Source organism: Apiospora phragmitis, assembly GCF_038363925.1.
Source record: "Apiospora phragmitis strain CBS 135458 chromosome Unknown utg000010l:1.0-9815664.0:1.0-9183399.0, whole genome shotgun sequence".
Classification (NCBI taxonomy): Eukaryota; Fungi; Ascomycota; class Sordariomycetes; order Amphisphaeriales; family Apiosporaceae; genus Apiospora; species Apiospora phragmitis.
Window position 1 is genome coordinate 8,867,691 of NW_027117409.1, and position 274,642 is coordinate 9,142,332.

The 274,642-nt window shown below is 47.7% G+C and overlaps 79 protein-coding genes across 79 annotated transcripts; 39 read left to right on the plus strand and 40 right to left on the minus strand.

Annotated features, from left to right (window-relative positions):
• Positions 1-8,677: 8,677 nt before the first annotated feature.
• On the minus strand, positions 8,678-14,646 carry PG994_012467 (Type I Polyketide synthases (Type I PKS); the record flags this gene model as incomplete). The annotated part of the gene is made up of 10 exons (XM_066863876.1): positions 8,678-9,116; positions 9,178-9,965; positions 10,027-11,362; positions 11,435-12,531; positions 12,587-12,811; positions 12,850-12,865; positions 12,905-13,039; positions 13,096-13,883; positions 13,942-14,242; positions 14,297-14,646. 10 exons carry the CDS (start codon positions 14,644-14,646, stop codon positions 8,678-8,680), a joined length of 5,475 nt encoding a protein of 1,824 aa, XP_066712986.1.
• Positions 14,647-15,402: 756 nt separating this feature from the next.
• On the minus strand, positions 15,403-16,043 carry PG994_012468 (scytalone dehydratase; the record flags this gene model as incomplete). Its single annotated transcript, XM_066863877.1, has 3 exons — positions 15,403-15,786; positions 15,860-15,957; positions 16,019-16,043. 3 exons carry the CDS (start codon positions 16,041-16,043, stop codon positions 15,403-15,405), a joined length of 507 nt encoding a protein of 168 aa, XP_066712987.1.
• Positions 16,044-16,726: 683 nt separating this feature from the next.
• On the minus strand, positions 16,727-18,191 carry PG994_012469 (uncharacterized protein; the record flags this gene model as incomplete). The annotated part of the gene is made up of 3 exons (XM_066863878.1): positions 16,727-17,137; positions 17,188-17,901; positions 17,961-18,191. The coding sequence occupies 3 exons, from the start codon at positions 18,189-18,191 to the stop codon at positions 16,727-16,729; spliced, it is 1,356 nt and encodes a 451-aa protein (XP_066712988.1).
• Positions 18,192-18,687: 496 nt separating this feature from the next.
• Positions 18,688-20,426, plus strand: PG994_012470 (cytochrome P450 monooxygenase; the record flags this gene model as incomplete). The annotated part of the gene is given in 5 exon segments (XM_066863879.1): positions 18,688-19,043; positions 19,063-19,479; positions 19,654-19,927; positions 19,947-20,261; positions 20,301-20,426. The coding sequence occupies 5 exon segments, from the start codon at positions 18,688-18,690 to the stop codon at positions 20,424-20,426; spliced, it is 1,488 nt and encodes a 495-aa protein (XP_066712989.1).
• A 1,235-nt stretch (positions 20,427-21,661) lies between these two features.
• On the plus strand, positions 21,662-22,186 carry PG994_012471 (uncharacterized protein; the record flags this gene model as incomplete). Its single annotated transcript, XM_066863880.1, has 1 exon — positions 21,662-22,186. One exon carries the CDS (start codon positions 21,662-21,664, stop codon positions 22,184-22,186), a length of 525 nt encoding a protein of 174 aa, XP_066712990.1.
• A 373-nt stretch (positions 22,187-22,559) lies between these two features.
• On the plus strand, positions 22,560-22,976 carry PG994_012472 (uncharacterized protein; the record flags this gene model as incomplete). Its single annotated transcript, XM_066863881.1, has 1 exon — positions 22,560-22,976. One exon carries the CDS (start codon positions 22,560-22,562, stop codon positions 22,974-22,976), a length of 417 nt encoding a protein of 138 aa, XP_066712991.1.
• A 293-nt stretch (positions 22,977-23,269) lies between these two features.
• Positions 23,270-24,122, minus strand: PG994_012473 (uncharacterized protein; the record flags this gene model as incomplete). Its single annotated transcript, XM_066863882.1, has 3 exons — positions 23,270-23,719; positions 23,865-24,023; positions 24,093-24,122. 3 exons carry the CDS (start codon positions 24,120-24,122, stop codon positions 23,270-23,272), a joined length of 639 nt encoding a protein of 212 aa, XP_066712992.1.
• Positions 24,123-24,612: 490 nt separating this feature from the next.
• PG994_012474 (uncharacterized protein) lies at positions 24,613-25,719 on the minus strand (the record flags this gene model as incomplete). Its single annotated transcript, XM_066863883.1, has 3 exons — positions 24,613-25,041; positions 25,099-25,464; positions 25,528-25,719. 3 exons carry the CDS (start codon positions 25,717-25,719, stop codon positions 24,613-24,615), a joined length of 987 nt encoding a protein of 328 aa, XP_066712993.1.
• A 423-nt stretch (positions 25,720-26,142) lies between these two features.
• On the plus strand, positions 26,143-27,837 carry PG994_012475 (FAD binding domain protein; the record flags this gene model as incomplete). The annotated part of the gene is made up of 2 exons (XM_066863884.1): positions 26,143-26,422; positions 26,480-27,837. 2 exons carry the CDS (start codon positions 26,143-26,145, stop codon positions 27,835-27,837), a joined length of 1,638 nt encoding a protein of 545 aa, XP_066712994.1.
• A 199-nt stretch (positions 27,838-28,036) lies between these two features.
• PG994_012476 (uncharacterized protein) lies at positions 28,037-29,099 on the minus strand (the record flags this gene model as incomplete). The annotated part of the gene is made up of 2 exons (XM_066863885.1): positions 28,037-28,302; positions 28,361-29,099. The coding sequence occupies 2 exons, from the start codon at positions 29,097-29,099 to the stop codon at positions 28,037-28,039; spliced, it is 1,005 nt and encodes a 334-aa protein (XP_066712995.1).
• Positions 29,100-29,507: 408 nt separating this feature from the next.
• Positions 29,508-30,305, plus strand: PG994_012477 (NAD-dependent epimerase/dehydratase; the record flags this gene model as incomplete). The annotated part of the gene is made up of 1 exon (XM_066863886.1): positions 29,508-30,305. The coding sequence occupies one exon, from the start codon at positions 29,508-29,510 to the stop codon at positions 30,303-30,305; it is 798 nt and encodes a 265-aa protein (XP_066712996.1).
• Positions 30,306-30,800: 495 nt separating this feature from the next.
• PG994_012478 (uncharacterized protein) lies at positions 30,801-33,130 on the minus strand (the record flags this gene model as incomplete). Its single annotated transcript, XM_066863887.1, has 7 exons — positions 30,801-30,851; positions 30,924-31,648; positions 31,821-32,273; positions 32,333-32,459; positions 32,529-32,613; positions 32,673-32,859; positions 32,947-33,130. 7 exons carry the CDS (start codon positions 33,128-33,130, stop codon positions 30,801-30,803), a joined length of 1,812 nt encoding a protein of 603 aa, XP_066712997.1.
• A 1,042-nt stretch (positions 33,131-34,172) lies between these two features.
• PG994_012479 (uncharacterized protein) lies at positions 34,173-34,355 on the plus strand (the record flags this gene model as incomplete). Its single annotated transcript, XM_066863888.1, has 1 exon — positions 34,173-34,355. The coding sequence occupies one exon, from the start codon at positions 34,173-34,175 to the stop codon at positions 34,353-34,355; it is 183 nt and encodes a 60-aa protein (XP_066712998.1).
• Positions 34,356-34,703: 348 nt separating this feature from the next.
• PG994_012480 (MFS multidrug transporter) lies at positions 34,704-36,758 on the minus strand (the record flags this gene model as incomplete). Its single annotated transcript, XM_066863889.1, has 6 exons — positions 34,704-35,032; positions 35,097-35,492; positions 35,530-35,894; positions 35,960-36,292; positions 36,350-36,438; positions 36,498-36,758. The coding sequence occupies 6 exons, from the start codon at positions 36,756-36,758 to the stop codon at positions 34,704-34,706; spliced, it is 1,773 nt and encodes a 590-aa protein (XP_066712999.1).
• An 804-nt stretch (positions 36,759-37,562) lies between these two features.
• On the minus strand, positions 37,563-39,371 carry PG994_012481 (major facilitator superfamily domain-containing protein; the record flags this gene model as incomplete). The annotated part of the gene is made up of 4 exons (XM_066863890.1): positions 37,563-37,811; positions 37,881-38,438; positions 38,498-38,954; positions 39,097-39,371. 4 exons carry the CDS (start codon positions 39,369-39,371, stop codon positions 37,563-37,565), a joined length of 1,539 nt encoding a protein of 512 aa, XP_066713000.1.
• A 592-nt stretch (positions 39,372-39,963) lies between these two features.
• PG994_012482 (uncharacterized protein) lies at positions 39,964-41,302 on the minus strand (the record flags this gene model as incomplete). Its single annotated transcript, XM_066863891.1, has 3 exons — positions 39,964-40,542; positions 40,601-41,110; positions 41,177-41,302. Coding segments are annotated over 3 exons (1,215 nt in total), but the record flags the coding sequence as incomplete, so codon positions are not given.
• A 766-nt stretch (positions 41,303-42,068) lies between these two features.
• PG994_012483 (Aflatoxin biosynthesis regulatory protein) lies at positions 42,069-43,513 on the plus strand (the record flags this gene model as incomplete). Its single annotated transcript, XM_066863892.1, has 2 exons — positions 42,069-42,436; positions 42,541-43,513. 2 exons carry the CDS (start codon positions 42,069-42,071, stop codon positions 43,511-43,513), a joined length of 1,341 nt encoding a protein of 446 aa, XP_066713002.1.
• Positions 43,514-44,564: 1,051 nt separating this feature from the next.
• PG994_012484 (4-coumarate--CoA ligase 2) lies at positions 44,565-46,759 on the plus strand (the record flags this gene model as incomplete). The annotated part of the gene is made up of 3 exons (XM_066863893.1): positions 44,565-46,391; positions 46,502-46,555; positions 46,751-46,759. 3 exons carry the CDS (start codon positions 44,565-44,567, stop codon positions 46,757-46,759), a joined length of 1,890 nt encoding a protein of 629 aa, XP_066713003.1.
• Positions 46,760-47,211: 452 nt separating this feature from the next.
• On the plus strand, positions 47,212-48,045 carry PG994_012485 (uncharacterized protein; the record flags this gene model as incomplete). Its single annotated transcript, XM_066863894.1, has 1 exon — positions 47,212-48,045. One exon carries the CDS (start codon positions 47,212-47,214, stop codon positions 48,043-48,045), a length of 834 nt encoding a protein of 277 aa, XP_066713004.1.
• A 25-nt stretch (positions 48,046-48,070) lies between these two features.
• PG994_012486 (uncharacterized protein) lies at positions 48,071-48,640 on the plus strand (the record flags this gene model as incomplete). The annotated part of the gene is made up of 1 exon (XM_066863895.1): positions 48,071-48,640. One exon carries the CDS (start codon positions 48,071-48,073, stop codon positions 48,638-48,640), a length of 570 nt encoding a protein of 189 aa, XP_066713005.1.
• A 444-nt stretch (positions 48,641-49,084) lies between these two features.
• On the minus strand, positions 49,085-49,699 carry PG994_012487 (uncharacterized protein; the record flags this gene model as incomplete). Its single annotated transcript, XM_066863896.1, has 3 exons — positions 49,085-49,438; positions 49,497-49,603; positions 49,663-49,699. 3 exons carry the CDS (start codon positions 49,697-49,699, stop codon positions 49,085-49,087), a joined length of 498 nt encoding a protein of 165 aa, XP_066713006.1.
• Positions 49,700-50,144: 445 nt separating this feature from the next.
• On the plus strand, positions 50,145-50,946 carry PG994_012488 (uncharacterized protein; the record flags this gene model as incomplete). The annotated part of the gene is given in 2 exon segments (XM_066863897.1): positions 50,145-50,663; positions 50,683-50,946. The coding sequence occupies 2 exon segments, from the start codon at positions 50,145-50,147 to the stop codon at positions 50,944-50,946; spliced, it is 783 nt and encodes a 260-aa protein (XP_066713007.1).
• A 945-nt stretch (positions 50,947-51,891) lies between these two features.
• On the minus strand, positions 51,892-52,182 carry PG994_012489 (uncharacterized protein; the record flags this gene model as incomplete). Its single annotated transcript, XM_066863898.1, has 2 exons — positions 51,892-52,002; positions 52,066-52,182. 2 exons carry the CDS (start codon positions 52,180-52,182, stop codon positions 51,892-51,894), a joined length of 228 nt encoding a protein of 75 aa, XP_066713008.1.
• Positions 52,183-53,207: 1,025 nt separating this feature from the next.
• PG994_012490 (uncharacterized protein) lies at positions 53,208-53,836 on the minus strand (the record flags this gene model as incomplete). Its single annotated transcript, XM_066863899.1, has 2 exons — positions 53,208-53,503; positions 53,617-53,836. 2 exons carry the CDS (start codon positions 53,834-53,836, stop codon positions 53,208-53,210), a joined length of 516 nt encoding a protein of 171 aa, XP_066713009.1.
• A 2,110-nt stretch (positions 53,837-55,946) lies between these two features.
• PG994_012491 (uncharacterized protein) lies at positions 55,947-56,479 on the minus strand (the record flags this gene model as incomplete). Its single annotated transcript, XM_066863900.1, has 2 exons — positions 55,947-56,158; positions 56,266-56,479. The coding sequence occupies 2 exons, from the start codon at positions 56,477-56,479 to the stop codon at positions 55,947-55,949; spliced, it is 426 nt and encodes a 141-aa protein (XP_066713010.1).
• A 2,338-nt stretch (positions 56,480-58,817) lies between these two features.
• Positions 58,818-59,742, plus strand: PG994_012492 (uncharacterized protein; the record flags this gene model as incomplete). The annotated part of the gene is made up of 3 exons (XM_066863901.1): positions 58,818-58,900; positions 58,995-59,245; positions 59,348-59,742. 3 exons carry the CDS (start codon positions 58,818-58,820, stop codon positions 59,740-59,742), a joined length of 729 nt encoding a protein of 242 aa, XP_066713011.1.
• A 541-nt stretch (positions 59,743-60,283) lies between these two features.
• Positions 60,284-62,303, minus strand: PG994_012493 (uncharacterized protein; the record flags this gene model as incomplete). Its single annotated transcript, XM_066863902.1, has 5 exons — positions 60,284-60,641; positions 60,711-60,883; positions 60,948-61,392; positions 62,004-62,085; positions 62,156-62,303. The coding sequence occupies 5 exons, from the start codon at positions 62,301-62,303 to the stop codon at positions 60,284-60,286; spliced, it is 1,206 nt and encodes a 401-aa protein (XP_066713012.1).
• Positions 62,304-62,872: 569 nt separating this feature from the next.
• On the minus strand, positions 62,873-64,903 carry PG994_012494 (uncharacterized protein; the record flags this gene model as incomplete). Its single annotated transcript, XM_066863903.1, has 1 exon — positions 62,873-64,903. One exon carries the CDS (start codon positions 64,901-64,903, stop codon positions 62,873-62,875), a length of 2,031 nt encoding a protein of 676 aa, XP_066713013.1.
• Positions 64,904-66,169: 1,266 nt separating this feature from the next.
• PG994_012495 (uncharacterized protein) lies at positions 66,170-68,851 on the minus strand (the record flags this gene model as incomplete). The annotated part of the gene is made up of 4 exons (XM_066863904.1): positions 66,170-66,370; positions 66,417-66,712; positions 66,973-68,270; positions 68,343-68,851. The coding sequence occupies 4 exons, from the start codon at positions 68,849-68,851 to the stop codon at positions 66,170-66,172; spliced, it is 2,304 nt and encodes a 767-aa protein (XP_066713014.1).
• Positions 68,852-69,594: 743 nt separating this feature from the next.
• PG994_012496 (uncharacterized protein) lies at positions 69,595-70,707 on the minus strand (the record flags this gene model as incomplete). Its single annotated transcript, XM_066863905.1, has 2 exons — positions 69,595-70,304; positions 70,590-70,707. The coding sequence occupies 2 exons, from the start codon at positions 70,705-70,707 to the stop codon at positions 69,595-69,597; spliced, it is 828 nt and encodes a 275-aa protein (XP_066713015.1).
• An 873-nt stretch (positions 70,708-71,580) lies between these two features.
• On the plus strand, positions 71,581-72,363 carry PG994_012497 (uncharacterized protein; the record flags this gene model as incomplete). The annotated part of the gene is made up of 1 exon (XM_066863906.1): positions 71,581-72,363. The coding sequence occupies one exon, from the start codon at positions 71,581-71,583 to the stop codon at positions 72,361-72,363; it is 783 nt and encodes a 260-aa protein (XP_066713016.1).
• Positions 72,364-73,546: 1,183 nt separating this feature from the next.
• On the minus strand, positions 73,547-75,237 carry PG994_012498 (kinase-like domain-containing protein; the record flags this gene model as incomplete). The annotated part of the gene is made up of 7 exons (XM_066863907.1): positions 73,547-73,593; positions 73,647-73,792; positions 73,879-74,176; positions 74,249-74,385; positions 74,446-74,538; positions 74,841-74,925; positions 75,087-75,237. 7 exons carry the CDS (start codon positions 75,235-75,237, stop codon positions 73,547-73,549), a joined length of 957 nt encoding a protein of 318 aa, XP_066713017.1.
• Positions 75,238-75,988: 751 nt separating this feature from the next.
• Positions 75,989-77,365, plus strand: PG994_012499 (uncharacterized protein; the record flags this gene model as incomplete). The annotated part of the gene is made up of 1 exon (XM_066863908.1): positions 75,989-77,365. The coding sequence occupies one exon, from the start codon at positions 75,989-75,991 to the stop codon at positions 77,363-77,365; it is 1,377 nt and encodes a 458-aa protein (XP_066713018.1).
• Positions 77,366-77,390: 25 nt separating this feature from the next.
• On the plus strand, positions 77,391-78,407 carry PG994_012500 (uncharacterized protein; the record flags this gene model as incomplete). The annotated part of the gene is made up of 1 exon (XM_066863909.1): positions 77,391-78,407. One exon carries the CDS (start codon positions 77,391-77,393, stop codon positions 78,405-78,407), a length of 1,017 nt encoding a protein of 338 aa, XP_066713019.1.
• A 1,576-nt stretch (positions 78,408-79,983) lies between these two features.
• On the minus strand, positions 79,984-81,062 carry PG994_012501 (Non-reducing polyketide synthase ausA; the record flags this gene model as incomplete). Its single annotated transcript, XM_066863910.1, has 4 exons — positions 79,984-80,130; positions 80,151-80,438; positions 80,570-80,871; positions 80,942-81,062. 4 exons carry the CDS (start codon positions 81,060-81,062, stop codon positions 79,984-79,986), a joined length of 858 nt encoding a protein of 285 aa, XP_066713020.1.
• A 327-nt stretch (positions 81,063-81,389) lies between these two features.
• On the minus strand, positions 81,390-83,020 carry PG994_012502 (Chloroperoxidase; the record flags this gene model as incomplete). Its single annotated transcript, XM_066863911.1, has 6 exons — positions 81,390-81,479; positions 81,515-81,897; positions 81,996-82,469; positions 82,534-82,564; positions 82,627-82,745; positions 82,822-83,020. The coding sequence occupies 6 exons, from the start codon at positions 83,018-83,020 to the stop codon at positions 81,390-81,392; spliced, it is 1,296 nt and encodes a 431-aa protein (XP_066713021.1).
• A 1,598-nt stretch (positions 83,021-84,618) lies between these two features.
• PG994_012503 (uncharacterized protein) lies at positions 84,619-86,398 on the plus strand (the record flags this gene model as incomplete). Its single annotated transcript, XM_066863912.1, has 5 exons — positions 84,619-84,801; positions 84,857-84,992; positions 85,109-85,787; positions 85,865-85,969; positions 86,017-86,398. 5 exons carry the CDS (start codon positions 84,619-84,621, stop codon positions 86,396-86,398), a joined length of 1,485 nt encoding a protein of 494 aa, XP_066713022.1.
• Positions 86,399-88,707: 2,309 nt separating this feature from the next.
• PG994_012504 (uncharacterized protein) lies at positions 88,708-90,814 on the plus strand (the record flags this gene model as incomplete). Its single annotated transcript, XM_066863913.1, is given in 5 exon segments — positions 88,708-88,754; positions 88,826-89,207; positions 89,219-89,908; positions 89,938-90,369; positions 90,410-90,814. 5 exon segments carry the CDS (start codon positions 88,708-88,710, stop codon positions 90,812-90,814), a joined length of 1,956 nt encoding a protein of 651 aa, XP_066713023.1.
• A 3,721-nt stretch (positions 90,815-94,535) lies between these two features.
• On the plus strand, positions 94,536-95,483 carry PG994_012505 (uncharacterized protein; the record flags this gene model as incomplete). Its single annotated transcript, XM_066863914.1, has 1 exon — positions 94,536-95,483. One exon carries the CDS (start codon positions 94,536-94,538, stop codon positions 95,481-95,483), a length of 948 nt encoding a protein of 315 aa, XP_066713024.1.
• A 202-nt stretch (positions 95,484-95,685) lies between these two features.
• PG994_012506 (uncharacterized protein) lies at positions 95,686-96,864 on the minus strand (the record flags this gene model as incomplete). Its single annotated transcript, XM_066863915.1, has 1 exon — positions 95,686-96,864. The coding sequence occupies one exon, from the start codon at positions 96,862-96,864 to the stop codon at positions 95,686-95,688; it is 1,179 nt and encodes a 392-aa protein (XP_066713025.1).
• A 438-nt stretch (positions 96,865-97,302) lies between these two features.
• PG994_012507 (uncharacterized protein) lies at positions 97,303-98,190 on the minus strand (the record flags this gene model as incomplete). The annotated part of the gene is made up of 1 exon (XM_066863916.1): positions 97,303-98,190. One exon carries the CDS (start codon positions 98,188-98,190, stop codon positions 97,303-97,305), a length of 888 nt encoding a protein of 295 aa, XP_066713026.1.
• Positions 98,191-98,739: 549 nt separating this feature from the next.
• Positions 98,740-100,679, minus strand: PG994_012508 (cytochrome P450; the record flags this gene model as incomplete). The annotated part of the gene is made up of 5 exons (XM_066863917.1): positions 98,740-98,905; positions 98,989-99,596; positions 99,667-99,805; positions 99,883-100,364; positions 100,440-100,679. 5 exons carry the CDS (start codon positions 100,677-100,679, stop codon positions 98,740-98,742), a joined length of 1,635 nt encoding a protein of 544 aa, XP_066713027.1.
• Positions 100,680-103,788: 3,109 nt separating this feature from the next.
• On the plus strand, positions 103,789-104,149 carry PG994_012509 (uncharacterized protein; the record flags this gene model as incomplete). Its single annotated transcript, XM_066863918.1, has 2 exons — positions 103,789-103,818; positions 103,910-104,149. The coding sequence occupies 2 exons, from the start codon at positions 103,789-103,791 to the stop codon at positions 104,147-104,149; spliced, it is 270 nt and encodes an 89-aa protein (XP_066713028.1).
• Positions 104,150-104,960: 811 nt separating this feature from the next.
• Positions 104,961-106,384, minus strand: PG994_012510 (hexaprenyl pyrophosphate synthase; the record flags this gene model as incomplete). Its single annotated transcript, XM_066863919.1, has 2 exons — positions 104,961-105,122; positions 105,194-106,384. 2 exons carry the CDS (start codon positions 106,382-106,384, stop codon positions 104,961-104,963), a joined length of 1,353 nt encoding a protein of 450 aa, XP_066713029.1.
• A 524-nt stretch (positions 106,385-106,908) lies between these two features.
• On the plus strand, positions 106,909-107,890 carry PG994_012511 (uncharacterized protein; the record flags this gene model as incomplete). Its single annotated transcript, XM_066863920.1, has 2 exons — positions 106,909-107,227; positions 107,331-107,890. Coding segments are annotated over 2 exons (879 nt in total), but the record flags the coding sequence as incomplete, so codon positions are not given.
• A 786-nt stretch (positions 107,891-108,676) lies between these two features.
• On the plus strand, positions 108,677-110,156 carry PG994_012512 (uncharacterized protein; the record flags this gene model as incomplete). Its single annotated transcript, XM_066863921.1, has 3 exons — positions 108,677-108,895; positions 108,974-109,786; positions 109,914-110,156. The coding sequence occupies 3 exons, from the start codon at positions 108,677-108,679 to the stop codon at positions 110,154-110,156; spliced, it is 1,275 nt and encodes a 424-aa protein (XP_066713031.1).
• A 678-nt stretch (positions 110,157-110,834) lies between these two features.
• On the minus strand, positions 110,835-111,616 carry PG994_012513 (uncharacterized protein; the record flags this gene model as incomplete). The annotated part of the gene is made up of 2 exons (XM_066863922.1): positions 110,835-111,449; positions 111,539-111,616. 2 exons carry the CDS (start codon positions 111,614-111,616, stop codon positions 110,835-110,837), a joined length of 693 nt encoding a protein of 230 aa, XP_066713032.1.
• Positions 111,617-124,871: 13,255 nt separating this feature from the next.
• PG994_012514 (ABC transporter) lies at positions 124,872-129,086 on the minus strand (the record flags this gene model as incomplete). The annotated part of the gene is made up of 2 exons (XM_066863923.1): positions 124,872-127,226; positions 127,287-129,086. The coding sequence occupies 2 exons, from the start codon at positions 129,084-129,086 to the stop codon at positions 124,872-124,874; spliced, it is 4,155 nt and encodes a 1,384-aa protein (XP_066713033.1).
• Positions 129,087-132,952: 3,866 nt separating this feature from the next.
• On the minus strand, positions 132,953-134,613 carry PG994_012515 (allantoinase; the record flags this gene model as incomplete). Its single annotated transcript, XM_066863924.1, has 4 exons — positions 132,953-133,186; positions 133,221-134,030; positions 134,120-134,440; positions 134,461-134,613. The coding sequence occupies 4 exons, from the start codon at positions 134,611-134,613 to the stop codon at positions 132,953-132,955; spliced, it is 1,518 nt and encodes a 505-aa protein (XP_066713034.1).
• A 2,350-nt stretch (positions 134,614-136,963) lies between these two features.
• PG994_012516 (uncharacterized protein) lies at positions 136,964-138,587 on the plus strand (the record flags this gene model as incomplete). Its single annotated transcript, XM_066863925.1, has 5 exons — positions 136,964-136,974; positions 137,092-137,252; positions 137,289-137,933; positions 138,000-138,341; positions 138,421-138,587. The coding sequence occupies 5 exons, from the start codon at positions 136,964-136,966 to the stop codon at positions 138,585-138,587; spliced, it is 1,326 nt and encodes a 441-aa protein (XP_066713035.1).
• A 1,313-nt stretch (positions 138,588-139,900) lies between these two features.
• PG994_012517 (uncharacterized protein) lies at positions 139,901-142,905 on the plus strand (the record flags this gene model as incomplete). Its single annotated transcript, XM_066863926.1, has 8 exons — positions 139,901-140,143; positions 140,290-141,149; positions 141,202-141,352; positions 141,406-141,583; positions 141,669-141,769; positions 141,827-142,089; positions 142,153-142,261; positions 142,336-142,905. The coding sequence occupies 8 exons, from the start codon at positions 139,901-139,903 to the stop codon at positions 142,903-142,905; spliced, it is 2,475 nt and encodes an 824-aa protein (XP_066713036.1).
• A 1,390-nt stretch (positions 142,906-144,295) lies between these two features.
• On the plus strand, positions 144,296-144,778 carry PG994_012518 (uncharacterized protein; the record flags this gene model as incomplete). Its single annotated transcript, XM_066863927.1, has 1 exon — positions 144,296-144,778. One exon carries the CDS (start codon positions 144,296-144,298, stop codon positions 144,776-144,778), a length of 483 nt encoding a protein of 160 aa, XP_066713037.1.
• Positions 144,779-145,507: 729 nt separating this feature from the next.
• Positions 145,508-146,977, minus strand: PG994_012519 (uncharacterized protein; the record flags this gene model as incomplete). Its single annotated transcript, XM_066863928.1, has 5 exons — positions 145,508-145,637; positions 145,666-145,909; positions 146,013-146,375; positions 146,489-146,849; positions 146,918-146,977. 5 exons carry the CDS (start codon positions 146,975-146,977, stop codon positions 145,508-145,510), a joined length of 1,158 nt encoding a protein of 385 aa, XP_066713038.1.
• A 667-nt stretch (positions 146,978-147,644) lies between these two features.
• PG994_012520 (Allantoate permease) lies at positions 147,645-149,397 on the plus strand (the record flags this gene model as incomplete). The annotated part of the gene is made up of 4 exons (XM_066863929.1): positions 147,645-148,055; positions 148,136-148,350; positions 148,432-148,662; positions 148,737-149,397. The coding sequence occupies 4 exons, from the start codon at positions 147,645-147,647 to the stop codon at positions 149,395-149,397; spliced, it is 1,518 nt and encodes a 505-aa protein (XP_066713039.1).
• A 363-nt stretch (positions 149,398-149,760) lies between these two features.
• On the plus strand, positions 149,761-151,045 carry PG994_012521 (Pantothenate transporter liz1; the record flags this gene model as incomplete). The annotated part of the gene is made up of 2 exons (XM_066863930.1): positions 149,761-150,624; positions 150,764-151,045. 2 exons carry the CDS (start codon positions 149,761-149,763, stop codon positions 151,043-151,045), a joined length of 1,146 nt encoding a protein of 381 aa, XP_066713040.1.
• Positions 151,046-151,862: 817 nt separating this feature from the next.
• On the minus strand, positions 151,863-154,118 carry PG994_012522 (uncharacterized protein; the record flags this gene model as incomplete). Its single annotated transcript, XM_066863931.1, has 1 exon — positions 151,863-154,118. The coding sequence occupies one exon, from the start codon at positions 154,116-154,118 to the stop codon at positions 151,863-151,865; it is 2,256 nt and encodes a 751-aa protein (XP_066713041.1).
• Positions 154,119-154,854: 736 nt separating this feature from the next.
• Positions 154,855-156,120, plus strand: PG994_012523 (uncharacterized protein; the record flags this gene model as incomplete). The annotated part of the gene is made up of 3 exons (XM_066863932.1): positions 154,855-154,869; positions 155,310-155,532; positions 155,654-156,120. The coding sequence occupies 3 exons, from the start codon at positions 154,855-154,857 to the stop codon at positions 156,118-156,120; spliced, it is 705 nt and encodes a 234-aa protein (XP_066713042.1).
• A 1,351-nt stretch (positions 156,121-157,471) lies between these two features.
• Positions 157,472-157,930, minus strand: PG994_012524 (uncharacterized protein; the record flags this gene model as incomplete). The annotated part of the gene is made up of 1 exon (XM_066863933.1): positions 157,472-157,930. One exon carries the CDS (start codon positions 157,928-157,930, stop codon positions 157,472-157,474), a length of 459 nt encoding a protein of 152 aa, XP_066713043.1.
• Positions 157,931-159,285: 1,355 nt separating this feature from the next.
• Positions 159,286-159,987, minus strand: PG994_012525 (uncharacterized protein; the record flags this gene model as incomplete). Its single annotated transcript, XM_066863934.1, has 1 exon — positions 159,286-159,987. One exon carries the CDS (start codon positions 159,985-159,987, stop codon positions 159,286-159,288), a length of 702 nt encoding a protein of 233 aa, XP_066713044.1.
• A 2,773-nt stretch (positions 159,988-162,760) lies between these two features.
• PG994_012526 (uncharacterized protein) lies at positions 162,761-164,984 on the plus strand (the record flags this gene model as incomplete). Its single annotated transcript, XM_066863935.1, has 2 exons — positions 162,761-164,053; positions 164,106-164,984. 2 exons carry the CDS (start codon positions 162,761-162,763, stop codon positions 164,982-164,984), a joined length of 2,172 nt encoding a protein of 723 aa, XP_066713045.1.
• A 2,318-nt stretch (positions 164,985-167,302) lies between these two features.
• PG994_012527 (uncharacterized protein) lies at positions 167,303-168,539 on the plus strand (the record flags this gene model as incomplete). The annotated part of the gene is given in 5 exon segments (XM_066863936.1): positions 167,303-167,408; positions 167,480-167,651; positions 167,668-168,047; positions 168,071-168,388; positions 168,466-168,539. 5 exon segments carry the CDS (start codon positions 167,303-167,305, stop codon positions 168,537-168,539), a joined length of 1,050 nt encoding a protein of 349 aa, XP_066713046.1.
• Positions 168,540-169,752: 1,213 nt separating this feature from the next.
• Positions 169,753-171,685, plus strand: PG994_012528 (L-kynurenine/alpha-aminoadipate aminotransferase; the record flags this gene model as incomplete). Its single annotated transcript, XM_066863937.1, is given in 4 exon segments — positions 169,753-169,923; positions 170,127-170,691; positions 170,709-171,337; positions 171,431-171,685. The coding sequence occupies 4 exon segments, from the start codon at positions 169,753-169,755 to the stop codon at positions 171,683-171,685; spliced, it is 1,620 nt and encodes a 539-aa protein (XP_066713047.1).
• Positions 171,686-172,326: 641 nt separating this feature from the next.
• PG994_012529 (uncharacterized protein) lies at positions 172,327-174,840 on the minus strand (the record flags this gene model as incomplete). The annotated part of the gene is made up of 1 exon (XM_066863938.1): positions 172,327-174,840. One exon carries the CDS (start codon positions 174,838-174,840, stop codon positions 172,327-172,329), a length of 2,514 nt encoding a protein of 837 aa, XP_066713048.1.
• A 12,445-nt stretch (positions 174,841-187,285) lies between these two features.
• PG994_012530 (uncharacterized protein) lies at positions 187,286-190,313 on the minus strand (the record flags this gene model as incomplete). The annotated part of the gene is made up of 4 exons (XM_066863939.1): positions 187,286-187,959; positions 187,997-189,519; positions 189,897-190,058; positions 190,300-190,313. 4 exons carry the CDS (start codon positions 190,311-190,313, stop codon positions 187,286-187,288), a joined length of 2,373 nt encoding a protein of 790 aa, XP_066713049.1.
• Positions 190,314-200,728: 10,415 nt separating this feature from the next.
• Positions 200,729-201,174, minus strand: PG994_012531 (uncharacterized protein; the record flags this gene model as incomplete). The annotated part of the gene is made up of 2 exons (XM_066863940.1): positions 200,729-200,742; positions 200,961-201,174. 2 exons carry the CDS (start codon positions 201,172-201,174, stop codon positions 200,729-200,731), a joined length of 228 nt encoding a protein of 75 aa, XP_066713050.1.
• Positions 201,175-205,587: 4,413 nt separating this feature from the next.
• Positions 205,588-207,315, minus strand: PG994_012532 (uncharacterized protein; the record flags this gene model as incomplete). The annotated part of the gene is given in 4 exon segments (XM_066863941.1): positions 205,588-205,606; positions 205,620-205,996; positions 206,060-206,975; positions 207,227-207,315. 4 exon segments carry the CDS (start codon positions 207,313-207,315, stop codon positions 205,588-205,590), a joined length of 1,401 nt encoding a protein of 466 aa, XP_066713051.1.
• Positions 207,316-208,904: 1,589 nt separating this feature from the next.
• On the minus strand, positions 208,905-210,268 carry PG994_012533 (uncharacterized protein; the record flags this gene model as incomplete). The annotated part of the gene is made up of 4 exons (XM_066863942.1): positions 208,905-209,141; positions 209,202-209,492; positions 209,585-209,779; positions 209,855-210,268. 4 exons carry the CDS (start codon positions 210,266-210,268, stop codon positions 208,905-208,907), a joined length of 1,137 nt encoding a protein of 378 aa, XP_066713052.1.
• Positions 210,269-212,021: 1,753 nt separating this feature from the next.
• On the plus strand, positions 212,022-213,261 carry PG994_012534 (uncharacterized protein; the record flags this gene model as incomplete). The annotated part of the gene is made up of 2 exons (XM_066863943.1): positions 212,022-212,345; positions 212,401-213,261. The coding sequence occupies 2 exons, from the start codon at positions 212,022-212,024 to the stop codon at positions 213,259-213,261; spliced, it is 1,185 nt and encodes a 394-aa protein (XP_066713053.1).
• Positions 213,262-214,138: 877 nt separating this feature from the next.
• PG994_012535 (uncharacterized protein) lies at positions 214,139-214,507 on the plus strand (the record flags this gene model as incomplete). Its single annotated transcript, XM_066863944.1, has 1 exon — positions 214,139-214,507. One exon carries the CDS (start codon positions 214,139-214,141, stop codon positions 214,505-214,507), a length of 369 nt encoding a protein of 122 aa, XP_066713054.1.
• Positions 214,508-215,172: 665 nt separating this feature from the next.
• PG994_012536 (uncharacterized protein) lies at positions 215,173-216,429 on the plus strand (the record flags this gene model as incomplete). The annotated part of the gene is made up of 4 exons (XM_066863945.1): positions 215,173-215,367; positions 215,436-215,750; positions 215,832-215,942; positions 216,004-216,429. The coding sequence occupies 4 exons, from the start codon at positions 215,173-215,175 to the stop codon at positions 216,427-216,429; spliced, it is 1,047 nt and encodes a 348-aa protein (XP_066713055.1).
• A 654-nt stretch (positions 216,430-217,083) lies between these two features.
• On the plus strand, positions 217,084-217,409 carry PG994_012537 (Beta-ketoacyl synthase; the record flags this gene model as incomplete). The annotated part of the gene is made up of 2 exons (XM_066863946.1): positions 217,084-217,235; positions 217,295-217,409. The coding sequence occupies 2 exons, from the start codon at positions 217,084-217,086 to the stop codon at positions 217,407-217,409; spliced, it is 267 nt and encodes an 88-aa protein (XP_066713056.1).
• Positions 217,410-217,749: 340 nt separating this feature from the next.
• Positions 217,750-218,633, plus strand: PG994_012538 (Beta-ketoacyl synthase; the record flags this gene model as incomplete). The annotated part of the gene is made up of 2 exons (XM_066863947.1): positions 217,750-218,301; positions 218,388-218,633. The coding sequence occupies 2 exons, from the start codon at positions 217,750-217,752 to the stop codon at positions 218,631-218,633; spliced, it is 798 nt and encodes a 265-aa protein (XP_066713057.1).
• A 42,843-nt stretch (positions 218,634-261,476) lies between these two features.
• Positions 261,477-262,298, plus strand: PG994_012539 (uncharacterized protein; the record flags this gene model as incomplete). Its single annotated transcript, XM_066863948.1, has 1 exon — positions 261,477-262,298. The coding sequence occupies one exon, from the start codon at positions 261,477-261,479 to the stop codon at positions 262,296-262,298; it is 822 nt and encodes a 273-aa protein (XP_066713058.1).
• Positions 262,299-262,454: 156 nt separating this feature from the next.
• On the minus strand, positions 262,455-263,100 carry PG994_012540 (FAD-binding domain-containing protein; the record flags this gene model as incomplete). Its single annotated transcript, XM_066863949.1, has 2 exons — positions 262,455-262,812; positions 263,075-263,100. The coding sequence occupies 2 exons, from the start codon at positions 263,098-263,100 to the stop codon at positions 262,455-262,457; spliced, it is 384 nt and encodes a 127-aa protein (XP_066713059.1).
• A 1,747-nt stretch (positions 263,101-264,847) lies between these two features.
• PG994_012541 (uncharacterized protein) lies at positions 264,848-265,306 on the plus strand (the record flags this gene model as incomplete). Its single annotated transcript, XM_066863950.1, has 1 exon — positions 264,848-265,306. The coding sequence occupies one exon, from the start codon at positions 264,848-264,850 to the stop codon at positions 265,304-265,306; it is 459 nt and encodes a 152-aa protein (XP_066713060.1).
• Positions 265,307-265,547: 241 nt separating this feature from the next.
• PG994_012542 (FAD-binding- type 2) lies at positions 265,548-266,522 on the plus strand (the record flags this gene model as incomplete). The annotated part of the gene is made up of 2 exons (XM_066863951.1): positions 265,548-266,025; positions 266,203-266,522. 2 exons carry the CDS (start codon positions 265,548-265,550, stop codon positions 266,520-266,522), a joined length of 798 nt encoding a protein of 265 aa, XP_066713061.1.
• Positions 266,523-269,367: 2,845 nt separating this feature from the next.
• PG994_012543 (RNA exonuclease) lies at positions 269,368-269,634 on the plus strand (the record flags this gene model as incomplete). Its single annotated transcript, XM_066863952.1, has 1 exon — positions 269,368-269,634. One exon carries the CDS (start codon positions 269,368-269,370, stop codon positions 269,632-269,634), a length of 267 nt encoding a protein of 88 aa, XP_066713062.1.
• A 525-nt stretch (positions 269,635-270,159) lies between these two features.
• On the minus strand, positions 270,160-270,651 carry PG994_012544 (uncharacterized protein; the record flags this gene model as incomplete). Its single annotated transcript, XM_066863953.1, has 1 exon — positions 270,160-270,651. The coding sequence occupies one exon, from the start codon at positions 270,649-270,651 to the stop codon at positions 270,160-270,162; it is 492 nt and encodes a 163-aa protein (XP_066713063.1).
• Positions 270,652-271,427: 776 nt separating this feature from the next.
• On the minus strand, positions 271,428-272,207 carry PG994_012545 (uncharacterized protein; the record flags this gene model as incomplete). The annotated part of the gene is made up of 3 exons (XM_066863954.1): positions 271,428-271,681; positions 271,756-272,139; positions 272,201-272,207. 3 exons carry the CDS (start codon positions 272,205-272,207, stop codon positions 271,428-271,430), a joined length of 645 nt encoding a protein of 214 aa, XP_066713064.1.
• Between the last annotated feature and the right edge of the window lie 2,435 nt (positions 272,208-274,642).

Below are 274,642 nucleotides of genomic sequence, written 5' to 3' on the forward strand. Positions count from 1 at the left end.
ATATCCTCGTAATTATGTTTACGCGTTTCTATAATATAGGAGAGTTTATATTAATATAACTAGCAGTGCGGTCGGTAATTATAACGTCGTAGCCTAGTCGGGGTATAGTAATTCCGTTCCGGCGGGTGGGGTCTTGGCCGCATGGTTAGGTCGGGTTATAACATATAACTTCTTCGTACGTAATCTCGGGTTCGTCCTTAGGTGCCTCGGACGGCTCGAACGTCTAGGGGACTTTAAGTTATTCGATATCAGGGTCCTGGCCCGGTTGGGAAGTATTAGGGGTAGACGCCATTATTAAGGTATCGTTTAATTAATTCGTACGACGTTATTTTCGGGTATAAAGTAATATATAGTTTAATTAGTTTTCCGACCGTATTATAACCTAGTTTCTTTTTTTAATATTCGTTTTAAAAGAGATAAGATTTAAACTTCGTATAAAAGAAATAGCTTTACTTTTTTTAAAGATTTAAGAATCCTTTTAAACTACTTAATACGGTCGCCTTACTATTACGACCTAGCCTAATCATGCGGCCTAAACCCATAAGACCACCGGCACGGAATTACTATGCCCCGACCAGGCTATAATACTATTAATACCGATAAAACTGCTAGCTATATTAATATAAACTTACTTATACCCCGTAACCGATTACCGCTTAACGCGATACCGCCCCGGGCGATTATAGGACACGTGAGCATCCTTATAAAGGAAAGATAGAGGTTACGTAACGGATCTAGGGATCTAGGGCAGATCCTAAGATCCCGTACCGGATCTAGGGGATCGGGACAGATCCACGAGATTTAAAGAAATATAGCGAATCGATAAAGGAGGGATTAGATATATAATTACGAACATTTTTTATATACTTTATATAAATATTTTTTATTTTAATAATTAATTTAAATATTAATTTAATATATTAATAAAATATATTATTTTAACGAACTTATTATATTTTTTATTAAGTTTTATAATTAATTAAAAATATTATTTATTATATTAAACGGATATATTTATTTATACGTTTAAATATTTTTTTATTTTAATTAATATAAACCTTAAATACGTTTTATTATTATTTTTTTAAATTTTAATAACCGTTCGTTATATTTTAATCGCTTTTATTTTTACGAGTTATTATTTAAATTTTTAAATAATATTTTATAAGAGTATTATAATATTTTAAAATTTTAATAATAATGGAGCTCTTATTTAAAATAATATAAATAATTTAATTAAAAAACCGGACGTTTTTTAGTTCGTTTAATAATTATAAGAACGAATTAATTAATTAATTAATAATAACGAGTAGCTTACCGATTAAGTAGTTTTAATATTATTACGAGGATATTAACGTTTTAAATATAAGTTTACCGCGCCGTAAACTTATAACGGTAAAAAAAAAACCGTTTATAGATTTTTAATTTAAATAAAGGCGTACTTACGCTTTTATATTAAGGATTTTAATTTAAAAGCCGATCGAATCCTTTACGCCGTAAAATACTTTAAAAAAGACGTTTTCGTATAATTCGAACTTATTATAAAAAATTATCTCGATAACCTCTTTAACGAGGAGTAAGATATTTAAATACGCCGTATTTTCTGTTATTATTTTATTTTTGAGGAAAAATTATAAGCTATTTTTAGAAATCCTGATAAAGTTCGGATTATAAAAAAATAACTTATATAATTTAAATAAAAAGGATTAGTTTTTATGTACGCCGCGAAGTTTAAATAGATTTTTTCGCGAATAGATTAAAATAATAATAACGCTTTAATAATATTTTTTTACGTAGGTTTACGAAAAAACGTAAAAAACGAAATTAATCGAGAAAATTATCCCGATTAATTCGATAAATATATAAAAAAAGTAATTAAAATTAATAACCGCTTATATAAACGACGTTTAGAGAAGTTAAGTAATTAAGCTTTATAACTAAATAATAAACCCCGGGTTAATAATAAACGATTTATTTAATATATTTAGAAAAAGATATCCTATAAGTCGTATAATAGACTTATAAATTTTGACGTTACTTAATAAAACGGTAAAAGTAAATATAAAAAAGACGTTATTTATTATAATTACGGGAAGGATAGATATTTCGTACGGAATTATAAAAGCTTTAAGAAAGCGTTTTAACGCGTTTTTAATAAACGTTACGTTAATATTATTAAAGTAGAAGAAGCTTTAATAATTATTAAAAGAAGTAACGTTAATAATACGCCCGACGTATTATACGGCAGCTTATTTTAAACAGCTTATTACGATAATAAATACCCCGTCTACCTAGTAGATAAAAAAAGAACCGAATAATTCTTTAAAGCTTTAAAAAAGGAAGGCCGCCTAATACGAATCCTTATTATAATTAGGAGGGAATTTATAAAAAGTGCCGACTTTATATTTTACGAATTAAAAAACGAGGATTTTAATTTAAAAAGATATAAATAATTAATTAATATATTTATAAACGAATTAATAATAAAAGTAACGAAACTACGGGATTTAAAAACCGACGGATAGCTTATTATTCCTAATATTTTATCCCCGAATCCTAAAAATTACGATAGATACTTATTATTTATAGTTTTAAATAAAAAGTGTACGGTAATTATTTTATAAAAAATAACCCTCGAGCGTTTTTTATTTATAAGGCTTATTTTATTTTATTATAAATCTTTTACGTATATAACGTTTATATAAAATATTTCGCGAAAAAACTAAAAAACGATTAATTTTTTTAAAGAATTAATAAAAAACTTATTACGCGCCTTTATTTAAACTATTTAATTAAAAAAGTTAAAACTATTATCCCCGATTTACGATAAGCGTACTTATTAATATAAAAAGACACCCGGTAACTAAAGAAATACTACTTAAAAAAGTAATATTAAATAATATATAACGAGGACCGGTATTTCGATCATATATAGGAAAAATCCCGAGCCCTTCGATAATTATAAACGTTATAAGAATAACGATCTTTTATTATAATTAATATTTACGAAATATATGATCCACGCTTTTAAAAAAACGAAAAACTTCGGAATTAAATATTTTAAAATATAAATAAACGATTATTCCGGGTAGCCGATATTATTAATAGCCGTATTAATAACGACGGCGAAGTTATTCTAATTTAATAAAAACGGGTTAATAACTTTATAAAATTATAAACGGAATTAAGGTTTATCGAGGAACCCGAGTCCTAAATACGAAAACTAGCTATAACGATTAGATCTAATATACCACCCTTATTTACGAGCGAGCTACGCCGTACGAATAGATTCGACGCTATTAAAGACTGGTTAAAGAACGAATCAGGTTTTAATAACAGTTAAGAAATAAATACCGCCGAATATAAAAGGACGATATTAAGCGGGATAAGATAAGTCCTTATATATTATAATAAATAAATAAAATATTTACGAGTATATCGTATTATTAATAAACGTTAAAAAAGTTATTATTAAAACGTTATTAAATAGCGAAGCGTAAAGAAATTATATCTTATCGAGAATCGTTAATAGCTTAGAATTAAACTAATAAAAAAAAGACGCCCTATACCGATTTAAAACCGTCGATAAAGGATTTATAACCTATAAAAATAGAGAAATATAAAGAAAAGTCGCGAACCTTTTAATTAATATTAAAAAACGTTATAAATAAATTACGTGTAATATTATAGAAGTATTAAAATACGATATAATATTAAGGATACCTTAATTACGGGTAAGTAATTTTAAAATTAATTAAAAAATAAACTAACTTTAATAAAATATATTAAAAAAAGGTTTAGCCATTAAATAACGTTTTAAAAAAAGACCCTTAAATAAGTTTAAAATATTTAAAATATATATTATTATTAAAAAACTTAAGCCGAACGTTATAATAATTATATTAAAAAAGTACCGGTAATTTATAAACTTTTTTAATAAGAAATTAAAAACGGGTTTACCGCTTTATATATAATAAAATTATAAAATACCCTTTAAAAAAAAGAAAGAATGATAATTTATACCGATATATAAACTTAATTAAAAACACGAAAAAGTCTTAAAAAATATATTAAAAAGAACCTCGAAAAAGGAGTTATACGACCATCCACTTTACTAACAAGATACCCCATTCTCTTCGTTCCCGAAAAAGTAAAGACGGAAAAAAGAAATAGCGATTATACATCGATTACCGAAAACTTAACGAAATTACTATTAAAAACCGGTACTTACTTCTTTTAATTAATAATTTACGTAATAAATTATATAAAGTAATAATTTTTACTATACTCGACTTATTTAATATATATAACCTAATCCGCGTTAAAAAAAGAGAAAAATAAAAAACGGTATTTCGAACTAAGTACGAGTATTTTAAATATTAAACTATACCCTTTAAACTTACTAACACACCCGCGAGTTTTTAAAACATAATTAATTATATTTTATAAAAATACCTCGACAAGTTCGTAATAATTTACTTAAATAATATCTTTATTTACTCCGAAAATAAGAAATAATATAAAAAATATATTAAAATAATACTTTAAAAGTTACAGGATATAAGATTTTTAATTAACTTAAAAAAAAACGAATTCTATAAAAAGTTAATTATTTTTATAAAATATATAATATCTTTAAAAAAAATCTGGATAAAACCTTTTAAAATATTAATAATATAAAAATAACCTAAGCCTATAAACGTTATAAAAGTTAGATCTTTTTTAAAACTAGCTAATTATTACCGGATCTTTATCCCTAAATTTAATAAAATAACGACACCTTTTACGTACTTAATACGAAAAGACGTATTATTTTAATAAATAAATAAAAAAGAATCGGCCTTCTAAACTATTAAGGATAAAATCCTTAACGAACTAATATTTCGCGTAATAAATTCTAATAAACTTTTTAAAATTAAAACCGACGCATCAAACTATACGATCAGAGAATAACTAAGTTAACGGGATAATAACGAGAAACCGTACCCCGTCGTATTTTTTTTTTAAAAAAACTAACTAAACTAGAACTTAATTATTAAATTTATAATAAAGAATTAATAGTTATTATTAAAACTTTTAAAAAATAAAGGTATTATTTAAATAATATAAAAAAATTAATAAAAATTTATATAAATTATAAAAACTTTATTATATTTATTATTAATAAAAAATTAAATAAATAATAAATACGATAATTAAAATTCTTATCGGAATTTAATTTTACCATTATCTACCGGAAAGGTAGCGATAACGGCAAGGCCAACGCCCTAAGCCGAAAACTAAACCATTAGCAAGATATACTATTAAAAACACGTACGATCCTCACTTACGACAAAGATAAAAACCTAATACCATCGCGATATATCTAAGCTACCTATAGGGTATAGCTTCACGAAAAATAGATTAAGAAATTTAAGGAATATACCCCTAAAAATACCGACTTTATAAGTTAGGATAAACTTAGGTACCACCACAATAAGATCGACATCCCCGAACAGTACCAAAATAAGTTCATTAAGGAATTTTATACACACCCCGCCCATAGATACCAAGGAATTTTTAAACTTAAAAACGAATTAATAAATAATTCGATTATAAGAATCTTAAAAAGTAAGTAGCCAAAATAATTAACGAATATAACCTCTATAATAAAGCCAAGGCCGTATAATACCAGCCGTATAAGGAATTATAACCTATACCACCGCTAAACAGAGCTTAAAAAATAATCGCATTAAACTTTATCGTTAAACTACCACCATCCGAGGAATTAATAATTAAAGTCAAGTACGATAACGTATTAATTATTACCGATAAACTTATTAAATATACTTACTTCTTACCCTATAAAAAAGTAAATAATACGGATAACCTAATATATACCTTTTTTAAAACTATTATTAATTAATACGGATTACCGGAAATAATTATCTCTAACCGAAATAAATTATTTACCGCTAAATTTTAAAAATCCTTTATAATATAACTTAAAATTAAACACAAATTATTTATAACTTATTACCCGTAAACCGATAAATAAACCGAGCGTATAAATTAAATATTTAAATAATACCTATAATATTATATTAATTATAAATAAAATAATTAAATATAATTATTATTTATAATATAATTTATATATAATAACGTAAATAATAAAACTACGTATATATTACTATTTAAAACAAACTACGGATTTAACCCCGACATTATTCGAACACTATTAAAAAGAGAACTAATACCGATAATAACTATTTAAATCGAAAAATTAAAAAAACTTTAAATATTATTATAAAAAAACCTTATCTTTTTTTAAAATCGAATAAAAAAATAAGCCGATAAAAAAAATAAAAGGACTTATTTTAAAAAAGGGAAAAAAGTTTATTTTTTATAACGAAATATTAAAACTAAATAATTTAGTAATAAACTAGACTTTAAAAAGATTAAATTATTTAAAATTATAAAAGTTATTTTAAAAATTAATTATTAATTATTATTATTTAAAATAATACGGATATACCTTATTTTTTATATTTTATTATTTAAATTAGTATTAATAAACGTAAAAATCGAAATATAATTAAAAATTAAAATAAATTAATACGAATATAAAATTAAAACTATTTTTAATAAAAAATAAGTCGAATAAAAATAAAAATACTTTATTAAATAAAAAAAATACTTATTAAAAAATAATACTTAAAAACTTAAAAAATATTTAAAAAACGTTATTAAAAAATTTCGGAAATTTAAAAAATAACTTTAAACTTAATTAATAATAACGGTTTTAATAAAACGTTAAAATATATCTCGTTTTAATTAAAAAAAAAAGCCCGATAATAATATAAAAATAACTTTAAACGACGGTTTAACCGCTACTTTTTAATAAGCCTCCTCCTCGGCTTCCTCCCGCTTAACACGTTCTAGCTCCTCCACACTCGAAACACCGCAACGGATCGCGCGTATCATCTTTTCGAACTAAAGCTTTTTTTACTTCCGAAACAGCCGAACTTTTACGGTAACACGCTTTAGCTCCTCCTCCGCCGTATTTAAATTACCTTTTAAATAAACGTAATTATTATTAATAACTTATAATTAAATAATAAAAAAACCTTATATATTATATTTTAATTAATTATATTTAATATATAAATTATAACGGGATAAATCGAATAAAAAAACTTCGTAATTTAAAAAACCGTAAAACTTATAATAAAAATAAAAAAATATAATAATAAACCGTTAAATAATAAAACTTAAAACCTCGTTATAACGATTAATTTTTAAATATTTAAATATATAACGCTTTTTAATATAATTAAATATTATAATAAATAAATATTATAATAAAAATAAAAAAAAGAACTTATTAAAAAACTCGGAAAAAATAAAAAAATAAAAGTATTTATAAAACTTAGCGTTTTAAAAATAAAATAATTAAAAAAAAAAGGATAATATTATAACCTAGCTTAATTATACGGCTTAAACTTATAAAACTATTAATACGGAATTATTATACCTTAACTAAGCTATAATATTATTAATACCGATAAAATTATTAACTATACTAATATAAACTTACTTATACTTCGTAACCGATTACCGCTTAACATAATACCGCCCCGAGTAATTATAAGATATATAAATATCCTTATAAAAAAAAAATAGAGGTTACGTAACGGATTTAAGAATCTAGGGCAGATCTTAAAATCCCGCGCCGGATCTAAGAGATCGGGATAAATCTACGAGATCTAAAAAAATATGACGAATTAATAAAAAAGGGATTAAATATATAACTATAAACGTTTTTTATATATTTTATATAAATATTTTTTATTTTAATAATTAATTTAAATATTAATTTAATATATTAATAAAATATAATATTTTAACGAACTTATTACACTTTTTATTAAATTTTATAATTAATTAAAAATATTATTTATTATATTAAATAAATATACTCGTTTATACGTTTAAATACTTTCTCGTTTTAATTAATATAAACCCTAAATACGTTTTACTAAGTTTCTTTTAAACCTTAATAACCGTTCGTTATACTTATTTATATATTAGCGTAAAACCGTCTCTTTACTTTTACTAATTTATAATTACCTCGTATAACTATTAATTAGTATTAAATAAGCTTTTTAATACGTACGTACGTTACGTAAGGGTTAAGACGGTGCTTATATTCTATCTATCTCTCCTCTATTTATTAACTAGCGGAAAGCCGCCAGCGCTCACCTTCTCGTACGAGGGGCTAATAATCCGTGCGTCGTACGCACGTGACGCCCCTTTCAAGAGGTGCTGGAAGCCCCTGGAGTGGCTGTTCCAACACATTCTGTGTGCTCTGGCTACCAATGAAAGGGGACATCGAGCAGCAGTCATCTTCTCCCGATCGCGACTAGTTCATCAAAATCAACCTCGGTTAGCTGTTCGGCAGGCCTGTTGCGCAGTCAGGCAAAGGTTTTTGAAAACGCAAGCCCTAATCATGCCCCCCAAAGCCCGTCGCACGCCTACGCCTACCCCACATCTGCAGGGTAGGCAAACACATCCCGATCCTTCTGCATAGCAAATTGGAAACATCGCGGGAAATGATTCATTTTGAAATTTATGGTGCTCTCCCTCAGTCACTACTGCGAAAAAGCAAGTAGTAGCACGCCTTAGACACATCTATTTAGTTATAATATTCCTCTAACCAACCACGCAGGTCGCCAATGCTCGGGTACTCCAGAAATAGGCTGCCCGAGACAACGACGCCTAGCTGCTCGCGGAATTTCTCGGCAATCACAAGGCTCATCAGGGAGTCGATACCTAGGTTCGCAAAGCTAGCGTCGTCCACCAGCTCTGAGAGCTCGAGCGCCGACTCCTCGGCAATGATGCGCAGCGCCTTGGCGGTAGTTGTGTCCGCCTCCGCCAACGCAGCGTCGTCCACAACCGGAACGGCTACGGCGGCTTGGACAGGCACAGGGCCAGTAGGCTTGGGTTCAGAGATAGCGGTCACCGCGATTGGTTCTCTGATGGCAGTGGTCGTTCTGCTGGTCGGGGCCGTGGCTACCACCGATTTGGCCATGGCAGCGGCAGCAGGCTTGGCGCCATGTTGAGCCAGGGGGCGCCTTGGAGCCATCGGGCGCAGAGAAGAAGCGACTCAGCAAAATACGGGGATAGCGGCGGAACTGGATGGCGCCGACCATGCCGACGATCTCTCTGGTGTCCCGATCCATGATGTAGACGTCGCCCAAGAAGACAGAGCCGTCCTCGGGCGTCGGTAGCATCCGGACGTACGAGCGGTAACGGCCGCCTGCGACAAGCGAGCGGGCAAACCGCATTGAGCCCCAGCCCGGCGTTACGGCGAAGCTGTTCTTCGTATCTGCGGCGTCCGACACGTTCATGACGAAGCCAGCGAGGTGCGCCACGCTGTCAATGAAATGTGGCGGCACTGTCCACGACCCGCTGCTGCTGCCAGTGTACAGTTCCACGTCGGCAAAGGCCTCGAGCTCATGCATCACCACGGATCGCATACCGCGGTACTTTTGCGCGTAGTCGACCAGGTTGGTCGCAAACATGCGGTATGCCATAGCGTGGCTCAGGCGGTTGGCGACACCGGAGGCGGCGAGGCGCTCCAGCTCCGCAACCCTTCCCTGGACCAGGTGCTGCAGGGGCCGCCAGGACTCGAGCCACGTGGTGGCGTCGGCGGTGAAGTAGAGGGTTGCGCTCGCGAAAAATTCGTCGGCTGCGATACCGTCGGCGCCGACATTATACCATTTCATCTCGGCCGTGTTCCCGTCGATGTTGGGAGTGGACAGGGCAACCTGGATCAACTGAGGCTTGGACGCGTCGTTGTTGGCGACGAGGCCTTTGAGCACCTCCAGATTCGCAACGTTGATATTGACTTGTTTACTCTTGGGCTTCAACTTGCTGTAAAGATATTCGCCAAGTGTATATGCAATATCAGCATGGATAGACTACGAACGAACAGAGGTTAGTAGCGGACAAGACGCTGATACCGTGTGGGACGAAACTTACAGAAGTGACTACCCCTACGCCATTCATCTTGTGTCCCCAGGCAGCCGCACGGAAATCGGCCTGCCTAAGGTCGGATTGCATAACGACCAAGCCTGATGATCCATCGAAACGCTCTTCGACAATACGCTGCACCGTAGAGGTACTAAGATTAGACACCGACGCCGCCAGAGGAGAGCTACCACACCCTCTTAAGGCTGCTTTGCTCTTTTTCTCTTCGTCGTAGAAGGTGTTGCCCTTGGTGAGAGCCCAGTCCCCATTATATTGAATCCAGTACGTCTTATCGTTCCAGCCGTAAGTCGGCAGGTCTAGCAGGTTGAGGCTCCTTTCGAACGGCGCGTGCAGCTCCTGCCAGTGGACCTTGGCGCCGGCGCAGTGCAGAACGGCCAGGGCCTGTCCCAAGGTCTGCCAGTTGCTCTCGTCACGGCGGAACGTTGGAACAGCGACCATGGCGGGGGCTGCGGCATCGGGAGCGGCAGACGACGGCGCGTACTGCAGCGACGACTTGACGAAGTTGGTGCACACGGGATGGGGCCCGATCTCGACCCAGACCGTGTCTTCATCGACGGCGCCGATCTTCCGGGCCGCCTCGAGGGCCCCGAGGAAGTTGACGCTCTCGCGCGTGGCGCGGCGGAGGTATTTCGCGTTGAGCGCCTTGTCGTCGAAGACGATCTTACTGAGCAGCGGCGAGATGACGGGGACTTGCAGGGGCTGGAAGACGACGCCGGCGGCGACCGCCTCGAAGTCCTCGAGCACTGGTTCCGTCTGCGCCGAGTGGAACGCGAACGAGACGTCCAGGGTGAAACACTTGTAGCCATCCTTTTCCAGAGCGGGGACGGCCATGTCCATTTCGGCCGCGGGCCCGCTCAGGACCGTGTCTTTTGGCCCGTTGACGCAGGCGATCTCGTAAGGGATCTTGTTACCGCCGCCTTCCTGGCCGTCGCCGATACTCTCCTGGACCTGCTCCAGAGAGGCCCGCACGGCGACCATCTTGTGGGACCCGGCCTTACATCTCGCCTGGAGCATCTGAGCCCGCTTGCCAACGAGGAAGATGGTGTCGCTGGCAGATAGGATTCCCGCGCTATGCAGAGCAGCATACTCCCCGAGGCTGTGGCCGATGACGATATTGGGCTTGACTCCCAAGGTACCAAGGTATCTGGTCAGCGCAATCTGGGAGCAGGTCTGGGCGAGTTGGGTAATGACTGGGCTGTGCTGGAAGTCCTTTTCGTGACTTCCGTCAAGCACAGGGATAAAGGAAGGAAAGCCCTGGCTTTGAGCGATGCCGTCTAGGTGGAGTATCTGGGACCGGAAGTACGGCACCTCATGGAAGAGCTCGAGGCTGTATCTGTTGGCAAGACGGTTAGGAACGATGGGTATGAGACTGTGCCAAGGCAAAGTAAGCGGGACTCACGATTTGAACGATGCTCCTTGCCCAGTGAACGAAAACGCAATCGAGACGGAACCGGTGCTCGGAATAGGCTTGTGCGTATCGACCTTGGCGAGAGCGGCGGCCAGCTGCTTCTTCACCTGGGCCACATCGGAAGCCGCAAAGGCGACACGGTGGTTGTGGTGGTAGCGGCGCGCGGTGGTCGTGTAGCCGAGGTCGGCCACCGAGGTACCATCGGGATTGGCATTTACGTGCTCCAGCATACGCTCCAAGTTTCTCCTGAGGGAAATCTTGCTCTTGGCACTCACGGCGATGACATGCGCGGAACGGGGATCCGCCTCGGTCACGCGCCTAGGCCCCGGGCCGTCCTCGACTACGATGGTCGTGTTGCCGCCGGCGGCGCTGAAGTTGTTCACTACCGCGATGCGCTTCTTCCCCTCTGGACGGGGCCATGGTGTCTTGTCGTACGGGATGCGGACGTTCCGTTTGTCCAGGTCCTTAAACCGGGGGTTTATGCTGTTCTTGATGCCGACGTGGGGTGGGATCGCGTTCTTCTGCATCATCAAAAGCACTTTGAGGAGAGCCGACACGCCGGCAGCTGCTTCGCTGTGCCCGATGTTGGACTTGACGGCACCGATATAAAGAGGATTGCTCGCCCCACGGCGTTTCGTCAGCGGCGCAAATGTTTCCGTGACTGACTGCATCTCTTCGGCATCGCCGGCTTGGGTGCCCGTGCCGTGCAGCTCGACGTACCCGACATCCAGGGGATTAATGCCGGAACGGGCCAAAGCCAGGCGGTTGAGGTAGGCCTGGTGGCCAGCATGTGGGTGGGTAATAGAAACGGCCTCAGCCGAGTGGTTGGTACCGGCTGCGGTAATCACGCCCAGAATTCGGTCGTTATCGGCAATAGCGTCCTCTAATCGTTTCATAACGACAGATGCGATAGCATCAGCTCTACAGTAACCATCGGCCTCTGAGTCCCATGTCTTGCAAGCGTTCGGCGTCTTGGAAAGGAAGTGGCCGTTGCTCAAGCCTGCAAACGCATCCGAGTTGGTCAGGACATTGGTACCACCGGCGACGGCCATATCAATCTCTCCATTCCAAAGCGATGTGCAAGCAGTCTATATAGAATATCAGAACCCCGGCCAGAGAATATATTTGGACATACTGACTAACCTGGATTGTGGCTAAGCTGGACGAACAAGCAGTATCAATACTATAGCTGGGTCCGGAAAACTTGAGGAAGTAATTGATACGTCCGGGACCGAAAGCCCGACACCCGCCGGGGATAAAATAAGTACCGACTTCCTGAGCCGTATTCACTTCACGGTAATCGTCGCTGGCTTGGCCATAGAAAGTGCCGATACGATGCAAGTCCGTGGCCGCGGTACGGTTAGCAACCTGTCACATTTATCAGTAAGCAGCAAACTGCATTGCACCGGGTTGGATGACATACTATGGGCGAGTTAGCATCGTGTTCGAGACGAAGTTTACTTTTGGGTGAGACGGGGTGGAGGGGCGGTTTGCATACCATAACCTGATCTTTCCAGTGCTTCGTAGGCCGTGACCAGCATCAACCTCTGCATAGGATCTGTCTGCTGAGCCTCACGGGGTGACATGTTGAAGAAGCTACACTCATCATTAGCTCGTTTCCACCACTCGATGTGTCGAGGACTTCTACTCACGGGGCGTCGAACAGGCCTGGCTCATCAATGAAGCAGCCATACGGCGTCTGGCTGGTATTAACCCGCTTCCCGGTGGGATCGTAGTGGCTGTCGACGTCAAATCTGTCTGCCGGGATCTTGCGGTGGACATCCAGGCCCTTCTCGAGTATGTCCCAAAGCTTCTCGGTGTCAGTCGCACCACCGGGAAGCCTGCACGACATGCCCACAATGGCAATCTTGGATTGCATGGAACCTCTGAAGTTGGGCTCGTCGGAAACCTTCTCGTGGATCCAAGGGATGAGCTCGGTGGACGAGATCTTGATACCCGAGACCTGTTGCGTCAAAGCGCTAATGGTATCGTTGATAGGCACGGATACACGGAAGTTCAGGACCTGGCACTGGACGACCTCGGTTTCTCGTGTGCGCTCAATGACGTAATGGACGACGTTGTCCCACTCGATCTGCTGCGTCAGAATCTCGCGGATGATGTGTTCGAACAGCTCGCTCGCGGTGCCGGGCTGGGGCTGAAAAGGCCGGCCTGAGCTGGTGGACAGTACTGCACGTCGCGGCGTGACGACGCTGTCCAGGTGCTCCATGGACGGAGTGCGCACGATCGACTGTACATGATCTTCGGTGTATATGTGGCTCGCATGGCATAGTCCGCTGAACACTGGCAGGGCAATATGCTTGCGATCACGGAAGTGCTCATCCGAACGGAAGAGGGCTTTCAGCCGTGCCGGCGGGCCACTGATGGTGACCGAGGTTGCGCTCTTAGCACTGAGGAAGATCTTACTCGACTCAGGGGTCGTCTGATACTTGGCGTTAGACAAACGGTCATTTTCGAAATAGAAGAGTGCGTGGCCTTACCTCCTTTTGCTGGATTGCGTCCAACGCGTCCTGGGCTTCTTCTGCTGTCATATCAGGAAGCACATATGCCCAGGAATCGGGAGTCTCCTCGGGATTGCGAGGCTGGATGATCTGTGAAACATCGTCCACGAGAACACCAAGGCGAAAAGCTTGGCGAAGGACCTGAGCTCCAGTCTGCGCCAGGTCGGACACGGTCGAGGCGAGCGCCAGTGCCGCCGAAGCCAGCAGACCCAAACCTAGACCTGCCAAAACGGTTTCCTGTCCGCTACCGTCCAGGATCTCGGGATTCTTTTCACAGTGACTGGTTCCTCATCAGCGAAATGTGTCTTCTTGGGGTTTACGGGCTCAAACTCACCCGATGAGGGCTGCAATCTCGACGGTGCACAAAAGGATGCCATCGATAGATCCGCTCAATGGGCCTTGGCGCAGGTCGGTGAACTCGGCAAAGTTCAAGACGGACTCGAAAGGTGGGATCGAGGCTTTGAGCTCTGTAGACAATTGGCGCACCTCATCGCGCAGGGCCAGAGTGGCCTCCTGGAGAAAGAGAGCCAGGTGAGGATGGTCTCTTTCCTTGCTGTGCTGAAGGAGTTCTCTGAAGAGGGTCTGCAGATCGTCGTAGGGCAGTTCGTTGCTGAAGTAGACAAGCTGCATCTTCGAGGAGCTATCCTCCGAAGAGGCGGAGCGAGAAGGCGTATAGAGCACCATGGTCGATCATGAGCAGTTCTGCGGGGATAAGAAACCTCGGTTTCTGCTGCTATGTGAAGGTTGCAGGTGAGGAAAGGGGAAATGTTTGCACTTTAGCACTTCTACTATATGATATATAGTGACCGTTCTTGCCAAATGCTCTAGGGTTGTCAATGTATCGATGACCAATCTACCCCAGCCAGGCTCGCTAGCACCTGGGGATTGACCGACCCCGACGACGGGATCACCGTAGGCCGCAACCAAAGATCAAACCTTCAGTGGCCGGAACCCGACGTAGTCCACTACACTTAGTAGGTGTGGGCTCAGGAGCTGACGCAGCAAGCCCGAGAGGCGGTATTGCTTGCCGATGATGCCTAGCCAGGGGGGTGCCCACTCCGATGCACATAAGATACCGAATCATCTTGGTCCATGCAAGATGCTAACTCGACATGGTTGTCTGAACGACGAGCTTATTTATTTGTTGATGCTAGTTGACCGTACTCGTGGCGATTATGCCTAGTGGTGTTGTGAGGTGCTCATTGATAATGTTTTTCGGGACCTGCGTTTCATTGCACCATCACGCAGCTTATAATTCATGTGGAATACGGATTTCCTTTATAAGATAGGCATTGTAGATTCCAAGTGTCTAAAAGTCACTTCGTTCATGGCTCTTTGCGTGGCGAGTCCTCCATTGGCCATCTTATGGTTTTCAAATGTCATATCTAGAGCATGCTTAATCCAGTAACAATCCATCGTCTATATGGCCATGTAGCTAGCTCATTTATTCTCCTCGCCGTTCCGCAGCCCATCCGACATATCCTCGACATCGCCGAAGAAGACGTGAGGGTCACCCAAAACCCAGACGATATGAGGTTTGAGACCAGCAACCTTCCAGACGCCGTCAAGGTGGCGGAAAGGGACGGTGCAGACGCCGTGCGCGTTGGCGTGGGCCACCTCGTCGACGCACTTCTGATCACGCCACTTGACCTTGGCGACGCGGATTTGGAATGTTGCCTTGACCTCGTCGGCCGTCTTCTCCCACTTGGCCACGCCCCCAATCAGGTGCTGAGTTGTGACGACCAGGTGGTTCACATCGGCCGTTTGGACGTATTGCTCGCTAGGGACCTCGAAGGCATCGTTCTTGACATCACCGTAGTCCATCTGTTGTACCAAGGAAAATCATGCCTTGTCAAAACTGACTACTTGACAGGGGTAAAGTAGGAGAGGAACGTACGCGCAAAGTAGGGGCCACACATTTCCTCAGACGGTCCCAATCTTTGGTGTCGTGCGCAACACACCATTCAAAGAAGGCATCTTGACAATCGAGAGTTTCTGTTGTGCGGCCAGATAATCAGTGCACACGACGGCCGAAACAGAGGTCGAGGAGGCAAACCTTCTAAAGTGGGATAGATCTTCATGATGGGCGTAGTTGGACTGGAACTAACTGATGGGACTAAATGGGTTGGTGACAACTTCGGGCTCAGCAGCAGAAACCACGGGCTTGCCGTATATACCTCTCCAGACTCAAACCTTGCGGAATCCGACATTTGCGGGTCACCGTTGAACCTGCAGGGTTCCGTGTCTTTACGTAACCCCGGGGGTTGCTGCGGACTTCGGGAAGTCAAACATGGGGACGTGCTTATGCGATGCATCTTACTAGTGGCTGTTGGATACAGCGCTTACTCGGTTGTGTGCCAAGTAAGCCATTTTACGCAGCGTCTGCTTAGTTTGCCACGTTCTCATCTTCCTCTTGACCTACGGTAGTTAATGCGGCTAACCTGAGGCATTCAACCAATGGCTCACGAATCACGCATGTCACGCTATTCGATTCTTGAACTGAACTAGTTCCTTATACTAGACTCTTCCCATCTTCCAAAACCCTAATGCAATGGCTTCCTCGAGTTTAGATAGGCATATCACATAATTGAAGACATAACTACCTAGTGAATAGATGGCAAGCAGCGTGAACAGAAGAGACACAAAGGTAGATAAAGTCGAATAGGTCTGAATCAAGAATCAAATTGTATCAAGAAGTATATGTATGCTACCAAATTGAGCAACCAAAATTCTCTTGCTATGATATCCTTGCTTCCGTGTCAAGTTACCAATCCCCACGACGGAGTCTGGTCCTCGGCTCCCCAACAGGCTCCAACCGCTGCTTGTGGAAGGCTTGAGGTGCCAGGTATGAAGTGATGTCGAGGGTGCCGTCGCTCTTGAACAGGCAGCTTACAAAAGTCTGAACGCCCTTGCCGCCGGCCGCACTGGGGTGGGGGGTCAGCTCCTCGAGAGCCTGGCGGTAGCGCCCGGCGTGGGCGCCGCGGCCGCGCTCCTCCATCCAGCGCGCGAGATTCTTGCCGATGGTGGCGTCGGTACCGCCGTAGTGGCGCGTAGGCACGTACACCTTGATTTCCGGGTGCGGCTTGTTGGGCGCGATGTCGAAGTGGTAGACGTAGCCCGACAGGTACTTGGCCAGCTCGTCGAACTGGCGCGCCTGGGCCTCGGCGTGCCACGCCTCGGGCTGAATCTCCTGGTCCTGGAGTAGTCGGCGTCTACGCACGCGACGGCGTTGACGAGGGACCGCAGCTCGCACAGGCTCTTGTCCATGTGGGGCGCGCGGATCCGACCGCCCAGGGTCATGATGTCGCGCACCGACGCGAACGAGGTGTGCGGCGTCTGGAAATACCACTTGATGCGTGTCTCATCGAGCGGCTCGTTGTCGTTGGCCACCGAGTAGGAAGTCAAGAGGGGACCTTCCGGGTGGTTGAGGAGGAAGTCGTGCATCATGTTGAGAGCGGCGTTCTGGCCGCCCGGTTGCACACTACGGATAGCCTTGACATAGTCCGGGACGGGCATCAGGCTGGTCTGGCCGAGCTTGCGCGGGACAAAGTACGACTTGGTTGCGACGCGGTCTTTGAGAAACTCGAAGCCGATGTGGACGCTGGTCTTCATGTGTGCACCAGCCGCTATCTCTTGAACGTACTTGGAGTTGTCGTGATCGTATAGAATGCTCATGAAGTGGTCGAACAGAGCCGTGTCAACTCCGGGCATGCTGACCGACAAGCGGTGCAGCAACTCACGTGTGGCCTGTTGGTTCAAGGGATCAAGAGGGCTGCCAGCAAAAGCTCCAATTGGCTCTGCAATGTATCGAATCTCGGGGTCTTTGGAAGCCGTGTTCCATTTCCACGAACACTCAATGGGAGAGCCGTCGAGGGTGATCAGGGATCTCCATTTGGGCAGCATGTTTGCTGCCGTGGGGCGCGGGCCCAGCGTCGGGACCTGTGATGGGGTGAGTGAAATTCATCATGGACAGACTTTCCGGGCGTGTCATGACTTACAACCCATTGATGGTGGAACACGAGGACCTCCAACTGCCTTTCTAACGTATAGCCTGCTGCGTCCAATAGGACTGCGAGCTGGCGGCCGTGGAGCTGCCACCAGAACTCACTGTCTGCGTCACGGGGCGGCAGACACTGGGACAGGCGCTCCCATGCCTGGCCATTGGCCTTGGTCTTCTGGGTCCCCAATGTGCCATTAGTGCTGGCGATGGTGGTTTCAGTTGGAGCCATGGCGTAGAGATTTGAAAACAATGTTCGGTCAAGTGGAATAGTTCTTTTCGCAGAGCTGGGAGAAGAGTGTATTTCGCGGATGCCGTTGAATTTATCCAACTAGTTCTCCGTCAAATAAATTCTTGGGAAATGATATCGGGGCATGTGGAAAGTTCATCGGCCACCGATAAGTGTGTATTATGTGTGTAATAGGTGATGGGATTATGTAATCCCGGTATGTTGATTGACCTTTGCTTGCGGAACCCGAGATTGAGAGATTATGATAGGTAGCAGTCGGGTCGGATCTCACCTAGACTCCGTGGAGATGTTATTGGCTGCTGCTGATGTGAAGTTCTGCTCGTTCGGTCGACGGAAAGGTATGAGATTCCGATAAACTGCCTTTATTTAACCCTTATCGCGTCTTTTTGAACCTCAGTAATAGCTGGTACCACACTGCATCACTCTGCTCTCTAACCATCTTGCCACTCTCTTGCATTTACCTGATAAAATCACCACCATGTTGGACCAGATGGACCTTCCCGCCTCTGTGCGAATCATCGCACCAGCCGCCATTGGCCTTTTTCTCTTTTATTCTATCGCGTCTACATTTATCGCGTGGAACCGCCTCCGACAATTTCGCGGCCCTTGGTTGGCGTCATGGTCGTACCTCTGGCTCACGCATGCCGTCATGAAAGGTGCCGTGCCCAAGCTCTCCGAGAAGGCTCGAAAAAAGTATGCAAACGGCAGCCCCTTCATCCGCATCGCACCAGACATGCTGCAAACGGACAGCCCCGAGGTCCTGCGGGCTATCAATGCTGTACATTCGGGCTACCGCAAGGGCGACTGGTACCATAGCGCCAAGGTAGACCCCGAGTACGCACAACATGGTCAGCGCAACCGAGGTCGGTATCCACGACAAGATCAAGGGCATGGCAGCCGGTGGCTACTCGGGCCGCGAGGTGCCTGGTCTTGAGAGTGATATCGACGGACAGATCGAGTCTCTCAAGAGGCTTATCCGCTCCAAATACATCTCCACCGACGACAAAGTGGCTGATGCTCTTGACGTGGCCACGAGCGCTCAATACTTCACCGTCGATGCCTTGACCAAGATTGCCTACGGTGATGCGTTCGGATACTTGATTGAAGACGACGATATCGGTGGTTACATCAAGACTATGCAGCAAGGGTCTGTTTTTGCTGAGCTCTGCACCGAAATTCCTTGGATCCGTGCCATCTTCTTCTCCCAGACCATGACCCGGTGGTTTGGACCCAAGACTACCGACAAGGACGGAATCGGAGCTCTGATGAAGTAAGTGCATCACCATTCCCTCCCTGTCACTCTGGCGAGCAAGGCTAAGAGAATCGCTAGGCGGGGCCGAGAAGTCGTGAGCCCCCGATTCGGCCCTGACGCCAAAGACCACAAAGACATGTTGGTAAGAACAGGAAAATCTGAGCCCCCGAACCGAATTAACTGTTACTCTAGGGCTCATTCGGTGCGTCATGGTATGACGAAGCGACAATGTGAGATCGAGGTGCTGTTGCAGCTCATCGCCGGCACCGATTCTACCTCCAACGCCATCCGCAACACCCTCCTGTGCTTAGTCTCGACCCCGCGGGCGTACCAGCGCCTGCAAAAGGAGATTGATGACGGCATCGCCGGGGGAACCATCTCGTCGCCCATCACCTTCGCCGAGGGCAAGAAGCTGCCTTATCTGCAGGCCGTCCTCTTCGAGAGCCTGCGCTTGTTCCCTTCCCGCGTTCGGCAACCTGCCCAAGGTCGTGCCCCCCGCGGGCGACACCCTGGCGGGCATCTTCGTGCCGGGAGGCACGCACATCGCTGTCAACGTGCCCGCTATCATGCAGCACGAGCCCACGTTCGGCGAGCACGCCGAGATGTTCATTCCCGAGCGCTTCCTCACCGTTTCGGCTGATAAGCGCCGCGAGATGGAGCGCGTTTCGGATCTCAACTTTGGCTACGGCCGATACATGTGTGCCGGTTACACGGTTGCAAAGATGGAGCTGAATAAGATCTTCGTAGAGGTTAGTATCGGCCTGTTCTTTTGCCTTAGCACCAAATACCTGTCGACTCAGGTATGTGACCGGATATTAAGTACTGACGATGAGTCATAGCTTCTGCGGGAGTTTGACTTCCAGATCGCCGATCCGGTGAATCCCTGTAAGCAGTATCAAGGGATTCTCTTATCCCTGGAAGACTTGCATATGCGAGTTACCTATAGAGACAACATCAAGCAATAGTAAGCGCGCCTCTCCTGCATTGGCAGTTCTGCTTGTCACATGGAAAATGGGGATCGACTGTTCACTCCAAACTCAAAGTACAAACGCAATTATGAGATGGATGTACAAGTCGTAAATGTATTTCCTTTGACCCGCCCTAAAGACGGTACGACTTTGGTCTTCCTACAAAACACAAGTTGGAAAAGGATATGCATGTATTGCAAGTCGAGAGACGATGGCTCTTTGTCAATAGATTTTCTTTCCTTGGGCTAAGTAGGATAATCAACCCCCAATCTAGATATCTACTTATTCAGCATATGACGACGTAGCTCTGGTGACTAGAATGATTAGCGTAATCGTACTCCCTCGGGCCTTTGATATGGATGACTCGAAATAGTCTCTCTACGACAGATACTTAGGATCCAAACCCGAGATAACGGTTGACTGATGTAGGATCCAGCCAGATACTCGGCTTACCTGGATCCTATCTCGGGGCTTATGGGGCCTTACTATCGGGACAAGTGGGTACTGCGGCGCAAGTGGGTACTGCGGCACAGACGGACATTTCCAGAAATTACGGACATAAGCCTGATTTCCGATGAATATGATTCGGACAACACTGATATTCCGCAGCGAGAAAGTCACTTACTATCCGTTTGATGTCTGGATACTTAAAAAGAGTGGAGACAGTACTAGACCTCATATCATTTCGGCATAGATCAAGGAACACTTCCTAGTGTCCCGAGCAATATTCTCCCAGCTGTACTGGTAGTCCAAGTCAGCCAAGTCCATTATGGACTTTTGGAAACCCCATTCGTCCTGAAATCGGTAACTGATTGCAGCGGATATAGCGAGGGCTATGAGGTTTGCTCCAGAAACAAAGACCGGGGTCCGAAATCATATACACGCTCGGTCTGCAAATTGTCTCGGGCATTCTTAGAGCAGTATACACCGCAAAGATATGGAGGAAGGACGAACCTCATACTTCGATTCTCCGTGTGACGAGGAAGAATATCCTAGAGCCCGTTAAGTTGGCTATGGCTACAAGGATGTTCGAATATAAGAGAATCTGGATTATGTAGGTTTGGCCTCGGGATCTACTTTGGTGACCTCGTCTCATGGTCGGGGTTTGATTACATCGTGAGATTTGGTTATATTATTTCATAATGAACAGCCATTCTCCAGAGCATCAAACATGAATCAGATATGCTCATGAGTAAAGTTTCAAGTGATGTTTTAAACAGTACAGCGCAATCATGAGCTCCACGTCGAATGAAATCCCAGCTCGTCCCGAGGTCGACACAGGCAACCAGTTTCTCTGCCTTACCATATGCGGTTACAAACGCCCCGGTATGAGTGAGGTCGACTACAGGAACCACATGACCAAGGTATCAGCTCCTATGACTCAAGACCTCATGGTGAAATATGGAGTGAAACGGTGGACAATGGTAAGGCTAATCCCCTGTGCCACGGTGAAGCAGCATCTTGGCTCCTTACTGACAGATTGCCACAAGATACACAATAACACCGAGACGCGTGCCCTGATGGGTCGACTGTTCGATCAGCAAATGACCAACCTGGCAGACTTCGACTGCTTCAGCCAGGTTGTCTTCAAGGATGTTGATGATTACAAACGGATGAAGGAAGACCCATGGTACAAAGAGCATCTGACTGGTGACCATGTGGAGTTTGCCGACACAAAAAAGAGCATGATGACGATTGGTTGGATCACTGAATTCGTCCGCGATGGTGAAGTGGTGGACGGTTTCAGGGACTGTTAGTTGCTTTTACAAGTCTGCTATAGAGATGAATAACCGTGGACCGTAGACCGCGGGCCAAGTTCGGAGTTCCGGGAATGAAGCGGCCCTGTGCCGAATACGAATCACGTGCATAAAGTACAATTGCCATAAAAGATACGAGTAAGATATAAACCAGGATGGGTCTCCTTTAGCTAATCCATCTCACCTAACTCTCAAACTCTCTTTCTAAGGTAAAGTCTCGCCCCAGCAACGAAAGGAAAATAGAAATGGCTTCGCGCTCCATTGGAACACAAACCACGGCAGTGGTCGCCGGATCGATCTTATCTGGTAAGCCCTTATCTCTAGCCATCTAGTTGTGCGCCGAGTCTTACTGAATATTGGTGGAGGTGCCATGATGTCGCTCTCGGGCATCGCTGTCCCCGTCCTCCTGGAAGCGAGCAGAGACATCCCACAGCTGGCCTACGCATGGACCCGCATGTATCACTACGGCCACCTGGCACTGCCCACCATGGGCGTTGGCACCTGCCTGTTGTATCTTGTCTCGGCTTACCGAAGCCGGAAGGGTCGGGCTACCTTGTTCGCAGCCGCCGTTGCCACCGTGGCCATGGTGCCCTTCACGTGGGTCTTCATGACTCCAACGAACAACCAGCTGTTTGGGTTGGAGGCGGCGGCGGCCGCCGGTACTACTGGACTGTTGAGCTTGGACGAAGTGAGGGACCTGATCGTCTGGTGGAGCCGCTTGCACATTACACGGTCGCTGATGCCCCTACTGGGCGCCATGCTCGGTGCGACGGAAATCGTGTCATCATGAGCCGCAAGATTTTGCTGGAAGAGAGTCATGTAGTAGATTTTGAGTTAAAATCCTTTCATTATCTAACATATCTGATTTCCACATTCATCACCTCAAGCTAAAGCCAGAACACAGCCATGATCCTCGGTCTAGTTCGCGATTGATTTCTTGCGATCCTGTTAAAACGAGGCTCCAGGACTATGAGCGAAGAATTGGCTGTTTGAAGAGAAGAAATTCTAAGCTAATTTGAACACTGAGAAGTGAATATCAATGTGTACAGGCAGGTCAGGTGACTATTATCTCAACAAATCTATTTATGACGTAGATCCAGAGCCATTACTGAGACCCCTGGGCCGTTTTTCGATCCCCAATAAAGCCGGTACCGGCAGATTCAACTCATGAAGCGGCCCTGCGATGCTCTGGAACATGGGCATGGCGAAAACCTCGTTCACCCACTCGGTCAGCCGAGGGTATGCTGGCTTCAACACCTGGTGGAGAAGCACGTAGGCTCCCTGCAGCATGGCGACGGTGAAGAGATCCGCGAGCGTCAGCTGGTCCCCGACCAGGTACCTGGACTTCTGCAGCTGCTCTTCCATCAGCTGGCAATCGCGGCGCAGCACGCGCAGGCAGTCTTGGTCATCCATTCGTACGTCGATGGGCTGGCGGATCACCGGTAGGATAATTCCCCCGATGGCGGGCAGAAGATCTCCGTTGGCAAACGACATCCATCGAATCACGCTGTAGTACTCTTGTTGTGTAGACCCCTAGGAGCTTGGTACTTTTGTCTTGAGAAGTAACTTTTCACACAAAGGACACAAGGGCCTCAAATTAGCTTTCTAGATGCGATGAGCAAAGATACGAACGGGAATCCTTACTGTACAAAGCGATGGGTATGCATTCAGTCAAGACATAACCGTCACTGCCTCTGAACACGGGAACCTGACCCAAAGGATTCACCTTGAGAAGCTCTTGGTGACTTTTTGGATCATCCCGATCATGGTAAGTAATGTCCAGCGAGAGACCCTGGGCCTTGGCAACAGCGAGTATTGCTGTGGTCCGGGGGTTAGGCTATGAGCCTCACGATAGGTCAGACTCAGCCTGTATATGAGAAGAGCTGGTGGGAAATTCAGTACATACGTTGCGTGTATAGATGGTACCAAATACCATGATGAAGTTGTAATTGTTTCGTAGGCGGTGATAACGGGTAGGTTTGCGGCTAGGCCAGAAGCTGCTTTGGTTGGCCAAGTGTCCCGTGATCTATTGAAGCATCGATACTGGAGTGTACTTGGAATTATGCGCTCATCTCTAGATATAGTTGTGGTAGGATGCAGATAGGTAAGGCCCTGGATTTCGGCGTTGGTCTCTGTCAGGTTTTCGCCTCCCCCGAAGCTTGGATTAGACGACCAGGGCTGACTAAGCGGTAAGATAGATATCTGACAACGTCGGGACATGTGGGGCTGGTCCATTTTCTCCTAGTTTTCCTCTCCTCCCCTTTGTCTTCTCGGATACGGCTTCAAGGGAAGACGGTGCAGTTGCTTTGCTTACGTTACGTGACACATATGCGACTGACGGGAACAGGAATCAACATAGTGAAAAGAAAATTCTTTGTGAAACGAAAAATACTCTACGCGTAAAAGTGAAAAAAGCACATCTAGATCTAGGGCGATATCGCATACCACCTCCGCTCCCCACGTTGAAGTTGAAAGGCCACCTTTCCATCCTCGGCCAGCTTGCGGAGAACCTCTTCCATCAGCGGTTCGACCGCCATGGTCCGGACCTGGGGATCGAGCTCATCCCCGTGCATCTCGGTGACCAGCTGCTTGACAGTGACGCTTGCTTCGGGATGCCGGGGACCGCCGGGCACTCTTTTCTGGATTTTGGCGAGGGCCGCCACTACCTTGGCCTCGCGGCGCGCCTTGGACGCTAGCTCCAGCGCGATCTTGCGCGGCAGGTCGAGGATGGGCAGGCCGTGTGCCGGGTAGCCCACCCTGCACCCGTGCGACTCCATGGTCCGCAGCGAATCCATCCACGTGCTCAACTGCTCGACCGCAGCTGTGCCATGGCCTAATACGTTATCCCCGGTGAACTTTGATCAATAAGGTCAGCCTTGAATCCCACCTCGTGAATGAACTGCTCAACATACCATGGCATTTTCCTCTTCGAGAATGAAGCACATATGATCGTTGGAATGGCCCGGCGCATGGACAGCTCGTACTGTTGCTCCTTCGACCTTGAAGACTTGGCCGTCAACGATGGGTTTCTGAGAAGAATTGGGAGTGTGCTTGTAGATAGCACTTTTCAGATCTGGGTACAGGCGGAGAAGGTCAGGTAGGCCGCCAGTGTGGTCGCCGTGCCAATGCGTGAGCAGCACATGGGATAGCCCTGTTTCCTTCTCTTCCAACGTCGAGGAGAGGATCTCTGCCCACTCTGGAATCCCTTGGGCCGTGTCGATGATCAGTCTCCTGGCGCCAGTCCCTACAATGTACGTGTTCGTGCCTTGGAGAGTGAACTGTAAAGCCGTGGCCCAAGTTAGTCATTGTACGTAAGTTGATGATAAGAAGTGTTGATATACCTTTCCGGCATTCTGGCCGAGTACCCTCAACACGCGAGGAGTGATCTGCTCAACATCGGCAATCTCGGGTAGTCTTGATGTCTGGGCCTGCAGATAGTCCTCGAAGGCACATATGTTCAGAGCCTTGTTGATTTGCTTGTACCCCCCCTTGAGCTCCTTGGTCTGGGTAGCCACGACAACTTTGGCAGCCATGACGGAGATGAGACGGTTGATGTTGGGGAGAGATTGAAGCCTTTCCTGGAAGGAAAATACCAAGGTAGACAACCAACGGATCTTGACTGGCTGGGGATGCACAAAACTGGCGACTACCCTTTCCCGCTTCTCATGGAGATTTCAAATATGAACTTGGAAGCCCGATGACCACCTAGGAAGTTCCGGACGCCGAAAGGGTTGCCACCCCTTCCCCGAAGAACCCCTGCAGCTACGGTGAATGTGGCAGGCGGCTTATGCGAGACTGGCCTACGGCCTTTGAATAAGCACTACTTAGTATACTCCTTTTCACCATGACTGCGTGGTTTTGGGAGGACTCAGCCCATACTGTTGGTCCTTTTCGTTATCTAGAACTTTGCCACTTTCAAATTTAGTCGCAGTTTTATTCGCCACAGACAAGGCGCCATGCACCAATTCGGGGTCAACATCCCTGGAGACAGGCATGAGTTCGATCCAGAGCTCTGGGCTGCACCGGGTAAAGCGAACGGTGTCAAAGCCAGACATTTGAACAATGGTACTGAAGACACTCACAAGCCCAAAATGCCCCAACGCCACCCTGAGACCAATGTCGATGTGCTTATCGTCGGCGCGGGAATGGGTGGTCTCATGACCGCTCTGGAATGTTGGCGGAAAGGGCACAACGTCGTGGGCATTCTGGAACGCAACCAAGGCCCAGTCTATTCAGGTACGTATACATTCACCATGGACTGAGACCCGCCCTGTCTTATATGAGTACGCGTAGGGGACATCATCGCCATCCTGCCGTCCGTTTTGTCGATCCTGTGCCATTGGCCAGATATGCAGAGCGACCTTGAGCGAGACCAAGTCCACGTCGACCTCACATATGAGACCCACGAGGGGAAACATATTTACGGGCCCACGCCGCCTTCATTCAACGACCCCGAGCACTTGGATGGTAGGAAGGGGCCTAGGCCTGCCGCAGCGCAGATTCGCCAAAGATTCTTTCGAATGTTCTTGCGGCAGGTGGCTCGATTAGGGCTGCGCATCGACTATGGCTGCCAAGTTCAAGAGTACTTTGAGGATATGCATGCCGCCAAGGGTGGTGTGGTCTTTCTCGACTCAGAGGGCCAGAGATCCACCCGTATCGCGGATGTGGTGGTTGCGGCCGATGGCCTTCGCTCACGCTCGGAGCTGTTGATTGCCGGCAAGTATGAGTCTCCGAGGTCGAGCGGCATGTCCATCTACCGTTGTTCATACCCGACCAAGCTGGCCATGGCAGACCCCATCGTTCGCGAGCGTTGGGGCGGCGGCGATGGCAGCGACGGGGTTGCAGGTACTGGTGGTAAACCCAGAGCCGACCAGGTAGCAGAAACTTCAGAATCGTGGGAGTTCTGGCTGGGGCCCGGCATGTACATGGGTATCTTTATGTCACCCGAGCTTGTGGCGTGGGGCTTCACTCCGCGCGAGCAGCCCGAGGGCGACGACGCGACCGAGTCGTGGGAGCCCGATGTGGATCCGAACACTGTTGCCGACATGATGGAGGCGGCAGCTCCCGACTGGCACCCCGCCGTGCCCGCCTTGGTGCGCACGGCGCCGAAGGGCGCCGTGGTGCACTGGCCGCTCCTGTGGCGCGACCTGCGGCAGAAGTGGACGAGCGCGGGCGGCCACGTGGTGCAGGTCGGCGACAGCGCACATACCTTCACGCCGACGTCTGGTAACGGCGCAACGCAGGCGCTAGAGGATGCCATCAGCCTCGCGACGTGCCTGCAGCTCGGGTCCGGCCGCCCCGCCACGGCCACCAAGATCTACAACCTGCTGCGGTACGAGCGCGTGAGCTGCGCCCAGAAAATGTCCTTTGTCAATGCCGAACTCAAGACGGCGACAAACTGGGACGCCATCTGGGCCGAACCCGCCAGAATCCGCACGCGCTTCCCCCAGTGGATCTTCCGGCACGACCCGGAGGCCTACGCCTACGAGAAGTACGGCCAGGCGTTCGCGCATCTCGTGGCGGGGGCCGAATTTCAAAACACGAACACGCCGCCGGGCCACAAATTTAAGCCTTGGACCATCGCCGAGGTATACAGCGAGATAGAGAAAGGAAGGAAGATGGAAGATTTGCTAGATGGAGATTGGTCCTAGCCTGCCTCAGGATAGATTTACCCGACATGTGCGGAGACTGGAGAAATTGGTCAAGAAATGATATCGACATCGCCGTAAACAGCAAGGTATAATATATAGCTATCTATAGTATAGTGTGGGCATGAAACCCAATGCTTTTGACAAATATTCAAAAATTGCGGGTTCCGCTGATTTCAATAGCATCCCAATACTACTACTACTACTTCGAAAAATTGCCAGTGACACCAGGCTGGATACTTTCCAACTTGGCAACCAGCTCATTCCACACTCGTTCTTGCAATAGCTTGCCAGCGTCGCTTGTCACGACGGAGGCTGGTACGCTGATCTCACAATCATCACAGTATTTGCCGTGTGAGTCTCTGCCAGCAGCCCCAGCATGGAGCAGGGTCCTGCTTCCTACCTCGGTTGACCGGGCTAGTATGGCTTTGATCAACCAGAACCCCCAGGTCGGGTAGTCGCGTCCCACTACAAATGCCTCTCGTTAGCAGCAAGACGATAGCTGGGACTGAATGTGACTACTTACACTCTGACCAACAGAGACCAGGGTCTGCCAGGTTCAAAATAACGGGAAACTCATCCGAGGAATGCCGCTCCGCAATGGCACGCACAGCGAAGACTGTCAACAGCTTGGAGATGGGGTACTGGTCATCCCAGTGCTTCTCTGCCGTAGCCTTATCATTGATGGCAGCCAAGAGCGCGCCCTCGGTGGGCAGCGCCGACTTCGCCTGGGGCAGGACTGTGTGGCCATGCGTGCCTGAGGTCGTGATGGAGAATACCGGCCGTACCCCCGGGAAATGGGCCGCCGTCTCCTTCAGCTTGGGCATGACCAGCGCCGCGAGCAGCAGCGTGGAGATGCAGTTGACGGCCATCATCTCTTCGTCGCCGCCGGCGAGGCGGGCGTTGCCGTAAGCAGCGCGCGCCAGGCCCGCATTGGCGTGGAAGATGTCGACGCGGTCGAGCTCGATCCCACAGACGCGCGCGGCGAAGGCCTGGACACTCTGGTAGCTTGCCATGTCGACCCGCCATACCTGGACGATGTCGGGGCCGCAGCCGGTACTGGCCTCGATGTCGTGCTTGGCGTCGTGGCCTTTGTCCAGGTTACGCACCGCAAGGACTATGCGGGCGGCTCCCAGGCGCGCATAATGCCGGGCTGCTTCTTTGCCGAGGCCAGCGTTGCCGCCGGTTATGATGATGCTTTTACCGGCGTAAGAACCAGTGGGATAGGGGAGCGTTTTCAAGAGCTGGCTGTAGAGAAATCCCATTTTTGACGATGTGCGCAAGCGGTGAGATTGAGACTACCAAAGAGATGGATGAGGACAGTAGGAATCTCTTTCTTATCTTGTGGGTATGTGAGCAGGCGGAGAGGGAGGGGAGAACTCAAACGCAACCCCTGCACTGGGGCTGTTGCTTGGGAGCTTACAAGCCTCTAGGCCACCAATAAAGTCGCTTCGGGGCACGACCTCTGTCATGCTTACGCCCATATCAGCAGGCTCACCGAACCCCGACACCCGGCGACCCACTAAGCCCGTCTACAGAGTCCCATCTTTAATAGCCCAAGATGTGCAGCACATGCTACCTTAACAAGAGCATGCTACACTGCAGCTTGATCAACTTGCTCCTGTTTCCTTTTGGCCCACAGCAGACGGAAACCTTCATTCATATTGAACAAGATGGCGGCATACGCAGTCCTGGGCAGCACGGGCAACTGTGGCACGGCCCTGATCAGGAACCTGCTACTTTCTACCCAGCCCATCACCGTCCACGCCTACTGCCGCAACGAGGCCAAGCTGTGCCGCCTTATTCCCGAGATCACCGACAATAAGCGCGTGCGTGTCTTCACGGGCAGCATCCACGACGTCGATTTGATGATGGACTGCGTGCGCGGCACCCAGGCCGTCTTCCTCGTCGTCACCACCAATGACAACGTGCCCGGCTGCCGCGTGAGCCAGGACAGCGCCACTGCCGTCGTGCAGGCCCTTCAGAGGCTCAAAGCCGAGGGCCCGGCTGGCCAGAAGCTGCCGCGCCTGGTGCTCCTCAGCTCCGCCACCATCGACGACCACCTATCGCGCGATATGCCGGGCTGGTTCCGGCCCATCATGCTCGCGGCCGCGTCGCACGTGTACGAGGACCTGCGGCGTACAGAGGTCTTCCTGCGATCGCAGGCCGACTGGCTCAACACCATCTTCATCAAGCCCGCCGGCCTGTCGGTCGACACGCCGCGTGGCCACCGCCTCACGCTCGACGAGGAGGAGAGCTTCATCAGCTATATGGACCTGGCAGCCGGCATGATTGAGGCGGCCCAGGACGAGGAGGGCCGCTATGACGGGCGGAACCTGGGCGTCGTGAACAAGACGCGCGGGGTCGGGGCCAAATTCCCCTCGGGGACGCCGACTTGCATCCTGATGGGGCTGATGCGCCACTTCTTCCCGTGGTTGCACCCATACCTACCCTCCACGGGGCCTGTATAATGTTCTGAGCTGCTTTCTAGACAATTATTCCCAAATGGTTATATAAATGAATCATAGCTTATGGAAATATTATCCAGTCTGGCCACGTGAAAACTTGTAATCAGTGATTTAAAGATAAAGTTGTAACGGGAGCCTGGAGTTGCCATTCGATTAAAGCCTTAGCAGTGCCCTCACATTCCAGAGTACCACAGTTTGCCCTGGATTACACTGGTCCCTGGAAGGCAGTACCCGTTGCCGTCTATCGCATACGACAGGGTATAGCAGGTGCCATATAAGGATGCAATCATGGTATCGTAGAATGTAAGCACCCTAACCACTTAGCCGTCCTACCACATAAGCAGCCACCCAAATTGACTGCAAGTATTACTTATATAGCTTTACTAAGTTCTCGGCTATTTAACACTGATTAACGATTTTACTATAATAAACTCTAGAAGGCTCCCTCTTATGTGTCCATATTCACAAATACAGTCTACCCTCTAATTAACATCTTCGTTAGGAGCACCACCCATCAAGACACCAATCACGCTTGATCATATCCGCAAGCTTCAAGGGGGGAAACATGTCGTTAGAAACCATATCTGCCAGGCTTAGAGGGCAGGGAAGAGCGCAGCTTACCTTTTCCGACGTCCCGTACACGGTCGGCGTGGGCCCGCCCGAGACAGACATGGGGAACGTGCTGACGTCGGCGACGCGGAGACCCGAGACGCCATACACCTTCTTGGCCGGGTCGACGACGCCGCCGCGGGCGCGCGGCAGCATGGGGTTGGAGCAGCACTGGTGCGCGTTGGAGATGACAAGGTTCCCGCGCAGCGCGCGCTCGACGCCCGCGGCGTCGGCGATGGGCGCGCCGTCCCCCGCCGCGTACGGCGCCAGCTCCACGGGCCCGAGCGCGCGCATGGCGGGCTGCGCCATGACCTCGCGCATCTTGCGCAGCAGCGCCGCGTTGACGCGCAGGTCCGTCGGGTCCGCCGCCGTGCCGTAGTCGACCAGCGGCGCCGCTAGCGGCGCCGTCCCCGCGATGGCGACGCGCCCGCGGCTGAGCGGCTTCATGAAGTAGGCCTGCGTGCTCGAGTACGTGTCGAAGTACAGGAGCGCGATGGCCGCGCCCTGCTCGGTCGCGGCGTACGACCGCAGCAGGAGCTCGCGCTGCGCCTGGTAGCCCGCGAGCACGGTGGCGTCGCCCCCGACGCCCGGCGGGAGCAGGGCCGCCACATCGCGCGTCTTGGCTTCGGCCACGATAGCTTCCCACGGGTCGCTATCTGTGCCGAGGTCGCGCAGCGAGACCCCTGTGAAGACAGTGCTCAGGTTGTGCGGTACCGTGTAGGCACTGCATTGTGGGCCTCGTAGGCGGCCCATTGTGTAGCATTGTAAACACCGTCTAAGTTGATGGAATTGGCGTTCGGAGCGAGAATATTGGTTACTGATATAGAAACGAAGGATTGTGTCAGGAACATGTCATGGCCGTATCCTTGTCCCATGTGTCACAGCATGGCGAGGGCAAGGAAGACTTACGGTTAAAGTTCACCTGCACAGTGGTTTGATCGTGGAAGTTGGTGCCGACACCTGGGAGATCGACAACGACGTCGATGCCCAGTGGCTGCAGAATGTTCCTCGGGCCGACGCCGGACCGCTGGAGCACACCAGGAGAGTGGAGTGCGCCCGCCGTTACAATAACCTCCTTGGTAGCGCGCACAACCACGACCTCACCGCCCTCTGACGGGAGGTACTGAACGCCAGCGGCATGGCTCCCCTCGAAGAGTATCTTGTCGACCGTCATCCCCGTCAGGATGTGGTAGTTGGGGCGAGTTTGGTAGACTCTGTCATAGTGAGCCGTCCGCGCGCCGCAACGGATGTTGGTGGCCGCATCGCGCACATTGGGCACCCAGAAGATACCCATGTTCTTCCCGCTCATTGGGTCTGGTGCAGGTTTGATTCCAGTGGATAGAGTGGCATCCCACCAGTTTGCTGGAGAGAAAGCATCAGCGTGGACAGGAGAGACGGCAAGGAAATGGATAAAGACGAACAGCCGGCCGGATAGGCATAATTTGAATATGTATACTGTACCGGTCCTTCGTGGCCGCGGATAGAGCTGTCCCATGATATGTTAGCCGCCTTAGCGAACTCTGGGTTTGGTGCCGTGAAGTTCTCGCTCTGTTTCATCCCACAATTCTACGTTAGTATGCACGTCGCACATATTGTATCCAAGTCGTTTTTGCTTGCCTTGATGAAATATGGTAGTAGGTCGTCCCATCCCCAGCCAGGGTTGCCCAGCTCGACCCAGCCATCGAAATCAGCAGCCGCGCCACTATAGGTCATTTCCATTAGTAAAAGACAGATCTCTCGAAGTCTGGAGAAAGCACATACCGGATCCAGTTCATCGCATTCACGTTACTGCCACCGCCGACCATCTTTCCACAGACGACAAGCTCGGTACGATTGTCCAGAGCTCTCAGGGGCTGGGTATCAAGGCCCCAAATGTAAGGAAAGGGGCTCCACGCGCCCGGTACGTCCAGGTCCGCATGGCCTCTATCAAACTCTCCAGCCTCAATGACTAGCACATTTACTACATTCCCGTGGTAATCGGTCAGTGATCTGCTCCCTTTCATGGAATGAGAGGCCGCAAAGACGGGTTAGGTACCTGAAGCGTCTTCGGTAAGCCGGTCTGCCAGCGTGAGGCCAGCAATACCACCACCTGCGATGACGAAGTCATAGCTGGTTTGGTTGGTGTTGCAGCGGGAAACCCTTGTGGCATATCGAGGCAGTGACCTAGCCTCGGAAAGCATAAGCCCCGGTAGAACAAGCCACAGCAGTGAACTATGCATGGTGTGCGTAGTATCGTTGTGGACGTTGTCGAGTTATGTTCCGTGTGTGGCTCAGACCTGAGACAGGCAATCCAGCATGACAAACCTGGTATTCTATCATGGCGCATGAGAAAGCAAAAACTTAAGTAGGACGAAGCAAGCCGGTGCATGGGTAACGCCAGTGCGTCCCGCATCGGACTCTACTGCATGTGGTAAGAGCCCGCCTCGGCGAGGAACATTACAACCCTACAGTCTAACGGCACATACGGGGACTATCTTCAGTCCAGGGAAGCAGTACATGGTTCCTGCAAGTCATCAAGGGTTACCGTAGAAGCTGGTTGCCGTATGTCAGTTGCTGACGAGAGGCCGGGCGGGACTTAGCACAAGGGGCAGAAGCAGCGAAAGCGGAAGAGGCCCGGGTAAAAGCCGAAACCATCATCCCCCCCCCCCCCCACTAGCCCCGATCCCGAAAATGCCCGCCTTAATCGGTTGGGCGGTCAGCTCCAATGTAAGCTGATTGCCAATAGACTGCGTCGGGGCAAGTGGGGGAAGGGGAGGGGCGGCTGGATTGTCAGCGGAAGCTGATTTCCGAGAAAGGGCAGGAGAAGAACTTAGACACCTAACTGCGCGGTTAAGCGTTTCAAGGCACGCCGTGACTGAATGGCAGAGAGGCAGGAGGCAGTAGTTTACTCGCTGGCAAGTTGCCGTTGTTTTCTCGGCTGTCGCCCAATTTCTGTGAGTCTCTGGCGTCGTTTCAGAGTCAGACGGGATTGAGGTGATCTGACAGGAATGTGGCGGTGCAGGTGGGTTGAGCCCACCAGCCACCGTTGGGCACCTCCTGTCGAACGTGATGTTTTGTTCTTCATCATGTCTGAATGTGTGTTGCAGTGCAGGTGTGTGAACCAATAAACTCTATCTGATAGCTGCGATAGAATGAGCAGTATGAAACTCCAAGCATTTCCGTGTATTACTTGGCATCTCTAAGCAAAACGGAGACATTTTATTTCATTTGGACCTGGACATAATTATGGCATAAGAGAGCTCGCTTCTATCTGAAGGCTAAATGGGGAACCGGTCGCAGCGCACTACCGAGCTCGCTATCCGGCTAGTCACCGATGTCGTCTGCACGACGTGGCAACAGAAAGGCGTCGCCTCCCTCCTCCAGCTCGATGTTAAAGGCGCGTTCGATACGGTTAACCACCGCAGGTTAATCGCCACGCTACGTGCGAATGGACTACCGGACTAGGCCTGCCGTTTGGTTAAGAGCTTTATTACGGATAGATCGGTTCGCCTCCATTTCGACGGCTAGTCGTCGGAAAGAATCTAGCTCCGCGCTGGTATAAGTGTAAAGAAAGGAATATATATTCATAATCATTCTATAATACAATTAAAATAGGCAGTGCGAGGGACTTATATCCGTCGAAAGCTCGTGTGGCTAGTTGGCCTGAACCTAACATCCCTGCCCTACTACAATACGCGTTTTGCGCAGTGTCACAATGCTCAAACCATCCGCAACGCTGTACACCGTAAGACACACCTTTTGGAGCCCCACTAGGCCCCCGTTCTTGAGCTAAAATGGACTACAATGCCGCCTCTAGACCATGGCGACCGGGTTCTTGGAGCCCGGGGCTCCAGCAGGAGCTGTCAATCTGCCGGGCCATCGAGGCAGCAATGCCCACAGGAAGGTCACCCCAAAGGCGGCGGTACCAAGTGCCCAGCCAGCATGTAGACCATCGAGGTAAGCTAGACGCACGCCCTGTAAGGTATCGCCTGAATACACGTCTTTGATGCCGGCCGCACCAACAGCCAGGACCTGGTGACCGTCCATACCGGGCACGTAATGGGGAACCTTCTGCAGGAGCAGGTTGTTCAGCATGGCATCGGTCACGGCTACACCCCATCCGCCAGCCAGAAGCATGAAGACTGCACACATTGTCATCAGCGCGCTGAGCCCTTATCAGTGTTGTGAAGACCGCAGCAAACTTACAGGAGACGGTAGAGACGGCGGTAGACACGTCGGTGGCAGCGGTCGTAACAGTCGCCACTAGGTTGGGAAGCTGAACACCAAGACCCGTACCGACACCGTACAAGATCTGATATCCGATGATAGGTCCCAGTGACTCTTGAAGGCCGAAAGTATAGATAAGGCCACAGCCAATAGTCGCGATAGCACCAGACGCGAGTAGGAAGGGCTGGAACATCTTTACCTTACCAGCCACGCCAGATCCGACTGCGGTCGCAAGAGCCGTGGCCAAGATGGAAGGAATCATCTTTATACCGCTCTGAACGGGAGAATCACCCTGAATAGCCTGGAAGTAGACGGGGAGCTGATACTGCAGGGCAATGTTGCCGGCGTTAAGGCTAAAGAATCCGAGGTAAGCCGCTGTGTTGTCAATCGCCAGATTGGCAGATGAGCTTACAAAAAAATGAATCCGGCGGTGGCTCCGATGGATCTCTTCCTAAGAGCCGGTAGACGATGAGAGCGCGATCGCCTTGGTACCATTCGTTCACAGCGAAAAGGGACAGGATAACGACACAGCCGACTAGGAGACCGATCTCGGTGGCAGAGTTCCATGGGTAGGCGACGCCTCCCCACTGGATGGCGAGGAAGAAGCAGAGCACACCGGCAAAGACCAGAACCGATCCGATGGGGTCGAAGCTCAGTACGATCTCTTTCCAGGGCGTATTATGGCTAACCTTGGCGGCAGCGGGAGTTCTGAACCAAATAAGCATGGCGAGCATGGTAATACCGCCAATCGGGAGGTTGATATAAAAGCACCATCGCCTAGTGGCCGTCGAGGTTAGTGGCGCGACGCCATAATGGGGAAGAAGAGACAGTAGGGTACGCACCAAGTAACAGCTGAGGTAAAGGCACCCCCAAGCAAGGGTCCTGCGATACTGGCCACAGTAAAGACGGATCCCATCAAGCCGACGACAATGGGCTGGATGGTTGGGGGACAGACGAAAGCGGTAATGGTGTAGCCACCGCCGGCAATACCGGCGCCGCCAAGACCCTGGATAGCACGACCGCAGATCAGGGCAATGCTGTTAGGTGCGAGGGCGCAAACCAGACTACCGACTTCGAAGAGGAAGACAGCCATGACGTAGACGATGCGCAGGGAGAAGTACTTGTAGGCTTTACCCCAGGCCGAGATGAAGGCGGCTAGCGTAAGAAAAAAGGCGCTGTTCAATGAGTTAGCTAGCTAGCCAAGCCATGGACGCTTGAATGGCTCGACCTACCTTCCGTACCAACCAGCATCGGCCATGCTGTTGAACTCGGTGGTGATCATGGGAATGGCGGTACCGACGATACTCATATCCAGGGCGATCTGGCAGACGAAGAGAATTAGCTGTTGTCGGCAGCGGGACTCGATTAGTTATTACCCACCAAGAAGGTCGAGAGCATGAGACTGATGACAATGATTGTCCGCGTTACGATGGGCGGGTATGTGACCTCAGTAGCGGTGCTGGACGTGTCCACAGCATCCTGTTGAGGGTCGGGCTTTTCGAGGCTTGACGAATGGCCCGAGGGCGTTGGCGCTTGCTCGGCGCGTTGCGATTCCATAGCTGCAAAGTTTGTATGCCAGAGACCAGATTTCGACTTGATGGATTCGGCTGCTGAGGACGTCTGATCAGAGGTCAATTCCATGTTTGTTTAAAACCCGGCCTTTTTAAGGGCAACCATCAGATGTCATTCCAGGCCATGGAAGCTGGAAAACGAAACGATGGAGTTAACAAATTAAGGTGGAGCACGGCTTCGCACTTTTCGGACAATTGGGATTTAGTACCAGCACCTTAAGTCCAGTCTAGTAGGCTGTCTCAGATGAGGGAGCCGGGGGGGGGGGGTGGCATGGGTTAATTAGCTGGCGAATGCAGGGTTTCGGGGTCTAGGCAAATAAGACTTGCTGACGCCAGGGATGCTGCCGTACTTCTCCCCACCCGCTCCCGCCGCCCCTGTCCTAGCCAACCACGAGCCGGCGGTACTCCAGCTTACCTAGTGTGGTCTTAACGGACAAAGAGTCCGGCTTTTACGCACTTCTGAAAGGAATTCCCCTCCTGCTGCAAGATGCACACTTCCATATCACGTTGCTGCGAGAAAGGTGTCTGGGTTCTTTATAACGTGTGCAGACTCATTGATCCCTACATGTACTGTGCACGCTGGCAGATAAGTGGGCTGGTAAAGAGAGTATTTTACTGCGGAAGTAGCCTTGTACAAGTGCTATCTGATAGGGTATAGGTACTGAAAGCCTTGGCGGAGAAAGACGAGAGGAATCATTGGCCACTTGATGAACCCTAACCCCCCTCTGTAGTGCAGACCGTAGCAGCATATCTTGGCCAATCAACTAGCACCGTGTAAATGCAGTTTCCTCTTAACCTCCAGCGCCTGTGCCGTCATTCTTAAACCAGAAACCACATCACGCTTTCCTCTGCTCGGGACACTTCATTTTCTACTTTACAGAGTGCGATTCCATGACCGCACCTTCTCGCCGTACTTGACCAGTGCCCACGGCAGGGGCATGAAAGCTATCCCGAGGAACCCCAATAGACTGTTCCCCCAACCGTACCCGAGCTTCTCGTACATAGGAGGGCCCGCAAGAGGGAGGAAGGCGCCGGCAATGTATCGAACAATCATATTCACCGCAATGGCCGAGGCGCCGGCTTCGGCGCCGAAGCTCTGTACAAGGTACACCATCTGAGGCATCTATGCGTCAACGTTAACACCATCTGCTCATAGTGGCAGCAGTAGCCAAGGTATCCATTAAATACGCACCATGATAAAGACGGAGCCCGCGCCGATGAGCACCGTTCCGAGGATGGGAACAATCCAATGCACACGATACTCTACGCTCCAACCGTACCAAAACATGCCGGCCGGCAGTGTCCACGACAAATATGCCATCAAGGGCAGCCTGTCCTCGGGGACATTGCCACCGCTTCTTCGCGCCGCCGCGCGCGACCGAACCAATCTTTCGGCAAAAACATCATGTATCATGACGGCGGCGAACATGCCGATACCGAGTCCGAGGTACGCAAGGCCCGAGATGCCGACAGAAAAGCCATACTGGCCCTCGAACACCTCGGGAAAAGTGGTAAATAGAATAAACTGCAAGCCAAAGGTGAAGGCCGCGTAGAGCGACAGGAACCAGACCATGGGCGAGCACAGCACGATGGAGAGAGGCCGCATCACGTGCTTCAGCGACCTCAGCCAATTGCCCGGCTGAGCGTTTCTCTCTGCCCGGTGGGCCGACACGCCGGCGCGGCGGCGGAGGATGACGGGGCCATACGTCTCGCGAAGGAACGCGATACAAAGGATCGCCACGAAAGCATACTGTCGTCTGTTAGCCAAATAGGAGCCAAAGCCCTCGAGTGGGGCAAGACGGCGCTGACCGCAATAAGGAGGACCCGGAAGACCCAGCGCCAGCCCACCGCCTCGGCAATGAAGCCGCCCGCTATGGGCCCGACGACGGGGCCGGCCAGGGGACCCAGGACGAAGAGCCCCATCCAGCGTCCGCGCTCCTTCTCGACGAAGATGTCGGCGAGGGTGCCGCCGCATAGCGCCGTGGGGCAGGACCCCGCCGCGCCGGCCAGGACGCGGAACGCCATGAACATGCCCAGGTCGGTGGCGAAGGCGCAGCCCAGCGTGAAGCCGCAATACACCAGGGCCGTGATGGCATAGACGGGGAGGCGGCCGTACGTTTCCGACAGCGGCGCCCACAGCGAGGGCGCCACCGCGTAGCCCAGCAGGTAGATGGACACGGTCAGGCTGGCGATGTTGGTGCTGTCGAAGCCGAACTCGGGCATGAGTTGCGCCGCGCCGGGCGCGAACATGGTGGCCGCGAGGTTGCTGAGCAAATTGAACCGTCAGTCACGTCTTGTTCTTCTCTTGTTCTTCACATTTCTCGTTATCGAATATTGTCTTGCAGGCGGCGAGAGTTGTGCAAGCGAGAATGGCACAAGTGAGCGAACATAAACGAGAGCGAACGAACCTTAGTAGGGTGACTAGGGCGACGCCGATGACCTGCATCGCCTTCTTGTGGACTGGCCAGTTCAGAGGGTTGGCGGCGTCGTCGGGCCCATGCCATTCCAGTCCGTGTTGGTTGGGGTTCGTGTCGTCGTTCTTGTCGCCAGGCGCAGCGGCGGCAGCAGTAGCCTTTTCGACATCAACAGTAGTAGACGCATTGGAAGAAGATGGCGCTTCATGGCTCGCATCGCCAACCACGCTGACGCCAGCGTGAACGGCGGAATTTTCTCGGGACGTCATGGTGAATCTCACTACAATGGCAGGAGCCTTTTCTCTCCTTGGGGATACAAGTGCAAAGACGAAAAGAAGTTGGAATGCTTCCTCTACAATAGCCCGATCCGATATCCAAACCTGGACCGAGAGTTTTGTGTTGCAATTACATGCTCGTAGACAACGTCCACCTAAGGAGTGTGCACAGCTCCAGCGGGTGATTGGGTGACTGGCCGACTTGCGTATGCTCCCGTCATTCCCGAAACTTGCAGCGGCATGTGGCGGTAGACTACGGGCTTGGCATAAATCGACAGTGTCTGATGCCCGATATTTGCATGATCGAGAACGACAGGGTCTTAGCTGATCAGCCGTATCTGGCCTCATGGCTTAAGCCTACCTGTTCGTTGCCAATGATACTAAGTATTCCCTTTTCATCCAGATGCAGAAGCCACGCGAATGTACCGATACTATGTATTCTCATCCACTTGGCATGCTACCTAAATCTTACGGTCCAACTGCGGCACGGGATGCAGCTAAACTGCAATGGATATTCATGTCTTCTCCAATAATCTGCCAGTGTTCATTCGGTCCTCATGTCGGACCCGTACGAAAGGTACTATGACTAGGATTTCCTCGCATACTTGACCATCAATGCCACGATGCGTCCATCGAACTGCTGCTCCGTATGGACAGTGACGAGGCCACCTTGATTATCCTTGACCGATTCGATGAGACCCGTTATCTCGGCCACGCCCAGTTCCTGCTCGTTAGCCAACTGCAGGAGCAGGAGGTCCCGCACACGAGCAGTAGCTTCAATGTCTGGATGAACGCTTCCCGCTTCTGGAATGAGACGCGGGCCAGCTAGGATCAGTGCAGAGCCGCTGTTCCGCAGAGCGGCTAGGTGGGCCTTGAGCTCCGTCAAGAGCCAGTCTCTCGCTCCCGCCTGACTGGAACACGACTCAAGATTGAGGATGTAAGCGACCGCACTGGTGATGACTTGCGGTGCACCGGCCGCACGTGACTGCATGCTAATGCGGGATGAGGGGTCCGGCTCGACGGCCCCGTTGTTGCTGTTGTTCCAGACCGACGATGCCTGGTCTTGATGACCCAGCAGAAGGGGTTCGCGTGTCTGCAAGATAAGGTGCGCCGAAGGATATCGATTTGCGAGGCTGAGTCCGAGCGTCATGGAAGTTGATGCCACCTACGTAGGGTAAGCAGTAAGTCAGTGGCTACACGGTGGCCCAATAGGAAACACTTACATCAACTATTGTCACGTTCTGCAGCTTCTTCCAGTCTAGCTGGCTGAGGAGCTCGATAACACATTCATCGTCATTATCAATCTCGCAGGCCAGATGAGCAAGCCACTGACGTTGCAGCTTAGGCCGGCTCTCTCGCAACATTTGAAATGTCTCACGCGTATTCAGAGCAAGAGTCAGAGCAGAGGCTGTACCCTCCTCTTTGCCATGGCGCTTAGTTGCAGCGTTCATCATGGAAGCGGCCGGGGCAGCTGTCTGCGCCAGAAACATGAGGGCGTCCAAATGGACGAGCTTGCTTACGAAGGGCTCCGACAAGGAAGTATGCGCCACGAATCCCGGCTGCGCTTCCCGCAGAAACCCGGCCGTGGCCGTCATTCGTACAATGCGGAGCAGTTGTCCCTCCGGCACGCCTACTAGATTGGCGACATCTTGGGCTGCGACACTACCACGGAGAGGGATACACGCAAGCACCTGAAACTCGATAAGCCAGTGAAGGCATGCCAGTAACTGGCTCTATAAGAAAGGGTTTAGTGTGGGATGCGTGCATGTGGGGCGGGACAGGGGGGGGGGCAAACTCACATGCGTCGCAAGACGGCGTATTAGGTCGTTTGGAGTAGTCAGCAGCGTTTGTAATTGCGATGTCAGAGAGAGAAGCTGGCTTTGGGAACGTTCGACCTCATGTCCATCATGATGGGGGAGAGTAATGCTGTCCGGTCAGCTCGATGTCCACTGAGGCCGGTTTCCTGGACTCAACTTCTCGAGAATCTGCGATGAACTGATGTGCCGCAGAAACAAGATTGTGGACGCAAGATTCTAGCTGGTTTAGATCCTGCATTCTTCTTTGCTCACTCGCAAGAAGGGAAGAGGAGAAATGAACAAGGGTTCAAGGAAGGTAAAGTGGTTGCACTAAATCTATACGAAAGTTTGATAATAGCTTTGGGGACCCTACAATACCCCCATAAAACGTGCGAGAGATTTTATATCAGCATATCCCAACTGGGGTTGCTCCTTTGCTTGCTACCGCACTTTACCATGTCTCTGAAAGAGTGGCGAATTTGTAATCGTTCCCCTGTCACCCGTTTGTTTCGTCTAGTGCTTACTGCATGTATCTGAAGGAACAGAAAGGATTCACGAGGTTCCCTGGTTCCCAGATTCCCTTTTGTTTGGCCTAGTGCTTATTACTGACACAGTCCTGGCCTGTAGCCATGTCAGCAATAAGAGCGTCTCGACCCGGCCCTTGGGGACCCGAGTTGTCAGAACATGAGGTGCATTAATTGTCGAATCATTTCTGAGGATAGCGACGTGGAAGATGGCGGGGTAGCTTATGTCTTCATTACAGCTATTTATGATCCTGTAAGGCCCGTCCCTCCCAACTGAAAGACAGGCAGGCATCGCGCAATACAAGAAGCAGAAACTTACTTCTATCTCACTTGAGCAAAATACCCCAAAGGAAAAAAAACAATACTGTACAATGTCATCACCTAAGCCATCCACTACGGCCACAACCTCGACCAACTTTCAGGTCTTCGACCACCCACCTCCGGCGCCTTCAGTGCCTAAGCTGAGAAGCAGCTGCGACGCCTGTGCTTCCTCCAAGGTCAAATGCCACAAGGAAAAGCCCGTATGCTCTCGCTGTATGAACCGCGGCCTGGCCTGTGAGTATGGTACAAGCATGCGTGGCGGCCGCGTCCTCCGGACTCAAGATATCGACACAGACCAGCCAAGTCGACCCCGGACGACTGAGTCATCCGCCCGTACTTCAGCCTCTCCTGCAGATACGGGCTCGCTCTTCGGGGATAGCACGACCCGAACAGGCTCGGCGGGGACGGGGTCAATGGCGTCAGCAACGGTATCCATGGCGGCAGAGCTTGCTCGACCCCCTCGACCTCACCATCCTACTCATCTCTGTCAAGCTTGAGCCATGTGTTCACTCCCTCTGGCAGTACAGCGAGTATCGTGACCACAGTCCCCTCCCTTCAATCCGAGGACTTGTCGTCTTTTCTGAACGACTGCCTTGACGGCAGTTTGGACTACATGCCCGACCAAGATCCGTTTTCTCTGCCCTTGAACTACGAAAGCACCACACTCGACCCCCTCACACCATTCCCTAACTTAGATGGGGACGTAGGCCGGTTCTTCCTAAACTTTTCCACATCTGTCGAGGCCAGTGATGTTGAAGATGTGCCACGTGTTATGCCTGAGCCACAGCCTCCATTTCAGTCCGAAGATATATCTATGGAGGGCATGGAGAGCACAGAAAGCGAAAATGCAGACAGCTGTTGTTTATTTGTAGCAATCGGGCTCATGCGAGACCTTTTCCCAAAGTCTTCTCGAGCATGCACGTCTTCGACTGTTAACGGCGCTACCATTCCTGAGTCGACGAACAGACAGGGGCCTGTTGCCGTTCCCACCATCAAAGACGTCATCACAAAAAACCAGAGGGCCATCGACACCCTGACGGGCTTGCTGCAGTGCTCTTGCGCCTACGACTCTTACCTGTTAGCCCTGATATCGCTTATCATGTCCAAGGTGCTGACCTGGTACGACGCGGCGGCTTGGGCGCAGCAGGTCCGCCAGGCCCCTGCTGTCATCAACAACTACCACCTCAAAGGCGAAGGCTCGGGGCGCATGGCGGCGCAGCTGGTGCTCAGCGAGCTGAACCGAGCGCAGCGGCTCGTGAACACGCTGGAGAAAATTACACACAAGGTCACGCAACCCGGCCGCAGCCAAGAAACCAAAGATGTGAACATGATGGCTCTGAATGTATGTATGGACGAGACGATGAAGACGCCTTCGCCGCGTGACGAATCGATATCGGCCTTTTCTTTGCTCACATTGGACGAAATGGTCGGTCACTTACAGAAGAAAGTAAAAGTTATCTCTCAAGGCATAGTCGCCAAGTTAAATGCAGACTAAGGATAGATAACGCTCTTCTTTTAAGGTTATCTACGGTTTTTAATTAGAACGTGCTTTTGCCATGATTATCGTTCGATATACTCGAAGTGAAGCTAGTGTTAAGTAAGTATGCACGTCATAACTATCGACTTATAATTGACTCTAGATCAGTTTTGCTACTGATGACTACAGGGCCGTTCACTGCCCGACATGAAGTTAAGCAAGATGCACATGTCTTGGCAATGCTTGCGACGCTTGGTAAAAAAAAAAAAGCCATATCGCCATCTTGGCGACCAGACTTCTCTTGGCGCCAAGATGCAATCTCCGATGTCACGTAACAGCAACAATAACAGCGGCGGCGGCGAGCTACTTTCCCTTAACGGCTTACGTCAGCACTACTGCATTGTCAACCAATCGTATCGTCCCCTTCTTGCATTGCAGCGGACGAAACCCCATCATATATCAGCACTTGTAGGCTGACTGTTGCAATCCGCCTGACTTCTGCGGAAACTTGGCAAACATGAAAACACCGGATGCGAACAGCTTGAAGCAATGATTTGATTGGAGATCCTAGTTTTAATCCTGCCTTGCGGTGAGCAGTTGCAGTAAGGAGCTGTCAGCATGCAGAAGTACTGGTACCAACATGCCTAGTATGCAATCGCCATGCTTCTGAGTTTTAACCATTCCTTCCGAAGGAGTCTCGCGCCAGCCGCTTCACGAGGGGTAGTAGTACCCAAGGCTATCATGGCCACCGCCTCGGTTAATTGAACAGTCGGTAAATACCGAATCGTCCGTTTTCCGTTCTCCGTCATCAGCGCCCGCTATGGACCACGAGGCATCTACAGTTCGGGCTTCCTTCCCCTAAGAACCCCGAAGCTGACTACCTCAGTCCCCATATGCGTTCCCGGGTAGACTCATTCTTATTCGAAAAGGTTGCACATGCATCTGCATCCTTGAAAAGCACATTGGTGGGGAAAAGGGAGGCTGAGAGCTTCTTTGATAGTCATGATAGTTCTCATCATCATCATCATCATCATCACGTCCTCTAAGTTTGATGCAAGTTGTTGCCGTCATGTTATCAGCTCTGGTCTTGGCGGCCCTTTTGGCATTCTTAGTGTCACCTTCCATCAAGGGTCTGGTTCGATGTCTTCTTTCGCTCACCAAACAGAAGAAGTGGCGCGTTCATGCCATGACTGAAGACTTGGCCGAGGTGGATGGGGGAGTTTATGAGCAGAAGTCCGTGTTTGAATGCATCGAACAAGGGCTTCAAGGGAAGCCGGACGGACTGGCCGTCATCTGCATGTTCCAGCCTCCGGACCATCTTGATGGCTTGGTCTCTCAGTCAGCAACCTTGGAGTCAGGCGACGGAATCATGTCAAACGGCGCTGCAGAGCCTCCGCAGCAGACCACGGCGCTTTGGGACCAGCCGCGTTATAGCCTTGGGTCACACCTCCACCATGAAAGGACAGCAATAACATCACTGCAAGCTCCTAGCCCGTTCCTCACTTTGACCTACACACAGCTGCACGACACAGCGCTCAAGCTAGCGGCTGGCCTCCTCGAAGCGGGTGTGCACTCGGAAACCACGCTGTTCATGGCAATACCTAACGGTGGGGAGTACGCCATCTTGCTTTGGGCCTGCGTCCTCCTGCGCATCACCTACGTCTCCCTCGACCCGAGCCAGCTGGGAATCGCCGGCTTCACTAGGCTCAAGCAAACGCTGCGCAGCCTGAAACCCCAGGTCCTCGTGGCGCAGGACGTGCGGCAAGGGGGCGCCTTTGAAGTCGCCGCTGCCGAGCTCCAGCTCCCGCGCCCGGTGTACTTATGCCTCAGCGGCGGTCCCGAAGGCGTTGGCGTCGGCGGGTGGAAGACGCTACGCGCCGTCGTGGAGCAAGGCGCCCGTCGCCGCCGCGGTCTCCATCAGCCGGCAGCCGCCACAGGCCGCGGCGACCGTGGCAATGACTATGAATATGTCACGGCGGAGGCCGCGCTGGACACCGCGCTGGTGACAGCGGCCCGGCGAGACCGGCCGGGGCGCATCCACTCGGTCATGTTCACGTCGGGGACGTCGGGCGAGCCCAAGGGGTGCCCGCAGAGCGTGGGCGGCATGGCGCACGCGCTGCGCTCGCAGGCGTGGCTGCTGCTCGAACCGGCGGCGGGCCGGGCGCTGATGCAGCCGCACAACTCGCGCGGCATCGCGCCGGCGCAGACGCTGCAGACGTGGAGCGCGGGCGGGGCGGTCATACTGACGGGGCAGGCGTTCGACGCGGGGGCGGCGCTCGACGCCATCGAGCGCGGGCGGGCGGCATTCCTGGTGCTCACGCCGCCCATGGTGCACGAGATGGCGGCGGCGCGCGCGGCGCGGCCCCAGGTGCCCGTCGGCTGCGTGCGCACCGTCCAGGTCGGCGGGGACACGGTGACGCGGGGCCTGCTGGAACGCGCCGCGGCCCTGTTTCCCCAGGCGCGCGTCTGCGTCAACCACGGCATGACCGAGGGCCCGGGCGCCTTTGTGTGGCCGTGGATGGCTTCACCGTCGGGCTCGCTCTCCGGCGTCCGCTACTTCGGTGGTGAGATCTGCCCGGCGGGCGCGGTGGCGCCGGGGGCCAGGATACGCATTTGCGACGCCGACGGGTCGCGCGTGCTAGAGCGGGGCCAACCCGGCGCGATGCACATCTCGTGTCCCAGTATCATCGGCCACTACTGGGCCGGCCGGGCCGACGAGTCTTTCTACGCAGATTCAGATGGCAGGAGGTGGTTCAAAACCGGCGATGTTGCAATGATTGATAGCGACGGTCTGGTGTTCGTTCTCGGCCGGACAAAAGACATGATCCGGCGCGCCGGGGTGCTGGTCGCTCCCGCTGCGATAGAGAGCTTGGTGGAGGCTTATACAGGTGCTCAAGTATGTCAGGAGATTTCTCTATTTCCTCTTCACGTCTTCATTTCTTCCTCATGGCCAATCATAAGAGGGGACATATCAGCTAACCATGTGCGAACTTCTATCTTCTGCAGACAGTGGTGGTGCCCGCTCAGCACCATGTTCTCGGCGCAGAGCCTTTTGTTGTCGTAAGTTCTTATAATGGAAAGTCGTCTGCGCAGATTAGGGAGCGTATACTTGAGGCATTTGGAAAAAGCTACGCGGTTGCGGGTGTGGCATCATTAAAGCAGCTTCAACTCGTTGAGTTCCCCCTGAATTCAACGCACAAAGTAATTAGATCGGAAATTCAGTTGGCTGTGAAGTCACACCTGAAGTGTGTGCAGGGCGCGTAGAAGATATATTTAGTCAATAACGGTCATAGACGTGGCTTTTTCGAAATTTACTGCTAGTGCCAAGGGTCTTTCGTACGCTCTGCTCCTGGGAAAAAAGTTCATCCTACTATACAGATTTTCTTTACCTGCACTCTTGTTGTCCTGGAGTGGCGAATAGGTTCAGCTTGGTTCCTGCAACCTCTAAGCAACATCGTGCCATCTACGGACATCTCGGACATCTCGGACATCTCATATAGAGCGACTGGTCCAGTACTGGATCGGTGTCCGACGTACGGAACTCATGAAACCCGATCCTGGCCGATGGGAAACCCGATACACGGGAGAATTTCGTGCAACCTGGTTATTAATGACAATAGCTACCCCCGCACAACGTGTGCAGTAGTAGACTCAACTTCAAAGTCCAAGAACTGGATTAAGACACAATAGATTTTGCTAATTTGATTCATTACACCATGCCTACCTCTCCCATTCAGCTTGATCCCGCCCACTTGGGCATGGTGCGAACGGCGGCCGAAATATCGAGCGAATCAATCGAAGAATGCAACAGACTCTTACAGAAAAACCACGAAGAGTATCACATGTTCTTCCGCGATGTCGGAGGCCATAACCACATTGTCCATAGCCTACTCACCGTTCTCGCCCTGGGCGCCAGTCCCCAAGAGCTCCAAGCTCGTTACGATGACGGTACGCCGATCCAGCGGCCCATCCCGTCCATAGACGAGGACCTTCTAGAGAAGCTATCGGCCAACCCGGAGGAGGTCCTGCACGCCCACATTGGCGAGATCACGCAGTACCACACCTTCCTAGAATTCTTCAAGCGTCAGATAGCGCGCGACGGTATGCGCGCCGCCGTGCTCCGGTATGTCTTCGCGCGCACGCCGGTGGCCGACGAGATGTTGGCGCGCATGTACGAGGGGGCCTACCACCCAATCATCCATCTCGGGCTAGGGCTCGAGTTCGTGCAGCCCGCACTCGTAGCCGAGGCGCTAGCCCAGGCCGCCGCCCATGACGACAGCCACATTGGCAAGCTGTTCCGCAGTGCCGAGGCCGAGGCCGCCTCGGCGTACCCGCCGCGCGCCGGCAGCGGCAAGAAGCGGCCCTTCAAGTCCATGATGGCGCTGCTGGGCGAGGTCCGCGACAGCGATGCCGTCCGCAGCGCGCCCCAGTGGTCGGACTTTGGGGCCAAGATGCGCAATGGCATCGTCGGCCGCGCCCTCGAGCCCATGTCCACCATCGCGTCGCAGTTCCGCATCCACCTCGGCCCGGGGCGAGGAGGAACTCGATGAGGAGCTGCAACGCCGCACCGCCGAGATGATCGCGGTCTGCGCATTCTTCGCGGGCGCGGCGCAGCGTGAGGGGCGGCCCCGCAAAATCGACTTCTTCTACATGCATAACGTGACGAGCAGCCTCTTCTTCACCGTGCTGGCCCGGCAGGACTGGATTCCGCTCGCGGACAGAGTGCGCGCGGTCGAGTGGAAGGCACGGCTGGATCTGGCCTGGTACGCCGTCTCGGGCTGTGCGCCGTTGCACGCCGCCAACATCACGGCCTACGCGAGCCCCTCCAGCGATGGCATGGGGTGGGCTGACCTGTTCCGCGCCGTCAACCAGGAGCACGACGACGGCCACGCGGCCAAGTTCATCCGCGCCCTGAAGAACGGCGAGGAGGTATGCCGCGGGTTTGCCGAGGACGAGGACTTCCCGATAAAAGGGGACATGTGGCTGCGGCTGGCGCGCATGTGTCAGGACACGACCACCGGCATTGACGTCGACTTGAAGTGGATCTTCTTCACTGGCTTCGAGCAACCTTGGGGACGGCCGGACTTGCAACCATTGGAGAAGGGTATTGATGTCAATGGTCATGCCAATGGCCATGCGAACTAGTTACTACCAAATGAACTTTGAACCGTTTATTCGACTTATCACTAATAAAATTTCGAAGAAATAGCAATAGACAACGGCAACTTTCATTCGCCATGCAGTATCCCTCAGAATCAGCGCTAATGCCGTGCTTCTGATCCTAAATATATGGAGGAACAGCACCTTGAAGTGCGGATATGTTAAGAGATATTACGACCAGCTGACAGACCAGCTGCCAGTTGGAGGAGGCCCGCTGCACATAACTCTCACTGGATCTCATTGAGCATATGCTGGCCAAAAAGACGCAGGTTCACTTCAGGAGCAGTAGGGTGGCTTGATCATGATGAATTCCTCTCGCCCGGCTCCGGCGTGGACCATGACGGTGTCCCCTACAGTTTGACCGAGGAGTTCGTCTCCGTATACCGCATGCATTCTCTCATTTCCTCTCGTTAACTCCAAAGGTACTGTCTAATCGTGGAAGATCTTATCAACATCATGCTCGCCCCATCGGATATCTGGCGACAGGCCAGCAAATTTCCATATGCCGTCGACCTTTCGATACTGAATCGTGGCCTTTCCGTGTGCATGGCCCTTGTAGAGGACCTCGCCCAGGTCGTCGTCCTTGTATCTCTGGTGTGCCACGCGCATCTGGTGGTAACCTGTGACTTCATCGTCGGCCGTCTGGACCAGCCGCCCCGCGCCGATGAAGTGCTGCGTCTTGATGCGCGCGTTGCCGAGGAAACCAGGGCCCGACGCGAGCAACACGAAGTCGGCGGCGGACATAGAATCCCACAATTGCCCCATGACGGAACGATAGTCGACCTGATTTAAGCAGGTCAGCTCTCATACTTCCTGCATCTGCATACAGGGTATAGCCTACTCGGAGAGATGGGGCGATGGTCTTGGCGAGACGGTCCCAATCTTTGCTGTCGAAGCTCTCGGCCCATTCAAAAACAGCAGCTTGACAGCCTGCGGCATCTGTATTGGCTGGCATCAGTGTCCCTTTCCTGGATTAATGTAAGATTGAACGAACAAAGTCAACAAACCTTCGTAGGCCGGTACTTTGTCCGTGTGAATCGTCATGGTGCTGATTCGAATTTGGGATCGGCGAGACAAGATTGCAGAGACGAGATTCCACCTTGGCGTAATTGTTGCGTGTGCAATTCAGGGTGTTGGCTTATTAAACCGTGTTATCCAGGCCATGATACTATTTCTGTCACCAGGCCAGTACACCGAACCCCACGCATTACACCGAATCCCGATGCACGGGGTCCCAGGGTGGATTCCCGAAACAAGCAGTAGCAGGGTTTGAAGCCCGGACCGAAGGGGGTTTGCGGGTCTCGTCGGGATTGGATTTGAGATCAACCAGAGCCAGAACAAGTGATTCCATGCTTAGATAAAAAAGGATGCATCACGCATGTCGTATCTTGCGATTGACCAGTGTACGCTACCCATTCCCGCCATCACATCATTAGACATTGTTGACATCTCTTAAATCTTCCGGCGCACGTTTGATTTCACTGCCACCATGACCGTCACGCCCTATAACCCCGGCCGTCTCGATGGTAAGGTCGCTGTGGTGACCGGCTCAGGCCGCGGCATTGGTGCCGCCGTCGCGACCCATCTTGGGCGCCTGGGCGCCAAGGTCGTGGTCAACTACGCCAATGCGGCGTCGCACGCCGAGAAGGTGGTGGCCGAAATCAAGTCCTTCGGAACCGATGCCATCGCCATCCGGGCCGACGTGCGCGACGTGTCGCAGGTGGTCCGTCTGTTCGACGAGGCCGTTGCGCACTTCGGGCGGCTGGACATCGCCGTGAGCAACTCGGGTGTGGTCAGCTTCGGCCACCTCAAGGACGTGACCGAGGAGGAGTTCGACCGCGTCTTCAGCCTGAACACGCGGGGGCAGTTCTTCGTGGCCCGCGAGGCCTACCGCCATATGACGGGCGAGGGCGGCCGTATCGTCATGACCTCGTCCAACACGGCCAAGGACTTCAGCGTGCCCTGCCACTCGCTCTACTCGGGCTCCAAGGGAGCCATCGACTCCTTCGTCCGTATCTTTCTCTAAGGACTGTGGCGACAAGAAAATCACGGTCAACGCCGTCGCGCCCGGCGGTACGGTCACCGACATGTTCCACGACGTGTCGCACCACTACATCCCCAATGGCGAAAAATACACCGCCGAGGAGCGCCAGGCCATGGCCGCTCATGCTTCCCCACTGCACCGTAATGGATTCCCACAAGACATTGCCTATGTCGTCGGCTTTCTCGCCAGCAAGGAAGGTGAATGGGTCAATGGCAAGGTCATCACTCTCGATGGTGGCGCAGCTTAATCTACTGATCCCACCATTATCTGGTTGTCGAATGATAAAAAGGGGCCAGGCAAACATATATAGAACAATACAAATACACAGCTATGGTACCGACACTTGTCTTGTTTATATACCCAACTAGCCTTGGTATTAATATCCCCGCTGCCTGTGTAAAGCACTTCTTACGTCGAGAAATGGCTTGCCTTCCAAGGAATACAGCTTATCGTCAATCAAAGGAAAGACCTCAAGCTTTGGACCCTACGTCAGCTCTGTGTAGCGTGCGTAGCCGCGGTCGCTGACTATGGATCCCTGCTCTGGTTCGGGAGGAGAGGCAACAAGTATGTCTGTGATACGAGCCCGTCGTCGACAAAGCATTCTGTTGGAATGCAAGATGACTCTGCGAATTTCCGGGATTAACTCTCGTTTCCGAGCTATGGGCACGATATGCGAGTCCGGGATGACGTCCTCAAGCACGGTAGCAACCATATCCCGGTAATGTGATTCTGCCGCACGGAAATACCGTAAAATAATCATCAGTGAATCAAGTGGGTGAGCTGGCACGTCCGCGGAATGGAAAAGCTGCTCATACGCGGATCCCAGCAACGAACCACTCTGCTGAACTTCTTCCCCGGGGTGATTCGAATCATCTGCCGGACTGTCTCCAGTAGGCTGAGATAGGCTACAAGGATGAAGCGTAACTGGCCTGAAATGAATATTATTCATAACAGAAGTCCATGGACCTTGCACACCATTTTCCAGGTCTGCCGCTGCATCTGACCAAATGGCGGCTTGCAAATCTACTGTTAGCATGTTCCACTGAAGACTTAACATGTTCACTCCTCACCAGTCCAGGGTCTGTTCTCATCCGACGAGCTAGAAATCTAAATTGTCACAAACGTGCTCGAGGCTGAAACGATGCATATCGTGGACCTCTATCCGACACACGATGGAATCGGAAACACGCCATCATCTTCCCATGCGCAAGCTGTGGACGTAGCTGCCCATCTCTTCCGTGAACTGCTGCCGCCGGCTCTGCCAGTTGAGTTGACCGGACCCTTTCATGAAACTGCCGACCGACTGGATTGATAGTTGCAAAATATGTTGTTTGCTTGATGGCAACGTGTAGTATGATGGATGTACGCTGAGGTTCGCAATGTCATCGAACATAAAACTCAAGTGTGCATCAAAGAAATCGGGATCGACCCTGTACACTGCTCCGATCTCCGCGATTTGTTGCGCTGACGGGTAGCCCGCCATGAAGAGGAGAAGATTGCGCCCATCTGCGCGAGCCTGGGATTCTGTTTGGGCCCCTTGCAGAATAGGAGAGCTTCCAGATGAAGCACGAAACACACGAATGAATTGCTTCTGTCTTGCCTCATCGATAGTCGGGTTCTGCGTGTCGCTTAAAAAGCTGGCCAGCCTTCTACACCTGCCTATAAAAAGTATCGATCTAATCAACCTTTCTAATAGACGCTTTACCCAAGTAACATAGTTATTAGCAGCTTGGTTTATTTATGGATTAGTCCAAGGATATTTCACGCTCTTTGCCAATCCCAGTGGGGACGACTCAATAGTCAATAGGGGTTCGCCAGTATCGCTGCTGTTATGATATACGCTGCTCGCAGGTGTAATATACATGATATAAATGTTATGAAACAGATGACTGATAATTCCCGATTGGAAGTTTTGAGAAAGGTCAATGGTGTGACAAGTGTGGTTGTTCCCGTAAGGCCGCAAGGGGATCAGGCTCTGTCGACCAGACCTGACTCGAAGGCATACAGAGGTCATTAACTACCTTTACTGCGTCTGCAAACCCGGGCGTCTTCAAAACAGGCTGTCAGAAAAGTGGTGGGCAGGGGGGAGTGTCCTCTACCTGACATAACCAAGGTTGATTTTGGGGTAATTAGCTGGTGCTTCTGAGTGGTGGTCATCTTGCAGGCTGGGATTAGCTCGAGGCTGAACATATGCCGGGCGTGACATGCAATAGCACATGGACATATCAACCTCCAATATACATGTAAGAATGATGAGGCTAGTACAATGTTGTACTTGGCCATCCAGGTCTTCTAATAAGTAAACTAAAGAGCAACAGCTAATTTCATATAAAAAGTTAATAACAAAGGAAAACGGTAGTTATAAGCGAGCGAACTACCTAAAGTGAATGACTATCAAGAAACCGCAAAGCTAACCACATCTGAAGCACCAGTGCTTCCCTGTATTATATGAGCGAATGACTCTCCCCACAGGTTTCTCCTCATCGGAACACGGTCCGGGTACAGCATTCAGTAATGACCATAGCCACCACCGCCACTGCGGTAGCCGCCCCCCTTGCCGCCGCCTGAGCCTTTGGCACCGCCTCCTGAGCCTGTACCACCGCCAGAGCCTTTGCCACCGCCACCCCCGCCGCCGGAGCCTCTGCCGCCACCCGAGCCAGAACCTTGGCCGCCACCCGAGCCGGAGCCTTTGCCACCGCCACCGCCAGACCCCTTACCCCCGCCAGAGCCTTTGCCCCCGTCGTGGCCGTGGTTGCCGCCTCCATGGTTACCGCCGGTTTGACCGCTGCCGCCGCCTTTGCCATCTGAACAGTACTACGTGTCAGATAATCTGAAAAGGAGGAGGAGAGGGGTGAATGTAGTTCGCAAAGGGCGTTTGGGTTAGGCTAGCAATAGACAACGGAGAAAAAGGACTGACTGTCAGGGCCGCCGGGCAATGGCGAGTTGTCGTTGTCTTCGACGACAGCACTGTCGTCCTGGTCAAAAGATTGGACGGCGATGTTGCCGCCATCGTTGTCATCACGCTGAGCTATGGGTTCGTTGCGATACTCGATCAGGGCGTCATAGTCCTCGGCCGGCACAGCAAGAGCACGGGCGTTGATGGACAGGAGAAGAGCGGCGAGGAAGAACTTGTTCATGATGAGGAATTTTCAAGTGCTTGATATATGTGTTGGTATGTGTGTGACTCTCTATGAGGAAAGAAAAAAGTTGGATATCGTGAAGATCTCAAGCCCTTTATATCCGTCCAACTCGGTGCTCTCTCTCTCTCGCTCTCTCCGTTGTGTTTTGAGCACACCCGGCAGCTGGGTCAATGATACCCACCAATTCGCAATTCCTGCGAGTACATTGCACTCCGCGATAGTTCACATGAAGCGTTTAGCTAGCTTGCGAACCCGCCAAGTTGCGTGGCCTCGGTAGAAAGAGATTACGCGTCGATCTCGACTTCGCCAGATTCCCTCCCGCGGATCGGCCCGGACTCGTTCGTGGACACACAAAGCAGTCTGGCTAGAGTTGCCTGATGATGCGGACATACATGGTCTAGACTATTCAGCGTTCATGTTGACGATTTCCCAACGGCATCACATAATGGCACACGGTGGGTAGGAGCGAACCTTCAAGGTAGGCATCGAGGTTGTACGAACACCTTCACACATACTACACACATACACAGCCACTATTTCTTGAATATCGTTGTATTTGGAGTTCGTAATAGCTCGCAAAGGGTAGCATATAGGACTGAAGGATAATCACCTGATGGTCTTCTCGGAAAATCCCGATTTGATCTTAGAGTTGAAGCCAATGCAAGGTCTAGCTACGCTATGGCCCGGCCCATCAGGCAAGTCTTCGGGTACCTGCCCGACTGCACGGTTTTGACGTCATATAAGTAGGAATGTCAGAAGCTTGATGATGAATCCGTATTTTGGCCGTTGGTCCAGAATGAAATAGGTTTCTGTAATTACTGGGATGCATATCCTCTCCAGACGCGTGCCGAAACGTTGAGCGTATGTCTCTGATGGCATGGCGAACACCTGCCAGTTGCATCCCTCTCGCTTATCTCGGTGAACGCATATAGAATCATAACACCAGTGGAATTGATACCTTCCCCATCGATGTATCACGTCGTAGCGTTGCTGCCAGCGAAGTGTACGTTACGGTTATTCATCCCACATCAGGTATCGCGTTGCGGATGTAACCGAGCACCCCGTCCAGTGACCGACTACTAGCGATAACCTTTGGCTATAATGCGTGTCCTGTAATTATCCATCAATCATTGATCAACAGCGTACCTTATTCTAGCCTCCGGGGGATATTTAGAGCTCTTCCACCATCGTCCTCCCTTGCACGGCCGTCTGCAGATTCCGTCATATCCCCGGCCGTTAAAAGCTTGAAGGGATAACTTTTTCACTAGACTGTAGTGGCGTGATTCCGAGTAACCACCCGAGCCGTCACTTGGTCGGGGGTGGGGTCTTGGAGCTAAACGTCCGCGCCAATAGGATCGCCGTCTATCCCCCGGCCTTTCCTAACACGGGCAAAGTCCCCGATGCTGATATTTTCCTGAAGCGTTGCATAAACAAATCGAGTACGATGGGCGATACGATGGCTGGTTACATGGGTAACCCCCAAGTCCCCCGCACTGTGCCGCAGGCTTAGTGGTGTCATGCAGAATTTCCCGCGCAGCACACGATCAGTGAGTAGGTTTCTGAGCAGCATGGGCTTGTCTCGACTAAACTCACCTCTGCAGTCGTACTGCATAGCCACAAACCTGGAGCACATACCGGCAACAGCTCATGCTGGCGCGTATGGAGTTTATGCCGGCCCGCTATGCAGTGGAAACGCGCTTAGGGGGGCGGTCCCGCGTCTGAGCCAAAGTTAGTCGCTAAGTAGGTATTCTGATGAATCGCCCATTTTAGACGGCCCGGCTATCATCGCTAACTTATTGTTCGTCGCGATTAATCGACCTCCGTCCACATCGTCAAGTTGGTCCTACTCTTGGTCCTACTCACACTCCGATAAGGCTTGCTTGATGGTGCTATCCAACCTGCTAAAAAGCACTAAGAATAAGTTACTTAGAGAGATCTCAAGCTCAAAAATATCATTATCGATACACACAAGAGCTATCTGTAATATGCCCAGAGTGAATTACTAGAGTACAATTATTATTCTCAAACGTAGGTCTTGCTGGAACGCGGCTTGCGCTCGGAAGCCTCGTTGGCAGTCGGCTTTTTCATCAATGGACAACCACTGGATCTAGTGATGACAACATCCAGCGCCAACTCCCTTGCCGCCGCCATGGCCGTAACCACCACCACCATAACTACCAGCGCCGCCACCGTGGCCGCCGTAACCACCGCCGCCGTGGCCACCGTAACCGCCAGCGCCGTGGCCACCGTAACCGCCAGCGCCGCCACCGTGGCCGCCATGACCACCATAAGCACCTCCGTGACCGCCCCCTTGGCCCCCTATAGCAACAGCGATATGTATTAGTCACAGAACTCCAACTAAGTATGGTCCAGTCGTAAGAAAAAGGGATAGGAGGGCTTGGGGAGGGTCGTATGATACTACTTACATTTGGCGACGCCTGGCGCATTGCCTTGTTCATCGATAGCGCTGTCGTCTTGGACAACTTGAATGGGAATATCATTGGCCAGATTGCTCTCGTCCAGTTGAGCTGGCGGATTACCATCCTGGACTACAGCCTCGTTCTTGCCCTCAGCCACCGGAACGGCGAGGGCTCCGACGTTGGCGGCCAGGAGGAGGGCGGCGATGAGGATCTTGTTCATCTTGAGGGTGACTTTATTGAGATATTTGAACTGGCAGTGGGTATTATATGACAGAATGCCTGATGGATTGTGATATTATGCCGTGATGATGATGACGATGATGATGAGAGAAGAAAGGACATGACTCCGCCAAGGGGGTTCGGAGCCCCTTAAATATCCAACCTGGCTGTCGTCTCTGGGAGGATTGAGCCAGTCCAGCATCTGAGCCAACGATCTTCATCACATGGCAGCTTCTGGAAATCTGGTGCGCTTGGAGCCCGGTCTCGAAGCCGTGAGCCCGTCTGGCTGCGTGGTTCTCGGCGTGATCCATTACGCGTCGATCTCCTCTTCGTGGGACCCCTTTCCGTGCGCCGGTCCGCATTCGTAAGGGGAAAAGAAAGCGAGTGCCTACATCTGCACGATAGGTAGTGCGGAGGTCCATGGTCTAGACGATTCTAGGGACCAATTGAACGCTCGCTCGAGGACATCACCAAAGGGCACGTGATGAACCGAGATGAAATCTCGAAGGGACGAATGCGGTATCTAAACTTCATCTTATGCTTCTCCCGTTGGGTGGCATATACGAGAATAACCACATGCTAACCTGTTCGGGTAATCCGATCCCGAGTAGAGGCTGGGTTCGGATCTTTTCTCAGCCCAGCTCAGATTATACTCGGCGCTCGGCCCTTTTCAGCTGGCCTACGAAGGGCCCAGAATCTGGTCCTTGATCAGCCCCCTCTTCTCCAGGTGACGCTCTCGTCGACGTCACGACGGTCCCCGTCCGTGTTAGGCCGTCGACGAGATAAAAGACAACGCTTCCGGTTGGTCGAGAACAACAGGAGCGGCGTTGGAGGGACGAGCGCGAGCCATCCCACTCTCCGCCACTTTTGTCTTTTTGGAAGCATGCCAACACGAACAACCGGGCGGAGGTCGGACGATGGGCGACGGACCGAGCGTGGTCGACAGCCCCTCAGCACCAATCGCGCAGCCAACCAGCTTTCCGTTGATAGAGAGAGTCTAGACCAGCACTGGTTGTCCCCGCATCTCTGATCCGATAAGATATGGTGATTCCATCGGATAGCTGAGAAGATACGCGTTAGCACGCTGCCACTGGCTAAAGAAAAAGCCCGAACACGCCCTTATCAGACAGAAATCAGATGGCGTTGGGGCAGAGGCCTAGACCTCGCTATCGGGCTCTCCCTTAGTTCAGCTCACTTATGAAATGCTCACAAATGCCATCCATGCATCTTTCTTTCCCCGCTGTCGCTTCAAAAGATGATATTGCATGCCAGTGATGCTGACGAATCTGTGGTGATTTGGTGCGTAATTTAGACCATGGCCTAGATTTCCTCGGCTATTGTACCTCGCCACGGGGGCCTCGGCTTCGTCCTATGTTTTGTTCCCCCTTTCCGACGAAGTCGAGGCCCTCGTCCAGTAGTTCACTATTGTCACTGGTGAACACAATGGATCGCATGGCTCAGAACAAGGCCTCCTGAACAGCACGTGCTTTGCTTAGATAAAGTTCACAACTGACAGTCTCGCTGCTTGCTAGGAGAGCCATTGTACCTGATCACAATTTTCAAGATGCCTGTGATAACTCCCGTGGGCTTAGGGATTTTGCGCCGGCCCGTCGGACTTGGCCTTAGGGTAGAGCTGCGCTTGAATGTTTTACGTCCCTGGCCCTCCTTTGTAGGAGGAGAGGAATCTTGGTCGACTTATACTATCAGAATATCCAAAGTAGGCCATTTTGCTACTTGTGATAAGACTCGTAAAAGGCTTGCACTCTAGCAGGGCCTGTGATAGGCTTGTAAAGAGCCTGGAACCTCCACTAAAACCAGCCAACTGATATTTGCCTTGCGGGAAGATAATCCCCGTCCCCCCACTCACTTCTAACGTCAGACCCAGCCCACCGGTCTGAGGGGACTTAAGGTGGATATGCATATTGGTGTTGTTGGTTGCTGGTCGTCGGTTGCTCCAATACGGCAAATGCAACCTGAATATAACAAAGTAGGAGTAGATCTCATCCCTTACTTCGGAACAACGTCACTTCTTGCCAGCAGCCAGAAGCTGGTGCTCATGTAACGAGGAACCAGTCAGCGAAAATCAAGAAACTCCTGCCATTGACCACTCGAACCAAAACTTCACACAGGCTTTCTTGAATTCTCGCTCGTCTTTTTTTTTTCTGAATTCTGTTGTCTCGCCAACATTCATGGCCCCTTCCAAACGATGACTACGTCTTCACGCGAGATCTCCTCGACAACAGTCGGTTCGTTGCTCGTTTTCTTTCCTATACTTCAGCAACACAGCAAGTAGTATACTAATAGGAAGAAGCCTCAATTTGATGCATCATCAATGGATCATGGACCTTGGACATCTCATCCACCCCAGCATTCCCACCCATGGAGCGAACCTGAAAGTAGCGGACGTTGGCTCGGGTACAGGGTGAGTCGCGTGCATCCGGCCAGGAGCTGCTTGCTTCTGAAAAACGTGTAAAACCAAAAACATCTAACTGTATCATTCCGTGTTTCCCCTGAAGAATGTGGCTGATTGACGCGGGTGACCGGCTCCATGAATCCACGCAGCTCGTTGGTCTTGACATCTCATTCGATGCCGCGCCACCTCCCGAAGCATTACCTCCCAACATCTCATTCCAGAAGTGGGATGTGAATGATCCCGTCCCTGACGGTCTGCTCGGTGCCTTCGATATCATCAACGTCAAATTCATGGTATTTGTCGTTCGAAAGGACGATGTTCCGGCAACAGTGGACAAGCTGATCCATATGCTTAGTGAGTTGGCCTCGTGAAACAAGCCCACAACTACACACACACTCTCTCTCTCCGTAATCATACACTACGTTTCTAACCATTTCCCGCAACTCGCCCACACAGAGCCCGGCAGCCATCTCCAATGGATCGAGCCCGACAACCAGACAGTGCACGGCGAAGTGACCAAGCCCGACAACAAAAAAGAGAGCGTCGAGGCGCTGATGCGCCTGCTCCAGTCCCAAGACCGTCGGCTGAACCCCACGTGGGTCCCCGACCTTCCGGGGATCTTCCGGGACCGCGGCCTCGTGGACGTCGACGTCGACGTCCACACGTCGCCGCCGCACTGGGCGTACCTGCAGCACGAGTGCGGCCTCATCATGCACGAGCTGATCGCGCGCAAGCCGCAGAACGAGCAGATGGCGGCCGAACTGAAGCGACTGATCCCGTTGGCGGAGGAAACGCGAAAAGGGGCGTACCTGGCCACCACGGAGTATGTTGTCGCAGGAAGAAAGCCTTGATAAATATCTTGGCCTGAGCACACACGGACGTCCACACCCAAATACCACCTGAATGGAATTAGTGCTATTGCTAGTCGTTGGAACAGACGGGCTCTGGACTTTTCATGTTATCAAGCGCAGTAGGAATCTGGCAAATTGGCATGTATATATTTAGTTACACGCCTAGAAGATGAGAATCGGCAAAAGAGAGTTGCAGTTTCCCTTGGACCAATTTATTTGACTTCGATCAGTTCCGGAAATTTACGTGACTTGCTCCATAACTACTCGCTTTCAAGAAGTCAATATATTAGTACCTATAAAGCATTGACTTTCGCCATGCAATTAGCAATTATTTATCCGCCGATATTTCGAGGCGTCGTGTTTGATCCATTACTAAGGCCGCGTTACTCAATATACGTGTACTTCATATAGGTTGAACACAGGACAATGTCGATGACTTAATTTTGCATGAGTTGTGTAGTTAGTCTGGAACAACAGTCGTATTCTTTATTACAACTACCACTGTACGAATGCAGTTCGTCAAACATGTTGCGCGCACCCACTAATTCCCCGATACCATATCCCAAATCTTCCCCATGCCTACAGCGATGTCCTCGGGCAAGGGGCCTTTCTGGATGACTTCTTCGTTGGAAGTGAGGTAGCGGGACTTGCTGGCACCTAAAATAATACTATCGTCCGACCCCAGCATGGAATGGTAGCAGATCCAGCGGAGCGCCGCCTCGATCGGCGTCATCTTGGCCGGCTCCAGCAACTCCTCCAAGTATCGCACGGCCGCATGCAGCTCCGGCTTGTCGTATTGCATCTTGGAGAGCATGCCGATCATGTTGTCCTTGGCGAACCGCGTTCCCTCGATGTTGCCGGCCGTCAGCTTCCCAGAAAGCATGCCACCAGCAACAGGACTTGCCGCGATTCAACTTAGCTTCCGAGTAAGTAATATGTCTAAGTAAATGAGATGATATTGATCTCACCTGTAGGCGTCAAACCGGATTCCGTGCTTTTGGAGAGTCGGCATGAGAGTCTCGTGGCCGCGCGCGATAAGGTTGTAGTTACCTTGGTATACGGTCGGCTTTACGTAGCCTTCGCGCTCGCAGACTTCGAGGAAGTTGTTGAGCATATCCAGGGGCCAATTGGACACCCCTAGCTATTTTGAAGGGGAAATCAGAAATCAAGCACTCTGCAGAGAGCGGGTGGCGAGGAGGACCTACTTTGTCAAAAAGTCCCTGTTTGTGGAGCTCGTTGAGGGCCGAGGCCTGATCCTGGATAGGGGTGGTGTAGTCAGGGGCATGGCAATGCAAGATGCTGAGTTTCTGGCTGCTGTCTAACTGCAGGCTCTTGCGACTGTTCTCGAGCGAGGTACGGATCTTTTCCGGCTCCAGAGTGCCGTTGGCGTCCTTGCTCAATACCAGGATCTTGGTATCGACGGCGAAGCCCTGAGGGATAGCCTGGAACTCACCCAGAAGCTTCTCGGAAAGCCCCATGTTTGTCGCGGGGTAACGCGCAGCTGTGTCTATCTCCTTAGTTCCGAGCGACCGGGCTAGAACCAGGATATCCCGGACCTCTTCGGTGTCTTGTAATCCTCGCCCAGGATCGAGCCGCCGAAAATGAGTTGGGGATGTGCTGGAGCCATAGTGTCGGTGAGGGCGTGTGTTTCTGTTGTAATCTTTGGGGAGTGGTCGATGCTGTTTGGCAGGCCGAAAATGTCGTTGATAGTATTAAAGAGGCAGCACTTTATATGAACGGTAGATGGAGGGGGGACGGTGGGACTGTGGCATTGTAAGTGTGAGTATGAGTAGAGACGAATGGCACTGTGCGCGGACAATTGTGGAACTACGGAACGGACACAAGTGGGCCCCGATTGCGGGTGGACAAAAAGTGGAACTGCGGGATTGGTAGATACTAGGTAGCGATAATTCAATATACTAATCAGGTCAGGTCCGTGACAACTAACTAATAGCGTAGATACGCACTATTTATCAGATACGTCACCACTCCGCCAACAGTGCCACTTCCTCAGCTGCAACTTGCTGGCGAGCCAGCGCACCAGCTGTTGTCGCGGCCAGAACAGCACTTGAAGGAACTAACGCGCTTCTGCCAGTTGCTCCCGCTCTTACAAATATGGGCCAGATCCGGATTGGGGCCGTAGATCATTCCGGTATGGGCTCCGCTGCAGTCTTTGTCTCTAGATAGGCCGATGAAGTTGAAATCAGTAACAATTCGCGGTTCAGGATGGATGCTCCAGGTGGTCTCGAAGATAGACTTACGCCCAAAGCACGCAGTGCAAGTCATCGGTGATGAGGACAGAGTGAATGTTATCATTAAGTTTCGGGTCGATTTCGCTAGAGTCTAATGACATGGTCAGAGAACGAATCAATGGCCGTAGCAGAGGCAAATGGAGTGGGAGGGCAAGACGTACAGCACTTCCCATGTGCGGCATCGTCCCCAGAAACGATGAACTGTTGAAAGCCCTGGCCGATATCGAAGTTGGTGTTGTAAAAGAGTTCAATTATACCATCAGCTGCTGCAAGGCCCAGGAATGGGATAACCAAGACTTGTGGTTTCATGATGTTATGCGATGCGCGACAGCGAGTATTGAGATAGTAGCAAGGATAGATGTATCTTTGGAATGAAGTCTTCTGAGAAGAATCCAGACGAAATTACACCACGCAACCTGCTACCACTATTTATATTACCTTCTATAGATCTGCCTGCATCACAGTACGTTTCCTGATTACATGCTTAGCATAGCCTCTCAAAACTCCACGGTTTCCATAACCTAGCCCCCCCTCGTAAGGACATACACGCAAGTGTAGCTACACCGTAGTGTAGTGAGTCAGCAACACGGGTCACTCGTAGATCGGTGAATCAGCAAATCTCACACACGTGCTCCATAATACTGACCGGGCAAATTCCCACCAATAATGGGTGACTACTCATAGCGCATTTAATAGAATAATACAAGCTACTACTCAGCGATGCTTATAGAATATACGAGTTACTATATAGGGACTAGTGTCGAAACCATGGATACTGTATCTTTTAGTGTGAGCTACTAAACATGCCCGCATAAGTGAGACTTCATTCTTTAGGATATTGTGTATGTATGTACCAACACGAGAGTGTGGAGGCTCTATCAGCCGACCAAGATCTTTCTCAGCTTCTCAAAGTCTGGGGTTCCCATCCCAGTCACCGGATCCCATCCCTTTGCCGCTTCGAAAGCGGGATCGGCGCCACAGCCCATATTACTCCCGGCGGTGATATCATTGAACATTTCCGGGTGCGCATAGAGGACAGGATTGACGAACCCCATCGTTTGTTTGCCGGCGTGCAGCCTCTCGCTGTTGATCATGGCAATCATCGAGGCGAATACGGGAGCGGAAGCCGACGTCCCGTAGACGCTGGTTAACTGGCCGTGGAGATAGATCAGGTACGCGGAAGCCAGAACCGACACGTCTGGATAGCCACGACCTGCCATGGCCGAGGCGGTGTAGTGTCCCGCAGCTGCCAGGTTCCTCAGGTGGGCTCCCTCGAGTTCCTTGTAGCTCGAGAGTGCCGCACGCTGGTACGCCGGGGCGGGGAAATGCCTACTGAAGCCGCCACCGGACGTCAAGGTAACGTTGGGGAAGCTCGGGGTAACGTGACGAAGACTTTCCTCGTTTTCTTGCCATGGTTTCTTCACATTGGTGTCTCTTCTCACCCCGGTGTCGTGGCTCGAGGTCTCCCCCTGTGGGGGGGTAGACATGCGCCGTTGTGTGCCGCCAACGGAGGTAACCCAGGGGCAGGATGACGGCCAGCCGGGGTTGAATCCGGCAGCCGTGGCGTTCTTAGTGAACGAGAGGGGGTTTAGGGGGTCTTCCAAAATACAGGTCCCTCCATCTGTTCCGCTCTGCGGCCCAGTGTCGCCACTCGACACGACCACCGTCACGCCCATCAGACCCAATTTGAGCATTTCCAAACATTGGCGCTTCAGATACTCTGGGGAGAAGTCAATTTCTTGCCAGTTGAAAGAGATGGAAATAACCTTTGGTGGATCAACTGTGCCACAATCAGATGTCTTGTCGTAACTACCTGGCAATGGGGGGTCAAGGGGGTAGATGGAATCGAAGGCCGGATCCAGGGCATCACAATAGTATTTGTCAAAAGCTGCTAGCATGTTGTTGACATCTCCGGTCAGATAGCGATCACCAACTTGAATGTTGGTCACATTCTGTCTTGTGAGCGACATGGCGTATTGGAAATCCAGATCAGACTCTAGGTTGAAAACGGTATTGTTGTACAAGGTCTGCAGGTAACCGCCGTCGATTGGTTCGACCAACGGACGTTGCCCCACCAGCTCTGGCTCATATTTCCCGAAGAAGCGATCCAGGTCATCCGCTAGCCATGTCATATACGACTGCCCGTAAACCCCAAAGGAGCTGTTCACATGTGGTGGGACTCCGCCTGCTGATGGCATATTATAAAGCTCCCGGAGACAAGGGGGTGAAGTGTACGTGTGGCAATCTTGTATTGACCGTGTGCTGAAACTATGAGGGACGGCCGCCGGAGCTCTTTTCACAGCCGAGTGAGACGGATTGTTGGTTCCGTCCCAAGGTTGAAGGCTCCTAGGGCTGATGGACACATATTCAATGAAGGACGCTAGGCTCGACGGAATATGCAAAGACTGACAAACGATCTCGGTATGCTCGGGCCGGCTGGTCTTCTTCTGCAGGTGGCAGGTTGTGCTGAGTAGTTGCTGCAATCTGGCCACTGTCGTATGGACTAGTAAGTAGCCTCTGCTGTTAGAAAGCTGGATTTGGTCCTGTGGAACACCCGAGCCAAGAAGCCACTGCATCACCAGATACGAGGCCGAGGCTGGTGAGGCAAATGCTTTGACAATATCGCCCGCCGTCCAATACCTCCCGTAGCTGTCTGAGCCAGGATCAGATACGTCGAAGAGGTATTGGTCCGCTTTCTCAATGATATTAGAATGGGCGAGGGAGATGTGCATTTGCACTAGAAGTGTCCCATCCAACTCACTGCGGGCCCATTGGCGAGTTCTTGCTGAGCTTTGACGTCTTATGTCTGAGGGTACTTCCATCATCTTCTCACCAGCTGAGAGCGTGGCGAGCAGAAGCAGAGTGAAAAGAACAAGTCTTTTGGTCGTGATGGACTGAAGCAGAGCCATTGTCTGGGGAATGTGCGTGCAAGGGTAGAGTGAATGAGAGAAACAACCAACTGGCATACTTTACTTTTACAAAAGAGGCAATTTAACCACTCGACCATACTGTAGTGTGAGAATCCGGGTCTGACTATTCTATTGGTATCCATTAAACCAACTAGGAATACAAGCTTACGAGGCTAGCGGATCTAAAAAGCTGAAAATATTCTTACTCAGTACACTTCCTGATAGAGACTCTACCCCCATATCTACCATCAGCTTATGTTAATGATGGATATTATTCCACGAATTAAAACCACTAAACCATACGAGCTACTATTCAGAGAGACCTCATCTCCTGCCTGCTGTTATTCAGCCAGCTGCATTCAATAAGCTAGAGCAGCTGTGCACACGCTATGCGTGACGGATACCTGGCCTCGTGCGTGCTCTTACTCAGCCAGCTGCTTAAACGAGGCATTCGTAAGAAAAGCTAATGGTACCAAAGATCTCGTCTGAGATCTTACGTTTCAAGGAAGCGAGATAGCTTGTTATTAGACATCAGGCCTATATAATATAAATAGATAGTTTAGTTACGAGCAGTTTCTTCTTATTCTTCATCACATCCCTAGGAACCAAGACGATCATCCATTACGCTTCAGTCATTCTAATTCTTATAACTTTCGTTCCGACCAACCACTAGAACTCTTCTTTACAGAATGTGTTTTACCTCCAGATTTACCATGCTGATTGCCTGCCTCGGCTTGGCCACCGCTTTCCCTATCAACACCGTCGAGTTGGTAAGTAACACTGTTCCCATCATACCTCCGTCGTGAGATATTGTATTATTAACAGAACCCCACCATGGGTAAAAATGTAGAAAGAACGCGGTTACGGGGTAAGTAATATAAACTCTGCCGTAATGCCGACGGATAACAGAGTCACAAGAGCTAATATATGTTTTCTATATGATGAGTAGGCTTCATGTCTGGAGAAGTGCGCCTATTTAACGCCTGCTGCGGGGTCCGGTCAAGCTGCGTGGGCAGCATATTCAGCGTGTCTTGCTGCTTGTGCCGCAGCGGTAGTTGAAGGCGAGCCCGTAGAAGAGGGCCTTTTCTCCTTTTAGATAGGGCAGGGTTGGATTTCAGCTAGTGGGAAGAAACAGTACGTTGATGTGAGGAAACCAGGCTACACTGAGATAGAATGGTAATCCAATCTACATGAAATTCGGAGCAATCCGTTCAACCCCATTTAACTTCACCAACGAGACAAGACTGGCAGGAAATGGGCCAACCTTCACGCCGCCTCCTCCCCCGCCTTGGCCAATATCTGTTCCAACACCCTCGTACTCTCGCAAGTGTCCACAAACACGAGGATCTGCGAGATCCGCGTCCCGTCGTCGGTGAAGTCCAGATCGAAAATCATCTCGATGAGGGCGGCCTCTCCCGGCCCGCCGCCGCCGCCGCCCGTGGAGAAGGCCGCCTCGACCCTGGCTAGCTGGTATTATTGGTAAGCAGTGCATTCCTGCTGGGGCCGCTATGACCCCAACAGGTTCAAGCCGTAAGCTAGACTGTCGGATGCAGTGGATAACGATAACAAGGAGAAGTGGCCAATCAAAGAGCCCAATAAACAGATAGGGCTCTGCTGACAGGTCGGGGCTGATGCAAGACACGGGCCAAAGAGAGTGTACGCAGGATATAGGGGGTGTAAGACGCGGCATCGCTGCAAACCCCGTCTCGATCGTCACGGGCATCGCTCCAAACCGCTTTTCTGCGTCGCCGTTTATTTGCAGATCCTCCATGTTGATGATGGATGGGAACGAGGCTCCCGTCATTGGACCTGCGAACAGTTTGATAGTTTTCCAATCGTATGGATGATCAGGAGATGAGATGAGCACACATTGTTCTTCGAGCCGGCTAAACCCGCCGGCTATCGGGAACCGTACACCAGAAAACAAGCTCTAGCCAGCTGGCTTAAGGAAACCTAGCCCAAGTTGAAAGGTGACAAATAATGTTCGCTTATTTTACCCCTGCCATCCCCGTTGTGAACAATATATCCCCGCTCCTTGTCGTCCTGGCGGAACTTGACGAGCAGTTGACGGGCCTCTTCCTCAAGAATGTGTCCGCTGCCACGAGGGACCAGCCCGTGGTCGAAGCCGTGGAATAAAGAGGCCAAGATGCCATTCCTCCAGGGTGCCATACCCCTCCTTTTCGTCTCCACCATGGTGGTGACCAGAAAAAAGAGGCCGGCGACGAGCTCGAAGACCGGAAGAGTGAGCCACACCCACCTTACGTAGGCCAGGTACAAGGCCGTGACAGATTGACCCACGACAACCGGCTGGTAGGGTATCTCACGAAGATTGAGAGACAGGCGGTTGGCGAGGTTATCCATGAGGCTGGTGAAGCTGGTGTCCGAGCTGTTCATGGCCTTGTAGATGGCCTCGGCAAAGTCGGATGAAAAGGAGATGCCCTGTGGACCGAAACTTGTGGCGTTGCCCCTGAGAAAGAAAGATAACCAGTACATTTTTGACGTCAGCGCATCATTCTGAACATGAAACGTCGTACCGGTCTTGGGGGACGTGAAGGTATAAGGGTCATAACAGGGAAGGTCCTGGCAAGTCTGGGTTTGGTTTGTCCAGCTCGAAACTACCGTCTCGTGGAACGTACTGTTGGTCCAGCTCGCCCGCACCTCACGTACGCAGAACTGCAGGAGACACTCGTAAGCGACCGGCGGGGCGAAATTGAGGTCAGGCATGCTGAGGAGTGGCTTGTCTGGCTGGTTAGGTCCGGCTATTTGGGAGGCTCCCACTGCGAATACACCGAGAAGCCGGGAGCCATTGTTCCCGAATTCAATAGAGTCCCAATAAGTTGTTTCCAGACGTTGTGTGCCCAGCATACCTGGGACCTTATATGGGACCGGAACCAGTCTTTGACTTTTAGCGTTAACGCTTGTAGTAATGTTCATACGCGCAATCACGGGTCCTCCCGCAAACTCGAAGCCATTCGGGAGAGTATATAGATTATTATCATTGGATCCATCATGTTTGGTACTGCTCAGGCTCGAAGACAGATCTTTGCACGTGTTGCATACTGCCAGAGTCTCATAGACCTCCCAGGTGCAGTTGCCGCTTCCGCAGTGCGCCGTGGCGGTATACTCGGTGTGAGGAGGGCTAAACAAGGCAATGTATGGAGTTGACGCTAGTTGAGGATCGAGCCTCGGCACGAATATATTCTTTTGGTAGACCGTCCCGGTCCCTGTGCCGTTCATGTACCGCGCTATGGGCACGGAAGCGTCACTGCCAGCCGTGTAGACCGTATGACATCTTAGAGTCTGTTGGAAACATGGCGCAATGCCTAGCGACAAAACCATGATAAGAGCACCGAGGGATGCGATAAATCTACCCAGAAGAAATAGAAGTCAAAGATTGAAGACGAGTGGAGCGGATATTCGGAAACCAATGTTTACATACCCTGCACGACGACTGATCAAAACCAGTAGGCTGCCCCATGGCCCTCGGCTTGACTGATCCAGGCGATGAAAATCCACCTGAGGTCTTTCTTGAAGCATGCGCAGCCACTTCATCTGTCCGATTGCAGCACTTACTGAAGCCATCAACAGTGCCTGGGCAAAGGTCGCCAGCAGTTGGATAACTGCGTTGGGAGTGGATTCGAAATACCAATCCGGAGGTCCTTTGTTATTAAGGGTAGCCAACACGATGACGATACCGAGAAAGCAGCAGACACTGCCAAGCCAGGTCAGCAACTCGATTTTCCATAACAAGGGCCACGAAGAGCAAGGTGATTTCTTTTTCTCCGCTTCTTTATCGTCGTCGGAACGAGCTGAACGTAGAGAGTCGTGTGACGCATGCTCCTGCCCATGGACGTGTCGCAGTAGCGGCTGTCCGTTTTCTGAGGATAGGCTGATAGCTCTGTTTTCAAGTGGACTATGATTCATGGCTTTGGGGTTTCCTGTCTGCATTGGAGTGTGAAACCCTGAGCGGCGCTTAGTCGTTCGAGTGATATCTCTGGGCGTTGTCGAGGATGAAAACAATTGCCAGCAATTCATAACATGGTTTAAATGTTTGATGGTGTATATAAGTCAACGATGCCAGAACCAAGAAAGGGGCCAGAGGCGGAATGTCAGTGCTTTCAAATGCCGCGAGCCTTGTCTGACGTGAGATGCCATTAATGATATTTGGTTACAATTCGTTTCTGGTACGCGACCCCAGCTTCACGTAGAGCCACATGTGATTGGTCGTTTATCTTTTTTATTGGCTTGAGGGTATTGCATAGCCCAGGCGTTTTTATGGTCATCCCTCACCTACAGCTCAACCTTTGGGGGTCAGAGCAACGATTGGGGGCTGAAGCCATTTCGGTGAGAACAGCCCCTATTCTTATCAGCAATGACATAATGTCGTTAATCCCTCTGAGGCAGAGGTTTTGACCCCCAAGCAATTGGCCGGCGTTGAGCAAGCCTTTTATATTGAGACCGACAAGGCTTCCTAATATGTAGTAACTGCCAAGCAGAGAAGTTGTAAGGGTCCGGGTTGCGGACTCTCAGCCAGTTGAAGGGGCCCAAACTTCCTTCCCATGACGGTCTTGACTTTACCATGTGCAGTGTGACGAGAGCGGAGTTGCGCGTTGAGGCGGCAGCTGCCTACTAGATAGCTCTATCCTTTGCTGCAGTATCTGCTCTAATGCAGTCTGGAAGGTAGTATCTCCTCAAAAGGTAATGGGCGTTGGACCGCTGTCCCCGCCCTTCCTCACGCTGCTAACCAACTCCACAAACTCCGCCTCCGCCCTCTCCTTGCCCGAGAAGGACGCCATCATCTTCAAGTCGTGGGTCGTCACCCAAGTATGTGACTGCCGAGGGCTGAAGACATACTCGTGGATCAGCAGCCTCGAATAGTCGCCCTTCTCCATGGCACCGACGATTTTAGCCAGGATCCGGATAGCGTTTTCTTCGGTCCAGTCGTGTAGGATGTTGTGCAGGAGGTAAACCCGGGCGCCCCAGACCGGCTGCGGCGTGAAGAAGTCGTGGGCCTGGACTGCGATGGCAGGGTCCAAGTCCTTCAGCTTCTCGGCTACGTCGGGCCTTTCTTGGAGCACCAAAGCGCCGGTCGATAACGTGGTATCATCGTCGTTCCAGCTCTGATGGTGGCGGAGACGGAACTTTTCCAGACCGTGGCCGTTGCCGCCACCGACATCGACCACCATCGCCCGCCCGGGCCGCGCGGCCGCGCGGCCGCGACCACGGTCTCGGTGGGGTAGATGTCGACCCAGGGGTGCAGGAGGTACTTGGATTGGAACTCCATGGCGTTGTTGGTCTCCCTCAGATGCCGCGGCCGGGTGCTGGTAGCCCGTCTCGGCCAGGAAGGCGGGCAGGTTCTGCAGCGTGGGCGCCAGGACGTCGTAGTAGAAGCCGCGGCCGTCTCAGGCATGGAACAGCGGGTCGGTGGCCAGCGCGCTCGACCAGGGCGTCAGCTGGTAGGCGTCTTCGCCGGCCTCGGTGAGGAGATGCGGGGCGGCGAGGTGGCGGACCAGGCGCTCTGTTGTTGTGGTGGTTATTCCGTTAGTGTCAGGCACTCAAGTACCAAAACCAGGTTGAAATGGATCACAGACTGATGAGGACCGGGTCGATACCGGTCAAGCTCGCCAGGTTTTGGCTGTTGCGTGGGTCGTATTGCCCGCCATAATGTGCTCGAACACGATATCACAGGGTTGCTGGAAGCGGCGCATGGCGGCAAAGAGGGCATCCACAACTCCCGTCCGCTCGGCCTCATTCGAACACGCACTTGGATCGGCACTCTCGAAGGATTGGATAAACTGATCCATGATGATGTCCTTTTGCCGTTCGCTCACTAGTGTGGTTGATCTTATTGGAAGCATGCCATAGATATTGTGCATGGTTATACTAGATATAAGAACCCCCGCAGTAAAATATTAGAGGGCTTTCCCCCTTTTTTGTATACACGCAGGGAGCGTAGCGGAGGTTGCCACTCAGCACATCACCAGACGGAGTCTTTGTTGCGTAATTGATATGTAGGCAACCCCCTCACGCAACGACTGCGTTGACTAGCTTTCGGCTGGCCAGTGGTCGGTCTAGTATGGTTGCTTGTGTTACCATGGCCGTTGCGCCGTTGACGATGTGGCGGGGGTAGCACTTCGATTCCCTTGCATAGCTAGACTAGATTAACAAAATTTCTCACGTACTGTTTTTTTTCCTACCCGATTGGTGTTCACGAGCAGCTTTTCAAGCCATCCAATCAAAGCTAAATTGTTGCCTGTCAGATCCTAGACACCGGAGAACTGACGTGCGAAGCCGGGATCCTGGCCACTGCGGTGTGGTGGTACAAGAATTGCAGTCCAGTGAGACAGGCATGCAACAGAAGCCAACTTAAGCTGGACTCATCATCAGCTGTAAGCCCTAATTCTAGCAAGATATGGATGCCTATATCGCACTAAGGAGTTGAATACTCGTAGGGCGACGAACAAAAAGCCCATAATCGCACTGCTATTGCTGTAGCTCAAGTGTGGAATGTGAAATACTGCATGTGGGTGGCAATTCGAGACGCAAATGTCACGCCCGGAAGATAAATATAAGTGCGCTCAATAATGATTAGAATTAATATTCTTGTAGTCTATGAGTCGTCGTCATCGTGATCGTAATCGTGGTCGTTAGGAAAAAGAAAAACAAGAAACCCCGCTATGCAAAGACCCAACCCGAACTCCTTGCCCAATTCCCGAGTAATGCTACTACTCAAGCATCAATTACTCTTTCCTGACTTTGAACTCATCAGCGTCAGGCACCTGGCTGGCCCGCACCGTGACGGGCTTGCAGGCCGCGCCGACGCCGTGGTAGGTCAGGATGTCGTAGCGCGGGGGGTTGCCCTGCGGGTAGTCGCAGAGGGCCCAGGCCTTGGTGAAGTCGGAGTCGCCGGCGCCGACCAGGTAATTGACCTCGCCGGCCTCGAAGTCGCCGCCCGTGTACTCGCCGTAGAAGGCGAGCCCGCCGAAGCTGGGCTGCTGCACGCCCTGCTGGAACGTGAGGGCGGCGCCGGCGGGTTGCGACGAGTTGCCGGCCGACGAAGAGGCGGGCGACGCGTTGCTCCACTGCAGCATTGGCGAGCCCGGGCAGCCCGTCGGGCTCGTGCACGGCAGCGCGGCGTAGGCGTACAGCTGGGTGCCGTAGTGGTTGCCGATCAGGGTGTAGTTGGCGCGCGGCGTGGGCGCGTACGCGGGCTCGACCCCCGCCAGGCCCATCAGGTCCGTCGTCATGTCCAGGAAGGTGGGGATCAGGTACCACTCCTGGGCATCGCCCGCGACGGTGTCGGCAGTGAGGTAGAAGGGCTTGGTGGGGTCGACGCCGTAGACCGTCTTGGGCATGTGCGGTCCCTTGGCCTGGGGGATGGGCGAGGCCGATGCCAGGCCGGCAAGTGCGGGGAGGAGGAGGGTGGAGTAGATCATGGTTGGTCGTGGTTGATTGATTGATTGATTGATTGAGTGAAGCAGTTCAGTGTTGATTAACAATTATGCTGTGTATGTATTGATTGGAAGCTGTTTTGAGGTGTCTGGCAACCAGAGTGAAGAAACAGTCGGAGACGGCGGTGGTGGAGTTTTATATGCCTACTTTCTACTAGGCATGTGGTCGACCAAGTGGGCTGGTGATGTCGGCGGGTGGCCCAGCCATTCGATGTACTGAGATGATGGCGATACTGATGCCGAGCGGGCGGGCTGGAGGGGCTGGTTGTCTCTCTTGTCAGCCATTTGGGATATATTTTTAGGGAGAATCCGTATTTGTCTCGGGCTAGTGATGTAATGTGGCAGGGGTCGTAGGGCTCGTACGGTCCCCGTCCCTTCGCTAAAAGACACTAACGAGCACGCTGCATTAGCGGGGGGCATTCGCTCCTTTTTACGGCTTTTCCGCCCCCGTTCCAGGGCGCTGATTGGGCTTACAGTACCTAACATGCCATCTACATCTCGACCTAACGATGTCGGGCTGTCGGGTCATCACGCACTGGCAGATACGAGGGAGGGGAAAGAATGCCATGGGCAAAATACGGCATTCGGCAAGCAATACGGGTTTCTGACGTAGCCGAGATGCTTACATTCCAGTCCACTCCATTCTATTCTCCCGCTTTCCTACCTGCTTTAGCCTTTTAGCATTACGAGACGCACCTTCTATCTATCCATCCATTCATTCACCCATCTACCCAAAACTACATGCATTTATCGATACACTAGCCATCGGCCCAACCCTGGCAACGAGAGCGAATGCGGCAGAATCTCAGCTGAGATTGCGCACAATACCCGGCAGCTCCCGGCTTCAGCTTCCAGGCCATCGCTCGACTCCGCCCCCAATGCCCACACAGCATCGTCGGTCGGCCATCATGACGGGGGTAGCCGGGCACATGGCAGATGGAAAGACCGAAGCCGCGCCGCGGGCCTCCAATTCGCGTTGTTGTTGATGTTGTCGTTATTCGCGGGTCCTCCCCAAAGAGTATTAAATTGGGCCATCTGGGCATTCGCGGGAAAGACGCGGGGGGTCTGCCATGGTCTTGTCCAAGACACATCGATCCTGTCAAAGAACTGGGGAATATTCAATGATGCGATAGCATCCTGCATTAGTGGTTCCGCCAATCTACGCACAAGGTTGATGTAATTCCTGTCCGCTTCAAAATGCGTCGGGTTCGGCCCGGGCTTCAGAACCGCCCGGGGAAACTGATTCTGTATTGGTATCCCTCTCATCGGATTTGGCGCGGGATTCCACGCACCCGCCGGACTCGCACCGGGAAATGCCACCCCTGTCATCTGAATATTGGGAATCTCGAGCGGTACACACACGGCCTGGAGCTGGGCACTGTACGGAAGCTGCGCAAGCTGATTCAGGTCTATCACACGGCTGTCCGGGCGGTGTGTCCTATCGATCCACGCCATTAGTATGCATCTTTCAGGCACTGAAGCACCTCCGCAAGGAAGAAGGAATGAAACTGAAATCTCGCTTACCAGCCTAGGCTCTCATTCAACACCTGGCCTGGGTTGGGGCATGGATTGTTGGCGTTCCATAACGGCACATGGGCCATCATGAGGCTACGCACGATTTGGCCGAATCCATAGATGTCTTCCCACTCGACCGGATGTTGTCCGAAGTTGCCTGCGGTAACCTGTGGCCTCCGGTCACCGTCTAGTGCGGAATCTTCCCAGTTGCTAATTACAATTGTCGGGAAGCTGTTTCTGACCTGCCCTCCGACGGGAGTGGGCCCGGACCACGCGACTCGTAGTGGACGAATACAGTTCTGGTAGACTGCAATTATCCGTCAGTAAGCCGCTCGGTGAAGAGTGCAGGCGGAGAAGATGTTTCCAGAGTCTGACTTACGAGGTTTCGGTGAAAGACTCGTCTCCACCTGCGGCAACTGGAATATAGGTGCCTGCATCCGCGGTGGAGCTCTATCATAGATATCACGGTTGCGGTACATGTAATTCAGAGCCTGTGAAAGCTGATCAATCACGTGCCTGAGGTCTGTTAGGCGGCCGATTGTTTGGAGTTTTAGAATACGTGGCTTCAGTGCTTACCATATAAAGTACTCCGGCACAGCTCGCCCCTGGTCATGATGTCTTTGAATCAGGTCTGCCAGCGATCCCCCATTAGGGCACCTTTCGTGTAAACTGTCAGCAAAGGTATCATTCGATAGTAGCTCTAGAGCGCTATCTTACTTTATGTAATAAGACCAGAAGCGCCTCCCTACAATATTCGGATCCGGTTCGCTCTCGACTAATTCGGTCTTCTGAAAGTATGGCCGATCCCGGAAGGACAAACTCAGGATGGTGAATACCAGGGGGCGGGCCTAAGACCGAAATACAGCAGGGGATGGTAGGAAGAAACTCTGTACATCAGACATGTCAGCCAATGCGCCTTTCCAACCCCCCTTTTAGTTAGGGTGGTCGACCGGACATCTCTGTCTACGTACCGCCACTCTTGAGGCATGAAGGCTGTGCCAGCGTCCCACTTGTTGATATACACTTGACCATCCGCGAGCGACTGGACAATGCACGCTTTGAGTACAGTTAGCCCCCGCTTTCCACGTTCAGACCTCATGTACTGTATGGCTGATCCATCCAGGAGTTCAACGTAAATGCACATGCCCACTCTGGGCACTGCCCGCTACAGCCGTCCGCTGCCAAACCAAATCAGAGTGGAAGGGGCTACTACTCACAGTTTGGCGTAAGTTGCTCTAGAAGAAGGAACCCCTTTTCCTTGAGACCTTCCGTGTGAGCCCCCGAGCTCAACCTGGCAAAGTGATCTTCGGGGCCCCATGGCAGAAACGCACCAAGGAACTGGTATACCTCGTTCACACGATGTGTCATGCTTGCTGTAAAGCGCCTGATTCGGCGGAAACTGGGTTGAAGAAAAATGAACACAAAAAGGATTCCTTTGAATTTATGATGTCGTACTTTGGAAAGGTTTAATGGGTGTTACCTTGGGAGGACTGGGAAAGTTGCGGTAGTAATTCATGTCCTGGCCTTTGTTGTGCGAGCACAACGAGATTCAAGTCTGTCCCTGGGAGCGGCCAGACAAGGAATACTCTGCGCGTGGCCTCATTGTTAGTTATCCTCGAGGACAAAGCTCCCGGCGTTGGCACGAGTATTGGTAGACTGATCTTATCCTACCACGACATAGCTCCACAGAGTAGACTTTCCCTGCCGCATGTATGCATTGTCCTCTGTCATGAACTGGTATAGATAGCCAACCAGGTCCTGTAGCCAAGCTACCGACAAGGCTCTTTGTTCCGTACAGTTGCTGGCGTTTGATCTAATACTCTGGGCATCGCAGAAGGGCCGGCCAACAATAGCCCCGTTACGACGAAACGATCAGAAAGAATGCTTTGTTGCACATGGGAAACACACCGGTTGTGATACGAGCAGGAGGTTGTATCAAAGGCTTCGCGTTATGGTCTCGGTGTGTAAATAGGGATACTTAAAGTCACTCGAGTGCTGGCTATGAGAGATTCAAGACAAATCGACAGATCCCAGTCATATAAACCCTAGTCTGGTTGTTTCTATCCCAAAAATCAACTGCACCGCACTATCTATCGTCGTCAAGATGAATTTAAACCAAATGTCAAACCAGCAGCAGGCGCAACGGGGGTTTCCGTACTTGGGAAACCGGGACATGTTAGCGCACCCGGCCGCCTGGAGGTTTGGGGTCGAGATCAAGGGTATTCTGTTTCTGCATGTCCAACAACCGGGTGAGGACCTTGACGTGCTGCGCGAGCAACACCCAGGCGTGTACATCCTGCCCAACGAGCACAGCCAAAGCGACTATGGTGACATGGGGCGCGAGGACCTCGCGCACCAGCTGGAGCGCGCGGGCGTCCGCATGAACCGGTACCGATACGACCGCGACGGCGCGGCCGAGCTCCTGGTCCCGCATCCGGCGCGGCACCCCGACGACGAGGCACTGGTCACGGTGGCGGAGGCGCGGAGCCTGGGGCTCCCCCACGTCGTGTACCGGCGATGGACGATGAAGGACAACGCCGCCGTCGGCATTAACCTCAGCGACATCCAGGACCATCCGCGCATCTCCAACTACCATGCTTTCAGCTTCGAGCTGGTCTCGCCGATCCTGACCAACACCGAGGACGGCTTCCGCGAGCTGGCCAGAATCTTCGACCTCCTCTACACGCGCGAGCTGTTTTTCAACGACTCGGGTGGCGTTGACGTTCATGTAGGCCTGGATCAGTACATGATCCCCCTTCAAGTGGTCAAACGCATCGCCGCGGTAAGTTTCGCTTCGGACATAACCCTGGTCCGGTACCATTACGATCAGCAGCAAGATAACCATCACAGATACATGATCCGGAACTCGTCGAACGTAGCCCACGGCTTGACAGCCCAGCGCGCCCAGGCCAGCAGCCTGGCGCAGCTCGACAACACCGTGGATTTCGCCAACCGCAGCCCGCCGCCGTTCCGGATCGACCACTGCGTCACGCACATCCTGAACGCCGGCTCCTACGGCACGCTGCACAAGCTCTTGAGGCGTGGACCGCGGCGCCGCCCCGGCCAACTTCAACGCCCCGACGTACGAGCTCCGGCCCGGGGCGCCGGCACCCGGCCCACGATGACCGTCGAGTTCGCGCAGTACAGCGCCAATATGGACCACCCGGACGACCTGGTCGCCTGGGTGAAAGTCTGCCTGCGCCTCTGCAGCTTCGCGGCCGGCATCGACGACCCCGGCTTCGTCCGCACGCTGACCTGGTGCCACAACTTCGAGCACCACCAGCAGCAGCGCGGCACCACCTGGCGCGACCTCTTCATCGGCTTCGCCGGGCTCGAGGACGTGCTGGACTACTACGGGCGGGACAGGGCGGGACAGGCCCCTGGTCCGCCCGCCGCAGCCCGATTCGGCCGAGCGGCGCTTCGCCGCCTGGCGCAACGAGCCGCCCCCCGTGACGCCTCAGCCTCCACCGCCGCCGCCGCCTCCTCCTGGATTTAACCCCAACCAACCGCTTCCCAACCCGATGACCCCCGAGGGCCAGTCATCGTCGGCGGCGGTAGCACAACCACCAGCGCAACAGGGCCAGACGGCCTTGGAAACGGCGGTTATACTCCAAGTGTTCTCGCCCGAGCATCCCAACGCGTATCCCCCTGTGAGCCGCCAGAGAGGCAACGTGGCAGACTACCAAGCGACCATGAGCGGCCTCGGCGAGCGGCGGTCGCCGCGGACGGGCCGTGACAGGGGGGGCGTCTCCCTGGACGAGCTGAAGAGCCTCCTGGGGATTACTGGGGTCGGTAACGGCAATAATGATACCGATATGGGCAGCGGCAGCGGCAGCGACAACGGCAATAATGATGTCGATATGGTTAGTAACCCCGGCATCACCGCAAGTGACAGCAACAACCCCTTCCTGGTGCAGCCGCCGCCGCTACGGCCCGACGGCGCCACTCCTGCCCCCTTCGTGCCGATGGACCCCGCCGACGTTGAGCGCGACCGGAACAGCATGCTCGTGGTCGCGGGGCCGCCGCCTCCCGCGCCCCGGCCCGCGCCGGCGCGCCTTGTCTCCGTGGAGCGGCAGCCTGAGAACGGTGTGCAGTTCTGGATCCACCCGAGCGCCAATGCCGCCGCCGCCGCCGCCGCCGCCAACAACGGCCTCGTCGCCGCGGACCGGCCGCGCAACTCGCCCTACTTCTTCCTCTACCCGGGCCTGCGCGGCGGCGGCGACGCCAACGCCGCCGGTAATGGGCAGCTGCAAGCGCAGATGCTGGTGCTAGCAAGGGAGCCGCCGGTGCGGAGCGGGCTCAGTCCTACAGCGGAGCCCATTATTCTCTGGGGCCAGGCCGACGGCGGCGTCCGGCAGCCGCTCCGGTTCCCCTTTAACCGCTGGCCGCGGGGGCGCACCGCCAGAGAGCGCGGGTCGCCCGAGCCTCTGGATGGGGATGGGGATGTAGATGTTGGAGGTCGTCCGCGAGAAGGAGGAGGAGGAGGAAATCGCCCAGGTCTCCGCCAGAAGTTTCGCAACAAGTGCGCTCTGAGCTAAGTAGGTCACGGCACGACGACGACAACCGTCTCCCTCTATCGCAGGGATATGCTATGGCAAGTAGAAAGATGCACCTTGCGGTGTATCTTGGTCCGGTATGGCTCACTGAGACAACTGTAGTAAATCCACTCTGTATAACTGCTTGTTATGATATATTTGACTCTGCTAGGCTGACTTCATTTGACTCGATAGAAATAAAAGAAGAATTATTAACATTACCTTATTATATGCTCCTCTGTTCATTCCAGTCTAGTAATCCAACACCGTAGATGTCCTTTTGCATGCTAGAGTATTATCTTAGTGAAGACATACCCTGCTTCTTCGACTGACCATAGGCGCCCTCTGCTGCATTGATTAGTAACAATTGGCCCATTGACAGTTATTAGTAATCTACGATTCTCTTTTGTCATCACCTCTCACTGTGAACAACCTCTTTGTCTTGTACCCACTTCATATGGTGCCCGTCATCCTCCAATTTTGGCCCGAAACCCCCATCTGGCAAGGGAGACCCGATGGCTCGAGGCGGTGGGCGGGTACCTTGAATTGGCCTTCAGACCTCCCTCCTCCGCGAAAGTGTGTAACATAAGATAAAACATAATATGTGGCTGCAAATCAGGCGCGGACCAGAGTTGTGTGAAATCTGGTCGACGCTATCAACTGGCGTTTTGACGGCGGCGGTCATTGCCGAATTGGGTCTCTCAGGGGTCCCCTGTAATTAGCTAGAAGTCCAAGAACGGCTTTTGCTAGCGTGCAGGGGACCAGTGGTTCTTGCTTTCTTGCTGGGTATTATCTGGGGGTTACTTGACACTCCAACTGCTTTTCGTCTTGTTTTTCAGCCATTTGCACTTTCACCGCGCGCAATTTGGTATGGGCAGACAACTGCCGTGACGAAGCCCACCATTCATTTTAGGCTCGACAGTGGCATGCACGCGGGCGCCATAAAATAGAGTGCACCTTAAAGCACGCAATTTAACCATTACTACGTCCCGATCCTTATGGTGATTCACTTGCTTCTCAACCACAAAAGAATGTCTTGCCAAGAGCGTCACTGCATTAATGTCTGCTTCATGTTGGGTGAACGCGCTTTTGGATGTTGGAAGTGGAAGCGGGACAAAGGAACCAAAAACTACCGAAGCAGGGAAATTGGCCCACTGTGGCCGTCTCAATTGTTCCTGCTGCCCGGCTGTTGCTTCCGGCTGTCGCTTCCGGCTGTCGCTTCCGGCTGTCGCTTCCGGCTACCTTACCTTGATCCCAATGAGACTGGTTTTCTTTGGAATGCTGGTTCCAGGTTGGCAGCATTGGTATTGATTGACAGGAGACGATTCCGGAAACGTCCCAAGGCTTACGACATTGATTGACACCTGGTAGCAAGCCAACCAGAAACCGAAGAGTACTGACAATCTGGTATCTTTTTTGAGTCCTACTGTTACCTGGTACGGCCGCATCCCGCTAATTACCTACATACTGTATGATCTGAAAAGAACCCTGTTCACTTCCCACCACCAACAAAACCCAAACCGGAGCGACTCCGACACTATGGCAACGCCTTTCGCCTCAATTGGACCAAGAAGTCATCCTATGCGGACGTCAGAAAGTCCACACCTCTGCTGACCTGCTTGGTTGCCTCGGGCGACTCCCGCAGCGTCGACGCGAAGAGATGCCCCGCGCCCTCCACCTCGGCCAATTCGCAGCGCCCTGCTCCTGCAGCTGCACCAGCAGGTGTCTGCTCAGCCCGATAGGGACCATCTCGTCCTTTGTTCCATGAACGATGAACACGGGCGGGAAAGAGCTGTGCACATGCATGACGGGGTCAATCTCGCTGCTGAGTTGATCATCATCCTCTGACATGGTTACATCAAAGATGGAGCTGTTCGGCGCAGCGTCCAGGCCCAGAGACTTCGGATCCGAGTGCCTTTGCTGCGAAGAGAGGCCTGACGTGGTTTCCTGGCTCGCTTTCCACCGATCGTCGCTGAAGTGGCAGGGGCCGGCCACGGCCAGGATCCCGGCGACTGGTCGGGGAACGTCCCATCCCTTACACGTATATCATTGCATGAGTCAGCCTGCCATAATCATGTTTGGGTTCCCATATGCATCCACACCATATGATACTGATATGATGACCGCTCATTAGGGCTCTCCAAGGATGATGGACAACAACTCACCAGTGACAAGGCTAACAACCCTCCGTGGGAAATCCCCGAGGCGTACACACGGTCGCAATCCACCGGGTAGAGTCCCGGGTGCTCCGCGTCAAGAACCTGCTGCAAGCCACTATCGTAGATCCATGCCAGGAGGTCGCGGCAGTCCTGGATCGGCGCCTTGAGAGAGGAGTCGACTGCTGGCTCTAGCGCTCTGTACTCGGGGCTCACGACGACGTAGCGCCGTCTGTGGACGAGGTCTTCACTGTGCTTCTTGTTGATGGAGTACGACATGCCCAGGCCGGCTTCGCTGGGGATGTCGATGACTGCCGCTCCGGTTAGTACAAGCAGATAAATGTATCGTGGTTAGTCAGGTGACCGATTGGGTAAACTTACAGACTGGGCATTTCACGCCGAAAGGCTTGCCCTCTTTAGCGTACGGGACTCGGATATCGGCTTGGAGCTCCCCGCCATCGAAGGTCTTGTAGACTGCTGTAAGGCAAAATGGGTTCTTCATCTTCGCGAATTCGTCTATGGTTTATGTTCGTTACGGTCACAAATCGGAGTCACGTTGCAGAGCTTCTTTTATCTTGTCGATGTGGCCTTTTTGTAGGCCCATCATTAGGCACCACTTGCACAGCCACATATATCCATTTGGGTGGCGCAATTTGGCTGCTAACAGCGTAGTAGAGTCATGACTCGGTCTGAAACCAGTTGAGATTTTAGAAGTGATAAAAGTTGATTAGAGCTACCGAAGGCTATGTGTTTGATTAAGTAAGGGTTGTCGGACTCTGTTGAGCCCCCCAGCGGCACAGCGACGCCGCCAAGAGCAAGCTGGGGCCATTTAGAAGGCAAAGCCACTCTTGGCCGCGCCAGGGTACTTGTCCATGAGGCCGGCCATCAGGTCCTTGCCGTCCATGGTCAGGTCCTTCCACTGGGGCAGGACAGGTCGAGTAGCGGGTCGAGGACGGCGTCGTTGACGAGCTTGAGGGGCGCCTCGAGCGTCTGGAAGAGCGACGAGAGCGAGTTGGGCGCGAATGTCTTTACGACCTGCAGCACGAAGCAGACCAGGTTGTTGCCCTCGAACAGCGACGTCGCGTTCAGCACGCCGCCCGTGATGTCCTCGACGTTGACGCCCGCGAAGCTGTTGACCCGGCCCAGGTTGCCGCCCACGCTCGCCAGCACCGGGTGCTGCAGGATCCAGTCCACCAGGTCCAGGTTCGTCTGCACCAGGCCGTAGTCCACCGCGATGCGGTACCAGTTCGCGGGGATCTGCTCATGGCCCTTGTTGTAGACGAGCTCGCCGTTCTCGTCCTCGTGCACGCCGTAGAAGCTTCGCATGACGTCCTTGGCTGTACATTCAGACAAATTGCACAATCAGTACCAGCTTCATTTCGCATGGTGGGGAGGGGGCCCATTTTCAATTGGGTGGGTAATTTCGTCGACTTACTGAGCTTAACGCCGATGGGGTTCTCGTGGGAGTGGTTGCTGAGCAGTCTTCCAGAGAAGATGTAGCCGGCGTTGCGCGCCACGAGGCCGGTGTAGGGCCCGTAGTAGAAGTTGGGGTTGATGGCGATGGCCTCGTCGAACCGCTTGGCCGCGCGCTTGGCGATGTCGTCAAGGGTGATGACGTCGCCCTCGACCGAGTTGTACATCATCTTGAACAGCGTCATGTTCATGGTCGAGGCGTCGCCGGTCACATAGAGGTCGTCGCGGGTGCCCGAGGCGTCGGCCTCGATCCAGTTGTGGCTCCCGTCCAGGCCGCGCGGGGTGCCGAGAAGGCCCAGCAGGTTGCCCAGGATGTTGGACGACTTGCGGCTCTTGCCTCCGATCGAGAAGCCGGGCGTCAGCGACAGAGGGTTGCCGACACCGACGGTTCCCATGACGGACAGGACCGTGATCAACTCAATGCCCATACCAAAGACTACGGTCGAGTTCGTTAGCTTACGGTGATCGGAGTCTCTACGGTTCAGTGTGCATTGCATTACCTTTGTTGCCCGCCTCCACGACATCGAGGAACTATCATACGCAATCAATGGTTAGCCAATTGATTATGCGAGTTTGGTGAAACCTAAGCTTACACCGGCAATACCGTCGCGAGGCAGATAGCCGTGGTTGGCCATCGCATTTAGTCCAGGGCAAGGACCGCGCTGGTCGCCCTTGTCGAAGTTGGGCGGCTGGAAAGCATGATCGCCGCTCACTGCGCAATAGTCTATATCAGCAACTGCCGATGGGATAGAGAGAAATCGTCTGCATTGCAGGTAGTTGTCACCGACCATCGATGGGTTCGGTCAAAGGATCGAACAGCAGGCGCTTCTGCTTCAAGTGCAGGAGGCTCCTGTGGAGTTCCTCGGGCGAGAGCGCGACGGCATCGCGACCGGCCAGTTTGGCAAAGTTTTCGGCCGCTGGGAAGGAGTGGACCAGAGCCGAGAAGAGCACGGCACCGAGGCCGCAGGTAGAGAACGTGAGCTTCATGGTTTATTAACAGCAAGAAGCAAGTCGCGGCAAAGCGCGATTGAAAAAAGAGCGACAGGGAGTTGGAAAGTAATGAACGACGATGAGGTTATCTCCAGGTGAAGTTGTATCAACTCTATCAACACACCACGATGGGGATGAACAATTGGGCAGACCGGATTGGACGTCTGTCTAAGATCTACTGGAACGGTGACATGAGTGGCACAGTTGCACTCTCTTCTGTGCTGCCACGAGCTGCTCTGTCCTTCTCCGCCACGGGTTGCGACCAAGATCCCAAGGGGGCGGGCCAGATCATTCCACGATGAGGTTGTACCTGACATGGGTGTGGCAGCACTAGTTGGCATGCCTTGAAGAATGCAGGAAAGATCGTCATATAGGCTCCTCAGTCAGCAACCTGGATATTAAAGTGGCAGGGGCAAGCAGTATGTCCCTGGTGAACTAAGACTAAACCCAACGGCTCCAGGATGTGGAACCGACCATCCTGGACCTTGGGGGGCAGGCAGTGGATCTCAGTAAAACGGGCTTGGCGAGTATACACAACAACCCCTGCCCTGGCAACGAAACAGGTTGGAAGACTGGTGAACTCCGCACCCTCTCACAGTTTCCCCTTTCCATGGAACGAACTTCGATGCTTCCATTACTCGTTCGACTGCGTTCGCTCCATACCTACTTTACACAGGGCTCACATCTGCTGCCCGCCTTGGCTTTGCCCAATCCCCCGCCGCCGGCAGATCAGAATCACCACGGCTCGTGTGACGTCGTAATCTGTGGGATCTGCACCAAGGTGAGCCCACGTGGTAATCTCAGACTTCGTAGGAGTCTTCTCGGACTTAGTGCCGTCATGACCCGGTCCGTTGGGCGCTGGAAAAAGGAGCTGGAAGCAGGCGTTCGTAAGTACATATGTAATTGGTGTGGTTGCCGGCTGAAACTCAAGTATCGTCTTCCCGTGGTTCAACCGCCATCGGATTTCTGGTCTTTTTCGGGTTGCGCTAGTAACCCCCCCCCGCGAGTACCAACAGGGCAGAAACGTTACATCCAGACCCATATACAATGGGCATGGCAAAGTCGTATGACAGATGACAGCTCTATACAAGAGCCACTGGACGCACCATGATCGTCATTTGGCGTTGGGACTACTAGCTCTTCCATTAATCAGAAAAGAGCCACCAAAAACCGTATCAGGACCCTGTAGTGTCACATCAGCAACATTGTGAAAGTAACCCTTACCTAATGTTCGGACGATCCTTCTTCCCAAGTCTCATATCTCCTCGAGTCAAACGGAGAATTCCAGGATCGTCAGTCTTTGTCTCCGGCCGATCAGTCTCTCGGCCAAATGCAGAGACGATATAGGTCGATAACGCCCTGGGCTTCCTTGATCTACCGGCCGGTTCACCCTCCTTTTTAAATCCCCGGATTTCCAGACTTTCGTTGATATATTTTGGTTCCCATCTCACCTTGGCCGGACAACTGGTCCTGATTCTTTGTTCTTGGTTACTTTTCTTTTAATCTTTGATTGAACAAGTCGTGGTATAGTCGTTCATTACTCAACACCTTCTATTCGTTCTTCGACCCCCCAGATCAGAGACTCCGGGAGCAAGATGAGACTCGAGGCCTTTGCGTTAGCGACCACGGCCTTCTTGGCGGGCTGTGCCCAAGCAGTGGCGGCATCTGAGCCTTCTTCGGCTGAAGCTAACCAGACGGCGGCGGTGTCGCCTGCAGAGGCAATGGCAGCAGCGGCGGCGAAATTGCAGAAGGCCTTGCATATGTACCCTCCATGCGCTGTTAGTCGAGTCACCTCCTAGTTTCCCGCGTGGCCTTTACTAATCAGTGACACAGCAACTTTGCCTCAAGGAAGTCGTTCCCAAGTCGACTTGCAAATTGACAGACGTCAAATGTCTATGCACCAACGAGCCGCTCAACGCGAACTTGGGGCTGTGCGTCCTTCAAGGGTGTACAAAATACGAGGCTCTGAGTCAGTGACCTTTCCACCCTCCCCCTACCCTCTCCACTATCATCTGGTCCCCACCCCCCTTACTGGGCGTGCAAGGACACCACCAAGCTGACAAAACGTTTCTCTCCGACATGCAGTGACCAAGAACGCGTCCATGACCATGTGCCAGCCCGGCGTCCCGCCGCGCGACGAGACGCAGAAGCCGCTGCTCATCGGCGTCATCGGCGGCGTCGTCGCCGTGCTCATCTGCATGCTCCGCATGATGTCGGGCCTGCCGGCGGGCGGCCGCAAGCTCGGCTGGGACGACTGGACGATCCTGCTGGCGCTGGCCCTGTCGATGCCGCCGACCGTCTTCTCGGTCCTGCTGTCGGAAAACGGCCTGGGCCGCGACATGTGGACGCTGCCGATGAAGAACATCGAGAACGTGCTGTTCCTGTACTACCTCGGCGAGATCTTCTATTTCGCCGCCCTCGCCGTCAACAAGATCTCGATCCTGATTTTTATCCTGCGCGTCTTCCCCGACCAGAACTTCCGCCGCGTCACCTACGGCGTCATCGGCCTCTGCTCCGCCTACGGGATCGCTTTTGTTTTTGCCACCATGTTCCAGTGCCAGCCCATCAGCTACTCGTGGAAGCAGATCGACAGCACCGAGCCCGGAAAGTGCAACAACATACACCTGCAGGGCTGGATGTCGGCCATCCTCAACATCTTCGTCGACCTGGTCGTCCTCGTCCTGCCGCTCAAGCAGCTGTACGCCCTGCAGACCAACCTCAAGAAGAAGATTTTGATTATGATTATGTTCAGTCTTGGTATCTTGTGAGTTTTCCTCCCGTCCCCCCTTTAGGGGTATTCGTTTGATCCAAGGAAAGAAACTGACAGTCATCCATTTTTAGTGTTACGATTGTCAGTGCCATCCGACTACGCTCATTGATTATGTTCGCCAACTCTCAAAACATCACCTGTAAGTCATCCTCCCCCCTTTTAGGACCTTACCGTGAGTAAGGCACAAGGTTTACAACCTGTTACTAACCGGCCCGACTATCAGGGGATTACAACGAAGCCGCCTACTGGTCCACCATCGAGATGCACGTCGGCATCGTGTGCGCGTGCCTCCCAGCCCTGCGCGCCCTCTTCGTCGCCATGGGCGCCAAGGGCTGGGCTCGACCAAGGGCAGCACCGGCCAGTCCAAGTCCTCGGGCTACAGCACCAGCCACTCGGGCAAGAACGCCCCGCGCAGCGGTACGTTCGGCGGCGGCGGCGGCGGTGAGAAGGCCCAGGGCGTGCCCCGTCACGGTGACGAGTCTGACTTCGTGCCCTTGGTAGAGATGAACTCGCAGAGCAAGACGCCCGTCGGCATGGCCATCAGCGATAACGCCAGCGTTGAGTCGCATCACGACCACGGCCAGAGGCGGGAGGATGGCTACTGAGTATGTGAACGAGAAATCTTGATACAGGGAGTTTCTTCTGTCTTATCTTCTATTTTCACTGCTATCTATACCCTCTGGTTTGGGATTTGTCACTGCATGTTAAAAGGCACTGTGGCGGGTGTAACAAAATAGGGGCGTTCACGACCATACAATCATCTTGGTGGGCTACTTTTTTGTATTATTATCAAACATTCATGAGCGTGACAACCAACATTCGTTTTTTATTCATCTTCTAAACAACTTTCCATTCTTCTTTGTGATATCGTGAGCCCCCACTTACGGGTATACTATGTAATTTACCTCTTAGACAACCCGGCGTTTTAAATAAGACAAATAAACTCTTATCTTGAGCCTCCAAACCCGCGCTTTGTAATTAGAGACAGCTGCTAAATATATTTTCCCTAGAGCTTAAGAGTCTGCGGCCGCCGGACAGCGTCTTTTCCAGGTGTATCGTTGTTGGGGAGGCCTGCCAAGTTTCACAACGGTCGTGGGAACTCCACTTCTGATCCTACCCAGAGCGCTGGGTGAACAGTGTGTGTAGTGTCGATCAATACCCAGTTCCTGTCCCCTCCCATCAATATTTACCCATGCTGGCACGGGCCCGTACCTGGCACGCCCTGTTCCTGGCAAATATTCAACAAGGGTCCCAAAGAAGTCATCATCTTGTTATTCGTCTCTTCCTTGACCACCCATCACACCAAATCCACTCTCGACCCCACAGCGAAATGAGAGATGGCCACGATATCGGGGTAAGCCGCCGGTGACCAGACACCACAAGTCGGAGAGAGAGGGGGCAGCAGCCGGGCAGAGAGGTTCTATTGTCTCTATTCGGCAATTTGCTTGTGGGACATTGTTCGAGGAACACACGGTAATCTCCTAACCTACATACTTATCCCCCTCAGACAGAGAGTGAATGTCCATCCATGTCGAGCATTCAGGATTCTCTGCAGACCGCCTCCTCCCTCTGTGCGTGATCTACGCCCAGAAAAAAACATTGAGGATGCTATCCTGCGGCAGCAGAGCGGCAGTTCAAATCATGCCCCCTTATCGGCATGTTTATCTGCGACTTGTTGGTTGACAAGGGCCTACATATACGTGTAACGTAGGTGAGCTTGGTGTACGATATATGACGGTGACGTCAAAAGTTGCGTTGCGACGAAGAGGTGATATTATGCATCTTTGACAGGCCGTGTGTTTGCGTTCGTGCCCCTGAAACTAAATCGATAGGTCATAGATCATCTGCTGATCGTCTCTCCCTTGCTTGCATACTCGTCAGCAGCGACAATGGACGCTGTAGACTGGGCGATCTCGCAATGCATATGAAGAGCCTTGGTGTGGCCGGCAACTTTGTTGCTGTCAACCGCGTTTGGCGTATCAATTGCCAGTGACGCTGCCTGTCCACTGGACCGCCGGTCCACCTTATCCAACGTTCAGTGCAGGTTGGGACGGCGAGGTTGTCCCGATTTTCGGGTCGTGACAACCTATCAAAACGAGCCGTATTGCAGACCGTTGCTGTGCCTTTTGCTGTGCCTCTCGCGCCGTGCCGTTCGATTCTGCCATCAACATCGACTGTCTGTGCCGTATTGTCTGTGCAGCTGTGCCTCTCAGGGTGGGTTATATTTCCCAACCGTGGTATTTGCTGGATCCCTGTCGAGATTGAAGGATGAACACAGACATGGTTCGCGGCGACCTGAATCCCTGTACCCTGTCAAACACCCTGACACCCAGTGCGAAGGCCAAGTTCAACGGTCGTCGTCAGTCTTGCTGATGAACGGGGGACAACGGCCTATAGCCCTATTGGTCCCTGTTGGCTGGGACAAGGTTGCGTGCTTCTGGAAAATGAAGTGCGCGTGATTATTCGGTCAATTTTGACTCGTTCCGGAAGTCATCATAACTATCACACCTTTACTTGCTAAAATTGGGCTGCAGCAATGAGGGAAGTGTTGGGGGGTGGGGGGGGGGCATCTTACGGTGTCCCGGGCAGTCGGGAAGGCAGCTCCTCCTCCCACGCCTCGGGATCTTTCCCTTGGGCCAGCTTTCTCCTTTTTCTGGGCCTCTGCCGAACCTACGCCTTCTTAAGCAACTTGGCGCCCTATCTCAATCTGTGTTGCATCCGGTTCTCAACCACCACACCATCCAGCTTTAGCGCTGCGTCACTCCTTTTTCGTTCCAGTTTGCTTTTGCTGAGCCGTTGTCGTGTCTGTCCCTCGTTTACCGCAGCTCGACCAAAGCGACTTCGTCGTCGCATCCCACCACGTTCATTCCTCTTTACCCCGTCGATAATCAATAACCCGTATTCGTAGCTCATAATGAAGCCCGTCGTGTCCGCTGCCCTCCTGGCGGGGTATGCCTCTGCGTAAGTCCCCGGATAGCCCATCCACCAGCCCTGCCAGAGATCGCGTTACTGACTCGCTCGCTACCGGGCAGCTTTAATGATTGGACGTTCCCAATACACCCGGAGCAGAACATCTACCCTCCCAATGGCGAGAACTACCCGACTGCCGGCCCCCAGGCCAACTCGACGTACGAGTACGTCGTCGTCGGCTCGGGCCCTGGCGGTGCTCCTCTGGCCGCCCGCCTGGCCCTGGCTGGCCACTCGGTCCTGTTGATCGATGCCGGTGAGGACCACGGAACTGATAGGCAGCTCGAAGTGCCGGCCCTGCACCCGTACGCCAGCGAGTACAACCCCAGTCGCTGGGACTACTTCGTGAACCACTACGCCAATGAGACCCAAGCCATCCGGGACACCAAGATGACCTACGTCACGCCCCAGGGCGACTACTACGTCGGCACCAACCCGCCCGAGGCAGTGTGAGGAAGGGTGTTCTGTACCCGAGAACGGGTGCCCTCGGCGGCTGCTCTCAGCACAACGCCCTTGTCACCGTCAAGCCGACCATCAAGGATTGGAACAACATTGCCGCCATCACTGGCGATGACTCCTGGGAGGCCGATAAGATGCAAGCCTACTTTGAGAAGATGGAGTCTTGCAACTACCTTCCCAACAGCATTGCTGGCCACGGTTTCGGCGGATGGCTGCAGACCAGACTGACGCCCGTCGGCCTGATCGCCGAAGATCTGAAGGTGGCATCCCTGGTCGTCGCGGCCGCTACCGCCATGGGCAAGGGCCTCCTGGGCAAGCTTCTCCACACCGTCACCGGTCTCCTCGAGATCTTGACCTTGGACATCAACAACCCGGGCAAGAACCGAGACACGCTCGAAGAGATCTACCAGATCCCGCTGGCCATGGACGAGAACTACTCCCGCAGCTCGCCCCGGACGCTCCTACTCGAGGTCGCCCGCGCCAAGAACGACGATGGCTCCAAGCAGTACAAGCTGGACATCGCTCTCAACACCCTGGTCACCAAGGTCAACTTCGACACCACGGCCACCACGCCCAAGGCTACGGGCGTTGACTACCTCGTCGGAAAGAGCTTGTACCGCGCCGATCCCCGCGCCAGCGCCACTGATGGCGGTGTGCCAGGCACTGTCTACGCCAGCCGCGAGGTCATCGTGTCTGCTGGTGCCTTCAACACCCCCAGCTCCTGAAGCTGAGCGGTGTCGGCCCCAAGGAGGAGCTCGAGACGCACGGCATCCCCGTCGTCAAGAATCTCCCAGGTGTCGGCGGCAACATGCAGGACCGCTACGAAGTCGGCGTCGTCGGCAAGGCCCCCACCCCCTTCAGCCTGCTCGAGAAGTGCAAGTTCCTGAACGGCACCGACCCCTGCTACGACCAGTGGACCCACGGCGTCGGCGGCACCCTCAAGGGCGGCTACACGACCAACGGCATCGCCTTCGGCTTCCTGCACCACTCCTCCCAAGCCGCCCCAGACGACGACCAAGACCTCTTCCTCGGCGGCGTCCCGGCCTTCTTCAACGGCTACTTCCCGGGCTACTCGGTGCACGCGACGCAGGACCTGAGCATCTGGACTTGGCTCACGCTGAAGGCGCACTCGCGCAACAACGCGGGCACGGTCAACCTGACGTCGGCGAACCCGCGCGACACCCCCCCAGATCACGTTCCACAGCCTGGCCGAGGGCGTCGGCGGCGAGCAGGACCTGCAGGCCGTGCTCGAGGGCATGAAGTACGGCATCGACGCGTTCGAGGGCCTGGTCCCGCTCGACGGCGCCTTCGACCGCGTCTGGCCGCCGCCCGAGGTCAAGTCCGACGAGGAGCTCAAGCAGTTCGCCCGCGACGAGCACTGGGGCCACCACGCCTCCTGCACCGCGCCCATCGGCGCCGACGACGACCCGCTCGCCGTGCTCGACGGCCAGCTGCGCGTCCGCGGCGTCGAGGGCCTGCGCGTCGTCGATGCGTCCATCTTCCCCAAGATCCCCGGCATGTACATCGTCGCGGCCATCTACATGGCCAGTGAGAAGGCTGCCGATGTCATCATCGAGGCTGCCAAGTCCTCATAAATGCAAACACAATGCGGCAGAGGCTCAGACTTGGGGGGACCGGCAAGTAATAGTACCTAAAGATAGCCCCCCCCCCCCCAGCCTTAATAAACTGGACCAGTAGTAGTTTTTATCTAGCCAGCCCGTTCAAGGACAACAGCGCATCCCAAAGGTGTGCAGCTACTTACATGTAAATGTACATATATATTGAATGCAGGGTCTTGTGTGCTTAGAATATTGAATTGCACCTGAAATCCATGTTCTTGAATTTGGCTTCATGTTGTGTTTACAAACAAATGCACGGCCCTCTAGGTTTTAGCTGCTTTCCCGCCTGTGTCCCTCCTTAGGCTGGTTACTCCCGGGCGGTTCCTTCTGTAAGTAAGCGCTAGACCACTGGACTCTTATCTCCACAGTGGATTTCTCGCATCACGTAACTCACACCTTCACTCAACTCATCCGATCACCATGCTATCCGACATGGACCACAATGGTAATGTATTTATCCTCAGCATATTATGATTTCAGTGAAACAAGCTCGCTTGAGAATAAAAGAGAGAGAAGAAACAGAAACCACTTCCCCTCGTCACCAATCACGACCGGTCAGCATGGTGGCCGACTCAGTGCCACCTGCAAAGTTCAACGTTAGACGCAGATCTCTTCAGTCACTGAGAGCCTTTCACCCTCGTGAACCAGCCAGTCGACGGGTAGGAAGATGCCCCAATGCACTCGCAATACCAAGAAGCAGTCAAACCCACCGCTGCGCCGCCCAAATAGCGTTGTCAGAGTCCGAACTTTCCCTATCTCTCCTGTCTCCTCTTGACACCCCTCTCCCGCGGAGGTGAAGCTTGGCGCAAGGAGGAACAGTAGGTCAGCATTCGAGTACGTCACAAACGCAGCACCTCGCAGTAATATGTGGCACGTAGAAGGATCTGAAAGTCCGGTCGCCCTCTCCACCGGGCTGCACCTACACAGCATATGCAAGGAAGCGCGGGTTCATTGTATAAGGGTCTCACCAATGCCGCCCTGAGTTCGATGAGACTCTGTATGCTTACCTACTTCTTTTCACATATTCCATACACTTTTGATCTTCTTGACGACATGGAATTCGACCCAAAGGCCTTCACTCGGTTCCCTCTCCTGCGGTTCGCATTGCCTGTTCAAAGCCGACTGTGTCTTGCGAATCTGTCTTTGGTGTCACCAGAGTCAAGTGAAGAATGGTGTACTATACATAGACGTTGGTCAGGCGTCCTTCTCAGATCGCTCACAGTTCGACAAGATGAGATGCCTTGGCCTATTCCCCTCACGTGTAGACATCATAACAGCCCTGTGATTGATGATATCGAAATCTGCCGCTCATCATGACCGGCTGAACTACACAGGCTCCACCACCCTGGGTCAAAGTAAGTTCCCAAGACTCTTGTGTCGCCGTTGGGTATGACTTCTACTGATGGGATTTGAAGACAACCATTCCATTGTAATTGATATGACTAAATCATAAGAGTGGAATAAGAACATTAGTGAAGCTGCCATCGATATACGGTCGCTGAAGGGATCGAACTACGTCTCAACAGTCGGATCAGGGGCTCTCTTCCACGGCCCACCCAATGACACTCAGATACATCTCTACGGAGGTGCGACTTCAACCCTCAACACTGCATTTGTTGATTACAAAGTGGCGACGACGGACCAACATGGCTTGTAATATACCATCTCCGAGGCTGTCACTGCTCGCTAACAGCTATGCCCAGACGAATTGGTGGACTCAGCCATAGTTACAAAACAGTAAGGCAGGGCAATGGTCCGGTCCATTCGCTGGCTGCCTAGAGGCATTGCGTCGAGACAAGTCCGTACATACGAGCGGATACGATCTCACAAACTTGATATGTTGCAGAAAGCACCATTGCTTCATTATTCATTTAGTGGTACATGTCATTTAAATCGTAGTCCAAATGGTTGGGGTAACCCAGTGCCATCGCAGTTACTGCTGCTGGTAGGCTCCCCTCGCCCCCCAAAACAATAGGCCTGCCTTACGTAGCGAGGCTCCTCCACATTCCCGTGTTTCCCAATCAATCGAGGGCGGATAGGTAGCCTGCCAGAATGCGCAAGGAATTCAGTGGTGCCGATGTGGGTAAGTAGAGGGAGAAGTGGTTCAGTCCAGCCATGGAGGTTCGAGGTATCCCTGTAAGGCCAGACTCTCAGTAGAAATAGCATCGATAGCTGCTTGCCTTGTTGTACGGGTATTCGTAGACGAGCTGGAGGTCGATGAATGTGGTAGTCATTTGCCGTCATTTGTCACAAGTTTTCGGGATACTCAATCTCGAAGTCGAAGTCGACAAGGGTCTCTGTCATGAGATGAGCGAGGTGTAGTAGTTGCTGATTGTGGGGATCCAGTGCAGAGGAATATCTCCAATAGATGGCCTTGGCTTCTTCAGCGACGAGGCTTAATTATCAGTCTGGCGGCTTTCTTGCAGTAGCATTTCACGTGCAGCTTGAGGTAGTGAAGCTCGATCTCGAAGTGGCCGGCTCTCTGAAGTTTGGGCAGATCGGAAACGGAGACGTAACGGTCGGTCCGGCACCCATTTTCGCAAGTTCGTGCCATCTTTTACTTCTTAGAGTCGAGAACAAGAAGGATATGTAGACAGGAGTTGTTGATTTGGCGATGTACGAGAGTTTCAGGTGCGGTAGCAGTCGATGAACACGAACCGGGTCGCAGACCTCTGGGATTTGTTTACATGTTCATTGTGAATTGATTGAGCAATGTCACTATTCGGAAAAATGACAGGTTTTGTATCTTTGAATGTGTTCTCTCGATGGCTGAAATTTAAAGCACACATAAGCATGCATCGTGACTTCGGAGACAGCTGTCAATGACGAGCTTTATTTTTGAGTTGACAGCAAATCTGGTGCTTTGAAACGGGACGGTACCCAAACTTAAGCTTAACTCTACCCTGTGTGTCTCACAAATATCCTGCCTCGAGCATATATCATAAGATCTTGAAGGTTATTCGATCGGAGCATGTTGTTTCAGCCCTCGCAGATGATTTGCAGCTGGGCTGTGACTCGCGAGTGCCAGCTTTGGCAATAGTTGTCGCACTTGACCCCTTTTCTTACTTGTCACCGGTGTGTCAGTTGTTGAGGCAAGCTTCCTTGTCACCCTTGGAATGGACAGCTGATGCCATTTGGCCAGCAAAAGTTGGTTGCCGGCAGCTCGTACTCTGTGGACGGTTTTGATGCCAGCGTCTGATGCGAGTAGGATGCCGTCAGCGATTGACTTTGAGGAGTTTCATTTTCCACATACGGTAATTTCGTCACTAGCTATCCGATTTGGCCTGCAGAAGGATGGTGGCTTTACCAGGGGTCGGTCCGGCTAGTAGATTTCGAACTTGGTGTCCGTCATGGGCTCCATCCCTTAGCGAGCAGCGCTGCCAATCACGGCCGATGTGTCCCGCTATAAGCATTGTAAGTAAAACCTCAACAAGAAATATGTTGGTGAGCGAAGGATTCGTCCCGAGGGACAGAGTGGGACTGTCGCTGTCGGGATGCATGTGATGAATGCTGCTCTGTGTCCCGTTTATCGTATTAATTTGCCATGGTTGCACACATGTGAAGTCAAGTCCATACCCCAGACACCTGCTCTCACGTTTGCATAACCCACCCCGCATGGTCCATTTGTAAGGTTCTGTGATACTAACTCACCGGGTCGTACAGCCAGCCCACTCTCACCCGCTACCCGTCGCACAAAATGGGTCACGCAACCACCCCCACCAATAACAGCCCCTTCCCAGGCTTCACAAAGATCTCTGACCAGATTTACATCCATCACCCCGATCGTGACGACGACAACGCCGCTACCAATGTCGATCATGTTGAACCCCACCCCGACAAGGTCATCATCTACGGCTGGGGCGACGGCCATCCTCGAAATGTATCCAAGTACATCGAAGGGTACCGGGCGCTGTTCCCGCGAGCCATCATAATCGCGGTTCTGGCAACAACCTTCAAAGCGGCCTACCAGCCGCTGCACGAGCGGACTGAGGGCATGATGCCCGTCATCGACGCCGCTTTCTCCGAGAAGCAAAAGCAGCCACCACGTGTGTTGCTCCATGCCATGTCGAATGCGGGCGGCATCAATATGGCATCGACGCTCAACGCACATCTGGCGCGGCATGGGACACCATTGCCCCATCGTGTTATGGTGATGGACTCATCGCCGGGGGGCGTCGTGTTCCACCAGCAGGTAGGGCGTTGGTCGCGGGCCATGGCCATCGGCATGCGTCGGTCGCTACCTCGTTGGGTGCCGCACGCCATGTTGCAGGCTGTATTCTACGTGTTCCTGTGGGTGAATCGGCTTTGGGAATTCATACTGCGGCGGCATCACGCTGGTGCCTGGAGTCGCGAGGCCGTCAACCGCCACGAGATGGTCCCTGTGCCGGCGCTGGCAGTCAAAGACAATAAAATTGCCGATGAATACCACAGGTCAAGGCGCCTGTACCTGTACTCCAAGGAGGACGATATTATCGGCTGGGAAGACGTCGAGGAGCATGCCGAGTACGCCAGTAAGCTGGGCTACCACGCCGACACGGAGGTTTTCGAGGGGTCGGGCCATGTCGATCATATGAGGCATCATCCGCAAAAATACTGGGAGAGCATAGCGAAGACCTGGAGAAAGGCTCATAGTGATGATGCATAACCGGCTGGAATTGCAAAACGGGGATAACTGCAATTTGCCTGGATGATACCCAGAACTGGGAAGTGCTCAGAATGAACGCGTACACCGTACCGCTAAAACTGAGTAGCACCGCATCGTGTGATATGACTGGTAGCTGTAGTATAGTTCTCCAACGGCCGTTCCAATCGATCTGATCGTCAAAGATACGCCAAGGTGCTCGTGCCTACCCCCCGTGTGTACAGCTCGTAACAGTATATACCATCATGCCGAACTTGTCCACATCAATGAGCCATTGGTCCACCCGAGCGCGCCTCCGCGCAATGCTCGATTCGTCAAAGTCGGGAGGCATCGACCAAAGCTCGTCAATATACAGGCCGCCCTCGGGCCATCTCGCCAGGTGGTCGTTGTACTTGAGCTCCCAGTCGCGTCGAGTCTTGGCCTCCCACAACGATTTGCTCGAGGGCGCCGGCAGTCCACGTAACTCGGTTCCCAGAAAGGTCGGTAGGCCTTCCTGTCTGGAGAGGACGTTGTCGAAGAGATAGAGGACGTACAGAGTCCGCCGCTTTGCCTCGGTGACTAGCCAGGCCTCCCATGGTGGGCGGGTGTGTTGCTGGTCTGCCGAACAGACGAGACCTTGACGTGAAGCTGTGCAGGCTAGATCTTGGAGACTCATCATGGCTTGGCGTAGGGAGGACAGATCCTCGCCTTGGTTAAGGTGGAAGAACAGAATCATGGTGTAGATGAGGTATGCTTGGAAAGTAGCCAGAAGATCGATGTCGGGAACGACTGACGCTGTTTGCTCGTTGATCTTGGACATCTCCTTCTGCAATATCTCGGCAGCAATCTGTTGGCCACCAGGGCGCAAGTTATCACAGATACGGGCAATACTGAAACAATTGATAAGTGGCTGCTGACTCGGCACTGGCGCCTGCATTTGCATTGCATGAACGAACGGGAGATATTTAACTCCAGTGACGGTACCGTTTGCATATGATTTGAGCACCCGGTAGATCAAATCGGAAATGCGTGGGTGGTAGTCTTTGGTGATCTGCCCAGGGACAGGCACGTAGGGATGAAGCCATCTTGTGGCGATGTCGTCCACATTGATAGGGCAGATGAGGTCCAGGCGGTTGAAGTCCAGACTGTCCAAACTGTCCTGTGCCTCTTGACCATTACTTCCTCCAAAGCCAGAGGTGGCAACTGTGTGCGCAATCGGACCATAATGCGTTGGGTGCGCACGGTGGCGCGACGACCTGGAAGCCGGGGTTGAGACATTGGCGGGGTAGGTGCAAACGAGACTGCGAATTGTACACCTGGAGCAGCCCCCTGCAATAGTGTCGCACTTGGCTTTGGCGCTTGAACATTGGTAGCAAGCCTTTTGCCTAGAACTGGAATATCTCATGTCGTCGAAGTCATCACATGATTAACAGAAGACTTATGAGTGATCGTTCCCATGAGAATCGAAAAGTTGGTTGGTGGTGACGCTCTAAATTATGTTTGTCCCCGCGGGAAGCGCCCGGTGCTACGGCTCTCAGGGACATGGGTTAAGTAAATTGGCAAGAGACACCCTCAACCCCGCGATTAGTGAGTAGCTGCAAAGAAGGGGGCTTTACCGTTGAAGAACTCAAATTTGTACTTAATATTGAAAGACATAATAAACGTACTGACTTTGGGGGAAATCACTGGTAACTTCAAATGGTGACTCCTGCCAAAGCAATTTCTGTAGTGAATCTTCGTTGTTCTCAAAAAGGGGGAGAAACCCAACAAGCTCATTGTAGAAAGGGATATGTCAACCTATACTCGAGTACGTATAAGGAGCCGAGGTACTGACGAAACCATCTCACTTCCACCCAAGTATCTCAGCCTGCACAGCAACATACCAAGCATCCTCGTCCATCGCCCACTGCTCCAGTGCCCTGCACGTCTCCCCCACCTCGTCCGTGATCCCGACCCTCCGCCAGCTCTCCCGAAACGCGTCCCCCGCCTGCAGCCGGCCCAGGAGGGCCTCGGCGAACCACTTGCGCGTCTCGCGGTCTGAGTATACCGTCGTCCCAGCACCCACAATAAGCTTGCCGGCGGAATCAGGTCCTACGCTGCCAAATCCTGCCGACCGGAACAACGCCGGCATGTCGCCGCCCGGGAAGCACGCATCGACCTTCTGTTCCCTCGGCCGCAGCGCGCGCACCATGTTCCCCGCCCACAGCCGGTCCAGCCCGTATCGGCGCGGGTAGAAGTGCAGCTCCGCCGCGTCGCGCGTGGCCAGAACACCACCCGGCTTCAGCACGCGGCGCATCTCGGCCAGGGCCTTGGCTCGCTGCTCGGGGGTCGCGAGGTGCGGGAACAGCTGGCTGGCGTAGAGGACGGAGAAGGACTCGTCGGCAAAGGGCAAACCAACCAAGACGTCGGCTTTCTGGAACTGGATCGTCGTCGTCGTAGTAGTATTGCTACTACTACTCGCGGCGGCGTCGGCGGCAGTTTCTCGGGCTTGGGCCAGAATCTCGTCCGAGATGTCGACCCCCGTCACACTACCCCCCTGGGCGGCGTCGACTAGCGCCGCGAAGCCGACGGTAATGGTGCCCGGGCCGCAGCCGATGTCGAGGATGATGTCCGAGGGCTTGATGTAGGGCTTTAAGAAGGCGGCGTCCGAGTCCACGGTTCGCGAGGCGTGGCTCGCTACGGTGGACTTGGAGTAGCCTTGGGTGTAGTTCGTTTCTTGATCCTCGGGCATCATTGAACAATGAAAACGATGAATGGATGTTTGCGTATGTAAGTACTAGTTGAAGAAAGTCCGAGGATTGTTCGTTCGCGCGGTGGTCTTATTCCATGAGTTTGAGGCGGGATGATGAGGGACGGGGTAGCTGGCCAGTCTGTGTCTGTGTGTTTCTTTGGAGTAGTATCTACTTCAGAGCAAATAGTTGCCTATACAGATTAAAACCCAAGTGAGGAAAGAGTATGAGCAAGACTCATAAATGAGGTAGGGAGTATGCGTGCTGTTTATGTATGTGTGAAATGACTGCCAGTCCGTGTAAGTGATGTCAGGCATGGACAGGCTCCGCTGGAACTAAGAGGCGCCACCCGGAGTTGAGACCGGAGTTGAGTACTAATGCTCTACCCGACTTTCAGCACAGCAGAGCTAATTACTTACACAGGCATTACTAATGCAGAGTACCACACACGCGCGGCATCAAGCACAAGTGGTAAAAAGAAATGAAATCAATGCTATTGACAATCTAGACTAAAACATCCTAGTGGCCTGCCTACAACTGTCGCCCCAAGCCTATGCCTTCCTCCGCCTTACTCTCAGAGTCTCTCCAAGCGGAGGTGCAATATGCCCAAAGAACCATTGGTTCTTGGGCCGTTCAGCGACCGGCTCGATCTCGTAAAGCAATGCGATATGCCCCAACGCAATCTTCATCTGGTTCGCTGCGAAGAATCTGCCAGGGCTGATTATGGGGTAACAGATCGAATATTAGCATAAGCACATTCCATCTTGCTACTGGGTTGGGCGGCTGCAAGAGCAACTTACCAAGCATGCGATCCATGGCTGAACCCCATGAAGTGCTCGCTCGTGTTGACTAGGGCCTTCGGCTTATTGTTGCCATTGCCATCGCCATTTCTGGGGGCGGAGGAGTTGAAGGATCCTTTCGCGAACCGAAATGCGTCATACGTCGTCGCATTGGCGTAGATGTCGTTGTCGTGATGCACGCTCCAGCCCGAGATGCCGACCTTGGTCCCACGGGGAACGTGCGAGCCGTCAGGCAAAGTGACACCCCCAGGCGCGACGACCATCTTCATAATGCCCCTCTCGATGAAGCCGTTCAGCCGGAGGCTCTCGCGCAGCGCCGAGTCCACATGGGCCAGGCGAGCCATCATTGCTCTTGACCATAACGGGCCCGTAGTGTTAGGCGTAGCAGTCTCGCTCAGGACCTCGCGCCGCATCGTGTCGAGAAAACTGGCGCAGTCGGGCGACGAGGCGATGTCGAACACGGCGTTGGTCAGCGTGATGACAGAGGACTGGATGGCCGCGAAGCAAAGGATCGCGAAACGGGTGGCGATCACGTGTGACTCGAGCTCTCCAGACTCGATGCCTCCCTTCTGTACGGCGTGGTCGATGGCCCATTGGATATAGTCACTCTGGTACCAATCTCCGTATTAGAATCTGGCGACGGGCTTTTTGATCAAAGTGGAGGGGGCAGAAACTCACAGGGGGGCTTGGATCGAACACCGGCAGCTTCTCCCTGTTCTTCAGAGTCTCCAACCGCTCCCTTATAGTCGGTAGGATGTACTTAGAGCATTTCTTATAGCGAAGGTAGTTCAAGCCGGATACTAAAGGCGCCAGGAACCTATACGACAGTAAAGTATGTCAGCGTTGGGTAAAATGGACTCCTCCAGTCGTGTAAGACAAAAAAGCGCAACTTACGGTTTCAAGAAGCTTGGGAGGAGGTTCAAGAAGGCAGCCGAAAGTGCGACGTTCCGGTTGAACGACTGACAAGCCTCCAAGAACTCGGCGTCGCGGCACAAGGGCAGCCCGACAAAAACACGAGTGGAGAGCCGCGCGACGATGTGTAGTAGGGTTTGGTACACGTTCACCTCGACCCAGTCGTCGGTGTTGGTGCCCCAACTGTCCGTCAAGGCCTGCTCCATCTCGTCGACGACGTCGTCGGCGAAGTTGTTGAGCTTCTTGGTGAGCTCATGGCGGATGATCTCGGGATGGACGGGGTCCTTGACGAAGTTGGGGTGAGGAAACGTGTAGTCCGACTCCAGGAACTGGCGATTGACGTCTTCTTGGCTGAGGGCCGAGTCCGGCTGTGCGAGCAGCCAGTCAATCTGAGAGAGAGGAAGCACCACCTGGTATCCGTTGAGAAAGTAAGGCAACACATAGGCCTTGTTGTTCCTCGAGTACTGTACCAAAAAGGAAAAGCGTCAGAGAATGGGTTGGTAAAGAAGGAGGGTTCAGATGTAGTAGTCGATACATACCTTGTAGTAGCCCTCATCAAGTAGAATCTTGAGGCCAAAGAAGCTCTTTAGGTTCGCCTGGGCACGACTAAGCGGGCCGTTGTGGGGGCCTGTCCCGACCCAGGGGAGGCTCGGCGGCAGCGAAGCTCTTGAGAAGAGACGCCGCACAAGGTTGATCAAGACTATGAAAGGTACACCCACGGCTAGAATCACTAGAGAAGGAATGGCTACCTGTGGCAAGTCCTCGATGTGTCCCAACATTCTGAAAGATCGGTTCGAAGCAGGAGGCAGGCAGTTATTTCTTAGGTTTTGTTGAAAAGGTCGGGAAGGAAGAGCCAATGCGAATGAAACAAGGTATCTGGTGTCCAGTAAGGACGTTGGTCATCGTTATACGAAGTAGTCAGTTGTCATGGCTCAGGTATGAATGCTGTGCTACGTACGAGTGGCCCAACACCGAGGGCGATATCTCTAGGAACGGCCGAGTGTGGAAGAAGAGGTCTGACAGGTCATATTCTAAGGAAGATAGGCTCATAAAGGTTCTGAGGAATGATAGGTGTGAACGAGTGTGTCAGGACAGGTTGCGGATGAAGATGCTGTGATTCCAATATTGAATAGAGCATTTCAGACGTATATACACGTAGTAAAGTGTTCATGCGCCCAAATCATCTCCTGACGGAAAGCACGATGCGCCTGCCGGGCAACAGAGAAGTATGCCTTTTTCGTTATTCTAACCGTGGCTCCAAATCCTGACTGAGAGGCCTGTGAAATGTTCGAAGACTCCACAGAATAAAGCAGGTACGATCAGATCTAGCAGCAGCATCGAAGATCAGCATCCGAGTAAGTACCTTTCCTTAGATCGTTGGCGATGTGGGCTCCCGAGCGACCCGCTAGTCTGAAGGAAAATCATCGTCGTCCGACTTCAGCTGCGAACGGGTGGAGGCTTCCAGCTAGTATGTACATGCAGAGATCTACTGAACTCTATGCATCATCTTCCGCCATGCCGAACATATCGAGTTCAGATCACATATCAGATGAACAAGAGTATTGGATGAACATTCGGTCTTGTGTGGTTGCACCGACGTTGCGGTGGCTTGCTTGACGAAATATTCGGCCGGTATCCCAAGGTTAGCGTCAAGCCAAGGGCCGGTACTGACTAATGCGAGCCGTGTTCCTGGCTAAGTAACCAAGCAATGACGGAGTTGCTCGTCCCAACCCTAGCATCAAGCCATGACAGAAGCAAACAGCCCCCCGGTGGCTGTTTATTGAAAATACAGATGCAGGGGTTATCATTGACGGACTCGTCTCCTAATCCCTTGCTTTTGACTCTTGTCGTTCGTGACTCGAAGGCAAGAGTCGGCCCAGACCCATCTCCTTCTGTAAGGGTCTATCATCAGTACAGATCCCTGCTGAGGAATGATTGGCGAACCGATCTACTGCAGGGATCTATGCTGACAGCGGGTATCTGCTCTCTTCATGGAAACCCCCCTGTCAAGAAAGTATTCTCATATTTTCACACGTGCGAGTCGAGGGCGCAATGATCTTGGACTGGCTACGGAGCTAGAAGAAGAAGAAGAAGAAGAAGAAGAAAAACATTGAGCTACTTGGTGTGCAACCACGCGCCTGGTTCTTCAATACCTTGACTCCGAACCGACGTTGAGCATTACTGACTAGGTTAGGGTCGGTCAGCCGTTGATGGAAAGGGACGGGAAGGTTAAGTTCGGACGAAGGCTGGCTGATGCCAAGTTCATCCCATCGCGATAAATGCAAGGTCCCTCCAGGTGCTGCTTCAGTGGGACCGGTAACATGTCTCGCTGCGACGTATTCTGAACCAGGTATAGCGCTCTCGCGGTAACAACAGCACCAACGGTCCAGTCTCAGCAGCGCGAGATTGCTTCTCCAGCCGCAACGGCCTGGAAATAAAGTAGTAGGCAAATCATACCGGCATATCTACTGACCTGACGTGAGACATGCGTGCATGTGTGCTATCGTGCAGCGGAGAATTGCTAATGCCGAACACGAAAACGGCTGAGCCACAATACCACCGATACGCAATAACTTGCAGAGCTTCCGTGCCCTGCATGATATGATCATCGATATCATGAACATGGGCATGACCTCACGCAGCAGAGAATCGTGAAGGATCTGGTATGTGACTCGTCGCATCCCGATGCTCTCGGGGTTAGTCGTCGCTTACGTCTCGTGAGATGCCCATCTTATGGGCTTACGGACGAGGACGAAATCACAACGGATCCGACGGTCCTACACCCCTTGCTTTTTCTCACGCGCGTATAAAGATTGGGTCGCTATTCTCTATTAAACAATAGCGACTCGATTAACTTATGGGCGCACTGGAAGTAAAGCTTGAGGCTGGCAATTGGCTGGCTTTCTTTAATGGGGAGACAAAAGCAACCATGGGTACCCGTTCGTATCATCAACGCAATATCTGGGTCACGCTTGTTGCAGGATTCGTAAAGCTTCCATCTCTCCCAATTGGCCCGCTGGAATTCTGTCCGCCCCTGGTTAATAAACATATATCTGATATTGATGGATAGAATATTGGCATGGAATAATTGAACATATGAACACTAGACGAAAATTTCGCTCTAATATTTCACACGATGACCAAACAAGCAGGTGTTGATGGCTTTGGTACCGCCGCAAATGATAACGACACAAGATGGCGAGTAGAAAAGAAGCAAGAGATAAATATGCAAGCGAGTGTAGAAATAACATCTCCAAAGTCAAGAGTTCGCTTCGACTTTCTAACTAGGACCAGCAACGACTTGAGACAGCTTCTAGACTGGGCCGGAAGATCTATGACAGGTACATTGGGCGTATGGAGGTCTATTGGATTGAACACAAGTATATTTATTGTATTTTCTTCTTTCCTGTCTCGCTTGCTTCTGCATCAACCACCGACAACCAACGGGCGGCCTCGTATTTCCACTTACCTCGCAGGCTAGATGAGGCGCCAGCGACATACGCAGGTCTAGCGCCGGCCGAAACCTGACGGACAGCCCGGCTAACACGGCCGTAGCTTAGCAGGCACGCACGTATGGGATAGCAGGTATATTAAGATAGACAGTTATCAACGTCTGGTTTGTCGTCAGCGAATTTGTTGGTTTTCAGCTCGTCTGCCTCTTGCGTACAGGGGTGGATGACACTCCACGATATATCGCAATATACCCGCGCATATAATACGTCCCCCTGATCTATAATACTTTGCGACCGACTCCTCTCAGTCTTGACCATAAGTGCCTCTTGTCATATACAAAACCCTCTTAGTATACCGCATCCCTTCGAAGCGCACCACCAAACTCTCTCCTATAATATCTACACATCGCACATATTCCCTTGAAGAAGAGCCAAAATGAAGCATCTCGCTCTTCTCACCGGCTTGGTGACCCTCCCCCCTTCCCTCCACGGCCCAAGTCACCCCTTACCCGGACCCCGACGCCGGCCTACTCTCCGGCCTCACGGACGCGACTAAGACCCTGCTGGGCAACCTCGGCAACGCGCCCCCGCCGAAGCTGCTCTGGACGCCGCGGCCCTCGCCCCAGTGCGCCGCCGTCAACGGGGGCGAGCTGCAGTGCTGCCACGGGGCGCTGGCGGGGGACCAGCCGCTCGTCGTGTTCCTGGCCGGGGTGTACGGGTACAAGCTGAACCCGAACGATGTGAACGGGCTCGTTTGTGAGTTTTTCAATACCATTGCCATTCTCCTTTCGTTGTAGGAAAGCCAAGAGAGAGGCTAGGGTGTGAAGTTGAAGTGAGGATGAATAAGAGGAATTTGCGTGGAAGAGAATGGAATGAGAATGCTAACATGAAAATCAACAAAACCAGGCGATGATCAATTAGATAAATGCCCTGGCATGAAGATGTGCTGTCAAGTTACTGCGCTGGTGAGTCCATCTCTTCCCCTACCCCTGACGAGAATGGCGAAGGAGTCACACAGAAATTGGCAAACTAAACATCCCAACTGACCGTTACTATAATAGAGCCCCTTATTGTCGCTGTACTGCCAGGATTATTGATCAGAAAGCTTTCAATGCGCATTGCTTTGCGGGCTTACTACTTCTCGTCTTCCTCCCCAGAAACCACTCATACTTAATTTGGGGGAAGGACTCGACTTTCTATAGGGGATATTCACATTCGATAATTCCATTTAAGTAATGCTCTCTCTCATCTTCATCTTGTATGTCGTGAATTGAGATTGATGGTCTGGCGTTGTCCTATTAGAACAGTCTATATCTTTTTGCCTTCCGCTTCTCGCTCTCATAAGCCATTTGTTCGTCATGCACAATGGAGTGGTATCAGACAATGCCTGCCTGCCTGCCTGTCTGCCTTTTATGCGCCACAATTCCTCGTGCACCAGTTAGTGAGAAGTCGTACCCAAATCATCCCACATATACAGAGAGACGACTTCTCCCCCAACGATTTACACTAAAAGAATCTGCCCCTCCTTGTCAGGGGGAGGAATATGTCTAGATGCTGATGTCTTAGGTGGTAGTACAGTTTACGGTGGTAGTGGTAGTAGTACATAGATCATTTCTTTCGTTGTAAAGTCTTCATGGCCATCTCTATCAATCCATCCTTGGCGTCGCTTTCGGGGAATGTGTCCAACGCCGCGATGGCCTGTGTGCAGTAGTCTTCGGCGAGGGCGCGAGTCTGCTCAAGGCCGTCGGACTTCTGGACAATGTCTCGTGCCTAGAATAGAAGATCAGAGTAAGCCTCAATGTGCGCCAGAGATAAAATATTGTCTTCTAGAGTTAGCTTACCCGTGTCACATCGCCCTCCTGCTCGAATTTCCTTCCTACAAGAGAACCGAGCTCCGGGTTGGTTTTCCACGCGAACAGCAGCGGCGCCGTCGCCAGCCCCAGCTCCAGATCCGCCCCGGCCGGCTTACCCAGCTCCTTCTCGCTCCGAGTATAATCCAGCAGATCGTCGACCAGCTGGAACGCCAGGCCCAAGTTCTTACCGTACAGGTACGCCGCCTCCACCGTGGTCGCATCGCCACGGCCGAGCAGCGCCGCCGCGCGACAAGACTTGGATATTAAGCTGGCCGTCTTTAGGTAGGTCTTCTCCAGGTAGTAGGCCAGGGCGTCCTCAGACCACTTGGGGTTGCGCTCGTCGCGCTTCGTGTTCTTCAGCTGCATGAACTCGCCCTCGACCAGGTTCGCGATGACCGTGGCGAGCAGCTCCACGACCTCGGCGTGGCGCAGCCGCGCCAGGGCGACGGACGCCCGCCCCAGCAGGAAGTCGCCGGCCAGCACCGCCATCTTGTTGCCGAACTCGAGGTTAGCGGAGGGAGACCCGCGGCGGGCGACCGAGTGGTCGATGACGTCGTCGTGGAGGAGCGAGGCCGTGTGGATCAGCTCGGTGATCTCCGCAAGCCGTCGTTGGGAGGGCAGGATGTCGCTCTCGGTGGACTCTGGCTGCGAGGAAAAGCCGGTTGTCAGGGGGTTCGAAGGGTTGGTGTCGTTCAGAACGCTGAGCGGTGATATGGAGGTGTCGATTTGGTGCTGGGTTGCGGAATGTATCTCGGGCGTCTTGGGACATAGCGCCGTTGCTCTCGACATGAGGAGGACGATCATGGGGCGCATGTGTTTGCCCTCGGCTTGGGTATAGTATTTGGCGGCCCGGTCGAGCGAGGGATGCCCCGACCCCAACAGTTGCCGAATATTGCCCGTCAGGAACTTCATCTCCTTGGCCACGATCCGGAGGGGGTCAATGGCCATCTCGCCCTTGGTGGCCCTCGTCACGGCGTTGGTCACCATGTTCCCGGCTACCTGCATCGCAGCGGCCCATGCTGAGTCTCGTCTCGGGGTGTTGTGATAGGCTGCCCGTTGCCTCCGTAACCTCAGGTCTAACGAGGCGGCTCTGAAGCAGTCGGAACACGGCGAGAAGACGGAGGGCCGGCTGGCGGCCCGTCTTTTGAGGAGCAGCGAAGCTCCATGACGAAGCTGCATGGCGGGTGACTGAGCTTGCCAGCGGAGGGGATGTTGCGGTCCTGGGTTATAGAAAAAAAAGTTCGGGCGCTTTCGATGGCATGGGAAGGGACGTTATAAGGTCGAGCAATTACTCCGGCGGGAAGGTTGTCGGGCGAATTGGACAGAATCGCTGCCTCGAATTATCGTGTGTCGCAACGGGTGGCCGCATCTGATCTCGAAAAAATTCATGGGTCCCAGTCACTCTAGGCCCTGGCCACTGAATGATTCGCCTGGCTCCGTCGGAAAGGCCCTCAATTCGCCCACTCGGCTGCTGTGGGACCTCGGCAGCGGGGCCAATTGCCCCGACTTGTGGCTAAAGCTTACCCTGCAGGTGCTGGGTGCTGCGGTGCTGTCATCGATTAGCTCTGCTACATGGACATCAATCAACGGTTGATCGTGTTGGTGGCTGGAGCTGCAAGGTACCGATCGATGTGAGATATCTTCAGTTTGTTTTTGACAGTCCACGGTTTCCATATGCGGTGCTTGCGCCCTTTCGCTACAGTCGACGCCGTACACATGAAATGGTGCTCCTCACAATGACATCCTCCATTGTGGAGGCACTACAAACCGTCCAGGAGTCCGAAGGCGCCCAGGCGACCCACGACATCAAGTCGGAAGAAGCATCTGACAAGGCAACCGCTGCAGATGTCTCTAGCGAGCCCTCACTCGCTGATGCTGCCGTGGGCAAGCCGATTTCCCATGGCCAGATCATTGATTTATGGAAACAGCTGAAAAGCCTGGGTCATTCAAAATACAGCCTCGAAGAACTCCTTCGGGGCGCATCCGTCTACATCCCACCACCCCCTCCCGAAGCCAGAACCAGTGCGTATCCCCCCATCACCCTGCCCAACCCCCTTCGAATTTTGACAATGAGTTACTAATGCAAACACCCTCCTTCTCCTTCTCTAGACGCCCCAATACAAAGCCCTCATGAAACAACTACAACGCGACGAAGAAGAACGGTCCTACGAACGCATGCTGAAAACCGGCCCGACCCGCGAGACGTTCGCGCAGCGCTTCCCGAACGCGCCTCCGCTGAGTCTGGCAGAATCCTTCGCCGCGGCGAACCGGCCGCACCGAAAGTCGGACCTCGGCGAGGAGACCATCTCGCAGGAAGAGATCCAGCAGCAGGTCACGCTCATCATCAACTTCCTCATCAGCATCGCCGGGTGCGCCGCGGCGCTCTGGATCGCCGCCCGGTGGTGGAGCACGCCCGCGCGGCTGTTCCTCGCGCTGGGCGGCAGCGTCGTCGTCGCCGTCGCCGAGGTCGCGGTCTACAACGCCTACCAGTGGCGCATGGCGCAGGGCGACCGGAAGCAGCAGATGAAGAAGGAGGTTAGGTCAATCGTCAAGACCTGGGTCGTGGGCGAAGAGGAGTCCAAGGAGGGGTACGAGCCGGTCTTGATACCACCCACCGAGGACGACGAGATTCAAACTACCGATCAGAACCAGGAGCTGCGGAAGCGCACTGTGCCGACGACATAATCGAATGTACAGCTCCGGTTAGGAAGCAATTGCAATGTGTTATGAACTGCATCGGATACCCTATTTGAGCTACACATACATCAGTACATGCAAAAGATCTGCAGGCTATCCGCGTGTTGCAAGCATGCAGAGGCATGTGACGCTGATGCCAAGAAGACTAATGTATCGTCCTTCATGTTGGCGCCCGTTTTTGGTGCCTTACATCTTACTGGGGTAGCCGAGAGCCATGGTCTCATACGGCCTTGTATATATCTTACTATTATTAGCATTCTTCGGAAATAGATAGATATTCAACCCCAGGAGCTCAAGATTAAGGCTAAGACTGGTTCTTTGTGCGACAACCTGGGATTATATTTCAGCGAGCCAGGTTGCGAATGTCTTCACTACGGTCTGGTGAACATAGGTGTCTGACGCATCCTTGCTAACGCGAAATGGGTTATGACAGTAGTGAGTTGGCATTAGCATGTCTTTCATCCACAAAGTATTTATTACAACATGTGGGACAATGCGTTTTGTGTTCATTGATCGCTGTGGATAAAAGAGAATGTATCCCGAATGCCCCCTTGCTATATTGACCATTGTTCTCCATCGCAATTGTTCAACACCAACAAACCCATTGTCAACTCCGAAAGAAGATATGCCAATGACAGTCATCTCTCTCGTATCGATTGGTATATAAGGGGGAACCAGACCATGCTATTATGCTCCATCCAATACTACATTCACAATCACACACATATACACACCCACACAGTTCTAGTCACCAAACAAAAACACGAACACAAAATGTCTGTCCAAAGACCCTCCTCAGCGCAGAGCAATGTCAGCAGTCGGAGCAGCGCCAGCAGTTGGAGCAGTACCAGCAGTCAGAGCAGTACCAGCAGTCATGATGAAGACATGTATGAGAATCAAGAAGACTACGAGATAAGCTTCGAGGAGGCGCGACCCAAGATCCTCGAGATCTGCCGTACTCTCTGGCCTGATGCGCGCCACGAGCTGACTCGAGTCTAGCCCGCCCCGGATCATGTTTGGAATCTTTACTTCCCCGTTGGAATCACGCACAACGATGAAGAGTCCTTTGAGCGTTTTGTAGCCCAGATACCGAACCGCCCGGAGGTGGTCGAGGAATATGTAGAGCGCCTGCGTTTCGTCAGCAGCAAGTTTCCCGAGATCAAGCATCTCGTCCCATCGGTCTTCCAGGTCGACGCCACGCGGGACCACCCTCTCGGCATTCCCTACATGGTACGGAGCCACATTCCCAGGAAACCCCGGAAGGACATCTACGGCGAGATGTCTCAAGAGCAGAGGGTCCATGTCGGCGCAGAGCTGGGCGAGACGTACCGGAAGATCCTGGGCATGCGCTTTGAATACAGCGGATTTCTCGAACTCGCGCTCGATGACGGGGACTCCGACGACTCCAACGACGACGGGACCCTGCCATCCAAGGTGATAACAATCGAGCCGTTCGGCTTGATAGAGAAGGAGTACGAAGCAGGCTTGAATTGGGAAGAGGTCCGTGAGTCCATCAACGATGATTTCGGGGAGAGTGACCATATCCTGACCAGTACCAACCTGCTGGAGGACGAGCCGAACATGACCGCCCGCGACATCCTGCTCTTGACGTTCGAGCGCCGTATCCAGCGTGATCGGCATTGGGAGAGCCGGGAGTTTGAGAACGACGCCCTGGAGCCAGCACTGAAAATCGTGCGGGAGATTGTGAACAAGGAGACCAACGCGGGCGTCTTCGCCGCGTCGGGCTGCAGTACAAGCCTGAGCAACCCGGAAATGAACGTGCCCGAGTACACCATGGTCGACTTCGACGACGCGGGCAAGCCCATGATCACGGGATTCCTGGAGTGGAACGCCACGGAGCTGGTGCCCCACCCCCTGGGCTGCGTGCCCCCCCCCCCACTGGCTCTGGACCTTTGGCGACGACTACGACGACAGCGCCGACGGGACCGAGTCTTCATACGACGACGATGGTGTCTACATGTCAGGGCGGGAACCGCTCGACACAATATAGCCCGTCGACCCAGCCGGAGCCGAGGTCAAGCGCGCCTTAGACGAGGCGGCCGGCCCGGCCTTCCGGGCCGCCGCGTACAACCCGGACGTTGTGTTCGCGCGCCGGTACTTCGCGGTCGCCGCGTGCCAGAACTGGTGGTTCTGCGACGAGCATGAGCTGGAGTACCTGGCAGCGGAGTGGAGAAAACGGAACCCGTCTTCGTCGCCAGTGGAAGGGGAGAGAAGAAGAAGAAGAAGACGGTGATGATGAAGCGACGGTAGCTGAGCTGTGCGACCTCGTCGAGCTTGTTCTATCTGACGAAGCTTGTTGCGCCAAGTTTATGCAATGTCTTGGTCTGGGTGTTCATACAGGTAAATCGGCTCGGGAGTATCTGGTAAAGGAGTGGAACAAGCGGAAGTTGGCATCGTCGTCGTCGCAGCCAGTGGAAGGGGGTGAAGAAGAGGATGATGAAGAGACGCTGTGCAACACCACTAGGCGTATTCTATCTGACGAAGATTGGCGCGAGAATCTCATGCACTGTCTTCGTCTGAGTCGTGATGGAGGTAAGTCGACTGACTGCTGATGGGTCGTACTGTTGCAGTGCCGGTTGGTGTGCTGGACTTGAGGTAAGTGGTTGTAGGACATGGTGAGGGCGAGAAGCGCCATGGATATACAACGATGCGACACAAGGTAAGTGGATATGTATAGAGCAAGATTTCAGAAAGATTGTAGAGTGTGTCTAATCAGGTAAGTAATGTCACGACCATTGGGCCAATGTCAATCCTGGATCAAATAATACTCTTCTCATCGTGATGTATGAAAGCACGTATGGGGGTATATTATTGTATTTCTTTCATAATCCTCATGAGCTTAGCTTCTTCGCAAAGTCGTATATACAGTGTACACTCATAACTCTCCGTTCATTCATAGACGCACCCCATTTTACAAGCCAATGGACTTGAGGATGGCCTCGCCGACGCCCTCGGCGCTGGCGGGATTCTGGCCGGTGATGAGCTTGCCGCCGTCGACGCTGAGGACCAGCGGGCCCCAGGGCTCGTCGGCCTTCTTGTAGACGGCGCCGACCTGCTGCATCTTGTCCTCGAGCAGGAAGGGCATCCACTTGGTCATCTGGGCCTGGTCCTCCTCGACGTTGGAGAAGCCGGTGGCCTCCTTGCCCTTCAGGAGCGGGGTGCCGTCGGGCCGGGTCACGTTGGTGAAGACAACGGGGCCGTGGCAGACAGCGGCGACAGGCTTGCCGGCGGCGACGAACTCCTGGATCAGCGCGATGCTGTCGGCGTCGGTAGCCAGGTCGAACATGGGGCCGTGGCCGCCCGGGTAGAAGAGGGCGTCGAACTCGGCGGCCTTGCCGCGGAACGACGACAGCTTCTGCGTGTTCTGCCACACGGCCTTCTTGGAGTTCAGGAACTCGACCGACTCGGCGTCCTGCTCAAACATCTTGACCGAGGCCGGGTCGAGGGGCGCCTCGCCGCCCTTGGGGGAGGCCATGACGAGCTCGGTCTTGGGGGTCAGGACGTTGTAGGGGTGGGCAAGCTCGGGCTGTGGGAGAGACGGGCTGATTGTCAGTAAACGGACTCATCTTGGGGGAGAAGAGGTGGGAGGGAGGGGAGCTTCGTTGCTGTACTTACCAGGTACCATCCTGTCGGAGAGTTGGCGGCCTCGATGCGGCCGTGAGAGGTGAGGACGACAAGAACCTTGGGAGCCATTGTGGATGTTGTTGTTGATTATAGTGTATTTGGTGGCTGTTTTGGTTGATGGGACTGGAAAACAGTTGGATATGGATATGTGGTATGGGGAATGATTCAAAAGCGACAACAGACGTCGGGGAGCGGGGGAGACTATATACAGTACCTTGGCCATCCAGCTTCGCCTGTTCCTGATCTTACCTTATCCCATCCACTCATTACATCAATGCGACAGTTCTATGCCATTCTTCGCCCAAAGCTGGCAGAAGCTGCATTGCTTGGCGGTGATGTGTCGGCTACGCCATATCGCTGATGATCTCCATGTTGCGTATGTTGCGCATGACAAACAGGCAAAGAAACAGCACATCTACGGCATGTCCCGCAATGGTACTTTGCTTACGTGGTGTATGGAATAAAGCGAGATCCATGCCACCAAGCGTGCAAGGTCTGGGGCTTCAATGAGCGCCTTGCTACATAGTATGTAGCAGAGAAACAAGAAGAGAAGCTTCCAAACCACCAATTACCCCACCAGTAGATAGTTCGGTCGTTAACCCCGCGACGGTGGTTCATAAGACAGAAAGTCTTAAAATTCAAATATGGTTAGAATATAGCATTTTACTGGACTGATTCAGCCGATTTCGCCATTTCACCATTTCCCGGATTTCACGATTCCCCGATTTCCTAGATTCGACGAACGCGATAAAATTTTTTTCCAATACTCAACCCTTATTCTAACCAGCTAACCCTATCTAGCTACCTAACACTAACCACTAACCGGTGCGATAGGAAATGAGATAGAAGGGTGTAATAAAAGGGTACAGTACAGAGGTGCAGCGCGATGGGGGTGCAGCACGGTGGGAGTTGCAGAGCCAGATTTGCGGTCTAGCCATATTTGAATTTTGAGACTTTCTGCCTTATGAACCACCTTACCCCGCTAACCTTAGACGTCATTCTTAAAAGGGTGAGGTCCGCAGATGTCCGCACCACCCGAAAGGTATGGCGGTTTACATAATCCTCCGTCACTAACGCCGACGCATGACTGGTGCAAAATGCCAAAAAATATCTCCGATTAACAATCCCAAGATTCAACACCGCTTTGCTGAATGCAGAGACATGGCAACGATGCGCTCGCGAAATAGGCAATGCTCCCGCTAGCAGGAAGATACGGGGGTTGGCAGTGGCTGGATAGGAAGAACACAAACGCTTAAAACATACAGCAGCGCATAAGGAAAGCCACGAAAACAGTAAACCATCGAAGAAGAGTGAAGAAGGCACGCTCGCTCCGGGGTTCACACATCATTGCGAACCTCAACACCTATAGAAACAGGAGGTTTTGGCAAACCCGTTCTTTTTAACACAGTCAGTCGCCTTATCCATGATTGTGGTAAGAACACTTGAAGGTCTTTTGAATGCTAGGATGCCGAGGGATATGTTTGCTGCTCATTAACCTGTTCTGAATAAGCTAAAGCACCCCTTCACGGGCCACCCCGTTACGGACCACCGCGTTTTATCCCAGAACGCGTCTTTTCACTATGCATCTTAACTAGAAAACTCTTTAATTTGATTATTACCTTTTATCTTTTAAAGTTACTATTACCTTTATTCTTCTCGCTTATTTTTACTCTTTATAATAATATTTTTATTTAATATTTAAAAACGTGTATAAGCTGCCATGCGTAATATAAAGCTTAGAGCAGCTACTCACGAATCCGCTCGTAAATAGTTAACCCCTTAATCGTATATCTAATACTGTCTCGCTAGTGTGCCTATTAAAAATAAGTTTAATAAAGACTAGTAGGTTTTATTACTACTTTTAAAAAACGAATTAATATATTAAACTATTAATTGAACTAAATTAAGCTTTATATTAATATTAATTAAATTTAACTTTATAGCCTAGCGAGTATTAAACGCCTTTAAAGCCTTTTATATTTTAAAATAATAATAATATACTCGTTTTTTAATTAAAAACGAGTCCGTTAAAATCGTAAGGTTAAAAATAATTAATTATAGCTGAGTTTATAAAGCTATAATAATAAATATTAATATTTTTTTTAATAAACTCGATATATTAAAGCTAGTTAATATTCCTCTTAAACGCTTTTATAATATTAACGAGATAAGTATTAACTAAGGCGTTAAGGGCGACCATTAAGTAATTTTTAAAGCTACTAGCTATATAGCTCTTAAGAAGAACGTCGAAAAAGGCGAATAGATTACTACTCTAAAGTATATAAGCTACTATAGGGTAGCCCTCTCGCCGCTAGTTATTTTTAAGGGAGCCGATGTTTAAAGTTAATAGTTTCTAGACTAGGACCGGTATCTTTAAAACGACTAGCGATTTAAAGCGTTATTTAAAAGGTAAACTAGTAATATTATAGTTTTAAATTAAATTTAAAATATTCTTATATTTTATATATAATCTTATTATAATAATAATAAATTATATATAAACGAGAATTTTTTATAACTTTATTTTTTAAATAAAATATAGCTAATTTTTTATAAGTTATATTATAATTATATAATAAAGGTTTTTATAACGAATATTATTTAAGTTTTAAAAGAAACCTAATAAGATATACTAAGGTTTATATTAATAATACGAGAGAGTATCTAAATGTGCGATAAAAGTTATTTTTATTAATATAATAAGTAATAGTTTATAAAAATAAAAATAATTAAGGTGCGTAAATTTAGGGGTTTTTATAATAGTTTCGTTAAAAGTGTTTACTTTATTAATAAATTAAGATTAATATTTAAATTAATTATTAAAATAAAGAATATTTATATAAAATATATAAAAAACGTTTATTATTATATATTTAATTTCTTCTTTTATTAATTAATTAGATTACTTAGCTTACCTTCGTATTTTAATAATCCGGATGATCCCTTTATTAGTTAGATTACCGATTCACTTCGCCGTTCCCGGTAATCCCCGTGATCTATCACGTGATATTATCCTTACTACTTCTTTAGGCCGTATCTAGCCTGCTACGGTTCGGGATACTATCGTCGTGGTCGCCGTACGCTTTTATAGTATTAGTACGCTTATATTAGTATAGCTAGCGGCGCGGTCGGTGGTCGTGATATCGTATTTTAGGCGGGGTATTATAAATCCGGCCCGGTGGTTTTATAAGTTTTAGCCGTATAATTAGGTTAGGTTATAATATTATTTTCTTTTTTTTTAGTTATTTTATTTTTAAAGCGTTAGGTTTTTTTAAATATTTTTACCCGTTTATTATATCGGTTTTTAATAAGTTTTTTCTTTTTTTTCGTTATACTTTTTATTATAATATTTATTTATTATATTAAATCGAGTTAAAAAATTTATTCTTTATATAAAGTTTAAAAAAATTAAATAGCGTTATAATTTAATTACCCTTTTCGACGAGTTTAGTTTCGAAGTTATACCGTATTTTTTTTATTTAAAAAAAAATTAGAAGTACGTTATATTAAATAGTATTTCTCGCTATAAAAAATACGTTCGTTATAGTCGGTCTTACAATAGTTCCGATTTATTAATTTTTATAGTGTCTCGGGTTATTAATAAGTCCCGTCGCCTACGCTTTAAAGAATAGGCGGCTAGCGACTCTTTACGCGAGGCGAACGCGGTTTTAAAGAAGGCTTATTGAGAGGCTTAAGGGGCCTTTTAGCGCTTTAAGCGAATTCGGTAGTAACGGAACTTTTTAGCGACGCGTGGCGTAGAAATAACTAGGCGTGGTTTTTATTTTTTAAACGAATTAAAGGCGGCCGAGTAAGTTAAGTCCGAGGCGGTTATTAAAGCGTAATTTTTCAGGGCGTTTAAAATAATAGATTAAAACGTGATAAATTTTAACCTCGTTTTATTTTAAACGCCCGTAGTTTTTCCGCGGCGTTCGCTAAGTATTTTTTAAGTTTTTAAGTATTATTTTTTAATAAGTAACTTTTTTATTAAACGAGGTATTAAAAGCTTTATTTTTTTTATTAATAATTTTATTAATTTTATATTTATATTAATTTATTTCGATTTTTAAATATATATTGATTAAGATTTTCTCGGCCGTTAATTTAAATAATAAAGTATAAAATATAAAGTATATTCGTATTATTTTAAGTAGTAATAATTAATAATTAGTTTTTAAAATAGCTTTTACGATTTTAAATAGTTTTATTTTTTTAAAATTTAATTTATTACTTAATCGTTTTATTTTAATATTTTATTATAAGAAGTAAACTTTTTCTCCTTTTTTAAAAATTAATCTTTTTAATTTTATTTAATCGGTATATCTTTTTATTTATTATTAAAAAAAGGTAAAGTTTTATTATAGCGTAATTTAAAGTTTTTTTAATTTTTTAATTTAAATAATCGCGATTAATATTAGTTCTTTTTTTATTAGTTTTTTAATAATTTCTAAATTATATCCGTAATTTATTCGAAATAATAATATATATGTAATTTTGTTATCCGCGTTATTATAAACGAATTAAATTATGAATAATAATTATACCTAATTATTTTATTTATAATTAATATAATAATATAGGTATTACTTTAAGGTTTAATTTATTTATTCGGTTTATTTATTTATTTAAAAATGGTAAGTTATAGATAATTTGTATTTAACGCCGAGTTATATTATTAGGGATTTTTAGAATTTAGTGGTGAATAGTTTATTTTTATCGGAAATAATTGTTTCGGGTAGTTCGTACTGGTTAACGATTGTTCGGAGGAACGTGTATGTTAGGTTGTTAATATCGCTTGATTTTTTGTACGGTAAAAAGTAGGTGTATTTCGTAAGTTTATCCGTAATTATTAAAATGTTATTATAATTAATCTTAATTAGGGGTTTTTTTAATAAGAGTAGTTTAATAACGAAGTTAAGTGTAATAGTTTTTTATATTTTATTTAATAATGAGATTGGCTATAATTCTCTATATAATCGATATTTAGCGGCTTTAATTTTATTATAAAGGTTATATTTATTAATTATTTTAATTACGATCGGCTTAAGGTTTTTATAATCGAATTATTTAATAATTCTTTTTTAAGTTTTAAATATTTTTTAGTATTTATGTATAAGGTGCTCGTAGAACTTTTAAATAAAGTCTTCGCGGTACTGTTTAAGGATATAGATTTTATTTTAGTAAAAAGCGAGACCGTTATGGTTTTCGAAGTGATCTTTAAAGTGATTCGCAGGGTCGAGGTTTTAATTAAGTTATCAGAACTTAGTAACTTATTTATTATTATATTAAACGTGATTCGTAACGTTTAGTTATTTTAAAGGTACGAGGTTGCTATTTTAGTTATAAATAAGGATTATTCGCGTTTTAAGCGGGACTTTTTTTTAATGGTCCGGTCGTCGGCTTAATACGTTAATACGACTGTTCTTGTTACTTCTTTAATAAATAATAATAAGGTTAAATCTTAATAAAAATTCGGACTATTATATTTATTATTTATTTAATTTTTTAATAATAATAAATATCGTAAAGTTTTTATAATCGGTATAAATTCTAATTAGTTTTATTATTTTATTAAAATAACATTTTTATTTTTTATAAGTTTTAATAATAATTATTAATTTTTTAATATAAATTTAATAATTTAATTCTAATTCGTTAAGTTTTTTTAAAAAGAATACGACGGGATACGACTTTCCGTTATTATTTTATTAATTTATTTACTTTTTAATCGTATAGTTTAATATATCGGTTTTAATTTTAAAGGGTTTAAACAGGTTTATTATATAAAATATTAATTCATTAAAAATTTATTTTTTAATATTATAAAAAGCTTCGTTTTTTTTTTTTTATTTATTAAAATAGTTTATTTTTTTTTATTAAGTTCGTTAAAAATATTATTATTTTATTAAATCCAGGAACGAAAATCCGGTAATAATTAATTAATTTTAAAAAAGATTTAACTTTTATAACGTTTATAAGTGTAAATTATTTTTTAATTATTAAAATTTTTAAAAGTTTTATTCAAATTTCGCCTAAAAATATTATATATCTTATAAAAGTAACGGATCGTTAATAAAATTCGCTTTTTTTTAAATTAATTAATAAATTAGCGTCCTATAACTTTTAAAGTATTAATTTTATATATTTTCGGTATTATTTATTATTCTCGGAATAAATAAGGATATTATTAAGATATATTATAATAAATTTATCGAAATATTTTTATAAAATATAATTAATTATAAATTAAAAACTAATTAATATATTAATTAAATTAAACGGTATAGCTTAATATTTAAAATAACCGTACTTAGTTCGAAACACAGTTTTTTATTCTTTTCCTTTTTTAATTCAGATTAAGTTATATATATTAAAAAAATCGAATATTATAAAGATTTTAATATATAATAATTTATTTTATAAATCGCTAATTAAAAGTAAAGGGTATTAGTTTTTAATAATAATTTCGTTAAGTTTTTAATAATCGATATATATACGTTATTTAGGTTTTTTATTTTTACTCTTTTTTAAAACGAAAAGGATAAGGAAGCCTGCTAATAATGTGGATGGTTGAATAACTCTTTTTTTAAGATTTTCCGTAATATACTTTTTTAAAGCTTATTTATACTCTTGATTAAATTTGTATATAGGTATAAATAAGGGTTTTTTTTTATTTTTAAAAAGTATTTTATAATTTTATTATATATAAAGCGGTAAGCCTATTTTTAATTTTTTATTAAAAAGTGTTTCGAATTGCCGATATTTTTTTAATATAGTTATTATAATATTTAGCTTAAGCTTTTTAATAATAATATATATTTTAAAAATTTTAAGTTTATTAAAAAGTCGCTTTTTAAACCGTTATTTATTAATTAAACCTCTTCTTAATATATTTTATTAAAGTTAACCTATTTTTTAATTAATTTTAAAATTATTTACCCGTAATTAAAGTATTTTTAAAATTATATCGTATTTTACGATATTTATAATATTATACGTAATTCGTTTATAATATTTTTTAATATCGATTAAAAGGTTCGCGACTTCTTTTTATACTTTTTTATTATTATAAGTTATAAGTTTTTTATTAATAGTTTTAAATCGGTATAAGGCGTTTTTCTTTTATTATTCGAATTTAAAGTAATTAATAATTTATAATAAAATATAATTTCTTTATATTTCGCTATTAAGTAACGTTTTAATATAAACTCTTTTTATACCTAGTATTAATATAATATATTTATAAATAGCTCGATTATCCGTTATTTAATATAGAGACCTATTTTAATCCGCCTATTATTATCCTTTTATAATAAATAGCGTCTATTTCCCGAACGCTACATCTATAGGTTATTAATAATATTTTACGATCGATCTTTATATCGTCGCTATTATTCTCTCCGTTCCCTATAAAGCGCTTCTTAGTATATTAATAAAAGTGTTTTTATACTCCTCCTTATATAAAATACTATCCTTAATACTTAAAGTTTAAGTTTTTCTAATAATTCGAAGATTTATTAAATTCGTAATAATTTATAAACGTTTTATAAATTCTTTAATATAATAAAGAAATTCTTTTATTAAATATATATCTATACGTCTTAAAAATATTAAGCGCTTTTTTTTAAACGTTTATAAGCTCGTAATTTTTTTAAAGTATATTTAAAATATTAATCCTCGAAATACTCTTTTTAATTTCGTTTTTTTAAATAATATTATTATAATTATTATAAATCTTTTTATATTAATAAATATATACGTTATTTATTTAAAATTAATATTTAAATTTTTCCGATAATATAATCCGGGTGTGGTTACGTAATAAGTCGCTTATTAATTTTTTAAAGAAACTATTTATACTCGAGTTTCTTTACAAGGTGTTCTATATAAGCGTTATATATATACGAAATTTATAAGAGCGTGAAGTATCTTTCGTATATAAAAAAGATTTATAAGTTATTTTTTATTACGTAATTATTATAGATTTTTTAATTAAAACCGGCCGTAATAAGTATTTAATATAAATATTTCGAGTCGGGGTAAGAAATATTAAAAATAATTAACTACCTGTCGGTTTTAAGGTTTCTAAGTTTAACGATCTCGCTTATTAATTCGTTTATTAATATATTTATTAAATATTTATAATTTATTAATTATTTTAATTAATTTATAATATTATTTATCAAATTATTATTTTTATTATAACGGGGGGGTTATTTTTTTCGTATTATCGCAACGCTTTAGTTATAGTTCTTTTTATCTTTCAGGGTTTTAAAGAATTATCCGGTACCTTTTTTATTTATTAAATAAAAAATATACTTATTATTATAATAAACTATTTAAAATAAACTACCGTATTTAATAATAACGTTACTATTTTTAATAACTATTATAAAGGTATCCTTTATTTTAATAATATTAATATATTATTTTTTTAAAACTCGTCGGAAATCCTTTTTTAATACTTAATATTTTTAAACGTAATATCCTAATTTTTAATAATTATAATAAATATTACGTAACTTTTTATCCTATTTATCGTATTTAATAACGTCGAGGTTTATAAGTTTATTATAATAACCATACGTTATAATATTTTTAAGCGGTATATAATTATATTAATATAATCGCTTTATATTAATTTAAATTCGATTAGTTTACCGCTAAGGTCCGCTTTATTTCTCGCGGCGTTACTCGTATATATAAGTATTAATCTTAATAATAAATTCTATATATAAAAAGAAATTATTAAAGGCGTTAAACCGGCTAAGTTTGTCTTTAATATTATCTTTTAATTCTCAATAATATATTATAATTTTCATAGCTTCGGTATAATTTAATCGAATTATAATACGCCGGAACTCGGCTATATAAAAGGCGGCTAATCCTTTTTATTTAAAGGTTTTAAGTTCCCTTTCCGCCTATCGCTTTTTATCGAAGTTTTAAAAAAGTAACTTAAAGGTTTATTCGAAGCCGTCATAATTTTCGAAAATACATTATACCTTTATACGGTATAGCTTAATTTATTAATTATTTTTTATAAGTTCGTTTAAATAAGGTTCGAATTAAACAAGTACTTTATTTTTAAAAAACGAGGCGGTATAAATAATTCGCTAAATAACGTTTTAAAACGTTTTTTTATAAAACCGTTAATAAGTTTTAATTTAAATAAAAAAGCTTCGAAAATTTCTACTTATTTTATTAAAAAGGGTTAACGTATTAATCTTTATACTTTTTTTTAATATAATAAAGGTTTAAATAATATTAATAATTATATAAAGAAAACGCACCTCTTCGCGTAGCTTATTAATATTATAAAATATTTATTTTAAGGTACCCTTAGTTAAGAACTCGTTACGCTTTTTTTCGAGCTTAATATAATAATATTAATAATTAGCGCTCTTTTATTCGAATTTTTTAATTCGTTTAATTAACGCTTATCGTATAGGCTCGTTATCGTTATCATCGCTATCGATATCTATAACAAGGTCTCGTTAAGAGGTGCTAGGGGGTAGCGATAAGAGTCTTTTTTTATCGGACGGTATTACTAAAGTTAAATATAAATATAATTCTTATAATACTATTATTTAAAAGTTTAAATAATAATTCGTAAAAATAAAAGTAATTAAAATATAACGAACGCTATTTAAGTTTTAAAAAAAACTTAATAAAACGTATTAAGGTTTATATTAATAATACGAAAAAATATTTAAACGTATAATAAAAGTTATTTTTATTAATATAATAAGTAATAATTTATAAAAATAAAAATAATTAAGGTATATAAGTTTAAAAGTTTTTATAATAGTTTCGTTAAAATTATTTATTTTATTAATAAATTAAGATTAATATTTAAATTAATTATTAAAATAAAAAATATTTATATAAAATATATAAAAAACGTTTATCGTTATATATTTAATCTCCTTTTTTATTAATCGGTTAAATTACTTAGTTTATTTTCGTATTTTAATAATCCGGGTAATCCCCTTATTAATTAAATTACCGACTTATTTCGCCGTTCTTAATAATCCCCGTAATTTATTACGTGACGTTATCCTTACTACTTCCTTAGGCCGTATCCAGCCTACTGCGGTTCGAGATACTGTCGTTATGGTCGCCGTGCGCTTTTATAATATTAGTACGCTTATATTAGTATAGCTAGCGGCGCGGTCGATAGTCGTGACATCGTACCCTAGGCGGGGTATCGTAAATCCGGCCCGGTGGTTTTATGGGTCTTGGCCGCATGATTAGGTCAGGTCGTAATAGTTTTAAATATAAGAGTTTTTAAATTATTAAAAAAAGGTTAAGGATTATTTTAAAAGAGTATTTAAATATAGTCTTTAAATTAAAGCTTATAAAAATAAATATATTAAAAGTATACCGCTAGGTTAAAATTAATATATTAATTCTTTTTACGTTTAAAAACGTTTAAAAATTATTAAAATTTATTCGCGGGATTATTTAAAGCCGTTATTATTAAAATACGTTATTTTAAAAAATATAAGGGTTACCCGGGTACGTTTAAAGTTATTAAAGGTAATTAAAAAAGAATTAATACTCGATTTTATTATTAAATTAACTTTAATACTTATTAAAATATATTTTAATAATTATAAAATAATAGTTAAAAATTAATTACTACGGATTTAATTTTTAAAATTCCCTTTTAATAACTCTTTATTAAAAAGGCTAGTAAGGCCTTAAACTAGAGCATTAATAAAATCGCGTATCTCGAAGCTTAAGTCGATTATTTTTAAACTAAACTCGATAAGAAAACTACGAGAGTACGTTAAAAGGTAAGAATCGTACCGAGATAACGATTTATTTATATAACTAATATACGCCGGGCTAAGCAGAGGCTAAAGGGTAGGGTCGTATATAAAGACGAAGCTAGCGACGTTAAAGTATTAAAAGGGCCTCGTAACGCTATAAAAGCTATAAAAAATGATAGAATAGAGGCGGAGGACTGTATGATTATTAAAAATAACGAAAAATAATGTATTATATCTATTCTAGCCGGAGAAATAGCTTTAATTATAGGAGTAGGGTTAGGTAAGTAAAGTGGCCCGTGAGGGGGTGCTTTAGCTTATGACTGTGTCCATCCGCCGCACATTCAACAGTGCAACAACACATCTAGATGATAGAGTGCAAATGCCCTCACATGAATCTTCCCTCATTTCTAGTATCGACCCAACTCAAGAGAACTGCGCGTTACCCATAAGTGCCTGGTAACTTGTTGTCTTCCCAACCAGTCCCTATCCTCTGCGTCCTCCTCGCCTTGCTCCTCGCCAATTTGCACATGCCAGACTTCAACCGCCAGACACCTACTTAACGATACAACACAACCGTCCAAGCAAAAGAGTGTAATGCATTGCTGCCAGAAATCCCACTGTCGCGTTGGGTATCCTTTTCTTTCTGTAACAGGTCAGTCTTAGGTAGAAGAACGGCGTGCGTACGTGCGTATGATGATGTTCACTCACTTCTTCTTGCCTTTGCTGGCAATCGTCTTCGCAGCGTCTTCTTCGGATGGTTGAACAACCGCTCGATCTTCTTTTCGTTGGCGCCGATTTCTCTGCTTGCAACTAGGGCATTCCTCGGTTTTCAAGTGCCACCACTTGTCTCTTGTGCAGTACGCTCTGTGCGCGTAACATTGCCCCTTTACGAGCTGGCACTTCCCTCTATCCTTCCCCTTTTCTGGGCAATGGTGAGCCATTCTTCCTGCAACTCCTTGATTTTTTTCTGGCCATGGCGGTTATTAAGGTGCTTGTGAAGGCGGTATTGCGTATCTGCTTCTTGTCGGTAACCCAGGCGTCTCTTCTCTTCTATATATATAATCGCAGCATCATGCAGAAGAGGCCTGAAATGACTGTTTCCACGCTCGATCAGGGGTTGCTGACGTGGCAGCGCCCTTGAAAGAGGCCGTGACAGCATCTACCAGCGGAGATCTCTTTCAAAAGGATATGGACAGCACTCAAGTATGAGTTGTCCATAAAACCAGGGCAGATATCACATTTGTCAAGTGATGAGGACTAAGAAGGTTCGGTCTCGAAATGTCTCAGTAGGCACGCAGCTATTGGGCAGAATCGCGGGACTTAATCGCGGGTACTAGAATCATGCTAACAACACAACCTTGCCCCTTATAACATGAATCACCAGGGACACTTGGGAGGTGAGATGAGATGGGCAGCTATTTGAGGCTTATACGATGATCAACTACGCCAGCTGCTGGTAGAAAGCCACAGCACAGGCACCTAATCGCGGGCACTAGAGTAGCAAAAAGGACATGTCTGTTGCACATTGACTTGCTGACTTCTATCGAACATGGCCGTCGCCAATCGGCATGCATATGTTTTCCAACGGTACAGCAAAAAGTGCCCAAGTAGTAGAGTCCAAGGCGCCCACATGTATCCTCCACCCACCTTCCGTCCCTAGAAACCCGGCTCAGAAGAACCGTGCCTTCCCATGATGTCTGCTTACTTGCTGCCGTTTTCAACGACACTATCCTCTGCATGCTCCTCGCCAAGCGCCTTCTTAAGCACTTTAGCCATATTCTTAAGCAAAAGGATCTCACGAACGACCTTGTCTCCGTCTGGCTGGGCCGAGTTTGCTCGGTCTCCGTTTTTTAGATGGAAAGTCTCTCTTGCAAGCGGGGCACTCTGTAGATTTCGGATGCCAGAAGCTGTGTCTTTGGCAGTGGTGCTTCTTCGTGGTGGGTGACATGGTGACTATCCAAGAGAGGTGTTTCCAAATTTCCTCGAGTGAGGAAGAATGTTTGGTGTTGGTGTTGTTGGTGGTGGTGTTATCCAATTTCCATCATGAACTTTGGCTCTCATCCCCAGAGAGTTGTTAGAAATGACTGTTATTAGTATATCTTCTTTCAGGTTTAACAATAGGGTTGTTAGTGCTAAACAGTTGCGACGGAGAACAATGGTTAATGTAGTAAGGGATAGTCGGACTGGGGCATCCTCTTTTATTTACGGTGATTAATGAATATACCTACTTTATAGGTGCTTAACAAAGATGACAATGTCATTGGCCAACAAGTTGTAATACTTTGTGGATGAAAGACATGCCATGCCAATACCAACCAACCACTGTTACTACTCCACATAGCAAGGATGCGGTAGACAACCATGTCCACTGGGATCGAATATGTACCAATTTCCGAAGAACGCTAATGATAGCAAAATATATAAGGCCGTGTGAGACCAATGATGCGATGCGAGTATGTACAGAACTTCTCGAGTCCGCTTCTTCTTTCATGATGCGTCCATATCATCTCTTTCTTCCCTATCTAGCAGCCCTCTTTCCAACAAGAAGCATTTCACAACTTGACCGCCGCCCTCCTCTTCTCCACCACACTCTTCCACCGCGTCCTCACAACCCGCAGCAGCGCCCACGCCACGAGCCGATACGCCACCACCACCCCCGCGAGACAGATGATATTGACGACCCCGTCGACATTGAGCTTATACAAATCCAGCACCTCCTCGCCCGTCGAAATAATACACTTCCCCGTCCCCGGCTGGCGCTGCGCCTCGTCGCACGTGAACTCGACCCCCCGCAGGCTAAAAGGCGCGAGCGCGCGCGTTGCGTACCGGATCGGGCTCAGGTAGTTGAAGGCGCGGAACAGCGCCGGCATGTCGATGGACATGATGCCTGCCATGATCTGCGCAACGCTGAGCAAAACACTGATGATCTGCACCGCGAAGCCCGTGTGGTTGAACATGGTGTTGAACATGATGCCCAGCGACTCGCCGCAGTTGACGATGGCAAACGCCGAGAAGACGCACACGAAGTACATCTCGACGGTACGCGGGAACCCGACCGCGAGGTCGGCAAGGACGCCAAACACCAAGCTCGAGACGACCTCGAGCGGCACCTCGAGCACCGTGTACGTGGCCAGGAAGGCCTCGACCCCGTAGACGGCGTCGTCGTCCTCGCGGTAGAAGACCTCGCGCTCGGCCGGGTAGGCCGCGACGTTCTGCAGCATGCCGACGAAGTAGAAGGCGCCGACCTCCTGCACGAACCCCACGCGGTTCTGGATGCTCGGGTAGTCGTGGTGCAGCGGCGCGAAGAAGAGCGCCAGGATCCCCGCCAGGCCGATCACCTGCATCGTCCGCGCCAGCAGCAGCGGCGGCTGCCGCCGGAAGTTGATGAAGGCCCGGTGCAGCAGGATGGGGAAGGCCGCCACGAACGAGGCGCGCTTGTGGGCGAGCGCCCCGAGCTCGGCCGGCGTCGACAAGGTCTCCTTATTGAAGGATTTCCGCATTGGAGGGATGGGTGCTGATGTGGGAGAACCCGTTGGCGCTAGCGTAATATTTTTGGTTTCTGTCGCATTTTCTGCTTTTTGGCTCTGAGGATTGTCGCTATCGGGTATGGCTGTCTTTTCCCCTTTTTGTTCATCCGCCTCTGCTATATTTGCAAGACGGGGTATCGTACTGCCGGTACCCGACTTGGCAGCAGTATCCGACCAAGTCTGGATTAGCCTCTTGACTTTCTCGCGACTTTCAGCCTCCCTCTGCCCCTCCTGCAGGTCGATAGTTATAAGATCCAACGCATAGTCCGCCGGATTCGTGTGGTGAGGACATTGGTATCCCAGCCCTCCAAAATACCCCAGCATCTCTTTCGCCGGCCCCGCATACGCCGGCGAGCCGCCGCGGGCCAGCAAGAGAACGTTGCCGAAGTGCTTGAAGATGTCCGATCGAGCCTGATGGATGGTCAAAATGAGCGTGCGACCTTCCTTGGCCAGCCCCTGGAGCACCTCCAGGATACTGCTCGCGGTGAACGCGTCGAGCCCCGAAGTCGGCTCGTCGAGAAGCAGGACGCGCGGGTCGGTAAGGATCTGCACGGCAATACTGACGCGGCGCTTCTCGCCGCCCGAGATGCCCTTGACCAGGTCGCTCCCCACCAGGTTGTCGGCGCAGTCCTTGAGACCCATCTTCAGCAACACCTCCTCGGCCCGATCGTACTTCTCCCGCTTGCTCATGAAGGACGGGAGTCGCAGCCCGGCAGCGAAACGCAGCGTCTCCCGTACGGTGAGAGACGGCAGCAGAGCATCGTCGTCCTGGCAAACGTAGGATACCACCGACCGGATAACTGACTCCGAGGGGAGAGCACCGTTGAAAGTAAGCGTACCCGCTGGGCGGTAGCGTGTGCCCAGAGAGCCCTTCAATCGCTGCGCCATAGCATTTAAGAGACTCGTCTTTCCGGAGCCGGAGGGCCCCATGATAATATTGAGGGTGCCAGCCTGGAACGTCGCAGTTACGGGGTTGAGGATGGTCTTCGTTGGCAATTTGCGGCCCCACACCGTCCTCTTGTCAAGATCCAAAGCGAAGTTGTCCAAGCCTACGTCGATGGCGCGGACTTCCTGGATCGACCGCGCATTCATCTTCTCCTTGCCTGCTGAGAGATCCGTTTCGGACGCCCGGGCCCGCGCGATCGTCATCTCGACCTTCAGAAGCGCAAGTCCGACCCAGCACGTGACGCAGAAGAGCCCGACGAATCCCAGCATGGCCAGGATAGGCCGGGCTGTCCAATTCCGTGGGAATCCGAGGTTGTCCATGACGTACTGCCCAGTGTATTGCAGGCAGGCCGGGTTAGCCTCTCCACCCTCAAATGGACAGTCATAGAAGTTGTCCTCGAACTCGTTTCCGCAGAGTGCGCCGAAAGCATAATACTACTCGTGTCAGTTTTCCTACCAAGATATGATGCTTCTCTCCAACTTGCTGGTACTTACTGTGTAGGTGACGTACTTGAGCCAACGTACGTACACCGGTATCGTATTACTCTGGACAAAGTAGCCGCATGCCATGCTTTGCAGTGTGTAGGTCAAGTTGCCAATCAAGCTGGCACCCGGAAAGTTTCTGACCGCTGCGACAGAGGTCATGGCCAACGTCACAGCAATGTAGTGATTTAGTAGGACGATGGAGAAGAACGTGAAGAACTTGCCCACTTCGCGATCGAATCCCACCATGAAGTAGTATATGACGCTGTATAAGAATGGCACCGGGACATCCTCGGTGAAGAAGCGGGCGATGCGCCGTGATAAAATGAAGGGCAGGGCGGTGACGCAGCCCTCGCTGTGTTCGCGGTCGAAAGTGGGCACGTCTAAAGTAAGTCGATACGTCTCAAACATTAGGAACAGGTAGCCCTGAAGCCCGACAGACGTATACAGGGCACCTTGCCTGGAACGAATACCCGGCTGATCACGCGGTAGGTCGTAGAAGATGTATCCGGTGATGATGGCCATAAGGACGGCCTCGATGATAGAACCGGTAATACCCATAGGGTCGCGGAGTGTGACTTTCAACGTCCTGTCGGTGAGGACTCGCACTTGGCGAAGAAAGCTTGCATGTTGCTGTGGTTTCGGCCTCTTGGAGTTTGGTATTGTATCCGCCGCGCTGCTTTCGAATTTGAACTTGCTAGGAACCACTTCTGCCCATGCCTCTTGTAACCTCGTGACCCGAGCAGTAGTCTCTTCCTCGAGCTCCGGGGTGCGGTTGTCGACAGCGGCAATATCGACGGTGAACTCGGCCGGGTTAACGAAAGGGGGCAGGTCGAAACCCATCTGTGCGAACCAGGGCACACATTCGAGCATTGGACCGGAAAACACGGGACTGCCCCTCGATAAAATGACCAGATTGTCGAACAGGTCCCAGATCTCGGATCGCGGCTGGTGTATGGTGGTGATGATGGTTCGGCCTTTCTTCGCTAGCGTCTTCAATGTCCGGACCAGCTGGTAGGCGCTGGTAGCGTCGAGTCCTGTCGTCGGCTCGTCCAGGAACAGTATCGAAGGGTTCGCGAGAAGTTGTACTCCGATGCTGGTCCTCCGCTTCTCACCGCCACTGCAGCCCCTGTGTTGGCTGTTTCCTATCCGGGTGTCGGCGCAATCCTTCAATCCCAATTCCAGAATCACCTCTTCGACGATCTGCATCCGCTCTTCCTCTGTGGTCGGCGGGGGCAAGCGGAGGTTAGCTGAGTACCGGAGGGTTTCCCGCACGGTCAATGTCGGGAGCAGCACATCCTGCTGCATCACGTAGGCATGTCTGGCCGAGTGCACACCTTCTGCGTCGTTGAACGTAATCCGTCCCGTCTGGGAAAGCCTCGAGCTGAACATGCGCTCGGCTACGGTGTTCAGCAGGGTGGTCTTCCCGGAACCACTGCCTCCTAAGATGGCAGTCAGACTCCCAGGTTGAAAAGAGGCGTCGACAGAGTGCAACAGTGTTTTCGTCGTAGGCCCTGTGCTTGATTTGCCAATGCTGAATAACTCGGGGTAAGTACTGGGGTCCATTATCGAAGGCGACGTATCCACAGTGACTGAGAGGTTGCGAATTTGTACATCCATGGGCTCGACATCGTCCAGGGAGAGGTGGTTCGCAACACCCAGCGATGGCCGCGGCTCAGCCTCGTGTGCTGGGGCATCCATCGTGGTCGAGATGGAGCTCGTGCGCTCGATCTTCTCGACGTCGATTGCGGCCGGAGTGTCGTCCGCTGTTCCGTGCCGTTGCGGGCCAGAGACAGCAGCTGTCGTGGTCATTGACGCCAGAGGCCGGGGCCGGTATGTCCACTAGAGCCGGTACAGAAGTCCTGGGGCTTCTATCAGGTCTTACGGATGGTCACCATGTAGAAAAAGGGCGTTGGCAACCAGAAAATGTTTGTCCAAACTTTGGATCACCTCATACTTCCGGGTCGGTTTCGTCTTCACATGAACAAGGAAGGTTCGAATAGACAGCCAGGAAGATGACTAAGTAGGCAAGTCTGGGGACCTCTGGGGGTCATACGGGTTCGCTTATGTGGCTTCCAAGTTCTTCTATAGATGCATACCATGTCAAGAATTCTAGGGTTCGTGAGAAAAAGGGAGACTATTGCATATGATTGACGGGACCCATACATGTGCAGGGTAGGTAACGTAGATGGAGTGAATAGTCTCTTGCAGAGAGCATCAAATATATGGATCTCAATACTACATACCTTGCTGGGGTTTATCAAGTGGAAGCCATGGGGTGGCCGTTGAAGTGGGGGGTGGGCCCCAGAAACTGGCGGTGCGGTAGAAAGAACTGGGTGGCCCCTCCTCGGCTGCTTGCCGAGCGTCTTCAAGCGAGTCTGGGCACTAGGGAGCGCTTGATATTGGTCGACGACTCTCTCTGACCACGGACGTGGGATTGCGTTCGGGGAGGTGAGGCTTCGGAAGCAGCAGGAACTGTTCTGCCAATGAATGCCAGCAAACATACAGTAGACTGGTTTGCCAAAAGGGAGATGTATGTTTAATGGATAATCATGAGTGAGAGGGTTGCTCGTGGAGGGCATTGGAATCTGTCTCCTTGCCTCGGACGTGCTCCAGACCACCGAACAATCCCCAAAGATGAGATAATCTAATCTCATCCATACATCTCCGTACTAGTGTCACACATATCTTCGCCCCATGTCGGGTCTGTCGCGAGGTACGCCCATAACCGATTGCCATTTTGGTTGGGCGCGGGTAAAGCAGACCCCAACATGGTAAGCGAACACGCTACTTGGAGTTGTCAAAGGGTTAGCGAACACGAAAAAGATGCAATGTCCGCCGCTGATTTGGTCTGGCGAAATATTGACGAGAACTGGAATTGGCACCAGACATCCCAAGCGTCCGGCTGCCACTGGCTGCAGAAAAGAGAGGTGAGGAGGTCAAGAGAAGAATGCGAGATCCTGGCGTCGGAAACGAAACGTTCCGTGCGCAAGCGAGGCTGCAGGGTCTTTACGGTTAGTGCGATATTATGTCATGTTCCTTCCAAATTTCTCTTTTTTTACTACCTAAGGTTAGGTAGTAGGTGCCATGAGCTAAACCGAACCCAGAACCCAGAAAGAAAGAAAGATTCTGTGCATGGAATGGGCTGCAAGCAACAAACGATATGTCTCAACTTATAGCGTAAACGAGTGTGACATCGTCTAGAAGGTTTCGGCAGGCTCATTACTCTTTGTTTCACCAGCTCGCTACTGGCCACTGAAACGCAGTGCCTAGAATTGGACCCTAGAAGTGCATCCAACACGCTGGGTTTCCGATAGGCTTAAACGACATTAATGACCTCAAATTCCTATACTGGTGATCTTATTAGATGTACGAATCGTTCCAATTACCCGTTCCCCTTTAAGGAGAAATACCGTGTTCGTGTGCCAAACCGAAGCGAACATCCATGCCGTCGAAAATATTCTTTAATACCCGCTGATTAACTAACTGCACTTCTTCATTTGCTGCGCAGGCTGCTCTGCAGAAACCGCACGCAAATAACATTACTTTCTACACAACGAAGTGAGGTCTGCGGGGGAAGAGGGTGCTGCCCCTCAATTCATTAATCCAGGCCCTTAATACCAGTCCGAATTCAGCAAGTGTATCGTCGGTAAGCGAGGGTGGGTCTACCCAGAAGCGCTAGCTAATGGCTTTTTGGGGGGGGGGGGGCTGCAGTTCTTCCCTATGGGGCTTCAAAGGCTAAAAGGAGCAAGAAGAGCGAGCCCAGCATCTAGGCTCTGCCGTCGTCGATCAGTGATCCTCCGCGTTAAACGCTCTAGCTATTAAACTTGATGTGCTCGCCGTGGACAGTAAAAAGGATTCCACTTGCCGGAGATGAACTGCAACGACATCTCTCCTTCAAATACGACAGTAACCGGGCGCCCAGCAGCCGAGCATTTCACTTGGCTCCAAGCCACTGGCAAATATAGCCTCCATGTTAGTGTTATGAGGCTGAGCACGTAGAGGCCAGAGAGTGGCAGGTCGAGTCGTGCGGGATGCATTGGAACTGTTTGGATCATTACGTCCAGCTCTGTCACGTCAATTCGCTGCCCCGAAGCTCGCACTTGCGGTCAAGACACTCCTCCAGATATGTAACCTGATGAATTTACTCAGTCGCCAATCAAGGCGCAGCGGCGCATAGAGCCACGTGCAAGCCTTGGATACCCATCAGTCTGCTGGTTTTGGTCTGCCTTGTGAGCTATCGGCCCCTAGAAGCGATGAAGACTTGTGCCGAGGCATGTTGCGTGTTATTGACCCAAGCCAAGAACGAACAACAACCCGTGAAAACTTGTTTATTTTTCCTGCATCTGTACCGTTACTACCACCACTTGTTGATGCAGACTCTGCTACATACTGCTACTGCTACGCTCGCAACTCGATTCATTGAGCCGCTGACGCAGCGTTTCAGTTGAATCTCCGTTTGTTCATGCGGACGAGAGAGCCGGCTCCGCGATCAAGGACGAATGCGACAGGCGCAGACCGTTAGTAACTATTCAGGGCTCTCGAATTTCTCCTATCGGATCTCGTGTACGCTTTGACGCTCCTTGGCTGCCTCTCCATTCTATTCTAGCCTCGGATCTGATACGACAGTGGCATTTAATAGGGGCACAACGCCGGCCGGGCGACGTGCGTGGCTATTAAGTGGGACACGCCCTAGGAAATGCATAAACCTGGCATGGCAGCTCGCTTAAACCTCAGAAATAGAAAAGAGGGCTGGGGAGATCTCGTAAGAGCGCAGCTCGGTTAGAGAGAATCGACAGAAAAGGGAAAACCTTTGAACACGACTTGTACTTCATGCGGTGGAGGACCTGGTAATGTGTTCCTGGCCTGGGCGCTCTCTTTACTGCCGCAGCCTGCTAATATTCCAACTTGCAAGCCATTGGAAGCGAGTACAACAGCTCGCTTCGATATCAGCCGAGCCTTCAGAATACCCAGCCGGATCTCGAGTGCGACTATAAACCAGGCATTAAATCAACATGTGACCTCAGTTGAGTGGTAGTATTAGCAGTCAACCCAATTCTATTCCTGTAGCTGCAACTCAACGGACAGATTAGTGCCCGCTGTCAAGCTATTCATGGCCTGCCGCTGTCCCGTAACCCCCACCATTCAATACATGTACTACCTACTGGTAACCGCATTTGGGGGCTTCATTCTGATAATCACCACCCTTTCTTTTGCTTGACGCACACTCACCGTTCGCTCGTGACATCTTCACCTTGCGGAATACAGCGTAGTCACAGATGAATCCACAGCGAGAAGGTTTGATGCATTGATCAAGTTCAATTTCAAACGTAAATGCTCACAGATGAAGATCATCTCAGTCCGAGTAAAAACGCCTCTACCCTATGCCCAGCTCGCTCTAAACGACTTGAAAACCAAGAACTCCCCTTCATTCGTAGCTCATGCAATCAACCACCCCGCCATGATTCTAAAATATAAATAAGAGAAAACCTCTCGCAGTCTCGTGGCTCCATTACTCCACGTTACCCGAAAGCGTAAACCACCGTTACTGTGGACGTTGCTTCCTGCAGCTTCCTCCTACCTACCCCGCCTGAAACCTGTCTGTCTGTTTGCCCATCCGTCACGCAATATGATGTGATCAATCAAACGGGCGAGTAAAAAGAAAACGAGAAGCAAACTTAAGCCGTCCGTCGCTCGACAATGGCCTCGCCGACCGGCTTCCCGCTCACGAACCCGAGGTTCTCCCCGCCGTGCTCGTAGACCTTGCGCCCCCGGAGCCACGTCTCCTTGACGCGCCCGCGAAACTGCTTGCCCTCCCAGGGCGAGCACCGGTTCTTCCAGTGCATGCCGTGGCTCTGCAGCACCCACTCCTCGGCCTCGTCGAACACACAAATATCGGCGTCCATGCCGACCTTGAGAGGCGCCCTTGCGGTGCGCCAGGCCGACCTGCTGGGCCGTCGCGGCGCAGCACAACCGCACGATGTCCAGGATGTCGGGGGCTGAGAGCGACTCCTTGGAGCGGTTCACGGACGCGCTGTGCAGGATCGGTAGGCCTAGTCCGACGGACGAGATGCCGCCCCAGGCGGCGAAGAAGTCGCCCTGCGCCGCCTTCAGTTGGGCCTCCTTGGCGAGGTCGGCGTCGGCCGACATGTCGACACCGGAGTCAACATGGTGCATTCCCGCGGGCTCGTCGGTCTGGAGGTGAGACGGCAGCAGCTTGAGTTCGGGCGTGCAGGGGGAATGGTCCGAGACGATGGTCCGGATGACGGAATCCGGGCCAGCCTGGAGCTCGTCCCATAAACCGTTCTGGTTCAGCTGCTCACGGATCGGCGGGCAGCACTTGTAGCGGCAGTCGCCCTTGGCGACCTCCTCGGCCGCCAGGCCCAGGTAGTGGAAGCATGTCTCGGCCGTGATGTTGATGCCGGCGCGGCGCGCGGCTTTGAGGATGGGGATCGCCTGCGTCGCCGACAGGTGCACGATGTGCAGGTGCAGCGCGGGCGCCAGGTGGGCCAGGGAGACGATCTCGTCGATGGCGCACGTCTCGAACACGGGCGGGCGCGACTCAAGGAAGGTCTGGTAGGCGGTCAGGTCGCCGTGGGGCGCGGCGGGCGGCTCGGATGCTTGCACGGCGTCGCCGACGGAGTCGGAGATGGGCGGGATCATTTCGGCGTGGAACATCAGCGTGGTAGGTGTCCCGTTCAGCGTCTTCATGGCCAGTGCGATGTCGTTGGATGAGATGGCGGGGAACTCGTCAACCTGTGTGCTGATCAGTAAAATGTCTCTACTATTCATAGAGGTTTTGCACATACGCCTGATTCTATCAAAAACCCTTTGAATCCACGTACACCGGCTTCGACCAGCGGTAGAAGCTCGTCGGCATTACCGGGAATGACACCGCCATAGAACCCGACATCGACCCAGCACTGTCCCTGACTGGCGGCGAGCTTCTCCTTGAAGCCAGCAACCGTGGTAGTGGGAGGAATCGCATTGAGCGGCATGTCAATCACCGTAGTGACGCCACCCGAAGCGGCCGCGCGCGTGCCGGTGTTGAAGCCTTCCCACTCGGTCCGGCCCGGCTCGTTGAGATGCACGTGGGCGTCGACCAGACCGGGGATCAAGAGCTTGGAGCCGTAGTTGAGATAGGTGGCCGACGAAGGGAACGAGGACTTGGCAAGACGGCCGGAACGATCGCCACGATCTTGCCGGACTCGGGAGAGATAGAGATGGAGGCCGGGGTTAGGACGAGACTCTCGTCCGGGAGGGTGAGGACGGCCCGCGTGGAGACGAGGACCGTCAGCGGCTCGGCCGTGCCGGAAACGGCATGGGCAATGGAACCCATGTTGGCGTGGGATAGTTGCGCAACGGTGCGATGGGGGAGAGACTGGGGGCCTCGATAAGAATCCGGGGTACAGCAACGAGAGCTGAAAGCGGACAAGTGCAGCAACGGCTACGATGGCGACGATAAAGCAAGCAGCAATGGCTTATCGCGCAGGTATGGCGGTGGTGGGTTGACGAGATAAGGACCTGGCTGTGCGTCCAGTTCTTCGGCCAGAACAAAGAACGGGACAGAGTTGAAGTCAAAGAAAGCACGTTGTAGTAAAGAAGGACAGTGATGGTATCTTGGTCTCGGAAAATGACACCAACGAAGAAAAGAAAAGTCACAGCAACTGATATGAGGCAAAGTCTACAAGACGAGAGAAATCGTAGAGAGAAAAAGAAGGTATACGAGAATCATCTGGGGATGGGTAGGGCGCCGGGCCCAGAAGTGTAAGACGAAGGGGGCCATCGAGTCAAACACATGTTCTCGTGCCCACCGCTACTACACGAAGCGACATCCGACGCCGCCCGCCGCCCCTCGGCAGACGATAAGGAAGCCAGACCAGCCTGTGGTGTATTTTTTTGGTGGGGCCGCATGATGGAGCGAGGTTATCAACAAAGGGCGGGAACGCCCAAGGAGGCAATGCCATGGTGTGGGCGTGTGGACTGGCTAGGCTGGCTAGGCACAAGAGATAAGGAAAAGTCTCGGACCCTGAATCTACATACAGTAGTCGCAAGCCTATCGAGGCGCTATGATTGGCCCAATGGCCTCGAAGAGACTTGTGCTACTTTAGTAGACGTTGCGTTAACATTGCTATCGGGTCCGTGGAAATCGGTTATCGCCGACTTGTGCCTGACTACTGAGTCGCAAAGAATGGTCATTATGCCATGGCTAGCTAGCAAGATCGAGAATATGTAATAGCAGGGATGCGATGCAACAACGGTCATCAACCGAGATCTCGAGTATTTGAATGACACTTCTCTACCCGTGATGCTTGTTTATTTGATCTAGCCTCTGCTGCCCTTTTTTGTCTTTGCGATAGCGCGCCTCAGGCCTGCATAGGGAGAACTAACAAAGAGGACCCGTCAAACATATGGCATGACCCTTTCTCCCAATCCGGTATCTTATCGCCAAACGATTGCTCGATAGAAACTCGAGAGAGACCGAGGCCTACGGCCCGACGCAATTTTCATCGAGTAATAGTAACCACACGGCCAATGGGAAATCCATCGATTGATTACCTGCAGAACAATATAGTTATATTCAATATTGGAGTCAGTCAGCTAGTCCCAATTGTTTGTGAAGGATTGGATTTCCTAGTCTATTCCATACTGCCTGTACTTGCTCCTATTGTACACGCGCAACTCGGAATCCACCCCGAGTCCCGAGTCTTTCGGTCAAGCCTTTCAGCGCCTATGCCCCACGAAGAGAATCTCCTTGTCGTGCCAGCCAGTTGTGGCGATTAACACACGAGGCAAACAATTCCTACATTTAAGAGTTATCCACGTTGTCTAAGCTGGAAGAGACGTTGATATCAACTTCCCCTAAACTGAGTCGTTGCTGGACGCATGATCCAATGAGGGGCATTTGTCTGTCCTGTCTGTCACAAGCCCAGATCTATCTTAAGATCGCTGACTGTTTCTGTTTTCTTTTCTGGCCTGCGTTGTCTTGGAGTCAAATCAGATAAACAGATAAGAGTATCCCCAGCGTTTCATTCGTTCGCGATGTGCATGCGCTTTCTTACATATCAGAAAGCTTGTTTCTCGTTCATTGTCGAGGCGCGCCAATTGGTAGAGTTGGTTGCATCGATTATCTTTCCTCCCTCGGATTCGTTCGGCTTGGCTGCTGGTGCTGGTGCTAATCACCTGCCTGCTCCAGCGGTCAACACACTGATCCGAAGTTCGGAGCCACTTTTACTGCCTAAACTTTAGGCTGGCCGGGGAGCGGTCGCACCTGGAATGAATACAAATTTTGCCTAACACATCATTGAATTCAATCTATTCCGTGAGTTTTATCCTACCACTCATTCCCCGGACTCCATCGGTATCGCTCGGGAACCGTTGAAAAAACCCGGGGTATTTGCGGGGGTGGGCTCAGCTGGACAGATGACTTCTTCGGGTGGCATTCTGTCCGGCGTCATACCTACCTACCTGAGAATACTATGGTTTTCCTGGTATTGGGTTTTCGTGTACGCGACGCTTTTGGTCAGGTAAGCGCTTACGACGATAGCGATGACGAGTTGGATATCTCAAGCAAGCGGCAAGCGTCGCAGGCAATCAGTCTTCGGGTAGGTGCTCAGAGAGGCTTGGTCCCAGATATATATAAGAATAGGTGCATCTCTGTGTTTGTGCTGTCAGTTGCAAAGGAAAGGATGCACTGGATGTAACTAGTCAAAGTTCTGTTCAGCAACCGGCAAGTCTTGATTTTACTACCCAGGCAGGTAGTCTATATACAACAAATAGAAGCCCACTCGTGCCAGAAAAAATTATCCAAGTATAGGGAAATAGTGGCTGCCGACAAGCGTACGAACCCTTTGCTTCCCGTAGCAAACCCAACGCTGTCTTACTGGCGCTCGCAGCCGCACCGCCTAGATTCGCATCGCTCCACAGAGGAGCTCCCAGAAACATGCGACGTCGCGATCATCGGGGCTGGGTTCTCCGGTGTCTCCGTGGCCTAAAACCTCTCATCCCCCCTAGACTCCAATAATAAAACCGAAAGCCCGCCGCCGTCCATCGTGCTGCTGGAGGCGCGCCAGGTCTGCTCGGGGGCCACGGGCCGGAACGGCGGGCACGTCAAGCTCAAGCCGACGTCCATCACGTCCATCATCCAGAAGCACGGCCCGGCCGCGGCGGACCAGTTCGCGGCCCTAGTCCGGGCGCAGCTGGACGCGCTCAAGGAGATCGTCGAGCGGGAGCGGCTCGACGACTGCGAGTTCGAGCTGCGGCGCAGCTACGACGTCTTCCTGCACGCGGACGAAGCGGCGGAGATGGAGGCCAAGTGGCGCGAGTGCCGGGAAAGGGGCTACCCGTGGACGCGCGAGCACGACTTCGTCGGCGCGAGGTTCGCCGAGCGTGTCACATCGGTCCGGGGCGCCAAGGCCGCCTTCAGCGGGCCGGCGTGCTCGCTGTGGCCGTACAAGCTCGTGACGCAGCTGCTGGAGAGGGCCATGGAGCGGAACCCGCGCCTTAACTTGCAGACGGAGACGCCTGTGGTGTCCGTTGAGGCCTTGGATGGGGGCAGGTCGGGCACCGTTATCCATACCGACCGAGGATCGATCCGGGCGAAAAAGGTCGTCTTTGCCACTAATGCTTATACGGCCGGGCTGCTGCCTCAATATCAAGGTACGTTGCGATTAACTTGCCAAAGCGGAAACGACAGACCTGACCGTGTTGATTGATGATATGCAGGCGTCATTAATCCATACCGGGGAACGGCCTCCCACCTCGCGCCCCCGAAGGGTGCCGATCCGGTATTTCCCCATCTCAGTCACACGTACAACATCGAATACGGTTTGCAGTACCCAGCAGCATCGACCGTAGACTACCTGAACCCCAGACCCGACGGCGGCATTGTCGTGGGTGGCGGCAGGTGGCTCTTCCAAGAGCCTCAAGAGCTCTGGCAAAACAACATCGACGACTCGACGCTCATCGGCCCCGTCCTGGAGGTGGGCTACTTCGAGGAGTACATGCAGCGAGTGTTTCGAGGCTGGGAGAGCAGCGGGACGGAGCTGGACAAGGTCTGGACCGGAAGTGAGTTTGACGCAGCCCATCAATTTATTTGCCCACTCAGCGTCAGTCACCTCTCACTAACAAACATCCCCCGCGGCAGTAATGGCGGCCACAAATGACGGGATGCCGCATATCGGCAAAGTACCGCAGCGCGAGAACCAATGGGTGATTGCAGCGTTCAACGGCGGCGGGATGACCCAGATCTTATTATTGGGCAAGGCAATCGCGGATATGGTCAAGAATGACAAGCCCATTCGCGGAGATTGACGCCGTCATCCCGCGGCTCTTCCAAACGACATTGGAGCGAATGGAGACGTAACCCGAGGGGTGGTGATTGTTTTGGGAGACAGACGCTACGCCTTCTGCCCAGAACTTAAATTAGGTAGAATACGAGGTAAGTGGAAGCTAAGCATGTTCCGAATAGAAAGTCGCCCTCATTGCATCCTGTCCATCATATATTTGACTTTCGCACGATCTATGCGGCTATGTTACCAGCGCCAAACAAATCTTGAATGTTGTTGCTGTGCGACAAGGATGTCTGCCCCCTGGCATTAATGACTTACAGGTAATTTACCGAGAGCGCATCGCTTCCAACTCAAAATCGTCGCGTCCGTTCAAAGTTTGGTGTATCGACGGGGATGTTTGTCGGTCGCGGTAGCACGTGTGACCCACTCCCCTGAATGAGTGTGCCACCCGTCTTCCGGGGGAATTAGATCAACACGGAAATCCCTTTATGGTTCTGATCGGCCCTCTCGATTCCCATCGCGTACCAGGAACCGAAGCCAAACAAAAGCAAGATGCAGCACCCAATTTCCCCAGTCACCCAACCCCAAGCTCCTTCCTAATCGAGCATTGGCAATAAGGAAGCTTTCAATATCGAGTCAGGGAAGCTGCATACCGAAGGAAAATCAATGCTACCCCTCCTTCCTCCTTATGCCGCGTGCACTGCACCGCACAGGGAATTTGATGCACGATATCGATGTTGATGTTGTTCTGCTGATCCGATACCGACTCGAAAGGGCCACACCCCATCGAATGGCCAATGGCTGCTGCATGACGGCGTCGCAGTCACGCTATCTATCTCTCCCGCCAGTTCCTGCTTCTGCATGATCCTACGGCCACTCCCACTTTCGCCCGTCATGTCGGGCAGAGAGGCTCATGTGCCCAGGCCGGTCTTCCGCCTCTCGCGGGCAGCATGTCTCATTCACTAATTTCCCGGGGCAAGGCTCCCCCCTCTCAGGTCGTACCACTCCAATGCATCCGGCTGGATGTTCCCGTGACTGAGTCGAATGGGGCTTCGTCAACTTTGGCTCTTGCAGATCTGCATATAGACTTCGAGCGTCCTGTGGTTCACTCTGTCAACAAAAGACGTTGCGACGAGGGAGTTATTTTTCTGGCGCTTTACCGAGAAAATAAAGACCTTCTGCTGCTGACTACCTACTTAGTCTCCCATAACCTCTTTGGCTCAGACTTCTGGGCAGAGGGTGGCTTGGACCAGCATCGAGGCTTTAGGAGATTCTGAACCCAGCAGTTAGCAGCTTCTACGTCGACCCAGGAAGAGCACGATGGCGGGGTCCAGTATGGCTATTCGTTGGGCACCTGTATTGGCTTGTTTGGCCGTTGGTGCTCTGGGAGACGTCACTCCTGCCGAGGACTTTGATCCCCTCCAGTTCGTCGATGTTCTCATCGGCAGTACCAACGCAGGCAATGTCTTCCCGGGTGCATCCCAACCTTACGGCATGGCCAAAGCTGTGGCCGACACCAACTCCAGTTCCAACCAAGGCGGCTTCACTCTTGACGGCAGCCCGGTCCAAGGCTATTCGGTGAGCAACTTTCGGGTCTTAATCCTTCATATTCCAGTGTGTCACGGGAGGGTCAAGTACGCAGCTCATTGCAGAGCTGTCCACACTCCTCCCGAGGTATCTGGTCTATGTCCCGAAAGAGCAATACTAACGCCGAGAGTCGATAGGTACTTCACGACTCTGGGACAGGTGGCCAACCAAGTCTTGGCAATTTTCCTTTCTTCGTTTACCCGTCTTGCCCCGGAGACGATATCAACCTCTGCGACTTCCCCAAGAAGACGAGGGTCAAACATGGCTTCTTCAAGCCTGAAAATGTCAAGGCTCAGCCTGGATATTTCTCCATCGCCTTGGACATTGGCGTCCAGGCCGAGATGACGACAACTCAGCACACTGCCCTCTTTCGTTTCACCCTACCGAACGGGACAGGTGCAAATGGAACCTACCCTTTCGTGATGCAGGATCTGTCCGACTTGTCCGACTCTAGGCAGGACAACGGAACCGTGTCCGTGGATGCGCAGACTGGGCGAATCTCGGGTGGTGCCAAGTTCCTTCCCAGTTTCGGGTCTGGTTCGTACACTGCCTATTTCTGCACCGACTTTTCCGGCCCGGCCATCCAGGACAGTGGCATCTATGTCAACAGCCGCGCCACTACGGAGGCCAAAGATCTAACCATATCGCGATCCATCAACGGCTACCCACTGCCAGGTGGCGCTTTCGTCCGATTTCAAGACGCGACTAATCCCATCCTGGCACGAACAGGTGTCAGCCTCATCAGCACCGAACGAGCCTGCGCGAATGCTGAGGCTGAAATTCCGGACTTCAATTTTGACTCTGTGACCAAGGCCGCCAAGGATGCCTGGAAGGCCAAGCTGAGCCCTATCACAGTGTCCAGTGGTGGCGGTGTCGCACAGGACCTCATCACCAACTTCTATAGCGGCGTCTACCGTACCATGGTGAACCCACAGAACTACACAGGAGAGAACCCATTGTGGAAGAGTGACGAGCCGTACTTTGACTCATTCTACTGGTAAGTGAGAACGTCGTATCTTGGTCGAGTGTTCGCTAACATCCTACAACAGTTTATGGGACAGCTTTAGATCTCAAATTCCATTCTTAGTCATCCTCGATCCTGTTGCAGTAGCTCAAATCATTCGCTCATTGATCGATACGTACAGATACGAGGGGTGGTTACCGGACTGCAAGATGTCTCTGTGCCGAGGATACACCCAGGTAAGCTCACACTCGCCTTCTGTGGAATATCTGTACTTATCTGTATCACCTAGGGTGGCTCTAACGCAGACAACGTCCTGGTCGATGCGTACCTGAAGGGGATCTCGGACGGCATCGACTGGAACGTAGGCTATCAGGCGATAGTAAAAGATGCCGAAGTGGAACCTTACGACTGGGCAACCCATGGTCGAGGCGGGCTTGACAGCTGGAAGTCGCTTGGTTATATCCCAGGTAAGCTCGTGCGGGCGATCTTCAATTACACCCGCCCTTCACGCTGTACGATGTGTCCTGGCCAGAGGCTGACTCTCTTCCGCAGTGCAGGACTTGGACTACAAGGGGTTCGGTACCATGACAAGATCAATTTCCCGTACTCTGGAGTATGCCTACAATGACTTTTGCATCTCCCTGATGTCCCAGGTGAGAACCTCGATTATGTCACAGCAGCTTCACTTACAGTCCGCTGATATGCTCTAGGCTATGAACAATACGGCCGACCAGGAGAAATATCTTGATTCCAGTGAGAATTGGAAGAACGTGTTCTACCCTGATCAGACAAGCATACTCCCAACCGGGGTGGATACTGGCTTCAAGGGTTTCTTCCAAGCCAAATACCTGAACCAAACATGGGCCTCGCAGGATCCATTGACCTGTTCGAACATAGACACCACCGGCATTGCTTGCTCACTGCAGAATACCGGGCGAGAGACGTTCGAAGACAGCACTTGGGAGTACGGATTGTAAGTCAACCGCCCCGACCTGTTTTGAAATATTGACATCCATATTAACCATCATCTCGCTAGTTTTGTCCCACAAAACCAAGGGGATCTGATCTCCATCTATGGAGGGCCTAGTGAATTCGTTCGGCGGTTGGATTACTTGCACGATCAGAATATCACTAACATCGGCAACGTAAGCATGCTTCACCACCATGTGCTCATACCCAAGCAATCTTCTTCGAATACTGATGTTACCCCCTGATCCAGGAACCCTCGTTTCTCACGGTTTTCCAATACCACTATGCTGGCCGACCAGGAAAGAGTGCGGCGCGGTCCCATTTCTACATTCCTCGTTACTTCAACCCGACTCCAGGGGGTCTTCCCGGAAACGACGATTCAGGAGCCATGGGCTCCTTTGTTGCATTCTCGATGATGGGATTGTTTCCCAACCCCGGGCAGAATGTGTACCTCATCACGCCCCCCTTTTTCGAGTCTGTCAACTTGACCCACCCGACGACTGGGAAAACGGCAACGATACGCAATGTGAACTTCGATCCATCCTATGAGGCCATCTATATCCAGTCTGCCACCTTGAACGGTGAGCCGTATACGAAGAACTGGCTCGACCACAGTTTCTTCCTGGAAGGCAAGGAGCTCGTGCTTACCCTCGGGACAACCGAGAGCACAACGTGGGGAACAGCGGTCAAGGACCTGCCCCCGAGCACAGGAAAGTATGTTGGCTTTAACGGAACCTCCTCGAACCAAAGGCTGAGGGGCAGATCGGCTCTGAAGTACCGGTCTGATATTTGGAAGATGGATGCCTTCGCGCACTCATGAGCTTCGTCCATTACTCTGCAAGTACGAGCATAGCGATAGAACCTTTGAGGTATCTATGAGGTACCTATACACTTTAATCATAATATTATCTTCGCTGTACCTCTTCGTGATTGTGAAATGAGACCACGGGAGAGACCTAGCGGAATGGCGCACCATCAGGGTCATCTGCGTTTTGCCGCCCTCTTCCGCGTAGGATGGTCACTCGATATCTTGGCAGTCAGAGTAGACCTGAAGAGACGCTGCCCTGGGATTTGAGACTGGCCACAATCTTGTTGGATCAGTCGCATAATCTCGTTGGGCAAGTCGCCAAGTCTCCCCAGTCCGAGGGGTGGGGAAAGGAGGAAGGGGACCCTTGCCAGCGATCCTCCGCAATGGGGCACAGAGACGGAACCTCGTAGCGGCAAAGGGCTGGTATTTCTTCGATATGCACATGAAGACTACGGTACGGCGTCTTGCCGTATTAGTATGTGATTCGGGTTCAACAGGAAACGGAGTTCATTAGGCACACTGCTCGCCGGATACGCGACGTAAATAGCTGGGAAAATGGAATTCGCACCCGTCAAACTGGGCGAGCTAGGGGGGATGCAGCGAGTGGACATCAACTTCTGAGAGTGAAGAGAACATATGACAGCAGATATGAGAATACTTCCTCAGAAGGTGAAAGGAACGGTGCAATCTGCGCGCCTGATGAAATGAATCCCAACGCAAGTGAGGGAAGTGGCACAGTGCTCTCCCGCCCTGATGGTAGGTAACTAGATATGGCTACTCAAGCGAGTTGGAGACCGCAGATCAATTAGGATTGATCAGGAGTTATCTCATGCAATGTATATGCATGTTGGTCAAGTTAGAAGGCAATTGTATTAATCACTCACTTCGCTTTCGTTCGTAGGCGAAGTGCCTCGGCCTGCAAATCTGATCAGCCCATGGGCACCAGCTGTGCCGCACCTGGGGGATCTCTGGCGTAGGCAAGGGGTTCCGAAGGATCGGGACATCGAATCATGGGGCCCAGGTCGCGCGAGTGTGTATTCGGGGGTCAACGCGATATCATGCAATACCCTCATGAAGGTGCCGCACGGTAATGAATCTATCTACAGGGGCAAATTGGGTGTTGGCCCCCCCATGGACATTTGATGAAGCGGCTCATTATCCTTGGCCGAACCAGACACATAAAGACACAGAAGAACCTGCGTGTTCGAAGCAAGGAAACCTCGACAGCTCTCACCTGTCTCTTCACAGCTTTGCCTCAGTCACTCATTTACACATCCCAGCTCTTGCTACTCACCCAAGTCAATCATTACTTTTCTGGGTATATCGCTTGCTCTTCTGTACAAGCAAAACCAGCCAACTTAATCAACATCTCTTATTAATTCGTCACAAGAATCCACCCACCATGCGTGCTTACACCCTCTTCGCCGCCACCTTCTTCGCCCTAGCCCAAGCCGCCCCAGACCCGCGCAAGGCCACAGCCGTCTTCTACCGGGAAGCCGGAAGCTGCGCGGATGCGGGCCGCGGCGCCGAGGTCAACCTCTTCGAAAGTGGCAATGCCACCGTCGCCGCCGACAGCGCCTACTACTCCTTCCTGGTGGGCAAGATCGACCCGGCCTGCACGGTCGAGTACGATGTGGACTTTTCGCGCATCAAGTGGAACAACCAGAACAACAACAAGGAGAGACGCGCCGCCCTGGACGCGGATACCATCGACATGAAGGGACGTCCACGTTGTCACGTGGGGGAGGAGGTCGAGGTCCCCGTGGCGCCCGTCCATCCCCGCGCTCGCCGCGAGGTGCGCGTGATCACCGTGATGTGCGAGAGTATCGCGTGGAAGGATGAGGGCGTTCTTGCTATCAATGCCATCAAGGTCACTGGTTGTTGAAGAATATTCTCGATATCATCGCCCTCCGGCTTTGGTGGTGGCAGGAGGAAGGGGCTTATACGTTTTCTGGCTGGGCTTATCGAGAAGGCCATGTGGAAATTTTCGAAAGGGGGAGGGAGCTGTTACGGAGAGGGATAGGGAGACGGACGCCTGGCTAGTAATCAGCCGGAGAGGGTGTTACTTCGGTAATAAGAGGAGGGCTACGTTTTAATTTATATCGAAATCTATTAAAAAGTTATTAAAACCTCTTCACATACGTCCCTGATATTGCAATTCTTTATAACACTATGTATCTTTTTTAAAAGCTGTCCCGTCTCTAGACCAATATGCTCAAGTATTGTGGGGCTTTTTTTTTTTTTTTTTCAACACACATGAAGTACACTGGAAGCCAGAAAAAGCTACCTAGGGGCACTCATCCAAAACTCAACCTACGATTTGAGATGCTTGTCACTCCGAAATAATCCAGAGATTATTGGTGTTGAGATACGAGAGTCAAAAATGAGAACAAAAACATACAACACCGAGGATTCCCAGATCGTCACCGATTCTAGTACTAATCCGGCGCTTCTAAGCTTGTCTATGGGAGAGCGGACGGGATCCCGAATACTCTGAGAGCTGTGGTCGTATGTGAAAGAACTTGCGGTTAAACTACGTAATATCTACAATCCTCATGTACACTTCTTTCCTCCACTGTTCGGGAGACCTGACCAGGCCCTCGACCCCCCGCCCTCATGACAGAAGCATGCTGTAGCTCCACTGCTCCTGCGGCACATCCCGGTACTTGATGCTCGTAGGATGCTTCGTGCGCGCCGGGGAGGACGCGACGGATATACAAGTCCCCCACGTTGATCGCATCATACTTTTTCGGGTTCTCATCAAAACAGCACGGGAGCACCTCGAGGTCGACCTCGGGCCCGGGCGTCAGGAAGAACGGCAGCGAGTACCGCTCCCGCCCCGTCTTGTTCAGCACCCGGTGTACCGTCGCGGGGTACCGCCCGTTGCTCTGGCGCTCCAGGTACTGGCCCACGTTGCAGACGAACGTGCCCGGCACGGGCGGGGCGTCGACCCAGTGGCCGTCTTGGTTCAGCACCTCGAGGGCGGGGACGTCGTCTTGGAGGACCAGGGTGAGCCCTGCGTGGTGTTCATTAGTAGTTTGTTTTTGTTTGTTTGGCAAATGATGCTTAATGACTGTTTTGCTAATTTAAAAGAGGGCCCCAGCGCAAATGATGCTTACAGGAGAAGTCCGAATGTGCGCCTAGTCCCACATTCCCCTCCTCCTCTTCCGTAGAAGCAGACGCGCCCGGCGTCGGCGGGTAGTGCAGGGGCCGCATGCCGGTGATGGGGAAGCGAAACATGGAGTCGAGGGCGTTCTCATCCAGCCCGAAACCCAGGGCGAAGACGCGCACGAGCTTGAGAGCCAGGGGCAGTACGTGCGCGTAGTAGGCGTACAGCCCCTCGCGCCACCAGGGGGCGGCCGAGGGCCAGATGTTCTGGGGCTGGGTGACGTGCGGCGGCGGGCCCGGCTCGCCCGTCTTGCCCGTGTAGTCTTGCTCGGGCTCGAGGTAGCAGTCGCCCATGGTGAAGGCTTCTTTGATGTCTACGACAGGGTCAGAAAGCTTGACAACCCGATACGACACTTCCGGGATAGGCTCAGGCAGGGGGGTGAGGCAAAAACAAGTGAAGAAGGGGGTGCGAAGAGATCTGACTGACCTCCTTTTGTCCGAGGATCCAAGTTCGTCTCCAGCATGGGCTCGTATCCCCGGATGGCTGGGTTCTTCTGCGCGTGGGCCTCCATCTTGGCGTCGTGGTCGAGGGCGAAGAAGCGCCGGAGCAGCGCAAAGGTCTGCCGGATGACGTCCTCGGGGACGCCGTGATTCTTGATGTAGAAGAAGCCGCACCGGCGGCACGCATCGCTGATCTCGCGGGCTATCCTTTGCCGCGCCTCGAGCGAGCCACTGTCCAGACCCGCGAGGTCGACCGTGGGAATGGCAGTGAAGGACGACGAGGGCTTGTCCGAGACCTCGCGATAGGTCGCTTCGGACCCGGAGTGGAAGTAGACATACTTCTTGTCCTAGCGTGTTTTTAGTACATACAGTAAATCTCTTCATGGTCTTAAAGTGTATCAATGAGTCCACTTACCTGACCGGGCACGTCCGGAGGTTGAGTAACTGACGTTACTGGAGCGAGGACCTCTGCCATTTCAACTTCGATTCTTGTTTACCTTTCTTTTCACTGCAAGTGATCTTTCATTAACCGTGGTTTGACACTCGTCTCATATGTCAAGATGTGACCTTGCCCTGGATGAAGAACCCCCCAATGCCGGAGTGTTCCCCGCAGTCCCCACTCCTTGCTGGATGCTGTGCGTCGTAGCCGGGGTACCGTTAGCGTCGCATACTGGCCCGACGGGGTTCCCCCTATCTGATTGATACCCTTGGCTCCGATAGTCACGCGAGTGGGGCATGTTGCCCATGTCTTCGGGACTGGGGCTCGCGAGCTGTGCTGTATCAAATGATTGACCTATGGTGATAAGGCCCAGCGTAAGAATTAACGTATCGGAAGCACTTCCCGAATGCCAACTGCATGGAGGGGATATGCTACATACTTCGTAGATCTTCAGACTGGTAGGATGCTGTCACTAACAGTATACCCATTTCCCATACTCGATATCAAATAGTTGTTCGATGATCTTGGTGCTTTTCGCGAATCTTCCGCATCTCTGTAAGCCAAACAGTCGTCATTATTTTGACCTCAAGAGGTCCATCTAGCACATCTTGCGGCCCATGTCCGTTGGTCCACTGGGAGAACTTCGCGTATTGCGAAAGAAGCCTCTAGAGGCCTAATTACGCTCAGAACCCAATATCGCGTCATGGCTCTCTCACTATCCTACTACGCGAAAAACATCTTCGCCTCGTCCTACGGCAAAGACCGGCCCGACTTCTTCATCTGGCACCCCAAAGGGACCTCGGCCGCAGAGAAGAAGCTGTTGTTCAAGATCGACTTCTTCATTCTGACCTATGGCTGCCTGGCGTACTTCACCAAATGGCTCGACCAGTCGAACCTGAGCAATGCCTACGTCAGCGGCATGCGCGAGGACCTGGCCATGTTCGGCACCGAGTTCAACCTCGCGCAGACGTGCTTCGCCGTCGGGCAGATCCTGGGGCCCATCCCGGCGAACCTGCTCCTGACCTGGATCCCGCCGCGCTTCCTGCTCCCCGGGCTGGAGCTCATATGGGCGGTCTTGACCATTGGGACGTATGCGGTCACGAATGTGAATCAGGTAGGTCAACGGAAATGTCCCGCCAGATAGACAGCAGTAGAGATCCGATACTTACAGACTGATTCTGAGGGTGTTGTTAGTTATACCCCATCAGGTTCATTGTCGGCTTCTTGGAGGGCTCCTGTTTCGTCGGGGTCCAGTACGTCCTTGGATCTTGGTACAAGAGAACAGAGCTGGGGAAGCGCACGGCCATCTTTGCCTGTGCCGCGTACGTTGGCACTATGATATCGGGTTACCTCCAGAGTGCAGTCCTGGCCAGCCTGGACGGCAAGAATGGAATATCGGCGTGGAGATGGTAAGTTGGCCTGGGCTTGACCCTTAATACTATCGCATTGGAATGCATGAAATCGAAGACAGTAGTGACCCACTTCAACAGGGTTTTCATCATTGATGGCATCATCACGATCGTAATCGCGGCTTACGGTTTCGTCTTTTTCCCGGACACGCCCTACACCACCAAGGCCTTCTACCTGAGCGCCGAAGACAAGGCTCGCTGTGTGGAGCGACTAGTCGAAGACGGCCGAAAAGAGACGTCCAATTTCACCTGGGACCTATTTCTGAGAAGTGTGAAGTCGTGGCAGCTCTACTTCCTGACCGTCTTGTGGATGTAAGTAACTCAAATCACACCGACTTGTCTGGCACATGCATAAGTACTTATCACGAGGACTCCCTCCCAAAAAGGTTCTGGAACACGACGGTGGGCAAGGTCGCCAACACGGTGATGCAGCTGTACCTGAAGAACGACCCGGAACACAGCTGGACTCTATATCAAGTGAACAACATCCCGACGGCGATCAATGGCTGGAACATCGTCATGGTCCTGCTGCTCAACGTCTACGTCGACACGACAGGCCGCCGCATGGCCGCCGTGCTGCTCAACATCGCAATTCTGCTGTTCGGCACGATCTGCCTCGTGGTGTGGCAGATCCCGCTGGGCCTGCGCGTCGTCGCGTACATGTTCGCGGGCCTCGACGGGCCGCTGTCGCCCATCTACTACAGCTGGGCCAACCTGCTGACGGGCGGCGACAGCCAGGTGCGCGCCCTGACGCTCGCCATCATGAACTCGTGGGGCGGCGCCATGGCGGCCGTGATGCAGCAGTTCCTGTACCCCGTGACGGACGCGCCCGCGTTCGGCAAGGGGTTCAAGGCGAGCTTGGGGTGCGTCGGCGGGATGTGCGTCTGGGTGGTGCTGGTGCGGATGTTGGAGCTGCGGACCGAGCACGGCAAGAAGGGTGGCAGCAACGTGCAGAGACTGGACGGGGTGGAGGAATCCCAGTCGTCGACTGCTACAGAAGAAGAGGCGGTGGTGGTGGTGCCAGAACAGAAGGGGGTTCTTCGCTAGGTAGAGACTTGGCGGGCATTAGTGGACGTTAGTGTAATCTGGGGGTGACAGGCGGGGGCGGCGGGGTCCATGGCGCTGATAAAGAAGGGAAAGACAAACCGTCGGCTTGGTCCGACAACTGACTGACTCGATTGAGTCGGGAAGTAACACCGTTGCATCTGCCTTTAGCTATGGCGCATTGAGAAACTATGAAGCCAATGAATCAATGCGCTGCATTCACTCACTTGCAGAGGACAGATGAAACGTGCTTTGAATATTTCCAGTACTGCTGAGATCTTTCCATTGGGAAGCATGAGAGCAAAGCAGTAGCGTAGCATACAACTTCCCACATACATAGTACCTACCTGATCAAAACCATCGACCATGGCCACAAGCGATGATATCCCCACCACCCAGCTCCTAATCTCCTCCGGGAACGGGCCCGTAGCCCGCAACGTGCTGCAAACCCCGCTCCGCGACGCCGAGCCGTCCGAGATCCCCGTCATCGACGTGTCCGGCCTCTTCCGCCCCTCGCTGGCCGACCGCCAGGCCGTCGCGCACCAGATCCGGGACGCGGCCACCAACACGGGCTTCTTCTACATCGCGCAGCACGGGATCCCGCGCCCAACCACAGAGGCGGCGCACGCGGCCTGCCTCGACTTCTTCCGCCAGCCGGCCGAGGTCAAGCAGAGGGCCAGCATCGACCGGTCGCAGCGCTTCAACGGGTACAAGCCGCCCGCGACGCTGCGCATCAACCCCTTCGAGTCGGTCGACGTGCGCGAGAGCTTCTCGTGGGTCTACGACCCGCGCTACGACCCGGCCGTGGCCGACGTCGCGCAGATCCCGCCCGAGGCTGCGGCGCACCTGTGCCAGGAGGACTTCCCCTGGGAGGCGACGGCGAACCTGCCGCAGTTCAAGGCCGCCATCGTGGACTACTGGCGGGCCTGTCTGGAGTTGGCCCGCGCTCTGGTCCGGGCATTCGCCCTGGCCCTCGACCTGGATGAGCACTTCTTCGATTCCAAGGTGACCTACCCCGACGCCGTCCTGGCCATGAACTACTACCCGCCCCTCCCCAAGCCCGCGGGCGACGACGCGGTGGGGCGGGCCCAGTCGGAGCAGGAGGTCTCCATCGGGTCGCATACGGACTTCCAGCTCTTCACCATCCTTTGGCAAGACGACAATGGGGGTCTGCAAGTCCTGACCCGACAGGGGCAGTGGATCAATGCGAAGCCAATCGAGGGCACGCTCGTAAGTCTTGTGGTTTCCGTAGTTTGTCCTTCTTTCCTTCTTTCCTTGCTTCCTTCCTTCCCAAAACGAGCCTGGCTCAGGAGGAGTGATTACTTCTATCTGTCCAGCCAAGTGCTAACTAACCCCCCCTCTCGCAAAGGTCGTCAACATCGCGGACTATCTCCAGCGCATCACAAACGACCGATACATTAGCACGGTGCACCGGGCCCAGAACTGGAGCGGCCGCGAGCGCGTCAGCATGCCCTTCTTCGTCGGCTTCAACTGGGACGAGAGCTGCGGCGTCCTGGACAACTGCGTCGCCGAGGGCGAGGAGAAGCGCTACGAGGAGATCAGCTGCGCCGAGTGGGTCACGCGGCGGGCCAAGGCCATGTATAAGGCGGATGGCTTCGCGGAGGGAAAGACGGCGGTGCCTTCTTCGTGATTAAACTGATGATGTATTTAGGTTTTCCTCTTTGTAGTAGGAAGATTCTAGAGAACAAAGGTACTCATGTGTTTTACACAGAAAAGTACGATTAGCAACGAAAAGGGGCCTGGTTGTCATAGGATAATAAATGACTACTTGAGGTTGGGGGTGCAGAAAATGTAGGAGAATAAAAATGACGAGGAACCAAAAGTATGACCCGAGAGGGGGTCGAAAAGTAACCGCAGAAGGAGTTGAACCCTCTTGCCTTTAAGTATATAACTAATGATACTACCGCTAGGCTACACCGGCCCGATCAAGGGGGGGATAGGCAATTTAGGTATATAATATAAAGGGATCGAGAGGAGCATGTGCTGTGGTGTTGATCTTCTGGAAGCCCTGGATAGGGGTAAACTCAAACCACGACTGACGAGGTGGACCGTCCCCACCGGGCTTCAAACGGAACTGAAAGTATCAGACACGATTAGGATGCGACAGGAATTGGAGATAGAGCAAATTGGGATTTCGAGCTTGTCCTCTACAGGGATGCTACCGCTTGAGTACATCAGGTGTGTAAAGTCCAGTGCAATACAGGGGCTACGACTATCTACTCACTTGAGAGCCGCTCCCAAGGGAAATCGTAAAAGGAGACAGAGTTGGCTCGGGCATGAGTCAAAATATGTGAGTTCCAACCGAATGTCACCGGCTCACAGCCTTCAACTACAGCGCGGACCGGACTGAATAAAGCCATATAGTATTTGTAGCCCAACAAATTGCAGTAGTCATCCATTCCCTTGAGTCTCAACCAAGCCACACCATCCCCCACCACCCCGTTTCATCACAGCCTCACTTGCCCGCTCCCCATCAGCGTCCTAGCCGCGCCGAGACGCGGGTTCGTGTACTTAACGGTAGCCGAGACACTGGGATTCGAACTGCCGGAGACGCTGTACGTAGCGAGCACGAACGAGTTCGCCGGGATCGCCGTCGGCACGTCGACAGGCTTGAGGGTCCCGCCGCCGTTATCCGCGGTGACCTGGAACGAGGCGCCCGCGTACTCGACGTCGTCAAAGTTGCTGACGTTGACGGCGAGCAGCCGACCGCCCCCACCATTACCGGAGTCGGTAGTAGAGGTCAGCGACACCCACCCGTCGGCCAGGCGGGCATCGTTGGTCACGGGACGGCCCGCGCGACGGCCCGGCAGCACGCCCGAGCGGTACGCGTTCTTCTGCGCCTCGGCCGAGGTCTTGGAGATGTCGGAGACGATGTAGTTGCGCAGGTAGGTGTCACCCTGCGTGCCCGAGCCGTTGGGCTTGCCGTCGAGGCCCTGGCCGGCCTTGCCGTAGTTGTCGACGAGGGTGTTGTTGCCCGTGTGCATGGGCCCGTTGCGGTTCGCGACGTACCAGCCTTGGTTGCCGAAGAAGATGTTGTTGAGCTGCACGTAGCTGTTGGACCCTTCGTCGTTGTACAGGCCCCAATACCCGGAGTCGTAGACGTAGTTGTTGGTGACGTACGTCGACGGACTGGTCGAGAGCGTGTACACGCCGCCCAGGTCCGTGTGGCTCTGGCCGTAGCCGTGCACGAGGTTGCCATCGATGACGTTTTTTTTGAGCGTCGTCGGCGTGCTGTACTTGGGCTGGTACTTGTACAGGCCCCGGTTCACGTACTCTTGGCTGCCGCCGGCGTCGTTGGAACCCCACCCATAGCCGTGACAGATACCAGAGTAGGGAACGGTGTATATGTCGTTGTGTGAAATCGTCGAGTACTGGAGGTACGACAGGAAAATGGGCACCGTGGAGCTGAAGAGCGCGGAGTTGTTCGTGAATATGTTGCCGGAGATGTTGATGCGCGTAAGAGTCTGACGCTCATTGGACGGGTGGTGAGCCTCGGCCTGAATGCCGCCCACGCTGATGCTGTTGCCCATTACTTGGGTGAAGTACCCATCGGTGATGGAGATATCGCTGGCGCTGAGGCCGACCTTGGACAAGTGGGCATTGGGGTCATTACCGACTCCAATACCTCCATTGCCAATCTCCGTGAAGGTGCACCCTGTCAAGTTCACCTTGGTCGCCGCGCTGATCTGGAAGGCGCTGGGCATCTGCCACCAGAAAGGACGAGTCGCCTCGTGTTCCGGATAGGTCTTGTCTTCGCCAATGTAGCCACCCGTCTGCTGATCGGCGAAACCAAGCTTGCCCGGCCGAAGCCAGGTTGAATGGGAGAAGGTAAGCCCCTCAAAGTTGATGTCGTGGGCAGGGTCGTCGTAAGAGCCGCTGATAGAGATCAATACTTCCTGCACCCCAAGGTAAGTGTCTAATTTGCTCAGGTCCTCCCCGCTGAGGGGCTTGTAGTAGACCTTCCCGGCTTGTGAATCCAAGAAGAATTGACCACCCTCGACTAAGAGCGCTAGCGAGTTCTGCACCCAGACTCCGAAGTCAGCAAAGGGGCTGGACACGGTATCCCAGCCAATAATCTGGTTGGACCAGCTGTTCTGCTTCATCACGAGCTCTCGGTTTCCGACCGATACGATCGGGGCATAGCGGTCGGTGAAGGACGAAATGAAGCGGACTTCGGCACCTGCGATACCTTTGGTGTTCATGAGCCAGTCGTAGTTACCCGAGTTCCATTTCATCGACGTGCTGGTATAGCTGAAGTCCTTCCGGTTGGCAATCTTCTTCCGCGCGTAGTTGGCTGCTTTGCCGCCGACGAACAGATTGCGGGACTGCGTTCCCACCGGGACCGTTGCCGAGTAGATACCATTGCTTCCAGCCGTCCACCCCGTGACCTCCAGACCACCAGAGATGATAGAACCCTTCTCTCCGAGCCAGTTGACCTTATGTCCATCTTTGCCCGAGTCGGCACTGCTGAAATTAAGTGGGCCAGTGAGAGTGTAGGTCCCGACTGCGATGTGGACATTGATGTCCTCAGCTGGGGACTTGCCGAGTTGGGCACGAACGGCATCTTTAGCCTTAGTCACGGTCTTGAAAGCCTGGTCAGCCGAGGTTCCGCCATTGCTGTCTGAGCCGTCCGGAGATAGATAGAAGTCTGTGGCAAGTACGACGCTGGCCAAGAGAGACCCTGCAAGAATACTGAACTTCATCTCGAATTGTCCAGGCACGAGTCAGACTCGAACTTGCGGTTGACAAAAATATGAGCGGACTGTAGACCCATACTCTGCGGCTCTCTTTGGATTTATAGATGATCACCCGCGTGGCATGTGAGGAGGTCTGGCCGCCGGTGCGCATCATTGCTTCCTGAGTGACGCAGCGGGGTCATATTGCAGCTTCCAGTGTCCTTTCCCGCTGCAAAGAATGCATCATGGCTATGACGATCCCGTGTGCCTCTGCCTACCCGGGATCGGCGAGAAATCTCCGTACGGAACGAGATCACAATAAGGCTATAAGGTTATCGGCCCAATAAGAAGCCACCAATCCGGAGAATTCTCCGTAAAGGCCCCGTTGCATCGATGTAACCTGCAGACATGAGGGGAACGGGTGAGCTGCAAGGACGACAACCCATACGCGGCAGGTTATAGTGCTTAATCAGGAGACGAGCTGCAGATCACGCGTCTTGGATGCGGGTGATGATTCGAGCGGAACCAACCCCGCTAGCATGCGGGTAATATGGTGGGAGAGATCCTGGGCGGAGGCTGCTTGAACGATGAATGCAACGGTATATTGGCTAGGTTAATGGTTTTGCTCAAGTGGGGAAGCACAAGAATCTGGATCTTGAAGTATGTAGCTTCGCTTCCGATACAGCTGGATTGATGTTTCCTGTGAAAGTGAAAGTGAGCTTTCGTGATCCAGGCCAGCCCAGTTCGGCAGTCGCTGCTTTCGATGTTAGATCTTGAGGTAGGCAGATGGGGCTCCCCGCGCTAACCTAATACCTCCAGAAGTGAACACCCTGCAGCCCACACCTTCTTTGCCATTGTACGAGTATCGGGGAACTCGTACTACTAGCAAACACCTACGCGTATGAAGACTTATGCCAGGAATCTGTCTTCTCAACACTTGGACCTACACCCTCTTCCACGAAAATAGACATGGCTGGCTCAGGGATGGGATGCGGTGAAGGGATGGGGCGTGGATGCTCCAGGCACGGTTAGGTATCGATAAGCCCCTGGCTCATCTGGCCTCGAATTTCTACTTTCTCTCTCTAGACTTGGTTCATCTGTCCAAGTGCCTTCATTCACACATGGAAGAAAATCAAGCAGATAGACCGCCGTTGGGTGACTTCTTGGCAAAGTACCGCCAGTACAAGGACGACACACTCATTTTGTCGTCATGGCTAGCTGGGAACGCCCGCGGCTGCCGCTGCCGCTGCCGCTGCAGCTAAAGTCGGCGGTGGTCGATTGAAGGGCAAGGAACGTAAGAAGGCTAAGGAGGCTGCCGCGAAGTCCTCGTCGGCCGCGGCTCCCTCAGGGCCTCAATACATCATCCAGGTCTCCCAATTCGTGCCCATGGCAAAAGCTATTGCCTCATACAAGCCCAAGCTCAATGTGCCCCCGGCACTCAGTCGCCTTTTCGATCGCGTGGTCGGGGCCCGGCGCCAGTTTGACTGCTGGTATGCTGGATGAAGGCACCCGCACATATGGCTAGAGATGAGCGACACACCCATTTCACCGACGTACTACAGGCTACTTGGAAGGTCCTCGTCCCCTCGAGGAGGCCCGGAAAACGTCTAAGTTGTCGCCCAAGACCGTGGATGAAAAACTGCCCACCAAGATCAACGTCCAGGTCCAGAGAGATGAGGATGATATCGAGAGGGACTTCTTCCTCGCCATATACATATTCTTGAAGGAGCTTAATGAGGCTCGGGCATTCATCAAATCTACTTGGAAAGACGTGGCAACAGACCCGTTCAGAATTCCTCACGCAGCATTGCAGAGCAACCTTGGCATCCAAATGGTGCGCCGAGCGGAAATGAGCCCTGAGAACTTTCTCGAGCGCCCAGAGAGGTTTCCTGCTTCCACCTTTCCGACATGGACCTTCCCTTTTATCTTCTTGTTTAAAATAGTGGGATTTCTCGAGCCGGCGGCAGTCGCAAAACTCCCTGCAAGGGGCCGGCTAGGGCAACACTACAAGCCCGGACTTCGCAACTAAAACGAACATTAGTTTTTTTGATTGTGCTGGATACTGGGCCGATATCTGCTTTGCCAAGCCATTCATGGTCTTCCACTATGCTATCCACAGTTCCAAGCCCACCTCCAACGAAGGCACATGACTTGGGGCGCTGGACGTGAACTTGTGGTGTGACGACGAGGTGGAGCTTGAAATATTCAAAACTTTCAATCGTATTCAAGCCGTCACCCTCACAACCGATCACAACATGGCAGAGGACGAAGTTACAAGAGGCATCCGTGTGGCCACACAGACAAAGGCGGTACCAATATGGGCTGTCTTCGGGTTTCAATGTCTCCTTGATATCAACGATCTCTTGAAAACCCATGTGTCTACCATGTTCGGTGGCCCACTTCTCGACCTCCAGAGACATGTTTCAATGGCAGTAAAGAATCTGAACGACATCGACATTGAGCGCCTCAAACCACCGATTGGATCAACTCCTCCTCACGTTCATGATTTGACTCGATTGGTTCACAGCATTGAGGACGAGGTACTAAACGGGTCTTTGACCGAACAGGTAGCCAGAAATCTTTCAGGCTTATTACCGTCCTACTTCTTAGATCCCGACTTTTACCTAAACTACAATCCTATCCGGTGTAGGCTCATGAATTACAGTCTCTGCCTCCAGCTTTACGACTAAGCATTAACCTTCGATACGGGACTCCTTATGTTGATACCCATGATCCATCTCTACAAGATGTGCCAGCTTGTGTACCCTAAGATGCTGGCTTGGCCTGACTTGGAGTTCCTACTGCTGAACCAAGATGTGGAGCGTCTTTTCTTAGGTGGCTTGCCAGTCTCACTCTCTGAGACGAGATCGAAACACGCCCTAACAATGGGCATGTCGGCGCAGGGGCTCTCCCAAAGGAAGCGCACGGGGAAAATGAAACCCCCAAATTTCGACAGGATACGTTTCGCCCAGAATACCTGCCCCATTGGCAGCATTTTTGTCAGCTCACTCGGCGGGTATGCTAAGGACGACGACATGGTACTTTTAGAACTTCTGTGATGGCTAAATGACCCCAAGAAGATGGTCCTTGCCGACTCTCTTTTTGGTCGACAGCCGCGTCCCTCCACAGAAGCCTTGGAGACAGACGAGACTATATTCAAGACAGCGGAAGAAGAGAAGCAGCACATACATGCGAAGTTCCGCTTCCCTCATGCTAGCATCTTTGACACACTCAACTTCTCTGAGGTCTTCGTACATAGCGAGCGTGATGTTCTCAACTTTGACTGGGTCGAATCCATGCACACTGCCAATGAGATGGCCACGCATGTATCATCCATTCTGGGCCGTCACTATCCTGACCGGTATAAGGAAACCAATAGGCTATTCTGCGGCATGTTGATGGAGCTCATGAGTGAGGCCGAGGACGCAGAGAGACGGGCCAATACCAAAGGTCGGAACTCTGCCAGCCTCGCCGAGCTTGCCCCGCCTGCACTGAAAGAGATCTGCGATGCAATGCAAGCCAAGGGCTTGACTAGCGCTTCTCATGATAAAAGAGAAGTCGACACCAAAGACGGGAAGCAGGATGCTGTCTGGTGGACCATGGACCGCGGCATCACCTCCGTTATCCGCCGATATGGTTTCTCCCCTATGTCTTTCATCTCCACTTCGGAGCAGTATCTGAGAGACCACCTGTATCAGAACTGGCCGGCCAAAGATCTTGAGCGCAGCTATACCATACAGAGAGCCCGTGCCACTCACGAAGGGATCAGCCAGGTTGAACTGGACCAGGAATGGGATGAGTGTGATGTAGAGGCACACGAGGGGATCGATCTGGATCATGAGTACGACGACGACGACGACGAAGAAGAAGAAGTAGAAGAAGCAGAAGAAGAAACAGAAGAAGAAAAGCAAGAAGAGGAAGAAGAAGAAGAAAAAGAAGAGGAAGAGGGTCGTGGTGACCTCCACGGGCCCGACTCATTTGCTGAGGGCCTTGAGCGTGGGCTCTCATTTCCCACCGAGGCCCTTGTGCGCGAGATCATGCTGGAGTATATCAAAACGATAGGCGAGATGAGTCGGAGCAGAATATTGGTATGCTCACAAGTCGGGTGGTACAGAGTATGCCGCCGGGCGCTATAGATGCCCTGCAAAAGCCCCATACTGTCGAGTTTCGTGAAAACTTCTAGGCTACACTGAAGGAGTGTATAGCTGGTGTCATCTCGGGCGATATCGGGCTATCTCGGGCGTAACGTTTGAGGAATAATCTGCCTTATATCACTAGTATTCGCTGTCAGAATCATGGAGGCAAGGGCTCAGGGTCTTCTTGATTACAGAGCTTGTTATTTAATATGACATTATCAAACGTTGCCCTAAGCTTCGGGACTGACTTAAGCCTACACATAGAATCCCACTGGGAGCTCGGTAAATCGGGATGATGCACACGCCGAACACGGCCGCCCTCTTACCAGCTTGGGCTGAGCCGCCCCCAAAAGGACAAAAGGACGACGTATCTTGAATCATCCTACTTGGCCTAAAAGGCCGCCACCTCAAGACTTCGTTGGCAGGATCTATGTGAGATGGGACAATCAAAGCTCGCTTGCTCGAGCCGCCCACTGCTGCGATCACTGCGTCTCAGACCACCAGTTCAACCTCTTCTCGGCATATTCCTTCCTGCTGTACACACTTCCCAATCATCAACCTCGTACTTGAGAGATGGATTGGTGCACTGTGCTAACCCGCATCCGCAACAGCTCATCGTACGTATTGCCCAAAGCTATCGGTTGCTCTTGTTTGGTGGCTTCCCCTGGGACTGGGCTCAAGTGTTATCGCCCAGGAAACCAAGTACGCTGAACTGTTTCCCTCTCAAATATGATTTGGAGCTACCCAGGGTCCTTAACGAGGTAGTATTCAGCCGCATTCTCGTCCAACCCCGTTTCTTAACGTGCGAGACGCCAATGCAGTTCCGCCAGACCTTGGTCATGGAGTCTTCAAGCTAGCCGTGGATCTTGCAGCAGTTCCCAGACCAAATTTGACTTGCAATAGGCAAGAGGGGGGATGGGCGCAAGCCAAGGCTCGTTTTCTCTGCTCGCTCGCTCGTATATAATTGGGGTTTCCGAGATCAAGGCCATAGGTTCTCTGAAGAGAGGCAGAGAGATAGCCGTGGCACCAACACCGGTGTCATGCGTGTCGGAAACATCTCACGTCGCCAGCTCAGTCAGTCGTCGTCCACCATCCGTGCTGTTGCGCGGAGTCAACCTCTCGGGGGCGTCGACGAACACATCTCTGTAATTGCTGTGCGAGCTTTGCGGAGGCCTCTGGTCATATCGCACCGCGAAGCTTTCGAGTTCGCTCCGGGCGCCACGGTCCGGCGTCCTGCTGCCACGCAGCTCGGCCCTATGGTTGGCAACGGCAGCAGGAGTAGTAGCATCAAGCTCGGCACGCTGCTGTCGGGGGTCGCGGGTCGCTGTTCCGGGCAGTCCTCCTGACTTGCTACTACTATCGAGCTCGCGAGCGGAAGATGCATAATAGCTGGGCTTCGGCTTCTCGGGCAGCTCAGTAGCTCCGTCGGCGGCGGAGCCAGAGGTTGCCTCGAGCTCCCGTGCGTGCCCCAGTGACGAACTAGGCAGATCGGCGGCTTTCACGTTGACTATGGTGTCGGCTGCCTGCTGAAGAGTCTCCAGTTGCTTCTCGCTTGGGTCCATCCTCCTCGAAGTCTCGTCGTTTTCGTCTCCCCACCCGACCGGTCGGGGCTCGATCGATCGCATGGGGCTGGGGTCGTTGTCCTTGGCTCCCGGCATCTCGCACGAGGAGTCGCTGTGCATGGCTTCTTCGTTCAGGGCCGCCCGCTTCTTCTTGCGCTGGATGTGCCGGCGGATGAAGAAGATGCCTGTGCAGATCATGGCGACGAAGGCGACGGAGCCGACGACGCTGCCGACGATGCGTCCGGTTCTTATATCTGGAGCGTATGCGAGTGTTAGTATAAAGTGGAGGATGAGAGCGCGGAAAGGTGGACTGGTACTGACAGTGTCGAACGATGGGGTCGTGGATGTCTCGCCGGATAATGTACATATTTCGATCTCACTGGGGCTGTCTCAGTAGTTGGTGAATAGTCGGTCGCCTACTGTTAAACCGGACATGCAATCACAAGCAAATGAGGAAAGACTAAACCAGTTCGGACAAACAAGGTTCGCATGGCAGCATACAAGTGGCTCTTATTTCTATTTCTACTTATCTTGCTCGATGAGGCCGCCGCCCGGTTGATTGTGTGTGGTCGATCTCCAAAACTAGAAGTAGTGTTAAGATTTGGTTTTCTAGTCGCATCTCGTTTTTCGCGGTGATCATTGTCGGTTCCGGGCCTAGCAAAACCGCCGGCACGGGAGATCAACTCTAAAACGCGCGCTACCTCGCGCCCGACCTGCGGTTTCGGTTGCTCAGCCACGCTGCAAGAGCAAGATAGGGGGGGGGGGGCAGGAAGCTTTAATCCCTCGAGACGGCGTCCTTTGGAGCAGACAGTTCCAAATCAGGATCGTCGAGATCAACCCATCGAAATGTGCTTTAGCCGGCACCTCATCTGCCGGTGCGAGGGAGCAGTCCGGCATCTAGAGCCGCTTTGGATTTTCGCTCTCTTGATACTGTCACGCACCCTCTTGAGGTCCGAAAATACATGCGCGGGTATGTACAGATAAAAAGAGCGATGCGTCTATTGGTGTCTATTTGTGCTTAGTATTGTAGTTGTTAGGCTTTTTTTGAGGTTGAAGTCGGATAGTGGCAGGAACAAACGTCTTTCACTTTCAGATACCAAAACGCCGCCAAACAAACTCCACCATTCAACGTCATGATTTCCAGAGGTTCCGAACTGCTGGGCTGTCTGCCAGACATGGGATTGGACTGGATTGGATTGGGTTCGTGGGTTGGTGGGAAACTCATCTGAAGAATATCAGACCGCTTGCCGGCCCAAACTCCAACACCCATTCACCATTTACCCGGGTCTCTCGGGATGGCATGACGTAGTGGCCCCAAAAGGAGAAGCACAGGCTGCACGACTGCTTCATTCGTTGAACTCCATCAACATACAACAGACACCCCTCTGTTGCAATCTACACGTACAGTCCATTTACAGTCCACCATCTGTGCTTCTATGTCTTACTTACATGCTTGGTATCGTTGACGGCAAGCCATGAAGCACGAGCATGGGCATGGGCAGCTGCATGATGGCGGAGTCGGACAAACGAACCATGGGCCACATAGCACAACCACACAAACGTGGGGGCACACCGTATATAAGTAAGTTTCTTTGGCAGTATAAGTATGTATTGAATGCGAGAGTGAATGCAGACCCGGACCGTGTTGATTGGCTGGCTATTATGTCTGTTCAGGGTTCCCTCCTAAATCCAGTCGTTCATGCAATCACTTCCGCTTGCCGGATTCTTGTTACTGTTGGGGCGCTAACCTGGGCAGATAGATCCGGGACTACGGAACAGTTTGTTTGTTTGTTTCTGTCCTGGGCATAAACACCGCAAGATTCCGTTAATCAAGCAAAACGAGCTGCACTGGCAACGATTGATGAGAACGGAAATGCGCGATAAAGCTATGTTCCTTGCATCGGCAGGGATGGGCGACTCTCTGTGAGCGCTTCTGCGCTTGTGATAGTGGATAGCTGGGCTGGTGTAGGGTGGCATATGGGGAACCATTCCATAGCGCCAGCCAGCCATCGTGTCGCTGCATGGCTCTACCTGACTTTTCGCTGGCGCTAGAGCGCTGCAGCCCACAGTTTCTGCATATCAGGTCGGGAAAAGTATCGTCGAATTGCCCGTACACGCCCACCGCTTCTTCCCAATCGGCGACGAGCCTTTCCCCATTCACCTAGATTTCCTACGAATCTTTCATGCAATGCAGATGGATGTGCAGATGGATGGGTAGTAGGTTGTAGATGGACAGATGGGAGCAGCCAGTCACGCAAAGATTGGGTTCGCCGTGTGAAAATTTGATACTCGTACGTGAGGACGTGAAGCCAGCGAGTAAGAAGCTGCCACATCCAGAGCCGCCGTCACCATCCTGCCCTCTCAACATCCCATCAACCCCTCCGTCCCCCTCCATTCCCCTCACTGGCCAGCCAGGACCTCAAGCTCAGGTGTCACTGAATGGACCGGCAAACCTACTTTGACTGCATGGAAGGCAACTGTCAATCAATTTCGATTTGATTCAATACAACACCATCAATCAGCCTTGAGCCCTGTCACGCACTGTCAGGTTAAGCCAAGCGCAGGCAGTACCCCTCCAAGTCTTTCGTTAGGTCGCGTCCCCTCTAAGAAAAAGTTCCCCCTCCCTGCACGGTCCCTCATTTTATCACCACAGCGACCCAATTTAACGGGGGGCAGGAAGCATTTTTTTTCTTTTCCATGCTCCCCTCCAGGGTACAGCTACCTAAAAGTAATAAACTGAAGGAAGTCGGTCACCTTGCAAACAGCCTCAGGTCCTTCACCTACTTTTCCCTCACACCTTTCCTGTGATCCTACCCCAAAACCAAAGTCGTCGAAGGAAGGGATTTGTCTTAGATCCCTCGTCTTTCTTCGTTTGTGCATCATCTTCTTGTCTGGAGTTGCTGCTTTCCTCTCACTCTCTTCCCCTCAGCAATTTTCCCAGTAGTTGCACACCCCACTTCAGTCCAATACAATGGGTAACGTGCTCTCCAGTTTCGCCAAGGGTGGCCTGACCGAGCAGGAGAAGGCCGCTCTTCTGAAGGGCATCACCGAGCGCGATGAGGCCATCAACATGCGCAAGAAGGCCCTCACCGCCAAGGAGGATGAGTGCGAAACCCTTTCAGAGCAGATCGAGTCTTTACAAAAGAAGATCGAGACCCTCGAGTCCGAGAGCAAACAGCAGATTGAGAAGCTCCAGTCCGAGCTGAGCAACTCGAGCACCAGCAACGACGCCGAGGAGGCCGCCTCTTCCCGTGCGCAGGAGCTCGTCACCACCAAGGCCCAGATCGCCGAGCTGGAGGAGAAGCTGAGCAATCTCGAGTCGGCCAAGCAGACCGCCACCGCCGAGCTGGAAGCCACCAAGCAGGAGCTCGCCGACGCCAAGGAGCAGCGCCAATCTCTCGAGGCTTCTTTGAACGAGGAGCTCGCCGCTGTGAACCAGAAGTTCACCGCTTCCGAGGAGAAATACCAGACCCTCCAGGAGGAGAACAGCAAGCTCGCCGAGCAGCTGGCTTCCTTAACATCTGCTTTGGAGGAGCAGAAGAAGAGCGTCGCCGAGTCGCAGGAGAAGATCGCATCCCTGCAGGGAGCCACCGATGAGACATCTAAGCAATCTGAGGAGGCTTTGGTTTCGGCCAAGAAGGAGCTTGCCGAGGCCCAAGAGAAGCTCAACAGCTTGCAACAGGCACACGACCAGCTGAAGTCTGACTCCGAGGCTGCCCAGAAGGCGGTCGAGGAGTGGCAGCAGAAGCACGAGGCTCTCGCCCAGGACGTCGAGGCTGCCAAGAAGGAGGCCGCTGACGCCCACGACAAGAGCAAGTCTCTCGAGGAGGAGCTCGAGAAGCTTCGGGCCGACCTGGCCAAGTACCAGGAGGACATCGAGGCGTCCAAGGCCGTACAAGAGTCTGCCAAGGCTGAGCTGGAAAAGGTCAAGGCTGAGGCTGCCGAGTCCCAAAACACGAATGAGGCTGCCCAGGGCGAAACAGAGACCCTGCGAAAGCAGCTCGAAGATCTCCAGAAGCGCTCTGAGGATTCTCAAAGCGAAGTAGCCAAGGCCAAGGAGGAGTTGGCCGAGGCCGAGGCTGCTCACACTGCGGACATGGAGAAGCTCAAGTCTATGGCCCAGGAGAAGATTGCAGCTTCCGAGGAAGAGCTGAAGACTCTGCGAGAGTCTCTCGATGCCAAGACTGCCGAGCTCCAGAAGCTGGTTGACGAGGCCAAGAGCGAGGCTGCTGAGACCAAGGAGCAATTGGCAGCTACCGAGACAGTAAGTATACTTAACCCCCATACATTACTTCTCCTACTAACTGCGTGATTAGGAGAAGAAGGCCATCGAGGCCAAGATTGCCGAGCTCGAGTCGCAGGCCTCCAAGGTCACTGACCTCGAGGCCAAGCTCGCTGAGTTCCAGTCAGAGAGCAGCAACAAGGATGAGGCCGAGTCTGCCCTCAAGGCCAAGCTGCAGGAGTCAGAGTCGTCTCTGGAGAAGCTCGAGGCCGAGAAGGAGGCTGTCGAGTCAAAGATCGCCGAGCTCGAGTCAGAGAGCTCAAGCAAGGACGAGGCCCAGTCTGCTCTTAGCGCCAAGCTCAAGGAGTCGGAATCGAGCCTTGAGAAGCTTGAAGCTGAGAAGCAGGCCGTCGAGTCCAAGGTTGCCGAACTCGAATCACAAGTGGCGGAAAAGAAGTCTCTCGAGGCCAGGCTCGCCGAGCTTGAGGCCGCCAACAGCAGCAAGGAGGAGGCCTCTTCCAAGCTCAGCGCTAAGCTGAAGGAGGCCGAGGCCAGCTTGGAGCAGGCTGCTGCTGAAAAGCAGGAGGCCCTTGAGAAGGCCGCCGCCGAGCACAAGGAGGCCCTGGCCAAGGCCCAGGCCGAGAAGGCTGAGGCTCTCGAGAAGGTCGAGGCAGAGAAGAAGGAGATTGCTGATAAGGCCTTCTCTGACAAGAAGGAGATGGTCGAGAAGGCTGTTGCCAACCAGAAGAACGCTGCCCAGAAGGCCAAGGCTGAAAAGGAGCAGGCTGAGGCTGAGAAGAAGGAGGCTGTGGAGAAGGTTGAGGCGGAAAAGAGGGAAGCTCTGGAGAAGATCGAGAGCCTGAGCAAGGAGCTCAAGGCCCTCAAGGAGCAGGCGGCCGGCTCATCGACGCCTGCCAGCGAGCCCGAGCACAAGACCGAGGCCGCGCCCGCCGCAGTTGAGGCTGCCGCGTAATGATCATGTCCGACGAACTTAACGACTCTCCTCCTTCCCCCCTCATCTTATACCCTCACACACTCTCTCACTCTGTCACTCACTCACTCACATCCAACGCCCCCCACGTACGACGACGAGATGATTACGCATCATGACAATCTGCATGGAGAGATTTGATCTAAGCAACTGGTTTTTCTGTTTTTCTATTTTCATGATGAGGGACGGACGGTTCTTGGGTGGTTGTGTTTTTCTGCTGTACTTCTTTACCTTTAATGTCTGTCGTCCTGTCATGGTCTATACCCATCGGAGTAACGCCGAACGAAAAGCACATCGTATTTTGCTGATAAATTGAGGATACTTGATTTCCCGACTTACTCCTCGTCGACTTTGTCTGCACTTGTCCGCTCGACGTGATGCTACCATATTTGATATTATCGAGGTAGTCTGTAAACTGTCCCGATTCTGTGCTTACAAGACCCTCATGTTCTACGCCCGTTGCGCTTGAATGGTTAGGAGAACACCATCCCCGCGTATCCATGAAATGACATCTAAGCCAGGATCTGTTCCGATCAGATTTCAGATTGTGCTTAAAGGAGCTGCATATAGCTATCTCGATAACCTCCATCAGACCACATAGACCCCGAGCACACTGCGCTGCTCACGTAGACTGGTAGACCGTTTTCAACTCCAAACGTGCGAATACGGTTCTCCCCAACACCGAGGTCAGGACAGAAACCAATCTCAACACCACCAGTAACATGGCGTGGAAGCAAAGACGACGACTGGCTTAGCCGCCTGTGGAGGGTACCCCGCATACAGTAGACCGTAGACCTCGATGGGGTTTGCTCTGGGACAAGCAAACGTGGGTATCGTAGCACGTGGGTATCGTAGCACGTGGTGGCACGCGGCATTCCGAGACATTTGGCACCGTGGCGCCGGCCAGTGAGCCCGTTACCCATCTTGTGCGACGAGAGTGGACAGCCACTCAAGGTAGTCAGTCGACGTACCGAGACAGAAACATATGCGGTACGATTCAGATCGAGCCGTTGCCTGGCCAAGGACAGAAGAAAGACCTTTCTAACTCCCAGCCCAGCGTGCCGTAGCCGACAGTGGTCGGTCGCCTTTCAAGGTTGCTGAGGAGCTACCCTCAGCTAACTACTTATACTATCGAGTGATGGGCCCGGGGTCAGCAACCATATGTGCCCAAGAACGAACGACGCTACAAGTCGCAGATCCTAGCCATGATCGACATGTGATAGCCATGATCGACATGTGATGGCCATGATCTGGCAGCAGAGGGCGCCTCTCGGGTCCCCTATACCCACCGCGGCATCGTGCATGTGCATATGCGTTGAGCGGGAAGCCCACAGGACAACGGCAAGCGGCATCGAGGTTCGTTCAGCGTACGGAGTACAGCTTACCGGTGCAACAGTGCAACAGCAGCTACGTTAGGTAAGTAGATAAAACGCCAGCCAAAACAGCCAGCCACTGTTCAATTTGGCTTCACCTGGGCGTGTGTCCCTGTCCTCGGGGGATGGCAACCGAGGATCATTAGCGCTCATTGCACCTGTCTTCATCCCTGCTATCTGCTTACCAGCCACCACTAAGAAGAGCTTCTGCTGCCTTCGACCCCACTTGCCCTCCCAGGATGCGACGCCAATTGACTTGCCAACCACCGACTTTCTTGTTTGGACAAACAAAAGCACCGCTACTGCAACCAGTTCGCATCGCATCATCGTCGATACGTGGTGAGACTTGGATGGGCAATTTCAGACTCTTTTACTGACAGCCAGACATCATGCACACCTGATAGGACCCTTGCAAGCAAATCACGCTTATTCTCCACTGGACTTTTTCCTTGATCTGACAGGCAAAACTTAGGCTGTAGGTGCCGTCCAAGTTCCGTCCAAGAGCTTGGGCTCGCGCCGTGGGACCCGTTTGACCCGTATGACGATGATGCCTCATGAATTCGGTGGCTGGCATCTGGGTTAGGTCTCCCTTTTTTTTTCCTTGCCCTTGGTCCAATGTCCATCCACCATGGTCTTTTAATAGACTCGATGGACTCGATAGGCCTTTTCTCTTTCCATTTTCGTTTTGTACTCCCTCATTGCTAGACAACAAACATATCACTCCACGAATCTACGGTGCATATAACGGCTGCGCTGATCCTAGCTTGGGTCATCACCGTGTACGGCAGACTCCGGTGTACATAACCCCCCCTCCCAATTGCTTTTTTGCAGGAGCGAGCTGGTTCTGCAGATGCAACATTTTTTTGGCGGCCATTTATTCTTTGTATCTATCTAATTGATTTTTTCGGCATATCCCTTTTCGCCACCATGCTCTTCACGACACAAAAGGCCGTATCGGCCCTGACGGCTGCGGCTCTGTTCACAAGCCAAGCAACAGCTCAGACATACTCGGCATGCAATCCCACCCAGCAAAGTAAGTTGTCGCAAACCTACTATTCCACGAACGCACACACACAGACCTCCAGTACTGACAGATTGTCTCAGCATGCAAACCAAACCCGGCCCTGGGCATGAAAATCAACGTTGATTTCACTCAGGGAGCAGTCGACGCCTTTGTCCCCTCCGGCGGCGCCCCTACCTATGACTCGGAGGGCGCCAAGTTTACCGTAGCGAAATCCGGCGATGCGCCCCAGTTGACCTCGATCTTCTACATCATGTTCGGACGTGTCGAGGTTCTACATGAAGGCCGCGACCGGCGCCGGTATCGTCTCCTCCATGGTCCTGCAGTCCGACGACCTCGACGAGATCGACATGGAGTGGCTAGGCTCGGACGACTACGAGGTGCAAACCAACTACTTCGGAAAGGGGATCACGGGCTCCTACAACCGGGGCCAGTTCAACCCAGCCAAGAACAACCAGGCCGAGTTCATAAAATACGTGGTGGATTGGGACCCCAACCGCATCGTGTGGACGGTCGGAAGCACAGTCGTGCGCCAAATGACATACAATGAAGCGGAACCCGGCCAGTACCCTCAGTCGCCCATGCAGATCAAGTTCGGCGCCTGGGCCGGTGGTGACCCGAGCAACCCCGAGGGCACCATTGGCTGGGCCCGTGGGCCGACCGACTACTCCAAGGGCCGTTCAGCATGTACATCAGGAGCATTTCCGTCACCGACTACAGCACCGGCAAGGCCTACAAGTACGGCGACACCTCGGGTAAGTGGGAGTCCATCGTGGCCGAGGGCGGCAAGGTGTACGGCAACCAGGGCGGCGCCGGAGCCCTGACCACCAATGCGGTTGCTGCCTCCCCCACGGGAGGCTCGCCCACGGTGCCGGCGGGTGGTATCGGCAGGGGCACCAGCGCCCCCACCTACACCGGTTCCTATGATGTGCCCGAGGGCTGGAGGATGACGCCCTCCGGAAAGGTCATACCGTCGGGTTCGGCCACAATAAGTACGTTTTCAGATTCCGCGAACCCCCCTACCACTAATATGCAAGAAAACCATATGCTAACGTGATCCCCCTTTCAGGTCCTAACTTCGCCCTTGTTATCGCTACCGCCTGCGGCATCGCCAGCCTCGCCTTCAGCTCAATCTCGTGGTAGCCTTGAACTTTTGACGACGTACAACGACCAAGGCTTCTTAACCATCATGACGGTGCCGGCAGGCTTCTCGACCTTGGAAAGGAAAGAGCATAGTGATGGATTGGTTTAAATGCATTTAAGAGCGGGACATGACATGGCGTAATGGCGCTTGGGTTTGGTATTATCTCGTCCGATCCATTGGACGAATGAAACGACACGATGCTACGATATGATAGACAAGGAAAAAGCATATAGAAGAATGATGTGCCTCAACAGGCAATATGCTATTGTATTAGATAAGCATTGTATGGATATCAATGGGAGTCGTTGGAGCACTAGATAGCATAACATAATACGAAGGTCTTTGGAGACGAGGGGCACGCATAGCTGCCCAACCTTGGATACATTTGTCAAGTCCATGCCGGCGTCGGAATCGTGATCTGCATGGCCGTGAAGACTGCTGATAACAACACCGAGACCCGAACCCCTGATAGAGAGGGGCCAATGACAAGTCATCGACGCCCTTGACGCCCTTTACCCCGGATTTGCTGATCGTTACGGCATAAGCATGGGCGGGACTGGTCGAGTCGGGGCCTGGCGACCTGGCTAGGGCCGCTTATCAGCGGATGCCCCGCCAATCCAGGGATCCCGCGAGCGCCCCGCGCCCTGCTTGCCTGCCCGTTATCGCATTCCGCGTCAATACGGGGGGTTGGCTGGCGTTGGTCTTGCTTATTCCATTGGCCCATTAGGTCATATACCAGGATGTCGGTAGGACGACGTCAGCTCGTGACCTTTCACTCTAGGGCCAATCTTCTCTCTGCCAGTCAGTCGGTATTTGGTAATGGATACATGATCGGTTTGCCTTTTCGATAAGCCGCTAGAAATCGGAGGCGGGCGCTTTTCTCGGCTTTAGAGTTCAAGACCAACTCATTTTCACGCTGCACTATCTTTGCTCGCGGTCCTGTTATATCAAGGGAGGGTGGGCCGCTCACCACGCCCTCCAGTCATGGCCCTCGTCCGTTGCCGGATCCGTCATTCCTGGACACTGACACCCAGAATTCCAGTTATAACGCGGCCAGCAACACCAACATCATCTGTTGTTGCTACTGCCAACGCCACCCTCACGAGATTATCTGCTACTGCCAATGCTGCTGCTGTGAAGGGAAGAAGGACGTCGATACGAAGCATTACTAGCACTACTACAACTCGACCCTTCTCCACACACCTGAGAAACATGAGTCCGACCAATGTGGGAGGCATCGGCCTGGTCGCCGAGGAAGTCCACATCGGCAAGCAGGCCCCGGAGCCGCTCACGCTCGAGGGCATACGGGCCCGTCGAGCCAAGGCCGGCAAGCTGGATGCGCCGACCGCGTCGTACTCGGACAGTGATATGTTCAAGGCTCCCGTGAGTTATACCCTTCCAAACCCAATGCATCATCACATTATTCACGTATGTTCATGTATGCTGACAAGTTTGTCACTAGCAATCATTCAAAAAACCTCTGGCAAAACGATGGGATCGTAAGTTGATGGATGGAGCATTTCAACTCACCCCCTTGCTCTTTTCCGGATTATAGGAGTGTGTCGGTCGTTGTCTTCTCTAACCAGCAATTTCCAGACCTCTTGAGCCCCGAGTCGGCCGCGCGGAAACCCTGCGTGCTCAAGCAGGCCGCCAAGCACCTCAAGAAGCCCGGCCTGGTCTCGCTGGGCGGCGGCCTGCCGTCCGCGGAAAACTTCCCCATCGAGCGCCTCAGCATGCAGGTGCCCTCGCCCGCGGGCGGGTTCAGCCACACGGACAACCTAAAGGAGGTGACCATCGGCAAGCACGACGTCCGCGACCACCAGGGCGAGGGCGTGCTCGACCTCTCCATCGCGTTGAATTATGGCCAGTCCATCGGCTCCGCCCAGCTGCTGCGCTGGGTCACCGAGCACACGGAGCTGGTCCACGACCCGCCGTACGCCGACTGGCGCTGCGCCCTGACCATCGGCAGCACGGGCAGCCTCGAGGCGGCGTACCGCATGTTCGGGGACCGGCAGCGCGGCGACGGCATCCTGACCGAGGAGTACAGCTTCAGCACGGCGCTCGAGACGGCGGCGCCGCTGGGCTTGCGCGTGTTTGGGGTCGCCATGGACGAGCAGGGGTTGCTTCCCGACAAGATGGATGAGCTGCTGAGTAATTGGGATGTCGAGGCGCGGGCGGCGCCCGCAGGCCGCGGGTGCTGTATACGGTGCCCTCGGGCCAAAACCCGACGGGGGCGACGCAGAGCGAGCAGCGGCGGCGGGGGGTGTATGCGGTTTGTCAGAAGCATGATGTCTTCATCTTCGAGGACGAGCCGTACTATTTCTTGCAGATGCAGCCATACCAAAAGGGGGCCAGTGGTAGTACCACTGGAACAACCACCACGAAACCCAATGGCGGCGAATCTACCACCAACGGCGACGCCGACGTCGAAGCCTTCCTCCGCACCCTCGTCCCCAGCCTCCTGAGTCTGGACACGGACGGCCGCGTGATGCGCCACGACTCGTTCAGCAAAGTGGTCGTGCCGGGCGCGCGCGTCGGCTGGGTCACGGCCAGCGAGCAGGTCATCGAGCGCTACATCCGGCACGCCGAGTGCTGCAGCCAGGGGCCCTCGGGCTTCAGCCAGGCCGTCCTCTACAAGCTGCTCGACGAGGAGTGGGGCCACGCCGGGTACCTGCGCTGGCTCGCGCACGTGCGGGATGAGTACGCGGCGCGGCGCGACGCTATCCTGGGGGCGTGCGAGAAGTACTTGCCGGGGAGGTGGTTTCTTGGACGCCGCCGGCGGCGGGGATGTTTGTACGTTTCTGGTCGCCCTTTTCTGTCTTTTTATTCGTTTCGTTTCCTTTCTATATCCATTCCATGTGGTATTTGCTGACAGAACGTCCCATAATAGCTGTGGCTCAAGGTCGACCACACCCGACACCCGCACGCGGCCAGCAAGAGCCTGCTGGCGCTCGAGGAGGAGATCTTCGACTCGTGCATCGACAAGGGCGTGCTGTCGTGCCGCGGATCCTGGTTCGCGGCCGAGTATGACCGGCCGCTGTCGGGCCTGTTCTTCCGCACCACGTACGCGGCCGCGTCCGAGGCGCAGATGGCGGTGGCGATCGAGCGGTTCGGGGACGCGGTGCGGGGTAGCTTTGGGATTTGATGGATGATGGCGCGATTACTGGTTCGGAGGTTAGGCTAGCATGATACATGGTTTGATGATGTCGACTGGGGCGCTGTTGGCGGTTGATACTGGTGAGCAAGGTGTACCACCTCTGCGAAAGATTGAGCATTCGTAACGGTGTGGGGGCGAAGGATTGCACCAGATTATCCAGGCTAGAGACTAGACTGGGGCCATGGTCGAGTATTGGATGCATTCTGGCTTGAATCATGTCATATATACGATACGATGAAAGGTTGAGGCCATGGCTCGATGGCCGGCATTGGTCGTATTTGCTACTTATTAGAACATGGTAGCAGGGGCAGTCCGGGGCACTCGTCGTCATCCGGCGCTCAGGGGTAACATTGCTGGAGCTGGAGGCCAACATCTAATGTTATAGTCTTGCTGCGTTATGGGAGCTTTCTATTAGTACTAACTGGTTATCTATTCAGCCATCAAGTCATGGCCTGTAAAGAGCCTCTTACGTAGTAGTGTTAGGTCCCATAATGGGCTTTCAATCTATGGAACTCTAGTTCGATGACAATTTGGAAATATATACGGCGATCCAATCCATCCAAGGAAACGATGTACACACCCCTGGTCGATTACTTTCGCTCGCTCGTTCGCTCCAGCTCATCACCTTCCTACGGTACAGTCACAGACAACTGATACGTCTTGCCTGCCTCAATGCCAGTGAACCTGGCCTCCGGCAAGACCTTGCCCTCGTGCTCGACCGTGACCTCCTGGACGTCCGGCGACCGGCGGATGTCGACGTGGAAGACGGCGCCGCGGAACTTGCGCTCGACCCGGACGCGGTCCCAGTGCGAGGGCAGCTGCGGGCGGACGCGCAAGCCCTCCGGGTCGCCGCGCAGGCCGCAGAGGCCCTCGATGAAGCACCGGTACACCCACGACACGGTGCCCGTGTTGAACAGCTGGCTCGACCGCCCCGCCGTGCGCGGCAGCTCGCGCCAGCCGCCCCGGTAGTAGTTGGGGATGTAGACGGGCAGCTGCCCGCGCTGGCGGTAGTCGGCCTCGTCGGGGCCGGGGATCATCTGGCGTAGGTAGCGGTAGGCTCGGTCGGCGATCTCGGCCTTTTCTTCCTTGGTTATGGTGGTGGTAGTGGTGGTGGTGGTGGTGGTAGTGGTGGTGGTGCAGGTGGTGGTATCATCGTCGCTGCTGCTGCTGCTATCGGTTGTGGTGGCACGCTCGCCCAGCGCGTACAGGCTGTAGATGTAGAACACGGCCGCGTGGTTGTACACGGACCCGTTCTCGCCCTGGCCCGGGTACTTCTGCGTCACGCGCCCAACGTCCTCGCGCATCGCCGTATAGGGCGGCGCGAACATGACGAGGCCGTACGGCGTCGCCAGCTGCGCCTCGACCTGCTCCATGACGGCGCGCCGCTGCGCCGCCGTCGCTGCGGCCCCGCCCAGCAGCGCCCACGCCTGCGGGTTGAGCCAGAGCCGGCCCTCCTTGTCGTCCCGCACGCCGAACGCGACCCCGTCGTCCGTGATGCCGCGCGCAAACCACGCGCCGTTCCAGAAGTGCGCGTTGGCGGCCCGGTTCACGTCGGCGGCGCCGTCGCGGTAGCGCTGGGCCAGGTTTTCGGAAGGGCGGTGCTGTGCGCACACGTCGGCCCACAGGTTCAGCGCGTAGGCCGTCGCCACCGTCAGCCAGCCGGACACACCCTTGCCCTTCCAGCCCGCCATGTTCATGGGGTCGCACCAGTCGCCCTGCGCGATGTAGTGCAGCCCGCGCTCGTCGCGCGCGGCGTCGGACAGCAGCCAGTCCATGGCGCGCGCGAAGCGCTCAAAGGCCGTGTAGACGGCGCCGTGGCCGTCGCGGATCGGCTCGTCGAGCAGGGCCCAGTCGCCCGTCTCGGCCAGGTAGATGTCGAGGGCGACGGGCAGCCAGACGCAGTGGTCCGTGTGCGGGACCTGGTTGATGTACTTCAGCTCGGCGCCCTCGACCAGGATGATGCCGTCCGGCATCGCGCCCGACTTTTCTTGTTGGGACAGCGCCGTCACGAAGGCCTGCTGCGCCACGCCCGGCTGGATGTAGCTCATCCCCATGTTGTCCTGCATGTAGTTGCGCGTCTGCGGGTCCGTCGTCAGCCGGTTCACGTCGCCGTGGTAGTAGCCCTGGCGCGGCAGCCAGTGGTTGACGAGGTTGTCGAGCGCGCCGTCGGGCGTCTCGACGCGCAGGCAGCCGCTGCCCGCCGCAATGTAGGCGGCATAGTCGGCCGCCGTCTGCGCGAACCCGGCCGCGCTCAGGTACCGCGCCTTCATGGCCCGGATCTCGGCGTCGTCGAGCGCGGGGCCGAACAGGAACCGGTACTCGCGCTGGCCCCCGTCCCCGTCGGGCGCCAGCTCGACGCCCCGGTACTGCACCGCGGCCGCGGGCGTCTCGTACAGGGCGTCGCCGTTCTTCAGCGCCGGCTCCTGGGTCGCGCTGGGGTTGTGCAGGCCGCCCTCGCCCTCGAAGGCCTCCTGCATCGCCTCCCAGGCGTCGGGCGGCGTCTCGCACAGGAAGTACGTCTTGTCCTTGAGCTGCTTGTTCTTGAAGTAGTCGGGCGCCTTCTGGTAGGGCGTGACGCTCGTGCCGACGATGCCGGCCAGGTCCTCCCGCCAGACGGCGCCCTGGTTCATCCACGACATGTAGCCGATGGTGAAGTACGGGTAGACGCTGACCCTGCGCGGCCTGCCCGACGTGTTGGTCACGCGCACGCGCCACAGCTCGGCGACGTCGTGCGTGGGGATCACCAGGGTCATCTCGACGCGGATGCCGCGGTACTCGGCCCGCCAGGCGAGGTCGGCCTTGCCGACGGAGAAGACGTAGTCGTCCAGGGGCGCGCGCACGGGCTCGTAGGGCGCCGAGAACAGGTCGCCCGTCTCCTCGTCTTTCACGTAGACGAAGCGGCCCGGGTGGTGGGCGTAGTAGGCCTGCTCGGGCTGCATGAAGGTCCGGGCCTCGAGGTTGGGCGCGTGGGCGTACTTGGCCGGCTCGGGCTGCATGAACTGGGCCACGGCGTAGCCCCGGCACGTCATCTGGATCATCATCCGCTGGTTCCACAGGAAGCCGCCCGCCTTGGGCATCGCCGTCGGGCTGTACAGCTCGTACCGGCTCCCGTCCTGGGTCGGGCCCAGCAGCGGAGGTGCCATGGTTGCTGCTGTCGCTGTTGCTGGTGGTTGGTTTAATCCACTCACCACGGTGGCAGTGGCGGAATGCAGCCTTCCGGTGACCCTTCGTCTAATTTCGGAGGAGATGGTGTGGGCGGGAAGACTTGCGCGGTTTTGGCGGCTGGGAATGACTCAGGGGAGCACTTTGAATCGCGGTTTGAAGAATGACAAGGAGGCGCCCGGGGGAGACTGCAAGCAAGAGACGGGAAGCAGAAGGTCACGAAAATGGGATTTAAAGACGCGAGGAATTGATCGTATGTCGTTCGTTCTCAATTCATGACTCCCGGGACCAGACTTCAGGCTAAAGGTCCAACGGCCCGGTTGACCGGCTGGGTCATTCCGCATCTCGGGAGTCGGAGTGGCATCGTGACCACGTTTGAGTGGATCTTTGCCGCAGAGAGCCTCGACATGGGTCACCATTTCAATCAGACTTCGCTCCGCCAAGAGCGACGTGTCATTTTCCATTTGATTTCATTGTACTATCCACGACTCGGAAGGAAAAGGGGAATCTCAGAAGAGAAATCTTGACTCTCCGTCGCCGAACTGTCTTTGCCGAGCATGCCAAGCCCATGAGAGGCTCTTCCTGCATGCTTGGCACTGCCAACAGGAAGCTCGGTTTCGGGGATCCTCTTCGAGAAGATTATCCTGCTCCAGAATCAGCAGAACGGGCAGGTCTTCGCAATTTAAGCCACAATTATCCTTTACGACGGTCTCCGTGATTGACATTGACGACGGGCGATGGGAGACATTGCGACTCAACCTCGTTGTTCGTTCTCTGCTCATTGGCCTGGGACTTGGGCTACTTGGAATGCGAAGGCCGCGCGCTATATCCTTCAATGGGGGGTGGCTCTGCAATTGCTTCCTGGGAACTTTGGTCTAGGGTCCGCTCAATTTCCTATGCTGTAAAAAAGACAACCAGCGGCGACCACGGATATGAACAGGCAGTAGTAATCGATGGAATGGCCGTCATCGCCGAAGCATGTCAGGAGCCCTTCTGGTACTTGACCAATCGCGATAGCCAAGAGGATATAGGCCTTCTTGCAATAATGGTTTTGGTTGATTTCGAGCAGGATCCGGTCAAGGAAACCGATTCGGTTCCTTGGGCATCTGCTGAACTCTAGCTCGAAGTTTTGGTCAAGGGGTCGTTGCTGTCCAACCCACGCTGAATGAATTTGATGGCTGGAGAAAGCCAGGGGAAAACGCCATCCGCGAGTTCGGCCAACTCATGTATCATGATATTGCAAACGTCTGGGTCTTTTTTTCGTATAGCGCTTGGAAGGATTGGCCACCCTTCAGGGAGTCGCTAACATGGCCTGTCATATTCTAAGGTGGGGTAGAGATGCTTTCGGAGACTGGAAGCTACTGAATTAAAACACAGGCTTTGACCTGACTATTAGAGACTTGGCACATCCTATAGGAGTCCGGGTTTCTGGCATGTCAAGGCCCAAGAATATTATTACCAGACTGTCTCCATGTCTTTAGTTTCAATGCTAGGCTTATACAGCAGGTCCATCAGTCTCAGCCTGATATAGGCGAGGGAATAGATATCGTGAGAGTTCAGTGACAGCTTGGAGTATGTAGGCCACGATATTTGCTTCAGCCCTCGCAGGTATTTTACTGCTAGTCGCCGGTCTTCCAAAATCCAAAAGAAGATGTTCACCACCACCAGCGATTTGGGGCCCGCCCGTCCCGAGTCCTGGACAGTTTGAAGATTTATTCGCGCAGATTGCTGGTCAAAGCCAGTCTTCTCAAGTACTTGGACAATTCTTCCCACTTGTTGATTGTCTCGGTGCAGATCAGTACCGGTACTATATAAAGCTAAGTTCAAAATAATGAGCTTTAGGTAGAGGAACGTACTTGGTGTTAACCAGGACCATCATCCTCGGCGTGCTTTCTAGCTTCCTTTGGTTTGACCAATTGCGCCCGAGTCCTGCTCCTCTTCGGCATCGATCGAGAGGCCGCCATCGTATGATGGCGGAGTCTCCCTCGCTTCCGGGCTTTGCTTTAATCGAGTACGATGGGCAACGCCTCAGTGGGGGGTCTTGGTCCCTTTTAAGCGCTTCTTCTAGATGCTGGTCCAGGAAGGGTCGAGCCAGCTGTGCGGTACCGGCACTCAGCTATCTCTGATCAGTTCAATGTGAGCAACACGGTGTTCGCAAAGGTGGTAACTACGTGTTCGACACCACAGGGAGCTTAACGATTTAACTTTACAACCGCTCAGCTGTGTAGGCCGTGAAACCTGCCGACTCTCGGCGTTAGTGTTATTACTCTTTTTTGAATAAACGAGATGCCTCAAGGGGGAATAAAGGCAACCCCTCGAATAAACGATATATCCATCCCCCGAGACACTGGGATAATGAGGAATAACGGCTAGAATAGGAAGGTATAATCCCCGAAAGTCGTTTACTAGGGACACTCGTTCATTCTCTTACCTTTCAGGCACTGTCACTTGCCGAAGGCTCCTGGCTGTCCGCCGACTATCAGGATGCTCCTGGAAAGCAGCATTGTCGCTCCACACACTACAGGGCCAGCTGTACTTCCATCATTTGACAACCTATGGCTCAGTCTTCTAGGGCTTTTGGTCTCCGTATTCGGCCCAGAACATATCCTCCTGATCTGCCAGCAATCTTGATTCCCTCTCTTTCGAACGTAAAAGTCCGGTAATGGACCTGCTTTACTGACAGATTGCGCATTCAACTGGGTTTTCTCGTCTGGACGTTAGATTCCGACGAAGCTAAAGAGAACGAGCTCGAAGGTGTGCTGCACCAAAATGGTGTAGACGACACCCATCGAAGCTAGCGTGCTTCGATCTTACACTGTTAAATTAAAGAAGCTGCTGGCTGGGCCGGCATTTATGTGGTCCGCGAGGTTCTCTACAAAGGCCAAATTGCCTCTCTCGAAGACCTTCTACAAGGCCGAGAGACCCCGAGGCTTCGAACGGGAGCAACCCGGTTAACGATCACATTAGAGGATGGGGGAGCAGCTTCTATCCGGGGAAGTGGGAGCGGCTATCATCGCGGGTCCTGTGAGCAAGAGTCCTCCGGCAAAGACGCCCGAGTATCTCAGACCGCCTCCTTGTATCTTCGGCAGACTATTACCCCGTGGGTAATACCACTCAGCTCTCTCTTCCCATGTTATGCACTTTTCTTCTTCTTCTTCCTTCTGCTCCTTCTGTTTTATATGTCCTAGGCATGATCAGGCCATTGGCATAAAACCTACTAGTGCTCAGCGTTGTAGATGTTGGTGCGCTAACCCTTGCACTATACCTGTGCTTCCATCGCAACGCGGCGTCGCCTGGGGAAGTCTGGGTAACCCGATGACAGTCTAGGACAGGACTAGAATTGAGGCACAATAGGCTCCATTAACAGTCCTTCTCATTATATATCTCGGAAACAAATCATATAGACACTTTAATATTGTCTCCTTGTCTATAACCTAACATTCTGTCATTCCACAATGGACAAACGGGAAGGGAGCCAATGCAACCTCTCAAAAGCCAAACTCGTCCCCTTCTCAAATGCTGTGCGCCTAGAATACTCCAAGGGGTCGCGTTAGGTTGAAAGGTCCATCCCTCTCTACAGCTACAGATATTTCATCTCTACATGTTAGTGTGGGCCGGAAGAGCGAACCCCCCTTACTGAGCGTGCGAGGTACAGCGGCCAGAGCAACAGATAGATTACTTCATCATATTAGCAAAGTCGCTGGATACAAGACCGTGTAGGTGCATCGTGAACAGAGCCTACGATAACACACGGCTTAGTACTCTTACGATAGATATTAACGGGCACCGAAAACGATAAGACAATAAAAGAAACCACAAGACGTTGAGAGACTCGCTCACTCACCGTCATTATAATTTGTGAGCAACCAATCTGATGTGGCAGCACGCTACAGCATGTTTCAGTGCGGGATGAAGGCACATCAAGGTTTAGGAAGGCCTTATGTGCCCCATGCGGTGAGCGCATGTTCAGAAGGGATGAATTGGTATGCGCTCAGACATCAAGGACCTGTATATATGACATGAGATAGACCCGGTAGATAGATGCGAAACTCAAGGCTTTGAACCCCCGCCTCTCAGGACCTACCACGCTGACCGACTGCTCACATAATTATAACTAGCTTATTAGAGTCCTTATACCACACTTAGGCGTCACATTATATACTTAAGGGGCACACGACACATACGAGCTACCCCTATTTGACCTCGCACGCCGCAGCCCCTTTTCTTAGACCGCTCCCAGGAACCAAGGATAGCTCGCATATTCATGATCCGTGCGACCTCTGCACTTGACAATTGCATGTCCGGTGTCTAAAATCTACAGCGTATTGCTTATCCCAAGGCTTGAGTCCAGACGGAACCACTCGTACAGGGGGACTTGCACAAGGGGAGGAGTCTCCGAAAACGTTCTACAAGTCATGTAGATGCATTCAGTGAAATGCTAGCCGTACACTGGAATACACGGGGAAGGAAGAAGAAGACCAACCCCCCCCCCAATTAAGCGATGAATTGAATAATGTTTCCAAAACAGATACGATCCACGGCCAGATGATCGGCTCGCATCATTTTACGACTGCAACGTAGCAGTGCAGATGAGTCCATCAAAAGCCGCGCCGGATGTAAGGTCTGGCCGGACTCAGAATCAATCCGGCAATCTCCAATCCAATTGACTTTTTGATCTTCTCCTGCCGGCTTTACGTGTTGCTTATATATGTGTCGACAGTTCACCAGTTGACGTACATCCTGGATACACACCTCGCATCCAAACACATACACCGACCGGCCCCCCACCTCAGCACCCCGGAAGACCACATGACGTCATGTGTCTTTTTCTCTATCTCACTTCCACTTACTTCCTGCAATATCCAATCCAGGTACTGGCATACAGACAGACCGAAAGAAGAAAAAGAAACGAATGACACGTAAATGACAACACACACACACAAGATCTGGAAAAAAAAGAAAAAGAATAAAAAAAGAACCACTGGGAGCGCAAATTGCTACGGGCGAAACACCGAACCACCACGTCGTCATGACTAATGGTTTCCATTCCTAGCAAACACACATCAATTGGATCCACTGCAGGTAAAAGTACATGTAAGTATCCAACATTTTATTGCCGATAATCCATAGGCGATAGAAAGGTCCGGCGGGCATGCCAGCGGGTAAACGTACATACGTAAGTACGTGTGATGATGTCGGCAATCAGAGAAAGCTGAAAATAGTAGCACGGTATTACCTTTTGCTAGTCACAACCCACTTAGCCAGTAATTAACAGACAGGACTGCGAGATTGAATGATTGTCGGCAGACAGGCAGACTAGCAGGCTCGGAGAGTAGTTTATTACTACGGAGCTGGTTCGCAGATCGCTCCCTCTTCCCTTTCATCAATTCCCCGAGACGGTTAGACCGTGCCGAACGCCTCGTCTTGCTCCGAAAGTGGGCAACGCGCATGGCGATCTCATCAATCAGTTGTGGTTCAGCAAGCTCCATCCCGTGCCCGCACCGCCATTCTTGCGTCACTCGCAGCCGCCGATCGTGGTAGGTAGAGGTGACAGCAGCCACTTGCAGCGTGGCTTTTTTCTCTGAAACCCCCCAATCTTTCAATTTCGCCAATGCCCAATGAATGGGCTGAGAAGATAATGTGTGGCTGCTACATAATCCTTGACTCATATGCTCATCATGCCTGACACCAACCTAGGTTGGACGATAGCGACGATCTGCTGGCCGTCTATCCGGCCAGTCGTCAGTTTCTCTGGTGGTACAGTAGTCGTGGTCAGTCCCGAGTCGGACGTCCTCCCTCGTCCCCCATTGAGAGAATGATAAGCCTTACTTACGCTCGGCCTGGCTGGCTGCTTTTACTTAGCCACAATTGATGACTACATACTCCGTAAGTATGTAGCATCGCTATGCCCCTTACAACTAGTTACATGGCAGCATGGTACGGTTTTGGCTAGTCAAGCCTCCCCCGAGCAGCCGAGACCGCAATCTACATGGGCACCTGTGGCGAATGACTCTCCTGGTTGCCGCATACGGCAATTTCGACGGGGGCCCCGGCCCTTCATTGGCCATCGCCGCCTCGTTTCCCGCTCCCGAAAGTCACTGTGGCTTTCCGTCTCTCTTCCCACCTACAACTACCCCCCTCCGTGGCGAATTGCGATAACCTCAAGCAGCAAAGATCCTCTCGCCCTCCCGCGTTCAAGCCACTCATCTGATGACTTCCCTCCTGTACGCCGTCCCCCCGCCTCGTGGCTAGTATGAGCATCCCCAGCGTATCATCCATCAACCCAAATATAGACTGTACATTGCGATTGGGAACGCGGTACATCAGCCCAACTCCCACCTCCACAGTACCCGGGGCGTGTTGGTAAAAGTGTGGCACTAGATCTGCCGGCCCCGTCTTTTCCATTGCATCTGTGGCGAAGGGACCCGAGACCCTGAGCGTCGTACTGATGAAGGTTCAAGGTTCTTGTCCCACCGCCATCACCATTGGACGAGAAGGACGAGTTGCTCAAACAACCTACCTACAGCCGACATGAAAGTGGCGAGTGTGTGGCTCGCGTACGAGGGAGAGCCACAACTTAGATTGATGCCAATCATGTAAGGTTTCGCAGTTGGGTGCGTCCAAACCCAATGTCGCGTGTTGTCCATGTAACTAACTACCGCCTGTCTTTGTCGCACAAAACACGCAACACCAACCCCGGACGAGCTGACTAGAAGCCGCGTTGCCGGTCGTGATTGGGTTTCGACCCCCCAAGCCCGGGCGGGGGAAAAGGCCGTCGTCAGTGAGTCAGTGTCGACGTGGGCTTGCGCGCCAGCTCGTCTCCGGGCTCCCCAAGGGAGGCCTCTTGCGAGGTTCTAGATTGTCGTCGCCGTTGTCGTCCTGGTATCATCGCGGCATGTTTGAAACCACGTCAGTTACCCTCTGACAGTAGTCTTCTGCAAGCGGCCGCATAACTGCGCCACGCCTGGCCCGGGTCTCTGCTATGGATTTTCACTTGAGAACAAAGTCCTTCCCCTAGCATCAGCCCAGGCCCAGCATTTCCAGCGTGTAGGAGAAAATAGCGCCTGTCTGCCGAGTGATCGGCACCGACGTCTTCCACTTCGGGACCCAATACGCGGGGTCCCATCTGGCGACCGCACGCTACCGACGGAGGGTCAAGCCTCCCGAGTGTTGACCAGACAGGCGGTGGACAAAACAAAGGACACTGCAAACACGCCTTACCAAAGTACCCTTTGAATACTACTAGTATTCTCACGGCTCGTAACGACTTGCAACAAGGAGCCATAAAATTATAAAAAATAATTTTATATTCCTGATATATTAAGGATCAATACAGTATTTTTTACTGATTTTTAAATACGTAAAGTTGGGCGAGTATCTTACCTTGAAGTTTATACTCGGATTTGCAGTGCCCTTTTTTTTGTCCCCAGCCTGCCAGAAGTTGACCTCGAGAGGTCAGTCGCAATCACGAAGTAATTGTGGCGAGTGATCCCCGGATCCCTACTGTTGGCTAGGCCACAGATCGGAAGGCTCCTGAACAGTAAGTACCGATACTTTCGGTCGCTCAATCGGCGATTTTCGTTTCTTTGGGGGCCCTTTAGCACTCAATTCATTGCCCACTACGGAGTACACACCCAAAATGACCAGCAGCCGCTGCAGTGCGTCACGCTTGCATGATGCACGCAGCAAGGGACCTAAGGTGCCTAGGGTGCCTAAGGGACGCGCTGTAACGGACCCTAGGTAATCAGCGCAACTCTCCAGCGGTCTTTGTTAGCTGCAGCAGCGAGCGCCAAGGCTAATTGCAGCGCAACCCTCGATGATCTACCAATTGACTCTGAGCCACTGCAAGGCGGCACACACCACACACACACACACGCTGTAGCCAGTATGATGCACGCCAGACTGCCAGTAATTTCGTGCCGCTCCAGCGCACATGGGATCAGGGGGCGAACTGCTGAAATGCACACATCACAAGCTTGCCGAGCCGTCAGTTAGTGAGTGACTCAAGTGTCAGAGGCAAAGCTCCCCCGAAGCCGATAGCATTGCAGCCGCTGGTGAACGGTAGCTGAGCTTTAACTGTTGTTACCTTGACTTCATACGAGCGCGACTTATATCTTGGTAAACGTGGTTTCGAATCACTTTGTGTCCCGCGCGCGTGTTGCCGTCACGACGAATGTGTTCGAATCATTCTTCATCGGGCCAATATAGAATGACTCGTGAGGAAGGAAAAAAGGAAGTTACAGTAACTCGGCTGCAACTGCCCATATTCATATGCGTGCGCACGCTACGCTGCTGCTGCTGCTGCTGCTGCTGCTGCTGCTGCTGCCGCTGCCGCACATAAGGGGGTTTTCGATAGCCTAGGGATTGGATCATCGAGGGGTGATTGCGGGGACGGAAATAGAACAGACACCCGCGTGCAGCGATGTGTGTTGCGCTGATAATCTTAAATGGGTTGAAAGGGCTGATCGCTGGAAAGAAGAAGACGGACGGTTCTGCAAGAAACGCTACCAATACGGTGCCGTTGGATACCTGGTAAGCTAGCTGGAGCGTTTAGTGTACCGTAGTATGTACGTAGTAGTGAACAGCTTTTTCTTCCCACTCTCCGGGCTTCGTTCTTCACCTTCGTGCACTAGCAGACTCGCAACGCCAACCCCTAGAAGATTAGTCGAACGAAAGAACCGAGGGAGGCGGGAAGGCCGGTGGCCGGTGAGCAGCGACTGGTAAATGCGGGCTTCACCTGCTGTGCTTGTAGATTGCGTAAGAAGTAGATAGTCTGGTACTAGCATTGCTGGTTGCTCATATGTTAGCAGGTAGATAGACAGCCTGCCTTTTAACAAGATATCGTATCAGCGAGGATCTACAGTTCCTGCAGACAGCCTCTGCAGCAAATAGATGCTCAGCCACACAATGTACCTCGAACTTGGAGAGCAAAGTATCGTCGACTTCTGGTCCCGGGGTGCAAGTAGCTTTCTGTTCTGTCTATTTGGGGGTGGTCTAGTGGTCTTCTAGGCGTTCGAATCGATTGGATTATCAGGTGTCAGGTAGTGTCTCTGTGGCCTGGTTGCCGGTGCCGTTTAGCCACAGCAGTGGTGGTAGCGATTGTGGTATTGTGCTGCAGCATCCGAATGTAAGACGCGCAAGTCACTCGCCACACTTGCCCATGCCACAGCTGCACAACTGCTTCTTCGTCGGCGGCCTAGAAGGGGGGCTGTGCAGTCGGACCCCGAATCATCGAATGGAGCGATGGGATTGGCTCGATCGCTGTGGCTTGCCTCTCTTTTGTGTCGTTCTTATTTCCCTCTGCCCACCCAAAATCCCAGTCCAGCCCATCCTTTCCCCATCCACACTCGTCGTTGCTCGTTTCTCGGCCGGACGGCACCGGGCACACTTATCTAGGGAGTTCGTTTGGTACCTACTGTAAAGAGAATGGATGGGACGAGGGATGTTCCTGGGCGGGGTTGTTACCGGGGGGCGTGAGACTTATAACTAAAACGTGCGCGCGCGCTGCTGCTTTGCTGCTGTTGCCGTGCCGTGGGTGTGACCTAGCCCGGACTCTAGACCTTGACAGACCTTTCTGCGTGGTAACATGGTCTGTCGATTTGAAGCAGTGGGATGCCACCTCGAATCGGGTCACATGGGTATGTATGTGATTCTGGCTGTGACGCTGGTGTGTTGCTCTCCTTCTAATACCACATTATGCTACCCCTCTCCATTCCTCTCCGTCTCTGCCGGTGCGCGCGCGCGCAGATACATCCATAGATGGATGGATGCTCGATGCGGTTGCGCCGATTCCCTAACATTGAAAGAGACTACACTTCTTTTAGTACATACACTACACCCCAGCACCAGACACCCCCGGGGAGGGCCTGGGCCGAAGTGTGAAACAACCCTTATTTGCGCAATTGGACCGGGTTGACGGTCTTTCTTTGCTTCTTCCTCATTCTCTCTTACGGTTCATGCGTGATTTCAGATAGAACAACCCTGGTTTGTCTGAGGGTGCCGGGCTCCTCAATCTCTGTTCCATTTCGTATGAGAAGGAAAAGAGCGTTTGATTATGTACCTTATTATAGGGAAGAGGAAACAGTGAAAACAGCAGTGCGGCCGTTTCGACTGTTCGAGATGCCAGCCAGGGGGGTGGGTGGGGTGTGCATAGAGAGAAAGAAGAACAGCCAATCAAACATATCTAAGATGAGATTTCGAATGTTTGAAGTTTCACGTCGCTGCACTCGTCCACTCACAGCACTCATAGGCCATGAGTGGAGAGTAGAGGGCAGCAGAGGCCGTATCGCATGTAAGTGCAAGTGTAAGCTGAGTAGACCTACATACCTACGTATCTCTCATTCTTACGTGCAAGACAAGTACAGCTTCCTCCGGATGCAGGGGGGGAGATAAGAGGTAGTACAACGAGATATCTGAAGGTGAAGTATGATGTAAGATCAGTTAAAGGGCTATTCTCATTCATGGATAGAGCGCCGTGGCGTAAAAGCCACATGAAGGCGGCAGAGAGGCTTGCACCAGTCGATCTTCGTATTGTCAGTGTAGCCTGCCGGCAAAGTGGAAGGCTCCTTGCTGTCAACTGCTGTGACAATATTAGTCTCTGCAGCCTGCAGGGAGGAGGGAGGTATGTAGAACAGAGGGGTCAGCCACTTCTTCTGGGGCTTGCGTTGCCGCTGTCCCGTCCGGCGGGCAGTTTCTGGGCCTCTTATTACTAAGGAATTAGTGGTCGTAGGTACTGTTGTTGGCGCTTCCAGCACCTACCACACATGCGCACCAGCCAGCAGCTCTTGTTGTTGTTGAAGTCAGTCCCGTCCCTACTGACACACCCTCCCCTCCCCTCCAGCCAACGAGCGCCTAACCGGTAACAGTAATGGGGTAGCCCACTTTCGACCGCCCAGTAATAAACTCTCCCCAGCCCCTGTTACTCGGCCCTACTTAGAGTTCTGCTATAATCCAATTCGGGGGATTGCGCTCTGCACTGCTGATTGAGGACGTTTGAAGGGGTCAACGGTCCATAGGCTGGGCTCACTCAACAATGCCCACACCATCTATCTATCCATCCACTCCCTCCCAAATAATAACCCATGGAAAATAAAAGAACCTCGATGCCCTCCAAATATCTCGATCAAAGTCATGACGACAATGGGACCTCCATCGTCGCTTCTAAAAGGGGATGACGGGGCGGTCAGTAGTAGCAATAGATGGGGGGTACTTACTTTCACTGTACCTCCTTGGACGGCCATGCCCGGATCAGGCCACTAAGATAGCCCTATGCGGAACAGACATTGTGCAAGGAGTGTGATATTGCGACCGATTCAATAAGCTCTCTGTTGCTCCCATTTCCGAGGGAAACTGACTGATCAGAAGACTGTGTGAGCATGCGTGCTTCTGCCCGGACTAGCTCCGGAAGCTACGCTGGCAGTGAAGAAAGCCGTCTTGATGACGCCAGCTCGAACCGAGATTGCCACGGAGATGTACGTGTGTCCTGCAATACGGCTGTTCCCTTCCATCACAGTAGGCTGAACGATATTGTGTTGCTTGCGTTGCTGCCCATTGCTCTCTCATCTCCGGCCCTGCAACCTGGATCGAGTCAGTTGCGCGGCTCGGGTAATAATCCCGTTAGATTAGCGTGCCCTCCTCCAACACACTCAGCTCAAACCCATGCATCCCATGTTCCATGCAATTAAGCAAATGCCATGGTAGCGAACAGAACGTCCCATCTTGTTTCTACAGTACGCTGTTTCCCCGGACGATGTGCTGATCAACCCGCCATGCCAGATCAACCCGCCATGCCAGAGGGCTGCAGAAATGGCAGGGTTGCAGGGGCACCACCAATGCCCGTCATGCGCCGCCCTCGTCCCTCATCCTACCCACTTTCGGTATTGCTGTCACATAGTAATAAGATGCTAGAACAGATATTAGGGTGTCAAAACTAGTATAGTAAAATATTGGTACCGAAGTAGATAATTTGACCCAACAAGGGGTCCATAGGTATCAAATCATACCCGTGGGGAGCCTATCCTTGCGTGCTCCTTGCCTGCATGCTCCCCGCGGGCTCGCCGTGTCAACCTTTCTCTCAAGTCCAGTCGAACCACCATCCATCCGTATACAGACCGGGGTATGTGCTCCAAGGAGTGTCGCGGCAGCGTTCACCTCCATCCAATAACCACTTCATTCTAATAGTAACCCAATAAGGATAGCCGGAAAAGCGGCTGAATTCAAGAAGCGTATCGAAAAAGCTGCCCATGAAAGGGAGTGGTATCTTTAGAAAAAGTCCTCAACGCCCAATGCTGTCAAAGCAAAAACGCCCACCGCTGCGTCATCGTGTGCGATCCTTTTATATGCTCACCCGAGCAAAGTATATCGTTGCCGTAATGCGAGGTTTCCCCCAAAAATGTCTATATGTCGTCGTGTCGTGACCACCGAGTATTAGAATCTAAGTCGTAGTTCGTACCCTTGTGTCGTGCGTAGTACGCTGTGGGCCGACGACGTCTCGCCTTCGTCAGCACTGTCGACGGCCATCTCCCACTCTCGTTTCGGCTGGGGAACGTTTGCTTCAACTTCAGCAACGTCCAAAACCATGTCTTGTCCCTCAGACATTTCGCGAATAACATCGTCGTCAACTTCGATCGGCAATCCACTGCCCAGAACATGAACGATGCGAACAACCTTGCTGGCATCGAACTCCCATTTCGCTGCAACTCGGGCAACGAACTCGTCCAGAGTCCTCTTCGAGAGGTACACGGCTCGGTGCAGGTTCTTCTGGTTGCCATTCGAGGTATCGTTTCGCGCCACGTAGAAGCAAGCAACGGGTTTGACTTGTCTCTCCGGGGGCGCCTTGTAACTCGGGTCCACTCCAATCGCCTCGATCCAGCCGTTGAGGTTTCCGGATTGGCCAACCTTGCTAACCTTGGTGGGCTGGTCGGACAAGCGTCTTCCTGGCGATCGAGACCCTGACCCCTGGTAGTCGTTCCATGGTGCAGGGCCGCCAGCGGCAGAAGCTTGTGATTGGAGCGACATGGAACTCGGTGAAGGCGACACGAGTAGTGAGTTGGCCGCCGAGCTTCTTCCGCTTCTGATCTGCCAGCTATCCTTCGACTCGACTTTGGTGAGATCCGTTGGCTCTCCGGCAAGGCTCACGGGGTGCAGATCCGGGTCGTCCGTTTCCTCCCCCGCGCAGGTATAGGACACTGACGGGCCTCGTGCTGGTAAACATATCCTGTAATGTCTGGAGCTTGAAATGAAGATCTTCTTCAAGGGGAGGTCGACCGCCGCCGCCACCGCCTGCTGAGCTCGTGGACGACATCGACCATGTTCTCTTGTGCTTCGGCGCCTTGCCTGGGCCTCTACTGTCTTGCGCCTTTGCTTGAGATGCACCGCCGCGCTTTCTCTTTCCGAAGTCCTTCATACCGCTTTCTGCCTGTGCAATCTGCTGCTTCATCTTTTCAATGCTCTTCTTGACATGGGCAACATCGTTCGAAAGCTTCCGCTCCGCACCATGGTCACGGAACAGCTTCACTTTGCAGAAACATATTTCCTTGTCGGCGTCAGATGTCGGCGAGGTTCCATCGGGAGCTAGCGTCACTGTCTTGGCGCAAAGACGGACGGGAATACCCTTCACTCCCTTAGAATGGCTGAAGTCGGTCGAAAGGAAGTTGAAACGAACAGCGACGTTGCATTCCGCGGTACCATTAATGCCTGGCGTCCACACGACGGAGAAACCGTCAAACGATGCAGTGTCAAGCTCCACCCGGGTTCGTTTGTCATCTCCCTCTGCTGGCTGACCAGCCTCGACGTACTCCACTGCCTGTAGTTTACCGCCGCGCTGGTGAGCTTCGTTGGTGCCGCGCCCCTCTTTCCAGAGACTCCAGCAGACTCCGGGCTTTTGCCGCTGTTGCTCGTCTTCGAATGAGATGCGCACAAACGTTCTATATCGCGTGCCAGGGACGATGGGAAGCGTTGAGGCGGTGTCTACCACTGATAGCGAATAAGCCTGACCCTTGTTCAGATACGTGACGGGAATCTCATCGGCATGCTTAATCATAGCGGTAGGCGCGTTAAGAGTGGCGTGGAATCGGAACTTCTCAGCAGACGCCGGAAGCGCATGTGACATGGGCATGCCAAAGTGTCTTGGCTGGTAGCCCATCATAGGCGGAGACTGAGAATGGAAGTTCGCGTCCAGAGAACCCATGCGCTCCTCCGGGTTGTCGGAATCAAGGGGAGATCCATCGTGGTCCATGGTCTCATATCCTGTGTCCTGATGCACGAAGGAGGAGGGCGCAAACGAGGACTGTGCTGGCGCGGGCTGGATAAAGGGGTTAAAAGGCTGGAACTGGTGCGGTGGAAGGCCATGGTGGAAGTGGCTCATGTCCATCATGGGCGCGGCACCTGAGTGCATGGCGCCTTCGCTTGTGGGCAACGACAGCGGAGTCCCTAGGCCCATCCCCAGGCCGAGAGTAGGTGTATGCAGGTCACCGGCCTGGGGATGGTAGATAGTGTTGGTACCGCCCGGCGTCGGGGTGTAATAGCCTGGCGGTTGGTTTGCGAAGGTAGCAAATGAGAACGAGTTGGGATCTAGAAGCGACGGTGTGAACCTCCATTGTTCAGCGGTCGCCCGCGGAGTTGGGTCTTGATCTCGAAAGGCTTCATGTGCTAGAGCGTGGCTGTAAAACGCGGCTTAAAGTTAGTTTGTGTAGAAAATGGGGGAGCACCAGCCCCAACTCCAAAAAGCATGAAATCTGGACAGCCGTTGAAATACGGCATTGAAACATGAGATGACAGGTTCCAGCTCCGTTGTTGCGACATCTGCCCGCCTGTGGCGATTCAAGACTGGGCTGATTTGGAGCGCAGAAATCCCAAAATGCATGCAAGTGTCGTCGGCCGAAAACCCCAAGTACCCCACGTCGCGCGCATCGTGGGTGGTGCCCGCACCGCCTCACACAAAATGCGACAAGCATGGCAAAAACGACCACCACCCGCGGCAATAAGAAGCACCACGGTGGAGCGAAATCAGAACATTAAGGGAAAAGAAAAAACATACGTGTCTACATGATGAAGGCCGCCAGGCAATGCAGGATGGTTGGCGGAGGTTGCACTTTGCGCTGGCGCTGCTGTAGTCGTCGACTGGCCCGGGACAGACACCTCGGGAAACTGCTGTCGGAAGTTGGCGAGAAGCTCATCGCCAGGCTTCTGTGAGCTTGTTCTATAGCAAGCGCATGAGGAGTCAGTATGTACATTCCCAGATATAGAGAAAAACAGGATCGCGCAGTTGGAAGCGACAACGAAATGGGTTGTGCGCCGCAACTACAGAACATGAGAATGCCCTTTCTGGTCCGGACCTTCCCCAGTCCAAAGATGGTGGTGGTGCCGGTTCGCCAGGCTGTAGTTGTGGCTTGTGCCTCATCCAAGAGTCAAAAATAAGAGTGGTGAACTGGAATGCTTACCTTTGTCGAAACATCTGGGGTGAGATTGCTCTGCACTGTCTACGGACAGCGAAACCGAAGAGTCTTCAACAAAATAGTAGCCGGTTATGTGAAAGTTGTTGACGATGCGGCAGGTTTCAGCTAGGTCCGAATAAATCCCTCCGTGGTAGGCAGCTGTAGTAGTGGATTAAGTTGTTGCTGAAAGCTGCAGGCTGGGCCAAGGTGGGTGGGGGAGGGAGGAGATGGCGGCTGGCTGTAGAGTAAGTAGTAAGCGTGGTGGTGGTGATGGTGGTGATGGTGGTGATGGTGGTGGTGGTAATGGTGGTAATAGTAATAGTTGTAGTCGTTGTCGATGTCGTGGGAAAACGATTGTGGTGTCGTGGGTTGATGCGGCATAGGCATATGGATATCCAAGACTAGGTCCTTGATGCAAGCGAGAGACAGAGTGATGCCAGTGAGAACGGCACAGGTCGGCTTGCGTCAAGAGAGGAATGGAATATTAGAGCCCTCAAGGGAAACAAGCGGTAAAACGCGAGAGCCAAAAGATTATATGAGTAGAGGGTAGGCAGTTTGGCAAAGGTGCTTAGATGAAGGGCCAATGTATATAGCACACTAAGAGTCCCCCGATGGGTTTGTAGGGTGGGTACGCTCTTCACATAAGATGATACCAGCCGGGTGGGGAGCTACCTGGTCGAGCCGACACAGTCGCATGCCTCTTTTGTAAGTGAGAGGTAGTTGGGTAGTAAGTAGTATGGAGTAGCTGATGTACGTCTTCTGTCATCGCCGGTGGACAATGTCAGTAGTAGTAACAGCCGCAGCTTGACTTGACTTCATCTTTCCGCCCAGCTACTGACATGGGGGGTAGAGAGGAGATGTAAGGATAAGGCCGGTAAGGTCAAGTAGAGTGGTATTGGAAAGTACATGTAGACAGGTACTTAGCAGAGAACCTAAGGGGGTGGATCTAGTAGCGGGGTGGGGGTGGTGTAGATGATTGACCAGAGTATGTAGAAGGTACAGGGTTCATGTACATAGGTGAAGTCCAGCCGAAGAGGAGCACCTGCTACGCGTCAATGGGGACGAGAATCAGAAAGAGGAAAAGCAGAGTCGAAGAGGAGAGGAGACGAAGGAAAAAGAAAGATGAGGTGCGCGCGCATGAGCTGGCGCAAAGCGTCCTTCATGGACCATGGGGTTCCAGTTCCCATACTCTTCACCTTGGGAGTCTGGCAGTAGTACTAATCAGGTCAAAGTGATTGCTGCCAGAAAGTGAGTGCAGATGGTGGGCGTTCTCTACCAGACCTACCTGCCTGCCTCACCATCACCACTACCATCCAGCCCAATCCATACCTGGCACCAGGCATATACCTACTACAGCGGGCAGAAGCATACAGACCGACACAAATGATTTGGTCGATTGAGCAATCCAGTAAATTTATTATTCGACCAGGGCACAATGAAGGGATTGTTGTACAGTAGAACCGAACATTATGGCCGGTCGTGGTATCTGGTACAGTCTCGACAGATGGGCCTGGCCTTTGGCAACGCAGAGAAGGTACTGGGCGACTTTCACAGGCCCGGTACGTACCAGTTCTTTCCTTTTCCCCCAATGATCCATCCATGCATCTGGATCCCGACCGAGCGACCGAGCTGGGCAGTCAGAACAGCAAGCAGCGACATCAGCAAGAAGGTACGTACTGCGTTAGTACCTGAGCCCTCTTTTCCTGGGCCCCTGTCCACTGTCCTCCGAGAACAACATCAAATCCATTTCCGCTGAACTGGCCCCCTCTTTCTGCATACTGGGTCTTCCGTCCTTTATGGTGTGTGTGCGACATTTCTTGGCATCGCATCTCGGCCTGGGAAACCAAAGTGCGTAGTCGCTGCCGATTATGGCCTCAAAACATCGAGGCTGTTTGATATAGCTTCTCTCCCGGCCTATTATCATACACAGTGGATAGTGACGGATGATATAACCAGATGAGTGGGTGTGGCATCGGCTTTCTCATTTTCTACCTCCGTTGCTAGTCCGTCTGTCTTGCCTTTATTGATTGCGCCTAAGGGACTCCTACGCCGTGTGATGGATTGATAAGTCATCCATCTACCTTTCGGTGGCTGGCATTGGAACTGTGTAGAGCAGCGGTAGATTACACGTAGAACGGCCAGAAGCACTGGCAGCAAATCCCAAGACAACGACACCGATAGGTGAAAAGAGCGGTGCCCAGCGTACGAGCCATTCACCCCGAATAGACTAGCTGCTGGTCCTTGATACCGAAGTGGCGAGCTCAAGTTGCAAGTGCGCCACCACTCATTGGCCGGCCTGGCCACGCCAGGACATGCATGGTCGTGGCGGCATCCGGCGCGCACTTAGGCTGTTCGATTCACTTGTTAGCCACAAATTTCACCATAACCGACATTAGCATGTCTCCAAAGGGATTACTGTACATGCCCATGCTGAAGAGATTGCCCATGCATGCGAATGAATGAATTGCTGATTCAGATAGTCATATATGTTATGACTCATCGCCCTCTCGCAACATCCCTGCCACGCGGGTGTTGAAGCCATAAAAGAAGCCTGACCCCGACGTCAAAAAGTGACTGGCCCAAGCAAGAAGTCTGAAGGGCGGCTGGCCAGGACTCCCTGGATATTCCGCATAGTCGAGACGTCGGATCGAGCCGATCAGGGAGAGAGGGAAACATGTGTTCTGCTCACCGCGACTTGCTGATTGCCATAGCCTTTGCCATCACCATTGTTGGCGATCGAAAATCAGGATGACGACATCGACGTCATGCTTCTTCCTGGTGGTTGTGAATGCGTCTATCTCCCACAGAATGGTTGCAAGGCCATTGGGTGCGGGCTCTTCGAGACTTCGAATTGCCTTTCTGCTTCTGCTTGGGCGTTTAACCCTTTCGTGCTAGCACCGCATAGGACGGCGGGTTGGCCCCTTTTACTTTAGTAAAGCATGATCATGCCATTACTAGCCAGTAGCTCGTCTACTAATGTAGCCATGTAGCGGCGCGCTGCTTTTCCCTTTTCGAATGGCAGATTGTAACTATTGCACAATCCGTACCTATTTACACTCACCTCCTGCTCAGCCTCCAGAGCTCGAGGCCGTATTTGCTAGCCGGCGATGGTCGTTCATGACTCGTACTGTCGCATCACGGCAACCATTAAAACGGGCCGACGAAGGGGCCTTCCTTCGTAGGCCGGTGTCGGTGCCGCGGATCCTACACATGTACTCCGTACAACAGGTCTGACTTGTTCAGCAGCGGCAGCAGTAGCAATATGGAGGTGTATCCCTTGTCACCGCCGAGGAGGTTAGGCGAATCTGGGGTCAAGCTCGGCCGTATCCCAGCATCAAGAGCGGGCTGGCAGGCAGGGGTTTGCCACTATCGTGAGATATTTTGCTCTTGAGCCGGACGGACGTACTCCGAGCCTGACCCCGGTGACGGAATTCTCCTAAAGGCTTGTGCATGTCGGCGTATCAAACCTCTGGGAATCGCTACCGGGTACAGAGGTTTACTTTATTAAGCACGCCTACCTACGTCATAGGCAAGCAACAGCTGCCATCTGAACATCTTCCGTGGATACTGGGCCGAGTCACTTTATGCGGCGCTACGTGGAGATGTTGTGTTGGGCCTTTGTGGAAGTATTCCCATTTGGAAGCAGCCATGACCGGGTTAGGGTCAGCAGGCTGATTTAAGATTGAGCTACGTTGGGTTCCATCATCGAGATTGACCTCATCAAGGCCTTTGGTTGTTGGTTTTTTCCCGCGAGCAGAACGCGGCTAGTTTCATGCTGGTCGTGCGGGACTCCTTTGGATCTCTGGATGTGCAATGAGACTTTTTAGCGGCCACTTAGCCTTACCGCCGTTGAAACTGTCGGACGATGCTTAATCTCACAAGTGAGCCGGGCACGTGGGCGTCGCGCGTATCTCCCACGAGAAAGTGTGCGGCGCGATGAATGAGACCTGGCGATAAAATTGGAGTTGACCCTAGTGAGGTTCCCTGGCTTGGCGGTGCGTGGGCGGCTGGTAAACAACAGCGGGCTGTTAAAAAAAAAAAAAAAAAAAAAAAAAAAAAAAAGGTAGAGGCTCACAACCGTTTCTTTACTATTTTTTCTGGAGAGGTACCTCCAAGACGCGAGACGGAACTAGCCAGAGCAAAAGGGACAACTTGCCATGATACCATAGCGTCAATTAAAAAAAGATGCAAATGATATATCAATCTCATCTAGAGTGCCAGGGAAGAGATGTCGTTCAGATGAAGTTGGACCAAAAGAAAATCAATTTTGGGAACCCAGAAGCTGTTATGCACAGATCGGCTCTAGTGATGTCGACTTTGTTATTTTTATCTGCATCTCAGGTGAGTGATCGTTGATCATTGAGATCCAGCGATCTACCGCAACGTTGTGGCAGAAACACCAAAAATCCTTCAAGGTCCCCTAGGGCATGTGGCTGGTGAAAAAACGATCACCGATAGCAATCGCGACCCTACTTCAGCCACTTGGCAAGAATCAATCCGCATAAACCGTCGCAAATGAATTGAACCGCGGACCCGAGACTGGTCGCGAGCGACAACAGCGCCCTGGCCAGGCGCCCCCAGTCCGACAATTAGCTCATTGCAACGGCGCCAGGAACCAGACACCGATTCGGGAATTTGCCCGTTCACTATTGTTTAAATAAGGTCGGACGAGAAACAATTGTATTAATGCTTTCGTTGTGGAAATCCTTTCCAATATCCGACACGGGGGGCCATTAATAAACACAACTCCCCAAACCCGGGACGCCAGCCGATAATTCCATCCTGCTAGCTGCCGTGGTGGACTATATCGGAAAACACAGGCCAAGATGTCACCGCGCATTATAGATGCACACGCGGACACGGACTAACGGGCGTGCTGTGAAGGAAAGTAACAGTCATTCGACCGTGAGAGGACGGAAATTGTCGTCGCATTCCGCAAAACTCCCGAGATGATCATCGAGTAGGTCAAGTCTATGTGTTCATGGACCACCAACACGGCCCCGATACTGGATCCCTTATGGTTTCCTCTTGGCTGCTGGTGGCTGGTTCGATTGGATCGACTGCTGCGCATACAGACTCGGAATTATTGATGTTGCTACAGCCACGCAACTACCAAGTCCCCAGCACGGCCGACCATGTGTCAATGCATCTCGCACCATTGACTGCCGAGTGCACCGCTCCCACTGCCGGCATAAGTGACAAGAGCATGAGTCCTAGTCCTTGTCGCTAGTTTTTCGCACATCCGGGGCGAACGAAGTCTCTGCTCTGTCCAGCGGGGACAATCCCGTCCAAACATGGACATATCTCGAAAGTAGATTCGATCAACACGATCGCCCAGCTTAGGAGAAGTCATAGCCGCGGCTATGCACCTATTGCTGCGTACTGTACTCCGTAGTTGTGCGACGACGCCGACCGCAGTTCTCCAACCTCCTTCTCTCTCTTACTTACCAATAAACAAGAGAACAATGCCAAGAAAAACCCCAATCTGTGTCATACCGCCTGAAACTCATCAGTCAGGATAAGCTTCCGACAATAGACCCGAACGGACGGGTTGTCTACGAGACAGATTTGACTACCTGCGCTGCCGGTCATTCATTGTCTGGATACGTCATTGCGTTGTGGATATCCAATGTCAATGGATGAAGATACTGACTCAGTTGACGAGCATACCCCGTATCATGGAGCTTCAAGGTTGTTTCGTCGCATCGCGCCAAGACGAACGACACAGCCGCACACCCATGTACCGAACAAGGCTGGTCGTCGCGTAATGTGCCGCATCCCCAGTGCATGAGGAGCTGTCGCAATCAAATTCATGGGCGGACGAGAAATTGAGGACAACTCCTGCAGCGTCAATCAGCTCGAAAAAGGACGTCACATGAGACGAACGAGGAGCAAGGCTGGAAGATCTGTCCTCCTGCATTTATTGCACCTATCAAACCCGAGGATGGGGTGGATTTCATTTCAACATGCACACGATACATCTCGAGGAATAGCAGTACAGTACTGTAGGACCCCGTCAAGCGGTACCCGGCTCTGGCTCCGGCCGTGGCCGAGCTTACAGCACCCAAGGACTTTATGTAGGTAGACATGGATGCAGTGCTTCAGTACTTCATCGACGGCACGAGAGTTCCGAATTGACTCTTGGATGAGGCCAGAATAGGGCATCAGAACAGCCGGGCGAACTTGCAGAGCCCGGCTCTCGCTCGCTCATTCCCTTGTCGCAAAACCAGCAACCACTGTACCCTATCTAATGGGGCCGACACAGCGATAGAAACGGAAAAGACCACGAGACTCTCAATAGCACTCTCCACATGGACGGAAATTTTCTTCTACGTAAGCAAGGAACACGCATAACTAAAGCGTCGCTGCGGATAGCAAGCAGGTGAAAACCACAATTCAGTCATGTATTGGGTTCGCTCAATAATGAGTGCGCGCACGAAGTTTTGAACATCACGGCTCTTGCCGTTGACCTTCTGATTGCCGACACCGCTTTGGTCGGATGATGATGTCATCATCATGACTGTATGTGCAGCGCCCATGGATATCGCGAGTCAGTAATTGCAGAGATCGACAAATGCCCAGAATTCTATGCAGCGCATCGCTGTTTAGGCATGGAGCTCGTCGACACATACATTGTGTTGAAATATTGCCTTGACCTTTTTCATCATTTTGACGGGTGTGGAAGAAGAAACATTCAAGGCCCGCCCTTCGAAGATATCATCTGCCGGCAATTCGACTAGCACAGCGCCTGCTGGGCTGCCTAGGCTGCCCCGACCCTCACGCCAGGCACCAGGCTGCTTGACTGCCAGGCGGTGGGTGGGTGGAAAGCGCTGTAGTGCTGGGTGCTGGGTGTTGGTGACCTGTGACCTGCACGATTTGGCGGGGTCACACTACGTGGCAGGCTGGCAACTGCAGTTCACATTCGCTGGGGCTTGACATGAAACAAACGCCTACCACACAGTCATGTCCAATGGAAGGGCCTCAAGACCTCCCCGAGACTCCATGAGACCGGCATGGACGTCTGAAACTGGCTGCACTAAGGTTGGTCATGTGCATTACATACATCCCACGTATGACTATGGCGGTCATCTTGTCTCTGCTTCGAGCCTGGGCCAACATGGTGTGAGGTGCTCTCTGCTTGGCTTGGGAGCTCTTTCCTCTTCCCCCAGCCACAGAACACAGAACGCAGAACACAGAACAGTCCTGTCCTCCAAGCTTCTACACTTCCCATGTCCACGTGTGCGTTCTCAAGCTGCTAGAGAAGACTCTGCAAGCCTAATCTGCTTTCGTGCTGACAGGCCACGGATTGTGCGATCCGATGCAGCTGTCGAGTTTACTACATACATACATTGATTCATATTGATAGCCTTAACTGATAGGCACACGCCAAATGAGGCTGCCTGCCTGCCACCTTACTACAACTAATAATCACATATATCGGCCGATAAAACTGACATGTTTCCGGGGCGGCGGGCTTGTACTCCGTACCAGAGGTCTTTACTCACAGACCCCCCGTACAGCGAACGCCATTGTCCTGTTCAATACTACCCGAATCCACACGGGGAAGATTCAACCATGGATGTGCGCGGCGATGGCTCCAGCAAACCGCCCGGTAAAGTACTTGTCTGTTTGTCAATCTGCCTGGGCACAACTCTGCTCGCGAGTGCCTCGGGGTGTTGTGCGCTGTTGACTCGACTTTCGTCTGCGGCCAGTCAGCACAGTACCGAATCAACATGGCCTATTACTCGGACAACCTCGAGGTCGAAATTTTCAATATGACGCCCGGCTGTACACATTGCCCGCTAAGACTTTGCAATGCAACCTCTTAAGGCTGACTGGGACTACCTGCCAACTTTTTCCTTCAGCCGAAAACTTTGGGGAGATCACACCGATTATGCCAGGTCACAATGCCACTTGAGATGGTAAGCAAGCCCCTTGAAAGATCTATGGGACCGCTACCCGCACCGCAGGTAACATCTTACCTTCGTTAGTGCTGCGAAAGCGCCGCTGGTCCCTCATCGGGGGGGACTCGCCACGCGCGATGCCCCGAGATTGACAATATTGGCCCTTTGATAAGATGCATATGTATGCCAACTCCGGCACCTTTCGCCCCATTCATCGTAAAGCCGAAAGCACTCAAGAACGCCAAGTCGGTACGATTCGACTGAAATCAGCGATCTGTGAAAGAGGTTTATCGTCGTCCCCATCGTGGCAGGGCCCCTTCCCGGAAAGCTGGTTTTTACTCTGTTGTAAAACACCCAACCCACATACAGGGGCTCTCAATTTGGTGGAACCCACTTTGCGAGAGTCTGATGAGACATCTGGCGTCGATGAGGGATACAGTTTCGAAGAGCCATGGCTCTACGCTGCGGCGCGACAGGTTCCCTAAGGGGTTGTTTCTTCAACTGCAACACTCCCATCTGGGCCTTACCTGTTCCTGAAAAAGGTGGCAGTGACAGCTGAGCAAGGGTACGGGCCCTGCAATATTCGTTCGGCGATAGCCCGGTTCTCATTCACATCCGTCGATAGAGGTCGTCGTCGTCGTCGTCGCCCACTACCCCTGGCACAACGGTGCACCGCATACTTGACCAATGGCCGTTGCGCTAATTGCCGCGAAAACTTAGAGCGTAGCAGTCGGTCGGGCGCCCACTCCGGAATCCATTCTCAGTCGGGCTACTGCTTGCGAAGTATTGAATACTTGCATCGTAGGGTTGCATGGCGGCATTAGAAAAGCGCTTCCCTTCTTCCCTCCAAGGCCTAGGGCAGGGCTTGCACTGACCGACAACCTTGTGGCTGATTGCTGATTGCTGTTTGTGGGGAGAGGGATGCCTTTCCAGTTGCCCATGCGCCGATTTGTCGGATATCAGTGAACGTATCTACACACCTGGGCTACCCACAGGACACTATCTCGGATTCATACCATGTCGGCGCCTTTATTGACCCATCTGCGTTACAATTGCGACGCTGTATACAGTGACAGGACTTTTATTGAATATTGTCAACCACTGACTAAGAGGCGCTGCTGCATTGTTGATCAATAGGGGTATGCAGCTCGCGCGCCGAGTTCTCGTGGCTTCGGAATGCAGCCGTCTGCTGCTGAGAGGCTTCCTCAGGCGCGACACGCCCGAGGCCCTGGTTCTCTCTCACCCAAGTACATACATATCTAAACCTAATCTTGGCAGCCCTTCAGTCTCATCTATCTTTGATCGACGGGGACCGTCCCCCTGCTGACGACGACTGGTATGATTTCCGGTATAAACTTTGGTTTCCGTCGCCTTAATGTTTCAGGGCGGATCCCCGCGCTACGGTTCACAGCACCCTGCACCGGCGCCCTCGTCTCAACACACGGCCGCCTCCAACGCCGAACCGACTCCTGCACCCCGTACCTAATATCGGTGCCGCTATACACATTGTCAGCGTGCCAGTAACCAGATTTGCCACTGGAGTGGACTTGTTGGACGATAACGACGACAACGGTGAGCCTTTGAGCGCAAAGTTGTTCGTGTTCGGAGTCTTCCATGTAGGATTTTCCCGGGAATTACATCATAATGCCACGGTCAAGCACCAGCACAGCCTCTCCGGACCGCCGATCACTGCCTTTTCCTTCACCATATCCGCTCCCGGGAACACCAAGCCAAAAGCCAATTAACCCGCGCCGAAAATCTCAGGGTCCCTCCCCCCAATGAAGGGTCCAAGCATGAATCTATTGAATCTTCGTCCGTTCCCAACCCTGGCCGCAGCCTTCTCGAAGCCGCCTGGAAGCACCACATCCCGCATGCAATGCGACCCTGACGGCCGCTTGGCGAGTCAAAAACATCAGATTCCCATTCATGTACCAAGCCCGACCGTCGGCTCCGGGGCGTGCAGGTGGCAGGTTTGTTTCCCATCGCAATGCAAATATCTAGATTCGGAAAATAAAACCGAACAGGTGGCAGAGATCGGCACTGCGCTACGCTGGGTGATCCAGGCAAAACAGGCACGCCCCAGATATTACGCAAGCTCTGATTGCTCACCACGACACCGAGTGACGTATGCAATGGCTGTAATTCCGTGAGTTTTTCTATTTTCAACCCCATTCTCAGGCGTGCGCGCATATGCAGAGACGCACACCACACACATCCCTACGAGCCCCCCATTTCCTGTCGGCCAGTGCCAGGGCCCTATCCCCAAATCCCATATTACCGTAGAGGACTTGCAGCAAGGACCCCTGAACCCTTATTACATACCGACTGACACGGGACGTCCAAGTGGCGATAGCTGTGCTATAGTTAGCAGTGCATATATACTACCACATCAATGCCAATACTACCACTCTCAATGCCATGCCGTCGCAGCGAGTCACGCGCGCGCCCCGGCACCTGTTTGCAGATCCCCGCGTTTATCAGGGGACATTTGTCGCCATCGAGCTCGTGTTCGAGATTTCTTCCATTCCCAATCAAACCCTCCGACCTGTCACTGCAACTGTAGATCAATGGATCATGCGCCGAAGTACGCATGGAAGCAGCAGTGAAAGGTAAGTAAATAGACAGCCGTAAATGCGACCGAGTCAAGCAACAAGTGCCGCCGGTAGATGTAGGTAAGATGACACACAAAAGTGGGAGGGTGGAGGAGGGGTGGGAGGATCAATCTCACGATGGTATACCATACATACATACGTACGTACGTACCATACCATACCATGCCCACCCCCATGAGGAGAATTCTGCTGGCGTTGCAATAGCCACTCGAGAGGTTCCAGTAGCCTATCGGTGTCTTCGCCGAGTCAGACAGTGATCGACGTCGGTGTTCGGTATCGTGGCCCGAAGAAGGCTGCTTCAGGTTGGGGATTCGTAAGCCCTTCTCGTGTTGAACTTGGCAGTTAGCATCGCGAAAGGTGATCATCGGCCCTATACGATGCAGCCATAGGCGGGAGGTGTTTGCATCAAACGCCGGCAAGCCGCATTATACCGAGAGAATGGGCGACGAGGTTGTATTCTATATCTCCGTCTCCCTGGTAGGGAGGAGTAAGGAGGAGCAAGAAGGATGGGGGACCGGGGTAACATGGCGTTCGATGCCTGGGAATGGAGCGTTGCAGTGAGGGGGCCGAAACACTCTCGAAGGTCTCAGGAAGAGAGAGCCCCCTCCCGCCATGCTGCTGGTGCTTGCATTGCCGAGCAGCTTAGAGAGGTTGCCGTCGACGACGATGTTGCTCTGCAACAGGCGGTGACCGCCGGGATGTCACCTCGTTGGCGCTCGTTGTGACCTCGGGCGTCTCTGACAGCCATCCGAACAACATCATATTGGGCACTCCCACATACGCTTGCATGGAGTAAGTGCATAGTGGCGGTTGGTCTAACTACTATTCGAAATGCGCTATCATGCGCATGACATCAGAGCTCGTCTGTTGCTCGATAGGGTAGACTATTCACGGCAGCCGGTTCACCACATACTAGTATGCTCTCCTATAGCGTTTTTGATATCGTTCAGTACCATGGGTACCTCGAAGCGCTACTGCCTCGGTCAGCTCTGCTTCGAGAAGTCTGGCTATACAAATTCGCTGGTGGAAGGACTTGAGAGTAATCAAGGCTTCCAGGGCTAATGAGATAGCTCCAGATCCTTTGGTTGATGCGGAAGAGGTCGGGTCTGAACGGACCTCTTTACGGTCGCTTATTTTCTTTCTGTTACAAGTTCACGATAGCTTCAGTAAAGAGTCATTCAAAGTTCTATGTTCCCCAGCAAATATTTTATACGGGGCTGATCCACGCCAAGGTTACGTTGGAAAAGGGGCATAGCTGAGTAAGGTGCATACACCCCTCTTGCCTTTCTAGAACATATTGAATTCCAGACATCTGCTTGCTTGGGTTCGATTGCAGGGTTTAGAGAAGAATGAATCGAATGCTTCGCGAGGGGGCGCGGAAATCTGAGCCGAGGGAGATCGATGTGAGGAACGGAGAAAATCCCGCTCATCAAAACCGGAACCATGGACCACCGACCTCATTGGCCGTGAACAGCAATTTGCTACTCCTCTTCCCCAGAGCAGATACTACCCTTTTCCCTGTTTGGGAAGAACACTTGAGCTCTGCACCTGGACGAGATTGCAACCCTTGCCCAGCCTCTCTGCCTGGGCCGGTCAGACGGGGGCAGGCCGCCACTCTTTCTGCTCCGCTCGCCAGCATCGGTAATCCTCGTGGCCGACGACGATTCGCTCGATATAGCCTTATTCCCGGCCAAGTTCCGGTCGACTGCCTGGAAAATATCGTATGGCAAACCAAGCTTCATGTTGTAGCGCCAGCAGACAGCATTGAAAGTGCCTAGGTATATAATAGACTTCATTTAGGACCAGTATATTGAGAAGAGCTATATATGGATCCCTTTACGTGACGGTTCCAACTCTAGCCTGAACTCTGGCGCCGAGCGATGCTACGAGACAATAAGAAGACAAATGTCGTTGCCAGAGCTAGCGACTCAGCCAATACGGGATGCTACGCAGCCATGGCCAGGTCTGCAAGCACTGGTCGCGAAGAACGGACAAGAGCATGGGAAGGGTTTGAGTGAATTTACGGGTTGGTAGTCAATCGAGCATGGAGTGAGAGACCTGGGGTTCTCAAACCCCTTTTCCTGAGAGCTAGCTCCTGCTTTGATGGGCTGTGAGATAGGAAGCCCGCCCCTTGATTGCTCTCTGGGGCGTAGAGCTGCTCATCTCGTCCAAAGCGGTGTCTTGATTCAACCTTCTACTACTTTGAAGCCCGTGATATGTTCATGGCCTTGCTTGGGCAGGATGTCCGTCCAAACGGGCCATTGGTCTGTAATAGTTCCCCCGCCCCTTTTTGTTTTTAGCATGGTTGGATATAGCTTTCCGGATACTCATCCCTCCAGCTACTGCGAAGTACATGTGCTACTGGAATGTACAGTAACAATACGGAAGGATTTGTGAACAGATGCCTAGACTGACCGGAAACAGCCTGAGTTCGGAGTTGGACAGTTAACAGCGAGCTTCTGAGCAGCAAGCAAGGTGAGGACTCAAAGCTGCTCTTGGGACGTACTCTCTTTCCTGACCTGACAATGAAGGACGGCAGGATATCAAGCAAAGGGTCATGTTTGGTAATAATGAGTATGATAATAACAAGAGGATGCTTTTGTTCCACGGTTACAGTTTGTTCTCATTACTTAGCATAATCCTACTTTCTTTTAGAGCCCCTTCTATTTCCCCTTTTTCTCCATCTACAAGAATAACCGTTGAGTTGCAGTACGGTTAACGTATCATGTCTAGAAACGAGGTGTTTTTGAGCCTTCCATATTGTGACCAGGAGATGAGCCCCTAAATGGGGCTCATGTCTTGCCCTTGCAATGGTCCGTCGTGGGTGAGAGGGTAGCATCATCAATCTCCGAGGGCCTCTGCTTGCCATCTACTCTTCTCAAAAAGGGTTTATAACCCCGAGAAAAGGTCGATTTCTGGGTTGCTCTCCGTATGTTGATGCTACCTGGATAAAATTCTTGTTCCCCCTTGTAACTCGGAATCGATGGCAAGTCGGCTACCTAGGGAGGCTGGCCATAGTAGCCGAGAATGTTCGCCTTCACCAAGTGAATTTCCATAGATGGGCGAAATAATGAACAAAGAAAGGCCTTGTACAACCATTCCAGATGAGACGGCAATTTTCCGTCCACCCTAAACATAAAGGAATCTATCAAATACATGCATGCCCCCTGATTAGAGGCTGATTTGTAATTGCATATTCCACTTTGGACATCAATACCCAGGGACTTCTTTCTGTGCCACCAAAGGGCTTGTATGAAGAGGCAGCTACAGGATATGGGACCAATGGAGCGGGCGAAGCAGGTGTCTAACGATCTGTCTTGAACATCACGACGGCCATGTTTGGTCTTTTGCACCTGGGAAACCTGCCAAAAAAAGATGAAAGGAAATCGCGTGCCCAGGACTGGGATCGAACCAGTGTCTGCCCTTTACTCCATGAGCAATTAACTGCTGCTTTACCATTAAGCTAAACAGGTCTTCTTTGCTAGTCTTGTCAGATGATAGTCGGTAGTCACCTCGTCTGATCTCATATGGCTGGTTATCCTTATTATTTCTATGTTTGTTGCCGATGCCGGTAAGGCATGCCTGCCCGATGCTGTTGCTGTGTGGAAGGTCTCAGGCATGGGCGAGTGATGCTAGAGGAAGCTGCAGTCACGATGGTGATAAGGCTCACCCCCTCCTTTCCTACTACCCCGTTACAAGCACCAGAGCATACATCCCCTTCCTGAATCAAGTAAAAACTCTCTTTCCTAGAGCTATGATCTTGGAGAGATAAGGAACCCTAGGCACTCCTCTGTAATAATCACACTTCACTCGTCATGGGAAGCACTCTACTTGTGCTCCTCTGCACATGAAACCAAAGGGTGCGTCTTTTCACATCATAGGCGTGATAGTGACATACACTCACCTGCGAGACGGCCTAGCTGCTACCCCTGAGATCTTTTGCTAGGTAGAGCGTATGGATAACTAAACTATCGACCGAGATAGGGGCGACCTAATGACAATAATGTAACGGCGCCAATAGAAGTAGCATAGTAAACTTAGATCGTCCCGAGGCAAGTAAGAAAAAAAAAAAAAGAAAAGAAAATATAGAACCTCCAGATCATGTCAGCCCCTTATTTGTCTTCTCTGACACAACTCCATGAGGAACGTAACTTATCGCCCTTCGTATTTCATATACGATCAGCTGTAACAAAATACGCCTTGGTTGATTAGTGCACTCCCAGAGAGCTTAAGTCGAACTCGAGCTGGCCTGTTGTTCTTGATGCAAGTCGCCTCGCAGTTGAGTGAGAACTGCCTGCGGTTAGGGGTAGCCTCCCTCCCCGACCATGACCAGCATCTCGCTCTCCCCAGGTATGAGGACCACGAAACATATCCCACACTCATTTCATAAAGGGAAACGTTGTGATTATGGTAAGTATATAAAACAAACAGTGTTCTTGTGCTTCGAGTTCCAACCGACTAAGGACCCTCCCCTCTATATGCTTGGACAGAAAATCAAACGCCAATCAATCAGCTCAATCTGCTACCAGCTACCGGCCAGCCACAGTAAATAAGATGCAAATGACCATGTGTCCTTTCAAACCCAGAAGACAAAAAAAAAAAAGAGACAATGAGAAACGAAAGGTCGCCATGAGTTGGAGTATGAGGCTCGATGTAAGGTTACGTCTGCGTTGTCGTTGTTGTTGCGTGTGCGTTGTGTATCTCATCCATGTCCGTCCCGAACCAACCATCTAATATCCCGGGTCTACGTAAGTCCTTCTGTCTGGTCGGAAACGCTTCTAATCCTTCGCATGAGTTCTGCTTACCGTACTGTTCGCCAAAGTAGGTAGGTTTCGAGATGCCCTCCAAGCTCCAGTCGCCCTTCTGTATCCTCTCGAGAACTTCGCGTCCCTTCTCGCTAAGTTCAGGCTTGCCGCCCTTATCCGTGACCTGGCTGAAGAACATTGGCTGCCACGTCACCTGGTTCTTCTCCCGCTCTCTCGCTTTCTCTCTCTGCTTCTCCTCAAGCTCCTGCTTTACGGTTGTCGCCTTTGAGAACTGTTTGGAGTGGATGGCTTGGGTCACGCCATCCCACAAGGTCAACGACTCATTCTCGGCCTGCTTTTCCATTGGCGGCAGGTTCTTGGGTGCCATTTCTAGTGGGTTCAAATCGATGATAACTGTTTGCTTCTCCGGCGGGTGCGAGTCCTAAACGGCAGGTTAGCGATCAGGGGGGCCCAATGAGTCAGCGAACGTGAATGGGGCACATACCACTGGCTTGGGGCCATGCGTGAAGACGATCTTCTCTTTCCAGTTGCCAGCAAGTCTCACCAAGACATCCTTATCCGGCACATCCTTGATACGTGTCTTGTCGTCCTTGTCGGGGTCGTATCTGAACATAACGCCTTCGACCTTGTTCTGAGCCCGGCCTAACCAGCCATCTTCGAGGTATTGCAGGATAACCTTTATCTTTGTCTTGGGGCAGGTGACGAACGCTGCCTCGCCAACACTGACGCTAAGCGAGCCGCGAAGGATACCTCCCAGATGCGCCGCAGGGTGTGTAAGCTGGTACGTCTCGTTGTCGCGTTTCTCGAGGGTGATGAAGATGCCCAGGTTGTGCTCGCCAGGGGCAACTTTGATTGTAGTACCAGTGAACTTGGCGGAAATCTGATCGTAGCCTCGGGCGTGGACGCCCTTCTCGGGGCAGCTGATATAAAAAGCACTGACGGGAGGGTGGTGCGAAGTCTGCTCTGTCAGGTAGGCGATGCGTGTCGTGCCCGAAGTCGGGTTCTCCGACATGGGAGGAACGGATACTGTGGAAGCAGCCGACGAGATAACGCCCTTGCCTGACTTGACGGACGATGCGCTACTAAGGTTGCCGGCCGCAGAGGCAGAAGGAGAGTTGATAGGGGGAGCATTGTTCTCGGCATCCCATGTACACCTGAAGAACTCGCCGAGACATGAGTTGTATGGCTTGCAGGGCTTTCCCTTGACGTATTTTAAGTCCTTGGTGAACCAGAAGCGCAGCACCTCCAGCATGCGGTCGACGGGTTCGTCGGCGGTGCCTATCGCGGCAAAGGCATTGGGGACATCGAGATAAGTCCAGTATTCGAGATTCGGTCTCGGCTCGAGAAGTTGAGAGGGTAGGGAGAATCGAACAGCTGCCAGATCGGCGACACCGATGAATCTGGGACATCGGGATACGTTAGTCTCGGATTTCACAGAGTTGTACCGTTTGCCGTAGCGACACGGCGTTGTGTAGGAAAAGTATCATGTTGCCGGGAGGCTGTCTGTGAATAGTGTCCGTCATCGGCTCTGCACCCCCGCGCAAGAAAGATGGCTTGCTAGGGGCTGCTGGGCGGTGAAGCTATTTGAGATAGGCAGGCAGTCGCGCAAGTGGAAAGGGGAGGTATGGGTAAAAGCAGAGCGCAAGCTGACCTTCTCAGAATGCCGATAAAAGTCCTCAGCTTCCCGCTGTCGTTCTGAGGAATATCCTCGTTCATAGTTTCGGAGGGTGCTGACGCCATGATAATCGACCCGGCAGCAGAGTGGATGGGTGCTTGGCGAGTTCGACTCGGCGGCTGATCAAGTCAAAAACACAGAATGATGCTTCAAATAGTACACAAAAAAACCCGAGCGCAGGCCGGTCGGAAGTTGCGTCTCGTTTGATGCAATCAAAGTAGCCGTGGTAGTCTTTGATTGATCGTAAATGAAGGGGAAAAAGGCAGGGTTGACAGCTCGACTCGCGGATAGCGGAGATACTTTGAAGGAAGATGTGACGTTAGCGCCTGCCCCTCGATAAGCAACAATTCTTTCCTCCCTCCAGTCCGTCCCCAGAAGTGCCTAGGACAGACAGTGCAAGTGCAGGCACCTTAACCTTAGGCTTCAATAGGACTGGTGGTGTTTCGTGGCCTGCCAAGTCTTTTATTGCCAGCATTTAAGCTCACCTTTTTCTGTCTTGCCCCTACTACTGCTTCTCAACAGCCGAGTATCCGCCGTGCATGCAACACAATGCGACGCAACGTAAAGTCCAAGAATAGACCTTCTGATCTGGTCTGGATGAGGAAGGATAAGAACTGAATTGAAAAAAGAAGGAGGGAAGATAAGAAAGCCTGGTGATCAATTAATCAGTGGTTGAGACACGGGACACGGATGGATGGCTGATCAACTGACCTTATGCCTTATCGTCCGCCCTTCTGCCCGTCGGAAAGGTTATTAGTTCGTTTCAGTCACAGTGTGCAGTGTCCAGAAATGTCGAGGGGCTTTGAGGTCGTCGCCGCCCCAGACCCCTCGCTGCCCGTCACCGCCTAACTTATACAGTACGAGTTTCTGCCTTTGGGGTGGTTACGGGAAGCAGGAACCCTGCAGATCTCGTCTGGCTGGAGTTAAGGACAGGCAGGACACTCCCGTCTTTTCCCCCTTCCCCTGTGCCCCTGTGCCTCCCCCATTGGAACCCAAACATCCGCCACTACGACGGTTCTAAACCCGGAAGCCAATCAATGCTCAACGTGGGTCCTCCCATTTGACAACAGCATCTCAAATATCGATGTTCGCCAAACTTCGATAGTTCCTCGTATTCATTCAACAATCACAACCTACGCTGTTGCTATCGCATGTCGAGAACCTCATTTTTTGAGATGCGGCATGGGAAGGTGGCAGATGACAGCCAAGATATCTATCGCCTCCCAACAAGCACCGTGATGGATGCATGCATGGATGGTCCCTATCCATGAACTATGTGCAGCTCGCATAGACTTGCTGCGATGCATCTACACCACCACGTTGATGGTCAGACCAATGAGGATGGGAGAATAGCTAACATGAGCAAGTTAGCCAACCACTCTTGGCACCTCAGGTCCACCTCTGGATCTACTTGCGCGCGTTTGTTCAAGAAAGAGTAGATGTCAACTGTCTTGTCGCAGCCTCATGGATCCGGAACCAAACCGGCCTGCCAGGAATGGAATACTCATCATGAAGGGATGTATGTACCCCCGATTCAAATCGTGTTGACTCCAGTATGGTATTATATTATTAGATTCGGTATTATAATACCGTCCTGCATGCTCCTACTTTCACCATTGTCTCGATATGCTCACCAATCTCATTACCGTGGGCACTATCGCGTTGCGGCATCACCGCCTTCCTTGCGGCGTGATTCATGCCCAGGAACCAGGGTATGCAATCCATCGCCCACTACCTGCATCATCTGAGCTTGGCGCTCTCTGGCCTCGCGCTCGACTCTTTCCTTATGATCTTCAACATCGCGGACAATCGCCTTTTCAAAGCCTCGCATATCATCTTCAAACTGTTTCTTGTGATTATCTATATTCTCAGTCACACCGTGAACGCGACCCTGCCCCATAATCTCACATTAGTATCACACCAGTGGAAGTTTGGGTCGCCAGATACGGACCTCTACACCTTCTTTCAGGTTCTTGACAGTGCTGTCCAGGCCTGTCAGATTGTTGGCGATCCCTTCTAGCTTGGACATGTCGAAGCCGCCGGTCTTGCCTACGTTGGCCTGCTCCATCCTTCTCGAGTTCGTCACCGAGGTGTAGCCGTCGGGGGTATTGACTTCGATCTCCTCCTTGACATGCGTGTACATCTCCTCGATGGTGTTCACCACCTCGTGCACGTCCAGTGTGCAGCCCTCGCGTGAGAAATCGCGTTCGCGTTGCTCGATGTATTCACGGACCTTCTTCCACTAGAGAGCCGTAATCCCGGATTGTCAGCGCCGAGGAAACGATGCCAAAGCCGCTCTTACTGCACCAGGGGTAATTCAAGAGAGCTACGAACCTCGTTGCCATAGTATTTCAGTCGACCAGGAAGACCCGAACCCTTGAGGAAGGTCAGAAAGCCCGCTATTATGGTGTTGATGGCGCCGAATGCGGTGACGGCTTGGCTGCCTGTGCTAGCGGCGCCCATAGCCGTGATGGCGGCGGCGACAATGATCTGCAGGAAATAGCAGGCATTGATGACGGTCGAAAACACCTAGCAGTCCAACAAGCGAATCTTGAGGGTCAGCTTTCACACCACAGAATGGCAGAATCCCGATCACTGGCTGACCTTGAAGCTGTCTTTGGACTTTTGCTCCGAATGCACCACGCGCGCGTAGATGCCGATGTTGGAAGCCGGGCGCGTGCCTACGGGGTTCTGCTCGGCAAAGCCCAGCCTGGGCGCATCTGTGATGCCCAGCATCAGCCGGAACATGGTGAGCGGATCGTCGCTCGGGATCACGACGCTCTGGTGATGATGGGTGCCAAGGCCGTTCCCTGCTCCCCCGAGACTCTGCGCGTGTAGGTGCTGGGCGAAGCTATCCCCCACGGTCGACGATAGCGTGGCCGACGTTCGCGGCGCGCCGGCAGCAAATGCGGATGGGGCGGGCGCTGCTGTTGCGCTCTCTACGTCTGACTTCATGGCATCCTGCCTTGGCTTCCGCTTGAAGATCAGGCGTGATGCGGCTGCTATGAACGAAGCCATGGCGTGTCGAGTGAAGATGAACGGTCTCCCTGTCTATCTGTGATGCTCAGTTATGGAAATTGAACTTCAACAGTTGGCTACGAGTCCAAGGAGGGTGGGAGTGCAACGAGAGTTTGTAGTGGCGAGGCCATGATATCTTGAAGAAGGCCAGACCACGTCGCTCGAAATAAAGATCTTCTCCCGCATGCGAACTCTTTTCTTATGCAAACACGATGGTAGTCCCGTGTCCGAGTCTGTGTTGGTGTATTAATCTGGTGACGATCATCATCGCTAGTCCATACGGAGGCCTGGGATGCGATGGTGGTGGTTCAGCTAACCATTTGCCGCTGGACGCGGCTTGTAAGCCGTCCCCCCTTGCAGCCATTAGTATTGTACTATACCGCGGTGATTGTCGCAGGTTGGAGGTCGGAGGACTAGCGTGCCAAGAACATTGTATGCGCAAACATGCAAGTTCGGCCACTGCCGTTGTTTTGTTATCTGCCCTCTCGAGTTGCTGGCAGGGGTGTTCACAACATGACGAGCGTAGGACTTGCACGCTGGCTGAGCAATCGAAAGAATGCTGCTGAAGTCAGATCGGCGATTCAAATACTAATCAATTTTGACATCATGCATGCAGCCAGCTGCCGCAAACGGTTTAGATGGGATTCTCCATACAAGCTGAACAATGCCATGACCACAATCCGTGGACCGCGCGCCGGTGAAGTCGGCGCTCGGGGTATTGTAGGAAGTGACCCAAATGCAAGCTTGCCTTCTGCAGAGTCTCTCAATCGGGACTCAATGGCAATGGTGCGCGCATGCCACCCAAGCGTGTTCGGGGAAAGAAAAAGCAACGAGGGTGAGATTGTCTATGTGGACGGACATACACCAATGGACGTCGGGGTGGGTATTATTATGTACGTCATGCTTCTAACTCTGTCTACTTTTGGTCTGGTTTAGATAAGGGTCGACGTGAGGGTGGCCTACCGCACTGCTGCTCTTGCTGCTCATCCTTTACGAAACGCCCACTCGCGACTCGGTATGATTTGTAACTTCCCTTTCATGTGGGTGAAGTCCTGCTGCTTCTTTACTTGCGGATAGGGACGACATATCTCCAGGAAAGGGACCAATCAAATGTGAGCCCCAGGTCCTACCGATGTATGACACGATGAAGTTCACCGTTTCCTACTTCAATCATTACTTACCTAACCCAGTTGTGAATGTGGGATAATCAATAAATCCCTGTTGATTCAGTTGGCCCCAGAAGTAAGTACCTATGACTTCGGAAGTGGATACCGACGAAGCCGTATGCATAGTCGCAAGTGGGAAAAAAGGGTATTAAAACTACTGCAATACTCGACATGGGCAATGCATGATGTATAAGTCTCTGTCTTACTGTGAATAATCACAGTCGAGGCTCGTCTATGGGGCCAAGCCATGTACGGAGGGGAAACGGCCAGTCCACAGCTGCGCTCTGGGTCGCATATTGTTGGTGCTTGGGATATATGGTTTCTAAACGTTCCGGATGAAGTTGAATTTGAGTTTTATATATTGTCGGTCATAACCAGCCAACCTAGTGCGTGTAAGTCAAATTGCCTTAGAGCATGCTAAGGAATGGTTTATACCTGGATCCATCGGAGAAACCCAACGTAGCAAATAGATATAGTAACTCGACTGACCACCCAGATGGACCATCTCTCTCGTTTTGAGTACTCACTTGGCCTTGTGCTTATTAGACATAGTGCTTTGGCTTGCTCACGGCTTGCACGAACCTATTATGAGTGAGCTAAACAACATTTGGGCCGAGCTTGACCTCAGCAAGGCCACGGAATCTCGAAATGGGCGATGGGGCTTCACCATCTACCGCACAGACTGGGAAGACCAAAAGCTCTGGAAGAACTACAAGAGACACCTACGCGACGTCATTGGCGCGAAACTGGACCCGGAGAGAAATATCGACCCTAACGCAAAGACCAAGGACGAGAAGAGGATCAGGGCCAAAAGGAGGAGGGTCAGAACCGCTTTCGAGTCCGTCGTCCTCGAGATCCGCATCCTGGAAGGACGCACCACGGCAGAGGTTCGCCAGTACCACAGGGAGAATGTCCAGGCGCACCGCGACGGCAAACCGTTCCGTTTTTCTGGATCTCCCCCTGAAGAAGAAGAAGAAGAAGAAGAAGAAGAAGAAGAAGAGGGAGGCGAAGAGCCAGAGGCAGGCCAGGAGCCGCCAGAACAACCTTCACAACCGGAACAAGCTGCTGAACAACTATTATTACCTTCACAACCGCAACAATCCGAACAAGTATTACCCACCCCACCCCAATCCTCACCCCCCAAAAACGACGCACCCCGCGCGAAGAAGGCCGTATCGGCCACGTCTGGCAGGACTACTTCCTCCACGTCAACGGCGACGTCCTGCAAAGGTTCAAAAGGGCCCAGGCCCGCGAGAGAGACCTCCTCCGCAACCCCGGGATTACGCGCACAACGACACGCCCGTCGTGGCCATCGTGGCCGAGGCCGAGCGCTCCGACTACCGGCGGCGCCGCTTCGGCGCCTACCGCCGCGACGGCAGCGTGCCGGAGCTGGGGATGGACTGGCAGTACGTCGAGGTCGCGGGGCTGCCGGCGCTGTACGACCGGCTCAGCCGCCGGCCGCTCGGGCTGGCGCAGCTGTGGGAGGAAAAGGAAGGGAAAGCGGCGGCGGCCTCGGTGTATGATAACCTTGGTGGTGGTGGGGAAAAAAGAAAAAAAACAGTCAGTGATCGAGGCCTGCTGTCTGCTAGGGATCACACAAGGATCAAGGCGCGCGGGGCGGCGGAGGCGGTGCATGCTTATTTTGGTGGTGGTAGGGGAAGAGAGATCGACGGTGTTCGGGGGCTGCTGTTTGATCGGTCTTATACGACGGTCGAGACGGACGACGACGGGCCGCTGTACGATGGGACCTACGCGACGATCGAAACGGATGATCATGGGCCGTGGTACGAGCATTTCTGTTTCCCGCCTCTCGTGAACAGTGTGTGAGTATGGAGCGGGGAAGGGTACTTATTAGGTATCTTGCTATCTACATACTGAGAGGCTTCTCAGTCCTGACAAAACGTACTCCTCCAGAAATCTGCCTCGGTTCTCCATGCTTGACGTCTAGTTGATAGATGCTTCTTCAGGCCCCCCTTGCTGATGCCCATAATAGGGGCTATAATAGCCCCTATTAAATCCTGGTTACGGCTAACATACAATTGCCTATAGCAACCCAGCGACTACTTTCTAATGATGTCAATGGATATATTAATAGCTACCATGACTTTTGTCTTAGATGGATGACCGAACGTTAGCCTGTGCAGTCTTTGTTGGTCTTTGATAGGGCTAATCTTCCAGGGTGATTATAAACTCTCACGTAAGCCCAAGTGCTCAAATATTAGCGAAATTCAACAAATATATTCCATTTAACGCGTGGCGGACGAGAGAGGTTAGTGCGGCTAGGGATCGACATGAGTTACTAGGGTACAGGTACGAGGATTCGGAATATCTTGGCCTGATACATTCAACATCTTCTCCAGCCTGCTTATTTATTGCTGATGTTGCGTATCGCGTGCATGAAAGAGCGCGTCCCCTCTATGCTGATTGGATGGGTGGCTACACAGAATATATTTCTAGATGAACTGATGCTACCCTAGGCAGGCAGCCTTGGCAAATACAATGCAGCTTATCATCTCTCTTCTAGGCACACTCCTTCAAAGCCTCAATCTATCTTTTAGGCCTCCTTCTTGCTGACTCCGATCATATAACGGCTTGTTCGATTTCCTTCTCGCTTACCATCACTGATCACTAATGCCTGCCCGACAGAGCGTACGGCTTCAATACCACGGCAATACCTACTAGACCTGTCTGACACTCAGCCAAAATGGACGGTGGCAAAGCACCAGAACGGATCTCCGATACAGCAATGATAGCCCACGCAGATTGCTCATCATCTCCATGCAAGCATATATCTGGCAGTAGCTCGTCAGTACAGAAGAAGGAAAGCGACGAAGAGGTGATCAAGCTACTCCGAGCAATACACCACAATGGCGAATGCCAGATACAGCTTCTCAAAGATGCTGTATCTGGGAAGCCAGATCGGGAAGCAAGGCCGGAGAAAAAGGAACAGCAAACAATAGCCCCTGAAAAGAAACCGAATTTGGCCTATAAACCCTGGTCATCCTACGAGCCTTGGCTAGGGAAGCACGATGAGGCTGCTCTGGAGTCATTCACGAGTTCCGAGGAGGACTAAAAACTGTCCATGGTTATAATTCTTGGCTTATTGCGGGTGAAACCATCTTTGATGGACAAATTGGACATGACTGAAAAGACATGGGATTTCCTTCTGCACCACCAGCACGCCAAGGCCCCGTGGATGTCGAAGCTAAGTTCAGGACCACATGTACGAAGTTCAGGACCATATGTACCAGACAAAGGGGATCGGACAAGAAGACTGGAGGGTTTCATCCAAGAGTTTCGATCTCCACTCATGCGCAGAGGCTTGCCCGAGGTTGTATTAAGGTTGAACGGGACTTTGGCACGACTGAGGTTTTCCGATGGCGAACCAAAGATAGGCGAAATGAACCCGGATTTGGCCCAGCATATCATACGGGGATGACTCAAAAGACCCGATTTTGGACCTCACCGCAAGGCCCTGCCCGGAAAGTCCCACTTGAAACACTCACGCTTCAACATTTTATGCGGGTCTTTTCTACGATCCAGAAAGACTCGGCCAATGCAGACGCGGCAAGGCGGCTAGAGTTGGGTGGGGTTCGAATGTCTTGTACCACAGGCGGACTGGAAAGGACAAGGGTAAACAGGGCCAACCAACCGCAGCCCCGGCGCTTGGAACTGACCGAAAAGCGATTCGGGCAGATGATGGTAATCAGTCTCAACCATGAATCTCCCGTGTACAAGATGATTCGCCTTACCGACTTGGCCGTGGGTATTTCGACCCCAGAGCCGGAGGAGGTCAAGGCAGACGAGTATGGCGAGCATCGGTGGCACAGTGGAATCATCATATTCCAGGAAGCTGTCTTGGCCAACTTTGCGACTTGGCACCAAGAGTGGGAGGAAACAATGTATCACATTGATGCTGTGCTGAAGGTGCAGGTGGGTTTGCTTTGTTTCTCTCCCTTTCTGAATGTCACTGCTCCTGGAAAATATTTAACATCTCACAGCTCGAGGACATCTTCGAACCCACGACTAGGATGCATCTGATGTTCGAGTCAAGCTCCAATAGCAAGTTCGAGCACTCGGAGACATACTTCTTCGTGATCGAACTACTTCGAATCGCCTCCGATTGGATCACCGAGGCGGTGGCCGATCTGGGTACTTTACGGGCATGGACCGACAGAAGTTATGGACCTGAGGACATCACTGCGTTGATTGAAGCCAAGTGGAGAGAAATACTCGACGTGGCCAAGAAGCATGAAGCAGACCTGCTCGCTAGAATTGAGAAGAAGAGGCTGGAGGTTTACAGCTTGCGTGACGGAGTAAGTGTCCTCAATACCGTATCATGGGAGCTGTCCGACGGTTTGGTTACCCCGACCCTCACTGATAAAGTGTTAAAATAGCTATTCAACGCCACTTCCGTACGAGAGTCCACCAAGGGAACCTACATCAACGAGTACATACTGGTGTTTACCGTTATGACGGTCCTATACCTTCCTTTGGGATTCATGGCGGTGAGACATATGCATTCTTGCAGTATCATGATGCGAATTGCAACTGACCGGTAGCTGTTAGACACTCTACGGGCTTGATCTGTTCGATTTCAAGATGCCAGGCCAAACAAAACAGTTCGCTATGACCACAGGCATCGTGGCCGGGCCGACGTACCTGGCAGCTCTGGGGCTCCTATACGGAGTGAGACGCCGGCGCAAGAGAGGCAGCTACCGCGAAATATGGGCAGGAATCATGCAAGGAACCATGACATCACTAGGCCGAGCACTGTTTCAGTTCAAGGAAGCATCTGGTACACAGAACAAATTGGAGGCGGAGGAATTTATCGTGCATAATGAAATTCCCTGGCACTTGAAGAAGTCGTTATTTACAGAGTTCGGACAGGAAGCTGGGAATCTAGCGCGGACAATATCCCAAAAAGCGGACAAAAGCCCAAAGAGCCGCACAAACACCGCGCATGGCTTAGGTGTTAAGTATTCGTGGCACTGATACTCGTATTACTGGTGTATACCAATATCCACGAGAGAAGCTGCGTCCTAAGAGTAAGTGTACTGCGTATGCCTGTCCGGTTAGGTTTCAAAAAGAGGGAGAAGGAGGGGATAGTTGGATGATTCCCGATGCCCGCTTTCAACGAGCCAGATGTTATTAGATACAGAACGTCTCCCATTCATGTCTCAATACCGATTGAAGCCAGTTTAGACGAATGCGAACGGTTTAGTCTTAGTACTGAACGATAATTGACAACGTTTCGCATTGTAGACGAGAAGCTTAACGGGAGGCCAGTAGTCGGCTTCGCAGGTGCCTACTCGTCCGACTACGGCGATATACAGAATCGGGACCCCGAGGACCGGCCAGCCAACAACGCCATCGGCGTAGGCCGTGCCATTATGGCTAACAGGATTAGCTACTTCCTCAATATCAAGGGCCCTAGCATTGCCATCGACACGGCTTGTTCCGGCAGCTTGGTTGGTCTTGACTTGGCTTGTCGCGAGCTGCAGTCCAACCAAGTCGAGGCGGCCATTGTGGCTACCAGCAACCTCTACTTCAACCCCGACCCCATCAGAGCCATTGGGCTGGCCTCGAATAGGTTCGTTTCACTTTTCTCTCATCTTAGCCACGATGGCAGCAGCTATTGTAACCGCCATGTCTCTGATCCTCAAGTATGCCTTGATATCTCAGTCCGACCTGAACATCCAGGCCGAGGTCGGCACGAAGATGCTAGCCTTCATGTGGATTGCCGTCGGCTTCATGTTCGTGTCGTTCGTCATCCACTCGGCCATTGACTACTCGCGCCTGTCTGTCGCAGGTTTCCGACTCGTCTCTTTACTTTGTGTGGCTAACATTGCCCCGCCAGCAATGGACGAACTGGAGGTATCGCCAACCAAAGCACCGAGGCTCAGGCAGCCGCCATCCGCGCGGCATATCTTAATGCCGGCATCAGCAACTTGAACGATACCCAATATCTCTAGTTACACGGAACGGGCACACAGGCCGGTGACCCTACCGAGGTCAGAGGCGCTGGCTACGGACCCGAGTAGGCCTCTCATAATAGGCTCAGTATGTCTTTTGCACCTCCTCTGACAATTTACTCTAAAGCATTAGCTGACGAAGATGTCTCCGAAAGATCAAGAGCAACGTGGGCCATTCCGAACCAGCTGCTGGAATATCTGGGCTGATCAAGACGGATCTTGAGTATTGAGAATGGCTTCATCCGGGTACTCCTCTCTTCCACAACCCCAACCCAAGCCCCAAGAGTAAGTTTGGCCCCGACACAACCCGCGTCGCGCCTCATCATGTTTCTAATATTTTATGGCAGTTGAATTCGCCGGAAACAACGTCAAGGCCTCCAGCACCATGATCCCGTGGCCTGTTGTCAAAGGCAAGCCGAAAAGGGCCAGCATCAACTCCTTCGGATACGGTGGAGCCAACGCGCACGCCATCATTGAGGAGGCCCTCCCTCAAGACCGCTCCGGTCACGTCTCTTCCTACATTTCCTCGAACGACGCCCTGTCTTTGGACGAGGATGATGCCGGTGGCGAGTCTGCTCGCCCCTACACGCTTATCGTGTCCGCCAAGGACGCCAGCTTGCTCAACACCAACATCCAAGGCCTCTGTGACCACCTGGTCAACCCCCGCGTCAAGGTCAGCCTCGCCGATCTGGCGTACACGCTGGTGGAGAGCCGTTCGCGGCTTTGGCTTTCGGCCTTCGTAACTACGCGTAGCACTGAGATCGATGCTGAGGACTTTGTGTTTGCCAAGAAGGGCACTGACGCGCCCCGGATCGGGTTCGTCTTCACCGAGCCGCGGTCGAATGAGCATATACGCCAGCCCGGGTTCTCCCAGCCCCTCGGTCGTTGCGATGTCAGTTCAGCCTTTTTGGCCTCACCTCGATGCTGGGGCCGTGGGATGAAGCGCACGATGCGGGCCGTGATTTGCCATCACCGCAGCCCACCGAGAAGCCCACCAAGCAGTACACCGATCGATACGCCGAGCGCGGCCAAGTCTCGGTCCCCGCTGATCATACCTTTTCCGCCGACGACCTGGAGACTATCGACTTCTTGCTTTCTGACCCTGAATTCCTCGAAACCATGCACCACGAGAGCCCAGCCCGCCTGCCAGCATCGACGCCTCGAGACGCGCGGCGGCTGGGCGCAATCGCCGCTGTCGGGGTTCCAACCCCGCTACCGCCGTGACAGTCCCGTCTCTTACAAAAACGCCAATTCACGCCGCCGGTGGCTCCTCCGAAGAGAAGGCGTGGCGTGGCACCCTCCATATCGCGGTCCAAAAGGGCAACCCCCTTGACCGCCAAATACGCATCAAACAGTGGGGCCACTACGATACTTGTAACTCGCGGAGGTAACAATATATACTTACTGAAGTCCTCGACGGCGTGAACTTTCACCATCTGAAGATATGTGATTATCTGATTGATCCAGAAGCCTGTCCCACCGTTTGAGGCGTATTTGGCGGTCAAGGGCATACAGTAGCGCAATTGAATATTTTAGATATTTCATCAGTATTCCCCGAAGGCTATGCAGTAAGTCCCATTGTCACTGGGAGAGGTTGGCAGGACGGATGCGCTGACACCCTATGGGGCCAGGTGGGCGTTTCTCATGATTTAATTCACTAGGATCCCCAGCTCTTCCCTGAACCCTATGAGTACCGCCCCAAACGCTGGCTGGGACCAGGAGGCGAGGAGCTTTTATACTGGCTTGTGTCTTTCTCGTGAGGAAAAACCGATTGCGTAGGGAAGAAGTAAGTAGTCACACCCTGCCTTGTTGCTGACCCGGACTAAGGGTGGGTTGCGATTGTCTGTTGCTAACCAGAACTCAGTCATGCCTACGCTGAGATGCATTTGATGTTGGATAACTTGTTCCGCCGCTACGATATAGAACTTGTTAAATGGGCTTTCTAGTGCGTACGTACGCTGCGTAGGGGTTAAGACGGTGCTTATATTCTGTCTGTCTCCTCTATCTATTAACTAGCGGGAAGCCGCCAGCGCTCACCTTTTCGTACGAGGGGCTAATAATCCGTGCGTCGTACGCACGTAACGCCCCTTTTAAGAGGTGCTAGAAGCTTTTAAAGTGGCTGTTCTAATACTGGCAGTTTTTCTTTTTAAAAGGAAGATCTTCCTCCTTCCCCTTTACTCTTTATTTTTTACTTACTTATTATACGGGCGAAGCTTTTTAATATACGCTTCTATTTATATAATTAGTTTATTTATTAAAATAAATTATTTAAAAGCTTTATTTAAAAATTTCCTCGTAAAAATATCCGCCGGGTTATTCCGTTTATTTATTTAATAAATCTTTATTATCTTTTTTTTTATATAATTCTTAAAATAATATAATATTAATTATTAATCGCTTTTTATTTATTATATTAAGCTTTATTAAATACTCGTATAAAAACTTCGAATTTATATAAAAAATTATTAAAATTTTTTAAAATTTTAAGCTTTATATAATTTTTTTAAACGTTATATTTAATATAATACCGTTATTAATATTAGAAATTATTATATATAATTTATTAACGAATACGTTTTAAATAACTCTTTTATATTTTATTAAGCTTTAATAAATAATATTATTTTAAATTTTAAATCGGGTTTTTATACGTTTAATTTTTTAATTAAATATAATAAAATACCCGAATTAAAAAGTTAAATTTTTATTATTTATAAACGAGCTATTAATAAAAATATATATCTTTATATATTAAAAATTAAAAAAAATATATCGAAATTTTTATATCGAGTTTTTAATTTATTTTTTTTATTAAAAAAAATATTATATATTTTTAATAAGATTTTATTTCTATTAAATTTTATAAGCGTATTTTTTATTAAAGTCTTTTTCGGTTTCGTATAAAACGCTATTTTTATTAATTTTTTATTTTTTTTTTTAAAAAAAAGCTTATAATAAAACTAAAAATATTATTAATTTATATAATAATAATTTTAAAAATCTTCGGGTTATTATTTATAAAAAATAAATAAAAATTATATATAAAAACCGTTATTTTTAAATTTTATATATAATATTCGTAATATGTTTTAAATTAATATAGTTCAGATTTTATTAAATTATATAATAATAATACGATTTATAAAAACATTTTTTTAAAATATTAAAACTCGAACTTTTTTAAAAACTTTATATATATTATATAAATAAATTTATTATATAATTAAGTATATATTTAAATAATATTTCGTAATTCTTTATAAGTTTTAAAGTTTTAAATAAAAATCGGTTTTAATATAAATATTAACTTTTAATTTATTTTTTAAATTATTAACGATTAAATAAGGATTTTCTCTTTTTTTATATCTTTATATTTTTAAATAACGAGCTTGGATTTCTTATACAGTTTAGTATTTTTCCTTTTAATCTCCCGTATAAACCGGGTTTTAAAAATCCGGTAATTATTATAAGTTTTTAAATCGAATTAAATAAACTTAAATACCTTTTATACGGCGAAGTTATTTATTTCTTTTATATTTAATTCTTAAAAAAAAGTTCCGGAAACTATAATTATATTATTTTTTTAAAGCTTAATAACTAAATCGTAATTTTTATATTCTTTTTAAATAAAGAATACCGTTAAAAAATTATATAAAAATAAATACTTTTAAGGTTAACCCCGACCTTATTACGCGAGAGCTTCGAGCTATTTTATAATAATAACGTCCTTTACCTCGGAAATAATATCGTCCTTTATTTTAGAAATAATACTATCCTCGCCTTTTATATTTTTTATAAGTTTTTTAAATTCTTAAAAATATAACTTAATTTAAATAACTTAAAACTCTTTTAAACCGTTTAATATATTAACTCGAATTATATAGTTTTTAATTATAACGATCAAATACGGTCCGGTTTATCCTCCTTTTTCTCGCTATATAAAAACCTCCGTATAAAGCGGGAATATAAAAATATCGTAAATATATAATCCGCTCCAAATATTTAAAGCTCGGTTAATATTAACCTCTACCCGGATTTTCCGTAATATTTTTATCGCTTTTCGTATAGCTTCCGCTTTCGCTTAGATTTATAACGACGGAGGCGAACTCGTATTAATTCAGGAATATATTCCGAAGATAAAAAATATTAAAACGAGCTTATCCGGGCTAATAATATCGTTTAAAGCTTTTACCGCTATTTAAAAAACCGTCTCCGGGTTTATATAATTACTTAGCTTTTTTTATAAAATATTATACGCTCGGCGGAGCGGAATATACGCTTTTTCGATCTTTTTTATTATTTAATAAGCTTTAATTAATATTTATTTATATATAATTCTTATTATTTATATATAATCCCGGAACTCTTTTTAAAAATAAATTTCGAAATTATACGAAATATTATTCGGGAAGTTTTAATAAATATATATTTAATATTTATAAAACATATTTTAAATATTTCGTATATTAAATAATTTTAAAAATATAATTATTTAAAAAAATATATTAATATTAATAATATATAATACGTTTTATCCGTTAATATATATAATATTAATAACGATTTTATAATTAAAATCGTATAAGTTTTAAAATAAGAATTTAAACCGCCGTAATACCGGGTTATACGTTTAATATTAAGAATAGAATTTCTAAATTTCGTCGAGGATAAAAATCTCGACGTCGTCGTAATTAATATTTTTTAAAAAGTTATATAACCTTTTTATATAAGGATGTCCAAACCGACGATAAAAGTATTAGAGTTATATTTCGATAAGGTATACCGTTATTTTTATATAATTAATATTAAAAAATGGATATCTTTATTTCTTAATAACCGGGAATATTTTTTTATTAATTTATATAATAATATTAAAAATATTATTATAATACGCTTTAAATTTATTAGTATTATATAATAATAATAAGAAAAGGGTTTAAGTTTTAAAAATATAATATTTTATTATTCTTAATTAGTTCCGTATATTAAAAGTATTAATTAATAATACTAGAAATAAGTTACCGAATTTAATTTCGGCTAATCCGGGAATTTAATCGATTTAGGTGTCCGGGTTTTTTCGTACGTAAGCTTTGGCTTAGAGCTTGCTAACTATTAAGAGCTATACGGTACCGGTATTTTAAAGTTCACCTTAATATACCTAGTTATATTAATCGTTTAAATTAAATTAATCCGCTTATATAATAAGTTTTAAAAAATAAATATCCTTTTTTATAAGCCGGTAAAAGAACGTAACGTCTATTAAATAAATAATTCCTTACCGTATATTTTTTAAATTAATATAGTTATAGTTTTTTTTGTTATTAAAATCTTTTTACGGTTTTTTTTAATTTTATATAAATATTTCGTATTTTTTTAATACGAAGGGGTTTTATTTAATAGTTTTATACGTTTAAAAATATTAAGTTCGTGCTCGAGATTACTTTTTAAACGAATAATTTATCGATTAATATCTTTATTTTTAATAAATTCGGTATATTTTTCTTTAAAACGGCTTATTTCCATACGTTAATCTAGGTTAAAACGGTATTATTATCCGTTAATTCCGGTTATTAAAAAATACCGGTTTACTTTTATAAAAAGGTTTATTATTATAAAATAACTTATTCCTTCTCGTATAATTATTAATAAAACGTTTATTAATTATATACGCTTTAAAAATTATTTCCGGCGGTAATCTTTCCGTTAAATAGCCGGTTATTATTTTTCGATCTATCGCAATACTTAGCGAGGCTTAAAAATTAAAAAATAGACCCTCGTACATTAACTGCCGGTGGATAAAGGCCGGTTCGAGCTCGGGAACTTCTCGGTAAGCTCGTATAATAAAAATATAAAGGTGCTTTTCTTTTTAAAATTCTATTCCGAGGGCTCGTTATACGCGGGTTAGTTTATTAAATAATATGTTTAAAAATTTTAAAAACGATTTCTCAGGGTTTTTGATTTTTAATTATATAAATATAATATTCATTTAATCCGTATAATATTAAATATAAGTTACCGGGTTATTAAAATATTTATCGAAATCGGTATATATTTAGTCCTATTTTTTATTTAAACCGATATAATTTAAATAAAAGTTTATTATACGGCCGGCTAAGATATCCGGAAAAATCGCGTAATACTAATCTTTTAAAATATTTAATCGGCGGTAGGTCTTAATAAAAAGTTATATTTTATTAGTAAAAATATCGTATAATACGCCGGTATAATTATTAATCTTTTTTTATACTTTAAAAAATAAAATAATTTTAAAGCTATTTATTTTCTTATTATAAATAATTTAAGTTAATAAAATATTATACGTAATAATATATACCGAGTTAAACGTTTATATATTAATATTAAATATCTAATTAAGAGCAAAAAAAAGAACGATATCTTAAAAAGCTTTAATACCGGGTATACCGGGATGCGTAGCCGGGAAAAAGGGATACCAGTAATTAAGGTTTAGTCGTACGGCCGGTTATACCGTATAGGTCTCCCGCGTTTCTTATTTTATTATATAATTTTCGGCCGGTTATTTTATTAAGTTCCGTATAATATTTTTTTTTTAAACGGTCGGGGGTTGGCGTTATTATTCCGGTTTAAATAATAGGGTATATCGGTATACGGTAAGCTTTATTAGCTTCCCAGTTATTATATTATTATTAAGGGTATTAATTCAGTTCTTTTTTAAATACGTAAAAAAAGTTTTTAAAAACGTACGATTAATATTTTTAAATACTTTTTTTATTTATTTAATAAAATCGTAAGCGAATTATTTTATAAAAGTATTTTTTATAATTTTAAAAAAATAATAATTATAAAGGTATCGTGCGGTATATATCGTTAATTCCTTCTTTATCGCTTCGGGTAACGTCGGGTCCGGCTCGTTATCCTATTTCTCGAGGTCGGTATTTATTTTCTAAACCTCGAGTTTTATTCTCGTAATCGCTATAGCTTCTTTATACGTAATCTCGGGTTCGTCCTTAGGTGCCTCGAACGGCTCGAACATTTAGGAGACTTTAAGTTATTCGGTATTAAGGTCTTAGCCCGATTAGGAGGTATTAAAAGTAGACGCTATTATTAAAGTATTATTTAATTAGTTTATATAACGTTATTTTTAAGTATAAAATAGTATATAATTTAGTTAGTTTTTTAATTATATTATAACCTATTTTTTTTTAATATTCGCTTTAAAAAAATAAGATTTAAACTTTATACGAAAAAAATAGCTTTATTTTTTTTAAAGATTTAAAAATCCTTTTAAATTATTTAATACGGTCGCTTTATTTATATATTAACGTAAAACCGTCTCTTTATTTTTATTAATTTATAATTACTTTATATAATTATTAATTAATATTAAATAAGCTTTTTAATACGTATATACGTTACGTGAAAATTAAAATAATACTTATATTTTATTTATCTCCTTTATTTATTAATTAGCGGGAAGCCGCCAGCGCTTACCTTCTCGTACGAGGGGCTAATAATCCGTGCGTCGCACGCACGTGACGCCCCTTTTAAGAGGTGCTAGAAGCCCCTGGAGTAGCTGTTCCAACAGAACTGTTGCCTGGAACTGATGAAGTAATGAAGTGGCCCGACCGGTTGCTAATGCACCCTCACGGATTCCTACGTGTGAAGGTCAAGCCGAGGAAGGTTCTTCAGTCGTGATCAGTTTCACCACTCAGACTTTCTATATTTCTATTTTTTCATCCCCTTGTTGTGCTCGAAAGGTTGGCGGCGCAGTCGCACTCGAGGGTTTTTCTACAGTGGACCGGGATAGCTCTTCAGTTTATGAGAGACTCGTTTGCTTTGATCCCAAGCTCGCCGCACCACTGGAAGAAGTGAAGAGGTTTGCTAAGGCCATCGACGGTGGCCTGTTCCTGGGGATATACCCCAACTATGTGCATCCCAGCCAGAAGGTACTGCAGAGCTACGGCCCGAGAACGTACAGAGGATGCGGGAAGCGGCGTCCAGGTATGATCCCGACAGTGTCTATCGCCACTTATGACCAGGCGCATTCAAGATCTCGACAGTGGAATGACTAAGTGTTTGTATGCGTTTTTGCCTCTTTACACTTGTATTGTATATATATATTTATAAACCTTATTATAAGCTAGCTGACGGTGCTACGGTCACCTCATGCAACGGCGACCCCTAAATTTAGATAGCCCCTAACAGCACTATATATAAATTAGTATATAAACTAGTCAGCTTTTGATTTATAATTAATTAAATAATATTATCATTTTTTCTTTTCTTTTCCTCTTTTTAATAGGCCGTAAACTTAACGAGTTAATATTATAACGCGCGATTTAAAATGTTATAAATAGCTCGTTAATAAAATAAGCCGCCAAAAAGCATAATATCTTTAAAATAACTCTAAAGGCTCGGATTTACGCCCGTAAAACTATAAAATAACGAAATAAATCCTTTTAAACCTTAATAATAGCGGAAGAGTTTTAGATCGTGACTTAGTACCTTACGTAATATAATTTAAGCTGTTTACCGGCGTACGTTATTTTTCGAATATTCGCCTAACGAATTTTTTAAATTAACGAGATTAATATAATACTCGGTAAGTATTAAGTTAAATGTTAAACTAGCAGGAACTAAGGTTTTCTATATTACCCTAAAAGGGGTGCTACGTACCTGCGCGTACGAACCCCTTTCTATTTTATTAAGAGGGGTATACGATGCCCCTCGTAGTTCGTATTAAAGATAAATATAAATAATAAAATATAATAATTAAACCTCGATTAAACCTAGAACTTATACGTATATACGAAAGCTTATTTAATATTAATTAATAGTTACCCGTAACGATTATAAATTAATAAAAGTAAAGAGACAGTTTTACGCCCCTATCGACGTAAAGGCGACCGTGCTAAGGAGCCCCGAGAATTTCCGCCCGTTAGAGATTCGGAGGAAGAGCCGAACTAAATTAACCGTACGAGGAGGAACCCCTTTTCCCGAGTATATATTATAGGGAAGAGATTAGGTTCCGAATTATATGCGAAATTAATTAAGCTATATATAACTATATATTTAAATAACCTTATCGTACGATTTATAAAACGATAACCCTTATTAAAATAGAGTTAATTACGGTCGGCGAATCGAGACCGAGCCCGGACGTATCGAACTTAAATAAACCGACGACCCTAGACCTCGAACTACTCATATACGAAGAGGTATCCTAAAATACCGGGATCCTTTTAACAGTTTAAAAAAGGAACGTCAACCTCGATCTCTAGGAGCTCGAACCCCTAAAGATACTTTCCGAGTCCGAAGAGATATCGCTCGAATAATTTACGACGTACCTCGTATAATACTTCTTAGAATATTATATATTAAAAATAAAAGGGACCTCTTTTTAAAAGTCTTTTATTATAGAATTTGACGAATAAACCGAGTACTAGTTCGGTTAAATTAATCGTACGTTTTAAAAAGAGCTCTTTAATTACTTTAAAAAATACAAAGTCGATATATTAACGAACGGATCCTTTAAGGCTAAGCTCGTAAACCTGGTGCGACCGGCCGCTCCTAGACACTAATAAGACCGACCGGCAAAACCGACTTCGGAAACCCGAAAAGGGGATATTCTATACTCTTCTCGAGAATAGATAATCGAATAACCGCCGCCTAAGCGAGAGATACCTAATTTCTATACGGAGTAATCGTCCGCGACGTTACGGGATACTTTAGGCCCGATGTCCTACCCTAGATTACTAAGTATTTAAACGTCGTAAAATATCGTCCTTTTTTTTTCCCCGACTCCGATACCGCTAGACTAAACTATATAATTATCTAGTCTAGCGTATATTACGAAGTACGATATCTTTTTAAGCCGAGCTATTTATAATGGTAAAATTAATTAGAATAAGGTCGTTACTTTCTCGAAGGTATAAAAGAAAAAAAAGAACTATACCGATAAACTATACGATATCTTTTATAATATAGTACGGATATTTATCGGAATATATCGACGGCTAGATATATTAAAAAACTAATACTATATAGTTTTTTTTAAATATTTTTTCCGGCTGTGCGGAGGTATTTTATTTTAATTATATCGGACTTAAAAAGAGATAAGACGAGATATATTACTTAATAAATTTATATTTTAATACGATAATAAATTATTTATAATATTTTACGAATTAAATAATAATTTTTTTCGTATAAATAAAAAGTAAAAACGTTAACAAGTAATTTATTGAGGTTTTAAAAATCTTATTAAATAAGCTTTAGCTCGTATAACGAGTTTTTAAAAAGGGATTTAAAAAAGAAATCGCTTTTTATACCTTAATCGTACGAGCCTGCCGAAGAGTTCCGGAGCTTATACCGGCCCTTATTAACTAAAAGCTACTATATAAAGCGTTATTTTCAAACCTTTATATATTATTAAATATAATAGCGGACTAGATATTATTAAAACGATATTTAACGAAAGAATTATATCGAAACCCGGATATAAATTACTATATAATAACCGACTACTAGGATAAAAAAGGATCTAGCGACCTGTTGGCACCTTCTAATTAAAATTATTGTATAAGAACCGGAAGTTTAAACGAAAAATCAGCCGAATCTATTATAAATAAAGTTATTAATTAATAAATTATTTAGCCGAAAAATAGTTCCGAGTAAAGAATTAATATTTCTAAATGTATAATAGTATTAAATAAGGCCTCTTTTTTTAAAATAAGTACGAAACGTTTATTTAAAACTAGGAAAAAAATAAGGAAGAATTAAAAAATAATAAAAAGGAGTACGAGTACCTCGATCTAAAAGATATATAATAAAATACTACTTACCTAATAGACGCCGCGGTTTATTATTAATTTATTAACGAGGATATTTATTCGAAAATTATTATATAGGTTAACTAATTTAACCTTAATAACTCGTATAGTTAAACTTATTAAAGAGAGCTTTAAAATACCGGCGCCGCTTTATTTTTAATAATTAAAAAGCTTTAAATAAAAGCTTATATACGAGAAAACCTAAATATATAAATTAATTAAATTTTAAAAAGCGTCGAGATTAAGTTTAAAAGCTCAAAGTTTATTTCGTTAATTAAAATAATTAATATATAAAATTTATTAAAAATAATAAAGTATTATATTTTAAATATTATAACCTTTTTTTTATTTTTATTATATAATATTAACCGGCTTAAAACGTATTATAATAATATTTTTAATTTTATTATATAAAAAAACGACGAGATATTTTTTATAATTAAAAAATAAAAATATTTATTCTTTAATACTGGCCGTATAAAAATAACGTTATATTTTATTAAAAGATAGCTTTAATACCTTTACCGACGTTTTAAACACCTTCGTACAGAGAAGCTCCATATTCTCCTAAAGAACGCCGGCTATGATAACGTTGACCCTGCTATTCTCGACGAGATTTAGAAGTTTTGCTCTTAATACTAAACGTACGATCCGGCATTATAAAGATTTAAATTCTCGTTATAAAACAAATACGATTTTAATTATGAAATTATTATAAACGTTATTTATATTAACGGATAGAACGTATTTTACGTAATCGATTCGAGTATGTTCTTTTAAGCGGTTATATTCCTATATTTGTTTAATATACGAGATATTTAAAATATTTTTTATAAATATTAAATATATAAATATTAAATATATATATATTAGGGACCCCTTAATTATATTTTATACGATCCGGGCATGTATTTTTAAAGAGAATTTCGAAATTATATATAAATAATAGGAATTATTTATAAATAAATACTTATCGAAACTTATTAAATAATAAATAAGGTTAAACGAGCGCACGTTTTATTATATAGGGCCTTTAATATTTTATAAAAAAATCTCGGTTATTATATAAATATTAAGATAATATTTTAAATAATAATTAAAGCTTTAAACGATATAACTAGCTTTAATAATTTAATTTTTACCCTGCTCGTATTTAAAATATATCTTTATATTAATGGGAATTTATTACCGTTATTAGAGATCTAAGTATAAAGAGAAGCTGTACGGAAAATAATAAAGATACTTCGGAAGATATATATAAATATCGATATTTATTGAGCTTTAAATACCCGGAATAAATTAGTTATTTACGATATCTTAATACTTTTACTCCGGAGTAAAGTTTTAGTTTAACGGGAAAAAGAAGGATAAACCGGACTATATAAGATAATAGTTATTAAAAACCGTATAATCCGGGTAAACACCTTAAACGGTTTAAAAGCTTTTCGAATAATTTAAATTAAGCCGTACTACTGGGAAGAGGCCGAAGAATCGCGTAACGAGCCGGATATATAACTAGATCCGGAATAGCCGGCAGGTATCTTAAATACCGAACCGATAACCGAGGAAATTACGGTAGCTCCTATACGACGTGGCCGAGGACGACCTAAAAAATATCTACTCCGGAATGTTCGAGCCGCTATATTTCTTATTTAAAAGAAATAAGAGAATTATAACTTAGTAATTAAGCTCCGATAAGATAAGGTTATTACTTTGTCCGGATACTCGTTTTAAGAGTTCGACGTAGAAGAGATTAATAATCTCGCCGTATAAAGGGTTTTCGAATTTATTTAATTCGATTTAAATAAGTATACCGGCCGGAGAATTTTTAAAACACGGTTTATACGAGAGATTAAGGGTAAAATTATAAAACTATACGAGAAGTTTAGGCTCGTAATATAAAACTATAGAGATATAAAAAAAGAGGCTATTTTAACCTAGTTATTAATAATCTAGCGGATAAGCTAAAGACTCCTTTTAGCCCTCGGACCGACCCTGATCCGAGATTTTAATATACGAGGCGAGCTACGCGATATTATATAGGCGTATACTTAATCGTATAATAAATTAAACCGACTAATTTACGTACGTTTATTAATAAAGCTAAAGATTTAATACCTCGAAAGAATGCTATTTTAAATCGTATTACCCTGTAATAGGACAGAGGAAGCATCCGTGCGTCCTATAGCTCCCGGGCCCCTCTCTTTCTAGTTTCTTTATAATATTTTATATTTTCGTAGAGAATATATATAGGATAAATATTAGCTTTATTTTATTATACTTATATACTGCTAATACTTAAGGATCGATATATTTTTATAATTCTAACGCTTTTATAACACGACCTACTTATTAATAATATCGATTTCGAAAAAAAAGGGAGAACTCTTACAACCCCTAATCCTCCGAACACGACCGTTAAGGATGGCGAAGACGAAGGACCGACGAATCCCCCTCTTAAAAAGAGAAAAGAAAAAGAGGCAGGAGCAGCTACGAATATTATTAGTAATCCCTTATTTATTATCGGGCCCGACGCTCCCCCCGATATACCCCTAAAAGTATGCCTTCGAAAAGAGCTCGACTAATTAAGGCTTAAACGGTTGTCGCTTAAAAAACGCTTTAAAAAGGTTAAAAAATAAGCCTCTTAATAAAAGGATAGGGATATAGAAAACCCTCTATCCTCTTCGAACCTATCGGGCGGCGAGGCCGACACCCCTCGGAATCGGGAGGGGTATAGCTTAGACCTTACTAATAATTTATCCTTAGGTAGCGATATTAACGGAACCTTATCGGCTAGCGATCTCGATCTAGATTTTAATGAATCGATTAAGTTTTAATATAATTAATTTAATTTAATTTTTATTAAGGCATAATAAGAAAACTAAGTTAAAAAGTTACGAATAATTTATAAAACTACCTTAAAATATTACCGTAACGCTTACGCTAAGATTTTATAAGTGTATAATTAAATAATTTAAAAAATAAAATAATAATTTCGCTTAAAAAAGTAATACGCCTCTAAATACGAATCGAAATAATTAAAATATTATTAAATAACCTTTTTAAAATAGACGTAAACGGTTATCCGGAGCCTTATTAATAAAGCCGCCATAATTAATTTTTAATTAAAAGAGGCGTATTAACTCTTAAACTAGGATCCGCGGTAGTTTCACGAATACCTAGCCTCCTTAAAAAGCTAGATCCGCCCGCGCTCCGACCGGGAACGTACACACTATTTTTTTTAATAAGCTCTTTTAACTTTTATATTACGATATTATAAATTATTATAATAATATTCCGGAACGACGGAATAATATAATCGATTTAATAAAAAAAAATAAAAAATTTTATTAAAATTAATAAAAAAAAAAGAATATAAAAAGCTAAATAATAATAACGCTTATTAAAAGCCCGCGAAGTTATACTAATTTAGATAATCCGGAGCCTAAGGATTTTAAGCGTAAGAAGTAGGGCCCGCCGAACTATAAAAAAAAATAGGACGTATTTAAGCCAGCTGACGGTGCTACGGTCACCCTATGTAACGGCGACCCTAAAAACTAATAATAATATTATATAATAATAATACGAATAATTTAATTAAAAATTAATATAAAATTTTAAAAACATTATTTTAGTCCCGAAACGCTTTTATAATACTTTTAATCTTAAATTTAGAGTTAGATTTAATTATAACGGCTTCCGGCGCCGACGATGAAGGAGTAACAGTATAGGGTTCCGGTGTAACGCCATTTATTTCCTTTTTAATTATTATAGTATCTCGTATACGCGTAAACTTTTAATTAAGGTTAAGTATTACTCTTTTCCTTTTTTTACTTCTTTTTTTTTAAATTACTTTTTAAAACTAACTTCTCGTACTTTAATTAGCCGATCTAGCCGTTTAAAGTATTTACACTTTTTTAGAGTTTTTAAAATAAAACCCGGCGCGTCGCGTTATTAAAAATAATATTATTATTACTAAGCGTATCCGCTAACTCTTTAATTTAGCGGCTAGTTATAAGTGTTAGTAATACTATAAAGGAGAATTATTTATTAGAAACGTCGGGGGGAGGCTTAAATGGTTTTACCTTTACCTGGTCTTTTATTCTCCGATTCTGGCTATTAAGGGGCTTATTAATATCGCGAGGGAATATATTAGTTACGGCTTAGCCGCTAATTATTATATACGGCTAAAAAATAAACCTTTTAATTAGCTCGTAATATCGGAAGAAGTTGTTTTTACTTATATTTATATTATTAAGCCCTATATAGTATAGGGTTATTTTTTAATAGTAAATATTTTTTAATATATTAAAAAAATTAAGATCTAGAGGTTATAATAAGTATAACGAGTATATCGGAAAGAAGAGAAGCTATATCTTATACTTTAAGTACGTTATAATAAAGTCCTCGTTTACGTAGTTAACGTAACTATTTAGGATAATAAGCCGTTATTAATCCTCGTTTTTAAGTTTTATATAAAGGATAAAGACCTTATTTAGTTATATTAAAGCTAGCTCCTTATTAGTTTAGCCTTTAAGGGATGCCGTAAAGATTTAATCCTCCATAGTATTCGTTAGCGAGTTCTCCTCCGGAAATTATTACTGCTGGACCTATTGATTTTTAAATATGATAAGAGGAGGTAAGGCTCGGCCTAAAGCGTTGTTATATTCGATCGTAGAAGCCTATTCTCGGTTAAGGGAGTTTGTAATTAGTATTCTCTTTATTTTAATAGGTTTAATAATTATTATATTCGTTCTATAACCGAGTTAGTTACCGATCTCGTTGACATTAAACCGAAACTTTAAAAGGATCGATTTTAGAATAGAATTATTAAGCCGCTCGAAAAACTCGATAATTTTTTTTATAGAAGTTACGTTAAGTTTTAAGAAATCTATCCTTTTTAAAAAAAATAATACCGATAAATGGATAGCGAGTAATAAATCTTTTAACTTAATACTTACCGAGGATTATATTAATCCCGTTAATTTAAAAAATCCGTTAAGCGAATATCCGGAAGATAACGTACGCCGGTAAGCAGCTTAGATCATATTATATAAGGTATTAAATCACGATCTAAGACTCTTCCGCTGTTATTAAGGCTTGGAAGGACTTATTTCGTTATTTTATAATTTTGCGGCCGTGAATCCGAGCCCTTAGAATTATTCTAAGGATATTATGCTTCTCGGCGGCTTATTTTATTAACGAGCCATTTATAATATTTTAAATCGCCCGTTATAGTACTAACTCGTCAAGTTTACAGCTTATCGAAAAGAGGAAAAGAAAAGGAAAACGATAGTATTATTTAATTAACTATAAATTAAAAGCTAACTGGTTTATATACTAATTTATATATGGTGCTATTAAGGGCTATTTAAATTTAGGGGTCGCCGTTATATGGGGTGACCGTAGCACCGTCAGCTGGCTTACCCTACCGTTTTATTTTAAGAATACGTAGGCCGGACCGGCACGGAACAGTACCGCGGGCTACTCGAATTTAAATTATATTATTTATTATTAATATAATAAGAAGGGATATTACGTTAATAAATATTTTATTAAAAATTAAATATTAATATAACGAATTTCGGGAAACGGGAAAAGGTTTTAAATAAAAGTATACCCTTTTCGAATAGGGATCCTTTTATAAGGGTATTTAAAACCTTACGAACCCTTATTATAATTATTACTCCTTTATTACGTATAACGTTAATCTTTATTTATTTTAATTTAAATATATATTTTAAAATAAATATAATTAATTATATTTTTATTTTATAAATTAAATTATTTTAAACCTTTTTATAAATAATATTTATTAGTTTTATTAATAATTTATATATTTTTACCTACGGCGTTTATTAGGTAAAGTTTAATCTTATTAATTTCTAAAAGGTTACGAAATAGATCCAACGCTTTTACGTTATTATCGACCGGGATTTTCGTTATAAAAATACCCCGGTCTTATTATTTTATAAAGTTATATAAGAGTTAAAACTAATTATTAATATAAGAAAAAACCGTTAATAATTTTTTATTAACGTAACTAAAATCTAATTTATAAACCCTTGCTTTTTTTATCACGCCTATAAAAGTAATACCTTTTATTATATTATTATATCTCTACGAAAAGAGGTATAAAAGGAGGGAAAGACGCCCGGGAAAAGGGCCCTACCCCTTATCCCTAGTTATATCTAATACCTAACTACCTTTTTCGAGACCGAAAAATATAATATCTTCCCGTTGGACCGAGCAGCTAGCCATGCTATCGATTTCGAACCCGGGACGGAGCCCCCTTACCAACCTATCTACCCCTTATTATATTCCGAACTTTAGGTGTTACGAGAGTGGTTAAATAAAATAAAGAAAGGGGGGAAGATTTAAAAATTATAAAGTTTAGCGGGGGCCCTTATTTTTTTCGTTTTAAAAAAAGACGAAACTTTATACTTTTATATTAATTATAAAAAATTAAATAACGTTATTATTAAAAACCGGTATACTTTACTTTTTATTTTAAAGCTATTAAATAAAGTTTTTTAATTTATAATTTTTTTTCAAATCGATTTTAAAGATACGTATTACCGTATTTATATTAAACGTAAGGACGAATAGAAAACGGCGTTTCGGACTTAATATAACTATTTTAAGTTTTTAATAATAATAATAAAGTTTATTAATACCCCGGCTACTTTTTAATATTATATTTTATAATATTTAAAGAACTTAATAAATATTTATTATATAATATATATCGATAATATTTTAATTTATTTTTTAAATAAAAAAACTTATACGAAATATTTATAATAAGTGGTCGAAAAGCTTTTAAAAACGGACCTATATATAAAACTATTTAAATACTAATTTTTTTAAAAGTTTTTAAAATTCTTAAAATATCGTATCTATTAGAACAGCTAGAACTAAAGCTGTCTATATTACTTTAAAAGGGGTGCCACGTACCTACGCGCACGAACCCCTTTCCTGTTTCATTAAGAGGGGTATACGATACCCCTCGTAGCTCGTATTAAAGATAGACATGAACAACAGAATAAGAACGATTGAACCCCGATTAAAACCGGAACCACCGTACGTACGAGAGCCTATTCAATACTGATCAATGGTTACCCGTGGCGATCATAGATTAGCAAGAGTAAAGAGACGGTTCTACGCCCCTACCGACGTAAGGGCGACCGTGCTAAGGAGCCCCGAGAATTTCCGCCCGTCAGAGATTCGGAGGAAGAGCCGAACTGAATCAACCGTACGAGGAGGAACCCCTTTTCCCGAGTATATGTCATAGGGAGGAGACCAGGTTCCGAATTATACGCGAGACCAGCTAGGCTGTATGCAACTATACACCTAGATAACCCTGTCGTACGATCTGCAAGACGACAACCCCTGCCAAATGGAGTCAATCGCGGTCGGCGAATCGGGATCGAGCCCGGACGCACCGAACCCAGACAGACCGACGATACGTTCAGCTTCGCTACAGCCCCCTTTTCCAAAAAAGAGGAAGAAAAGCTAGCAGAGGAACAATTCCGTGCAAAGCCAAAGAGCATCCTGACCGAAAACACGCCGATCGAGTTCAACGGAGGCAAGATTCGATTAAAATCGTACGATATCCTTTTCGAGCAAAAGGGATAGGCTAACCAACTAAAGCTTGTCGACCCGAAAGCTATCGATAGAGGCCAGCAATACGTCTCCCAGCGTACGAAAGGGGCATATCTCGCAGTTATTTATCAACCAGAGGCAGCGTACGACCTATCTACCGCCGCTTAAATATAAACCCTAAAGGATAAAGATATCGAAAACCTAAATATACGGATTAACTAATAGATCTAAAATTAGACACGCGGCCTAAAATATATCCCGCTTAACCTTTACTATACGAAAATATATATTTTTATCGATAACTCGTTTATAAATAACGAAAACTTAACCTCTTAACTTAGATACCTAATCTTATTAAGCTAAAAGATTTATTATATAAAAAATAAATTCTAAATTTAAGGTAATATTATTTATTAAAGCTCGATTAAATATAAAAAAGTTATTAAAAGCGTACTAACTAATAAACTATATAATATAATCTCTAATATAAATAATAACATTATATTAAACACTACGCTTAAAAAAATCGTATAAATACTAAGATTTTAAAATATTCCGATAACCCTCTATATAAACTCGAGATCACTTTACAACTACCTAATTAAGCTAGGTATAATAAATAAAAAAAAGCTTATAATTAATATTATATCCCTCCGGGAATCATACAAAAAAAGAGAGATATTAAAGGTTTACTATATCAATAATAAAGATAATCCAGCAAATACCTTTACTAAAATATCCCCAAACAAGGCCCTCGAGCAGCTAATCTCGATAAATAGCCTTACCGTACGCACAGAAACGTATATCGAAAAGCTAGACTCGTACGGCGAGTAATTAAAAAAAAGAGATATAAAAAAAAGAGAAATTTCTTTTATTAATCTTTCTTTATATAATTATTACCGATATATTTTATTTATTAAATATTATATAAAAGTTAAAAAAAGAACCGTAATATATTATAATTTAAACAAATAATACGATAAAAATAACCGTATAAAAACATTATTTATATATATACGAAAACTATTTACTTTATTTATTATTAACTTATTATTATATAATTATTATTTTAACTCTACTATTACTACCTCTATTTTTATTATTATTAAAATTAAAGTTTACGAATCGTAAGCTATAATACGAACACCGGTTATTATACGAAGCTTAAACATATAAAGTATAAACATTATCTTAATATCTATCGAAACGAACATACTTACAAAACGGAATATAGGATTAAACGTACCGATTATTATAAACGTTATTAATATTACCGCGCGACTAGATAAAAACCGTACGGAAATAACCTTCACAATAAATAATACGAGCGAACAGGCGGCGAATATCGTCGTTTACCGGTATATATATTTCGATATCGCGGCTCGGCAAGTTATAAACGCGAACTTCCTTATTTTATTATATAAAATTAATAAATATTAAAAATTAAAAAAAAAATATTATATATTAATATAAAATATAAATATAACTTACCGATTTTAAACTAAAAAAATTAATAATATTACTTAACGCTAATTAGGATTAATTACGTTAATAATAATAATATTAAAAAAATTAATAACTTATTAATTAAACATTATATAAATATATATATATATATTTATAAATATATATATAAATATATAATTTATTTTCGTATAATATTTTAAAAAAAAAAATATATATATATATAAAAAAAGAATCTATACTATATAAATTATTTACGTATAAAAAAATATTTACTTATAAAACTATTCTTATTAATCCTTTACGAAGTGTAACGTATTAAGATATACGACGGTCCTCCTACTATTATTACTACTTTCGAACAAATAACTAGAATAACTAATCGAATAAACCTGCCACCTAGCCAAAACAACGTTAAGAAGGTATAGTATTACCTATACGGTTCAAGCAGGTACCTAATACCGGATTAAAGCAACCCAACCGTACAAAAACCCTCGTAAAAGGAAGACTCGTATCCAAAAAAGGGGAACAGGCTAATTCTATCGCTAAAATAGAAAACTACCAATATTAGAATAACTAAAACTAAAGCTATCCATATTACTTTAAAAAGGGTACCACGTACTTACGCGTACAAACCCCTTTCCTGTTTCATTAAAAGGGGTATATAATACCCCTCGTAGCTCGTATTAAAAATAAATATAAATAATAGAATAAAAACGATTAAACCCCGATTAAAACCGGAACCACCGTACGTACGAGAGCCTATTTAATAGTATCTTTATAAAAAAAGTATTTATAAATCCCTTAAAAATCGATATAATTAAGAACTAGCTAGCGTTAATGTTTATTTATAACTTTTAAGTTTTTTTAAAGTTTTATAACTTTTACCGTCGTTTTATAAAAGGGTATTTCAGGATCGTTACCCTATTAATAAGGTTATTTAAGAGCAGCGAAACCGGATAGAAAATAGGAGCGTTCTATTTGGATAGCCCTACTAAAGCAGTTTTTATACTCCTGAAGCAAGCCTTTTAAACGGCGCCGCTCTTGACCTATTTCGACCCCGAAAAGTTAGTGCGGCTAGAAATAAACGCCTCTAAGTTCGTAATAGCTAGAACTTTTTTTTAAAAAGGTGCCGGAGGCTATTAGCACCCGGTCTCCTTCTATTCTAAAAAGTTCTCCGGGGCAGAGCTTAATTATAATATATTAAATTAAAAAATACTCGTAATAATATTATATTTTAAATATTAAAAGTATTATTTAAAAAGGGTAAAGTATATTATTAAAATATTTTTAAACTATTAAAACTTATAAGGCTTTATAAAAATTAATAGGTTAAATAATCGCTAAATATATTAATATATATATTTAGCCCTTTTCGATTTTATAATTATTTATTAATTAAGTAAGAATAACCCCGTTAATAACTCGTCGAAACGGCTAAATTATATTATTAATACGGGTAATAATTTAATATTATTACCTATTTTAAAAAAAAAGCTAGTAATAGATATTAACTTTTTAAAAGGCAAGTTTCGCGTACTAGTTTAAATAGTATACGGGGTAAAATTAACACTTAAACGCGTTATCCTAGCCTAAGCGATAACCCGTTAAAAAGCGAGAGATTCGGTATAGCGGGAAGACTCGTTATCGTTAAAAATTAGTCCCGATTTAAAAACCCTTATTAACTAAGCCTAAGAAAAGAACGAGGCTTATTAACGAAAGCGGAGAAACTTAGGGGCCGAAGCGGACTCGAAATATTAATAAGCGATAATAATAAGTAAAATATTATACTTTAATAAAAAAGTATATATTTTTAAATAAACGTGTTAAATAGGTTTTCTAATGCGTACGTACGCTGCGTAGGGGTTAAGACGGTGCTTATATTCTATCTATCTCTTTTATCTATTAATTGGCGGGAAGCCGCTAGCGCTTATTTTCTCGTACGAGGGGCTAATGATCCGTGCGTCGCACGCACGTGACGCCCTTTTTAAGAGGTATTAAAATATAACGAACGCTATCTAGGTTCCAAAAGAAACCTAGTAAGACGTACTGGGGTTTATATTAGTAATACGAGAGAGTATCCGAACGTGCGATAAAAGTCGCTTCTATCGCTATAATAAATAATAGCTCGTAAGAACGAAAGTAATTAAAGTACGCGGGCTTAAAAGTATTTATAATAGTTTTATTAAAACTATTTATTTTATTAATAAATTAAAATTAATATTTAAATTAATTATTAAAATAAAAAATATTTATATAAAATATATAAAGAACGTTAATTATTATATATCTAATCTCTTCCTTTATTAATCCGTTAAAGCGTCCACTAGTTCACAGTAATCCCGTTATTAGCTTATAATAATCCATCCCTTAGATCACGGTGATCCATTCTAGCGGCTCATTTAAAGGCGCCGTAATCCCGTTACTCCTAGCTTACTCGCTAAAGCGGTAGTTTAGTCGCTCCTCGTCCCGTAACTCCTTCCTAACTGCTTTCCCGGGTCGGGTCTATCCTTTCGCTATTTAAAATATCTTCGTAATTATATTCGCGCGCTTTTATAATATAAAAAAGTTTATATTAATATAATTAATAGTACGGTCGGTAATTATAACGTCGTAACCTAGTTAGGGTATAGTAGTTCCGTTCCGGCGGGTAAGGTTTTAACCGTATAATTAAATCGGGTTATAATATTATCCTCCCTTTTCTAACCGCTTTATCTTTAAAATATCGACTCTATAAATATTTTAATTACTTATATTATTAAATTATAATAAATTTCTTTTCCTTATTATTTTTTTTATAATATCTATTTATTATAACTAGTCGTATTAAAAAATCTCGGTTTAAAAAAACTATCGCGCGTTTAGCTCTTACCGTTAACATAAAATCCACGGGTAACTTAACTAGTATACCTTGTACTTATTATTTTCGCTAAAACCTAACTTATTGTATAAGCGAGAAATCGTTTCGTTATTTAAAATATATTCAGGTTAGCCGTTCTTATAATAATACCTTTATTATATCGGCCCTAATAAAACTAATTACTTAATAAAAAAAACTAAAGGCGGAAAAATTAAATATAAAAAAAACCTTATTCTTTTTATAAACGTAATTATTTACCGCCCTAGGTCGTTTAACCCGTTTTTGTTACATAAAAAAAATCGTAATAAAAAAACGTTCGGAAGCGTTTCGTCAAAAAATACAGAAACTAAATAAAAAAAATAATATTTCTTTTTTAATTATTAATTAAAAAAACTTCGTCCTTAATAACCTACGTTCCTTAAATATTTTTAAAGATATTAATTAATCGTCTCTTAATTTAACAAGTTTCCCCAAGCCTAAACCGTCGGTCCCCGTAAGGGAAACTCCTCTTTAAACTTCTAAAGTTTCTTCGCAACGTTCGCTAAATATTTCTTAAACTCCTAAGTATTATTTTTTAACGGGTAGCCTTTTCACTAAACGAGGTATTAGAAGCTCCGTCCTTTCTTTCTTTTATTAATAATTCCGTCGACTTCGTACTCGTACTAATCTATTTCGACTTCTAATTATATATCGATTAGGGTTTCCTTAACCGCTAACTTAAATAATAAAATATAAAATATAAAATATACCCGTATTATTTTAAATAATAATAATCGGTAATTAGTTTTTAAAATAACTTCTACGATTTTAAATAATCCTATCCTTTTAAAATCCAATTTATTATTTAATCGTTTTATTTTAATATTTCGTCATAAGAAATAAACTTTTTCTCTTTCTCTAAAAATTAATCCTTTTAACCTTATTTAATCGGCGTATCCCTTTATTCATTATTAAAAGAAGGTAAAGTCTTATTATAGCGTAATTTAGAATTCTTTCAGTTTTTCAACTTAAATAATCACAATTAATACTAACTCCCTTTCCTTTAATTTTTTAATAATTTCTAAATTATATCCGTAATTTGCTCGAAATAACAATATATATATAACTTCGTTATCCGCGTTATTATAAATAAATTAAGCTATTAATAATAATTATACCTAATTATTTTATTCGTAATTAATATAATAACGTAAATACTATTTTAAGGTTTGGTTTATCTACTCGATTTATCTATCTATTTAAAAATAATAAGCCGTAAATAATTTATACTTAACTCTAAATTATACCATAAATAACTTCTAGAATTTAGCGGTAAATAGTTTATTTCTATCGGAAATAATTATTTCGGGCAATCCGTACTAGCTAACGATTATTCGGAAGAACGTGTACACTAGGTTGTTAATATCGTTAAATTCTTTATACGATAGTTTTCCATGCTTTATCTAGCGGTAAGATCGGCTATAATTCTTTATATAATCAGTGTCGGGCGGCTTTAGCTTTGTTATAGAAGTTATATTTACTGATCACTTTAACTACGATTATTTTGAAGTTCTTATAATCAAATTACCTAATAATCCTTTTCCAGGTTTTAAATATCCCTTAGTATCCGTGTATAGGATACTTATGGAATTCTTTAATAAAGTCCTCGCGATACTACTTAAGAATATAAATCTTATTTCAGTAAAAAGCGAGACCGTCGCGGTCTTCGAAGTAATCCCTAAGGTAATTCATAGGGTCGGAGGTTTAATTAAATTATCGAAACTTAATAACTTATTCGTCGTTATATTAGACGTAGTTTATAACGTTTAATTATTTTAAAAGTATAAAATTACCGTTTTAATCGTAAACGAGAATTATTCGCGTTTCAAACAAAACCTCTTTTTAATAATTCGGTCGTTAGTTTAACGTATCGGCGCGACCGTTCTCGTTACCCTTTTAATAAATAATAATAAGGTTAAATCTTAAAAAGAATTTAAACCATCGTATTTATTATTTATTTAACTCTTTAATAATAATAAACGTTATAAAGTTTTTATAATCGGTATAAATCTTAATTAGTTTTATTATTTTATTAAAATAATATCTCTATTTTTCGCAAGTTTTAATAATAATTATTAACTTTTTATTATAGATTTAATAATTAAGCTCTAATTTATTAAGCTTTTTTAAAAAGAATATAACGGGGTGCGACTTTTCGTTATTATTTCATTAATTTAGTTATCCTCTGATCGTATAGTTTAATACGTCGGTTTCAACTTTAAAAAGTCTAAACGGATCTATTAGGTAAAATACTAGTTCGTTAAGAATTCGTTCTTTAATATTATAAAAGGCCTTATTTTTCTTTTCCATTTATTAAAATAATTCGTCCTTTTTTATCAGGTTTATTAAAAATATTGCTATCCTATTAAATCCGGGAACGAAAATCCGGTAATAATTAATTAATCTTAAAAAGGATCTAACTTCTATAGCGCTTATAAGCGTAAGCCACTCCCTAATTACTAAGATTTTTAAAGGTTCTATTCAAATTTCGCCCGGGGATATTACATATCTTATAAAAGTAACGGATCGTTAATAAAATTCGCTCTTTTCTAAATTAATCAATAAGTTAGTATTCTATAACTTTTAAAGTATTAACTTTATATATTTTCGATACTACTCGTTATTCTCGGAATAAATAAAGATATTATCGAAATATATTATAATAAACTTATCGAGGTACTTTTATAAAATATAGTTAATTATAAACTAAAAATTAATTAATATATTAATTAAGTTAAACGCTATAGCTTAATATTCGAAATAGCCGTACTTAGTTCGGAACGCGGTTTTCCACTTCTCTTCTTTTTTAATTCGGATTAAGTTATATATATTAAAGAGGTTAAATATTATAAAGATTTTAACGTATAATAATCTATTTTATATATCGTTAATTAAAAGTAAAAGGTATCGGTTTTTAATAATAATTTTATTAAACTTCCAATAATTGATATATATACGCCATTTAAGTTTCCCGTCCTTGCTCTTTTTTAAAACGAAAAGGATAAGGAAACCTATTAATAATATGGATAATTGAATAACTCCTTTTTCAAAATTTTCCGTAATATATTTCTTTAAGGCTTGTTTATACTCCTAATTAAGTTTATATATAAATATAAATAAGGGTTTTTTCTTATTTTTAAAAAGTATTTCATAATTTTACTATATATAAAGCGGTAAGCCTATCTCTAGTTTCCTATTAAAAATTGTTTCGAATTACCGGTACTCTTTTAATATAATCGTTGTAACGTTCGGTTTAAGCTTTTTAATAATAATATATACTTTAAAAACTTTAAGTTTATTAAAAAGGCGCTTTTTAAACCGCTATTTATTAATTAAACTTTTTTTTAATATATTTTATTAAAGTTAGCTTATTTTTTAATTAATTTTAGGATTATTTACCTATAATTAAGGTATTTTTAAAATTAAATCGTATCTTACAACGTCCGTAATATTATACGTAATTCGTTTATAACGTCCTCCGATATTAATTAAAAAGTTCGCGACTTCCTTTTATATTTCTTTATTGTCGTAAGTTATAAATCTTTTATTAACGGTTTTAAATCAATATAAAGCGTTTTTCTCTTATTATTTATATTTAAAGTAATTAATAATTTATAATGAAATATAGTTTTTTTTATATTTCGCTATTAAGTAACGCTTTAATATAAACTCTTTTTACACCTAATATTAATATAATATATTTATAGATAGCTCAATTATCCATTATTTAGTATAGGGACCTATTTTGGTCCGCCTATTATCATCCTTTTATAATAAGCGGCGTCTATTTTTCGAACGCTATATCTATAAGTTATTAACGATATCTTACGATCAATCCTCGTATCGCCGCCGTTATTCCTTTCGTTCTTTATAAAGTACCTCTTAATATATTAGTAAAAGTGTTTTTATACTCTTCTTTATATAAAATACTATCTTTAATACTTAAGATTCGGGTTTTTCCAATAATTCAAAGATTTATTAAATTCGCAGTAATTTATAAACGTTTTATAAATTCTTTAATATAAGAAAAGGGTTCTCTTATTAAATATATATCTATACGTTTTAAAAGTATTAAATATTTTCTTTTAAACGTTTATAAGCTCGCGATTTTTTTTAGGCGTATTTAAAGTATTAATCCTCGAAGTATTCCTTTTAATCTCGTTTTTTTAAATAATATTATCGTAATTATCGTAAATCTTTTTATATTAGTAAATACGCGCGTCGTCTATCCGGGATTAACGTTCAGATTCTTTTAATAATATAATTCGGGTATGGTTACGTAATAGGTTACTTATTAATCTTTTAAAGAAACTACTCGTATTCGAATTTCTTCGCGAAGTGTTCCGTATAAACGTTATATATATACGAGATTTATAAGAGCGTAAAATATTTTTTATATACAAAGGAGATTTATAAATTATCCCTTATTATATAATTATTATAAATTTTTTAACTAAAACCGGCTATAATAAGTACTTAGTATAAATATTTCGAGTTAGGGTAAGAAATATTAAAAATAATTAACTACCCGTTGGTTTTAAGGTTTTTAAATTTAATAATCTCGTTTATTAATTCGTTTATTAATATATTTATTAAACGTTTATAGTTTATTAATTATTTTAATTAGCTTATAATATTATTTATTAAATTACTATTTTCGTTATAAAGGAGGGATTATTCCCTTCATATTATCGCAACGTTTTGGCTATGGTCCTCCTTACCCTCCAGGGTTTTAAAGAATTATCCGGTGCCTTCCTTATCTACTAAATAAGAGGTATACCTATTATTATAACAGGCTATCTAAGATAAACTACCGTGTTTAATAATAACGCTATTATTTTTAATAATTACGTTAAGGGTAACCTCTACTTTAATAATATTAACGTATTATCCCTCTAGGACTCGTTAAAAATCTTTCCTTAGTATTTAATATTTTTAAGCGTAATATCTTAGTTTTTAATAATTATAATAAGTATTACGTAATTTTTTATCCTATTTATTATATTTAATAGCATTAAAGTTTATAAGTTTATTATAATAATTATATATTATAATATTTTTAAACGGTATATAATTATATTAATATAGTCGCCCCGTGTTAATTTAAGTTTAATTAATTTACCGCTAAGGTCCGCTTTACTTTTCACAGCGTCGCTTATATATATAAGTATCGATCTTAATAATGAATTCTATATACGAAAAAAAGTTATTAAAGGCGTCAAGCCGGCTAAGTTCGTTTTTAATATTATCTTTTAATCCTCGGTAATATATTATAATTTTTATAATTTTAATATAATTTAATCAAATTATAATACGCCGGAACTCGGCTATATAGGAGGCGGTTAATCCTTTTTACTTAAAGGTTTTAAGTTCTTTTTCCGCCTATTACTTTTTATCGGGGTTTTAAAAAAGTGACTTAAAAGCTTATTCAAAGCCGTCGTAACTTTCGAAAATATGCTATGCCTTTATACGGCATAACTTAATTTATTAATCGTTTTTTACGAGTTCGTTTAAATAAGGTTCGAACTAAGCGAGTACCTTATTTTTAAAAAATAAGGCGGCGTAGATAACTCGCTAGGTAACGTCTTGGAACGTTTTTTTATAAAACCGTTAATAAGTTTTAACTTAAATAAAAAAGCTTCGGAAGTTTCCGCTTATCCCGTTAAAAAAGGTTAGCGTACTAATTTTTATACCTTTTTTTAATATAATAAGGGTTTAAATAGTATTAATAACTATATAAAAAAAACGTACCTCTTCGCATAGCTTATTAATATTATAAGGTATTTATTCTAAAGTACCCTTAGTTAAGAGCTCGTTACGCTCCTTTTTAAGCTTAACGTAATAATATTAATAATTAGCGCTCTCTTATTCGAATTTTTTAATTTATTTAACTAACGCTTATCGTATAGGTTCGTCGTTATTATCGTTGCTATCGATATTTATAACAAGGTCTCGTTAAAAGGTGCTAAAAGTGGCGATAAGAGTCTTTCCTTATTAAACGGTATTATTAAGGTTAAATATAAATATAATTCTTATAATATTATTATTTAAAGGTTTAAATAATAACTCGTAAAAATAAAAGTAATTAAAATATAACGAATACTATTTAAATTCTAAAAAAAACTTAATAAAACGTATTAAGATTTATATTAATAATACGAAAAAATATTTAAATATATAATAAAAATCGCTTTTATTATTATAATAAATAATAATTTATAAAAACGAAAATAATTAAAATACGCGGGCTTAAAAATATTTATAATAATTTTATTAAAACTATTTATTTTATTAATAAATTAAAATTAATACTTAAATTAATTATTAAAATAAAAAATATTTATATAAAATATATAAAAAATATCCGTTATTATATATTTAATTTCTTCCCTCATTAATTTATTAAAGCGTTCGTTAGCTTATAATAATCCCATTATTAGCTCACGGTAATCCATCCCTTGGATCATAGTGATCCATTCTAGCGGCTCACTTAAAGGCGCCGTAATCCCGTTGCTCCTAGCTTATTCGCTAAAGCGGTAATCTAATCGCTCCTCGTCCCGTAGTTCTTTCCTAGCTACTTTCCCGGGTCGGGTCTATCCTTTCGCTATTTAAGTTATCTTCGTAATTATATTCGCACGCTTTTATAATATAAAAAAGTTTATATTAATATAATTAATAATACGATCGATAACTATAACGTCATAGCCTGATCGAGGTATAATAGTTCCGTTCCGACAGGTAGGGTCTTGGCCGCATGGTTAGGTCGGGTTATAATATAGAAGCCTTTAGAGTGGCTGTTCTAATATTAGCAGTTTTCTTTTTAAAGGGAAGATCCTCCTCCTTCCCCTTTACTCTTTACTTTTTATTTACTTATTATATAGGCGAAGCTTTTTAATATATACCTTTATTTATATAGTTAATTTATTCGTTAAGATAAGTTATTTAAAAGCTTTATTTAAGGATTTTTTTTATAAAAGCGTCCGCCGGGTTATTTCGTTTATTTATTTAATAAATCTTTATTATTTCTTTTTTTTTTATACGATTCTTGAAGCGATATAATATTAATTATTAATTATTTCTCGTTTATTATATTAAGCTTTATTAAATACTCGTATAAAGATCTCGAGTTTATATAAAGGATTATTAGAATTTCTTAAAATTCTAGGCTTTATATAATCTTTTTAAGCGTTATATTTAATACGATACCGTTATTGACGCCGGAAATTATCCCGTATAACTTATTAATAAGTACGCTTTAAATAACTTTTTTATATTTTATCGAGCTTTAATAAATAATATTACACTAAATTTCGAATCAGTTTTTTATACGTTCGGTCTTTTAGCCGAGTATAATAAAGTATTCGAATTAAGAAGTTAAGTTTTTATTATTTACGAACGAGCCGTCGATAAAAATATATATTTTTATATGTTAGAGGTCGAAAGGGATATATTAGAGTCCTTATATCGAGTTCTTAATCTATTAAATAATTCGGGCGTTTAAGTATTCGATATTTTTATCTTTAAGGGCTTATATTTAAGCTGTGACCGACAGGTTGTACGCTACTTTTAATTAATAGATTAAGACGATATACGCCCCTTTTATATATTAGGAAATATATTGTTAATCCCGGTCGGTAGTTTTTAAATCTATAAGCTAAAACTATTTAATTTATCTTTTTTATTAGAAGAGGATATTATACGTTTTTAATAAGATTTTATTTCCGTTAAATTTTACGGGCGTATTTTTTATTAACGTCTTTTTCGGCTTTATACGGAACGTTATTTTTATTAGTTTTTTAATTTTTTTTTTTAAAGAAAAGGTTTATAACGAAACTAAAGGTATCGTTAATTTATATAATAATAATCTTAAAAATTTTTAAGCCGTTATTTATAAAAAATAAATAAAAGTTATATATAAAAACCGTTATTTATAAGTTTTATATATAATATTTATAATATGTTTTAAATTAATATAGTCCGGATTTTATTAAGCCGTATAATAATAATATAATTTATAAAAGCGTTTTTTTAAAGTATTAAAACTCGAGCTTTTTTAAAAGCTTCGTATATATTATACGAGTAAATTTATTATGCGATTAAATATACGTTTAAGTAATATCCTATAGTTTCTTATAAGCTTTAAGGTTTTAAATAAAGGTCGGTTTTAATATAAGTATTAGCTTTTAATTTATTTTTTAAATTATTAGCGATTAAGTAAGGATTTTCTCTTTTTTTATATTTCCGTATTTTTAAACGATAAGCCTAGATTTATTATACAGTTTAATATTCTTTTTTTTAATCTTTTATACAAGCCGGGTCTTAAAGATTTAATAATTATTATAGGCTTTCGGGTTAAATCGGATAAACTCGAATACTTTTTATATAGCGAGGTTATTTATTTCTTCCGTATTCGATTTTTAAAAAGGGGTTTTAAAGGCCGTAATTATATTATTTTTTTAGAGCTTAACGACTAGGTCGTAATTTTTATATTTTTTCTAGGTAAGGAATACTATTAAGGAATTATGTGGAAATAGATATTTTCGGGGTCGGCCTCGACTTTATTACGCGGGAGTTTCGGGCTACTTTATAATAATAACTTCCTTTATTTTGGAGGTAGTGTTATCCTTTATTTTAGAGGTAGTGCTATCCTCGCTTTCCGTATTTTTTATAGGTTTTTCGGGTTCCCGGAAATATGGCTTAATTTAGGTAACCTAGAACTCCTTCGAGCCGTCTGGTATATCGATTCGGATTATACGGTCTTCGATTGCGGCGATCGGGTACGGTCCGGTCTATCCTCTTTTCTTTTGTTATATAAGAACCTTTGTACGGAGCGGGAGTATAAAAATATTATAAATATACGGTCCGCTCCGGGTATTTAAAGCTCGGTTAATATTAACCTTTGCTTAAATTTTTTATAATATTTTTATCGCCTTTTATATAGCCTCCGCTCTCGCTTAAATTTCCGGCGATAAAGGCGAACTCGTATTAATTCAAGGATATACTCCGAAGATAAAAAGTGTTAAAACGAGCCCATCCGGGCCGGCAATATTGTTTAAAATTTTTACCGCTATTTAAAAGACCGTCTCCGGGTTTATACGGTTACTTAGCTTTTTTTATAAGATATTATATGTTCGGCGGAACGGAGCGTACGTTTTTTTAATTTTTTTTACTATTTAATAAGTTTCGATTAATATTTATTTATATATAATTCTTATTATTTATATATAATTCTTATTATTTATATATAATTTTAAAACTTTTTTTAAAAATAAGTTCCGGGGTTATACGAGATATTATTTAAGAAGCTTTAATAGATATATATTTAATATTTATAAAATATATTTTAAATATTTTATACGTTAAATAATTTTAAAAATATAATTATTTAAAAGGATATATTAGTATTAATAATATATAGTACGTTTTATTTATTAATATATATAATATCGATAATAATTTTATAATTAAAATCGTACGAGTCCTAAAATAAGAATTTAAACCGCCGTGATACCGGGTTATGTGTTTAATACTAGGAGTAGAATTTCTAGATTTCGTTAAGGATAGAAATTTCGACGTTATCGTGGCTAGTATTTTTTAAGAGGTTGTATAGCCTTTCCGTATAGGGATGTTCGAACCGACGGTAAAAGTATTAAAGCTATACTTCGGTAAGGTATACCGTTATTTCTATATAATTAATATTAAAAAATAAATATCCCTATTTCTTAATAACCGGGAATATTTTTTTATCGGTTTATATAATAACGTTAAGGATATTATTATAATATATTTTAAATTTATCGATATTATATAGCGATAATAAGAAAAGGGTTTAAATCTTAAAAATATAATATTTCGTTATTTTTAGCTAGTTCTGTATATTAAAAGTATTAATTAATAATATTAAAAGTAAGTTATTAAATTTGATCTCGGCCGATCTAGGAATTTAGTTGATCTAGGTATCCGGGTTTTTTTATATATAAGCTTCGGCTTAGAGCTTGCCGACTATCGAGAGCTATATAGTACCGGTATTTTAGAGTTTACCCTGGTATACCTAGTTATATTAGCCGTTTAGGCTAAATTGATCTGCTTGTATAGTAAGTTTTAAAAAATAGATATCTTTTTTTATAAGCCGGTAAAGGAACGTAGCGTCCGTTAAGTAGATAATTCTTTGCCGTATATTTTTTAAATTAATATAGTTATAGTTTTCTTCGTTATTAAGGTTTTTTTATGGTTTTTTTTAATTTTATATAAATATTTCGTATTTTTTTAATACGAGAAAACTTTATTCGATAGCTTTGTACGCTTAAAGGTATTAGGTTTATATTCGAGATTACTCTTTAAACGAATAATTTATTAATTAATATTTTTATTTTTAATAAACTCGGCACGTTTTTTTTTTAAAACGGCTTATTTCTGTATATTAATTTAAGTTAGAACGGTGTTATTATTTATTAGTTTTAATTATTAAAGAATGCCGGTTTATTCTCGTAAAGGGGTTTATTATTATAAAACGGCTTATTCTTTTTCGTATAGTTATTAATAAAGCGTTTATTAATTATATACGTTTTAAAAGTTATTTCTAGCGGTAATCCTTTTATTAAGTAGCCGGTTATTATTTTTCGGTTTATCGCGGTATTTAATGAGGCTTGGAGGTTAGAAAATAAACCTTTATATATTAGCTGCCGGTGGATAAGGGCCGGTTCGAGCTCGAGAACTCTTCGGTAGGTTTGTATAATAAAAGTATAAAGGTTTTTTTTTTTTAGAATTTTATTCCGAAAGCTCGTTATACGCGGGTTAGTTTATTGAATAATATTTTTAAAAATTTTAAAAGCGATTTCTCGGGGTTTTTTATTTTTAATTATATGAATATAATATTCGTTTAATTCGTATAATATTAAGTATAGGTTATTAAATTGTTAAAATATTTATCGAAATCGGTATATATCTGGTCTTATTTTTTATTTAAGCCGATATAGCTTAAATAAAAGTTTACCGTACGGCCGGCTAAGATATTTAAGAAAATCGCGTAATATTAGTTTTTTAAAATATTTAGTTAACGGCAGGTTTTGATAAAGAATTATATTTTATTGGTAAAAATATTATACGGTACGTTAGTATAATCGTTAATCTTTTTTTATATTTTAAAAAATAAAACGATTTTAAAGCTATTTATTTTCCCGTTATAAATAATTCGAGTTAATAAGATATTATATATAATAATATATACCGGGTTAAACGTTTACGTATTAATATTAAGTATTTAATTAAAAGCGAGGAAAAGAATAATATTTTAAGAGGTTTTAATACCGGGTATACCGGGATATATAGCTAGGAAAGAGGGATATCGGTAATCGGGGTTTAGTTATATGGCTAGTTATATTGTGTAGGTTTCCCGCGTTTCTTATTTTATTATATAATTTTCGGCCGGTTATTTTATTAGGTTTTATACGGTATTTTTTTTTTAAACGGTCGGAGGTCGGCGTTATTATTTCGGTTTAAGCGATAGGATATATCGGTATATAATAAGCTTTATTAATTTCCCGGTTATTATATTATTGTTAGGAGTATTAATTCCGTTCTTTTTTTAGTATGTAAAAAAAGTTTTTAAAAATATACGATTAATATTTTTAAATACTTTTTCTATTTATTTAACGAAATCGTAAACGAATTATTTTATAAGGGTATTTTTTATAATTTTAAAAGAATAATAATCGTAAAGGTATTATACGGCGTATATCGTTAATTCCTTTTTTATTATTTCGAGTAACGTCGGGTCCGGCTCGTTATCCTATTTCTCGAGGTTAATATTTATTTTTTAAACCCCGAGTTTTATTCTTGTAGTCGCTATAGTTTTTTTATACGTAATCTCGGGTTCGTTTTTAAATACTTTAAACGGCTTAAACGTTTAAGGGATTTTAAATTGTTTAATATTAGGGTCTTAGCCTAATTAAGGGGTATTAGGGGTAGACGTTATTATTAAGGTACTATTTAATTAGTTCGTACGACGTTATTTTTAAGTATAAAGTAATATATAATTTAATTAATTTTCCGACCGTATTATAACTTAGTTTCTTTTTTTCGATATTCGTTTTAAAAAAAAAAATTTAAACTTTATATAAAAAAAATAGCTTTATTTTTTTTAAAGATTTAAGAATCTTTTTAAACTACTTAGTACCGTCGCCCTATTTATATATTAGTATAAAACCGTTTTTTTACTCTTATTAATTTATAATTATTTCGTATAATTATTAATTAATATTAAATAAGCTTTTTAATACGTATATACGTTATATAAGGGTTAAAACGGTATTTATATTCTATTTATTTCTTTTATTTATTAATTAGCGGGAAGCCGCTAGCGCTTACCTTCTCGTACGAGGAGCTAATAATCCGTGCGTCGCACGCACGTGACGCCCCTTTTAAGAGGTGCTAGAAGCCCTTGGAGTGGCTGTTCTAATAAAACGTTACTCCGAGTATAATTATTATAAATATATTACGATAACCTTTTTAATAACTATTTCGGGCGTAATTATATAATAAAACTCTTCGAAAAAAAGTTTTATTAGCCCGATCTATAAAAGGACGTAGCTATATATATAAAAGCCTACGTTATATATTTCGGCTTTAAAACGAAATATTATTATTTATATAATAAACTTATTTCGTTACCTTAATTTAATTATTTAAAAAAAAAGTATAATATAAACTTTATTATAAACTTACTTAACTCTTTTTATAAACGATAATTCGTTAATATTATTTTTATAATAATAAACCGATATAATAAACTATCCTTTTTTCCCCCCTATTAAAAATAATTAATACCGTTAAACTAGTATAGCTATTTTATAAAAAGATCGAGTACTAGTTTAATAGCCTAAAAGGGCTCTTTTTAAATAAGGGCTCGATTTTTATTAATAATTTCTAGTTATAACTTTATTTCGAAAATAAAATAAAATTAAAGTATTCGATAACATTTTATTTATAAATAAACGGCTAAACCGAAAGAATAAACTAGGTTTTCGAAATATATTTAAAATATTATATAACGAAATATTTTAAACTACAACTAAATTTATTATATATAGTATTTTATATTATTAATTTTTTAATAAATTTAATAATAAAGCTATCGCTATTCGAAGTTATATATAATTATTGACTAAATTTTCGTATATTTATTAAAAACGACTCTTTTATAAAAAGGGTATTAATAATTAAAAATAAGTTATTAAAACTATAAAATTTATAAATAAAAATAAAAGAACGTTAGAAAAAAGTAATAAAATTTTAAGCGAAATATTATAATTCTTATTATAAATTAATTACTTTTAGAATTAAATAAATAATAAATCTTTTTATTAAGAATTTAAAGGTTTAAAATAAGAAACTAGCCCTAAAATTCGTCGGTCCGTTCCGAGTTCTCGAATATATCGAGACGTTAGCGTACCGGCTAGCTTTATTAAAGAAATATTCCCGCCTTCACGATATATTTCTTATTTAATTATTAAAGCTATAGAAAGTAATATCCTTTAATACCTTATTAATACCGGAACTAAAAAATAACGAGGAGTGGGAAATAGAGGAGGTTAAGGAAAAGATGCGTTAAGAAAGGCGATAATATTATTTAATAAAATAAAAGGGTTAGCTTACTAAATATAATTAATAAAAACTGGCCGAGAATTTAATAAACGCCTTTATAAAAGTAGCTTAATATAAAAAAAATTAGGTTATATTACTAGCTATAAAACGGAAAAGCAGGTCTTATAAATTATTATTATAAAGGTAAAACCGGCCTCGAAACCTTTATTATTTATTTATTTAATTAGTTTAAAAAAAGGTTAAAGCTAGACCCCGATAAAATTCGAACCTATTTATTTAAATAATAAAACTAGAAAATCTACGCCTTATTAATCGGCTACGGGGTTCGTATTACGCCGGGGAATTTATTTTATTACGGAAAAAAAACCAGAATAAAAACCTAACGGTACGATTATTTAAAACGCTAAGCCTAAAAGGCTTAACTCGTTTTTAAGATAGGTAGCCTAGTTTTTAGCGATATTTTTATAAAAGGAGGCGAAAAGTATGAAAGCTCGTTTTTTAATAAAACTAAGGGCTATATTTTAAATAATAAAACCGCGGTCGCGATAAAAGAGGCGTAATAGGACTATAGTTTTAAAAACGTCGGCTTTTTTTATAATTTAATAAAATATTAACGGAATAAACCCGTAATTAATAAGTATAGGGTACTTATAATATTAATATCGAGGGGGGCGAAACGTTTATATAGGGCGTTTTTTCGCGAGGCGTACTTTTAGCGGTAAACGATTAAGCTTATTTATTCGTAATATTACCGTTAATAAAACGGGGTTAAAACTTAAAAACTTACCGTAGAAATCTTATTATTTTAATAAACTTCTTCGAGCCGGAGATTCCGAACTAGGCCTTATAACCTTTTACCACGCGGTAAAAAAAAAACGACGAAACGGTATAAAATACTGCCCGTATAACGGCGGAGCTCAATAAGAAAAATAAAGGTATTATTATTATTAACCTTTTAAAAGTATTCTACTAAGTTTAAAAACACGATAATAACGATTTAGAAATTTCCGATTAGCGCGTTAAGAACCTATTAAGAAAGCTTAGTTAAAACGCCCTAAAAACGAATCGATATAATAAATTTATAGCCTCGTAAATTTTATTATTATTATAATAACTTATTTTAAAGTTAAATTAGCCGCAGGCTAGGGATCGGGGGTAATAAAAAAGTAATTAAACTCGGGGCGCTCGTTAATAAAAGGTTTATAAACGGAAGCTTATAATAAAACGTAAAAATAATAGGATAAATTAAGCGTAATAAATAAAGTACCGCCGTTATAATTATTAAATAATTAAATATATTAAAAAGCGGCGGCTATTATAATATAAAAAAAGAGATTTATAATAATTTTTATTTAAAAGCGTATAAATAAATAACGAAATTGTAATACGAAATAACGGATTATTATTAATTAAAGCAGAAAAAGTTAATTAAATTTTAAAATAACCGTATTTTAAAATTACGAGGGGCTTATCGCAATTATTTATATATTTACTTAAAGATATTCGCTAACGCGTTAATAATATAATACGCGATCCCCTTACTTTTATTTACCCTACACCCTTACTACCTCTTACTAAAGCACCTTGTAAAAATTACGGGACATATTCGTTTCTACCACTTAAAGATCTTACATTAAAGATATAGCAAGGACTGCTAAATAGAGGGGGGGATAATTATAACAGGATAGAGGAAGCATCCGTACATCCTATAGCTCCGGGCCCCTCTCCTTCTAATTTCTTTATAATATCCCATATTCCCGTAGAGAATATATACGAGACAAGCGTTAACTTTATTCTATTACACCTGTATACTACTAATACCTAGGGATCGATACACTTTTATATACCCTTATACGAATTAATAGAGTTAAGATTTTACTAGTTTAAAACGTATTATAATTATTACGTATAGAATTTAAAAATAGTTATATTAATATACGACGCTTATTTATTATTTATTACGGAGGGACCGGATATTTTCGATATTATAGTAATATAAACCGACGATAAGTTTAGCTTCGTTATAGCCCTTTTTTCTTAAAAAGAGGAAGAAAAGCTAGTAAAGGAATGATTTCGTACGAAATTAAAGAGTATCTTAACCGAAAATACGCCGATCGAGTTTAATAGAGGTAAGATTCGATTAGAATTATAAGATATTTTTTTTAAATAAAAAGAATAGGTTAATTAATTAAAGCTTATTAACTTTAAAATTATTAATAAAAACTAATAATACGTCTCTTAGCGTATAAAAAAAGTATATTTAGTATTTATATATTAACTAGAGGTAGCGTACGACTTGTTTACCGCCGCTTAAGTATAAACTTTAAAAGATAAGAATATCGAGAGCTTAAATATACGGATTAATTAATAAATCTAGAATCCGATACGCGGCTTAAAATATATCCCGTTTAATCTTTATTATGTAAAGATATATATCTTTACCGACGGTTTTTTCGTAAATAATAAAGACTTAATATCCTAGCTCGAATATTTAATTATTTCAGGTTAAAAGCTTAGCCGTACGAGGGACTAATTCGAAATCTAAAGTAATATTATTTATTAGAACTTAACGAAATATAAGAGAATTACTCGAAGCGTATTAATTAACGAACTATACGGTATAATTTCCGGTATTAATAATAATATTATACTTAATATTATATTAAAAAGAATTATACGGAGTTTTAGATTTTAAGAGGTATTAATAATCCTTTATATAAACTCGAGATTATTTTATAAATACTTAATTAAATTAAGAACGACGAACGAGAAAAGACTAATAATTAATATTATATCGCTCCGAGAATTGTACGAAAAAAGGGAGATCTCGGAGATCTATTAGGTCGACGGCCGAGATAACCCTGTAAACGCTTTTATTAAGAAATCTTTAAATAAAGCCCTTGAATAGCTAGTATTAATTAATAGGTTAACCTATTACGATCGGCGGGTTGGTCCCCCGCGGGGTAGTACTTAAGGCGTAGAATTGGATAGAAATAACCCGAAGAGTCATTTCCGAAGCTTTTACTTTATAGCGTAGTAGTTAGTCTATACATATTATAATATAATAACTCTTCGCCCCTATTAAATAAGAGACGTGGGTTCGATTCCTATACTTATTAAATAGGAGTTCTCTTTAACTACCTAGGCAAGATCGCTAGTAAGTAGGTAAGGCCTTATACGGACTAGTTACTCGTATAAAAGCTTTAAAGTTTCTCTATACCGAGCTTAAGTAAATCATATAGTACTAAGGGTTTATCGCCCTAGGTATAAAAGCATGCCTTTAGAAAGAGGGTATAGTGTTACGATCGGCGGGTTAGTCCCCGCGGGGTAGCACTTAAAGCGTAGAATTAGACAGAAATAACCCGAAGAGTTATTTCCGAAGCTTTTACTTTATAGCGCAGTAGTTAGTCCATACACACTATAATATAACCGTACGCGTAAAAGCGTACGTCGAGAGATTAGACTTATACGGCGAGTAAAAAAAGAGGAGAAAGAGAGATATCTTTTTTTTAACGGGGTGTAACGTATTTCGATATACGACGGCGTACTTATTACTATTACTACTTTTATTATAATTATTATTTTTAAACTATTCCTTTTAATTTATAACGAGAAGTAATATATATAAATATACGATAACTTTCTTTATTATTATTACTACGAAGGGACCTGCTACTTAACTAAGTTAACGTTAAGAAGGTATAATATTACCTATACGGCTCAGGTAGGTACCGAATACCGGATTGGCGTAACCCATCCGTACGAGACCCTTACGGAGGGAAGACTCGTTTTAAAAGGGGAGCTACCCAAGTCTATTATTAAAACAAAAACTGCTAGTATTAGAATAACAGGAATTGAGGTTTTTTATATTACCTTAAAAGGGGTGCTACGTACCTACGCGTACGAACCCCTTTCTGTTTTATTAAGAGGGGCATACGATGCCCCTCGTAGCTCGTACTAAAGATAGATATAAATAATAGAATATAACGATTGAACCCCGATTAAACCCGGAACCTGTACGTACGTACGAAAGCTTATTTAATATTAAAAGATTTATTGCTCGTTATTTATTTATCGGTATTATTTTTTTTTAAAAAGATAGATTTTTTAAGGCTTAATATAACTTCCGTAGAAAAAATTATCGAGTTTTTCGAACAGCTTAATAATTTTATTTTAAAATCGACCCCTCCGGAGTTTCGATTTAACGTCGACGAGATCGGTAACTAGCTCGGCTATAAAATAAATATAATAATTATTAAACCTATTAAAATAAAGAGAATATTAATTATAAACTTCTTTAACCGAAAATGAGCTTCTACGGTCGAATATAATAACGCTTTAGGCCGAGCCTTGCCTCCTCTCATTATATTTAAGGGTTAATAAGTCTAGCAGTAATGGTTTCCGGAGGAGGAGGACTCGCTAACGGATACCATGAAGGATTAAGTCTTTACGGCATCCCTTAAAGGCTGGACTAATAAGGAGCTAGCCCTAGTATAATTAAATAAGGTCTTCATCTCTTATATAAAGCTTAAAAACGAGGACTAATAGCGGCTTATTATTTTAAATAACTACGTTAGTAATGTAAGCGAGGATTTTATTATAACGTATTTAAAATATAAAATAAGCCAGCTGACGGTGCTACGGTCACCTCATATAACGGCGACCCCAAAAACTAATAATAATATTACATAATAATAATACAAATAATTTAATTAAAAATTAATACAAAATTCTAAAAATACTATTTCAGTCTTAAAACGCTTTTATAACATTTTTAATCTCAGATTTAGAGTTAGATTTAATTATAATAGCTTTCGGCGCTAACGATAAAGAAGTAACAGCCTAGGGTTCCGGTGTAACGTTATTTATTTCCCTCTTAATTATTATAGCATCTCGTATACGCGTAAACTTCTAATTAAGGTTAAGTATTACTCTTTTCCTCTTTTTACTTCTTTTTTTTTTTAATTACTTTTTAAAACTAACTTCTCGTACTCTAATTAGCCGATCTAGCCGTTTAAAGTATTTAAACTTTTTTAAAGCTTCCGGAATAAAACCTAACGTGTCGCGCTATCGAAAATAGTATTATTATTATTAAGCGTATCCGTTAATTCTTTAATTTGGCGGTTAATCGTAAGTATTAGTAACGTTATAAAGGAGAATTATTTATCGGAAACGTCGGGGGGAGGTTTAAATAGTCCTGCTTTTACCTAGTTTTTTATTCTCCGGTTCCGGCTATTAAGGGGCTTATTAATATTACGAAGGAATATATTAGTTATAGCTTAGCCGCTAGTTATTATATATAGCCGAAAAGTAAACCTTTTAGTTAACTCGTAATATTAGAGGAAGTCTTTTTTATTTATATTTATATTATTAAACCCTATATAGTATAAGGTTATTTTCTAGTAGTAGGTATTTTTTAATATATTAAAAGGATTAAGATCCAGGGGTTATAATAGGTGCGACGAGTATACCGGAAGGAAGAGAAGCTATATCTTATATTTTAAGTATATTATAATAAAGTTTTTATTTACGTGGCTAGCGTAATTATTTAAGATAATAAGCCGCTATTAATCCTCGTTTTTAAGCTTTATATAAGGGATAAAAACCTTATTTAGCTATATTAAGGCTAGCTCTTTATTAGTTTAGCCTTTAGGGGATACCGTAAAAACTTAATCCTTTATAGTATTCGTTAACGAGTCCTCTTTATAAAAATTATTACTATTAGACTTATTAACCCTTAAATATAATAAAAGGAGGCAAGGCTCGGCCTAAAGCGTTATTATATTCGACCGCAAAAGCCTATTCTCGGTTAAAGGAGTTTATAATTAATATTTTTTTTATTTTAATAGGTTTAATAATTATTATATTCGTTTTATAACCGAGCTAGTTACCGATTTTATTAATATTAAACTAAAACTTCAAAGGGATCGATTTTCGAATAAAATTATTAAGCTGTTTAAAAAACTCGATAATTTTTTTTACGAAAGTTACGTTAAGCTTTAAAAAATTTATCCTTTTAAAAAAAATAATATTAATAAATGAATAACGAGTAATAAATTTTTTAACCTAATGTTTACCGAGGATTATATTAATCCTATTAGTTTAAAAAATTCGTTAAATAAATATCTAAAAAATAATATACGCCGGTAAGCAGCTTAGATCATATTATATAAAGTACTAAGTTACGATCTAAAACTCTTCCGTTATTTTTAAGGCTTAGAAGGATTTATTCTATTATTTTATAGTTTTACGGCCGTAAATCCGAGCCCTTAAAATTATTTCAGGGATATTATGCTTTTCGGCGGCTTATTTTATTAACGAGCTATTTATAATATTTTAAATCGCGCGTTATAATGCTGACTCGTTAAGTTTACGGCCTATCGGAAAGAGGAAAAGAAAAGGAAAATAATAGTATTATTTAATTAATTATAAATTAAAAGCTAACTAGTTTATATACTAATTTATATATAGTATTATTAAGGGCTATTTAAATTTAGGGGTCGCCCTTGTATAAGGTGACCGTAGCACCGTTAGCTGGCTTATAGCTTCTTTATTTTCCGGTATACTTATTATATTTATTATAACCTTTAAATTTTAATTTTTTTAATATATTAAAGGATACTTATTATTAAAAAATAATCCTATATTATATAAGGCTTAATAATATAAATATAAGTAAAAGGGACTTCTTTTAATATTACGAGCTAGTTAAAAGGTTTATTTTTCGGCCGTATATAATAATTAGCGGTTAAGCCGTAATTAATATATTCCTTTACGATATTAATAAGCCTTTTAATAGCCGGAATCGGAGGATAAAAAACTAAGTAAAAGCAGGACTATTTAAGCCTCCCCTTAATGTTTTTAATAAATAATTCTCTTTTATAGCGTTATTAATATTTATAATTAATAATTAAATTAAAGAGTTAGCAGATACGTTTCGTAGTAATAATATTATTTTCGATAGCGCGACGCGCCGGGTTTTATTCCGGAAGTTTTAAAAAAGTTTAGATATTTTAAACGGCTAGATCGGCTAATTAGAGCACGAGAAGTTAGTTTTAAAAAATAATTTAAAAAAAGAGGTAAAAAGAGAAAAAGAGTAATACTTAACCTTAATTAAAAATTTATACGTATACGAAATATTATAGTAATTAAAAAAGAAATAAATAGCGTTATTTAAAACCCTAAGCTGTTACTCCTTTATTATCGGCGTCGAAAGCCGTTATAATTAAATCTAACTTTAAATTTAAGATTAAAAGTATTATAGAAGCGTTTCGAGACTAAAACGGTGTTTTTAAGATTTTGTATTAATTTTTAATTAAATTATTCGTATTATTATTATATAGTATTATTATTAGTTTTTAGGGTCGCCGTTACATGGGGTGACCTTAATACCGTCAGCTGGCTTATTATTAACTAACTCAAAACTCGGCAACGGAGAAACCCTCAAGAGAATGGCCGATATATATACTTTGCTAGGTTCCCATTATTTTCATTATTATCTTTCTTTATCCATTTTTATTTAGTTTCTAATACATTACTTCATCTGCCTTCTGTTAATTACTTGACAGCTCCGTCGGTTACATCAAGAGCTGGCTTTCGAGTCTTACCAAGCTTATTGCTTTGGCCAACATATTCGACGAGACCGACTTGCTCGTCGAGGGGGTACGCAAAGACCACTGGGATGCCATGGTAAACCAAGCAAACGACCCTCGTTGGAATATTGGGTACGAAACCGAGCCAGTACCGTCACGACTGGGCCTGGAGGAGCACTATTTGATACAAGAAGGCTTCCTCTGCTACGAACTGTACTGTCGACTCTTCTACCACGGGGACCGGGGACTCCATTTCGCCACCCGATGTCGCAGCCAATTCGAACTCTTCCGATTGGGAAACCCCACAAACTTATTCTCTGCCATTCAGGTCGTCCACAACATACATGGGAACAACCTGCTGAAAGTGCTAAGTATCGAGGGCCTCCCAAGCGCCAGCCTCGATGCATCCGGCGCGGGCCCTGAGCAGTGGCAGGTGGACAACAGTCATGCCGTTTCTCAGGTCAGCCTCATCGGCCGAAAAACACAACTTCCTGCGCTATTTGACCTCCTTCGGCATTCAGTTTGTTACCAAGGCGAGCCAATGTTCAGCTTCAACACAGATAAATATGATCTTGTCCAAATATTCCCATTTCACGAGGCTCACAAAGGCATTTCCTCGTTATTCATTCCTCGTTACCAGTTCTCCCAACCCGATTATGAACAGCTGCATCTCGTTTCGGCGTATCTATCTGAAGATCATCTTATTGACGAGTATACCGTCTACAAGACCCGGCACGACTGGTACATGGGACCTTGGTTCCAGGACTGGGACTGGCTGGAAATTGGGAGCCCGATGCTACAACTTCATGCTCACCTTACAGTTCCGGAGACCAAAGGATCACCGTGGGATGAAATACGCCGATACGATCAGCATCGATCCGTCACACGCGCACACGAGAAGTGGAAGAAGGAGTAGTGTGGTGTATTGCAAGAGTGAGTTCTAGTCTGCATAGGGAGGTAAGTAATAAAGGGGCAAGTAATAAAACCAGATTCGAGTTGTGAGAGAGCACGAAAGACATCTACAAGAAAGTTGAGAATCCAGTAAATATCAGGTTGGTGAGACCAAAGATACTTACCCGCATGGCCGGCCTCCTTTAGCTTCAGCCGTGACGATGCGCCCGTCGGCGAGTATAACCTCATACTCCACAACACTGTCACACCCCAGCCCATAGATCGATGTGTAAAACATGTTGCCGCCCCCGAGCAAGAAACCGCCCGCGATGTTGTTGCTGCCGGCCCAGTTGGTGCGGTCGCCGCTGCTCATGGGGAACGGCTGGCCGGCGCGGCGAGGGGCCTCGATGGCCTCGGGCGACCTCGGCTGCGGAGCGCGACTGGAGGATGCATGCGGGCCGCATTTTGGGCGCTGTTGCAACCAGTAGGACTCGATTCGGGCGTCGTATTTGGCGTCAGGATGCGGGGGCCGAGGTCGGCTTTGGTTAGCAGCCGGGCCTGCTCACCGGAAGACTGGGCTGGATATTAGATGCCATACTAGACTGGGGTGCTGAGTAATGCGATGAACGGTGTAGATGGGAAGACAATATCCTCGACGACAGGGAATGAAGGACAGATGTAGGAATGTAGCCAAGCGACCAACGGAAGTCGGATCAAAGCAACAAGTCTCTTATAAACTGGAGAGCTATCCCGGGAAAGGAGAACTGGTTCGAATATGGTGGCTTATTTGCCAAAACTAACCCATTCATGGCATTCACAATTACCATGTTCACCTTTTGTTCTCCATTATAAGTATCGCCAGCATGGATGCTATTTTTCCATACGGGACCGGCGCTTCTTTCTCAAGCAACACGAGAAGACCTGCCGCCATGGAGATCTCAAAAAGTACTCTGTTCTTTGTGCTATATGTGGCCATAGGTTTCCTAACTCTGCCGCTTTAAGTACACGCAAGCAAATGGTGCATGACCTCATGGAAGAAATGCGTTGCGGATAAACGTTTCGAACCAGGAACGCCTTAAAAATTCACAAGGACTCGTCTACCCACAAATATCAAACACATCATTCTCTACCTCCTTTGGTGGCAGAAGTACGCTGTCCTGGAGAAGGCTGTGCCAATGCAACCAGAAGCAGCAAGTTTACCAAGCGCAGTAGCCTCAAGAGACATCTCAGGGATTCCTATGACATGACGGAGAAAGCCGCGCAAGAGTTGGTCGATGAACTCTTGCTACTTCAATCCAAGTAGACCTGGCCTGCGACTTCTACTAAAGCCCCAGCCAATCTGCAGAGGAGGGATGTTCGCTCGTGAGCAATACACGCGATGGCTTCTACAACTTCGAGTTGTTCCTCCGAAGGTCGGGCGGGAAGCGGCTTTCGGGGTTTATTCCTTCTTATTCCAGCCTTTATTCCTCATAGTTCCGGTTATTATTCCCTATTATTCCAGTCATGACTCCTCGTTGTTCTAGTGATTATCCCTCGCTATCCCAGTGTCTCAGGGTGGATGGATTCACTGTTTATTCAAGCAGTTACCTTTATTTATTCCTCAAATATTTTATTATTCTTAAAAAAGTAATAATAACGCCGAGAGTCGGTGGGCCTTGCTGGTGCCAGTTATATATCGCATATGGAAGAAAAGGTCGCCCGAGTAGGCTCGTATCAGGTCGCTAACTGGGATGCGGGAGTTTTCTAAGCCCTTATAAACGATTTCGAGCATCTGGCACTAGTGAGGATTCATGGCCACGGCCTCGGTCCCCAAGATCTCGAAAAAGGAGGCGTTGAAGTCGGCGAGATCGATGTCGTCGAGGAACATGCCTCCCGGCGGATGCATGGTGCCGGGTTTGTGTGAACCATCCTAGTGGCCCTTGATATTGAGGCGGGACTTGGGCACTTCGTTCGAAGCTACCTTTCCCTGCCCGAGGAAATCCCAGAGCTTGCTGGGTCGTCATTTTCGTCACTTGAGGAAGAGTATCGGGAATTAAAAGTACTTGTTGTCTTTGCTTCATTGTCAAGTAACCACTCCGAGGCGCTGAGTCAGTAGCTGTGAGACCCGAATTGATGGTAAAGAAGAATTTCTCAGACGGTGATGCGCCTGCTGGCTGCCCAAGTGAGTAGTCACGGCCGGCTAGAAGCACTATATATCGCGATGCATCTTTGGACATGGTCCGAGGGCAGTAATGCCTTCCTCGATAAGCTGGATCAATATTGGTCCGAAACCAGGATGGAAGTCATTGCCATTCAGTCTTGGAACCAGATAACGGATGGGCTAACAGTAAGGGGTATCGGGTGCGTTACTCCTTACTGTAGTCATGATTACCTTGCTGCCAACCATATGTGTTGACAGTAATCCACCAAGTAAGCAAAAAAGGCAAATGGCGCAAGACCTATCTGGTGAGCCACGAGCCCTCCGCCAGGATCTATTCATGCTTACGTATCGGGCCAGACATCTTGACCTACGCGACCGGACTATCTAGTGTAGATAGCCGCCGGATTCTCCTTTGGGGCATGTCGTTCGGCGCGATGGTTAGCGGATGCTGTGCCGCCATCGATAGAAGAGCCCAGGGGCTGGTCATGGTCTGCCCGCTGTTCAGCTTCGTTCGACCAGACAAGAGAAAGACGCTGTTTCCGCAGCTTATCCGCGACCGTGTATCCCGGATGCGGGGCAACGAATCCTTCACGCTGCAACCTTTCAATGCCAAAGGTGAGAACCCGGCGGGGATGGGCGGGTCGGGGGGCCTCGGTGGTATGGAGGCTTACAATCTGATGCAGTCTGCGACCAAGCTTGGCCATCCGGATTTCCGCAACCGCATCACCCTGCAGACCTACTACAAGCTAGCCGTGGCCCGCCCCAAGGAGCTATTGAAGATGGTGGAGGGCATGCCGGTTTTGATGGTGATCCGGGAACTGGACGACATATCCAGCCCCGAGGAGCAGAAAGAGGCGTTCGACAGCCTCAATACGCCCAAGACCATGTATTAGGCCAAGGAACAGGGCCATCTATCCATCATGGGCGGACAGGGATCAGAGAAGATCCTCGAAGCAATGGAGAGCTTCTTTGCCGCGGTGCTGGATTGTAAGGCGGAAGACTTCTAGCTTATTGCCTATTTTTTAGCGAGCAGATCAGCACTTGTCTATATAGACAAACACGTTCGATTAATGACCAAGATTACTGATCATCTCACGGGATGTCGGCCACGGGCCCCTGGGCACGACGTACGGCATGGGTGCCGACAATGCACTTGAGTTTGACGTTATCACCGCGGACGGGAAGCGGCGGACCGCGTACCCCACCGAGAACGCGAATCTCTACTGGGCCCTGGGCGGCGGTGGCGCCGGCAACTATGCGCTCGTCCTCTCCGTAATTACCAAAGCGCACCCCGACGGTCCCGTGGGAGGCGCCACCATAACTTTCACCAACACGAACGACGCCAAGTTCTGGGCGGGCATTATTACTGCCTGGCTCAAGCTCCAGCCGACCCTCAACGACATCCCCAGATTCAGCAGTCTCTGGTTCTTGACCAAGGAAGTTTTTCGCATCAGCTACGCCATCCTGCCCGACGGCACGGAGGCGGGGCGTGTCCAAGGCCCTCTTCCCGTTCGTAGAGACGCTCAAGGAAATCGGCATCACACCCCGCCGCCTACGAAACAGGCATCAGCCCCGGCTTCTACGACCACTTTCAGCGGTTCAACCGTGACAAGTACGTCACCAACACCTCCTAGAGTAGCCGGCTGATTTCGCGCCGGGCAGTGAAGCAGTCGCTGCCGGCGCCGGTGGACGCGCTGCGAGCCATCGTGCGGGACCCCACGGTGACGGGGGCGGGCGTGGCGGGCGTGGCGGGCGTGTCCAACAACGTGTCGCACGCGCGCGCGCGCAGGCGAACGGCCGGGCGCCAACGCGGTGCTGCCGGCGTGGCGCGACGTCCCGTTCACCACCGAGCTGGCGCGCATCCAGCGGTTCGTCAACGCCTGGCAGATCCGTACCCGCTCCTTCACGCCCGGCGGCGGCTCGTACATGAACGAGGCCACGTTCGACGCCCCGGACTGGAAGACAGACTACCAAGGAGCCACCTATCCGAAGCTCGAGGCCATCAAGGAGAGGTACGACCCGGACTACCTGTTCTGGGTGAATGCCGGTGTCGGCAGCGATAGCTACTGGCGGCTAGGTGATGACGGCCGATTATGCTGCAACACCTAGCGGTATTTAACGACAGCGTGTCTTTTTCTTTAGTGTTTTTTTTGTCCTTCGCTCTCGTATTTTCTATACATTATTATCATATCACAAGGTCACACTGCTCTCTGTGGCGAATCATGTATAACCGGATTGCCACTCCATTATAACCACTCCATACACCTAATGAACCACCGTTCCTTCTTACTACCTCCCTACCGTGCCACCAAAAGCTATGATAAGCTAAAGCACCCCCTCACGGGCCACTTTATTGAGCTACCCTTACCCTTATAATCAAAGCCATTTCTACGGCTAGAATTAATATAAATACACTATCTTTCGTTGTTTTTAATAATATTATAATTCTCCGCCTCCGTGCTATCATCTTTTATAGCTTCTATAGCGTTACGAGGCCTTCTTAACATTTCGACGTCGCTAGCTTTATCCTCGTATACGACCCTACCCTTTAGCCTCCGCTTAGCCCGGCGTATATTAGCTATACGAATAAATTATTATCCCGGTATAATTTTTACCTTTTAACGTACTCTCGTAATCTTTTTATCGAGTTTAGTTTAAAAATAATTGTCTAAAGTTTCGAAATACGCGATTTTATTAACGCTTTAATTAAAAGCTTTATTAACTTTCTTAATAAAAAGCCGTTAAAAAAGTATTTTAAAAATAGGGTCCGTAGTAACTAATTTCCGACTACTATTCCGTAATTCTTAATTATTAAAAAGTGTTCTAATAGGTATTAAAGTTAATTCGGCGAAAAAATCGAGTATTAATTCTTTTTTAACTATTTCCGATAGTTTTAAACGTGCCCGGGTAACCCTTATATCTTTTAAAATAACTGTTACAACCCGACCTAACCATGCGGCCAAGACCCACTCACCGGCACGGAACTACGATAACCGATCCGGCTACGATACAACAGCCAGCGACCGCACCGCCAGCTACACTAACATAAACTCAACCGCACTCCAATAACGTACGACAACGTAAACGGCACCAGCCCGTACGGCGATGGGACGAATGTAAAGGGACGCAGGAACGAGGCACGGCGAGTCACGTAACGAGCTACGGAGTAATAAAGGTACGGCGCCCGGAGTGAGCTAACTAAGAACGGATCACCGTGATCCAGGGGATGGATCACCGTGAGCTAACAACGGGGTCACCGTGAGCTAACAGGTAATCCAAGAGATTAGAGAAGGAGAGCTTAGATATATAACGAGGAGCGTTCCCTATATATTTTATATAGATATTATTTACTTTAATAATTAATTTAAGTATTAATTTAATTTATTAATAAAATAAACAGCTTTAACGACTCTATTATAAATACCTTTAAGTTTACGCACCTTAGTTACCTTTATTCCTATAGCTATTATATATTATATCGATAAAAGCGGACTTCTATCGCACGTTTAAATACTCTTTCGTATTACTAGACATAAACCCTAGTACGTTTTACTAGGTTTCTTTTAAAACCTAGATAGCGTTCGTTATAATAACGTATTTTAATAATAACGGCTTTAAACGATCCCGCGAATAAATCCTAGCCGTTTTTTAAACGTTTTTAATTATAAAAAAAGTTAATACGTTAATCTTAACCTAGCGGTATACTTTTAATATATTTATTTTCGTAGGCTTTAATTTAAAACCCGTATTTAAATATTCCTTTAAAATAATTTTTAACCTTTTTTTAATAAATCGAAAACTCTTATATTTAAAACCTATATTATATAATTATAATATAATTTATAAAAAACTAGCTATATTTTATTTAAAAATAAAGCTATAAAAAATTATTATTCGTATACGATTTATAATTATTATAAATTAAGATAACTTATTTATTATTATAATAAAACCGTATATTAAAGATAAAAATATTTTAAATTTAATCTAAAGCTATAATATTACTAATCCACCTTTTAAACGACGCTTTAAACCGTTAGTTATCTTAAAAATAGCCGTCTTAGTCTAGAAACTATTAACTTTAAACGTCGGCCCCTTTAAAAATAACTAGCGGCGGGAGGGGTACCTCATCACAGCCTATATACTTTAAGGTAGTAATTTATTCCCCTTTCTCGACGTCTTTTTTAAAGGCTAAATAACTAGTAGCTTTAATAATCACCTAATAATTACCGCTAACGCCTTAACTAATACTTATTTCGTCGATATTATAAAAGCGTTTAAAAGGGATATTAGCTAGCTTTAAAGTATTAAATCTATCGAAAAAACGTTAATATTTATTACTATAACTTTATTGACCCGGCTATAATTAATTATTTTTAACCTTATAGTTTTAACGAACTCGTTTTTAATTAAAAAACGAATATATTATCGTTATCTTAAAGTATAAAAAACCTCGGAAGCGTTTAATATTCGCTAGGCTATAAACTTAAACTTAATTAATATTAATACGAAATTTAACCTAGCTTAATTAATAACTTAATATATTAATTCGTTTTTTAAAAATAATAATAAGACCTGTTAGTTTTATTAAACTTATTTTTAATAAATACACCGGCGAGACGGCGTTAAATATATAATCGAGGGGTTAATTATTTACAGGCGGATTCGTAAGTAATTACTTTAAGCTTTACGTTATACACAATAGCTTATACACGCTTTTAAATATTAAATAAAGATATCGTTATAAAGAGTAGAAATAAGCGAAAAGAATAAGGGTAATAATAACTTTAAAAAATAAAAAGTAATAATTAAATTAAAAAGTTTTCTAATTAAGATGCACGGTAAAAAGACGCGTTCGTAGAGTAAAACGCGGTGGCCCGTAACGGGGTGGCCCGTGAGGGGGTGCTTTAGCTTATGAGCTTGCTAAATATCGGACTTAAATATCCTCAGGATTATGATATTCCTCCGAAACGCACCCGGAAACGCACACCGCGGCCACGACTGCATCGAGGACACGCTGGCGGTGCGCGAGCTGGCGCTCTGGTGCCTCATGCACCCGGCGAGCCTCACGGCCTGGGGCCGGGCGATGCGCCCGGAGATCGCCGCAAAGGAACCTGCCGAGGGGGAGAAGCAATGCAAGGCGGGTGTCTTCGGACTTCCAATTCTGACTCAATTTCTTTTGCTAGAGTTCGCCTCCTTCGACTTTTCTCCTGTTCTGTAGGAGATCGGGTCTTTAAGAATCTCATTAATGATTTTCACTCGAGCGTTGCATTCTTTGAGTTGTAGGTACACCTTTAGATACATTGCCAGTCGTGTCTTTGGTTCCTGAAACATTGTATGAGCATTACCTCAATCTTCCTGAATTATTTCCAACGCGAAGATCATGAGCTCCTTCTCTTGCAGAGCAAGGTTCTCCTAATCAATACCGTCAAATATTGAGGGGGTCATCTTTACGAATCGAGAGGTGGGAGGTTGTCAGAATTGTGAACCTCCTGATTAACAGTCAAATAGAACGGCGCTTTCTCCTATTAATATGTAAGAGCTTCTCGTTATTTTATTATTAGCTGAATTACTTCCTTGCTTTGTCAGCACCGGTCTCCTAGAATTCGACCAAGGGGTTCAAAGTCTGATCACTTGAGAACTCTACTTCATTGAACTTGAGAACATGCTACACGGTGTTTGATTTATACCAATCTATTTCAGTATGTTGCATATGGAGTGCCGATGGGTACTAGACCTCCACTATCTAATTGCTCCATCGTTGAGCTATAGGTCTCGCCGACCAGATCTCAAGCGGCACGCTGAAGTTCCTGCTCATTCGCGTACTCGGCCTTGATGAATCGAACGACCTCGTATGCATGCCAGAACTAAACCTCCATCTCGTCATCGTGGGGGCCCGTCCAGGAGTAGTAGTAGCATGGCGCTTCGCATAGGCTCCCATCTGCGCAATGAAGCGAACCCAATGCTTCTCGGTCGACCATCCTGCCTTATTCGGGGCGGTCGTGCTGTCATAGGACGGGAAGTTCATGAGGGTGTGGGTGCCCAGCAGGTTCGTGACCGTGCTGTAACTAGCGTCCTCGTCCGCGTGGTGGCTCGCCAAATAGTCGCGGGCAAACCGCTCCTTGAAGGGCTGGACGCCTGCGCTCTCCAGCCAGGAGTTCAACTCGTCCATAGAAGTGAAGCCCAGTGTCTTTCTGAGCTCCTCGCGCAGCGATGCGAGGGTGTAGAAGGTCTCCATCTGTAAAAAAGGGGTTAGCGTGTATTTTGGGGATATAGGGGGCCGATGCTACCATAGCAATGAGTTGGAGCAAATGATTTAGCAAGTTGTGCCTTGGTCGGCATTTATGTGAAGCTAGGCGGTGATTGAGTCTTGTTGCTTCTCGGAAGATATGTCGAGTGGTGCTTTGGCGATTAATGTAGAGCAAATAAGAAGGTTTAAGAATAGGGAAGACAAGGGTGCTATTATAAGTTCTAGATGTAGAGTGAATGCTGCCCTAGTATAGAATGTAGCAAGTACATAGGCTGTTGTGGAATACAGATGGTTGTATTCACGGACGGGGTTTTCGTCTTAGGACATTGTTGCTCAGGTACTTATCAATCTGCTTAAATGTCGAGACTTTTATTTACTTCCCCTAGTCTAGGACAAGCTCATTCAATGCAATAATTTGCATGAATGTGTTAAGATAACAGTAAGTAGTGTTTCAGTTAATCGTTTAAAACACCATATCAGTTTTTGCTGATATACATGGCCCATAGGAACGACCTCAGAACTGGAGAGAAAGGGAAAATTCTATAATGACCGAGACATGTAACAGCTTGGTTTGTAGGTGAGAATAAAGTGTTGGAAATGTCTTGCCTCGCGCCCTATAGAGAAAAACCAATGTCACGGCTTAGGGGCCTCTCTCAGGTATTCAACGACATCTATAAGTAGAGAAATTACGAAACCAGGTTGAAATATTAATAAAATGTGAGACACTCGCTCGTCAGTTACACTACTGAAATAATAATATACTCCTATGAGATAGCGAGATACAAGGTGGCGTCGACAGCAGAGACGATACCAAGCCAGAATCCAAGGGCTTTCAGTAAGACTTTAGTAGCATATTTGTCTGCCGCTTTGCCGTCGTTCACTCTTGGGAATGGTTCGCTAGGCACGGGCATATCCAAGAATTGACACAGAGGGCCCCATCCGTCGTTGAGATCCATCTCGAGCAGTTGTCCCGCGGGCACAAGTGCTGCCACTTTCTTGTAGTGAGCTTCCAAGATGTCTGCAGGCCGGGTATCACGCACAATGGCCAGCTGGCTGGTAAATCTGCAAACCCGTCACTAAGAAAGAACTTACGAGGACCTCCATGCTGGATCAGGTCGGAGGGAGTAGCCGTGTCCGCGTCTAGGCCAGCGAGGCGCAAGGTGGAACGGCTATAGACGCTCGCAAATGTCGCGAGGTGGCGCCATCCCGGAACCGGCGAGAGGTCGATGCCGAACCACCACGGCGTCGTCCTGGTGGTGACGGCCTTGATGCTAGCCCACCACCGCTGCGGATCTCTCCGGACGTGCACGACTTTGGCGCCGGGGTACAGCTCCATAATTTCCGGCATAAAGTCGGACGGCGGCATATCTGTCGTGGCCACGAAGCCGGCGGTCGCTTTTCGGACCAGCTTCAGGGTCTCTTCTTTATTCCCCGCTTCCCTGGCCTCGTAGGCTCTGATCCACGTGCCACAGTAGTCTAAGAAGTTGTCAGCCGATCAAAACAAACCTTTTACCTCTCGTCCTTAGTTGAAGTTCACTTGCCATCATCTCGCGTCAAAATCTGGGTACCTCCGTGGCAGACTGGTCCATCAACTAGCTTTTCTAAAGCCAGTGACATGGACAAAGTCCCCGTTCAGGAAACACCTGCTGAAATCACCCGAACCTTCTTGGAAGGATCCGTGGGACAGATGCAGTTCCACCCATACTGTCGACGATGCGGCTTCGATGCCAATCTGACTTGCTGTTGGCGGAAGGGTACTGCTAGGGGAAAGTGTTGAGGAAAGGTAGAAACCCGATCGAGTTGAACCATGACTTGGAGGGGCGAGCCATCATCAGCACATGAGGCCGCTTAGGAATCGAATGGCATGAGAAAATGACGTGAGCACAGTGGCATTAGCTCCTTCGAAGGTCTGTTTAGTGTAATGCTCGCTGAGATGATTGGGTGCTGTCGCTGCAAGATAATCCGGCAGTTTCTATTGGTTCGAATCTACTTAGCAGCCTCCACCATTCGCGGATAGCTGCTTTGGTATGACAGTGCAAGGGTTATAGTAGTACGTTGGGCTCTCAGGGGTAATTTAACCACCTTTGGTTTGAGTGTTCCCATATATTCTGACAATTGGGCTCATCATGACCCAAAGAGTTTTGTATTTGTTAGAACAGCCACTCCAGGGGCTTCCAGCACCTCTTGAAAGGGGCGTCACGTGCGTGCGACGCACGGATTATTAGCCTTTCGTACGAGAAGGTAAGCGTTGGCGGCTTCCCGCTAATTAATAGATAGAGGAGATAAATAGAATATAAGTATTATTTTAATTTTTATATAATATATATATATATTAAAAAGCTTATTTAATATTAATTAATAATTATATAAAATAATTATAAATTAATAAAAGTAAAGAAACGGTTTTATATTAATATATAAATAGGGTAACCGTATTAAGTAGCTTAAAAAGATTCTTAAATCTTTAAAAAAAAGTGAAGCTATTTCTTTTATACGAAGTTTAAATTTTATTTCTTTTAAAGCGAATATTAAAAAAAAGAAATTAAGTTATAATACGGTTAAAAAATTAATTAAATTATATATTATTTTATATTTAAAAATAATATCGTATAAATTAATTAAATAATACTTTAATAATAACGTTTATTTTTAATACTTTTTAATTAGGCTAGGACCTTAATACCGAACAACTTAAAGTCCCTTAAACGTTCGAAACACTTAAAAACGAACCCGAAATTATATATAAAGAAGCTATAGCGATTACGAGAATAAAACTCGGGGTTTAAAAGGTAAATACCGACCTCGAAAAATAGGACGACGAGCCGGACCCGATATTATCCGAAGCGACGAAAAAAGAATTAATAATATACGCCGTATAATACCTTTATAATTATTATTTTTTAAAATTATAAAAAATACTTTTACGAAATAATTCGCTTATAATTTCGCTAAATAAATAAAAAAAGCATTTAAAAATATTAATTATACGTTTTTAAAAACTTTTTTTATATATTTAAAAAAGAACGGAATTAATACCCCCGATAATAATATAATAACCGGGAAGTTAATAGAGCTTATTATATACCGACGTACCCTATCGCCTAAGCCGGAATAATAACGTTAACCCCCGACCGTTTAAAGAGAGAGTATTATACAGAACTTAATAAAATAACCGGCCGAAAATTATATAATAAAATAAGAGACGCGGGAAACCTGTACGGCATAACCGGCCGTATAATTAAACCCCGATTATTAGTATCCCTCTTTCCCGGCTACGTATCCCGGTATACTTAGTATTAAAGCCTCTTAAAATATCGTTTTTTTTTTATTCTTAGCTAGATATTTAACGTTAATATATAAACGTTTAATTCGATATATATTATTATATATAATATTTTATTAATTCGAATTATTTATAATAAAAAAATAAATAGTATTAAAATTATTTTATTTTTTAAAATATAGAAAAAGATTAATAATTATACCGACGTATTATATAATATTTTTACCGATAAAGTACGACTCTTTATTAAGACCTACCGCCGATTAGATATTTCGGAACATTAGTATTACGCGATTTTTCTAGATATCCTAGCCGGCCGTACGGTAGACTTTTATTTAAATTATATCGGTTTAAATAAAAAATAGGACTAAATATATATTAATTTCGATAAATATTTTAATAATTTAGTAACCTATATTTAATATTATACGAATTAAACGAATATTATATTTATATAATTAAAAGTGGAAAACCTTAAGAAATTATTTTTAGAAATCCTAGAAATATTATTTAATAAGTTAACCCGCGTATAACGAGCTTTCGGAATAGAATTTTAAAGAGAAAAGCACCTCTATACTTCTGTTATACAAGCCTGCCGAGGAGTTCTTAAGCTCGAACCGGCCCTTATCCACCGGTAGCTGACGTACGAGGGTCTATTCTCTAACCTCCGAGCCTCGTTAAGTACCGCGATAGACC